At 41.6% G+C, this 226,814-nt stretch overlaps 4 protein-coding genes across 10 annotated transcripts; 3 read left to right on the forward strand and 1 right to left on the reverse strand.

Annotated features, from left to right (window-relative positions):
* The first annotated feature begins 3,305 nt into the window (after positions 1-3,305).
* Positions 3,306-99,642, forward strand: CAST (calpastatin). Of its 5 annotated transcripts, none has more exons than XM_039543404.1 (32): positions 3,306-3,719; positions 8,692-8,757; positions 13,053-13,124; positions 45,932-45,991; positions 49,479-49,544; positions 52,994-53,044; positions 54,392-54,448; positions 54,572-54,688; positions 57,986-58,099; positions 58,192-58,260; positions 58,722-58,820; positions 59,938-60,018; positions 60,112-60,165; positions 61,367-61,462; positions 61,564-61,659; positions 62,339-62,440; positions 64,365-64,448; positions 66,028-66,075; positions 68,244-68,348; positions 68,648-68,749; positions 70,040-70,141; positions 76,123-76,206; positions 76,973-77,020; positions 77,216-77,308; positions 78,216-78,317; positions 80,015-80,116; positions 88,786-88,878; positions 89,778-89,831; positions 90,569-90,658; positions 93,643-93,732; positions 94,969-95,040; positions 98,114-99,642. In XM_039543404.1, the coding sequence occupies exons 1-31, from the start codon at positions 3,645-3,647 to the stop codon at positions 95,017-95,019; spliced, it is 2,523 nt and encodes an 840-aa protein (XP_039399338.1). In that variant the 5' UTR covers positions 3,306-3,644; the 3' UTR covers positions 95,020-95,040; positions 98,114-99,642. The 5 variants fall into 5 exon arrangements, with proteins under 5 accessions (XP_039399338.1, XP_039399340.1, XP_039399339.1 ...); XM_039543405.1 differs by lacking the exon at positions 3,306-3,719 and adding an exon at positions 4,181-4,445; XM_039543406.1 differs by lacking the exon at positions 49,479-49,544 and having other exon boundaries at positions 3,307-3,719.
* A 7,381-nt stretch (positions 99,643-107,023) lies between these two features.
* ERAP1 (endoplasmic reticulum aminopeptidase 1) lies at positions 107,024-131,361 on the reverse strand. The gene is given in 20 exon segments (XM_039543622.1): positions 107,024-108,754; positions 110,237-110,318; positions 110,444-110,584; positions 111,506-111,667; positions 112,663-112,847; positions 114,769-114,925; positions 116,537-116,720; positions 117,236-117,315; positions 117,829-117,986; positions 118,543-118,626; positions 120,148-120,279; positions 120,929-121,060; positions 122,155-122,268; positions 123,004-123,158; positions 125,952-126,072; positions 126,596-126,730; positions 127,888-128,026; positions 128,686-129,042; positions 129,044-129,229; positions 131,219-131,361. Coding segments are annotated over 19 exon segments (2,811 nt in total). The 5' UTR covers positions 129,193-129,229; positions 131,219-131,361; the 3' UTR covers positions 107,024-108,610.
* Positions 131,160-171,547, forward strand: LOC120407709 (endoplasmic reticulum aminopeptidase 2-like). Of its 2 annotated transcripts, XM_039543624.1 has the most exons (20): positions 131,160-131,201; positions 133,310-133,559; positions 139,025-139,657; positions 141,774-141,912; positions 142,788-142,922; positions 144,793-144,913; positions 147,269-147,423; positions 149,386-149,499; positions 149,591-149,722; positions 153,244-153,375; positions 155,446-155,514; positions 157,179-157,357; positions 157,461-157,540; positions 159,638-159,821; positions 161,423-161,579; positions 161,873-162,057; positions 162,844-163,008; positions 163,848-163,988; positions 165,596-165,677; positions 168,436-171,547. In XM_039543624.1, the coding sequence occupies exons 3-20, from the start codon at positions 139,161-139,163 to the stop codon at positions 168,580-168,582; spliced, it is 2,814 nt and encodes a 937-aa protein (XP_039399558.1). In that variant the 5' UTR covers positions 131,160-131,201; positions 133,310-133,559; positions 139,025-139,160; the 3' UTR covers positions 168,583-171,547. The 2 variants fall into 2 exon arrangements, with proteins under 2 accessions (XP_039399558.1, XP_039399557.1); XM_039543623.1 differs by lacking the exons at positions 131,160-131,201; positions 133,310-133,559 and adding an exon at positions 135,606-136,420.
* Positions 171,548-172,105: 558 nt separating this feature from the next.
* On the forward strand, positions 172,106-206,677 carry LOC120408493 (endoplasmic reticulum aminopeptidase 2-like). 2 transcript variants are annotated; one of them, XM_039545515.1, is made up of 20 exons: positions 172,106-172,225; positions 172,553-172,717; positions 173,678-174,347; positions 176,913-177,051; positions 178,323-178,457; positions 178,847-178,967; positions 182,252-182,406; positions 183,407-183,520; positions 184,709-184,840; positions 187,637-187,768; positions 189,952-190,020; positions 191,113-191,288; positions 192,042-192,121; positions 198,132-198,315; positions 200,031-200,187; positions 201,009-201,193; positions 203,062-203,223; positions 204,197-204,337; positions 205,227-205,308; positions 206,246-206,677. In XM_039545515.1, the coding sequence occupies exons 3-20, from the start codon at positions 173,827-173,829 to the stop codon at positions 206,387-206,389; spliced, it is 2,829 nt and encodes a 942-aa protein (XP_039401449.1). In that variant the 5' UTR covers positions 172,106-172,225; positions 172,553-172,717; positions 173,678-173,826; the 3' UTR covers positions 206,390-206,677. The 2 variants fall into 2 exon arrangements, with proteins under 2 accessions (XP_039401449.1, XP_039401450.1); XM_039545516.1 differs by lacking the exon at positions 172,553-172,717.
* The last annotated feature ends 20,137 nt before the right edge of the window (positions 206,678-226,814 follow it).

Consider the following 226,814-nt stretch of genomic DNA (forward strand, 5'->3'; position numbering starts at 1 on the left):
AATAAGGAAGTGTTATTTACTCCTTCACATAACCAAAGAACCAGGGTTACCTAATGAAAATAATAGGCAGCAGGTTTAAAACAAACAAGAGGAAGTACTTCTTCGCAGAACACACAGCCAACCGGTGGAACTCATTGCCAGGGGATGTTGTGAAGGCCGAAATTATAACTGGGTTCAAAAAATAATTAGATGAGGTCATGGAGGACAGGTTCACTGATGGGTATTAGCCAAGATGGTCAGGGACACAACCCCATGCTCTGGGTGTCCCATAACCTCTGACTGCCAGAAACTGGAACTGGACAATAGGGGATGGATCACATGATAATTGCCTTGCTCTGTTCATTCCCTCTGAAGCACCTGGTATTGGCCACTGTCAGAAGACAGGCGACTGGGCTAGATGGACCATTGGTCTGACCCAGTATGGCTGTTCTTATTTAAGCATGTACTGTACTTAGGTGATTTGCTCGATCAGGGCAAAGCCAGCGCTAGGCATAAGCATACTAAGCAATTGCTTAGGGCCATCGAGCAGCTTTTTATTATTATTTATTATTGGGGGGAAGCCAAAAATATTCCTGCTTATTCCCCCCAACAGGCTAGCACTGCCTCTGGATCAGGACCAGAGAGATGAGCACCAGGCAGAATTGAGACCTAAATTATTGTGTTTTTCTCATATATTCTTGTCTAATCATGAATGCTACTGTTTGCTCCCTAATTTCTGTCACTGAGCTAAAATGACTGTCATCAGGAACAGAGCAATTAAAGGAGTGGTGCTCAAACAGGCTTCCTCCTTTTCCTGTAGAAGTGCCAGCAGGGAGTATCCTATGCACTGCAACCTCAGGAATGCAGTACAATCTGTTGGACCTGTTGGTGAGACCCAAAGGGTTATTTTTTTTAAATTAAAACACAAAAGATACTTGTTTAACTCCTATATTAAACCAGTCCTTCAACCTTCCATCCGCCTCTGCATCTCACCCATACACTCATCCCTCAATTGCATTTAGCCTGGTACAATTGTTTTAGACACACAAGGTTTGACTTGCCTCTTACTAGTTTCACACTGGGGTAAGTGAGATCAGAATCAGACCCTCGAACTGTTACTCACAGTACTTTTATCTCTGTATTCGTCTTTCTGAAAGTATGGTTAGAGTACAGTCAAAATTCTCTTGTAAATGTAAAAAGTTTTAAAGATAAATTTATGAAGTTTTACATTAAATCAATGTAATTATATAAGACAATCACAATAATTTCAGCATATAAAATATGTACTTATTTCTCTTAAGTATTCATCAATACACTTAAAATATATTCAATATTTTGAACTGAATTATAAAATAATTTCTACAAAGCTAACACTTAGAATAATCTTAGCTGTAAACTTACTATATTGAATATTACATATGTATTAATGAGAACTTAATACACAATCTCATGTTAATGTAAATATTTTTCTTCCTATTTGAAAACTGAATAGCAATATAACAGAACAAAGCTTATTTAAACAATTGGAATAGGGTTCTCCTACTTCCTTCCAAATTATTAATTACATCTGACTTGCTACAACCTTTGAGAAATAATGTAATATATGTCAGTTATTCTGACTGCTTCTTCAGAATAGAAAGGGTTGGGCTCCTGGTGGACTGGTCCCCCACACTCAGTTAGAGCCAAGATGTTTCTGATAAGAATGCCTAGCATTTCTGAGTTTCCCAAGATGGGCCACTTGCAGGTCCGACCCTTTCCCATTTTGGCTGTTTAAAGCTTAAAGTAGGACAGTGTTGCTGTTATTGCCAGACTCAGTGAAATGCCTTGGTTTGGCCAAATCCTCAAGCCCATGTAAAAGCTGTGGAAGGTTCTGAATGTGGTGAAATGGATGCTATTCTGATGTGGTAGGATGGGCACAGGGTGTAGGGAGTGCACTCAGGCCTGGTCTACAGTACAAAATTTAATCTCAGGGGGAGTAGAGAGGCTCTGGTACTGCTCCATGGCCTAGAGCTCCCCAAGCACACATCTATTTTATTCAAGCTGTGTACAAGTTGCTTACATATATGCTTGCCAATTAATCTTGTGTCTTTATTCTCCCTTTATTTTGGAAGGCAGTAATTAAAGTAATGGATTTTCAGTTCCAGGTACACCTCAGTATCTCTGCCAGATCCAGACAACTTAAATTCTTATTCTGGGGCTGTGTTCATACATTCAGAGTCACAAATAATAAGGTTCTGACTTTGGATCAGGGTCAGATGGTCATGCTGGATTTTTGATTGACCATAAATTGTTCCTCCAGTGTCTCAGAGAAGTTGTTGGTGTGTCATAGACTGCCAAGCCTTCTGCATAAGTGTTTGCAGGAGTTGGGCATTTAGAATTTACCTTTTTTAAACTAAATTTTGAAAATTCTTTCAGATCTAATAATCTAAGTTGTGGCAGCAAAGATTAAAAATTTATTTAATATATAAATTTGAAACCTAATAGTTACTCTTAATCAAAAAGGAAGGTTTTGTTGTTTTTGCAGGATATAGGGCAGACCTATTAAAACTGATACTCACCAGAAAACATTTAGTTAGTTAGAACCTTTTTGCATTCACTGGTGTGGAAATTTAAAGATTAAATGACTGATGATTTTGAGCTACAGGAACGTAAAATCTGGAACAAGTACTGGGCTAAATTCAACAAGGCATGGAGTTTTTGAACAACAATTTTAGGGCATGATCCCAAGAAGGAAGTTGTGAATGGTTCAAGCACCTCTTCAGAAGCAGGCCTCAAGTGGGATGCTTAGTGAAACTGATATGATGAAAAACTTCAGCTAGAAATCTCATGAGAAGTTTGCTTTTGATATTTCCACTTGCAGCTTAATCCAGGAAGAGCACAAGAGACATATACCTTTTTCCCCCAGTGTTTTTCTCTAAACCTCAAAAAAGTTCCAGTTTGGTTTGAGTTTTGCAGAAAGATACAAGTTTGCTCAGATTTTACGTTATTTTGCTACCTAAAACCGACAGGAGAAATACATGTTCGATGGCTAATTTTTTCAGGCAACTGGTTTTGTTACAAGGAGCCAAACAGCGATTACAGGAGACAGGGCTAAACCAAAACTATGGATCTGATCCAAACCCCACTGAGTCTTGCAAAGTTTTCTGGTCTGGCTTTGAATTTTATGGCTGCCCCCACTGTAGTTTCTAGCACAGGAAGAAGAATAAATCCCAGCTCAGCTGTGAAGCCTCAAAGAAACAAGAGGACCACGCCCAGGCCCCATTCTGCAAGTAAGCCTGCAAGGTATGTCCTGGCAAGCAGCAAAACCACCACCAAGCATCTTCAGGCAGCCGCCCCCTCCTGCTCAGCAAACACTGAGCCCAGCGGGGATGCGCCAGGGCAGAGGAGTGGTGCAGTTAGAGCAGCTGGTCCGTCCCCTCCTGCTCAGCAAACACTGAGCCTAGCGGCGATGAGCCGGGGCAGAGGAGTGGTGCAGTTAGAGCAGCTGGTCCAGCAGCCGAGGCTCCAGGAAGAGGAGGGACTTGCTGGGTTGCAGCCTAGAGTTGGCTCTGGCTGCGTCGGAAAAGCTGCTTCGCAGTTACATGTAACCTGCCCCCCTCTCCCTGCCCGTTACATCGCCCCGTAAACACTGCGAGAGAGGCGCCGAGCGAGGAGCCGCCGCGGCCATGTCTCAGCCACATAAAGGGAAGAAGCCGTCCTCCTCCAAGCCTGGGGGGGCTGCGGGCAAGGGGAGCAGAGCGGTAAGTGTCGGAATCAGGGCGCGGGGCAAGGGCGGCGCCCAAAGCTCCGCCGCGCCAGGGCTCCGGGTGCCAGCCGGGCTTCCTGCCTGCTGCGTGTCAGGGCAGGGAATGTGCCAGCGCCGCCCGCAAGAGGGAGCGCCCCTAGGCTGGCGCGGGCTAGCGGAGGGGGCTGTTGGGCTCAGCCCCGCTCCGGGCCATGGGACGGGCCAGCCCAGCGCAGCCCCGCTCCGGGCCGTGGAGTGCGGGGTGGGGGACGGGCCAGCGCAGCCCCGCTCCGGGCCGTGGGAGGAGCGGAGTGGAACAGCGCAGCCCCGCTCCGGGCCGTGGGGTGGGGGGACGGGACGGGCCAGCCCGGCGGAGCGGACCAGCCCGGCCCTTTCCCCGGGCATCATACAGGGCAGACTCGCTGCAATGAGGGGCGCGTTGTGAACTGCCCCGCAGTCCCTAAAGCCCAGGGGACTGGGAGGGGCCCAGCCGAGGCCGCGCCAACAGCCCTTCCCGCCCGCTCCTGCTCCTGCCCTGCGGGGCGGCCCGCCCAACCTGGAGCGCAAACCCCGCCCCGCTGCCAGAGCGCCGCCCGCCCCAGCGGCGGGGTCAGCCCCAGCTTGGCTCTAGCGTCCCGAGCCTGTGCGCTTTGTAACGCTCCGCTGTGCTCGGAGGGAAGGGATTATCTCAAAGGAGGAACACGTTCCGGCCATGGCTTTTGCAAGCTGGTGGTATGCGAAGGTAAATCTAGCCAGCTCTGCTGCTGACAGAGTGGATTTGAATCTCTCGGGTTGGGGGTGTGGCTCTTGCCAGCGAGTGTATCAATAATACGGGTGTACAGAGTGGGAGAGCATTAGTGCTGAAGGTTAGACACTGAGCCCAATGCATTCCTTGTGTAATTGCTGCATTCAGTAACATTACAGGGGGGTGAATTTGCCCCACCCTCAATTTGGGGAAACTCACCCTGCTCTGGTATGTGTGACGTACAGTCTCGCTCACTTTTGTAGCTTGGCTATGTTGTATTCCACGTTTTAAAACTTAGCTACAGTATGTGGGACTGCAGGAGAAGGAATGAGGAAGCAACTGTCAGCTATATCAAGAAAGAACTACGGAGTCACTGAATTCAATTAAGTTAGACACTGATGCACTGGTTATGTTGTTCAGGAGAATATCTAGTTACTTGATGCATTCATTGTTATTTACTAAAGTGCTCACTATGTTCATCTTAAATTAGTAAAGAATAATACTTTTGTGTAGAAGATGTGATTTGAAACTTTGAAATTTTAAGTTGGTTATTTTAATATGAAATATTGTTCAGTTATATTTTCTGTTTATAGTTCATTAAAATACATGCCTTGCAGTTTCAGAGGGACTTCCATAAACTCTTTAGTGAAGATATCACATTCAAAAATAGCTTTGTGGATGTTGTTGCTTATTTTCACAACCTTCTGAAAAAATACAGGCCCTTTTACATCTGATAATTCATTTATCCTTTAACCAAATCAGGGATGTGATCTGAAAGGGAATCTAATAAGTGATGGATTGATTATTTTTTTAAAGGCTAAGTTAATTTTGGACTCTTCCTTTCCCACTCTGAATAGAGTCCTAGTTGGTACAAGTTTTCATAAAATTGTTCTTGGCTGCAGGTATTCTTTTTAGCTAACTTGTTTGAACCTACCTAAGTAAACCATGGTTCTTTGATGGAACTTTGCAGTTTAGCTATACTTGAGCTACCAAAGATTACTTTCGGGGGAGGGATAGCTCAGTGGTTTGAGCATTGGTCTGCTAAACCCAGGGTTGTGAGTTCAGTCTTTGAGGGGGCCATTTAGGGATCTGGGGCAAAAATCTCTCAGGAAGAGTACTTGGTCCTGCTGTGAAGGCAGCAAATTAGACTTCATGACCTTTCAAGGTCCCTTCCAGCTCTATGGGATAGGTGTATTTGCTTTTAGCTAACCTTTCTTTATGTGCATGTTTTTAGCAAGTCTGGTCTTTCCACATAATGTGTTAGATATATAGGGAAGCATTCTGACTTTATAGGTTATAGTGAAATCATAAAATGATAAAGTACATAGGTTGTGATTATAGTATTTGCATTCCACCAGTTTATGCCACCAAAATATACTTTATATAAGGTGACTTTGTCTCACCAAAAATTCAATTCTCTGAATCAATTAAATAGCTAAATTTATATATGGATATGAGAAATCCATGACATTGCTAATCCTGATTTACATCAGATCTGCTCTTTAGAAAGTTTGCTGGAACATAAATAATTTAATTATACAACTTCAGTCACTGTTTTAAGTCAAAATTTGAATCCATTATCCAGTATTGATGAATGGTCTTTCTGTACATAATTAGAAATGTGAGTTCCATGGAATTGTACTGTCAGGCACCTGAGGGTTGGACATTACAGCTGTAAGTGTTGCACCAAGTTTGTGCCAGTAGTACTAGCTTGATGCTGCAGTGAAAGTCTTTCATTAAAGTATAAAGAATGACAGGTTTTGGAAACAATGTAATACAAACTGAGCATGTGTTTTGGGACAGAAAAACCACTCATACATCTACTCAATTAGAAACTAGTCATTATCCAGAACCCGCTGGAGATCCCAACCAAGATCAGAGTCTTAGGTTGGACTCTGTGTCAAATGGTTATATCGCTCCAGGGTGTGAAAAATCCACCCCCCTGAGCAATGTAGGTATGCCACTCTAACCTCCAGTGTAGACGCAGCTAAATCAACGGCAGAATGCTTCCATTGACCTAGGTAGCATTGTTTGGGGAGGATGTGTTTCTACAGTGATGGGAACAAAAATTCTGTTGGCATAGGCTATGTCTAAACTGTGAGGTTATGTTGGTATAGCACTGGCACCATAACTATGAAGATATAGTCCCCTCAATGTAGACATGGCCGTACTGTACAAACACATAGTAAGTGGTAACCCCTGTCCTGAAGACTTCACAACCTATATAGGCCAGACAGATAACACATGGGAGGGGAAACAGAATCAAAAGCAGTGAAGTGATTGACCTGCTGAGTTTTTTTTTAGGCAGTTTTCTTATGAATCAATTGCTCAAGTGAGATCGTAGACTCTTCTGTCATCCCTAACTTTGGGACTTACTTTCCCCAAAGTAAGGGAAAGAGTGGATCAACATAAGCCACCATTCAGCAAACCTTTGACAGTTGTTTACTCCTGGAGGAATTCTGTGCCACTGCATGTGCACAGAATTCATGTCCAGATTTCTTTGCTTCCCCGCAGAAAAATGACTTTCTCACAGGGAAGCAAAGGAAAGCAGCAAGAGCAGTCATGTGCCCCTCCCCAACAGATGGGTACATCATATTGGGTGCCTGGAGCTGCTGGTGGAGAGAGAAATCACTGCTGGGGGGAGGGGACTGGGGATGCCCTGGCTGGAGCTGGGTCAGACTCACCCTCATCTGCCCAACCCCTGTGCATCCAGATTCCCCCCATACTCATAATCCTTGGGCCAAACCTCATTTCCCACGTAGAACCCCACCCCCCCACAAAAAGGCTCACCCCTGGGATCAGGAGCCCTCCTGCACCCAGACACCCCAGTCGAGCCCCAACCCTCCTGTAACCGGGCCTCCCCAGCTCCATCCAGGTGGTGGCTCCTACCCCGTGCAGGGCTCAGCTGCTAGGCTGGGCTGGGGGTAGGGGAGGAGCGTACTTCCCCTGCAAGGAGTGGCCAGGTCCAGGTCAGACTCACCCTCAGAAACCTCCCCTGGCTCCCTCCGCCCCCTTGCTTCCTGCCTCTATCGCTCCTCCGCGGCGTGGGGAGTGGTCACTGTACATCCAGACCCTCCCATACCCAGACTCCCCTGCTGAGCTCCACCCCACACCTGGCCCTACGTCCGGACCCCCACTGAGTCCCTCCCCCCCCCGAATCTGGACACCTTCCCTCCACATCTAGAGCAGCTCCCGCCAATCCCTCCTGCCTCCCCCATCCGATCCCCTTGCATCTGAACCGCACTGCCAGGTCCCACCCTCCAGCATCTGGGTAACTACTCCCCGCCGAGCCCTAGTCCTCTGCAACCAGACCATCCTGGTACTCGGAACCCCCTGCTGAGCCACTCACCCCTGCAGCCAGACCACCCTTCGCTGATCCTCCTGCTCTGGAGCCCACACCTGGGCCTCGTCTCACCCCCTGCACCTGGACCACCTCCACTCTGCTGAGCCCCAACCAGCTGCACCTGGACCCCTATCTCACCAAGCCCCACTCCCCCAGCACCCAGACCCTTCCTGCATGGGTGGATCCCTCCCTTTGGGGAGGCTAGCCCCATGTTATGCCCGTGCCCTCTGAGACCCCTTGTGCCCCCCTCTCCCCTGCGGCCGGAGCCATAAGCCTCCCCCTCCGGAGAAGTCCAGAGCATGTGCCACACCCCGGCTGCAGGAGCCCTAGGCTGGCCAAAGCTCCGAGCCTGCCCTCTGCCCAGAGGAGCCCTGGGCTGGCTGAAGCCCCAAGCTTCCCTCCCCTGGCCCAGAGGAGCCCTGGGGCAGCCTCAGCCATGCTTTCCCTCCTCAGACATCTACAGAAGTCGGTGGGAGTTAGATCAGGATTTAAAGCAATACTGAATCAAAGACCAAAATAGAGTTAAGGAGCACTGAATGGCTGGAGGAGGAGCTATAAAACAGGTACAGGTATTTGAATGTCTTGTAGCACTTTTCACAAGAGCCCTAGTGTTAAGCTTACTGTTCTGTCAGATTCCACCAATGAAAATTAATTATTCTGTCTGCCTAAATTCTGCTTGTGATTTCATTTGAAGTTATGCTTAATGTCTCCTAAAAACTTTATCTGTCTATTGGTGATGAAGAATAATTGTCATGATTCACTCTGTGGAGATCTTGATTACAGTGAATGATGTGGTCCCAACATGTACTGTCTGTAAGGCATTTGAGATTCTCTTTATATAGAAGATGCAGTATAAGATTTAGTTATTAATCTTATTAATGACTTTTTTTGTTCTTACAGCATGGTGACAAGAAAAGTGGAGCATCTTCTAAACCTGGAGATAAAAAAGGATCAGAAGTCACAGAGGTAAATAAATGCAAAACACTGTATTATATTAAAATGAACTCCAGCATGTACGATTATATAGTAGAGAAGATCTACTCATTCTGTGATAATTTTTATGGTTGTTTGTTTTTAAACAGCAAAGTAATAGCTTGAAGACATCTGACTAGTGGTGTTCACTAATAGCTCTTATTTTCCAAAAAAATTATAAATCTATCTTGTGCTGTTCAGTTTTGTGTGAAAAGAGCTCTCCTCTGATTCCCCTGTCACTTCAAATCTGCATGTTGGCATGAATGGAGAATCAGGGTCCATGTATTTATTTTAGAAGGGCACCCTATCTCTGCAAATGCTACTTTATCTGGAATTGGTATTTGTAATTCAGCAGTCCAGACAGGTCTCTAAGATTGAGCTCAGGGCCAGCAGCCAAGAACTCCTGTTGCCTAATCCTGGCTGTGCCACTGTGTGGCACATTTTGTTCCATTTAACTTATAAAAAATCCATGGCAGCAGCATTAACTATCGCTAGGCACTTTGTGTCTGCTATTGCTAGTGTCAGGCAGCTGTGGAGAAGCTAAGGGCAGCACAGCAACCAAGCCAGGCTTGTGCGTGGAGGACACTACACGTGGTGGGGAGACTATCTGTGGATTTGAATGTGTGTTTTTAACAGTCTTCTGAATGCTGATAAATTGGGAAATGCTCATAGGGTGCTTTTTAAAAGACAGATTTTTAAACTTATATCTAACTAGCCTTCTGGGTCACACCAAATACTTCTAATAAAATTCATGTAATACCAAACATATTGTAATAAACATAGTATCTCTCTCTATTAATTCAAAAGATCTGAAAACTGAAATTTCAATCAGCCTAGTGATTGTATTGGTTAAATCTCAGTGGTGTCTTTTTGACACTTCCCAGATGAATGGTAATTTGCCTGTAACATGAGGTCTTCTCTCTTACTTAAGCTGGTTTTAGCCAGATGATTAAATATGATGCTGCCTGAAGGAACAATTGTTACTATAATACACCCTCTCTGATTCTGTCTACACACTCCTTTTTGTGCCCAAGTTTTTCCAGCCTACTTGAATAAAGGTAAAGGTTGTTATGCCCAAGTCTCCCAACTTGTAAGGTATGAATCATTGTTTATAGCCAGTTCTGTGTTGCCAAACCTAAACAGTTCGGTTTGATGTGATCTCAAATTACCTTTTTCTTTTTTTAACTTGTAAGAGTGCTTTGGTTTACAACTCAAAACAGTTTGACCATGAACATTTGTCTATGCAAGGAAATGATCAAAAGTGACATCTGGGTGCTCCAACACAAGAGTTACCCTAAAAGAGGAAAAATACTGAGATTAAAACAGTCTGATTTGTAAGAAGAGGGTGCTGTTTTAGTGTCAGTGCTCCTGCTACAGAAGGGAGGTGGTATATACATTCCATAATAACTTATTAAAGAAATAAATGCAGCATAATGAAATTAACTGTATAAAGGACATGCTAATTTTGAGTAAGTGCCATATTGTTAGAGAGATCCTTTGTCCAAGAGACTGAAGTGTACATGGGCATTGTCTCCATCAGAATCTCTAGCTAAGCTCTTGCATGAACTCATCTGCTTTAAGAATGTACAACAACTCATTGTCATCAAGCATATATGCCTGACCTTAAATTTATGACTGCCACTTTCCAGGCTATAGTATAGCTACTTTCGCATTTCCATTTGTAAATTCTTGCTTCAGCGGCAGCAAGGTGCTTATTTTACTTAGAGTAATGAACCTCAGGTCTGGGGAAAAGAGGATGTGCTTATCGCATCCAAGGCAAGACAGGTCAGAATCAGTTTACGGGGTTTTCTTTGGAGGCTAATTTAAACTATCTTACTCTGTTATCAAACGCCTACTTTGTATAAATTACCTAGGGCAAAGTGTTGTCTCCCTGATCCTCTGCATTAAGTGTACCAGACTAGCACGTTGTCAAATGCTAATTAGTGTCAGGATTAGTCCTCTTTCTGGTTCTTGATTTCTTTATAGCTGGTAAGTAACAGTCTCAAGAATAGAGAGATTAAGTTTATTACAGTGTTTGACACTTAAAGCTACTGTTAAATAAAAAAAAACATCAAGAGATATGAGAAACAACAGAAGGAACAGATACATCTAATACTTTTTATACAGGAAAAGCTACTGAAAAATAAATCATTGTAAAGCATATGTTAACCCTTGTTTACAACTGAAATAAATATATACAGTATAATTTGGATAGACTCTTCTCTACTGTGCCTACATGGGTGACTTAAGCAAGTGCTTCTTCCTTTCTTGCTTGGTTTCAGGAAGGAATTGTGCACCCTGGGAACCCAGTTGTCTCTTTTCTCTAGGCTTTACAGGGTAGTTTAGGTTTTTCCTATACAGTATCCTTCCACCTCCTCAGTGAGTTGAGCACATCTTTTCAGCTTGATGCCAAATTCCCTAGCTGAGCTCGTACTCTTAATTTAGAAAAAATGACCTCTTGGTGGTAATGATGAGAGTTGAGAGCCTGCAATTTGAAGTTTGGCATTCCTGCTTCTGGGTTCCTGCTGAAAAGATCTATTTCTAGATAGCTAAGACTCTGTAGAAGGCTATTATTAAACTTCTTATTCTGAGAAAACATTGTGCAGGTTTTGGACCTTAACCCTGGTGGGTATGTACCTTCGCCTGAGAAATCAGGGTGGAATTACAGTATGTGTTGCAACAGTGAACGACACAGCACCGAACTTTGAGGCACCTAGAAATAAATGAACAGCACCGGAATCCACAAAGCTAAGTTAGGCACCCTATACGATGAATGGGGACAGATAGGCGTTTCAGAATATGATCCATAAAAGCCAGGACACTCGAGGGGAGCAGCCTGAGGTAGCTGATAAGAGATACTGACCAGAAGGGAGTGGGTGGTAAGCCCCGCCTCTGTCTCAGAGATGGGTACCCACATCTGGCTGCAGGGAGGTCCCTAGAGATCCACAGACAGGAACCAGCTGCCTGGGATCAGACAATGTAGGCACCTAAACTGCTTTTTGAAGGAGTGAGTTGGCTGCCTGTCTCACTCTGTCCTGGAGGTGGTAGTGCCACTACTGTTGCCCACCTTATAGCTCTTAGCCCAATGGTTAGAGCATTCCCCTGAGATGTGGGAGACCCAAGGCTCAATTCCCCCCTTTCTGCTTGGTGCGGGGGTGTGGGGGGTGTGGGATTTGAACGAGAGTCTTCCATCTGTAAGGAGAGTACTCTAACCACTGAGCTGTGGGATATTGTGGTGTGAGACCCCTTCAGTCTCTCCAATTGAAGCTGTAAAATCTCAGGAGTCCACTTACCTGAGAGAGGTCTTCTGTTTCTAAGTAGGTTTTCTCTATCTGCTCCTTCTGAAAAGCCAACATTTCTTTGCATTCATTGCTCAAGGTTGATTTTTCTAGCCACTTCTGATTTAGCACAATTTCATACCAGTTGTATACCAATGTAACTCCATTGGTATCATTGGAGTTATACTGACATGAAACTGGAGTCATGCAGAAATTAATTACTTGCTGTGTTTTTGTTCCATCTGCACACACAATTGTTTAATTGGAAAGCCCTCAATTCTACCTGTCAGTATTTGTATGTGTGCGCATCTCTTAGCCTCATTTCTCCCTCTCTGCATGTTGCACCACATTGTTCACATGTCATCAAGAAGGGAAACTATTGCTGCATCTACAGTACTTTTCCACAGATGCCTTTGTAAGCTTTTCTCCAGTATAATTTCTGTGCAGTAATCTAAATGTGATGTGAAGAAACCAGGGCATGTTGCTGATGCAGGTTTAAATACAGTGCAAGCTTGAAATATATATAACACACATTTTAATAAATATATATAAAATGTGTGTGTGTTTTAATTTAAAAAATCAAGCTATCTGACTTCAGTTTATAGCGGTTACTTTTCTTGAAGTGTCATGAGATACAGATTACATTTGGCTTCACTGTTAACTAAAATGAGCACCTCAATTTTAGGAAATAGCATAGATTAATATAAGATTTATGGAACTATGCAAAATAATTCAGTCTGTAATAACTGCTCTGCTCACAAGAAAACCATCTCAAATGATCTCTGGTGATCTAAATTCCTGAATTATAACTCTGAAAACTGCTTCAGATGACTTGTAAAGCAGACACTGAATATAAATGAACTTGTTAGTATTTTGAATAAAATAGTCCAAGAAACAGACCCCTCAGAATCTTTTTTTAATGCAGTATTTTGCTCCTCTTTACCAATAATTTATTTCTGACATATTGTTTTTTTCCCCCTTTTCTTTTGTATTTTTGCTTTTATTTCACAGAAGAAGCCTGCAAGCACTAGTGCCAGTCAGCCTCCCAAAACACATACAAGTGGAGCTGCTTCCGCCAGTAAGGTAACTTGCATTTTGATAAACTTGCTATAGGGATTAACAATAATTGCATCAATGAGAGTTATAATAAACCTCAGTGTAGACTGGAGATTTAACTATATGCTTCTCTAAAAATACATTTTTGGTTTAGTTTTAAAAATTTTGGAATCTGTAGAATTAAGCTGTTTATCCTAATGTTTTCTGGGTTTTTTAAAGTGTATTCTTTGTGGATTAGGCCCAAATTCTCAAGGGCGTTTAGGTGTCTAACTCTCAATGATTTCAGTGTGAAATAGGTGCCTAAATACCTTTTGATGTTTTGAGAATCTGGATCTTAGCATAATGCAGCTATGTTGTCCAAAGCAGAATAGTCATATTTTCAGAAACAAATTCGGACATAACTGATGTTTGTTTTGTCGACTAAAATATAATGATTTGCTTGAATTGATAAATCTACTCTGGAAATTATATTCAGGTACAATTTTCTTAACTTCATTAACAAAAAAACCCTCAAACATTGAGGTCTTTGATCCAAAGCCCATTGATGCTATGAAGTGATAAATGTTGAAGTATCTCAGAAAAAACACTATATGAGTTAATTATACATTGTATTACGTGAAATAAAAGTTCAGCTTCCAGAGCAAGTGGATGTGGTAGCTAACTTATACTTGTTGTTTCACTACAACAACATTTCCGTTTTTTTGTTTCTGAGGGCCTCCTAGCATTGTGCAAGCACTGAATTAGATCTCACTGCACTACTGTTAGGTAGACAGAGGGTGTCTGGGGTGGAAAGCAACTGCTGTTAAACAGCACTCAATAACATTTAGTTTAGGACAAGAAGTGAAGAATACTCTGAGCTGGAATTGCAGGCGCGTTGAGGCAGAATGCCAGTGCCTACTAATAGTATGCCAGGACCTTAGTCCAGTATTGAGTCGAGAAATGCCACCAATACTGTTTTGTGCAGCACTTGTGTTCCTTGGAGGTCTCCCATCTATGGGTTAAATCCTGGCCCCACTGAAGTCAATGGCAACACTTACATTCACTTCAGTGGGGCCCAGGATTGCACACCAAGTATGTGGTCTGATCCTGCACCGATAATTGTAATGATCTGATCGCTAGGTGCCAAAATAGAGGCCGATGCTAACAAATGATTTACAAAATGGAATGTAGACTTTAAAGATGTGTAGTACTAAGAAAAGCAATAGTGATAAAAGTAAAGTAATAAATGGAAAATTGCCTTTAAACTCCCCTTTCATTTCTGTTCATGGCACTTTCGTAAACGGAATTAGGGACTACTGATTTCAGGAAGCTTGGCAGGTCCAGAATATTTTCTGTAGCCTAATAATTGGTTGGGAAGAGTCTGCACCCCAACATACAACTGAAAGCCATTAATTCCCAAAAATTCCCTGAATTGAGTTCATTATTTGTGTTTTGAATTGAAAACTAAAACATATGGGGTATGCATTTTTTATTTTTATGGATCACTAGTTTTATAGAATCTCTGAGATCTTTTCACTTCTGACTTCTGTTACGTCATCGAGACCTTCTCCCTGCTCAACAAGCGCTATTTCCTGTAGTTTTGTTTAGTTTCAACTGTCTCAAATGCTGGGCTTCTACCCCACTTTCCCAGAGGGATTTCTCTGCCTGATTGAGCTGACTGACAGGAAGTGTTTCTGCTATCAGATTATATTTTCACATTCTTAACTTCATTCTGCTGCAAAATAGTAATTAATAATAAAAGAATATAGCTAGGAATATTATCCTAAATTATTTTTCTTCCCGGGTGTTTTACATCCATTCAGTATTTGTAAACTCTTGCCTTGTCCCCCTCCTAATTGTGGCAAACTTAGAATATACATATTTAGCTCCTTCTGTTTTTCTCGTCAGTATATTCCCTCATGAATCCCTAATCATTTTTTTTTTTTGTTCTTCCTCTAACTTCCTTCCAGTTTTTCTACATCTTTCTGATGTGGGCTAAAACTGAATGCAGTATTCCATGTGTGGTTACACATATAAAATCATGCTTCTGCATATGGATCCTCAGATTGCATTGATCTCATGCTGTGTATCTTATTGCAAACTCATTTCTAAGGGCGTGTTGATACTGCTCTGCAGTTTGGATGAGGTGCGAATGTGAGTGAGCACCAAAGTGCTGTGCTGTAACTCCCCCATGTGGATGCAGTGAGCATGAGCTGAAAGGTCCCTCATTCACATTAATTTATTCTTTAAACAGCATACAATGTGACTCTACCTTGATACCTGTGTTACCAGACAAAACATTTCTCCCTCTCCTCACAAGCTGGCCATATTGCTTATCTGTGGCCAGGTCTACGCTACCCCTTACTTCGGTATAACTTCCGTCACTCAGGGGTGTGAATAAGCCACCTACCTGAGTGACATAAGTTACACCGACCTAAGCACCAGTGTGGACATCGCTATGTTGGCAGGAGAGCTTGTCTCACTGCGTATCTAATGCATCTCACGAAGGTGGATGTATTATGCCGACAGGAGAGCTCTCTCCTGTCAGCGTAGAGCATCTTCTTCAGACACATTACGCGGTGCAGCTACATCGATGTAGTGCTTCTAGTGTAGACTAGCCCTATGAACTTTATCAGCCAATGTTCAATTCATAGGATAGTGCTCAAATTGCTTGGAGATAAACTAATTCTACTATAAAATTAGTTTTCATGGGTTACTATATCACATGCTTTACTGATATCCAAATGTACCTACCACTTTTGGTACTTTCTCTAATTTTGTATTTTTATCCATAAAGCCAGTCTTTGGTCTTTATAAATCCTTGCTGCTAATTACTTTTGTTTCTCTTAAACTCTTAGTGATTTTTGGCAGGATGGGAGAGGGGTCACAGTATTTTTCAATTCTTTTTCTAAGGATAGAAATCAAGTGTACAGGATAATTGCCATGTGAATGTCTGACCAGTGCAATTTTGGCCTAGTCAGAGGTGTCACTGTTCATTGCCTCCTGCTGCCTCTAGAGTTGGCTTTAATCGTGTTTACAATTATTTTCATCATGATTTTTCCCTGATAATAAGCGTATACCTCTATAATTATTCTGCTCCGCAGAATCTCCTTTCTTCAGGATTGCCTTTAGCGAGTTGTCCAGTACGTCCTCTTGCTCCCACAACTTTCAATGTATTTTTCCTTATGCTTTGATAGCACTTGTCCGACTGGCTTTTAGCAGTGCAGCTGTTATAATGTCTATTCCTGCAGCTGTGCCATTTTTTAACTACTTCACTGCTCTTTCTGTTTCCTCTTCTGGTAGCTCAGTGCTGATATCCATTCTGCCTTGCAAGCTTCCCTGTTTATCTAGCACGTTTAAAATGCTTGCATCTGGATGAACTGCAGGGTTCAACGCTTTGTCAAAATGCTTCTTCCATACTCCCAGGACATCTTCGGCATTTGTTGTGTGTTCACGGATAACCTTTCTTACCGCTTGCATCTGATTGTGTTCCCATGCACCTTAACCTGACTGAATTGTATCTGTTCACATTTTTCCAATAGTCTCTTACCTGCTTTTCCTCAATAACTATTTTTTAAAATAACTTTCATTACTTCCTAATAGATCAGATTTCCCTTCTGTATTTATTGTTCCAGTTCATTAAGTCAGCAATCTTTGAGCCATTAACTTCAGTGCCTTCCTCTGTTAAAGCTAGATTACTTGGACATTATTAATGGGCCTACTTTCTTTCTCTCATATATTGTAGTACAAGTATAGATACCCTTCTCTCCCCCCTCTCCCCCCCCATCCGCTTTTTGACTCCTTTAGCTAACAGTAACTCATTCTATTTTCTTGCCTTTTCCTCTCCCTGGAGTCCATAAATAACTTTTGTCTTTTGTTTGGTGTCTTTTCAATTTACAATTTAGGTTTTATTAACTTAATCTAATATCTTCTACCACTTGTTTTTAATTCATCCATATGACACCTCTCTGTTCCTTCCATTCAGAAGAATTGTATCGTGTTGTGCCTTAGTTATGGAATCTCTTTGGATTCCCAGGGCTTACTTTACAATGGTGAACGTTAATAATTCCTTACCCAATAGATTTCTGAATACCCCCCAATGTGTTTTTCTAAAATTTTCTGCCCTAGTTTTGCTACATTTGTGAACTCCTTAGCAGAGTGAAATAAAGTAATTTATTGCTTTTATTCCAGTGTTCAGTCAATTCACTTTTGTTGATAAATAAGGCTAAGTTTTTGTCACAGATATTTTTAGTAAAAGTCACGGACAGGTCACAGGCAATAAATAAAAATTAATGGAAGCCTCTGACCTGTCCCTGACTTACACTAAAAATAGCTCTGACAAAAGGGGTAGGTGAGTTCCGCACCCTGCTGCTGGGGCTCCTGGGTCCAACACTCTGCAGCGCACAGGAGTTCTGAAGTCTCCCTGCCCAAGGGACTTGGCTGCTGTGGGGCCCCCTCATCCCAGAAGTCCCTTTTCCCCCCATCGTGGCTGGGCAGCTGCAGGGTCCGCCAGACTCCCTGCAGCTGTTTAGCCATGGCGGGCGGCGGGGTGACCCCCTGCAGCTGCCCAGCTGAGGCAGAAAATGTCACGGAGGTCAATGAAAGTCATGGATTCATTGTAATACAAAAGTGGCAGGAAAGAGTGTGGATCACAGACCCCTCTCCTTAATATTCATGAAGAGCAAACAAATAATAATAATTAAAATTTTACTATGTATATGTGCTTCTATGAAAACCTTAAAATACCCAAACTATATACAGGAAAAGATGATGGTCTTGTGCTGAAATTTCAACCTGTGAGTTCCTAGTTTAGACCTGGGGCTTACACCAGTAAACAATTACCTTTTGCTAAAAAGCAAGCAACATATGATTATCAATATTTTGATTAATAGTAAAGAAAATATCAAGTACAAATTCATTCTCACCTGCATACACAGTTAATCAATAAATGTAGGTGAGGATTTGAAACAATGGATGGGGATGATTTTTTACATTACCCTTCTGAATTTGTGTGTGTCTGTGTAGCTTATAGCTAAATTTCAAGAACTTTTACCTCAAGCCTTTAATATTTGAGTAATCTTAATAAAATACATTCTATTCAAATAATTTTTCCATATTTTAGAGCTTTTCCTCTTAATCTATATAATTGAGATTATTTTGTATTACAATAATTAGACTGTTAACCATAGTAAATCAGCTACAAGTGGTTGCTAGGATATGTAATAATATAACTTATAAGTGTGGGTTTTGCAAGGAAGAAAAGAACACCGTAGTCTTCCAAATATACATACCTTTTAAAAATTGGACAGGGTAAATCAAATAAACAATAGCAGGAGAGTGGGGCATATTTTATATTACTACAACACAACAAAGAGGTCAGATATATTCCTGTGCTATGTAAGCTATTCTGTGTTTTATAGGAGTGCCTTTAAACCCCCTTAAGCAAGCTTTGAAAAATGTATTAGCTGGTGGTAGGTAAGAAATACTCTTTGGTGAACGATGTAAGCCCTAAACCACCAGTTTCTGCATGAGTTGAACTTTTTTTTAACCAAAATTAAGTTTCTATCACTACATATAAACACAGAGACTCTTGTGGAAGACTCTTGTTTGTGAAGAAAACCTCATTGCTGCCAACTTCCTTGACTTTAGCATATTCCTTGATTTTAGCAAAGCTTTTGATACAGTCTCCCACAGTATTCTTGCCAGCAAGTTAAAGTATGGGCTAGATGAATGGACTATAAGGTGAATAGAAAGCTGGCTAGATTGTTGGGCTTAACAGGCAGTGATCAATGGCTCCTTGTCTAGTTGGCAGCCAGTATCAAGCGGAGTACCCCAAGTGTCGGTCCTGGGGCCGGTTTTGTTCAGTATCTTCATTAATGATCTGGAGGATGGTGTGGCCTTCACCCTCAGCAAGTTTGCAGAGGATACTAAACTGGGAGGAGCGATAGATACACTGGAGGGTAGAGATGGGATACAGAGGGAGCTAAACAAATTAGAGGATTGGGCCAAAAGAAACCTGATGAGGTTCAGCAAGGACAAGTGCAGAGTCCTGCACTTAGGACGGAAGAATCCAATGCACTGCTACAGACTAGGGACCGAGTGGCTAGGCAGCAGTTTTGCAGAAAAGGACCTAGGGGTTACAGTGGACGAGAAGCTGGATATGAGTCAGCAGTGTGCCCTTGCTGCCAAGAAGGCTAACGGCATTTTCGGCTATATAAGTAGGGGCATTGCCAGCAGATCGAGGGATGTGATCATTCCCTTCTATTTGACATTGGTGATGCCTCAGCTGGAGTACTATATCCAGATTTGGGCCCAACATGACAAGAAGGATGTGGAAAAATTGGAAAGAGTCCAGCGGAGGGCAACAAAAATGATTAGGGGGCTGGAGCACATGACTTATGAGGAGAGGCTGAGGGAACTGGGATTGTTTAGTCTGCAGAAGAGAAGAATGAGAGGGGATTTGTTAGCTGCTTTCAACTACCTGAAAGGGGGTTCCAAAGAGGATGAATCTAGACCAGGGGTCGGCAACCTTTCAGAACTGGTGTGTCAAGTCTTCATTTATTCACTCTAATTTAAGGTTTTGCGTGCCGGTAATACATTTTAACATTTTTAGAAGATCTTTCTATAAATATATAATATATAACTAAACTATTGTTGTATGTAAAGTAAATAAGATGTTAAAAATGTTTAAGAAGCTTCATTTTAAATTAAAATGCAGAGCCCCCCGGACCAGTGGCCAGGACCCAGGCAGTGTGAGTGCCATTGAAAACCAGCTCACGTGACGCCTTCGGCACACGTGCCATAGGTTGCCTATCCCTGATCTAGACTGTTCTCAGTGGTAGCAGATGACTGATCAAGGAGTAATTGTCTCAAGTTGCAGTGGGAGAGATTTAGGTTGGATATTAGGAAAAACTTTTTCACTCTGAGGGTGGTGAAGCACTGGAATGGGTTACCTGGGGAGGTGGTGGAATCTCCTTCCTTAGTGGTTTTTAAGGTTGACAAAGCGCTGAGATGATTTAGTGGGATTGGTCCTGCTTTGAGCATGGGGTTGGACTAGATGACCTCCTGAGGTCCCTTCCAACCCTGATATTCTATGAACTTCTGCAATTATTATTAGCATAATATTGTTTTATTGTTAGCATATGAGCATCATTTTTTTCATAAAGCCCCAGCTCCTGAATTCATGTGAATAGATGAGAATCTTCTACCCCTCATGGTTGAGGAGAAAAGGCTGAAAATAAAATCAAAGTGTTTGCCAAACACTAGGAAAAACTGAAGGCAAATAACCCTTCCTTCCCCTCCCCCCCATTATTAGTTTGTTTAAAAAAAAAAAAAGCCATGGGGGGCCTGACTAATGATTTTTGAACAGTTAGGGTTGGTAGTACTGTAACCTTCCTAATGAGTAAGCCCAATGGAATGCTGTTTTCTTGAGTCCAAGTGCAAGCTTTGATGTTGCTGCTGCTGCTAACTTTCTGAGCATCTGCCCATGAAATGGAGAAGATTCTGGACAGTGTTTTTTAGAATGTTGTTAGCAGTTGCTGTGGTCGGCTGAACCAAAATAATTTGGCAGGCTCCTTAGTTTTTGTGTAGCAGACTGGAAATTCTGTGCCAGGTTCAAATAAATTATTTAAAAAAAAAAAGAGGGAGAGTTTCCTGAAGATAATTAATACAATCAGCACAGTGTCCCTTGTTTTTTTTTTTAATATTAAATTCACTATTTCACTTGGCTATTACATTTTGAGGTTATAATTTTCAGTATGTTTTTGTACAGGCAAAAGCTGTCAGGAGGGAAGAAATAACTGGGTAGAAAATAACTTGAGCTCTTGGCCTCTGAATAATTGTGTGAAGTGGATTGGAATTACCCTGTAAATACATTACTTTGCTATTATTGCTAATTTTATCAGCAATAAAATAGTTAGCAATGCTAATGTTTAAATTTCAGAGTGGTGGCCGTGTTAGTCTGTATCAGCAAAAAGTATGAACAGTACTTGTGGCATCTTAGAGGCTAACAAATTTATTTGAGCATAAGCTTTCGTGGGCTAAAACCCACTTCATCGGATATTATCTTTAGATGTCAGACTTAATGTACCAAATGATGTGAATGGGGGCAATTAGCACCTCTCAGAACTGTTGATTCAATCTGTCTGTAGACTGAATATCACTGCCTCAGTTCTCATTTTGAAGGCTTTCTTTGCAACCATAAGGGCTAGAAACATTTAAAATAAATACAAATAAAGAGTGCTTATATGGTGCAGCACTGTTCTGTAGCAGGGGATAAATTCTTTAGCAAATAGTGGGGCTGTGGCATACAGGGACCTCTCAATTTCATGCTGCCTCCTGGAGCATTGTTTCCTAGATTCCAAAGCCAGAAGGGACCACTATGATCATCTAGTTTTACCTCCTGTATAACCCAGGGCACAGAACTTCTCCAAAATAATTCCCTGTTTGAATTAGACCATATATTTAAAAAAATAATTATTAATTCTTCAACCTTGATTTAAAGGTTGCCAGTGATGGAGAACCCACCATGATCCTTGGTAAAATGTTCCAGTGGTTAATGACCCTCAGTTAAAAATTTACAGCTTATTTCCATTCTGAACTTGTCTAGTTTCAGCTTTCAGCCACTGGATCTTGGTATACTTTTTTCTGATAGATAGAACAGCCCATTATCGAATGTCAGTTCCCCAGGTAGATACTTTGATCAAGTAACCCCTTTGCCTTCTCTTTGGTAATCTAAATAGATTGTGTGTCCTCAGTGTATCACTGTAAGGCATGTTTTCCAGTCCTTTACTCATTCTTGTGGCTCTTCTTTGAATCTTCTCCAATGTACCAACATCCCTTGTTGAACTGTGGACACCAGAACTGGACACAGCTTTCCAGCAGCAGAGTAGATCTGTTCAGGGGGCACAATGCTAACATATCAAAGCTGTGGGAATAATAGAATAGTGGAAGCCTCCTTCCTGCATGGAACATCTGTCCCTGTTGCATAAAAACGTAAGATGTGGCTGCAAAAACCAGAGATGGTCATCTTCCATTGTGGAAGAAGGGGCTATGGACTGCAGGGAGCAAAACAATAGGTTCTCAATGCATTTTTATGCAGTGTTTAAATAGAAATAATATAATTGTTTAAGACATGAACTCTGTACCTTACTGCAAAGAACAGCACTGTCTTTGGCTTATCTTTGGAAGTTTTGCCATCTGAATGTGCTGGACCTTTTCCAGCACCCTCTTATGTCCGAAAGCACACTGCCTCAGCTTCTCCACTTTTCAGGGCTCTCTCAATTAAATTACCAAAATAAACTTTTCTAATTTCAGCAATTCTCTTCCCTGGAGCTGGATTTATTAACATATAATATTCAAAATGAAAGTACTTAAATCCCCATCAAGTCAATGCTTCCAGGCCTTCCCTATCTGGAGCCTTTTTCCTGACAACTCAAGGTTTCCTGCTGGAGCTTCCTCGCTCCTAGCAGTCTCTGTGGGTTGACTCTCTCTAGGTTCCTGCTGCTCCTTGTAGGGGAATTAATTCCTCTGTGCCCAACTGGTTCTACTAATTAAACCCCATCCCACATCTCATGTGTGCCATGTATTCCTAATTGTATGGGACTGGCCAGCTCCAGGCCTCTGGCCTTTGAGGGTATGTCTACACTGCAAATAAAAAATCGCAGCTGGCCCATGCCAGTCAGCTTGGGCTTGTGGCGCTCAGGCTAAGGGGCAGTTTAACTGCATTGTGGATGTCCGGTCTCCAGCTGGAACGCAGACTCTAGGACAGGGGTGGGCAAACTACGGGCCACGGGCCGGATTTGGCCCCTCAGAGTTTTGGATCCGGCCCACGGGATTGCCCCCCGTGGTGCTGCGGGCCCCACGCTGCTCTCAGCAGCGGCCAGCCCAATGTCCCTGCAGCCCCCGGGTCCTTGCCTCCAGGCACCGCCCCCCACAGCTCCCATTGGCCGGGAACTGGGAACCATGGCCAATGGGAGCTTCGGGGGAGGTACCTGGAGGCGCGGCAAGGGCAGCGCATGCGGAGCCCTCCGTCCCCTCCTTTCCCCTCACCCAGGGGCCTCAGTGCTTCTGAAGCGGCATGGGGCCAGAGACAAGGCAGGCATGCAGAGCACCTACCCTGGCCCCGGTGCGTGTCACTGCCACCCCAGATCCTGAACCCCTCCTGCACCCCAACTCCCTGCCCTAAGCTCCCTGCCTGCACCATGCACCTCTGTGCACCCAACCCCCTGCCCTGAGACCCTCCCGTAGTCCGCACCCCTCCTGCACCCCTGCCTTGAGCCCCTTCCTGCACTCTGCACCCCTCATACACCCTGCACTCCTCCTCTGCCCCAGTCCCTTGCCCTCAGCCCCTTCCTGCACCCCACACCCTAACCCCCACCCCAGCCCTGCATACAATTTCCCCACCCAGATGTGGCTCTCGGCCCAAAAAGTTTGCCCATCCCTGATCTAGGACCCTGTGAAGTGGAAGGGTCCCAGAGGGTGGGCTTCAGCTGGATCCAGAACATCTGCACTAGCTTGAGCCCCATGAGCCCAAGTCTGCTGGCATGGGCCAGCTGTGAGTTTCTAATTGCAGTTTAGACATGCCTAAAGAAAGGGGAAGGCCATCCGGTTACCGCCCCCTTGTTCTCCCTCTCTGGTTGATCTCCACCTTGGGGGTGGAGTGGATGTGGGGGTTTCCATATTTATCAGACATGTGATGAGCCAGAAACTGATAGGAAAGGAGCATGGAAGCTCTTTACTTTCAAATAAATAAATAATAAAAAACACAACTTTCAAGAATTTGATTTTATAAACTTATATGAAATTAAAAAGTAAGTTGCTGTTGTTATCCTTGTATCCTGATATTTTTCTGTGATAATACTTTTTAAAACTACCAAATTTGGTGTACAGCAGATGAATTTCTTGTACTTACATTTATGGTCACAACCAATCAAAGCACAGGGATATTATACAGTGATAATGTGTGGTTATTAATCAAATAGTATTCAGATAACTGCTGTGTGGCTGAGGAACAGGAGTAGCTAGTAGATTTGGAATTTTGCATAACTGATGCATGGCTTGTTTCAGAATTGTTGTACAGTCATTATGTCTCTGATTTGCTGCTGACTGCTAGTCCATATGCCCAAAATACACATGGTCCTATCATCTTCTCACCCTTTCCTCTCCCTTACTGCCCCCAGTTCTCTCTCTTTTCCCACTTTTACTTCTACCTGATTAAGACAGCTCAGTCCAGTTCTGTCCTCCCCTCTCTCTGATTTAACTATCTCCTGTCAATAACAGTAGTTGCTATTTATTAATTAAGGTGAATTGGACTGTATTGGATTCCTCCAGTCAGCACTGTTGCTGTAGAAACCATAGTAGTAGATGGGACTAGGAACTGTGCAGAAATGCAGACATTGATTTAAGAAGGAAAAAGGAGTACTTAGTATTGGTATAAAATACAATGGGCTCAAAACATTCCTGATGCAATTTGACTGACTTCAATAGAGTTACATAGAAATCATGGATGAGTTTTACCTATTGTCATTCATTATGATAAACCAATGATATACAAACATTCATATTTCCACAGGCAGTATTTTCTTTTTTCACTTTGGATTTGTTGTTCTAGCGGTGGGAAATCTTTACAGAGAGAGCTGCCTGTTTACACACTAAAAAACCCCACACCCAACAACAAACTAATAGAGAGGTGGAGCAACTGAATCTGCTGGGTGGAGGCTCCTCCTATGCCGTGTTAGAACTGGCTGTGTCATCCTCAAGTGAAAAAGGGGGTTGGCCAGGATTTCATTACAACTGAAACCAAGGACAGGACTATATGCTGAAACAAAAACAGTTCTGTCATAAGGATCTTGTGCTACAATTAACTAGAAGTTAGAATATAAACCAACTGGACAAAGTGAGTACTGTTTTCTGACTTGCTTTTCTACTTATCTGTGCTTCAGGCTAATTACATGATATAGTTTCTCCTTTCTTCTCTCCTAGCAGTGCTCTGATCAAGCTGCTGACATTATGAGATGTTTCTTTTATCTGGGCTAGAGCATTCCCAAACAGGCTGAGTGTACAGTGACTCAGTTCTAAAACTGTCTACTGTGTCCACAGTGCTCTGAGCTAACAGGGGGACAGTCTTTCTGGATAGTACGGCTGTTTGTACTCTATATGTGTTTCTGAATATTTGTTTTGGGGACCGAGTTTCAAAATATACTGTTTATGAGACATATGCTAAATTCTAAAGGAGGCAGGGAAGGGCAGGGGATTTAATCAGCCTAGTTTCTTTAGATTCAGCTTCTATGTTCCTAGTAACTGTAGACATAGTTTGACTTCTTTATTTGGGGGAGGCAACTCCAATCAGGCCAATGGGCCGTGTGGGGGAGGGGGCAAATTCTGTGCCTGCCTGAGGCTTTCAGTTTGGGGAGCTGCACCTCCCTACCCTCTCCAAACTACGCCCATATTTTTTTGACACATGAATGCAAAGTTTAACGTAGGTCTTAAATGTACCAAATGTTGCATAGTCAGGGCATGGTCATCTGTACAAAAGAATGTTTTTGTTTGAAGGATGTTTAGATGTCGATATCCATAACAACACACAAGTGTGCAGAATAAGTCCATGCAGAAGAAACAGAAGCCCAGTCATTAAATTGTTTATTATTGTTTCTATAGTAATACGGATGAGATTTATTGTGTAGACTTAGTATAGGTTATACCTAATATTTCTTAGGAATTTTTCATTATATTCATTGTAAATAAAACCTTTGATTCATTATCATAAATTCCTTTGCTTAGTTTAAAACTCAAAATAAAAAGGATTAGTGGGGGAAAAGGCTCCTGCCCCATATGAGGTTTTTCAGTTGCTGTGTTATACCCACTTCTCCTTTATCTACTTTGAAAGAGTGAAAACAAATTTACCTAGAAAAGAGGTGCTTGAGGGTGAATTTAATCAGCTTTGTTCTATGGTGTTATTGCTTAAGAACTCTACTTTTTCATCACATTTTGTGCGTAGGGGAGGAAACGTCTTTGTTATAAAAATGTCTGGCTTCTCAGCCTTTCTGCTAGATAAAATGGGGATTTGCTTTCTAAACTGAAGTATTTCATGCCATCTATCCATAACATAAATATTTGATATTTTGAAGAGCTAACTGAATGTGCATTCAAGGTGAAGTTAATCTCTGTCCAGAGGACCAGCTGAAGGCCCATTGCACTGCTCTGCAATTTAAGTGCATGTGCTGGCCATCTTTATCAGGTTGAATTTTCCCATTAGGCCATATTGGCTTGTGCTGTAGCTGTGCATGTGAAAGGATAGCGTCAACTTGAAATCTAGCCAAAGTTGCAAAAAGTTGTAAAAATAGCTTCAGGTACCACACCTGCCCCTTCCTCCCCATGCCATTTATGGTCTTGCGATCACATTTTCCTCTTTGTGTAAATGGGTTTTCTCTTTCCTCTTGCTGTGTTACACAAACAACACAGGAAGCTGGGTAACATGCCCCACTCCTTCCTGGGCAACCCCCCCCCAATCCTATGGGGCGCTGCATGGGCTCACTAGTCCACCCACAAACAGTTAATTGCAGGTCTGGGGCTTAACTGACCTATGTGGGGAATAGTGAAATAACTTTACACAAAGGTGCTGTCTAATGCACAAATAAATTGAAAAATATAGAGAAATATTTTTCTCTTGCAGTATTAAGTGTTACTCATAAATATCCCAGCTAAAACTTTTTCAGGCAGAAGAGTGTTTTCTTTATTCCTAAAGTAGATGGTTTCTCTTCTCTTCAGTAATATGCAAACTGGGGTGTAACTAAAGTGGTATCAGTTGTCCTGTAGTCAGTTGATTCAAAACATCACCATTTAGGCACAAACACTTAGCTGTGAAGACATATTATTCTCCATGTTAGATGTGACCTAGGGTTAGAAATCCTTTATCTCTAGCCCCAGTGCAAATGGCCTTAAGGATGAACCATCTTGCCATGAGATCTCTTCATAACTAGATCTTCATTGTGGAGAAGTGCAGAACTCTAAAGGTCAGATTAAATGAACTCCAAATATTTGACCAATTTTTCTTTGAAAATTCTCTTCATAAACAAATTCGCTATTTTTGAAACAGTGACATCAGGGACAAAGTCCCAGAGTGGGGAGAGGGACACAGAAAGCAAGAGTGCTAAGTCCATGGCAGCATCTTAATGTATACCACCTCATCCAGGCAGGCTTTGTTGCTGGTAAGATAGAAAAAGGAATGGCGTTTGGGGGAATAAATTATCCACAGTGACCTTACTTCAGCTTTCTCAAAAAACATGGGATTTTGTTAGGTAAATTAATGTTGAATCTGACTCTGTCCATGATACCCTACTTGTGCTCAGACACTATTCCTGAGCTGGAGGAAAGTGGCCACAAGGGGGCCCCTGACAGCTGTGTTTTTGCAGGACATGTATTGCTAGGAGCAAAGAGTAAATGTGATGTAAATGTACAGATAATCCTGTGCCTCTGCAAGTCCCTGAAGATCTGAGTTTGAGGCAACTACCTACTGCATGTTTCTCCCTTCCTCCCTTGGTGGATGAATGCCTTAAAAATTCAGCAAGTGGAAACCCTTCAATTTCAAATCCCCAGTAGGAAGAAGGCTGTATCGGGCATGATAGGGCCCTAAGAATATACAGATCTTAAATGTCAGTGTTGTATTGAATTCCAAAGGTGGTGTAGACTGGTAGATAGTGTGCTCTGGAGGAATGAACATGGGTTTGGCAGTCAGGAGATCCTGAGCTCTGCTACTGACTTGCTGTGTGACTTTTTATTTGGGGATAATAACAGACTTCGCCAAGTGTTGTGAGGATTAATGTAATGCATGTTTATAAAGTGTGTTGAGCATGTGGAGTACTATATAAATTGGCTGTGTATCATTAGAACTAAGGTGATTATTTTTCAATTATTTTCTGTTGGAAACGCTTTGAACTGATATTCTCGACCCCATCATCTTATAAAAACATACATACAAACATATGAGCTATTCTGTGATTTTAAAATGTCTCTTGCTAACAGTAATTCATAGTCAGTTTTTAGGACGTGCTAGTCATTATTTCTTCTTCTTCTTTAGGTACTTTTGCAATATAAATATTAAAGACCACAACCAGGTTCGATCTCATTGTGTTAGGTGATGTACAAGCATAAAAAAAATACAGTTTCTCTGCCCCAAAGATCTTACAGTCTACAATACAAGATATAATAGATGGATGAGAGAAACAAGCAGCCTGGGATGGGTTGAGGCAAACAGGATAACAATATAATGTGCATAATTCTTAGTCGGTCAGTAGAAGTGATCGCATTTGACTTCTGTGTTTACATTAGACAAATAATGTACTTGTGTACATATGTACAGTATTAGTGTACATGTTAAAGACTTTATAGCATCATTTAAATAAAACATTAAATGTAAGACTTAATTTTGAAATAATGTTGAGTCTTTTTTTTAAACTGACAAAGTGAACAAAAAACAGAACTCTTGTCTACTGCTGGGTTTTGTACCCATTCCTCAGACGCTTCTAGTGCTGGTTACTGCTGAGACAAGTTACTGAATTAGATAAACAGTTGGTCTGATCAGGTATGTTAATTCCTCTGTTCTAGGGCATCATTTGTAAGGTTTTAAAGCATAACTCCAAAGAAGCACTACTAATAATGAATGATGTTAGGACTGTGCTAATGATACCATGTCTAATCACAGTTGTTGCTAATACAGTTACTGTAGAAGTGGCAAAAGTAGCTTCCTGTTCTCGCTTTATTTTATTGGCTATTTTTCTCTTTAAGTTCTGTGCAGATAACAATGGCTTCTGAACCCTTGTTGATTTTTCATCTTTGGTAACAGATGTCTTTGTCACTTAGCACATGTGCAGTTCCTGTTACCTCTTGCCCCACTCTGCAAAAAATCCAGTCTTTGAGTCAGAGTATCTCTGCTGATTCTTGTGAACACCAACTGACAGTTCTGAATTTTGCCAAATTTGCTAGTGTTATGTTGGACATTACTTCTCTTAGAACCTATAACTTAAGGTGTCTAGTTATGTGTGCAGTTTTATTCTGTTGGGCTTTCCTGGGGCTTCTACAGACTACCCAAATCTTTCTGTAATACAGTATATTTGTTTAATTTCTCCTTGAGAAATGTTACAGGCTTCTTGTACTGATCCTTAGCAGTGTTCCAGATTAACACCCGAATGTGGCACTTAAACTGATGCATGATGGCCACCCACACTTATTTCCTGAAAGTAAATTTTTTCCCATTTGCAATTCATTGATTCAGAAAGCACTTTGAAATATTTGATGTTGTTAACTGTCATTTCTGTAATATTTTTTGTAAATAAACTAAGTATTTATCTACTTCTTATCAGGGTGGATTTGATTTTAAATCAAATTGATTTAAATCACTAGTCAGGAAGACTCGATTTAATCATGGTTTTCGATATAAAAGTACATTCTTGTTGGTTGTTATAACCTTAATACATATTATTCACAACTCAGAGATAGATGTAGGTTTCATTTTTAGAAGGTACACACTATACATTTTTAAACAGTAATTTATTTTGAAAACTTTTCAGATTAGTTTTACAGCTATATCAGAAAATGAATGATTGTTTGGTTATTTCATTTACCAAAGATAATTGAAGCAGATATTTCTGAAGTCATTGGGAGGTGAACTATCTCCAGTTCAACAGGTTAATCATTAATATTTGGAGGATTTTCTTGCCATGCTCTATTAGAAGAACATCACCAGACAGATATTTTAAACTGTTTTATTTAACTAAAACAACAACGTTCAGTATTCTGGATTTTTTTTCTTCAACAGGAAACACATAATATTTTAACAAAACAAGCATATGTCCCTTGTTTCTCACATTTCTCTCCAGACTTCTCCTTGTCCAGATCTAGTCTGCCCCCAACAATCTTCTATTCATTGAACTTTCTGAAACTTTGCACTTTTAAAGAGAGGTAAGGGACTGACTCTATGTACGCAGATTTGCAGAAGGACAATAGAGTTGAGGTCTGTTATTTCTCACCTCTGTATATTATTTATTTTAAAACATTTTTGCTGTTAACAAGCATGTTACCTCTGGAGACACAAATCCACAGTTGGAGAACTAATCATCTCTGATAGTGCTCAGTCTAGAAGATACCGAGTCCCATTAGGTAGATAGAAAGATTAACCTAAATAATCTATACAGAAGCCTGTGGAACCCCATAAGATTGGGTCCCTAATCCATGAACTATTAGAACTCATTTACAAAATATTTCTCAAACATTACATGAATATATTCTCATACTTTAGAATTTATAATCCCTCTTACATTATAGCTCAAAGATATCTTATTGTGTATCTTAATTAAAACTATCTTTAGATTTGATTTTTGATGGAAAAAACCTATTTAAATAAAAATAATGGATTTTTTTTTATTATCTACCCTGCTTCTTATAGCACACAGTGACATTCCAGAGTAATCGCTGACTTTTTTGCCATTGCATGACTTAGAATTGCTTTACGTAGATAAACCAGGTATTTCCAGTACTTGCAGGTATAAGGTGTTAATTGAAGCTGGACTTCAGCTGAAAAAAATGGAAAATAGTGCTGTGTCTGTTTAGAGTTGCTTTGATATTGAGGGTTATTTGCAGGTATTCCATAACTACTGTTATTGTTACAGATTTCTACAGCTGTTTTTGCTGTGGCAGCTAGAGTAGCTATTACAAAGAATAAAACACAAAGCAAGACACAACAGAACTGTTACCCAGTAGCTTGGCAAAATGTCTTGCATTGTATCCTGAAAATGTTCAGACTCAGGCTCTTAAGGGGAGAGCATAAAAAGAGATGATCTGTGTCATAATTCCCTTGACTTAAATGGAGTTATAGAGGGATGAGTTTGATTCAACAATTTTAAAGTTTGCTTAGACTCTGAATACTTCCTGTGGATTGAGCTTAAGAAATAACACATTGATCAGCATGCTTTGTGGCCACATGCAATTTTTCAAGACTTTTTTTACATCACTGTTCATGAAAATGACAAGAAAAAAGGAAATCTAAGTAGTAATTTTAGTGAAATGCACAAAGAATTAAATTTGAAAATGAAATACGTTATAAACTTTCAACAGGACAAAAGAAACCTTTTGCAATTAACGCAAACGGAATTTGATACTGAAAAACTGTCTCTTGGAGAATTGGATCTGTGATGCAATTTTATTTTTAACTCTACTCCAAGCACTTAGTGGAAATGAAGTGGTTTATAGGCATGTATTCATAAACTGAGAGTAGAGAATGAAGTTCACATCAGACACACGCTGGCTTGCTTTCCCGATCACTTCTAGAGTACTTTCAGTAATCACAATGCAGTTTTAAGCAGGTGCTGTCCTCATACAGAAGAGGTGTAGGGCTGAGCAGTACTAAATCTTTATATACAACTGACGTTTTGGTTTAGGTCCGAGTTGAACAACACTTCAAACAAACAAACAAAAAAAACCCTTTCATTTGTTTTTAATTTAAACCAGTACTGGATAGGGTCACAACTTTCTAATTGCACAAAACTGAACACCTTTGCCTCACCCCTTCCCTGAGATCCCTCCCTGCCCCCCCACTCACTCCATCCCCCCCTCCCTCTGTCTCTCACTCTCCCCCACCCTCACTCACTTTCAATGGACTGGGGCAGGGGGTTAGAGTGTGGGAGGGGTTGAGGGCTCTGGCTGGGGGTGTGGGCTCCAGAGTGAGGCCAGAAATGAGGGGTTCAGAGTGCGGGTGGAGGGGTTGGGTGCAGGCTCAGGCTGGGGGTGTGGGCTCTGGGGTGGGGCCGGGGATGAGGGGCTTGCGGTGTGGGAGGGGCCTCAGGACTGAGGGAGGGGGTTGGGGTGTGGGCTCAGGGAGGGAGTTAGGGTGTGAGAGGGGGTTCGGGGTGCGGGCTCCAGCTGAGTGGTGTTTTCCTCAGGTGGCTCCCAGTCGGTGGTGCAGTGGGGCTAAGGCAGCTTCCCTGCCCGCCCTAACGCCGTGCAGCTCTCGGAAGTGACCGGCATGTCCGGCTCCTAGGTGCAAGGGTGGCCAGGTGGCTCTATGTGGTGCTCGTTGCCTGCATCCACAGGCACCACCTCTGCAGCTCTCATTGGCCGCGGTTTCTGGCCAATGGGAGCTGCAGAGCCAGCGCTTGCGGTGGGAGCAGCACACAGAGCTTCCCTGATAGCCCCTGCGCCTAGAGGCCATAGGACATGCTGGCCGCTTCTGGGAGCTGCGCAGAGCCAGGGCAGGCAGGGAGCCTTCCTTAGCCCTGCTGCACGGCCGACTGGACTTTTAGTGGGCTGGTCAGTGGTGCTGACCAGAGCCTCCAGCGTCCCTCTTCGACTGGGCTCCGGTCGAAAACCGGACGCCTGGCAACCCTAGCTGTGGAAATGTGGTTGCTCTAAGGAAGATCACACTAATAGAGATCAGTAAGGCTCTTCATATTTATGTACCTTGTACGTCCTGTGATTGTTTAGCAAAAAGATTAGAAAGTCATTTAAGTGCAATAAATTCAAATAAAGCAGCCTTAACATAGTTAAATCATTTCAAATCAAATAATGTTAAGTAAGGTATTCAAGTTACTCAAGAAATTCCTAATACACTCTATCAACAGATAACAACATATCTATTTTACACCCTTAAATATCTTTATCAATCTCTTGTTCACGTAGAACTGTTTACTTGCCTTGTTTACTTCCTTTATAATTTTTAATATCTTGGAATGTAGGTGGATGTCAGTTAGTATTTCACTGTCTCTTTTGTCATCCCCCTAAAGCTGCCTGACTTGAATGACTGTTGCTTTTATAGGTCCATGTCATATGAGTGAAAAATTGGGAGCTTCTTGTATAGCCAGTTTATTTTTAGCTTCCTGTGACTCTTCTACTGAAGTGTATTTCATGATCTGATATTCCGTAATATAGCTCTTACTTATTTTGCACTCTGTCTGCTCAGTTACTGCACAAAAATCATTCCTCTTTCTCTGTAATTCTAGATTCATCCTTGTATTTTGAAATCCATTTAGAAAGTATTATGCAAATGTATACTGTTTTTACTTTTGCTACTGGCATCCATTTGAGATTTCCGACAGAGCTGATATATTATACACACAGACACACAAACTTATTTAAAATACCTGATGAAATATACTTTGATTTCAGTTTTTCTTAGAATTGAGTATTTTTAGAAGTAGGTTTTTCCATCTCTTATTTCTAAGGTGTTTTTTAAATAAAATAATGTCTTTCAGGGAAAAAGCAATACGTCTCTCAGAAAAGCTTTTATAAAAGAAGGAATATATTGGTTATTATAACTTACTGCATAAATATACGACTCGTCCAAAGTACTTTACGTGCTAAAAAATAAGAACAACATACAAAAAGAAGAGTTAAAACTATTGGTAAAGATGTAATATCCTAAAAAAAGCTAATTCTTTACAGACATTATCTGTTTTAAGGTTCATATTTGTTCAAACTCAGTTCCTGATGCAAATGACTCTGCAATTCAGAGTTCCCATTGTGGAAAAGAGACCAAATAGTTTAATGTTCTCATTTCAGAGTAAAAGCTTTCATAACTCAGCTGTTCTTATAGATCTCACCTTACTAGATGTCTAAATTATTATTTGTTTATTTAGCAGTATTTACATGTGAAGTACTGTAACTCAGATCATTTTAAATTCTTGTTTAACCACTTTTCTAAAAGAATAATCCAGATTTGCATTGACAGGAGATAGTAACATTTATTAACAAGTACAACCTTAGACTCCAGTGCTGGAAAGATTACTGTGTGTGCTTAACTCTATGCACCGTAGTTCCATTAACTTCAGTGGGGTTACTCATAGTGTGTAAAGATGAGCACAAGTGTAAATCTTAGCAGAATGGGCCTTAAATTTTGTTCTCAGACTCAGAGCAAAATCTGTGCACCCACAAAATCAGACTTAATTTACTATGTTGGCCAAAAACTCATTGAATTACATGAGATCTAGACTCAATGGAAGTTCTTTGTCTCTGTGTGTGTGTATGTGTGTATATATATGTACACACACACACACACACACACACACACACATATATATATATATATATATATATATATATATATATATATATATATATATATATATATATATATATATAAATAAATAAATAAAAACTTCTGTTTTTATTCAGCAATAAAAAGGCTAGAATAAGAAAAAGAATATGCCAGATCTCACTTAGTGAAACATTACCGTATTGAAAGGATACCTATTGCAAAAAACATTCTTTGTTATGTGAAAATTGCAGGAAGGGGAAGTTTTTAATCTTGGCCTTGTCATGGCAGTGCCCCCAGATTCCTCTTCAAGCCCAGTCCTGCACAGATTCTTGATCATGCAGGACTAGTAATCATAGTGGTCTTTATCTGCTTGGCATGATTCACTACAGATAACTCTCAATATCTGAATTTTTGATGCTGAGACCAGAGTAAGAGCATGAACCTAATATGTGCACAACACTGTATTTGCATCTGTTTATAATATCATGCATATAATACATAAGAATGGCCGTACTGGGTAAGACCAAAAGTCCATCTAGCCCACTATCCTGTCTACCGACAGAGCCAATGCCAGGTGCCCCAGAGGGAATGATCAATGACCAACAGGCAATGATCAAGTCATCTCTCTCCTGCCATCCATCTCCACCATCTGACAAATCGAGACTAGGGACACCCTTCCTTACCCATCTTGGCTAATATCCATTAACGGACTTAACCTCCATGAATTTATCCAGTTCTCTTTTAAATGCTGTTCTAGTCCTAGCCTTCACAACCTCCTCAGGCAAGGAGTTCCACAAGTTGACTGTGCATTGTGTGAAGAACTTCCTTTTATTTTTTTTAAACCTGCTGCCCATTAATTTCATTTGGTGGCCCCTAGTTCTTGTATTATGGGAACAAGTAAATAACTTTCTCTACATCACTCATGATTTTATATACCTCTATCATATCCCCCCGTAGTCTCCTCTTTTCCAAGCGGAAAAGTCCTAGCCTCTTTAATTTCTCCCCATATGGGACCTGTTCCAAACCCCTAATCATTTTAGTTGCCCTTCTCTGAACCTTTTCTAATGCCAGTATATCTTTTTTTGAGATGAGGAGACCACATCTGTACGCAGTATTTGAGATGTGGGCGTACCATAGATTTATATAAGGGCAATAAGATACTCTCCATCTTATTTTCTATCACCTTTTTAATGATTCCTAACATCCTGTTCGCTTTTTTGACTGCCGCTGCACACTGCATGGACGTCTTCAGAGAACTATCCACGATGACTCCAAGATCTTTTTCCTGATTCGTTGTCGCTAAATTAGCCCCTATCATATTGTATGTATCACTCACTCACTCATGCCCGTCACCCCAATCGGGGTATGGGCCGCCAACCACAGATCTCCAGAGTCCTCTATCCTGGGCCATTCGCTCTAGCTGTAGTTGGGGTTATTTTTTCCAATGTGCATTACTTTACATTTATCCACATTCAATTTCATTTGCCATTTTGTTGCCCAATCACTTAGTTTTGTGAGATCTTTTTGAAGTTCTTCACAGTCTGCTTTGGTCTTAACTATCTTGAGCAGTATAGTATCATCTGCAAACTTGGCCACCTCACTTTTTACCCCTTTCTCCAGATCATTTATGAATAAGTTGAATAGGATTGGTCGTAGGACTGACCCTTGGGGGACACCACTTGTTACCCCTCTCCATTCTGAGAATTTACCATTTATTCCTACCTTTTGTTCCTTGTCTTTTAACCAGTTCTCAATCCATGAAAGGACCTTCCCTCTTATCCCATGACAACTTAAATTACATAAGAGCCTTTGGTGAGGGACCTTGTCATAGGCTTTCTGGAAATCTAAGTACACTGTGTCCACTGAATCCCCCTTGTCCACATGTTTGTTTGACCCCTTCAAAGAACTCTAATAGATTAGTAAGACATGATTTTCCTTTACAGAAACCATGTTGACTTTTGCCCAACAATTTATGATGTTCTAGGTGCCTGACAATTTTATTCTTTACTATTGTTTCAACTCATTTCCCCGGTACTGACGTTAGACTTATTGGTCTGTAATTGCCTGGATCACCTCTAGAGCCCTTTTTAAATATTGGCGTTACATTAGCTGTCTTCCAGTCATTGGGTACAGAAGCCGATTTAAAGGACAGGTTACAAACCATAGTTAATAGTTCCACAAAAAATTTCACATTTGAGTTCTTTCAGAACTCTTGGGTGAATGCCATCTAGTCCCGGTGACTTGTTACTGTTAAGTTTATTAATTAATTCCAAAATCACCTCTAGTGACACCTCAATCTGTGACAATTCCTCCAGTTTGTCACCTACAAATGCCGGCTCAGGTTTGGGAATCTCCCTAACATCCTCAGCCGTGAAGACTGAAGCAAAGAATCCATTTAGTTTCTCCGCAATGACTTTATTGTCTTTAAGTGCTCCTTTTGTATCTCAATCATCCAGGGGCCCCACTGGTTGTTTAGCAGCCTTCTTGCTTCTGATGTACTTAAAAAACATTTTAATACCTTTTGAATTTTTGGCTAGCCATTCTTCAAACTCCTCTTTGGCTTTTCTTATTACATTTTTACACTTAATTAGGCAGTGTTTATGTTCCTTTCTATTTACCTCACTAGGATTTGCCTTCCACTTTTTAAAAGATGCCTTTTTTATCTCTCACTGCTTCATTTACATGGTTGTTAAGCCACAGTGGCTCTTTTTTAGTTCATTTACTGTGTTTTTTAATTTGGGGCATACAGTTAAGGTGGGGCTCTATTATGGTGTCTTTGAAAAGCGTCCATGCAGCATGCAGGGATTTCACTTTAGTCACTGTACCTTTTAATTTCTGTTTAACTAACTCCCTCATTTTTGCATGGTTCCCCTTTCTGAAATTAAATGCCACAGCGTTGGGCTGTTGAGGTGTTCTTCCCACCACCGGGATGTTAAATGTTGTTATATTATGGTCACTATTTCCAAGTGGGTTATAGTTACGTCTTGGACCAGCTCCTGTGCTCCACTCAGGACTAAATCGAGAGGTGCCTCTCCCCTTGTGGGTTCCCGTACCAGCTGTTCCAAGAAGCAATCATTTAAAGTATCGAGAAATTTTGTCTCTGAATTTCATCCTGAGGTGACATGTTCCCAGTCAATATGGGGATAATTGAAATCCCCCCCACTATTATTGAGTTCTTAATTTTGATAGCCTCTCTAATTTCACTTAGCATTTCATTGTCACTATCACTGTCCTGGTCAGGTGGTTGATAATAGATCCCTAATGTTATATTCTCATTAGAGCATGAAATTACTATCCATAGAGATGCTATGGAACATGTGGATTCACTTAAGATTTTTACTTCATTTGATTCTACATTTTTTTTCACATATGGTGCCACTCCCCCCCCCCACCCCGCACAACCTGTTCTGTCCTTCCGATATATTTTGTACCCCGGAATGATTGTGTCCCATTGATTGTCCTTAATCCACCAGGTTTCTGTGATGCCTATTATATCAATATCCTCCTTTATCACAAGGCACTTTAGTTCACCCATCTTATTATTTAGACTTCTAGCATTTGTGTACAAGCACTTTAAAAACTTGTCACTGTTTGTCTGCCCTTTTCTGATGTGTCCGATTCTTTTTTATGTGAATGTTTCTCGTCTGATCTGGCCCCTAGATTATCTTCTTCCATCCTCTGCTCCTGACTATAACCTGGAGATTCTCTATCAATAGACTCTCGTCTAAGAGAAGTCTCTGTCCGATCCACATGCTCCTCTGCAGCAGTTGGCTTTCCCCTATCTCCTAGTTTAAAAACTGCTCTGCAATCTTTTTAATGTTAGGTGCCAGCAGTCTCGTTCCACTTTGGTTTAGATGGAGCCCATCTCTCCTGTATAGGCTCTCCCTATCCCAAAAGTTTCCCCAGTTCCTAATGAATCTAAACCTCCCCTCTCTACACCATTGTCTCATCCATGCATTGAGACTCTGAAGCTCTGCCTGCCTACCTGGCCCTGCACGTGGAACTGGGAGCATTTCTGAGACTGCCATATATCATGCATATAATACATGTAGTGTAGTACAGGTTAGTTAGCCAGATGGAGTTAGCTCTCCTAGTGCTCACAACTAAGAATGGAATTTGCTGATTAGACATTTTTGTCAGTTCAGTTTTAGTCTCATGTTGGGCTCCACCTAATGTTCTTGGTGCATACTACTCCTTGGGATTTTTCACCCTCTCGTTACAAGAGAATACCATAGTCTCAATGCAGCTTCAGTTCTGGGCTTAGTTAAATTACATATTGGAGTTGTTTACTTTAATAAACCACAGCCCACTGCAGATTGAACTATAACTACCATATTTAGTTCATTCTTCATGGTCTTGACTGTGAGCTCTGGTCTCAAAAAAACCCAAACAAGTTTCTGATTTTCTTATTGCCTATGGGGGGACCAGTTTATTTTAAAAATATTTTTCTTGTGAACTCTTTAAAGTTGTGGAAGGCTTATGGAATTCTGTGTAAATAATTATATGGGTACATGGATGATTTTCTAGCAAGGAGGTCCTCTGTTTATTAGTTGAGCTAATAATGAATGTTGAATTATGAACACAGGAAATATGTCTAGGATACATTATTATATGAAGGTTCAAAATCTAATGTCTATTAAGGAATTTTCCCAGTAAGGTCATGATTCAGCAAACTTTGCCTGTTCCACAAAGCAATTTAAGTACTTGCTTAACTTTAAACACATGCTTAAGTCCCATTGATTTTAATGGGACGTAAGCACATACTTAAGTGCTTTGCTAAATTGGGGCCAGAATTAGTTTCATGGTATGATTTTAGCAGAAGTCCACTAAAGGTTTCTGCAGAAAACCAGAAGTTAGTAATAGAGACTAACTTTTGCCTCCAGTGATTTTTACAGTTTTCTAGGATTATCTCCCCAGTAATCAGCCTGACAAATAAAAAGATTTGTGTTTAACATACAAGGTTGTAAAGTCAAACAGAAATAATAGGTGCTGGCCTTATGCTCTTGCAGGGTTGGTTGGTTGGTTGGGTTTTTTTTGTTTTTTGTTTTTTTTTGGTTGAATGGTTCTTTTAGTGATACATGCCTGAATGTAACTTTAATTCAAATGGAAGTGTTAGAAAAAAATATCATGTTGATGATTCCTACATAGTACCTCACTTTAAAAAACACAAAGGTAAGCAATCTTTAAGCCAGAAGTATATTCTAGGTACTTTTTTTTTTTTTATTTACATAATCTTCAGGTACTTAGTCTGAAATGTCTGGATCTTATATGCTATCACTTTCTGTTTTGAGTATTAAACCATGTACAGACTTCCCTGTAGTCCAGTAGTTTCATTGTGAAATAGATGGGCATGTATTTCAGAAAACCTAGTTTCATACAGTTTAAGGCCCGAAGGGACTATTAGATCATCTAGTATGACCTCTTGTATATCACCGGCTATTACATTTCACCCAGATACCCCTACCTTAAGCCAAATTATTTTAGTTAGACTAAAGTATTTCAGTCCTTTGGAGTCTAAACTGTGTGCCACAGGGATGGAAAATATGTTCACATGATTCCAGCCTATAAACCACTCCCAATGCTTCAGAGAGAGGTTTAAAAAAAAAAAAACACAACAAAACAAAAAAAAAACTCCCCCACAGGTTCCCTGTCAGTCTGACCTGGAGGAAAATTCCTTCCAGATCCCTAGTTTGGTGAGCAGGATCCTGGGCATGTAAGGGCTAGTCTACACTGGCAATGTTAAAGCGCTGCTGCGGCAGTGCTTTAACATGGCTTGTGTAGTTGCGGCAGAGCTCTCTCCCAACGGTCTAAAAAAACCACCTCCACAAGGGGCATAGCTCCCAGTGTTGGGAGCACGGCTCCCAGTGCTGGTGCACTGTCTACACTGGTGCTTTACAGCGCTGAAACTTGCTGCACTCAGGAGGGTGTTTTTTCATACCCCTGAGCGAGAAAGTTGCAACGCTGTAAAGTGCTGGTGTAGACAAGCCCCAAGCAAGGCGCACCAGCCATGTATCTAGACAGAGGATTCTCTGAACCAACTCAGAACGCTGGTCCACCCTGTCCAGTGGCCTGTCTTCAGCTGTGACCAATGTCTGGTGCTTCAGAGAAAGGTGAATAAGAAAACAGCCACTCACCCACACAGAATACATCCAGCCCACTGTTCACTGCAGGGGGGAAAATCCTTCCTGACTCCTGCGGGTGATTGGCTGAAGGCCTGAAGCATGAAATAAGATTAGAGTCACTGTTTTAATGCAGACCTTCAGGTTTTAGAAGTGTGTTGAGGGCAGTGCAGTCTATCCTGGTCTCCCCATGGCTCATGAAGGAAGGGAATGAACGGAAGATTCAGATTCACGGATTCCAAAGCCGGAAGGGACCACCACAACTACCCAGCCCAACTCCCAGCACACACAAGCCATAGAATTTCTCCCTGAAGATGGATTAAAGCATATATTTTTAGAAAGAGATCTAATCTCATTTTTAAAGACTCCAAGCAATGGTTAGTCCACCACCTCCCCACTTAAGCTGTCCCAATATTTAATTATCCTCACTGCTAGGAAATTGCATCTTATTCCAATGTTGAATTTATCTAAATTCAACTTTTAGCCACTGGATCTTGTTATACCTTTGGCAGCCAGGCTGGACACCATCCCATCCTTCCTCTCTCCCCAGCCATCCCTGCCAAAACACACATTCAGATATCTTTCTATCTGTAAGTACCTATACACAGTGGTCAAAACACCTCTCCAACTTCTCAACATTTTAACTGAATAAGTTGAGCTCCTAAAAACCTCACATCATAAAAGTTATTTTCCAGCCCCTAGGTTATTATTGTGGTTCTCTTTTTAACTCTCTCTTGTGTTTCCATATCATTCTTGAAGTGTGTATACCAGAGCTAGACACTGTATTCTGGTAGTGGTCTTACCAATGCTGTGTACATAGAGGCAAGATCACTTCTCTAGTGTTCTCTCAACTTGTATATATTCACTCGTTAACTCATTTGTTTTAAGAGAGGCATAATTTTCCTACTCTTGTTTTTAAAGTGTATTGGAATAACATGTTACCTGTTAATGCACACGAACTGCAGTCACAGAATGAGATTGGATGAATCCTGAATTGTTTCCGAGACTATAAGATCAACATTTGTTATATTTGTAATCCATATGGCTGCATCTGCTTTGTGGCTGATTAGGAATTAAGAGAGGTGAGATGAGAGAGTGCTCCAGGTTAACCGCACTTCATTCAGATTTCAACTCCTGCATATCTACATTACCAGTGTGCCACTTTTTTACAGCTTTTGAAAAAATGTGGGGCCAAATTTATGTCTTGGTTACATATGTGCAACTCCCCATCAACATAACTGAAGTCAGTGAGAATTGTGTGTGTATAAAAGAGCATAGTGTTAAGTAAGCGTTAACTTTTTTGGAGAATCCCCATAGGTTTATGAAGGGGATAATGCTGTGTGGGGCAGCTGTCTCTGGGTCCAATTCTTGGGCCCTTCTCATCCACTGAAAGGTTTCCACGAGTGCAGGGAAGGCGAGATGGAGGTGGCTGGGGTGATCGCCCAGGTTTTCATCTCCTTCATCCATTCAGGTGGAATGAAAAATTTAGCTCATAGCATTTTGTACCTTCAAAATATAATTCAAATATTAACTAACTGATCAACCAATTAACCTTTACAATAGCCTTGGAAGTGGGTATTGTTGTCCCCGTTTTACAGACAGTCAGACAAGAGATTAAATAACATGCCTGAGGCCATGCAGTGAGCCTATGACAGAGCCCCAGGTAGGAAGAAGCAGCAACAACTTTACCAGAAGTACTACCAGCCCAAATTTTGCCATCAGATACACAACCATAACTGAAATCCCTAAAATCAGTGGGATTGCCTGGATGTAAGTGAAGGCAGAATTACACTCTATAATAAGCACTTGGACCACACTTTTTTTTGCCTGCTTCTGAACACTTATCTTTTAGTTGTAATAATACTGAAATAACAATAGTCTTCTGAAGCAAATACAGTCTCAGTTTTGTGTTGACCATATATGTTAGACTATGTAATCTTTTTTAATGTGTCCTGTTTGATATAGGCCAACAAGAGCTCATTATTCTCAAACTATAACAGGGTGTGCCTCCAAACATGTTAAAGCCTCTCCAAGTTTTATTTAAGCCATGAATCAGTCAGCTATTGTGCTAGTTACTAGGTAACATTTTAATATTTATCTCCAAGCCTGACATACATTCCTGTGTTGCATCAGAGGACAAAACTTGATCTGTTCTGTACGTTTAGATTGTGTTAAATGGAGAATACAGGGTTTGTTTGTTTTTTTTATAGCAGCATGTTGTTGGCTAGTACACGTGGACATACACACCACCATCAAGAACAGTAAAATGAAACCATCCAAAATTGTCTCATGTTAAACAGCCAACGTTATGTAGGTGGTCTAGCAGATATCAAACAAGCATGACACTTCTACATATTTATTTATTAACACGCATTTTTTGCTCACAGATAAGGGGACTAGATTGTGCCAGGTCCTTGTGTGATACAAGGATTGGGAGGACAAAAAGTCTCCCTCCACTGCCTTGCAATACCCATTCAAGGGAAGTGCCTGAGGCAGTTGAAGCCCTTGATCTCTGGGGACCACAGGTGGGACAGGCCTTCAGTGCCTCCCAGGGTACATTATGGCCCAGAAGGAGCAGGAAGACCCTGATAGCACTGTCCTACCCCCTCCATGCTATCCTGTAGAGCAAGTCAACTGCAGCAGAGGGACAACCTGTGCTTCTGGCCACTGAGGTTGTGGTCTGGTTTCCACACTACCCACGCTCAGGCCTTTTCAGGGGGGAATAGCTAGTGGATCCACATAATGGTTGACCCATCAAGACCAAAGCCAATCTTCTCAGACTTTTCTCCTTGAAGAATTAACCCCTTCATCTGTCGTCATTAAATAAACAGACATTCACAACACTAAGTGAAACTGTTTTGTGAGGTGTTTTGACAAGAGATGAAGACAGTAGCTGTTGTTTGGCATAGTCACATTAAACAGACTGCCTTTGGTAAAAGCTCTTGATGAATACATTGTCCGTTATTAGCACAAATTACAATATTGTGTGCACATATAGTGCTTAAAAGAGAAGAAGATGTGAATGCTTATTTCATGCATTTCAACTACTCTGTCAGTGTATTGTAAGTGAGAAAAAGGTGACTCAGAAAAAGTGTGGTGATGTGTATGTAGCATTACGTGTTTGGGGGTGGTGTGCTCATCTGTGTTAATGTGCGTCTTTACTACATCACAGTGAGGGTGACTGTTATGAGAAGGGGTGGCACAGATACTTGTTAGTCATGTAGCAAGAACTCAGGTGACTTTATATGTGTAATCTGCTTCTGCCTAAGGGTATTGTGTTGTAGAACAAGATATAGAGACCTCATCCCCTGGAGTTTATTTGTTACCTGAGAAAAGGTTGTCAAAAGGAATATTTGTTTCAACTCTTCATGTAGACATCTTTATGGATTATAATGCATTTTGTTTTCAGAATGTGCCTTTACTTTTCCATTTTTGTATTGCATCCACTCTGGAGAGAAAAATGGACTTGTTTACATACAGTATGCAGAACACTTCTATAGTTAGGTCAATTGTATGTTGTATCCCAAGTACATTTGGAGAAAGTAAACCTGGGACAAATATGTCCAGGATATAAGAAAAGAAGTGGAGTACAAGCCTGCTTGTCAGAGTTAATTATGCAGCATAGCTCCATTATTGCCTTAATTAGAGTTACACTATTCATTTGTTTTATTTCAGCTGAAAATATATTTACCCACAAATTTTACACGTAATATCTAAGAATCCTATACTTATTCAGTTTGTTTACTTTGTGCATTGTGATGACACTTTGTGTTATAAACAATTTCACTGTTTATCTTGTACACTTTTTTTTCCTCTTCGGTGTGGATATTTTATACAGCAGACCAGGGAGATAAAAATGTGACTAAATCCACAGTGTGATAGGGCATGGCTGCCACATAGTGCACTCTGCTGGTTGAGTGTGGCACTACCAGCTGCCTTAAGTTTCCTTCTCCGTCTCCTCATCTCTTCATACACTGTGCTGGATATGTGACTTAGCCCTCCAGCTGACCCACAAACAAACATAACTCCTTTCAGGATAGCAAAAGTCAAAATAAAAATCCCAACAAAAAAGGAAGGTTCTTCAGCCTTTCAGGGACTTCTCTTCAGGCCACCCTTTGGGCTATATTTGATTAGTCTTTCTAGCTCTGGGATAGAGTACTTGGCCTCCCAGGCCGGTTCCCCTGGAGTACCATTCTCTGCCGCTGCTGGGGTTCTGTTCCATGTATCCTTCCCTGCTCTAGTATAGAGCACTGAGCTCCCAGGCCAGTTCACCTGGAGTACCTGGCCTCCTGCCTGTGGTTCCACTCCCAGACTGATATCTCTTAGACATTTTATATAAGGCCCAGGTGTCCATTAAACTATCACTTGACCCTCCTTAGTCCTGCCCCCTCAGGCTGGGAAGCAGGGAATTAATTACAACTTGGGTGTGGCTTAAAGAGGTCAATCACCCAGTGACACTTCCAAATTGTTTTTTTTTTTTTTAAGCAGTTTTTTGAATTGCGTATGTCCCTTTAAACTTCCTTTAATTTTGTCCTATCTTTTTCTGTGATGGAGAATTCCGGAAGATTTTGGAAGTGCTTAATGCGACGCATTCACCATGGACTAATCTTAAATTTTTCTCTTTTTTTAAAGTCTTCTAGGAGAAAAGAGATAAATGAGGAAAGTGACATTGCCACTGTGTTCATGTGAACTATATTGTGAAGTGCAAGGTCCTACATTTAGGGAAAAAAAAGTTTAGATAACATTCCCCAGGTTGGGGACTGTATTCTGGAAAGCAGTTCATGATAAAGTTTAGAGTCTTGGTGGATAACGGACTGAACATGAGCTCCTAGGACAATGCTGTGGCTAAGATAGCTAATGTAATTCTTGTTTGTATAAACAGAGGAATATTTAATAGGAATAGAGAGGTGGTATTACCTCCATATGTAACATTTTTGAGACAATTACTGGAATACTAATTCCATTTCTGGAAACTGAAGGTAGATAAATTCAAGCTAAAAATAAGACATAGTTTTTAAATAATGAGGTTGATTTGACCATTGGAACAACTTACGAAGGGATTGATGCCTTCTATATGACTTGAAGTCTTCGAATCAAGACTGAATGTCTTTCTGAAAAAAATATGCAAAATTTGCTGTAGCTCAACTACAAGATATGGGCTTGATTTAGGAACCAGTTCATGAAATTCGGTGGCATGTGTTACATCGGAGGTTAGGCTAGAAAATCATAGTGATCCCTTCTGGCCTTAAAAATCTATGAAGCTAAGAGTGTATATTAAATGTTATTTTTGGCAACCTAATAAATCCAAGAGGATAAATGTCTTTGAGCAAGCACAGTAAAATATGAAAGAATTCTTCATATATACATTTAAATATCCATAGATGTTTCAGCATTGGAGAGCAGGATTCTTATATATTCCAATATTCAGTTAAAAATCTGCTTTTAGCATACTTAAGAGAAGAGGCTGTTTCTACATTATACCTTGGGAACCCTACCTACTGACAGAGAAGCAGAGTAGGAGTATGTTTTCTAGTTTGGCAGTGAATCAGGATAAAAGTGATAGGCCTAATCTCCAATCCTCAACCTGAATTTTAGCCTGAATTTTCACAAGCCTATATACTTGCATGATACAAACAAATGTATTAATAATCATCTTAACATTTTATGTAAAGCTGAAATTGTTTTGAAGTAATGTTTTGATTTTTTTTTTCCAGACACAGCCCCCCTCTACTGTTGCAACGAAAGCATCGGATATGAAGCCCACTGAAACAAAGGTATGAAGTCCTAAGGAATGAATCTTCACGATTTATGAGTCAGAAGACCTGGATTTTACTTCACATAGTCACTGACTCATTATATGACCTTGACGAACTCACTTATCTGTACCTGAGTTTCCACATCTGCAAAATAGGGATAAAGACACTTGTCCTCTTATGCAAAACACTATGAGGACTGTGGATTAAATTAATTAATACTTCAGAACCTCTGAGTTATGCACATAGGCCCTGATCCTGCAAACCCTTAATTACAGGTTTAACTTTATTTATGTGAATAGTCCCATGTGAATAGTCCCAATGAAGAATTTGGGCCTTAGTTAGTCAATGTGAAATCACATGTTCTCATTAATGATACCCGCATTCCTCTCTACTATCTTCCTGTCTTTTACATTTGTTGTGCTTGTGTCTTCAATAAGGTTGCAAGCTCCTCAGGGCAAGAGGCTGTTTCATCTATGTCTTTGTAGAAAGGGGCCTTAATCCTGATTCGGGCTTTTTGGTCACTGTTGTAATATAAAAAATATAATAATGATGGTTTCCCTCCTCTCTGCCTAGCTGTACATTCTTGCTCAGGATCAAAATATTGAAACTGACAAAAATCCTGCCCTCCAGAATAGGGTTTTTGCACATTTCAATATCTTGTCTGCTTTCTGAACCAGATCAGGTAGGGAACAATGTAGTGTGGTACAAGATACGGATTTTTCTAATGTTATACATATGTGACGTTAATGCCAGACTGATAGGTCTAAGTTTGATCGTGTCACTTTGAGGTTGAAGTCCACTGTCAGCATGTTTATGTTTTGCCTGTGTCCAGTTTTGGGCCCCACAGTACAAGAAGGATGTGGGAAAAATTGGAAAGAGTCCAGTGGAGGGCAACAAAAATGATTAAGGGGCTGGAGCACATGACTTATGAGGAGAGGCTGAGGGAACTGGGATTGTTTAGTCTGCAGAAGAAAAGAATGAGGGGGGATTTGATAGCTGCTTTCAACTACGTGAAAGGGGATTCCAAAGAGGATGGATCTAGACTGTTCTCAGTGGTACCTGATGACAGAACAAGGAGTAATGGTCTCAAGTTGCAGTGGGGGAGGTTTAGATTGGATATTAGGAAAAACTTTTTCACTAGGAGGGTGGTGAAGCACTGGAATGCGTTACCTAGGGGAGGTGGTGGAATCTCCTTCCTTAATAGTTTTTAAGGTCAGGCTTGACAAAGCCCTGGCTGGGATGATTTAGTTGGGAATTGGTCCTGTTTGAGCAGGGGGTTGGACTAGATGACCTCCTGAGGTCCCGTCCAACCCTGATATTCTATGATTCTATGAGTCTGTGATTAACATTACAGGAGAACCCACTTCAACATTCTAATTTAGTCTGAAGGCTGATTGGCAAATGAGCTTCACTTGCTAAAACTTCTACAAAAAAAACAGCAAAGGTTAAAATTTTCAAAGCTGTAGCACCTTTAAAATTACCAACTACTTGAATGTCAGAATATTTCTTGGTAAAAAGCAACTTTCTCCTTCTTTTTCTTTGTACCACCTCTGCCAATTCAAATAGTGCTATGCTGTAATTCCTCAAGGATGTTTTTCACTCAGCTCTTTTAATAGTCGTAGCTACAATGGATACCAAAATATCTAGTTTATAAATCTTAATCTCCACACACAGTCCACAAGACCTAGCTACTATACTCCTAACAATAAACCAGACAATTATTAAACCTTTGTCTAATCCTGCATGATCATCACGACTCATAAATTCAGAGATTCGTTGTTTGTCAGTCACTAATTTAAGATGTTTCCTGATGATGATAGATTAATTATGAACCTGCATCAAAGAGCAAACTCACTCCTAACATGCTCTTTCCGTGTGGTATTCTCTACATGATGGCAACTGGCTGGCCATCTATTAATAGAAAAAGTAGTCACCTCTCTATTAATAGACTCAAAATAAGCATGCCTGCAGGGAAAAAACTACAGTAGCAGGGCGTAATTCCCTGCCCGGCAACATTTGGGGACTCTAGAGCATAGAGTCCTGCAGGAATTTACTGACCTGTCTTTACGAAGGGAGAAGTGGAGCTACCTTACCTTGCCCTTTAATAGCTCGTGTATAATTCACATTTCCTCCTTGAAGGGGAATTGGTGCACCCAGAGGGACTTCCTTTGAAGGAAACAGAGTTGCTAGGGAGTAGGGCACCTTGAATGTCATTTCCTCTTCTTGGGAGCTTCTTTCTTGTGCGGACCCCATTCCCAGTGACCCGCTTCTCATTCGGTCCCTGTGCCCTTGTCTCTGCTCCTCAGAGAACTGTTTCCCATTTCTATTCCGTTCTACCTCTTCCCTTGCCCCCAGCCAGTAAAGACCCATTCCTACTCCCTCTTTGCCTTCAAGACTGAATGTCGGTCCCCCTTCCCAAAAAAAGAATAATCAGCTTTGTCCTGTGCAAATGGAAGCCATTGCAGCTGTGGCAGGGATAAGGATTTGTGCTTCATGGGGTTACCATGACATGTGAACCTCAAAGCCTTGTGCGAAGGTGGCTGGTTGGTTCATTGAACTGGAGAGGGTGGAAAGAGCAGGGTGGGTATTGTGGAGGGATGAGGTGAACAAGGTGGATGGTGCATGTGCTGCCACGGGGATGGGCAGAGCTTAGGAAGGGGGACAGTTTTATTCCAGGGGTCCTACTTGGAATTCATATTTGGGGACCCAACATGAATCATTATACCTTTGATCAGTAGGAACCTAGCTGCCAATAAAATAAGCCTGAAGAGGGGACACCATCAAGGTGTATAAACTGTTAGATAAACACAAACAGGTAAGCAGAGCTGTCCGCCAGATCCTGAAAAGCCTTTTTGCATCTTCAGGTGTAGCTGTTTTGAAATGTAATTTCTGTGTTGAATGACAAACAAAGCTAGTCTCCAATTATGATTCCTCTCCCTCTTCCTCCCAGATTGTGTACATCTGACTGTTCCTTCACTTTGCCTGTCCACCTCTCTGATGAACTCTGAAAGCAGGATCCTGATATGTTTCTTTATTATTTGCTTACAAGGTCTAAACAGGCCAGAAGAGCTCAAGTTGCATTTGCAAACGAAAACACATCTGGCTATAGATTTTATTTTCTAAATCAAACTATTACACATCTGATGCCATTTTTTACTGTGAACAATTCTGTTTAATGTTAATTTAAAAGAATATATTAACCCTCCCCCCTAGAATTTAAAACATAAACAATCCAGTAAATGTACAATCAAATTCCGAGAAAGGACTACTTGCTCTATAAGAAAATTGTCACATATAGTTACTAACAACAATATTGGTAAAGTGAGCAGCACAGAGGTTTGAATTTAACTCTCAGTAACAGATATCTCTAGCAGTTTCAGTACAGTGGTTTTCATGTACAAACATAAATGGTAGTAAAATATTTTATCTCATTTTTCCTGTAAGTCTCTCTACGTTTCTTGGGAAATGCATTTTTAAAAAACCTGAATTTGTACTTTAATACCAGGCTACTTCAAGCCATAGCCAGACCAGTGGACAGCAGTCTCACAGCAGGAAGAGACACAAAGTTCAGGTGATGCACAATTGACTATGTCTCTGTCTGCAGTCACAGCAGCAGCATGTTTTCATCACTTAATTACTTCCACCACGAGTCTTTCATGTATCATGCTTATTAATATTGCAGTCTTCCTTATGGGCCCAACACACCTTGGCGATCAATCATCAAAAACAAATTCTAGTTCCTCACACCTTCATGTCGGTTGCATTTCCTTATTGCTGCAACCATCAGCTAAAGGCAGCTCACGGCAAAAATCTGTTTGATTGATAGTGTAATACTGTTAGAATAAAATTTCTAGCTTCATCTCTGCACAAACACACATAATCTTCTTGGACCAGAAGACCTGGAAGATTAGGATACTGGCTTTGATAACTGATTTACTTGACTGATGGTGTTAAGTGTGTGTGTGTGTGTGTGTGTATGTATGTGTGTGTGTGTGTGTGTGTGTGTGTGTGTATATATATATATATATATATATATATATATATATATATATATATATATATATATATAATGTACATGTATTTGTATGCATGCATACATACATATGGTAGGTATACAAGTGTACCCTCTCTATAATGCCCTTCATAATAGTGAACCTTTGGCTATAATGAACCTGGTCCCTGGATCCCGCTTCCGGCCCCCGGGCCATGACGGGGGCTGATAGCTCCTCCAGCCACGGCAGCTTCAGGGTTCAAGGTGTCAGCCTCGCCCCAGCGGCAGGGCTCTTGAACTCCAGGCTATAACAAGCAAATGGCTTAGATCCCCAAGGGGTTCATTATAGTGAGGTTATACTGTAGTGTCTAAATGCATGCATGCATGCAGACTGTGAATGTATCTGAGAAACAAAACTTCTTGATCAGTTTTAAAGTACATGGAAAGTCTAGAAAGTATCAGTATGTTTAAAATATATGGTCTATGAGGTGCAGTGATTTATTTTCAGTGTGGAGTACAGGAAATTTCACTCCTACCTCCAAAGTATTTCCTGTTTCTGTGGTTTGTATGATTATTTACTGCATACGTTACAATGTGGTGCTATATACTTTAATCTGCGGTTTCAAAATCTTTGTGTCGCTTGCACCCATGCATGCATGTGCACATGCACACACAACTTCAGAATTTCACATGTAAATTTATTGTGGATGTGTGCATGGGTTTAATAAAATTTCACAGTGGGGTCAACTAATCCATGTAAACGCCAAATACATCTAAATAGTACTTTATAATGCCTCTCAAGTGAAAGAAAAAAGCATGCAAAATAACAGTAGACCAATTGCATGCTTAAATAATAGTCAAGTGGTTATATCCATTGTTTTATTTTAAAGGTGATTCTGTTGTAGGTGACTATAAAAATGTGGGTCCTTATTAGTTTGTTTCTGACTCTCTAAATGTGCTTACCGTCCAAGTAAAAATGTGTTTTCTAACTGATGGCTTGAAGTTCAACTTTCCGTATGGTTACTGGAGCCCGGCTTTCACTCAATGATTATGCAGCTAAAACTTAGAAAAAATACTGTTGATGATACATGATCCACTGAAAACTCTAGCTGACTCTCCAATAGCTATGTTAACTTTGAAGGAGTACAGTAAAAAACCTAAAATTAATAATAATAATAATAATAATAAAGTCAGGCCATGTCTATACTGCAGCGATTTGCCACATAGCTGTATTGCTCAGGGGTGTGGTATGTGACGGTTATAGTTGTGCTGGCAGAAGCCCCAAGGGTAAATGCTGTTATACTGGCAAAGCTGCACTTTTACTGATATAGCTCAGACTAGTCTATGCAAGAAAATTAGATCGACCCAGCTTCATTTCTCAGGGGTGTGAAAAATACACACCACTCCGCAACGTAGTATGATAACCTAAGTCCCTGTGGAGATGATAGTAGATTAATGGAAGAATTTATCCGTTGACCTAGCTACTGCCTCTCGGGGAGCTGGATTTACTATAGCGATGGGAGAGCCTCTCCCGTCACTGTAGTAAGTTTCTACGTTTTAGTGATTTAAGTGTAGACATAGCCTTATTTTGCTTGGGGAGAAGAATAAGCTATGCCAGCAAAAGCATAGCTATGCTAGTATAGCTGTGTCCGCACTGGGAGTGCTTTGCCAGGATAGTATACCAATATAACCATGGTCTCAATAAAGTAAGCAGCTATGACTTAGAACAGGGGTGGGCAAATTTTTTGGCCTGAGGGCCACATCTGCATATAGAAATTGTATGGTGGGCCATGAATGTTCACGAAATTGGTGGTTGGGGTGTGGGGAGGGGGTGAGGGGTGCAGCTCTGGGGCGGGGCCAGGAATGAGGAGTTATGGGTGCGGGAGGGGGTTCTGGAATAGGGCAGGGAGTTGGGGTGTGGGAGGAAGGGCTCTGGGGTGTGGATGAGGGGTTTGGGGTGTGGGAGGAAGGGCTCTAGGGTGTGGATGAGGGGTTTGGGGTGTGGGAGGAAGGGCTCTGGGGTGTGGATGAGGGGTTTGGGGTGTGGGAGGAAGGGCTCTGGGGTGTGGATGAGGGGTTTGGAGGGCAGGAGGGGGATCAGGGCTGGAGCAGGAGGATGGGGTATGGGAGGAGGTCAGGGGTGCAGGCTCCAGGCGGTGCTTATCTCAAGCAGCTTCTGGAAACAGTGGCATGTCCCCCTCTCCACCTCCTATGCAGAGGCGCGGTCAGGTGGCTCTGCGCACTGCCCCGTCCACAGTCGCCTCCCCTGCAGCTCCCATTGACTGCGGTTCCCAGCTGCAGTTCCTGGCCAATGGGAGATGCAGAGCTGGCACTTGGGGCGGGGGCAGCATGCAGAGTCCCCTGGCTGCCCCTGTGCGTAGGAGCTGGGTGGGGGGGGACATGCGAGCCACAGCATATGCGGAGCGGGGCAAGTCCCCAACCCTGCTCCCTAGCAGGAGTTCAAGGGCCAGATTAAAAGGTCTGATGGGCTGGATGTGGCCCCTGGGCCGTAATTTGCCCAGCCCTGATTTAGAAGCTGCGATATTCAGTAACTTTTTTGGCAGTAACTGCACTATTTTATTTGTTGTGGGAATTCATAACCTTGTATATACAAGATATTGATTCTACTTTTTGTACTTTGAGTTGTGATGAATCATAGTAATATTATTCTGAATGTTGCTGAAACAACTTTTCAGTTTGGAAAACTGAATTGGTTACCTTTACTCAGTTCTCTTATTTCATGGCCCAAGTGAAATGAGTATATAAATTGTGTGTGTTTATCTGCTGTGTTTTGGCCCTGCTCCAGTAACTTACAATGCATGAACAGGGTCCTGTGCCCATGTGTTGTAAATTGGAGGGTGAAGGCATTATTTATAATGCAGATGCATTTGAGTGTTCGTGTATGTATAAAATATGCAATATGTTTTAAAACATAAGAACAAGTAAGCTTAAATATGTTTTAAAACATAAAAAGAACTAAGCTGCTTTTTTGATTTTTTGTTCTGAATATATTTTTTTATATTTTTTAGAGCACACAAACTGCAAAAACAGAACCTGGAAAAGTAGCACAGTCACTAAAGGTAAGCTACTACTTTTATTTAATCATTGTGCGTTGTTCTTCTTCAGAGAAGTTTGTAATGATAAGCTAAATTCTGCCACTACTGGACCAGATGCTCCCATCTTCTCATATGGGTGAAAGGAAACAAACCTGCCTGCAGATGAGGTAGGAACAGGAGCTCCGCTGTTAGGAGTTGACATAGCACATTTCTGGGGAGCAGCCACTCTGTTGAGCTTCCCCTCTACCAGCAGATTTCTAAGCAGAAACCAGCATTAAATCCACCCTGCTCCGTTTACCCTTTTAGGGCATGTGTGGGTGGGAAAGAACAGAGAAAGCTGACCTCACTGATTCTCAGGGAAGGGAGGTGCTCATAGAGCTTGATACAGAGTCTGCATTGCTGCATGGATGCCTCAGAATTCACAAGGATATAGTCTAGGGCTAGGCTTCTCCTGTGTACTTCTTTCTCTCCTGCAGAGTTTTCCTAGGGAGAGGAATAGGTAACCCTATCTGCCTAATAAATATCAGGTTTTTTTAAGTTATTTTTTTTTTCCCCCTCTTTCTCCTTCAATAGGCAGGGGAAGGAACCTGAAAACTAGAATTTAAAAAAAAACAACCCTAAAGTAAAAACAAGGCAGAATGATTCCAGTACATTGGGGTGGTTGTTATTTTTTATTTTTTGGCAAGGACATATGCAAAGTTTCAGCCCATTAATATTTTTGCCCAAGATGAAAATACACATTTACAAAGAAAGATAATCCATACTTATAGGTTCTTCCAAGATCTTTTCTCTCAAACTTTGAACAGTGAATGAATGAAGAAAAATTCATTTCCACAAACCTGGACTATGCTTTTTCTCATATGGCACCTGGGCGAGAGTGAACTCGCCAGCTGAACTAGCTGAATATAAACTGTGCCTTCCTTTGAGATTGCTTGAGAGGCTACAGGAAAAACTGTCACTATGAAGTAAACAAATGAGAATGTATAGCTAACAAAAAGGATATAAATAACTTGAGAGAAGTATTTTTACAACCCTTTGAAAGACCTCTTTATGTTTAAAGCCTGGCTACAACTACTCCCAGACGTGGCTTTCCACTTTCTAGTATATTAAATCCTATACAGATGAGCGTTCACATGATTGTGCCCTTAGGATGTGTATAATGTGGTTGGAGCAGGAATTGTATCTTCCTTTGTTTATGCAGCCCTGATATTCAGAAAATAATAATTTCCTGTCTCTTTAAATTGTCTATCAGAACAGATGAAAGTTACATGTATGTTAAGTAAACTAGACTAAAAATCCATTGAGTTGAATACCACTTAACAGTTAAATATTTTCTAATATATGCTAATATATCTGTATTATTTTTGACAGCCAGCTGATTCTCAAACTAAACATCAATCTGAAGAGAAGCAAAAGGAACCTGGCGGGGTGAGTTATTTACATGTTCTTCTCCTTTTGTTTGTTTCATTGGTTTGTTAGTTTTCTCAAAACAAAAACACAAGAATACTAAAATCTGTCCTATATATTAATGGCATATTTATGGTTGTACAGGCAAAAAGCCCATCCAAACCTTCTGTAGCGAAAAGTTCTAAAAAAACTAGTCCAGGAAAAGCGGCCACCGGTCAGACTGAAAAGTCAACGCAAGTATCTTCAATAGAAGAACCAAAGGTAAAGCAGAAGTGGCGAGCCCTTTATTACTTTGTTTGTTTATTTGTGTTGAGGGAGCACCTACTAGCCCTAGTCATGGACCACATTGTGCTAGACATCTGCAAACACTGAACAAAAAGACAGTTCTGGTCCCAAAGACAGACTGCCTTTCTGAAGGGATGTGTGACAAAGCTTTTTGTGCTGCATTAAACTACAGTCAAGCTACATTAAGCATGTATAAAACTTTACTGTTTGGGATTTAATGGGACCTTTGCATTTTGCTTATTTAACTGTAATAATACCTTGAATGTACTGATTCAAAAGCACTGAGAATAGTGTTGCAAGCATTGTCTACAGAATATACATGACTGAACATCTGATTGAAAACAGCCTCTTTTATTATGTATTCTGCAATAATGCCAAGCTTCATATCCTCTCTTAAGCCATTCTTAGCTTTGTAAGGTGTCGTGGATGTTTTTGAAGGTGAACCATGTACAATTGCTGGCAGTTGCAGGCCTGTCTAAGACAGAAGTACTGCACATTTGAGACTCTTGTCACATTCCCCTGCAAACTCCGCATTGCTCAGGCTCAGGCCACTCTTTGTATATGTCTGCATTGCAATGTAAACTCAGGGTTAATAGAACTCTAGTTAGCAGACCCTGGGTTTGTTAACCTAGGGCTTGAGCATGTACACTCAGTTATAACCCAGGTTAGGAACTGTTGAACCCTGGGTCACAAACCCAGGGTCTCCAGTGCATTATGTGGGCCCAAGTCCAATCACCCTTATCCCAGACTTCCTAGCATCCTCCCAAAATGTGGTTGCTCTAGCTCTTTGTTCATGATGCTGTGTGGGAAAACTTGACCTGTCACCAAACGTGACTGTTCAGAGGACAAAGCAAGTTCCTGTCTGATTGTGGAATACTTTTGGGAGACTCCGAGCACAAGTCCAGTAAGGCTGCATTTACACTGTAAAGCAGCAGGGCTTGAACCCTGCGTCCTGGCTTGACTCAGGCTCTGACCGTCCACCTCCATGGGGTATTGGGACCCTGGGTCTGAGCCCTGCGTTAGCATGATTTTTGTGTTGACAGAAGAGGGGTTAGGCTTGAGCCTGAGTCTTTACACTGCAATGTAAGCCAAGGGTTCGCATACCCTTTGTCAATTTGTTCCTCTCTTTGCATCCTTAATAGAACACGTGAGCAGATTGGGGAGCCTAGGGTCTATCAAGGGTGTGTGCCTCGCTCTGTTTAATACATGAGCGCTGCCCTACTTGATGTTTGGCTCCCTTCTCTGTTGAGTGTTTCAGGCAGATTTTTGAGTGCCAACGACTGGCCCAAATGTGGAAGAGGAGCAGGCTGGCAGGATGCAGATGTGCAGCACTCCCCACAGCCTGCAGGACTGATGGGAGCTTAAGGAGAGGGGAAAGAAGAACAGAAGGGGTAAATTCAGAGGGGTCAAGGGGAAAAAGAGGGCAGAAAGGAAAGTGGGAGAATAAACGTTCAGATTACTGTCATTGGGTAAATCTCTCTGATGTCTGTCTAGGATTTAGGGTATGTCTACACTGCAGTGGGAGGTGTAATTGCAGCACCAGCTGGCATACCCACCCTAGCTTTAATGTAGCTCCCATGGCTAAAAATAAGGGTAGAGACAGTGGCATGGACCCCAGCCTGAACTGTACAAACACGTCTGGAACTTGAGGTACATACTTGTGTTGCTGCATCTACACTGCTATATGGAATCAGCTAGCTAGATTAAAGCTAGTGTTGGCATTCCTACCTGAGCTGCAGTCGCACCTTTGATTGCAGTATAGAGGTATCCTGTGACTTGGTGACTCAAGCTAGATAACATGGAGTGTGATGCAAAATCATTCCCTGTACACCTGAACCATGAAGACTTCCTGGACTGTAAAGCCTCACATCTTTCACGTTTTGCTTGTAGGGGAATGAGTTAGAAAATTGTGGGTAAAAATCTCTCATGATTTGTGGCAAATTTTGACGTCTGAGATTTTACAAATTTATTTTACCTCCTGTATTTTTTTGTTTTACTGCCTTAATTTCCTAGCCTCTCATGCTGCCTTCATGGCTTCCCTTTCTCGACAGATCTTACTTTAGGGAGATGGATCTGCATCTGGAGTGGGCTGTGCCAGATTGTGCTGCTCCTTGTAGCTCCCAGGCAGTGGATTTGAGGGGAAGATTCCCTAAACTCCTCCCTCTCGCCACCTCCAAAGAATCAAAAATCAAGGCTGAGGAATATACCATGTTTTCTCAGTTACTAGGTGCTTCTTTACACCCAGGGTGTCTTCAACTTTGGAGTGTATCTGGGCAGGGGGTAGCGGGTGTTTGTAGAGAGTCATGGAATCTGTACAAACTTGCAGCTGCCAGACTTACTGCTTATTAAAAAATAGCATGACCAATTTTGGTTTATTCAATTTAATATGAGCGCCAAATATTTTAGTAGATAATAAACTGTTTGATTAGAGAGAGAAGGTGTTTGGGATAATGCCAACATCTATTGGTGAGAGAGACAAGCTTTCAAGCTTACGCAGAGCTCTTCTTCAGGTTCTGTGTAAACTCGAAAGTTTGTCTCTCTCACCAACAGAAGTTGGTCCAATGGAAGATACTACCTCAAATACCTTCTTTCTGTAGTATCCTGGGACCAACACGTCTACAACAACACTGCGTACAAACTGTTTTAGTGTATGTTAGACTTGAGACTGCATAATGTAAAGTACAATCTTTTTTTCTCCATCACCAGCTGCTGTTGTTGGACTTCAGTCATCTATTGAGTCTCAAGTTAGTTCAGTGAATTAGTGTTTTTTCAGAGGAAGCTGCAGTAAATGAGAATTTCAGAGACTCAAAACTCAGCTTCCCATCTTGGTGTTTTATACTAGTAGTGAACCCTGCATATGAAGAAATATAAACTAGCAGAGTAAAATTACCTATTTTAGTGCATTTTTGGTAGAGTTTTATAATCTTTTTATAAAATACTTACTAAACTTTGGTACCATTTGCTTTTTAATTAACTTTCTCCTTCTGCACCAGAAATCAGTGTGTCGTTTGTCATAAGCTATACTATCTCAATGTTATCAGAGGAACAAAAGAGAGAATCCCACTAAAACTGCACCTTTCCTTCAGCACAGAATGTTGCTTAGCAGCATTAATAATCTTTTTCCTGTTCTGTCCTTGAAATTTGCACAAACGTTGTATTGACAATTGGAGTAATGTAGGATATATACTAGGGTAGAACATTTCCATTATAGTTCTCTTTTTAAAATTGTTAACACAAAGTCATATACACAAAGTCTTCTATTTTTTTCCATAGCCTAAAACTGAAAATAAATCACTAGCTAGTGGTGCAGCTGGTGCAGCTGCAGCTACAGTTGGTGCAGTCACTGCTGCTGGTTTGGTTGCGACAGCTGATAAACCAAGTACTGAGGTAGGTAACTATAGTCTAACACAAATCAGCTGCTTTGTATAAACCTAACTCCTTTACACTGGCTTTCAGCACTATTTTCACCTTTCTTTCAGGCTAAAGAAAATAAATCAGCAGCTCCGTCTTCAGCTGTTGAAGCTGCACCTACTAAGCCACCTGAAAAAGTAGGTAACAATATACTGACATATAAGCCCTCTTGTGTAAAACACACCTTTCCCAATTTTTAATAGCCTTTCCCAAATCTAACATTGTTATCAATAATACTTCAGTATGTTTCATCTTTAAAAATAAATCTTTACAACATATTTAACTAATAAATCAGCTGACGACAAATAATCTTGTTACTGAAATTCAGAGGTAACTGGTAAACAATTATCTTTGAAAATGTTTAATGTCTGTTGAACTTGTATTGATTCAGAGCAAGTTTCTAGTTTGGGTTTCCAGGAGTTCTCTGCAAAGGATCCTGTTTCCTTCCCCCTGCTCTCCCCTTAGGTTTAAGAAGAGAGAGATTTTTTTTTGTCTTTTTCTGTTTCTTTGCAGACTTACATTAATGCTACACATTGTGATACATCTTTACATGCTGTGCAGTGCCTAAACTTGTATAACTGTCTGCTTATTTTTCTAGTCTGATGTAGATAAGGCCTTAGATGACCTGATAGATACGCTAGGAGGACCTGAACAACATGTTCCTCCCAGTCCAGTCTACGCTGGCCCAGAAATTACGGTATTGAATTTCTTACGTCACTTGTTATCATATGGGCTGAGTAATTATCCCTGTGATCCCATAACATTTGAAACAGATTCACAGTTTCTCTGTAAAACATAAGGAATGCCTCCCACACAATACTAGTGTTGTTTTTAGCTGTTAAGAAATGTTGCAACTATAGATCTACAGTAGAACACAATGGTGAAGTGTTAGCAACTTTTTTCCAATTTGCTATTTGAATTGGTCACCAAATATGGGCTTGTCTGACAGATTTACAAAAGAACATGTTTTTATCAAAGTTGCTGAAAGGGGAGAGAAAAAAGCTTGGATAAGTGAAGGGAATTCTCTGTACTTACTTTTTTATTTGTCACATAGTGGAGCATTAGGAATCTGAGACAATGATCATTTCTAAATGTGGATGTGCGGGGAGAAGAGCGGTTGCAATTGCAGTTGATGGGGAGGGTAATGGAGAAGTAAGGGAGTGGAGTAGACAGAGGTGTTTCCAAAAATATGTAAAATTCACATTTTATCTGTATCTACATTAAAAGATTGAGATTGACCATTTATTGTACTTGACTCTCTCTCTCTTTTCTCAGAAGTATCATTAGTGAGTATATCACAGGGTGGCTGGCCCCTTGACGAGGGAGCAGGACAGTACACCTGTGACTGGTCAGCTGACCTCAATGAGAGTTAAAAGAGGGTACCTGGGCAAGGGGGAGACACTTGATGAGTCAGAGCCAGAAAGCTGCAAGAATTAAGAGCAGCAGGCAGTCTCGCAAGGAGAGGAGGAAGTGGGAACCTGCTGGGGGAAAAAGCTCTGGGTGATGTGGTGCTCAGCGACCAGAGCATGGAAGATTCCTGAAGGAAGGACAAAGAGGCAAAGGGGACAGTGCACTGGGAGCTGTAGCCCGGGGTGGGCTGAGGAACTAGTTTTGTTAATTTTGCCTGTGTTGGAAGAATAAAACTGCCTGGAAAGAGACTCTGGGTGTGGCAGTGGGTTCTTTGTGAACTGGGGAGAAGGCCAGTTTATTACAGGGTAGAATGTCACTTTATATAGTTATCTTTGTAAATTAGTAACTTAAATTTTGGTTTCAACAAACATTAATACAACATTAACTTCTTGTTTTTGTTGCAGGATTCATGTTCTTCTGCATATATTGAAGAACTGGGTAAACGGGAGGGTTCTATACCTCCAGGGTACAAAAAATTATTGGAGGTAAGTAAAGTGAGCAAAATAAGACATGCAATAGAGTTCTGCTTGTATACTGGGATTATCTTCCATTCACCACAGAAATAACTCTTCTTTCAGGGTAAAGGAGATGACCAAGCTGTACCCCCAGAAAAAACAGAACCACCACCTCAGGTAAGATTTACATCTCAAAAGGTAAAAATAAGTCATCATCCGGTTCTTGGGAAAGTTCTAATTAACTTCTTCTGACATCAGAAAATGCCAAATTCCAAGAGGTGCTGACCACATGCAGTTCCTGTTGAAGTCAATAGAAAGCTTCTGGAGTTCTCACACAGAATTTTTAATTAACATAGATGGTCTTGGAAAACTGAAAGAAGTTGAAACAACTAAACCAAATACTTTTGAGAAATTGAACCTGATAATATTAGACTAGCTATTGACAGTTCTGGATGCAGAAATCCTTGAGTACTTTGTGTGGCAAAGAATGCTTAAATCTGTGTGCTTAGCATGGTCATAAGAACAGCCATACTGGGTCAGACCATCTAGCTCAGTATCCTGTCTTTCGACAGTGGGCAATGTCAGGTGGTTCAGAAGCAATGAACAGAACAGGTAATCATCAAGTGATCCATCCAAATTGCCCATTCCCAGCTTCTGGAAAACAGAAGGTAGGGACACCATCCCAGCTAATAGCCATTGATGGACCAATACTCCATGAATTTATCTAGTTCTTTTTTAAACCCTGTTATAGTCTTGGCCTTCGCAACATCTGCTGGCAAAAAGTTCCACAGGTGGACTGTCATTCCTTTAGACTAGAGCAGGGATCAGCAACCTTTGGCACGCGGCCCGTCAGGGAAATCTGCTGGCGGGCTGGGATGGTTTGTTTACCTGCACTGTCCACAGGTTCGGCCAATAGCAGCTCCCACTGGCCGTGGTTTGCTGTTTCGGGCCAATGGCGGCTGCAGAAAGTGGTGTGGTCTGAGGGATGTGCTGGCTGCTGCTTCCCACAGCCCCCATTGGCCTGGAACGGCGAACTGCGGCCAGTGGGAGCTGCGATCTGCCGAACCTGTGGACGCTGCAGGTAAACAAACCGTCCTGGCCTGCCAGCGGATTTCCCTGATGGGCCATGTGCCAAAGGTTGCCGATCCCTGGACTAGAGTTTGATTTCACTATAAGTTTATACCTAAAAGAAAACGAAAGGCTGCATTTTGATGTGACGTGTAGGTGTGTTTCTTTCTGAGACAAAAGTATAACAACGGCCCCTTAAATACATATTGCTACTTCAGTAAGCACACAGCGCACATGAATTATAAACTAGGTTTTGACAGCCCTTGACCTTTGTATGTTAACCATAATCTACTATGCAATTTCTGTTTAGAAACCAATGACAGATGATGATATTGCAGATGCTTTGTCATCTGATTTTACCTGCAGTACTTCTACTCCTGGAGAGGAGAAGACAACTCTTAAAGAGGTATTCATTTTGCTAACTGAGAATTTTTTAACTTTACCGTTTTTACACTTTTTGCAAATTTTCCCAGTAACCAAACATTTCGTTTTCTCCTTACATAACAGAAGCCAACAGCAGAAGGAGAAATTGTACAAGCACAGTCAACAAGTTCAGTCAGGAGTTCAGCTCCTCCTAAGGAGAAGAAACCAAAACTGGAAGAGGTATAGATGCTCTCTTTTTTGACTAATTTAATTATGATATATCTGTATTTAACATACTTCATGCCAAAATGTGGGCTTGATCCTGCAAGACATTGAACATCCTCGGCTTCAGTTGAAATTCTGTTGAACATATTAAGTACAACGGGAATTGCAGGTGCTGAGAGCCTCTCAGAAGGTGTTCTCTGCATGTTATAGGATTGGGCCTGCGAGGGTCAAATAATTCTGCTTATGGAATCATCTGCAGGGCTCCCATAGGCCCGGTAAACATAGTATGAGAGCTGGTTACAAAAATGAGCTTGGTTTTTTTAGTTGTGTGGGATGCTTTTAATATCAGGATAATTTCATGTCCTTGTATTCATAAAACTGACCTTTCCTTCTCATATCTGGAGAGACAATGTAATGTAGTGTTGGGTCTCTGCTTTCCTATCTTTGAAGAAGTTTTTAGTTTGATTAAAAGCTGCTGGTGTGATCAGAGTTTGCCATTTGCTGCCCTCTCATGTTAAAGAAATGTGGTGAAGCAGAGCAGAAATTAAAAATGCCATTTTATCTCTTTTTGAGCGTAGACTTACTAGCACGCTGCTTAGCTCCCTGCAGAGTATAGAGGAAGACACATGTAAAGTAAACCCTGTGCCTTTTTATGAATAATCACAATATGATTTGCACATTTTTTTTAATCTAGGCAGCAATAAGTGATGATGCACTAGATGCCCTTGCTGATACTCTCGGTGCACCAGAACCTGAACCCAAAGAAGACCTTTCTTCCCTTGTAGAAGTCTCAGAGGTATAATTAAATGTATATTGTAACAGCTCCCCAAACTCCATTTTTCTGGATGTTGTACAAATGCGTAAGAGGAGAATAATCCATACCCCAAAGAACTTACTTATGTAGACTGTCGGCCCTTCATCAGTTAAGACTGAGCCAATCACAACACGTCTTCCAGTCTTCTCTCGCTCTGGCCATCCTTCGGCATGCTTGTCCATGTCTCCTTGTTAGGAAATCATCCCCCCTCTTTGGAGGCTGACTGCCTGGCCGTTTCGATTCTCGCCGATACCACTCAGATATAGCTGCAGTCCATCTGTTGTCACTGAATCAGGCCACATCTCCCTCCCCACCGCATTTTGCTGAGCCTGCTTTCAACAATGTCTCACATTCCAGACTGCTGCCTAATTATTTCATTAGGAATGTGATCGCGGAGCGAAATGCCCAAAAATGTTCGTTCCATTGCCCTGTGTGTGATAGACAATTGATGTTCTTCAGTCTTCATCAGTGACCATGTTTCACTGCCATATAGCATCGCTGGAAGCACGGTTGAGTTAAAAAGATTTGCACGAGTTGTTTTGCTGATGTTTCCTTGGAGGATGTCCCTAATGTCGATGAATGCGCACCATCCAGCTTTTTTTCTGCACGACAGTTCGCCTTTCTGATCATGGTGCATGTTGACTTCCTGGCCCAAATAAACGTATTTGTTGACCTCTTGGATCTGCTCTCCTCCAAGAGTTATTTGGGTTCTTGGCAGAACATCTGATCTCATATATTTTGTTTTCGACTGGTTCATTTTTAATCCGACTTGACTGCTTTTCATGTTCAGTTCTTTAAGCATGCTCTCAAGCTAGACTGTATTATCAGCTATCAGCACTATATCACTATAAGATATAGATCACTATAAGAACTTACTTAAGTGACAAAAAACAGACAAAGGGAGTAGAAATGGGATACAGCCTACCAGAGAAGGGGACAGAGTAATGACTGGAGTGCTTCTTGTCAGTTACACTTAAATATATTTCTAACCATTCTTTTCTCTGACTATTTTTCCCTTTAACTCTAGTTGTTGGGTTTAGGGTGGGAGGGGAGAGTTACAATTAATAGCATTTTCTCTTGTAAATAGTTCTTGTCTGACTTTTTTCCTGTTGTTTTTGTATTTAGCCTGAATCTCTTCAATGTCTCTTAACTTTAGTGCTCATTTGGTATTTATTCCTTGCATGTTTTGAGTTTTATCTTTACATCTAATACCACTCGCCTATTAGCTTTACATTATTTTATCCCTTCTCCATATTCAGTAAGTGCATAAAGCAGGGGAGTGACAGAAAGGCAATGGCAAATTAGTTGCTGTTGAAGGTGTCTGGAGTGCTTGTGCTAGTTCTGAACTTGATAGAAGGCATGATGTGACGTCAGAAAAGCTGACTGGCAGGAGAGTCTAGAGTCATTGTGGGAGGGCCTCTAGAAGAGCTGAGTGTTTTGGAGCTCATGGAAGGACTCTGGAGTCATTAAAGGGTGCGCTGCTGGGACTCCATGTCCCCAGGTGGTTGCTCAGTGGAGAAGGGGATACGATCATACTCACCCTTTATCTCTTTCTGCTGCTGATGTGGCCAGGGTGGTGGAGGCTGCCAGGAGAATTGGGAGCTTTGTACTGTGCCCCCTAAAGGCCTGTTGAGGCAGTGGCCAGGGACATTTATGTCTCTGCTCTGTGTCTTTGGGTTGTGTTTGAAGTGTAACACTACACTAGTGTTAATTTCAAAACAATGGGTTTTTTTAACCTAAATTTGGCATGAATAGAACATAAAGGCTGTCAAAGCATAGAATGGCTTAATCTGACTGTGGTACCTTTTAGAAAATTTAGATTGGAATGATCCTCTTTATTGAAGAGGGACTGTTGGTGTTTTTTCCTGGAATTTCTGTTCATCTGTATATGTATCCTTTTCTTCAGGCAAAAGCTAAAGAGAAAAAAATAAACAAGGCTGGTGAACGTGATGATACAATCCCTCCAGAATACAGATTGAAACCGGCAATGGTAATTTTTCATCTCTACTTTCCTCATATAAATTATAGGTGTCTGACTAGCTTTGTGGTTGTGTCACAGGCAGGCAATGAAGTTGGGGAAAGTAAAAAGTGGTGGAACTCTATTAATGACTAACTCTGAATGCACCCTGCCTGGATGGCTCCTGTATCCCCCCCACAGCCCTTTCCCCTTCCTTGAGGGTTCACTTAGAACTCTCCGCTGTCCCTCAGAATAACGTGATGGATGTTGAGGAAAGGAACATGTAGACTTGCAAACAATATTGGCATATATTTGGAATAGTTTCTCATGGAAAGTGCCAGAAGCACCATTTATAACAGGACGTGTCACTTATATCTATAAATAAATATCTATTTATTCATCTAAATGTCTGTGGGGCTCATTCGTGTAGTCCTGGCAAACACAATAGAGAAGTATTATCCACATTTTACTGATGGGCGCACGCAGAGAAGGAGAGGTGTTCAAAATTGTCAATATTGATGCAGTTAACAATGTATACATTTCAACTCTCATCATTAGGTTTCAGTAGTAGCGCATTCCATTTTGAATGGAGCAGTTTTTACCTCTCAGAAACTTTCAGTGTATCTAATTGCAGACCTGGGAAGCGGACCTAAATAAGTTGACATTCAGAAGATTTTCTTCAGAGCCATAAAGACTACAAAGTTAGGACCTATCTTACTATTGAGTTATCTCTTGTTTTAAATTGATACTGAGTTAATCCAGCATAAAACTGAAGTAGTGCAGTGGTGACTGGCCTCAGGGCTAGATTCTCAGCAGTGTTCTGGCTCCTTTTTGCCACTCAGGTCTTGCAGCAGTATCTGACCAGCTGAGAATTCCCCTGATATGGGGGTTCTTTGAGATGATGCAGAGCCAGTATACCCAGGTTCCTATATCACCCCTTCCCTGGCCTAGGTGTCTGTGTTTGAATGGCGCGTAATATGTCAGTGGTGTGGCCAAAATGAGATGGGTTCCTACTTTCCCCACTTGGCATACAGTTCCTTGAAGACCATTGCCAGCTGTTGTTTGGTTAGGTTTGCTCTAACCTACAGTGGTCCTGTAGCCAGCATGTATGGGCCCTGAGACTCAGGAAGCCATTACAGGCTCCCAGATGTTCTCCTCTCTGCTGCACTGAGTAAAAAGTTGGTGCAGCAGAGAATCTGGGAATAAATGTTTTCTGTAAATGAAAGCTTAAATGCTGTAGCAGGAATGGCCTGCCAGAATAGTATTGAAATATATTCTGGATCACGTTGTGCCTCGTCACAGTTTCTGTGGCCTCCCTCTGTTGGCAGATCCCATGGATGGGGGTGAGGAGACCTGCTGCTCCTACCCTGTACCATAAAATGCTGTGGCCGTGGAATTCTGTATTGTTAGCGCATGTCATCAAATGTGATATGGCACAGATTTTGCTTAATGTGTATTTTCATTTGTTTTCTTTAATTCCTGGGTGTGTACTTGTTTAGATACCTTTCCCATTGCAAATAACTTAAACTTGCAATTGTTTGCTGGCATGGAAGCCATGTTTTGTAATAATAGAAAAAAAAACTAAGAACAATATTTATGTTTTTCCCTGCAGGATAAAGATGGAAAACCATTATTGCCAAAACCTGAAGAAAAGCCTAAGGTTAGAAAAGTAACAGTATTATACGATTGTCACTAGATATCCTGGTGGTTTCCTGTTGGTTGGTTTTGTTTTTCCTTTTTGTCCTCTATTCTCCTGTGTTCCTAGTATAACTACACAGTCTTGGTCCCTATTTATAGATTCACTTGTTTACACGCTGTATAAGTGTAACTGATTTTTACTTTCTGGCCATCTCTCTCTGATATTGAAGTTGAATATTATTGGTCTGTAGGTGGATCATGTGAATGTTTGTTTGAGTAATACTGAAATGCTTCGCAGTTCTGGGCAACTACATCTGTATTCCCCCTTTACTGTGGTCCGCCAACAGCACCCACTCTAGGCTCCACAGAGGTGCCTCGGGTGTCATGTCTCTCTTGGGTGGAGACATACATCTCTCTCCCGCCTGACCAGGCTGGGATATTTCCAGGCTGCAGAGTCCCCTGACTATACTATGATATCCCCAGTTTAAGCAGGCTTCTTTTGCCTTCTCTTCAAAGATGATACACAATGTAATAGCTGGAGGTATATGTTACCACACAGCTCTTTCTGAGTAAGCACATTTATTCTTAAGATAAAAGATATGCAGACAAAACATTTAAAAAAAAAAAAAGAAAGACCTTACATGCATGCTAATAAATGCTGATACCATATTCCTCCCATTATCAATACATGATCTGTACTTGAAATATTATAATACACCGCTACCCAGATATAAAGCGACCTGATATAACACAGGTTCACATACAAGGCGGTAAAGCTCTGACACGCTGCTCTGAGCAGCATGTTAAGGGTGCTGGGCCAGGCCAGGTCCAAGGGGTTCGATAAGGGGCAGAGGGTCCCCCCCAGGGTCTGGGGGGCAGGAGCTGTGGTAGGGCACTTTTGGGGGCCCCGCAGACCCAGAGTGGCCTGGGGGATTAGCGGGGGGCCGGGAGCTTCGCTTACTCTGGCCCCAGCTGTGTCGCTCGAGGCTTGGGGGAAGGGATTCCCCCCCTGCACTCACCCCAGCAGTGGTGGAAGCGGAGCAGCCCATCCCCAGCCCACTCCACTCCGCCAGCTGCAGCGCTCCGCTTCCTGCAGCCGGTGAGTAAGTGGGGCGTCCTTTCCTCAACCTCCCCGCACTCACCGGTGGCGGGAAGCGGAGCAGCCCAGCCCTAGCCAGGTCCACTCCGCCAGCTCCCAGCCGTGGCGCGCCGCTTCCCGCCGCAGGTGAGTGCAGGACCTTTCCCCAGCCACCCCCCAGTGACACGGACTCACTGGGGATAGGAAGTGGAGCGCTGCGGCTGGGAGGCGGCGGAGTGGAGCGGGCTGGGGCTGGTCTGCTCCACTTCCCGCCACTGCCGGTGAGTGCCTGTGGGAGGGTGGGGGGGTGGATAGGGGTTGGAGCAGTCAGGACAGGGAGCAGGGGGGTTGGGTGAGGTCCGGGGGGTGATTAGGGATGGAGGTCTCTGGAGGGGGTGGTCAGGGAACAAGGAACGGGGAGGGGGAGCAAAGCAAGTTTGATATAATGCGGTGAGATTTTTTTGTCTCCCGAGGACTGCGTTCTGTCGGGGTAGAGGTGTAGCATACTGTAATACTAAATGTTAGGCCTAATCTACACTCAATGTAGGTACGGCATCAGTGTGTGAAAAATTCACCCCCCTGAGCACCATAGCTATGCTGACCTAACTCCCAGTGTAGATGCAGCTAGGGTGATGGAAGAATGATTCCGTCAACCCTGCTACTATCACTCAAGGAGATACTGTTTCCATAGCAATGGAAAAATACCTTCCCTCACCATAAGCTGCACCTATGCTACCGGGTTATGCTGGCATAGCTACATTACTGTAGCTATGTCAGTATAGACTGCACAGAGTAGACATAGCCTAAGTAATTTATGCTATTGCTTTTAAAAGCTTAGAATCCTCTCATGAAATAAGTTATACTTTGCTTTTTGGTAACACTGTAAACTATTTTTAAAATGGAATGCTATTCCAGTAAAAAATCATTTTTAATTACAAAACTGAACAAATTCTAGAAAGGATTTTCTCAATAAATATTTATTAACTATGCATACGTAGTATATTTTAAAATTTAAAAGGTGCTGACCAAGCAAGTTAATTTAGAATTTTTGTAAAATAAAAACAATTGTATCAGTCACTCTGTACCACATTTGTGTCCATTTTGTATTGCAGCCTGTAAGTGAATCTGATCTTATTGATGAATTTTCAAAAGACTTTGTCTGTCCTGCGCCACCTGCAGCCCAATCTAAACCATCTAAACCCACCGACACATCTAAGGTAAGTAAGTCTTCTTTGATCTTAAGTAAAAAAAAAAAAAATCTTTTTAATATTCAGTGTTCAATTTCACTGTCACTGGACAATTTTAGGATAGAGGAACACTTAAAAAAAGTCCATGGTTCTCTGGTTTCTGTATCCCATAATATTCTCTTCCAAGAAATATCTCCTCACTTTTATTTTCTCCATGAGCTGTTCTCTGTTGCATTCTGTTGAAAGGTTTATATCTCCATGTTCTTTCTGATTTTCGTTGCTTTGTGCTTCAGTGCATTAATGAAGTTCACTGCATTTGTTTCTTTCAGAAACCTGCAGTTACTGCACCTGCAAAGGCTCCTGCGGAGGAAGTTGTCTCCTCTGCTGCAGTTTCTACTGTGCAATCATCAGCTCCATCAACTACTACTTCAGTGAGTAACCTGTAGAGAATCGGAATTGGTGCTAAAGTGAAAGCTCAAAGCTGTTCAGTGAAAAGTTAGAGAAGTATGACTTTTTGTGGGATACTATTGCAGACTTCACAGTCAAGTACTTCAGAATAATCTCGTCATGGCTTATCTGTATGATATAGATTGAATTTCTGAAGGGATACCTGGGATTTGAACTCTTCTGATGCCCCCTAGCATTTTTTTCTCGAAACAGACAATTGTTTCGCTATGCTTGAGAGTATGTGCTTCAAATGCTTTCCTAAAGTCTTTTTAAGATGATGCTGTTTATGAACTTTTTATTGCCAGTAAAGATAAACATCATAAAACATTTTATGAAAAAAAACAACTGCTGTCCTATGTATTTGGGAAGACTATATTACTGGCAGACCTCCCTACCTCTGTGGTCATGGAGTATATAAATCAAAACTTGTGGAAGTGTCTAGTTGTTAATCATGTCTACCTGGAGAACACTCTGCCAAAGTCCTAGAGGATCTGTGCTGCAGTGACACACTTTATGGGGAGAGGCAATTTATAATTAGAGCCATACCAAATCTCAGTTGATTTTGGTAAATTTCACATTCATAGAATTTTAAAAATGTTAAATTTCATGGTTTCAGATATTTAAATTTGAAATTTCACGGTATTGTAACTGTAGGGGTCCCAACCCAAATTGAGGATGGGGGTTGCAAGACTATTGTAGGGGGTTGCAGTATTGATATCCTTACTTCTGCGCTGCTGCTGGCAGCAGTGCTGCCTTCAGAGCTGGGCTCCAAGCCAGCAGCCTGGGAGGTTCCTGCAACTGGGGGTGGTTCCCAGAGGTGGGTCTGACCTGGCCCTGGGAGTGCCCATGCAGAGGAAGAGGAAGTTCCAGCTAGGTTGGGACTAGCAACTAGAGCCCAGCATATGGTAGCAGTCCCCAGCTGGGGTGCCTCAACCCATCCCCAGCTCTGGAACTCTCTGGCTGCTCAGCTCTGAAGGCAGCACAGAAGTAAGTGGCAATCCCGTGACCCTCCTATAATAGCCAGATAGCACAGGGAGACCAGATTTCATGGTCCATGATGCATTTTTCATGGCCAAGAATTTGGTAGGGCCCTATTTATAATTTTTGAATTTATTAGTATGGATAGTTGTATCTTCTTGTTTTGTATATATGTTGGTTGCAAAGTAAAATTGTGTTTATAATCTGTAGTTAGAAATTCTGAATACATTTCTTCAAAAACAGCTTAACGTCAATAAAACTGCAGTTGTGTCTAATAACATCTAATGCTTTTGTAGGCTGGACATGTGTCAGATGAGGCAGTGGAAGCCTTGTGTGGTAGTCTAGGAAAGAGAGAGCCTGACCCAGAAGAAAACAAATCTGCTGTGGATAAAGTGAAGGTATTAAAATAGCCAGGCCTTCAAAAAACACTTTGTAAAAGTAGTTCTCTTGAGTTATGTTGTAAACCATTTACAGTGGGCCATATTTTGCCATCTATTTTTAAGCAGAACTTCCTGTTTAAACCAATAGAGGGAATTCAGTTTAGAAACTTGTGAAGGGATCCTTAGACTGTGGGACTGCTGAGCTTTCCAAACCCATCAGCCTAGGCTGTCTGTCACACTGTGATGCTGATGTCTAGCTACAAGTCTCTGTTAGGCACTGCACTTACACAGCCATCCACAGGCAGAGACACGCCCAATTATGTTACATGAATGATCTCCCAGCCACTCATGAACCATCTATAGAGAGGCTTCAGCCAATTCCCCCCAGTTCCCCAGCCTTGCACCCCAGAAATACCCTGTCTTGCATTGCTCAAGGGTCCCTTGGACAGTGCAAACTCATTAATAAGTTCACCACATGTTCATAGGAAAGTGGACAAGCACCAGCTTTTGTAACCTGAGCTGAGATTCCTCAAGCACTTCAACTAAAACCACACTGTTTTAGGTAAAATATAAAATGGATTTATTAACTACAGAAAGATAGATATTAAGTGATTATAAGTAGCAGGCATAGAGATCAAAGTTGGTTACCTAAGAAATAAAACTAAATTTGCAGTCTTAATTCTAATTTAAACAGAGTAGCAAGATTTGAATCCGTCTCCACCCTAGATGGCACAGGCAGCTTACAGTTCCTCAATACACAGACTGGTCCCAGGCTGAAAGAGGGTCCAATCTCCCTAGTTCAAAGTCAGTGTCTTCCAGATGATCTTTCAGGTGTTGAGATGTGGGGGGGAAGAGGCTAAGCGATGATGTCTTTACCATAGACCTTAGTCCAGGGGTCGGCAATCTTTCAGAATTGGTGTGCTGAGTCTTCATTTATTCACTCTACTTTAAGGTTTTACGTGCCAGTAATGCATTTTAACATTTTTAGACGGTCTCTTTCTATAAGTCTATAATATATAACTAAACTATTGTACGTAAAGTAAATAAGGTTTTTAAAATGTTTAAGAAGCTTAATTTAAAATTAAATTAAAATGCAGAGCCCCCCAGACTGGTGGCCAGAACCCGGGCAGCATGAGTGCCACTGAAAATCAGCTCTCGTGCCACCTTTGGCACACGTGCCATAGGTTGCCTACCCCTGCCTTAGTCCATTCCGTGCTTTGCTGCACATTAGGCCATCCACATTTGCCATCCTTGCCTGTCAACTGCCCTTCTCTCCAAATCTTCTCATTTCATGTAGAGGTGCTTGTTGTTGTTCAGAACTGTTCGTTTCCATGTTATTCGCGGTCTTCCTCTCTTTCTTCTTGCATTTTCTGGTTTCCATTCATGGGCGGTATTTGCTAAGCATTCTTTTTCCATTCTCAGCACATGTCCCAGCCACTGATGTCTTCTTTTGTAGATTATTTGTGAGAGGGTGCCTTGTCCAGTCATTTTTCTGACTTCTTCATTCATCTTCCTATCTCTATATGTTATTCCCAACAGTCTTCTCAGACATTTGTGATGAAATTCATCCAGCTTTTGCGTCTCTTTTCTTGATAAGTTGCCATGTCCCACTGCTATATGTTGTGATGGCAATAACTATTGCTTTGTACACATTTGGTTTTGTCTGGAGGGAGATGCTTTTTAGTTGCCAGATGTTTTTGAGTCTTCCAAATGCAGCGTTTGGCCTCTTGATTCTTCTTCTTCTTATGTCCTCAGAACTAGTACCATCTTGGTTGATGGTACTTCCAAGATACGTAAAATTGTCTGCCTTCTCCAGTTTCTCTTCTTCAATTTTGATTTCTGTCCCTATATTCCCCATTAACATGACTTTACATTTCTTTGCATTGTGTATTAAACCCATCTTCTCCATTACAAAAATGCTTAAATCAAGTAAAAGAAGTAGTTTGTTGGCATCTTCATTGATAAAAGCGATGTCATCAGCAAAGTCTAGATCAAATAGCCTTGAATTGTTCCATTTTAGGCCATATGTATCACTATCACATTGTTTTAATCCATAGTTAATGACTAGCATGAACAAAAAGGGAGACAGGACGCACCCCTGCGTTACACCTGTCTTGATGCTGAATGGCTTGCTCAATCCATTTTCCATTTTAATGCAGCATTTTGAGTTGGCATAGAATGCCTTCATAATGTTAATTAATTTGGTTGGATTTCCATATTGTTCCACAATTTCCCCCATTTTTTTTCTCTGTTTACACTAATGAATACCTTTTGAAAGTCCACAAAATTGGCAAGACTGCCTTGGAATTCAGTTGTGTTCTCAATAATCCATCTCAGGGTGAAAATAGTGTCTGTGCATGATCTCACTTGTCTAAATCCAGATTGTTGTTCAAGTAGGATGGTATCCATCTTTCCTTTCTTTCTGTTCAGGAGGGCTGCTGCTAATACTTTACCTTTGACAGATAGAAGTGTTACTCCCCTCCAATTTGAACAATTGTTTAGATCACCTTTCTTTGGTAACTTGATTATGATACCGAGGGTCCGTTCTTCCAGCACTTTCTCTTCCGTCCATATTTTGTTGCACAGTGAACAGATGACTGATTCCGTGTCTTCACCTCCATTTTTAAGCATCTCAGGATGAATGTCATCCAAACCTAGGTGTTGTTTTTCAGCTTCTGAAATGCTTTTTTTACTACTTAGATTTTTACCTCAGATACATCTATATCTAGGTCTAGTGGTTTATCATTGTTAAATTCCAGTCTTGTAATTGGTTCTGGTTGGTTTAGCACTTCTTTGAAGTGTTCAACGCATTTATTTTCTTGTTCCGCCTGTGTTTTCAGACTTTCTCCTTGTTTCCCTTTCTCTGGGGGATTTCTGAATTTTGATCTGTATTATGCTAACTGTTTCAGGATCGTGTAGACTGTTCTTGTATCGGGGCGGGGGATAGCTCAGTGGTTTGAGCATTGGCCTGCTAAACCCAGGGTTGTGAGTTCAATCCTTGAGGGGGCCACTTAGGGATCTGGGGCAAAAATCAGTACTTGGTCTTGCTAGTAAAGGCAGGGGGCTGGACTCAATGACCTTTCAAGGTCCCTTCCAGTTCTAGGAGATAGGTATATCTCCAATTATTATTTATTATTTCCCCTGCTTTCTTCAGTTTCACTAGCCTTACTTTCTATCCAGTTTTGCTTATCTCTTTTGCATTGTTTCTTTACTGTTTTGTCAAGGTTCTTGTACAGTAACTCCCCACTTAACATCCTCTCGCTTAACGTTGTTTCGATGTTACGTCCCTGCTCAGTTACAGAACATGCTCCATTTAAAGTTGTGCAATGCTTCGCTGTAATGTCGTTTGACTGCCTGCGTTGTCCACACCTGGCAGCCCCCTATCAGCTCTCCTATGCCCCCCAACAGCGCCTCCCACCCGCCGGCAGATGCTGCGGATCAGCGCCTTTCCCCTCCTCCTCCTGCCCACAGCAATCAGCTGGCTTGTGGCATTCAGGAGGGAGGGGGGAGGAGCGAGGATTCGACGCGCAGGCTCCCCCTCCCTCCTCTGCCTCCCAAACGCTGCAAACCAGCTGATTGCCATGGGCAGGAGGCAGGGGAGGGAGGGGGAAGCCTGTGCACTGAGTCCTCGCTCCTCCCCCCTCCCTCCTGCCCCTCTGAACATTGCAAGCCAAGTAAAGGAGGAGAAGGGGGAGAAGAAGAGGCTTGGGGGAAGGGGTGGAGTGGGTGGGCCGAGGGTTGAGCTCCCCACCCCTGGTGCTTGCAGAGTAGGGGAAGCTGCTGCTGCTGCGCAACGTGTTTCTAGCCTACAGCACCTTCAGCCTCCTTGCCTGCCTCATTGTCTCTAGTGCCAGTGGGCTGTGCCTGTGTGGGGTAAGGTGGGGGCACCTCTCAACTAAAGTACTGTACTGTACGGCAAAAAGAAATTTCCCTAGAACCTAAACCCCGCCCTCCCCTCCCCCCCTTTTCATTCTTATGGGGAAATTGGATTTGCTTAACATCGTTTCACTTAAAGTTGCATTTTTCAGGAGCATAACTGCAACGTTAAGTGAGGAGTTACTGTAGGTTTGTTTCGTTTCTTCAGTCCCATGTTGTAGTACTAGAGCCTTTTGTTTTCTTCTTTTGGCTATATTTTTCTGTGTTTCTTCTGAGATCCACTGTTCTTTATTGCTTCCTCTCTTTCTACCAATTATCTTTTCAGCTGCTTCTAGCATAGCTGTTTTGAAAAGATCCCAGTATTTTTCCACTCCGTTTTCTTCAAGATCTTTAAGGGCCTTTTTACCTCTATCTGGTACTCTTCGTATCCCGCAATCTTGTAGTTTCTGTGTATTGTATAATCTGAGTCTGTGTTTTCTTTTTAAGTGCTTTAAACTTCAATTTGCTGTTTGTTTTCAGCAAATAGTGATCACTCCCTATATCTGCTCCTCTGAATACGCTTGTGTCTAACACTGATGTTCTGCACCTTTGACTAACACAGATATAGTTGATCTCATTTTGTGTACGGCCATTTGGTGAAAATCCGTGTCTTTGTGTGTATGTTTTTATGTTGGAAGAAAGAATTGCAGATGCTAAACTTGAATTTTGTGCCGAAAACAATAAGTCTTATGTCATTGTCTGTCATTCCAGTTGCATGTGAGCTGATGATTGTTTCCCAACCTCTTCTTTCATTTCTGATCTGGGAATTAAAATCTCCCATAACCAGGACAAGATTGTGGTTTGGTATTTCTTTCTTTATGATTAGGTCACTGCCTCTCTTTTATACTTTCTTCTCGCTGCTAGAAAGATCCTTGCTGTGACGTGGGTTAGTCCGTCCCCATGGCGTATTTGCCTTCTCTGAGGAGTCCCCGGGAGAGTGGATCCTTTTTATTGGCCATCAACACCTATCTGATTTGTTGCAACTGAAAGGCCTGCTATGGGCATTTTCCAACCTCAGAACATATTTCAGTAGCACATATAGCAGTCCTTCAGAACTTCACATACAAAGATAGTACATATAATTCAACATGATATTTATGTTCAACAGATCAAGACTTTTAAAATGATACCTCACAAGGCATACTTGTACAAAACATATCGTAGTCATATCAGAGTGGTGAATATGCAGGTTCCAGGGTGCTACTTGGAGGTAGTTTCACAAAATTATTAGTATAAATTAGTGCAGAGTGATTTAAAAGTGATTTTTTTGTAAATTCACTTTAGGCATGCATACATACCTTAAGAATGAAATATTTGGTAACACAGTATCCTTTCTACATTCACACAGCAACAAAAAAATCAATTAGTCCCTTAAAAGAAACCAAAATTAAGATTTTGTGCTGGTTTATTATTTAAGTAAATTTCCCCCTTGTTTCGAACATAAAGACAAAGGAAGGAATGAAATGTATAGCTACATTTGTTTGTAAAGGTGTTCTATGATTGAAACAACAGGGTTCAATATATTACTAGAAGGATCTTTCACTCTGTTGGACATCTTCACAATTTTTCTGTCAACCTTAAAAACCTGTAAAACCTTATGACCTCTGGGTCAGGTATTACTTAAAGCAGCCAAAGATAGCTGGTGGCGAATTACCCCGGCTCATGGGAACTCTCAGCCTTCTGCCTTCTGCCCCAGCTACCTCCCCTGCTTCCCTAGGCCTAATCCTGCCCCTTGCAGCCCTGAATAAGGGAGCTGTTAGTGTGTTTCATACAGAGAACAGAATCAAGGCCCATGGGTATTTTTCTTGTTGTTGGTTTATACTTACTGTCATATTTACTTTTATCAGTTTTATACCAAATATAATGCTATTAAAATGAATGGAATTACTCCTCATTTTATATTGAAATAAGTGAGTGGAGAATCAGACTTAAGACTCATCAGAAGAAAGCATGAGATTTTGCCTGATAATTAAACTGCATTTGCAAGGGAACATCTGCCTACAATGATGTTGTACTGGGAGAGTCTCAAAAACTTGCTCACACGCAGTATGTAAGAAATGTTCCACTTTTGTTTTCCCCCTTAGGAGAAAGCTAAACAAGAAGAACGAGAGAAACTGGGTGAAGATGAAGAAACTATCCCTCCTGAATACAGATTAATAGAAGCAAAGGTAATTCCTTTTAATATGTTTCTGTATTCTTTGCACCCCTTTCTTCGTTCTTGGATGTTGCTTCAGGCACTACAGTAATACATAATGAATGACTTCATTGTAATTTGTGGTTCATCAGCATATCAGAATACTGGAAACTTTTATTTAGACATCTAAATACGGGTAAAGGTGGTTTAGCTTTATGCACCCAAATGTGAATAATTCTGCCTGAGAGGGGTGAATTGGATTATTTACTATTTGTGCTTCAAAAGAATAATTATTAAGTTCCAATCAATTACCTCGCTGTAACCCAGTCAAACTGATGGGATTTTTGCAAATGTCACCAAGGACATAATCTGATGATGATAGGGTTGCACAGGCATAAATGAGGCCTGCAAAACCCTTTGTTGCTGATGTGTGAGGAAATTACCCTCCTTGACCCTAAATTCTGGAGTGATTATGCAGGGCTACAAGTTAGGCTTTCATTTGCAAACTGAGCATATTTGATATGGCAATGGAGAGACAGTAAGCATGGAAGCTCACAATGACATTTTTGGAGTCTCTTTCAGGGTAGAACTATATTTTAAATTCCTGAAACCCCATTTTTGTCAAAAGCCTGACCAATGGCTGTTTAAAAAAATAAATAAATAAATAAAAAGAGGAGTAGGGGGCGGGAGGAGGAGAGGCAGTGTAATAACATTTTGTATATTTTGAACCCCCTGTTACCAAAAGACTTGTGTTTCGTGATCATAGAGAACTACTTTGTTAACCAGTGTTTTCTCTGTAGGATAAAGATGGAAAACCACTCTTGCCAAAATCTAAAGAAGAAACCCAGGTCAGTGAGTAAATATTCAGAAAATCTTTCACTTTTCCATTTGTCATTCCTTAAACAGAGAAGGAAAAGATTTCCTATTTCTTTAAGTTTTTAGCTGTATTCTGACTCTCTACATTATGCAGGTATAATCAGAGCAATCAACAGATTTCAAACAGAAAGTATAAAAAAGCTGGTGTCATTTCTTTTTAATTGTAGTCCATGAGTGAAAGTGATCTCTTGGATGCTTTGTCAAAGGAATTTTCCAGTTCCCCAGCAACATTACCGTCTGCACCACTAGCTACACCTAACGTAAGATCTCTGAATTTACTTGATTTGTATTATTCTGTTTTATATTCAAGTTGTTTAAATAACTTGTATTTTCCATGATTTTTATAGTAAATGTAGAAGGAAAAAAACAGGCCCAGGCTTTCTTAAATTATGAGAAAAATTGGGGTGTGTTTTATTGTTGTGTCTAATTTAACAGATGATTGCATTGGTAACACAATCATTGAGACTTTTCAAAGCAATCTAGAGGATTTAGACATGTGAGGTGAAGTCCTAGACCGGGGGTCAGCAACCTTTCAGAAGTGGTGTGCCGAATCTTCATTTATTCACTTTAATTTAAGGTTTTGCATGCCAGTAATACATTTTAACGGTTTTAGAAGGTTTTAGAAGGTTTCTATAAGTCTATAATATATAACTAAACTATTGTATGTAAAGTAGATAAAGGTTTTTAAAATGTTTAAGAAGCTTCATTTAAAATTAAATTAAAATGCAGAGCTCCTGAACCGGTGACCAGGACCCAGGCAGTTTGAGTGGCACTGAAAATCATCTCACGTGCCACCTTTGGCTCGCGTGCCATAGGTTGCCTACCCCTGTCCTAGACCCATTGTAATCAGTATGATTGTTCCCATTGACTTCAGTGAAGTCAGGATTTCACCCACTAATTTTAATGGAGAGTTGGACAAGTTACTTCTGAGGTATGAAATGTAGAAAACATAAGTTTAAATGACTTCTTGAGAACGGTTATGCCCTCTAATGGGGATGGGGAAGGGAGTAAATTAGGCTGAAATAGATACAGTATGTTAGAAGAATCAAGTCCCAGATGAGCACTGTACAGGATGAAAATAAAACAGTTGTGCGTCCCAGAAACTTGGGATTTCCTATGTATATTTATAGTAGTATATACACTGGTAACAACATTTTTTTATTTTAGAAATCCACAGCTGTTAAATCTTCCCCAGCTGCCTCTGAAGAAATTGTCTCCTCCACCACAGCTTCTGCAGTGCACTCAGCAGCTCCTCCAGCTGCTACCCCAGTAAGCAGCATTCATTGTTGTTGATGGTGATGTTCATACTAAAACCTGTTAGAGGAAGGAAACAGGAGATCTTTTTAGAGTAGTTCTTAATGGTGGACCCTGTTGTAAAATTGAACCATTTTACTATTGAAACTGGCTATTAAGAAGATAGATTTTTCTCTGGAAAAGAATTCTAGGCTTCTGCATTTTGTGTACAGTTTTGCACTATGGCCCAAATTTTGGCTTATGTTGCATATATGCACATTCCAGAAACCCCCTGGCCAGCACCAGGAATGAATGCTGTAAGTTGTCCATCCCTTTTCTGGTTCCTTGAGAAACATGGAAGGCATAATTAGATGTGACCTAGAAGTCATGGGCTGTGATTGTGTATGTAAACATGTTAATGCAAGACTCAGCAATAGTCTTGAATAGCCCCCTTTCAGCTCTGAGTTGGAATAGATTTTATAACTGATCTGTGAGAGGGACTGGTCTTGGCCAGAATAGGAGCATACATTCACGTTATTTTTTTGCAGTGTATGTGCACAATTTTGAGGCTTGTTATGCTTTTTTTTCCCTCTTATGTCTGCCAGAATTTAACCCTATGTTTGGTCAGCTAAATAAAAATACAAGCTAGATCCCCATGGTGTACCCTCGCAGGACCATGAGGTTCTGTGATTTTTGTGAGGCCTCTGCAGGTGGGGTTGAGGCAAAAAATGCAAGTAAAAGTAGAATACTATACTTGTCATCATGACAAATCACTTCTACAGGAACAGCAGGAAAAGTAAGGGTTAATGGGGAAGAGTGCTGCTTCCCCTCCTGCTGTAAGCAGAGGAGGGCTCTCCTTGGCTAGGGTAAGCAGTGCTCTTACATATCCCCAACTCCTTCCTTGGCTGGTGCAGTGAAAGCTCCCACTTCTGTTTCAGTCTATTTTAACGGCTATATTGGAGAAACTCCTGTGGCTCACATTTTGTTAAGAAAATAAACTTAACTGAGAAGCTATAGTTTTCAGTAGGTAAAACCTACATGTATAAGCAAAGGACAGCACGTTCTGGAAGGAAGAAAACCTTTCAAATGTTAATGGAAACATTAAACAGCCAGAGAATTTTAACTTGTCCAACTGGCACTTGCTTAGCAGCTACCTATACACTGCAGTCAAAAACCTGCTGCACCGAGTCTCAGGCTCAGGCTGTGGGGCTAACGTTGTAGTGCAGTGTAGACATTCAGGTCGCAAGGAGAGGGGAGGGAGGGTCTCAGAGCTCAGGCTGGAGCCCAACCCCAAACGTTTACTCTGCATTTTTCAGCCCAAGCCCCATGAGTCCAAGTCAGCCGACCCAGGCCAGATACATTTGTGCTGCAGGTCTATTTATTGCTGTGTAGTCATACCATTGGCAGAATGAGGTAGCACATGCTTGCTATGATGATCCATTTTAAAACTGTTTCTAGTGTAGATGTTGTCCTAAATTAGAACTGGTTTGCTTGTAGCAGACGAATGCCAAATAAATCTCTACTCCACTTGCCTACTCTAAGTTATCTTTTCCCTTTACTCTGAACATCCAATAATTTTCCAACTGTTGTCACTACATTGCAATTAATTTTATTTATGGTATTTCAAAGGCAGAGTAGACTTTGTGTTGGATAAAGTTAGTGTTTATTATACCTTGTTTAAATGGAGATTTTTTGTGACATACGTTTTCTTCAATATATTTACATTTTGTTAGGGTGGGAAAGAGCAAGACAATGCCCTAGACCTCCTGGCTGGTTCACTGGGACAAAGAGAACCTGATCCTGATGAAAACAAACCAGTTGTGGATAAAGTAAAGGTAGTGAAATATTCTCAACTTGTACCACCAAAAATAAATGGAACATCTGCCTTGTCTATTCTTAATCTATTTATTTTACACAGAAGAAGAGAACATGGTACATCATTTTCAAGCTCAAGAATAATTTTAGTGAAGATAAAGCATGCGTGTATGCTATGTTTAATTTATGCATGTTTTATTCAAGAAGTTACGTGTTTAATTGACCAGTTCATTTCATATTGTAAATCTAAAAGGTTTAAACACCAGGGTAGTCATGTTCAGATTCTTTTTAAGTTTTGTGATGAATTCATAAGTGCTTGATGCCATCCCAGACAATTGAAAACAATTAGGAGCTGAAATATGTTGTAGAAGAAAATCAAAAGTATTTAATCCAGTACCTGTGCAATTATTTCTGTGATTACATTTCAGATTCTTCTCTAAACTTCATTTCTAAAGTGATTTTGATTGCCTGTTGTTAAATTGAGTTTTATCACATTACACATAGCAGAGTAAACTAATAGACTGTTAATGATATTCTTGAAATGAAAAAATCATGTTCTACTGGGGTTTCTTTTCAGATGTGTGTGCTCAAGCCTACCCCCACATACACTTGTCGAGACTTCACATTGTACCAACTCTTTAGGTATAGAGTGTTTTATCTTCAATGCTCTTCCTGCCATTTCTTTGGCTGGCTAAAGGTTATTAGTAGAAAATAATGCAAAACTCTGCTCCTAACTGCAGGGATTAAAGGCCCAATCCTAAACCACTGAAGTCAATGAGAGATTTGCCATTGACTTCACTGGGAAGGAGTAGGCCCATAGTACAGTTTTTTATTTTTTGTCTACAAAGTTTATAATCTTTAGCAGCCTAGGAAGTTGCCAAACTGGCTTTGTTCATATGTTTGCACACTCTACAGCAGAGGTTTTCAAACTGTGGGGCATGCCCCCTTAGGGGGGCGCAGAGGAACACTCAGTGGCTCGGGCTTCAGCTCAGCAGGGCTCGGGGAGGGACTGCCACTTCCACCCCCTAACTCACCTCTTTTTGGCTTGGTTGGGGTGGCGCAACTCAAAGTGGGGGCTCAGCTCAAAAACTGAAAACTGCTGCTCTGCAGCTATCAGCCCACACTGCCAGATTTTTCAGGATGTTGCAGTTCCTGATATTTCTGGCCAAATAGGTTGTATGACAACCAGTTCCTCTCTGGTATCTTCAGTTCTGTTCTCTACCTCCTTAGCCTTTAATTCCCAATGTTAACATTTTGAAGGAGCCCTGGTTTAAAGCCTTAAATTTTCCTCTTAGCAGCTCAAAACAATTAGTGTTTTTGACACATTAAATAACCCCAGATTGTACACTCACAGGAATGCCATTGACACCAGTAAGATTGGACAGGTTAAAAATAAGTGCAGAATTTGGTCCCTAATTTTTAAATAATTTTTAAAGAAAGTACTGTATGGAGTGATATTAAATATCCTGCAATAAGTTGCCCCGAAGGGTGTCCAACAAACTAAGAATTGATGTAATAGATTAATTATATTTTTAATGTTGGTAAGTAACAGCATGAGCCTGGGCTGGAGAGAGTTTGCGTGTGTTTAATCATCAAGCCTAAAACTTGGTATCTCTGCATCACAGTACAGTATGCGTATGTTAACTTCTATACCTTTTTTTAAACACAGAAAATGTTTATAACAAATTAGGATGCTTTGTTTTCTAGTAAAAAAGAGAATTCTCTAAATTCTTCTTCGAGTGCTTGCTCATGTCCATTCAACTTAGGTATGTGTGTTCACCACGTGCACCGGTGCCGGAAGCTTTTTCCCCTCAGCAGTATCCGTAGGGGATCAGCTCTGGCGCCCCCTGGAGTGGCACACACATGCTGCAGTATATAGGGCACTGCCAGTTCCCCCCTACCCTCAGTTCCTTCTTGCTGCCAGTGACAGTGCTGGAATTGTTGCAGCTTCAGTTAGTGCTGTTGCTGCTTGTTTAATACAAGAGATAACTGGTTTGTACATAGTGTATATAATTTTCTGTTAATGTTTATAAATCCCTTAGCTATAGTTAGAGACTTCATAGGTCCCGAACAGGACTTTGCTTCAGGACGGGGCATGCCCCGGTCCCCAGGCTTTAAGCTCTGTGGTTGCTGCAAGAGGCCTATGCCCATTAGTGATCCACACAGCAGTTGTCTGCTTTGCATGGGTGAAGGGCACTTCTCTTATTGAGAAATGAAAAATTTGCAAGTCCTTCAAGCCAAGGACTAAGAAGGAGTATGATATTCATTTAAGAGCACTCCTTATGGAGTCGGCCCTTACCCCAGTCCTAGAGCAACACTCTAACTCGGCGCTGAGTACTGTGACCTCGGTACACAGCACCCCACTGGGACCGTCCACTGGCCAGCACCGGTCCCCATCCGTGGCTCCAACCAAGAAGGCGGGGCAAGGCGGTCTCCAACCTCCCACAAGGGAAAGGATAAGACTGGGTATGCGAAGGTCCCTCTTCACCCATTTCCCTCTTCACCAAGTCAGGATCTCGGGCCCATGCTCCAGTGGAGCGATGTAGCCCAACCTGCTCCCCGCCAGCTACCCTGGATAGCAGAGGGTGCCTCCGTCAGCTCCGGAGGCCCTGCAGGCAGCGCAGGTGATCATATCCCTCCTGGTGCCACTTACACCGGCTCCTGCAGTTCCCCGGTCATGGAATAAACCTGTGTTCGGACTGCTTCAGTTCCCACCTCAGCGGCACCATTCCCCGTTGCAGGGGACATCCCACCAGCACTCGCCCTCCCATAGCCGCCATGCATCTGACGTGATAGGCAGATGCAGCGCAGCCCCATTTGGTCCCCAGACCTTGGGCATGGGCAGAGAGGCTCAAGGTACAGCTCGCCGGCCACCGGGCACAGACCTTTGGAGGCTTGCACCCCCCAGCAGGAGTACCAGTCCTGGCACCTGGTATCTCCAAGACCGTGGTACCACTCCAAGGACCCGTCGAGGGATCGATGTTACCATTCCTTGGATCGTTGCCAATACCCTAGGAGGGCATCACCCCGTGCGGGCACTTCCCGGCACCAGGCCCATTCTGACTCCTGGTCCCAGTCCTCATCCTGGTACCGCTCATCAAGCACGAGACGCAGATCGCTAGCTCCAAGCTGTCGTGGATCCGTTGAGCGCCACAGGTCCCTAAGACCCCGTTCCAGATCGGATTCCAGGTGGAGTGACCAGCACTGGTAGGGACAGAGCCACCATTTCACTCCGTCCCGGTCACCTAGGAGCAAACGCTCAGGATCCAGCTCTGGTTTGGAGCGAGGTTCCTTGACAGCGGGACAAGCTCCAGTACCGTCTATACTATCGGCACCGAAACTGGCCCATGGCTTCAGGCACAGTGGCTGGTGCCGTGGTATCCATGGATCCCGTGGGGTTTCACCCAGCCCTCCCAGGCTGCCTGGAGAGTCAGAGAGACCAGCTGCCTCTCTCTCTCACCCTCCTCCAGTGCGCAAAGCCTCGGGTGCGAGGACCCCACAGGTCAAAGAGGGAACAAGGGAACAAACTACTGGACCACCAATGGTTGTGGAGGACCCTCCAGCACCAGCATCTTCATCATCATCGCCAGATGAGTCATTAATGGGGCCCCCTCCCCCGGTTCCTCCGGAGGACACTAAAGCGCACCAGGAACTACTGAAGAGGGTCGCTGCCAACCTTGGTCTTTAGGCAAAGGAGCTAGAGGAGCCTTCGGACTCTTTTCAATGTCCTCTGCTCCACAGCACTGGCCAGGGTGGCACTTCCCCTTCATGATGGGGTCTCTAAGATCACTAATGCCCTGTGGCAAACTCCCTCCTCCCTGCCACCCATCTCCAAGGGGGCTGAGCGCAAGTACTTTGTGCCATCCAAAGGCCATGAGTACCTGTACACCCACCCTGCTCCCAACTCCCTAATGGTAAAAGCGATTAACCACAGGGAGCGACAAAGTCAACCTGGGGCTATCCCTAAGAACAATTACTCCAAGAGACTAGACTTGTTTGGGCGTAAGGTTTATTCGTTCTCTAGTTTCCAGTTGAGGGTGGCCAACCATCAGGCCCTCCAGGACGCTATGATTTTAACATGTGGCAAGCCATGGCCAAGTTCGAGGGCTCTCTTCCTGAGGCTTCTAAGAAGGCATTCCGGGCTATTATGGAGGAGGGCACCTCTGTGGCTAGGGCGATGCTCCAGATGGCGTCGGATGTGGTGGATACTGCCTCCCGAACCATAGCCTCAGCCATTACCATGCACCAGACATCCTGGTTGCTCCTCTTTGGCTTGTCCACAGAGGCTCAGCAGTCAATGCTAGACCTTCCCTTTGATGTGCAAGCCCTATTTGCGGAACAGACGGACAATAAGCTTTATGGCCTAAAGGACTCCTGCACGACCCTTAAAACACTGGGCCTGTATGTTCCTGGCTCTGCCCGCAAGCGGTTTAAGCTGCAGCAGGCTCAGGGTCAGGGGAGCCACCCTTGCCAGGAGCCTCCTTATAAGAAATCCAGAGACTACTAGCCAACAGCCTTCACAAGACTCTCAGTCGAGCTCGACCCACAGTAAGCAGACAGGCAAGCATTCATTTTTGAGGGATAGCCCGAGGGTGACCTACCGGACTGTTCCCAGGATCCTCCCTCCCCTATTTTTGCCAACCGCCTTTTTCCTTTCCTCCCTGCATGGGCATCTAGACCATCAGACCTATGGGTCCTCAATACGGTGGCGTGGGGTTATACCCTTCAGTTACTTTCTACCCCACCTCCCCGTCCCTCTTCAGGGTCTCCTCGCGCAGGAGGTAGAGGGGTTACTACAGCTAGGTGCGGTGGAGATTGTACCTCCAGAGCACAGGAACAAGGGGTTCTATTCCTGCTACTTTTTAATCCCAAAGGCCAAGGGTGGTCTGTGACCTATCCTGGATCTGAAAGACTTGAACCGCTTCCTAGCGAAGCTGAAGTTCTGCATGGTCTACCTGGCCTCCATCATCCCCTCCCTGGATCCAGGAGACTTGTATGCCACTATCTGAAAGATGTGTACTTTCACATCGCCATCTTCTAGGGACACAGACGTTTACTCCGGTTTATGATAGGTCCCAACCACTATCAGTTTGCGGTCCTCCCATTTGGCCTAGCGACAGCGCCTCAGGTGTTTACCAAGTGCATGTCAGTGGTGGTGGCCTACCTCAGACATCGGGGTATCCAGATCTACCCGTACCTCGATGACTGACTGGCTAGTCAAGGGCAGCTCCAGGTCCAAAGGCATGTCACAATACTGTTAGTCACCTGCCGTCACTTTGGCCTGTTGGTGAACGAGAAAAAAAATCCACGTTCGTTCCGGTACAGAGGATAGAGTTCATTGGAGCGGTGCTCGACTCGACCTGCACCAGGGTGTTCCTGCCGCTGGAGAGATTCAGGGCACTGACGGACCTCATTGCAGAAGTCTCCACATTTCCCCTGACCCATGGCCAGGGTTTCCCTGCACCTACTAGGTCACATGGCAACATGTACATATGTGGTGCACCACGCCAGGCTCCGGATGCGACCCCTGCAGCTATGGCTGGTGACGGTCTACTCTCAGTCCAGGGACCACTTGGAAAAGATCGTTCCCATCCCTGCGAAAAAACAGTACTTACCTCGCTGCAATGGTGGACCGACCCCGGGAAAGTTCTGGAAGAAGTTCCCTTCATCAGCACTCCTCACTCAGTCGAGTTGGTTTCAGACGCCTTGGACGTCGGCTGGGGGTGCGCACCTCGGCACCCTCCAGATCCAAAATATGTGGTCCCCAGAGGAGTTGACGCTAAAGATAAACGTCAAAGAACTCAGGGCGGTGCACAGAGCATGCGCAGTCTTCCTCCCTCACCTATCGGGCAGAGTGGTCAGAGTCCTGACGGACAACACAGCCTCAATGTTCTACATCAGCAGACAAGTGGGAGCGCGATCCTTTGCCAAGAGGCACTCTGTCTCTGGGACTTCTGCCTCGACCACGGAATCCATCTAGAAGCGTCACCCTCTGGGTGCCAAGAACACACTAGCAGATCAGCTAAGCAGGGACTTCTCCTCCCACCACGAGTGGGTGTTCCACGTGGAGGTAGCCAGCACGATCTTCCAGAGGTGGGGAACTCCCCCAGTGAATTTGTTCACGACCAGGCAGAACAGAAGGTGCCACAGGTTTTGCTCCAGATGGGGTCTGGGCAAGGGCTCCCTCTTAGACGCCTTCCTCCTGCCATGGGCAGGAAACCTGATGTATGCGTTCTCTCCAATTCTGCTAATCAGCAAGGTCCTAGCAAAAGTCAACATTGCCCCAGCGTGGCCTCGCCAGCACTGGTTCAGGACGCTATCAAGCTTTTCAGCGATCCTTCCCTGCCCCCTGCTGAATCAACCAGATCTGCTGTCACAAGATCACAGTCGACTAGCACCCCAGCCTTGCGTCCCTCCACCTCACGGTGTGGCTGAACACTGAGGAATGAGCCAGTTCGGAAGGGGTCCAGAAGGTCCTCCTTGAGAGTAGAAAGCCCTCAACCAGGTAGACCTTCCTGGCAAAGTGGATGAGGTTTTCCCGCTGGGTGGCCAAACAGGGCAGCTCCCCTATGCATTCTTCGGTGCAGTCGATCTTAGACTACCTGCTTCATTTTAAGGAGCCAGGGCCTAGCGCACCCCTCTATTAGGGTGCAGCTGATGGCCATTTCTGCTTTTCATCTGCCAATCCAGGGGCAGACTGTGTTCTCCAATGACAGGACGGTCAGGTTCCTTAGAGGTCTCAAGAGGCTTTTTCCTCAAGTCTGGTCCCCGGCCCCTCAGTGGGATCGCAACTTGGTTCTGTCTAGGCTTATGGGCCCGCCCTTTGAGCATTTGGCTTTGGGATCCCTTTCTTATCTATTGAGGAAGGTAGCTTTCCTGGTGGCAGTGATGTCGGCGAGGTGAGTCTCCGAACTGTGAGTTCTGACCTCAGAACTGCTGTACAAGGTCTTCTATAAGGACAAGATCCAACTCTGGCTCCACCCGGCTTTCCTTTCCAAGGTGGCGTCTAGTTTCCACATGAGCCAGGACATCTTCCTTACGGTCTTCTGCCCTAAGCCCCAGGAGACTAGTGAAGAAAGGTGCCTTCACACTTTCGACGTAAGAAGGGCTCTGGCTTTCTACTTAGATCAGACAAAACCTTTCCGTAAGTTGACTCAGCTTTTCACTTCTACAGCTGATGGGATGAAGGGCCTCCTAGTGTCCTCGCAGAGGATTTCTAACTGGATTACCTCTTGCATTCAGACCTGCTACGAGTTAGTGGGAGTCCCTCCACCGCTGATCGTCGGAGCCCACTTGACCAGTGCACAGGCATCTTTGGCGGCCTTCCTGGCACACTTCCCGATCCAGGACATCTGTCGAGCTGTGACGTGGTCCTCGGTGCACACGTTCACAGCCCACTACACAATCACACAGCAGGCCAGGGACAATGCTGGGTTTGGCAGAGCTGTGTGGCAATCTACACATCCGTGAACTCCTACCCACCTCTGAGGGGTACTACTTGGGAGTCACCTAAGTTGAATGGACGTGAGCAAGCACTCGAAGAAGAAAATACAGTTACCTTTTCCATAACTGCTGTTCTTCGAGATGTGTTGCCCATGTCCATTCCACAACCCACTCTCCTTCCCCACTGTCAGAGTTTCCGGCAAGAAGGAACTGAAGGTGTGGGGAACCGGCAGCGTCCCTTATATCGCAGCATGTGCGCACCATTCCAGGGGGCCCCTACGGATACTGCTGAGGGAAAAACTTCTGGCACCGGTGCATGCGGCGAGCACACACACACCTAAGTTGAATGGACACGAGCAACATATCTCAAAGAACACCAATTACGGAAAAAGGTAACTGTCTTTTTTTGACTGTAAATGGCTAGTTATTTTTTTAATATGTACTGAAGGATATACATATATCTATTCAAATACCACATAAAGTAGCCTAAACAAAAACATACAGATTTGATTGTAGAATGAATGCTTCCCTCTTTCATATTGTATTCAGGAAATTGTGATCTTAATCATCTTAATCTTAATCATAATCATATTTTATGTTTAAAACCATCTCTGGCTGCTTCCTTAGTAATAAGAGACACAGACCACTGACCTTTAATTGTGATATTTGGCTGGCAAGAACCTTGCATTTTTATACAATCTGAACATGGCTGAGGAGCTGCAACACAAAGCAGTGCCGTTATAAGAATGTTAACCTTGTGTTTGAGCTAGTGCAGTAGGTGAATGAGTTCTAATGTGGTGGCATAATGTGCTGAACACTTAGTAAGCAGTTGAGTTGTTATCTAGCTGAGAAGCAGAACTGAAAACATATTTGAAGAAAATAGTATCTGTTGTCATTTTTAACATATTACAATTGTATATCTGTTGAGAGGCAACATTATTTTCAAGCTTTATACCCACAATGCAAGGTTCATGGTTAAACAAATGTGTACACATTTCCACTGATCCTGAACTCTAGTGTATAAAAATGTTGTTCTCCTAGAACATTTATCTAAAAAGATACTTTATAAGATCTACCACTCAAAAAATTCTCTGTTTAATAAAGTCGTCCTAGCATATCTATTAGTTTGGGTCACGTGTTGTATGATACACAATTACAGAAGCAGTAAATTACAGATTACTCTTACTAGACCCCATCATTCTAATGGAGGAGATCAGTAATAGTGTTGTTTGTTTCATATTCTTAGGAAGGTGCTAAATCTGAACACAAAGACAAACTTGGGGACAGAGATGATACAATCCCTCCTGATTACAGGCATATTCTGGATTCAGATGAGCAGGTAAACAGAACCAAATACCTCAGTTGCTGCATTCTGAATTTAGATTCAGTCATCTTAACACTGCAACAAGTCAGTTTTCCCATCAGTAGAGTTGTGTGAGCAACCATTGGAGTTATATGAGTGACTCATCTCTATTGGAGTTACCTATATAAATCCCCACACTGAAGATGGGAGAATAAATCTCCAAACCATTATGTGTTTGATGCAAAGAAAATGGACTGTTCCTTTTTTACATTGATCAAAGTCAGAATGGTTAAGACACTTTAAACAGTCATCAGCGATCAATGTAGCCAGGAAGTACTGGGGTCCACGTGGCTGAAAATCAGGCCCAAGGTGTCTTAAGTTGAGCACCCAAAAACAAGGTGCACAATACTAGTGGCCACTCTTGAAAACTTAGGCCTTAAAATCACCGTGGCTATTATTCCCTTCTCATCTTAGTAAAGCATTTGTAAGATCTGTGGATGAAAAACATTACGTAAGTACTATTGGTTTTGTGGAACCTGGCAGAATAAAGTCTTGTGAAGCTGTCACTCATTTTACTGAATCACTGCCATGCCAAGGGAGTGAATGATCTTGCTCAACAAATGGGTGCCAGACAAAGTGTGTCCTAACCAATTCTCCTCTACTGGAAGGATACAAGGTGAGATGCAGAGTGTTCAGGGGGACGTTAAAGCAGGGAAAAAAGTGAGATCACAAGAATGTGATGAAGGAGGCCATGTAGGTATAATAAATGGATTGTAAAGTGGATAGGACAGTAAAGCATCATAAATAAAGTTACTGTGAATAATAAGTAGTAGTGTCAAGTGAAGAATGTAAGAGCCTATTTTACTTTCAGTTTGATTCATCAAACTAAGGGATATGTAATAAATGCAACCATGTCATCCTGTCTGTTTTTTAAGGGTAAACCAGTAAAGCCAATAGCAAAGGAGGATGTGAAACCCAAAGAACCAAAGGTAAAACTCATTACAGTTTTATTCTGCACTGATCCCTTCCTGACTGTGCTCTGAATCGAATGCTGTTCTAAGCAGTGTTATCTTTGATTCAATAGCACTGTATATTGCAAATTCTCAGAAATGCTGTTGAATAGATGTAGAAATATTGTCCTTATTTAAGTGAGAGTAAAGACTTTCAAATGGGCAACACTTATAATGTAGATATTACACATATAAAACTACATTCAAAGAATGTTAAAGTTGTAAAGTCAAGTACTGAAAAGTTCAGACATGCCAGAATTAAGGCTACATGTGCAGTCTGACAATCAAAATTAGGCTGAACTACCAGCTTCACCTGTTATAAGAACATGGGAACCAAGATTTTCAAAAATGAATTCTTAAAAGCATATTTAAGAACCTAAATAAGTAGCCTGAGTTTGAAAAAATGCTGAGTATTAATTGCTCTTACTGATTTCAAAATAGCAGCACTTCTTGAAAATCAGGAAACTGGGTTAGGTCCTTAAATATGAATTTGGGAATCAATTTTAAAAAATTTCAGCCATGTGATTTCAGGAAGCTGCAGCTACACTGGGAAAAGAACTATGCTGTCTGATCAGCTTTGTGGATTGGGTGTAAGTGCTAATGATTTATTTATTTATTTTTGTCAGTTGGTTTTTTGCTTTAGTTGATCATTTTAGAGTACAATCAGTGACTCCTTTTGCATTCTATACTTTGACTGATGATAGTTTCTTTTGCAGAAGCCTACAGATGATTCTGCAGCTATTGATGCTCTATCAGGGGACTTTGATAATTGTGCAAAAAATCCTCCCACACCACAACACTCAAAGGTAGGATATTTTCTCTCGAAGGATTTGCAAAATAGTATATTTGCATGACCCCCACAGACGTAGGTTTGCATTACATTTCTTTGCTTTGGCTCTATTTGTGTTTAGATTTTCACTCTCCCGTATAAGAGCATTTGAGAGGGTAACTTAAAGGGACACTGTTAAAGCTTCATTGTTGGCCTGACATACTTTTAGAAGAAGTGTGAGAATTAACTGGGTTCAAAAAAGAACTAGATAAATTCATGGACGATAGGTCCATCATTGGCTATTAGCCAAGATTGTTAGGGATGCAACCCTATGCTCTGGGTATCCCATAACCTCTGACTGCCAGAAGCTGGGACTGGATGACAGGGAATGAATCACTTGATAATTGCCCTGTGCTGTTCATTCCCTCTAAAGCATCTGGCACTGGCCATTGTCATGTGACAGGATACTAGGCTAGACCATGGAGATGGCCATTCTTATGTTCTTATCCAGGGGATCCCAATTTTTTCAGTTGTCTTCCTTGGATGAAGATCAGGAGGAAATAAGAGTGGATATATAAGTAGGGCTGGAGTTGTGAGTGGCCTTGATGGTGAAGACAAAAATCCTGTTGAAGTATCTTCAGAGCAATGAGAGAGGAAGGTGGATTTCAGTAGCAGTATTTGTATAGAGTAGGGTGGGACAAGAGGAAACGGGGAAGCAAAGAGGAGAAATCTTGACTTTATTACTGCAAGAATGACTAAAGTTTAGGGGAAGGTTGGAACAAAGAGGAAAGTGAAGGTGCTGTAGAAGTAGTGATAGAAGGGCAGACTTGACAGTGTCTGAAGAGAGCTTGGATGTGTGAGGGAGCAGAGAAGAGAGAGAATTCAAATACAGCATCAACATTGTCAGCCCATTTGTTGGGGAGGATAAGAGAGTTGACAGCAGGGATGAAGAAGTAAGAAGAGGATTTAGGATGAAAAATGAACAGTTCAATTTGTATCATATTGAGTTTGAGATTGTGGTATGACATTCACTTGGAACGGTGAGAGATGCAGGTGGAGATGTGAGACTGCAGAATGAGAAAGGCAGGTGGTAGGGAGGTACATTTGGGAGTCAGGCGCATAGAGATGGTGCCATAGTTAAATCTATAGGAATGGATGATGATGCTCTGGAGAATATAGAGGGAGACAAGGGAGCTGATATGTGATTAAATCTGGAATTGGAGAAAAGCACTGTGGAGGTCAAACTTCCTTCAGGCTTGCTGTCCCCATCAATCCACTTGGGCTGTGCCAGCAAAACAGCACTCTCATTGCCTTTTGTATCATTGGAGAAATGGATCCATCCAAAATGGCTCCTTTGACATGACCAGAACACGCTGGGATGATTGGGGGATATTAAGTGCTAAGATTCACGAACTGTGTTGTTAGATTTTCTAGAAGTGCTCACTGCTGGCTAAATTAGACTTCATTTAGTCAACCCCTATAACAATTTATTTGCTCCCGTTTGCTACCTCTCTCCCCCCTGGATAAATAACCCCCCTAGTTCCCTCACCCACAGCCAGAAGAATTTACATCACCTGAGGGGTGAAGAGCCTTTGTTCTCCACTGGCTTCCCACAGTCACAGCACGGTCTCCATGCGAGTTCTTCCCTACCTCACTCCTGGCCACCTGATGTGATCCACCTCCCCTGCTTGTTTCCAGCCTCAGGGTCAAATTGGGAACTGGCAGCAGTGGAGGGTGTCACTTTAGGAGCACAGTGTGGGAGAGATATGGGGACTCTTAGCTGGGAAGAGGCAAGTATGGTTGGGATTTTGACCACCTGAGAGTCCAGACTCTCAGCCTTGCCTCCCAGCAGTCAAAAATTAATTTTCCTGCCCAGCACAGCAACTTCTACTGGCCTCCTTGGAAATTGAGCCAGTTCATAAGTGACCCCTGTGAGTTAGCTGGTTTTCTCAAGCTTAAAACATAAAACACCCAATTACTGAGAGACAGATACCATTAATCTCCCATTTAAAACATTTACTGTGATTCTGTCACATGATTTCTTTTTTCTTCCATACTGCCAGTAAGAAATGCCCTGTTAAGCTGAGGGGTAGAAAGCAGGATACAGTTCCCAAAAAGGAAGGTGATTCTGTTTCCAGAGAGGCCCGCTGACTAAAGCAGAACAATAGGAAGCTGCCTGGTCACCTCCTGGTGTCGGGTTGGAGACAGTGACAAAGTTTAACTACATCTCTCTTTCCAGTGATGGACTTTTCTCAGGACTCCCCAGCACTGATAGGAGAATAAACAACAAAATTCCCTTTGTTACATGAGTTCAACCATTGCTAAGTACATTAAATAAAATATATTCCTGAATTATAAATACTAATTCATTAGTTCTCATTCACTGCTTGAGAATGCATCTTGTTCATCTCCTCCAAATAAACTTATTTTTTTTCTACTAGGACAAGAAGAGTGGTTGTTTGGGGCCATTCCTTGGACTTGTCCCAGATCTCTTAACAGTTGTTGGCACTGATTTTATGACTCTGTACCCTTACCCATTTAACCACCCTTTCTCACATTGTAACTGATTTAAGCATTAGCCTAATCCTAGAAAGGAACTCTTTGCCTTGAGTAATCAACAAAGCTAAATGAGAGTAACTTATTTCTTTATCTTTCCAAAACCCCTTCTTCCTCAGCATGCACACACATATACCATACATCTTCAGTAAGCCTTCTAAAGATATGATGTCTAAATAAATGGTACAAGTCCCATAAAATATAGTTTGTCTGTGGAGTGAGGGGCAGATTCTCAGGTGCAGTGCACCTGCTTTGTACTGAAGATGGAATCTGGCCACATAGCCAGTACAGTAGGCCAGCAGACGATCAGCTTCATCACCTCTGCCCTTTCTGCTGCCAAACAAGCGGGCTCCTCAGTGCTAGACAGGGATCTAGCCCAAATATTCTCGACTCCATTTGATTCTGGAAGATGGTAACTCTTCTTTCTCTTTGTTTGTTTGAAAGTGAATTTGTTTCTGATGACAGGTGTCAGGATTAGAGGACAAAAGTGGAAAGGAAGCTGCCACCACGAAGCCAGCCACAAAGGAGGGTGGAAAACCTGAAGATCCTAAAACGGTAGAACCAAGTCCTAATATGGATAGGGCTGGAATGTTGAACAATAGGAGTGTGGAGATGGGCAGCTTGGATCTGGAACCATTTTATTTGGACATGAGAATTTGGGGAAAGTGTTCTCAAATAATAGGTTCTGTTTGACCCACTTTTGTATGTATGCAAGGGAGTGGCACTTAACTATTTCAGGAGATGCTGTGGCTTAAAAAAGTGTCTGCTTCAAAAGAGGGTAAATCCCATGTAGCATACGAGGTAGATGTGGGCTCTGTGTATTTCTATGTTCCTCAAGACACACAAACTCCTCATTCTCACCTTCAGAGCTTCTTGTCCACAGCCCTCTTCTTGTCTATCACTGCCCTCCTCACCCCATTCTTTGACTACTTCTCTGACTTGTGATTCCACCCCTTCTTTCTTCTCCTCTCCTGCCTCCAGTAACCTTATTCTCCCATGTCACGTCCCTCGTCTTCTCCCCTTTTGTCATAAGTTTTATGTAATCATTAAATAAAAGAATCTGTGCCTGTATATAAATACGTATGCCGAAAGAATTTGGGGGAGAGGGAAGGTGTGTTAATTTTTTATGTAGTGCATGTCTGTAGATGGATATATACTTAATATGAGCAAAACAGCAGAAAGGACCCAAATGTTGCTTGGATTCTTAGCAACCCATAAAGGATCATAGAAACTGGAATTAGACATGGAAAAGACCTAGCCCATTTAATAATCTGATCCATCCATTTATTCCTTTGAGCCAGACTTATAACATCATGTATATCATATTTCTTCAGTGATTGTGATGAATGGCATTTTTCTTTACCAGGAAATTTGGTTTCCAAGTCTTTTGTTTAACAACAGTTGAGCTGACTTGCAAATTTTAATTTAAAAGCATTGCATCAGGGAGTTTTATAATGTTAAAAGTTGTCTGGCTGCCGATAGCTATAGGCTATAGCTGTGGCCCAGTAGATGTGAAGATAATAGGGCGGGAGATCAGCCACACATGCCAAAATAAAATATGGGATAGGGAAAAATAAGGAGAAATGGACACACATGAAGTTACAAATACATTTTGCTGAATGATGGCCTTTTTTCCCTCTCTGTTACTGCTGATGAACATGACTCACAGATGCAGATCATTTAGATGCTGTCATTATCAATTCTAATCTATAATTGTTATGTTATTTTGGTTTCTAATCTGAAACAATAAATTATAGCTCATCCATGCTTTGTTTTACTTTTCCTTTTTAGGCAAAGGAGCAGTCCTCCAGTTCAAAACCCAAGAACCAAAAAACAAGTTAAAGTTTAATATTACAGTATTGGGTAAGATTTCTCTTTAACCCATCCTCTTAGTTACCATAAAGACAGTCTACATTAATGAACCATAATTACATGAATGAGATGAGACCATTTCACAAGGCCGACTGGAACCAAGTTGTAGTTCACTTTTAGACCAAATACGCAGGACTTCACTGTAGAGAATCCTAGTCAGAAAGGCCCTGCCATCTCCTCTAGCACAGGCTCCTCTCACCTCCCACCAAACCAGAACAGAATTGCTTCCTGCAATTAATTTTCAAGAGCTTTTGGATAATTTAATTTTAAATATCTCAAGTGATGCCACTGCTTCCTTTGTGAGACCATTTCACAGACTAATAACCCTCAGTGTCAAAGTTATTCCTAATATTCTATATAAACAGTCTTTCTTCTTCGAGTGCTGGTCCCTCCGTGTATTCCACCATGGGCATGCATGCGCTCCATGCCGCCAGAGAAGTTTGAAAGCAGTGTCCGTTGGTCTACACATGCACACTTGCTCACCTCATGCCTCTGACTGAGGAGATAAAAGGTGGGGGGAGGGGCCAGACTGACCACCTCTCCAGTTCCTTCTCAGCACCACATGGGTCCAGGTTGGAACCTCCAGTGTCCAAAGCTTCAGCTTTCTCCTTTTTCTGCGAACATATCTACGTCTATTTATCGGTAAATAGTTTAAGTGTTTATAGTTTTATCTGATAACCATAAGACACTAAAGCTAGTTAGCCACCCTGTCGTGAGAAGCCCCACCCCCAGTTCTTCATGTGGGGTACTGGACTATGCCCAGGACACAGGGCTTCAAAATTTGTGCTTCCTGCTCGTGATCCTTCTCGGTCAGCGACAACCACCAACATTGCTTGCACTCCCTCGGGGAAGCCAACAACGCGCTGCCAAGGTCCACTGTCTGGTATTAGTTCCCCAGTTATACGCAGAAACGGCAGGAACTTCACTTTAGGAAGTACCTAATAAAAAGGCCATGAGGCTGCAATCGAACCCAGGCCAGGGAACCCTCTCACCCCACCCTGTAGATCTGCCTGACTCAGCAAGGGGTGTGCCTCGTGCCATAAGATCCAACTCAGGAGTGAGGGAGTCAACCCCCACTTATGCCTTGTTGAGGTCTTGTCGAGAGAGCAGGAAGCGTCCTCCTTCAAATCCACTTTGAAGAAATCAGATTCAACCCTGCCTAAACTGAACAAGTCTCTGAGCTCAGCCCAAGAGAACTTAGTATGTCCTAACTCATAAGGGTATGACAAGACCGACCAAAAGTCTAGGGCTCTGTCAGCACTGAATCGTGACTGGGCAGCAGTGGTGTCTCCTGTACCACTCAAGCACAAACCCTAGGCTCTGTTGGCACCAATGAAGAGCAGTCACCAAGAGCATCAGCTATCTGCGGTACTGACTTTGTCTGCCATGGCTATGGCACAGACTGTCTCTGCTGTGACTCCTCTAGTTCAGGCAGACAGAACCCCTCACGCTCTGGGAAGAGCTGAGACCTACGCTCCTCCTGAGGACATCTTCGCTTTCCCAGGTCCAGTGTCTCCTGCTCCATTGGGTCACTCCCTCTCATCCATCCACGTGTGCTTTTGACTCCTCCGCTGATGCATCCTCTGGAATGGCAGTCCTTCGTTCGGCTCTGCCATCTGTATCTTTGCACCCTTCTCCTACTTGAGTACAGCTTGTCAATCACCCACAGCGGAATACACAGAGGGACCGGCACTTGCAGAAGAAGAGAAAGATACTTACCTTATAGTAACTGGCGGTGCTTTGATATGTGTGTTGCTCATCTGTATTCCACTACCTGCCCTTCTTGCCATCTGCTTCAGATCATCTATTTGTTCACAGTGGAAAAGGAACTGGAGAGGCAATCTGTCTGCTCCCCTTTATCTCCATGGTCAAAGGCATAAGGTGAGCAAGGGTGTGTGTGTGCGGGCCAACAGACAATGCTTTCAAAATTCTCTGGCTGTGGAGTGCATACCTACCTACAATGGAATACAGATAGTGACCACATCTTGAAGAACTTCCAGTTACTATAAGATAAGTAACTTCCTCTTCTCTCTTTATTCCTAGATATACCCTCTTGTACAATGATACTTTATCTTGTTATTTACACCCTTAAAATATGCACAGGCAATTATATTAACTCTTAGGGCCTAACATATGACTAATTAATGACTATCAAATTCACGATTCATTTTGGTCAGTTTCATGGCCAGAGGGTTTTTTAATTAGTTGATTTCATGTTTTCAGATGTTTACATCTGAAATTTCATGGTGGTGTAACCGTGGGAACCTGACCCAAAAGGAGGTCATGTGGGAGGGGTTGCAAAGCTGTTGCAGGGGGTTGTGGGATTGCCACCCTCACTGATAGCTTCTTGCAGCTGGTGGAGGTGCCTGGAGATGGGTCTGATCTCCCCCTGAGAGCGGCCATGCAGGGAAAGAGGAAATCCTATCCCTCCCCAGACCAGCCAGAATTAGCAGCTGGAGCCTGGTAGGAGCCCCCCGGCTGGAGTGCCCTCAGCCCTGCCCCTGTCATTCCCTTCCAATAGCTAGATATAAGGGAGGTCTGCTTTCATGGTCCTTGGCATCTTTTTCAAGGCTGTGAATTTGCTAGGCCCTAGTTATAGGGTGTATATTTAGACCTTTTAATCTTTCCCCATAATACTGTCCTCAAAGTCTTTAATCATGTTTGTTGCTCTCTGAGTCCCTTCTAATGTGTTGATCTATGTGTCATTCGTGTCCCCAGAAGTAAACACAATTTTCTATATATATATGGAGAGAGAGAGAGAGACACAAGGTGAAATCCAGTGTGAGAGAGTTTTATCTTCAGTGGAGCCAGGATTTCATCCATAGACAGAATTTATAACTTCTCTGTATGTGCAGCCCAATGGCACCTTTTGTTTCTTTTTGCATTAGTACACTACAAATGACGATGCCTAAATCACTTTTGATATTACTTCTTCCTGGGATTCTTTCTCTGTGTTGTGTATTATTCTCCTCAGATAAAGTAGCTTATGTTTTTCAAGTTGAATTTCCTTTTACATGATAGATGTTTCACTGAATTTCTTCTCTGGAACCTTTTTTTCTTCCAGGTGATCGGCACATAGTGTAAAAAGTCTTCATTCTGCTGGTGGACAGTTATTCCCAAAGAACAAAAGCTAATGCAAGAGCATGAGGTTATTCTGGGTGGTTTTTGTACAGTGTTATTTGCTGGAGGTTTTTCATATCATTTTTCCAGGAGTGAATTGGGGTGGGTTTTTTTCCTAACCATTCATGTTATTGTATTGATACATTTTGAAACTTTTTTTTGTAATTTCTTCAGTTCTGAGAGGGAAAGGATGCTTTATATTTGTAAGAAGTCTATTTCATAAGAACTTAATAGCAATTCCAAAAACAGCCTGCAAACTTTTGCACATAATCTTCACATAGTGCCTGTAAATGTCAAGTAGAGTTCTCTAGGTATGAGCTAGCATTTTTAACATTGCAAAGAATGCATTAAGCATTCTAGGAATGTAATGAGTTTTGGTTAACCTTGGCCTTTCTAGGCTGGCTGTATAAGGTATTTCTTTGGGTGAATTATTGGTGAGAAATCATAGGTCAATCACAGATATTTACAGGATAGCAAATTAATAGATGTATCATCTCATCGTGGACTCCTAATAATAAAATGTCAAAAGTCTGGACAGTGCCTTTGTTACAGTGTAAAAAAGAGTCTCCCCTCTCTCAAATTATGTCACCACAACTGTACTCTTACCCTCTTTGTGCCAGGAGTTTCCTGACTACAGATGCTAATGCAAGTCACCTGCATTCCTGGCCGTATACTGCAAGAGAGGGAAAGGGGGCCCCTGAAACTTGGCAAGAGTCAAATGAATGGGAGCTCCAAGTCAACAGAAAAGGTGGCACTTTTGCAATAATACCAACTCTCTGCCTCTCCACCCTCTATTGAGACTCCCAAAATGGGTGCAGGAGCAGAGCAGAAGTTAATGCTATAAGGAATGGCATTAACTTCCATGAACTATAGTCACACGGTCCCCAGGGAAACAGCTGGCAAAGAGCAACCATTCCCTGGCAACAGGGGCAGGGATAGCTCAGTGGTTTGAGCATTGGCCTACTAAACCCAGGGTTGTGAGTTCAGTCCTTGAGGGGGCCAGTTAGGGATCTGGGGCAAAAATTGGTCCTGCTAGTAAAGGCAGGGGGCTGGACTCAATGACCTTTCAAGGTCCCTTCCAGTTCTAGGAGATTGGTATATCTCCAATTATTATTAACCATGTTGCAATGCTGAAGATGAGGATAATCTGTGAGCTACTTTCCCCAATTTCTGTGGGTTTCTCTCTTCTTTGTGCCTCGCAGGAGAGGGAAGCATAGTGCTATAAGTGCAAGATTCTGGTGTCCTTACTCACAATGAGTAACACTATAAATAGTCTCATTGACTTCAAGGAACTACTCAGTGTGAGGTAATGGTAGATGAAATGTTTGCCAGAGTCTCAAAATCTGGTCCTATCTATCTCGTGTTCCAGACAACCATTTTCCAGAGAGCTAATATGGAGGATAATCAGAATTATGACAACCTGACAGTCTGTATTGAGAGCCTGTGTCACACTAATAAAGTTTTTAGAATGCATTACTATGTATGTCCTATTGTTTTTATCGTCCTATTTCTAATTGTGTATTATTGGATGACTCACTAAAGACAACAGAAGTGTGTCCACTAGAAATCATTAAAAAGTAGGCTTTGGGGTATTAAAAGTGAATGCAGTGCTTTGTGCAAAATCAGTAAAATGTCTGTCATCAGATCTTCATGAAAACCAAATATATTAACACCATAAACATAAAATCAATTCAGAGATCTAGCTACAATTTTTTTTCTCATTTTGCTTTTAAATAACTCCAGAAGAGAGTCAGGGCCAGCTTTTAAGTTGCAGAACTCCATTTTTGTGGGCACAACTCAGGTCATGTAAATGTTTTAAATTACCTAAACTATGAGCACAAATATTTTCACACACAAAACTGCACCCACGAAAATGAGGACCCAGTTGAGATTGTGCTGAAAATCTGCTAACTTTTCTCATTGCTTAACATAAACACCCTGATGTTCTTAGGAGACTGAAGATTCATTCTCTTTTTAGGTTCTTGTATACTACCCATCATCATGGTATCTGGGTATAAAATATTTCTTTGAGAGGGAGTTTACAAAGATTGCACGTATGCATCATTAATAGTTTTGTTTTGAGCTTTGTCTCCTGACGTTAAGTAGCTGATTGATTTTTACCTTATTAATTAATTAAATTAATCAGAGAGATACCAGGCTACTTCTATCAGGTAAATAGCATAGCATAGCATCAGGGTGAATAAAAATTAGTGATTAAAGAAATTTTTTTTATTAAATCAGATTTTTTGATAAAATGCTTTTTCCTCAAAAAGCATTATCTAAAGATAGTTTTAATTAAGATACATTATAGCTCAAAGATATCTCATCATGGAATAGGGATTATAAATTCTAGTTCTATAGTATGAGACAATATATTCATGTAATGGTTAAGAAAAGTTTTGTAAATGAGTTCCAATAGTTCATGGATTAGGGACCCAATCTTATGGGGTTCCAGGGGCTTCTGTATAGATTATTTAGGTTAATCTTTCTATCTACCCAATGGGACTTAGTGCTCAGTCTAGAAGATACCATCAGAGATGCTTAGTTTTGCAGTTCTCAAACTGTGGATTTGTGTCTCCAGAGATAACATGCTTGTTTAACAGCAAAAATGTTTTTAAATATATATTTAAAAACAATATCTAGAGGTGAGAAATAACAGACCTCAACCCTATTATCCCTCTGAAAATTTGTGTACAGAGTCAATCCATTACCTGTCTCTAAAAGTGCAAAGTTTCAAAAAGTTCCGTAAATAGAAGATTGCTGGGGGCAGAATAGATCTGGATGAGGAGAAGTCTGGAGATAAATGTGAGAAGGGAGGGACAGGCAGTAGAAACAAAAGTGAAACTGAGCAACATATTCCAGAAGTCTTGAGGTCTTTCTGAGTGTAGCCTTCATTGATTTGAGATCTACCATACCATTCTCTCACTAGAAGGGAAAACCTATAATGGCAGCAGGCCGTAAAAGAGACCCAGTTTGGAAATATTTTAATGAAGTTTCTTTACCTGTGGGTAAGACAGGCATGCATGCAAAATGCAAACAGTGCAACAAAGAAATGCAAGGCCTGGTTTCCCGAATGAAACAACATCATGAGAAGTGTTCCTTCTCAGGAGGAAGCTGCATTGAAGATGAAAGGAACATGTCTGAACATGCAGGATCTTCAGGTTGGTAAACGTTTTTATTTCATACTTTAAGGATTGCCTGTCTTCCTTCTGGACTATTCTTGAATTCTCATATTTGAGCAAAAAAATACACGGTAACGTCTCACTTAGTCATCCCTGTTAACGATGTTTCATTGTTACATTGCTGAAAATAGACCATTTTGCCAAAAATAAAACCTTTTGCTGACTTGTTTTGAACAGCTGGTTTGGCACAGGAACTAGAAATGCTGCAGAAAAGACCTGTGGTCAGGGATGTATGTACCTTTCACTGTCCATGTGAAAATGTATTCCAATTTGCCTCATAAGCCATGGAGAATCACAATTTACATATGTACAGATTTTGTTTGACACATACTCAATTTTCTTTCCAATTAGCACTGCATATGTCCTCAGCTCGCTCTTTCCTTCAGAGGCTTCTGCCAAATAAGTATGCTACACGCACAGGACAGCTCCAGCTCCAGATGGGACAGAGACAAAACAGATTCTCCTGTTCCTGGTACTTTCTCTGATTTAAAAAAAAAACCCTTTGGCTTCAGGGAAGGCCCTTTAGGCTGGGAGCCAAGGGACTGAGTTTTCGTTTCATTTCTTCCACCAATTAGTATTAATCATTAAATACGTTTCAAAACCTTTATTATTGAACAAAACCTATCCTTACCTTAGAAGGCAGGAAAGTCTCTTTCTGTACCAAGAGTTGGGCCTACAGCTGGATGTGAATAAATCCATGTTGGTAGCCATACAAAGGATACCGTTTATAGGGCCATACTTGAACTCTCTGACAGCCAGAGTGTACCTCCTTTTGGACAGATTTACAACTTTGTCAGGTCTAGTAGGGACTATTCAGAGAAGCCCTCAGACCTCTATAAGGAACTGTCTTCAACTTTTGGGCCCTATGGCAGCTTGCATCTCTGTGGCCAGTCATGCAAGGCTACACTTCTGCTGCTTCCAGGGTTGGATCAGAACTACCTAGTCTCCAAGCAGGGACAGGCAGGTGATGGTCCACTTGCATGTAAAGAACTCCCTAAACTGGTGGAGGAAGTAGGGTGACCAGACAACAGCAGGTGTTAGAGTAGAAAAGCATCAACCCACACTACTTCTCTGCAGCAATGGAAGAAATTTGTCCACTGCTGCGGTCATCGCTACCTCAGACCTGAATTGGTTCTCCTTTCCCTCATCCTAGATGGATGGATGATCTCTGGGTTATGTCAGTTTGGGCAAGGTGTACCTCCCCACCATTTCAGCCTTTCATCCCCCAATTGAGGTTTTCGCCATTTTTGCTCACACAGTATCGTCCAGATTTATTAAGGATCTGGGTAATCTCTTCCTCCACGTCAGACACCCCACCCAGCCTTGGGACCTCAACCTGGTTCTCAACTACCTCACAAAAACTCCATTGGAACTGTAGACAAGTGGACTCACCCCTGCAGCGCCTCCTGCTGGTCTCTCAGGGAATTAGCTCATTCGAGCGCCAGAGCACCCTCTGCAGGCCGGTGATCTGCCTGTCCTCTGGCCCCCTTGTCCCTCCCTGGACCCAGTGCCCTTTTACATGGGGTGCTGCCCCCTGGCAGTAACCCCCTCGGTCTTAAGGTCTCCCCTCCCCAGGGAAACCCCCACCCTCTATCCCCACCTCACCTCAGTATATGGCTACTGCCAGTCATTGTCTAGCCTCCACGCCCTGGGGCAGACTGCAGTATCAGCCACTCATCACTGGCAAGGATGGGTTTGGACCTGCTGCCTTGGCCTACCCCTGGGCTGTCCCCTGCAACCTCCAGTACCTATTAGCCCAATGCTAGGCCACAGCCTAGGGCTTTCCAGGCTAGAGCGCCTCTGCCTTTCCCCAGCCCTGCTTCACTCAGGTACCCTGTGTCCAGCTCCCTGCAGCCAGGCCCATCTCACTCTACAGCTAGAGAGAGACTATTTGCTCCTGGCTTCCCTGGCCGCCTTATAAGGCCCTGTTGCTCAGTTTGGGGCGTGGCCCAGCTGCAGCCACTTCCCCCAATCAGCCAGGGTTTTACTTTGCCCTCTGCAGGGCTTTTCCAACCCCTTCCAGGCTGGAGTGGGTGGTCACCCCGCTACAGAACCAATGATGACCTGCTTCCTACTTAAATTATCTATGGGTATGGCTACACTGGCGATTTGCAGCGCTGGAAAGCCTCCACCAGCCAGCGCTGTTAAGTGGCCACACACCACTGCAGCACTCTTCAGCGCTGCAGCCTGGCTGCAGCGCGCTGTGCTGCACACCACTCAGCATGGGAATAGGATTCCAGCTGGTGCTGCAGCTGCAGTGTCATCAAGTGTGCACACACGTGATTGGCCTCCAGGGTATAAGGTGTATCCCAGAATGCTTTTATAAATTACTCTCTCGTTTTGTTATGCAGCTCTCTCTTTTTTTGTGAATGAGAATGAGATCGAGATCAACAGAGCTCCTTTCCTGTTTGCTGTGATCATCTGCTGTAAACAATCAAAATGAAATGAGGGGGCAGGCAGGGAAAAAAAAAAACAGAACCTATCCTCTCTCCTCCGTTGAACTAAAAATAAAAAAAAACAACAATCACAGCAAACACAGGAGCTAACTGTACCTGGCTGTGAGAGATCAAAGGCAGGCAGAGCAGGGAGGAAGAAAGGAGCAGAAGGGACGATCGGAGCAAAAAAAAAAAAACAAAAAAACACAGTGTGTCCTGTTGCTGTCTGTATGTGTACAAACAATCAAACAATGAGGCAGGCAGGGAGGGGGGAGGAGCGGGAGCAGCAGGGGAGCTGCAGGCTTTTAAGAAAAAAGAGTTAAGACTAAGTTCTGATTTTTTGTTCTTTTTTTTCAAACACACAGTTAAACACAAAAAAATCTCTCTCTCTCCCCCTCCCCCCTCTCCCCCCCTCCCCCACCACCCTCCACCCCCACCCCTCATTTTGCCGTGACTAGCTGCCTGCTGGGATATGCTGCCAATGTGCATCACACAGCAGCTGCTGCTACATGCTGCATGCTGCACACACACGCTGTGGGCTGTGTGTGGCACCACACACACCACACACCAGCACTGCTCCTACACAGCTGGATGACTGCAACTGCCCAGCTGCTGCGTAAGTAAGTGTAGCACCTATGAAGATGGCCTTGTTCATTGCCGCCACATCTGACCTTAGGGTCATGGAAATAGGAGCCTTAATGGCAGATCCTGCCCCCTTTATGATGATCTTCAACTGTAAGTTTTCTTTACATCCACATCCTAGGTTCCTACCAAAGATTACATTGACTAAGATGAAAATCCAATCTACCAGTATTTTTTCCAAAACCTCATAGTTCAACAGGAAGTTAGAGGAGCCTTGGGCTTCTACCATGATAGGACCAAGCAATTAGGAGATCGCCTAGACTCTTCATCTCCTTTGCAGATACATCTAAGGGGCTCCTATCTCTGCTCAAAGGCTTTCAAAATGGGTATCAGGTTTTATAATCTATCTCTTATGAGTCTGCAGGCACTCAGCCCTCCCGCAGGGCATATTCAACCAGATCCCAGGCAACAACTACAGCATTTCTGAAGAATGTTGCAGCATCTGAGATATGGAGAGCAGCTACTTGGATTTCTGTCCATTTGTTTTCAAAGAATTATGCCCTGCTCTGTGCCATCAGATCCAATGTGGCTCTTGGCTCTGCAGTACTGTCTTTAGTGCTGGACCCCGTCTCCTTAGAGGAATATTGCTCTGAAGCAGGGGATACTAAGGGATACTACTCCTTAGGATACTGCTGATGTAGAGCATCCCTAGGGACACTACTCAAAGATGGAAATGTCACCCGTGCAGGAAGTGTGGATCTTTGAGGTGCACCCACCTCTCCCTTGATGCTCCATTATCTTAGTGGGGAGGAGTAACAGTGTACAGATTCTAAATGCATTGGAGTTCCAAAACAGCAGAAGTCCATCACTTCTGCAACAATGCCCCCCACTTCCGCTGGCAGACAGAAGTGGGTACAGAAGCAGAGTAAACTTAAGTGCTATATTTCCATGAATTAGATCTGCTTGGTTTCCTGGGAAACAGGTGACCTAGAGCAGCTGCTCCCTGGTACTAACACTCCAGAGTTAAACACAAGGTTGTTCTTGGGTGCTGTTGTCGGTGCTGCATCCTCCAGCTTCCATGGGCTTGTTTATTAATTGCTTCTCACAGGATGGGAGCAGAGGGCTCCAAGTAGCTAGTTTTTCAGATGACCCATTATCAAGATGTAATATGAAGGCCAATCAGAATTTTTGCTGACAACATGTAAAATGTATACTACGCTGTAGTGGGTGGCAGTACCACACCAAATAAACTCTTTAGTATGTCTTACTATGTTCCTATTATTGGGTCTGAATCTTTCTGTTTCTAGTCATACGTTACCTGTAGCATCATCAGAAGATAAAGTGTATTTTATAACAAAAATTAACAAGTAAACTTCAAAAAATGAATTCAATAAATGCAGTCATCAGGTAACCAAAAAAACCAAATCTATTAATACTCTGAGTATAAAACCAATCCAAAGATCTAGCTGTTTTGTTGTTTTTTTTTTCCTGTTTTTCTTTAAGCTGACTACAAAACATGGCCATACTGGAACAAATTAAGTCACTGAGCACTATTTTTGGAACTACAGTTTAAATCACTTAAAAATTAAGGACTAGATCCTGCAAATGGATCCACTTGGACTCATCCCAGGGCCCACCCTCAGCCCTACTTAAGTCAAGGGGTTTCAGGCAAGTGCAGAGGTGCACCTGTTGAAATCAACTTGCAGGATCCAGCCCAGAAGGACCTAGACTGTGAGGACAAATAACTGCCGATGCAAAACTGCACTGACAAAAATGGGGATTCAGTTAAGGCTTTGAAAATTTGGTGCTTAACTTTTTTTCAAACGATTAACAATCATTCTGACATTTAGAAGACTGAAGATTCATTCAATTTTTCTAAATACTAAGAACCTGAATACTTAGTAAAATACTGTTTTGAGATGGATTTTCACAACTGCTTTTGTTTGTTTCCCAGAAAGTGACCAGGTGCATGGATCCTAAAGCGCTATTTAATTAGCTCGTAAAGTAAAATTCAGAATCTGTTACATAAATCATGCTAGTTCTAGGGAATAAATAGCACACAGCAGCTAATCTACACAGACTTTTAGCCATGTGTACCATTTCTCATAGTGTTGGAGGATCTTGACTGCACTGTACACTCTAATGTTCAAAGATAAAATTGATTAAATTTATGTTGGTCACATGCAACAGTCAGAACTAACACTTCTTAAATGAGCGACGGTTAACATGCCCTAAAGTGTTAGAGTGTTTGCACCTTTGTTAATTTCCTTTTTTGGGTCAATTACTCTGAGAATAACAAAAACAATCTTTTTCTATTTATTTTTAGTTCAGAATTTCAAACTACATCTCCATGACATGGAGAGAGAGAGAGCGAACATCCATTTAAAACGTTTACAAATGCAAAATTGCAAGAGATGCAAAATTTAGTTGACATATGCAGATTTGTGTTTTAAACAGCTTGTCAAGCATGTTTCCTGGTATGGTTATAAAATCAATTTTATAAATATTTACTGCAATAATTCTGTGGGTGTCTGTTCTTCCCTGGTGCACATTCAGAATTCCCTTTAGTAAGAATTTAGTAACAGTGATCAATGGTGAGGGTATTTCCTAACAGTTACTGAAGGACATCATAATCAACAAGAAAGCAGCCTTTCCTTCAGTGTTCCACTAACTCTTTTACTTCCATTTGAAGAGCACAAAGCTATTTACAAACATTAATGAAATAAGCATTACCAATTTAGTGACGTAGGTAAGTAGAAGTATCCCAGTTTTACAGATAGGATACTAAAGCCCTGACCCAGGGATTGCCAGCAACCTAGAAATCACACTTCTGTCTGAAGTTTCTGATATTTCCCATTCTACCTTATTACAACTGACAGAGCTGAGGAAAAACCAATCTGTTTTCACTTTAAGATTATGCATTTGACAATATTTTGTGTACAGTCAGTTTCTCCATTTCCCATTTTACTGTAAGAAAGAGACACAACAGAAAAGAACTTGGTAAAGATCATACAAACTTCTTCTGAAAGAGTCAAACATGCAACCTAGATGTCATGCTTTATGCACCTGACCATCTTTCTTCTTTGTCTTAGGTTTGTAATAGGAGAACAGGCCCAACTATAATAAAAATGAGTAATATTTAGTAATCACTTTTTAAATAGGTTAATCCTCTGAAAAGGATATTTATTTTTTAAAAGTGCACTTTCATTAGCTGGAAGAGCTAATTAACAGCACATACTGAAATCACCCAGCCCCTATCAAAAAGTTACTAGTTATACTGATCTAAAATATTTAATATCTCTCATCCTGTTGAACTTTCAGATTCAGATCACATATTATTACTCTAATGTAATTCTATATTAAAAAGGAGTATAAGATTTAATATAAAGGTAAGCGAGTAATTGACTTTCCACAGTCAAATAAGACATCATAAAAAATGCTCTCATGAAGCAATAGCCATATAATTATAAAAAGAGGAGGTATGGGAAAAATAAGTTAGTTATTCAACTGCACTTCTTATCACTTCTACTTTTGAAGTATATTAATCCTAATTATAATTGCAATATATATTCTAATACTGAACACCTTGATATAGGAAAGGATTAAATTCCTCATGGTGTTTTACATAAATTATTTTGAAGGACTGACTGCAGATTCACAAAATACAGGTAAAAAGTAGGTGCTAAGAAATCATCTCACCTTCATAATTTCAATACATCTCCATGTTAAACTAGCATACCTATAAATATTCCAGTGCCTGGCTACCCTGAGCAGAAATTGCTAGTCGTACCTAGTGTTTGGCAAGGGGAAACAAACTTCTATGCCATCTCGTATGTGGAGTGTTCCATTTATAGTTCAGTTGTGTACTCATCCATTTTCTGTCATTTGACAAATTAGTTTGTCCTCAAAATAGAATAGTAAATCCATTTTTTAGAATTCAAGTATTCCAATTTTAGAATTCAAAATCCCCAGTTTACACAGGCCATGGTGAGCAATTTTTATTGCTCAACAATTGTGGATGATGGTTTATTATTGGATTGAAGGTGTGCATATACAGTTCTATCTTGCTCCTATTGAAATTGACAGTCAATCTCATACAAAGGAACAGAATGGGGCCCATATCATCAACTCTTTAAGTAAATCTCCTCACCCCAAAACAACAAAAAAGCTTTAGATTTTTTTGAAATTTTCACTGTTTTGTAATTTAAATTCAAATATTCAAAACCAGATGCAATAAATCCTTCACATGTTATTTTGTAACCATATTTTGATTTTTTCAAAGTTTATGTCCATCCATCGTATATTTTCTTCAATGGTTTCTACAGCTTGTTGGACACAGCGGAGCTGTGAACTTTTTTCATCCAGAGAATTGAAGAATTCTTTCACCTATCAGAAAAAAATAGAATAAACAGTTGATGCATGATTAAGAAGCAGTGAAGTCTAGTAACTAGTGCACAAGTTTAATGGCAAAAAACACCAGGTTTCCAGTTTTGTGACCTATGGTAAGTCTCTTAACAACTGTGACTGTCTACATGACAGCAGTTTTCTAAAAAACTTCACACCATTGGTAAAACCAGAGCTCTGCCACACTGAGGCACCTAGTGTTGACAAGGCAGCTAAAACAACAGCAACCATTTTTAAATACCATCTCCATTAAACCAGCTCAGAGCAGTGTAAGCAACAGTGGATCATTTTTAGAAACTTTTTTTAACCCCAACCTACAGCAAAGTCAACAGGAGGCTGGGAGCTCAGCATGGAAACCCCCGTGGTAGCTCTCAGCCCTGGTGTACATCACACCCCCATTGCAGTGAAGGAGCCCTGTTGTCAGACCTTCCTCAGCCAATGACTACTTCTCAGCTAGTGTGTTTGAGGGAGAGTCCCAACCATCAAGGGGAAAGATAGTCTGTGGTACAAGTTAGTGTTAATGACCGACAAATGCTACCAGAGGTCACTATAAAACTTTCCCTATTATTGAGATGTGAGAAGTCATGCTTTGCAGAGTTACTGGGGGAAAAGTCATATTGTCATTTATTGAATATAGTCATGTTTGTTTGAAAACATGACCTCTGCTTGATCCTACAGTAAAATCATATTGAAGGCCATGTGTCATCTGCTGCAAGCAAGACCTAAATTCTGCAGCAAGTTCCTTGGATTCTGTAGCAGCTTAGTGGGGAAGCTCCATTTAGATTTAAAGCGGAGGCTTTCAATGAAGATTACAACTAACAATATAATCAATACAGTAACAGTGCCCACATTTTGCACTGGGCCTCAGGTTTTCATCTGAAACGTGGCAATAGAACTTTCTAAGCTCACAGGAATGTTGTGAAGATACTGTACATATTAATGCTTGTGAGGTACTGAGATACTACGATGAGCACCATAGCAGAGTATATAAATAAAATTGGCCAGGCTAAACTTGATAGAAGTGGTATGGAAATGACAAGCCTTCCTATTGCCACTTTTCAGATGAAAATCTGAGACCCAGAGGCATTAAGGAGACATAAGAACTCCGTGTCAGAGCAGGCAACAGACACCTGACGCTCACCCAGTGTTATAACCACAGGGCCCTTCTTTCCCTTGCTCTTGGCACATACTGCTATGCTCAGGGTCCTCAAACCCACAACTTGTATAGCATTTGTTCAGCTTCAGGGGAGCTACAGTACTACTTCAATGTTTACTAACTTCCAGTATTTACATGATCCTTAGGCTTAATCCCAGGTTATTCCTATCATCTTCATAAAACCATTTCTGCACATAAAACAGACTCTGACGTTTCCAAAGGAGTCTAAGGAAGTTAATCATCCAGCTCCCTTAGGCAACTCTGAAAACCTCAGCCAGAATGCAAGATCTGACAGTAAGACACTTCACCTCTGCAAGCTGTTCCCTCGTAGAATATTGATTTGTCACTCCAATTACCATGTGGGCTAGAGAAGCTGAGCCAAGTTCAAACCTAGCAAAAAAGCCAAAAACCAATTACCAAAGATTTATGAAATGGATGATTTAATTTAAAACAGAGAAATAGATGTCAAATATAGATAGCATAAGGGTCTGAGGAAAACAATCTGTGCAACTTACTTTTGTACAAGTTTATTCCAGTTTTCCTTCAAAAATTTCCATGCTAGATGATAGCCAGATGGGTTTTTAGCAACAAACACGATGATATGTGGAAGATCCTGGGTTTTTACTACATCACCAAGCAAACTTTGATCCATTATCCTAAAAAACCCCAATGAGGATGGAAATGGAAAAGGTAACTAGACTGTTAGGCAGAGATGACGGATGGGTTACATTGTTAAAACTGCACTTCTCAACACCTTGGCTAATCACTATAACTGTCTTACTTTCAATTTTACTTTTTTAAGATAAAATTTGCTTTAGCAAAAGACTTCTGAGCCACTTGCATCACCCTAGTCCCATGAAGTTCATGAAAGTTATTAAGATCATCTCCATTTCAGGAAATCTAGAATAAAACCAACATAATGCTTTGAACTTTAACAGCACCTTTCATCTCAGGATCTCAACATTAATGTGAACCTTAGTTGTCCTGAGAGAGAGAAAAGTATCATCCCCTGTTTGCAGATAGGGAAACTGAGGCATTCATAAAAAAAACTGAGTGCCTCTTGGTAGCATCAATGCACAATTAAATGACTTGCTCAGTTTCACAATGCAAATCAGTGACAGAAATGGTATCAGTAACATTTCTAAATGTTCCTTTCCTCCCATGATTCTAAAAGGAGAGAGAGCATGGAGCTGTGGCTGGAGCTTTCTCAAAACACTGAGGGACATGTTTTTAAGAGACAAGACCCCTTGCATGCATTTTATATATATATATATATATATATAGGCACACTGCAATTACAGTAACTTTACATGCAAAAGGTAATCAAGTGTCTAAATAGTCACTTGTTTCTGCCTTTCTCCAATTGATAGCTGAAAATGTAAACGTGCGTATGCACCAGCCTCTGGTGTCAACTTTTAAATTGCAACTTCCCCTTCTTTTATAAGGCATTTTATAATACTGTACATTAAAGATGCTAGAAAAGTGCTCATTGCTGTAGTTCATATTTCAACCAAGTTTGGTTCCTCCCTCTCCACTCCTATATAAACACTTCCTTCATAAAACAGTAAATTACTCACCACTGAAGTTTGTCCTTATTTCTGCTAATACTGAGAGCAACTTCAATCTGATTTCTCTCTGTGTTGAACCAAGGCAGCCTGTATTTACTAAAAAGGAAGTCCCAACCTTCGATTGTCTGGGCTCCAACAGCATATACTGCAGTTTTAACATCATTGGGCAAACTGCAATAAATTGGACACCAAGTTACACTCTGCTTCATATTTCCATTATGATGGATACTTCCATTCTGATTCACCACCCCATTACCCCAGTTTTACACCAGGAATCATTCTGGTGTAACAAAAGGGTGAATTAGGCCTTTAATTTTGATCTGTCTGTCCCTATTAGGGATTCCTAAGTGTTGCCATAGGAGGAGTTTGCCTTCAGTCTAAAAGTATCCTGGTATTTACTGTTAGTGACACTCAGTAGGCAGCACACGCTACTTTGAACTTAGAAGACACGGGTTCAAGCCTCATTCCAGAGCAGATCCTGTTTTGCCAAGGAAGAGTTTTATTAAGAGATATTAGTCATTCAGAGATGTTTAAATAGTAGTCTTGTTACCTATGTAAGAGTTACAGATCCTATGTCACTTTCTTAAAGAGGTGTCCTGGTCAACAAGCCCTCTCCCAAAGATGACTGGCAAAAGTTTTTTTAAAAAATTGGGCTTGTTTCATTATTTGGGTGTTTTTCACATTGGAAATATCAGGAATGCTGGTTTTGCTAGATGACCTGCTGGTGGTATCTCAGGATGTTTACTGTGAACTCAGACTCGTTAAATTAAGAGGTGGAGAAACTGAATCTTTAACAAAGATGGCCTGTATCCACAATGTTAGTGAGTAGCAGGTGATCTGAAAGTATATAGTGGTAAAATAAAACCCTTCAGACCTTCTTTCTCCATCATAAAAAAGCAAAACAAAGGGGCACAACTCTAATTTCCATTTTCCCTTTCACCTTTAGTAAATCAAGTTCCAAAGTACAAGGTGGTGTATGAGCTATCAATGATTACACAGTAGCTGTCAAGTCCAGAGGGAATTGGGAAACTGTGAGATGAAAAAGTCCCTGAAAGGGCTGGAGTATGGGCAGCTGCTTTATTACCAGATCAGTTCACCAATACTAAATCAAAAGGGAAAACATTAATTCATCCTTCACGTCTACTGAATTTACTATGAAAACAGACCGTAAAGTTCCATTGGATTCCTTCCATTTCATAAAATATTCTTCTGCTTTGTCCACACACGGTTGGTATTTGCGTGCACACGCAAACAGGAGTAGGGAACTGCGAAGCATTCTCTCGGACACTGAGCCCTCATCATTCCAGGACTGTTTGTCAATTAGGTCTTTAAACAGATTGACTATGTACCCCTAAACAATTTAATAATAAGATATTTAACACACTTAAGCATAAATACTGCCTCTTCAAATGCATTACTTCTGCTGTTGTTGGCACTGGTAATTTAAATCAACATCTAAACCACTTATCTTTGGTTAAATCTTCCAATAAATCTTCAAACCCATGTCACTTTTTAAATATTTTCATTTAACAAATTTTACCAACATTTAGCAAAAATTAACTTATTAGCTGCTCACGTCTTTTTCTGAAAATCAGGTTTTTGTGCCATACCAACCATCAGTTATTTTAATGCATCAGTTTTAAATATAATGGGATGACCAGTAGTTTCAGTGTTCAACTACTTCACCAACTATTACCATGATCCTACAAACAGACCGATGTGGACAGACCCCTGTGCAGCCATCATTTAATTGTCCCCTCTCTGTACATGCAGGCTGACAGCCCCCCAATACAAAAGCAGCCCAAATATAGTGGGCATCTCCATGGATGTAAAGATTCACCCATGAGAATCTGATTACAGGATTGGGGCCTACACTCCATGGGACCTAGTGCATTCAACTCCATGCTCTGTGTAAAATTAGTGGGCCAAATCCATCCCCGGTGTAATTCCAGTGCAGCCAGTGCTATTCCAGGGGTGAATTTGGTTCAGTAAAGTTCACTCAGCAAATTCTGGAACAAGCGAATTAGAAAGAAATCACATCTTTCCTAAATAATATAAATCATCATTGCTAGAGCATCACCTTCTAATGTATAATTATAATACCAAAGAATAGTTCAAGCTATTGCATCTCAACATTCTTCAAAGAATTGCTCTGTACGCTCCACCTATCTCATTTTCTCCAGAACTATAGTTAGAGAAAAGAATAAGATTTTTAACACCCACGTTTTTTTGTAAACACACATTTCTTGCTTATTTTACAATCTTCTAATTTCACAGCCCTTGCCTTCCTGGCTGAGTTGAGAGCAGTGTCTGGAAGTACTAATCTGACAATAAACAGAGCAGAGTAGCCTGACAGACAGAACAGTCTTGTAGTTAAGGATAGGACTCTACAGATCTAGACTTTGCCTGTGCCTCAGTTCCCCATCTGTAAAATGGGGATAACACTTTCCTACTGGGGTGCTGTGAGGATAGAGGCATTAAAGTTTGTGAAGGGCTCAGATACTGCTGTGTTGGGGCTATAATAGTCTTTAGATACATAGCAGAGGCAGCAGTCTTGGTAGGATACCTGTGGTCACGAGGAGGACCACTGCACTTGGACTGATTGTGTATTTGCCTGCCAGCTACATACCACATACAGAGAAAAGCGAATTGAACAGTGGCTGCTCCAAAAGAGAGAAAACTGCCAGGATCTTGCTACATCTCTGGCAGCTGCCGGTTTTTCTGAACTGCCAGGATACTGGAACAACAGAAAAACGCAGCCACCAGGGAAAGGAACTCACTCCTGGCAGCAGTCCCACCCCAGAGATTCTCAGGCTGGCAGTCAAAGGCTCATCTTCTCTTTCCCACCTTTTTGTCTGTTTATCTGCAGTTGACATTTCATCTTGTCAAGTGCCTGCTCCCTCTGTTCTCCCTTATTGCCCCTGGAAAAATAAGCCTTTTCTCCTCTTGTGAGAGGGAGAAAGCAGTAAGGATTGATGGGGCTCCCAGCATAACCTCTGGTAGAACACTGCTGCCGGGTCATAGTTCTACACATCACCATGATGGCAACTTCCCCACCCACTCCCTGCCTTCAGCCAGGAAATGAATACAGAACCAGAGGCTATAAAGGAAAAAATATGACTGAAAAATAAAGAGTTTAAATTTGGGTTTAAAATAAAATAAAAACACTCCACTCTACTGGCTTGCTACCAATAACTGTATTTTTAAAGGTGTGCTTACAGGGTATAGCCACTATTTTGGTGGTAGCCAGTTTTAGGTGCTTTCCGTCTTACCTTTAACTGATTTTCTACATCATCCATGTCCCTTTTCTCCATGAGCTTGTACATAGGAATCAGCTCATTCATACCTTGGAATACAGGCATAATTTGGGATTCATGTTTCAAATACAAAGATAAATCAAGAGCTTTAGAAATTGATAGTTTTCCAATACTGAGAGAGAAAAAGAGAGGGAGAGAGAGAACATTATAAATAAAATTAAATGAGCTAATTTCTACTCAATTCCTTTAGAATCCTGAAGTTATCATCACAGAAATGGAAAAGTCTAGAAACAAACTCCTGAAAGACAAATGTGGATGACAAACTACACAAGACATGAAACCTTCTGGTATCTGATACAGCAGGCGGTGAAGATTAACATGAATTAATGGGTTATAATGGAAGGGACTAAAATCAGTCCCCGATCTAGCTGGAAACCTGGGAGAGTTGGCAGGTGTTTGTGGTTTTTGTTCGTTTGTCTGTTTTGCAGTGGTGATGGTGGTAGTATGATTGCAGTCCCCTGGACGACAGTACTGCATGAACTAGATGCGAGGAGCATTTTCCACCACACACCCACTTTCCTTCCAATACATCAGCAGCAATGAGAAAAGGGGATATGGCTTATCCAATTCCACCTTCTCCCTCCCCATATTCAAGCATGGGGTGTGGGGGCGGGGGAGGCTGTTTAGCTGTGCTACAGAACAGGATGTGAGCCTGGAAGTGCTACTGATCTTTAGTGTTGCAGGAGTGCATTCCCAGTGAAAACTCCCCTTTCATAAGCTTCCGTAAGAGACAAATTTAGTAGGCCCCAACTCTGGGTATTGCCTACATGTATCCGAAACAAGGGAAGGACTATAAAAGCATCCTCATGCGCTCAAAAGTGGGACTATGGTGAGCTCATAGGTATGGGCTGGAGACATATTCTCTGCCTGGAAAGGCTTGCAACCTCTTTAGAAAATGGTGTAACTGTGAAAAGGGTTAAAAGAAGATACATGTTCATGTATCTATGTACTGTTGTATATTAATGCATGGTTAGCATCAGTAGAAAGCCCCTTGCATGGGTACAATTCTGTACAATTCTGCTGCTGCCTGGAATAGCTCTTTCAGGTCACTAAGTGTGTGGGGTGTTTGTGTTCTCAGACTTTCTACAGTTTGTTGAGGTTACTGTCAAGTGTGAATTGAGGTAAAGTAGCATGTCATTAAAGGCAGCTTAGTTATCACATTTTGGAGAAAAATATTTGGAGCTTGCAAAAGAGGGTAAAGACTCAGCCTACAAAAGCTCTTGAAATCCTTGCACGGCCATGCCAAACACTTGACCTGCAACAGGAAATGGTTCAGTATCTAAGGTAGTGGTTGCACACAGGCCCCTCCAGAGTGCAAAGTGAGCTTAAGTGATGGGGTTGTGAAAAGTGAACCACTGCCCATAAGGGACTGATTTAAGACACCAAATCTTAGGTTTAATTGAAAATCTTATTCTAATCCTAATTTTCAAAAGGCAGCAGATCAGTGCTGCTGGAATCCACTGATTTACACAGTATCACAGACAGTTTTTTTATTATAATGGTTATGTTCTCAGGGTCAGTGTACGTTCTCAGTTACATGACTCCCCTGAAGTCAATGGAGACATTCCAGATTTGCATTGCTGTAAACAAGATCAGAATCTGACCCCATCTCTGTTTAAAGGATTTAATAACAAATTATACAAGAGTAAATGTTTTCTCCTTTAGTGATACACAATATTAATTGTCTCATTTGCCTTTTTAAGACTCACACAGTGTGCCTTACCTCACAAGCTGGAATACATTGTTAATGAGACTCGCTCTATCATTGCTGCTAATTGCTGTATGGTTTTCTTTTAAAAGGCTAATCAGAGCATCCCATCCATCATCTTCATAGTGCACAATGTAATAACCATTCATTCCCAGATTGAATTTTATCCATTCTACCTCTTCTGGGAGGATGAGGACATCTGCAAACAAAATAAATTATAACTCCATTCTCTCTTTATTGATTCAAACACTATTTGATAAGACGACCATGTAATGGATGAAGAGCTCAGCACTTGCCATTTCATACATTACATTTGGACAAAAAATAATCCTCATACATAGCTAATGCTGGTCTTGGTCTCTTTTTCAGTAAAAGGAAGAGATGCTATAGTTTCTGAATATGTTAAGAGATACAGCTCAGTAAGATTGTTATAGGAGTCTGTCAACATTTTCACTACAAAACTCAATTTTTCCAGCAGGTTATATCTAATTCAGCTGTTTTATATCTCATCTGCCAAAAGCTGGCATTCTCTTGTCCTCATGAACCATTCTTTTTAAAAAGCAATATTAAATTAGATCTGTGATAACAAAAATAAAAGGCAGACTGCCAGTTTCATTCCCCGCCCCCTCAAATAGCTGTAGAGCTTAAATGGCTAAACTTTGCAAGCACTGTAATTAATCCTTCAAATAGACTGATCATTTTAAAGGAAGTTACCTGTTTTAGTTGTCAGCAAAAATCTTTGTACTGTGTCAGATTTACTAGTAATGTACGTTAATGGAACATGCCACAAGTACCTATTGCAAAGTAAAAATGGTTATTTTAGTGACAGAATATTTAATTGCAATAGCTACTCTAGAGAAGGTTGGACCTATGTTTGAGTAGTGAGCTACACTGCTATGTTGGGGACAAAGATTTGGACGTGACTGACTCTGGAACACTTCTTGGGAGTATGTGGAGGTGAGATTCATGGTGTAGGGAGACTTAGGCAGACTTCATTACTCTCATGGCTGAGACAAAATGTGGCCATCCTCTTGCTACAGTACCCTACCTCAATCTCAACTTACAAGAAGATTACCCTAGAAAGCCCAGATATAAGACACTTTTATTTCTATGGACTTATTATAATGGACCTCAGTTATAGCTTATTAACACTATACCAGTTTTCAAATAAGCAATGCCAAATTGTAATTTTTGTTCCTTTAAGAACAGCAATAGCAGTTACTACTATGCAGAATAGATTGTCACTAGTGGATTTTCCAGTGTGCCTAGACTATGACGGAGAGCATAATTTACTCATTTTCTATTACCCTGTTGATGGAGAAGAATCTGATCCCTTCATATAGTGCTCTTGATGCAGATGGACAGTCTTTCCTTTTACTGTGACAGTTACTAGTGGAAAACCCTTTTGTAATGTCCAAGTGTTCATCATTGTCGTCACATCAAGAATCTCTCTCCTGGTCCAGTGCTGATTTATATGAAGAAAAACAAAATACATAAGAACAGAGTGAGGATGAAATATACTGGAAAGGAAGCAGAGACGAGTGAGTGGCAACCCCATAAGAGCTACCAACTGTTGATGATCGAAAAAACAAGTTTACAGGACTTACACAGTGAAGTTTGGATTGGGGCCTGGGATATCATTGTGACTCTTTCACCTTATGGTGGACAGAATAACCTTTTAATGCTTATATGGCTGTTACTGCTATTAATCATAAGTGCACAATCAGTACTGGGCTCTTTAGGGGATAGACTTTTGTTCCATCTCAGGTTTTTGTTCAAGCAAGCATGTATTTAACAGGTAAAACCGAAGGAAAATTTTTAGCAGTAATATAAAGTCCAGGCTTCCAGCAGTATCCAATAAACTTATATTCGCACAAGTAGGGTTCTGAGCACAATAGGCTCACACTCTCAGGAAGGGAGTATACTAATTTTAAACATGATGAAAACTGAAGAATTAAATGTTAGTATATAGTAACACAGCATATTTATAACTAGCAATAAGTAGGAAAATAGAAGCTTACTGCACTTGAAGATGTTTGTTGGTTTCTGGTGCAAAAGCCATCACCTTGTAGTTGGCTTTCCTCGGTGTCACCCGCAGGACAAGTCTGAAAAAATTAAATATTATTTCCCTTTAATTTTACAATTATGAATAATTAATGCAGCTTAACGTGATTAATCTGTTCAGTAATATATTAGGTTGGATGGTGGTTATTCACAGGGAGATACTTGGGTACAACCCCCTGTGACGTTGCACTCCATATCTTTTATAAAAAGAACAGGAGTACTTGTGGCACCTTAGAAACTAACAAATTTATTTGAGCATAAACTTTCGTGGGCTACAACCCACTTCTTCGGATGCATAGCTTATGCTCAAATAAATTTGTTAGTCTTTAAGATGCCACAAGTACTCCTGTTCTTTTTGGGGATACAGACTAACACGGCTGTTACTCTGAAACCTGTCATATCTTTTATGGAAATATGCTTATGAGTGTAAATATAATGTAACTGGAATACAGTTTATGCAAAAGGTCTCTTGTAAGGTATCACTGCAAAGCGTATAATCTACTGAGTGTGTTCATCCTATTTGTATGAATGTATCATTCTTGTATCTGAAGCTAGAAATATGAAGTTTTACTCTGAAGTCCTATTGTAACTATGCAAAGTGTGGGCCATTAATGGTGGCTTGGAATCTTGATGGTTCCCATTAACTAGGACAATTGGTTGTAAATGGCTCTGTTTACTTGTAAGCCTTCCTGTATAGTGGGTGCCAGCCAGTGAGTAATGAAGTCTCACAGGACATGTGATCATGTCACCTGGTACTGGAATCCATCTTAAACCTGGTGCTTTGCCATGTAGAAGGAGGGGTTGGGATCCAAAGACGCAAAAGATTCCCGCCTTGTGCCAAAGCTATAAAAGGGGGTGAAACAGAACAAAGGTGGCTGCCAGTCATGAGAAATCCCTGAGTTACCACCTAAGCTGGAACTAACAAGATCTGTACCAGGGGAAAGGATTGGGCCCAGCCTAAGAAGGAGTCTAGTCTGTGAAATAAGCTTATTGGAACATCTCTGAGGGTGTGATTTACCGGTATTCAGTTTCTTAAATGTATTAGGCTTAGACTTGCATGTTTTGTTTTATTTTGCTTGGTAACTTACTTTGTTCTGTCTGTTATTACTTGAAACCACTTAAATCCTACTTTTTATACTGAATAAAATCACTTTTGTTTATTATTAAACCCAGAGTAAGTGATTAATACCTGGAGGAGCAAACAGCTGTGCATATCTCTCTAACAGTGTTATAGAGGGCGGACAATTTATGAGTTTACCCTGTATAAGCTTTATACAAAACAAAACGGATTTATTTGGGGTTTGGATCCCATTGGGAGCTGGGTGTCTGGGTGCTGGAGATAGGAAATCTGTTGAGCAGTTTTGGTTAAAGTCTGCAGCTTTGAGGGCGTGGTTCAGACCTTGGGTCTGTGTTGCAGCAAAGTAGCATGTCTGGTTCAACAAGATAGGGTTCTGGAATGGCAGGGAAAACGGGCTCCGAGGTAGTTTCAGCACGTCAAGTGACAGTCCCAAGGGCGTCTCTGTGACCAAACCCGTCACCCCCACCCCCCAAGAAATACTTGCATGTGCCAGACTGTTCCATAAATCTTCATTTTTTGTATTCTGATAGCTGTACTTCCGCAGATATTGTACAAGACCAGCTTTAAACACATCTGCATTCAAGTAATCCCTTAACATATTTAGAATACAAGCTCCCTGCAAAGGAAGTGATAAATATTTTACAAAACTAATCTTTAGATCAGGGGCAGGCAAACTTTTTGGCATGAGGGCCGCATCGGGTTTTGTAAATTGTATGGAGGGCCAGTTAAGGGAGGGGGTCATGGCCCTGCCCCCACCTCCTATCTGCACTCCCACCCCCAGGACCCCTGCCCCATCCACACACACCCGCTCCCTGTCCCCTGACCACCCCCGGACTCCTGCCAACCCATCCAACCCCTCCTCTCATTCCTGACAGCCCCCCAGGACCCCTGCCCCATCCAACCTTCCCTTCTCCCTGTCCCCTGACTGCCCCCAGAATCCCTGCCCCTGATTGCCCCGTCAGCCCATCCAACCCCTGCTCCTTCCTGACTGCCCCCCCGGGACCCTTGCCCCCATTCTAAGCATGCTTCATGAACAATATTCACTGAAACAAAAGTGTAAGGAAAAATAGTTACATATATCTCTACCCCGATATAACGCTGTCCTCTTGAGCCAAAAAATCTTATAAGTGAAACTGCGTTATATCAAACTTGCTTTGATCCCCCGGAGTGCGCAGCCCTGCCCCCCTGGAGCACTGCTTTACCACATTATATTCAAATTTGTGTTATATCATGTTGCGTTATATCGGGGTAGAGGTGTCATTTACCTTTTCATAGGAAACATCATCGAACATTTCTTGAATTTGAGCTGGATCTTCCACAGGAGTAGACACAGGATGTGAGGAATTTAATGCATCCACCTCCATGGCATCAAAACACTTGCCTAAAAAATAATCTTCCTAATAGGAGAAAAAATGTTTTTTTTATTCAAGGACTATTGAATACAGATGTAACAGCAAACCAAATTGAAGATGAAAATATTTGCACTTGAAATATGTTTTAGATTTCTTCCATGTGATTTTCAGACCGTATAAAGAAAACAAAAGCATCTTCTTTTTAGAATATTTAGAAAAAATATTCTAAATATTTTAAATATTCTTTTTATTCCAGCACTTGCAGTAAATGCATTATTTTAAAACAAAATACATCTCATTTAGAGATTGCAATCACCCATTATAAAGCTATTGCAATGTGCAAAATGCTGCACAGACTTATTAACATAAATTGATGTCAGTGAAACTACTTATATGAGTAAAACTGAACAAATGGGGCTTATCCTAAAGCCCAGGAAAGTCAATGGAAAGACTCCCACTGATTTTACTGGGTTTTGGATCAGGCCCAAACGTCTTTGTAGAAACGCACCCAAAGTAGCGATCTCTGGTGAAATGAGAATGTGAAATCATCTACATTCAGACATTCCAAAAGGGTGATGAGTCTTTCTAAGATACAACACACCGGCTTGGTCCACACTATAGACTTATGCCAATACAACTACGTTGCTCAAGGGAAAATCCACACCCCTGAGCGATGCAGTTATAACAACCGAACCTCCAGGGTAGACAACATGATGTCGACGAGACGACTTCTCCCATTGACATAGCTAACGCCTCTCAGGGAAGTGGATTAACTTCGCCAACAGGAGAAGCTCTCCCGACGGCATAAGTAGTGTCTTCACTAAGTGCTACAGTGGTGCAGCTGTGCTGCTGCAATGCTGTATGTGTCGCCCAGCTTCACTGCAATCAGAATAATCTGTAATCAGCTTTGATCATCTGTATTTAGACAATGTTATAATTTCTTTGTAATCCTTAAAAGATGATTAACCTAATTACTCTAAATTAATTATTAAAAAATATATAAAAACAACAACATTAGCTCACGGCAAATCTGTGTGCTGCCCAATAAGCTTACCATTGCAAATCATCAATAAATTACTCTCAGCCATTTTAAAATATGGTTTAAAATAAATAAAAAAGGGAAAGTAATTAACACTTACAACTTTCAGATCTGGATGAGTAATACTGACTGACACATACTCCATAAACTTTGCAAATCCTTCATTTAGCCAAAGATCATTCCACCATTCCATGGTAACTAGGTTTCCAAACCACTGAAAAAAAATATTGCTCATAATTTGTCAGCCTTGTCTTAAGTTGACTAGTTATTTCACTTACTAATTTATGCAGACCCAGGAGAGAAAGGTTTGGGAGTTCATGGGTCAGTGTGAAAGATCCCTAGCATGAGTTTACCACCCACTCCACCCATCAATTCTGTAATGTGTTCCTGTGGCGTGGATCCTCATGCCCACCTATGGGCTCAAGAAGCGTCCAAATCAGTCATCCCAGTAGGCACTTTGTTTTCACTCTTCTTATTGCTGTGTAAATTTTAAATAATTTTCTTATTCTTTATTCATTTTGTCATTCTCTAACAGAGGACAAAGACGAGTTAAACACAATATAATGGTCTATGATAAATGGACTTTAACATGATTTAGGGCTTCCTTATCAAACGTGGCTCTAATATAAAACAGTATTAAAATGTATCCAAGAAATTACACTTTTACACCCACAAGTTTCTTATGAGTAACACAATTAAAATACTCTGGAGAAAATAAAAATGACGCAATCATGTTAGCCCAGTAAATAATATAAAATCAAGTTACAGATGATTCAGAACCTTTTAGTCTCAAAAGCCAATCTATTTCAAAAGTTTCTAATAAGTTTAACAACTTGTTTTCAATGTATAAATTTTTCTCAAATATCTAGGATGACTTGATATTGTACCACATTGCCAATAAAACCAAACCAACAAACATTTAGATCCCATCGTATTCCCCAACCATTACCTGATGAGCCAGCTCATGGGCTATTATCATAGTAATCCAAAGTTTAGCCGACGCCGAGGACTTTTCAGGGTCATATAGCAGAGACGATTCCCTGTATGTGGTCAGTCCCCAGTTTTCCATAGCTCCAGACTGAAAATCAGGAATAGCAGCAAGATCTAAAAATAAATAATAATATCTCACTTATCTGTGTGATCTCTCTCTCACCCTCACCCATTTAACAAAGTATCAAACACATTTTTATTAAAATAAAGAGAAATAGTTTTCATTAGTTTCAGTAGTTCAAGTGCAGATTTTATACATTTTGAAGTGATATGAAGTATAACTTGACAGACTATTCTGGGTAGCACAACACAAGATGCACGTCATAAAATCCGTGGCAAGTAATGACAGCACAGGGCAGAAACTGGTTAACTTTATTCTGGACCTTCTATTGTGCAAGACAGAGAAGGAGCTACTCTACGTAGGAAACTAGGTATTTTGCAACAGTTTTTTGTTAACAGTTTCCTTTACCTGATACTGGGTGGGAAAAACTCCCATCAACTTAAATGAAAAAGATAGGCCAATGCTGAGGGTTTTTTTGAAAATCTTACTGAGCGTATGGAATCATTACTGCTTACATTTTAGGGAATAGGTATTTCATCCATTTTTCTACAATTTTAATTTCTTTTTTAAACATAAGACCATTTTTTCAACAAAGCAAGGCACTCCAGGATGTGTGTTGTGTGGCCATGTAGGTATTTCTGAGGTGGTTGGAGTGCTTGGCCTTGGCTCTCATATCTAACAATGAGCCTGAAGTGTGACACTATGAGAGCATGGCTGCCACCCACTCATGTTTCACTGGTTAGTCGAAATTCAGCCAGGTGTGGAGAGACTATGCTACGTCCCCCATATAACGTTAGCTCCACTGTAAAGATGTGTAGAGGTGCCTTAAGCAGAGCAGTGGCAAAGTGGGAAAAGGACTCTGCAATCCTTACTTGTCACAGAGGGGATCTCAGCAGCAACATCCATATAGGCCAGTTTGGAGAGTGATAGTAGGGACAAGTCTGGAGGAGGGCCATAGGATCTAAGGTCACATGGATCCAGTGGCTCTATTCCTCGAGCAAGTATCACAGACAAGGTAGTAGCATCTCACTGACTGGAGTAATGGTTGCAGGGATAGGGGCTGCTGTTACCTGTTAGCTCTGTGTTCTTGGGGAACCAGGACACAGTATCTAACCTGTCTGACTCACGAAGGACCTCCCTCCCCCAGCCTCTGCTTGAACCAGAAGACTTACAAAAAGCAATGAAAAGTCAGTGGGAGACACACATAAACCCCCCCGGACAAGGGTGACAGAATTAAGGCAACTCCCAGAGCCTCATTTGCATTGAAGATGGGACAGGGAGGCATCTCCATTAGCATACAGAATGGAGAACAGAGATTCCAAGGCAAGAACTGCACTGAACTCTGGGACCAGAAAAGCAGGGAAGCACTGCATGATGGGGGATCTCTGCTCCAGATGTTAATCCACCCCAGCACACACCAGCTCAGCAGTTATCAGACCAATTCTAGTAATAAATCTTTTATTGGCATCCAAAATACCGACGCTGCCTAACTGCATTGTGAGCTCCCTCGAAGAAACACTGCTCATAGCCAGGAATGATCAGTTCCTATCGTCTAGCCTGAACGAAATAACTTTGGTATATTCCCTTGAGCCATCCGTTTACCCATAAACAAATCTAGTGTTCTCCCTTGAACCATTGTTGTTTCCCTACAAAAACCCCCTACCCATGCTCAAGTAAGTGTCTGATGCCTGGATCCAAAATCTGCATCAGTTCCCTTGGGACTTCATCTTCTCCTAACTGATTGTGCTGGGGGCTCTGCCTGTCTCCAGCACTCTGGACCTTCAACTATCACCACCACCTGGGAACCCCGACTGGTTCAAGCTTCATGGAGTGGTGAGAACCCAACTCTCTCTCTCTGTTTTTTTTTTCTACTCTAGGTATAGTTTCTAACCCAGACTTACATGATCAGGTATAGTTTTCTAAACCTGACGTTTGTAATCTAAGCTAGATTTAATATTGTAACTGTTTTGTTTGTTTGGCTCTCCTTGCACGGTTATTACCTGGCAATAAGTAACTTTTATGGTTAAGCTGGTTGCTTCCCTCCCTCCCGCTCTCTCTCTTCTGTGTTTTTGGCTTCCCCATTTGCTCTGCAGCAATGCTCCTCTTACCTAAGCTAAAGATCCCTGCAGTGCCCAAAAATCCTGTGGGGTTTTCTCATCAAGTGGGTTACTACCCGAATAATTGTAACATGAAAGTGGCGATAGGGACGTGCTGAACCTGTGGCATATGAGGCTGGCAGCTTGGAGTTCAGGGACATATAAGGGGAGTGCTGATTGACGTGTGTGTGTGTGTGTGTGTGTGTGTGTGTGTGTGTGTGTGTGTGTGTGTGTGTGTTACAGAACACCACCACCACCAAGAAGAGTAACCCTAATAAATGAGCATACCCCAAAGTAACGGGCAAATCTGGTAACACTGCATTATGACCTGCATTATGGCCCAGATTAGAGACTGGTTCAACCCTTATAAAGTCAGAGATTACTAAAAAACCCAAGTGGCGGAAATGTTTTCAAGTAGTATTTTTCACACATTAATTTTCTCTACCTGAAATATCAACCAACAGTGCTGGCAAGGAGGCAGCATACAATATGTTACATTATAAATCTGTTAATATTTTCACAGGCTATGTGATATCATGGAAACACAAAGGGCCAAGTGTTCCCTCCCCTACTCAAAATGAATGCCCAAGTCTATGCAAGACAGTTCTGGAAAAGTCAGGAGGCACTGAGGAACATGGTCACCGCCTGTTGCAAACTTGACCCTATCTTACAAACTATATTACATGATTTGTGTTCTATTAAACTCAACTTAATAAGGAACTTAAATAGAATGAATGATAAAACACTTGCCTTGTTTGGGTAAGGGATATGGAATGCTGAAGTAATTCTCATAGAAGTCTAAAAGTTTCACTGCTGCATCCAAGGCATAATCAGCTTGGTTGATCTTATCTGGTACAGTATATACAGATATCTAAAATACACAAGCATGGAAGGTTTGTGAATACAAATATAAGTAGTTTTAGAATAGAAACTGATTTGTTCTCTGCCTTGTTTATTTCAATTATCGTCAAAAAATATGAGCACAATTAGCTGCTTGATGCTGCTTCCTTGCCTCAGAGGTACCCTATAATTTGTAAGAAAAGCATCAAAGCCAGGAATGTGTTTTTTAATACTGAATTTAGATTCAGTCCCTTTTATTTATTCACCAAAAGGTACAATTGCAGTGCAGGTTCCCCCACTTTACCCAACCAAACTCAACCCTTTTTTGAAGGGACCAGAGATGAGAGCACACAAACAGATTTTAAAAGTAAAACTACTAAAAATCATAATTCAAATAGTCCATCTAATTAAAAACACATTACTTTCTTCTCGCTCAATCCCATAGCAGCTACAGACATGTAAATATAGTTAACCAAGACCTTTAGAATTAAACCATTTGCAATTTTTATTGTTCCTATCACACAGCAAGATTGTAGAAAATGAGACAAATTTACCTTAATTCCACTGGTGGTCATCTTGCTGACTGATTTAAAATCCGAAACAATAAAGGCCACTAGATAAGTGCTCATCTTTACACTAACATCAAAATGGTCTTCAACTAGCCAATTAGCAACACTCACAGATTTCACCTAAAATTAGAGCACAACTTTTGTCATACAGTAATTCTATGAGCTGGAACACCAGAAGGTTTATAAAGTTTTTTTTAAAATTTCATCACTATTATTTAAAGAGTCACCGAATAAAATAAAACAAAACTAAACTAAAGGAAAACCCACCCTTTTGTATGAACTTTTTCTTATCTAGCCTGTTATACTTAAAACTGAACGAAATTAGAGAAATAATTTCTTAATTCTTTTTCCATTTGCTTTGTACATTTGATAGTACCTTGCTGTCTGCTGTACAGTCAATTGGTTTGTCCTGTGGCTGCATAAAAGAGCCAAACAGGGAAGAGGAAAACAGTTTAAAAAGACACAGTGAACTCAAAATCTTTTTAAAGTTGACATTCAAAATTTCTAATTTCTGAAAGAGAACCCTCTATATAATATGTTCTTTTAATTTTTTTTTAATTGGCTTTTTTTTTTACTGTTCCCCTATTTGTATTTATAAGGGTCTCTTCAGCAAATAAGAAATTGACAATACAGAGGAAACAGTGAAACCTACTAGACACAAAGTGCTATCCAATGCACAGGCCAACAAACCAAAAAGAATTTTTTCTTCCTAACGGTTTTCAGTTGTAGATGCTACTTGTAGTTATAACACACATAAAATTTTCAAATAAATGTGATTTTTCAAGTTGACTCTGTCTCTCTCTCTCTCAAAAAAAAGCAAAAGCAACCTTTAGTAGATGCTCAGGGGTACATTTCAGTACGAAGATGTAGTTGCATAACTCCCTGCATAGTTAATACATGTCACACTGCATCATGCTATTTATCCCTTCCTCCAAACTCCCTTGAAGGTTAATTTTTAAAGTCTAGATGGTCCAAGTTTCATGTACAAAATATAGAATTATGGGCTAGATTCTACAGGTCCTGAATGCTCCCAACTTCCATTGCCTCCCATGGGAGCGAGGATGCTCATCATCTCACAGAACTATCCCCTAAATATGAACTTTAAAACAGCCAACAATTCAATGTTAGAACTACTAGAAATAACAGTACACATTTGAGCATCGAAGTAAAACAGTTTAATATCAAAGTGAATTGCTCTTGCTTGGATATTCTGCTCTGCTTTAACTTTTTCTTAAACTAAACAAGTCTAAAATGTAACATTAGAAATATCCACGTACTATTGGCATGTTAGATAGTGCGAGGTGCTTTGGTTCTCTCCTAATCTTAATGGAAAATCTGGCTTTGAAGGATGGTTCATCAAAACATGGGAAAGCCATGCGAGCAGCTGTTGGCTCAAACTGTGTTGATGCAAGTACCCTGTAATTAAACAATGGGAAATAATAAAAATCTACATCTGAAACATGCCCATACATTGCAGTATCAATACAGAACAACCATCTCTCTGGTGCAAGACAAAAAGGTAAATTTGATGTTCACTTTGTAACTAGGTACTTATATGGCCCCCATTTCGGCAGTATCTGAACTATTCACAATACCCCTTTATCAGGCCAAGAAGTACTACCCCCATTTTATAGATGGGAAACTGAGGTAGGAGACTAAGTAACCTGCCCAAGATCACACAGGAAAATGTGGCAAAGCTGAGAATAGAACCTGGCCTCTTGAGTCCCATAGCACTCTAACCAGAGGACCATTCTTCCTTGCATCAAAATTTCCAGTAGTATCAATAGGAGTTCTTGTGCATTAAGGACCACTGAATTTGGTCCATGATGACAAAATTCAATTCCTTTCCGAAAGGACTGAAAGTCCCAACAAGTTAAATACTGGAATATGATTCGGTACAAATTCAATTCTCTATAACAAAGCATAAGTCTCAGTGAAGAAAGCAGAGGCTCTAAAAGAGAAATTAGAAACTAAATGAGAATAAAATCTAAAAGCAGCAATTTAGCACAGTTATACCTAAAAAGTCAAGTATAGTTCACTCTTCAGAAACAAATGTTAATTGAAAAGATGATTACCTCACTTCTCCTTCCTGGGTTCTATAGGTGCTTTTATAAAAGCCATGGAAACTCTCTGACAGATTTGCAGAATATTCAATGCTAACAGTGTAGTTTTGTCCAACATGCAGTGGAAAAGCTGCCAGGAGGGCAATCTGCTCAAATGGTGGGTATTCCAAAACCATCACTTCTTCTTCGGTGTGACTATTTCCCATTCTCTTTTGGATGGTAGCCCTGGTAATTTGCAGGTGTTTGCTGTGCAGGATGACTGAACTAGTTTGTTGGTTTACTGTAATCTCTATTTTGGCAAATCCAGTAAAAGTTAGAGTTGTAAGATTAGGATGGAGGAGAAGATCATAATGCACTGGGATGACATGTGCCAGACACTGCATCAGCTGTCTCCCTGTTCTTGCTATTGTGGTCATTATTCACAGAAACGGCAACATTTAAAATACCTATCGTCATCATCATCATCAACATGAGAGAGGATTTATCTGCAAATGGCAGAGTAGAGAATAAGGCTGCCATTCTTGCCTTGCTTATGTTGATTTCCACGTACGATAATCTAAAAAAGAAATATTTGAAAAACACAGTTAGTATTAAAGATTTTTCTTTGTGGTAAATGTCATGGACATCACCAATGAGTACTGCCTATGATCTAAAAAAATACAGTAAGACCCTCATGCTGCAATCAAATCCACATGGGCAGACCCTTGACCTGTGTGGAGCCCAAATGACTTCTGGCACAGAATCACAGACGCTTTGGGTTGGAAGAGACATGGGTCCAATAGCAGGATCAGGCCTAAATTATCTTCACATTCTGTAACCATCTGTGTCTATTTCCATTAGCAAAGAGATTTATACACTTTTTCTTGCCATGATCCTTCCATTCCTCTTAATTTAAAATGTCGCTGAAGGCAAACCTTTCAGGCTGTCAGTAAGCTTTGATATTTTTAAAGCCACAGTATACTCACTGGTTATAAATAAATAGGAACAAGTTTTAATTGCAATGTTATTTACTGGGAGAGAATATAAACACATAAAACCACAAAACATTATACAAAAAACAAAAGTAACAGAAGAAAATGCAATTCTTATCCCTGACATACAGCCCCTGAAAGCAGCAAATCAAAGGGAATGAAGATACTTTCAAGGTTTTTGATAGAAAAGAGATCAGTAGTTTGATAATTTAGCAGGCTCATGCCAAGCAGTTTCTTCTGGAAACAGCTGATCTCTCTCCTGCAGAGAAGGCAAAACATCTTGAAAACAACAAGGCTATTCAAGAAGTCCATAATGGTGTTGCACAAGAATGCCAATGTCAAGTAGAGGAGGATAAAGTGAACTTCCATTTTATTCTGTCAGTTGTATATGAAAAATATTAATGTCCTGCCTGACTATCTGTGAGAAGGCCATTCCTGGCATGAGTCTGACATCTGCACAGTTTATTTTCAGGGCATGGTGCAAAAACAATGTTTTGTGGGTTTTAAGATCTGTAGCGGTGCAGAGTTGTGAAGCAGGTGATGTTGGGGGGCTCAGGTGAGTGTGCTGGGGCACTGTTTGGCCGTGGGGGTGTAATAGGGGGCTCAGGTGAGTGTGCTGGGGCACTGTTTGGCAGTGGGGGTGTAATGGGGGCTCAGGTGAGTGTGCTGGGGCACTGTTTGGCCGTGGGGGTGTAATGTTGGGGGGCTCCGGTGAGTGTGCTGAGGCACTGTTTGGCCATGGGGGTGTAATGTTGGGGGGCTCCGGTGAGTGTGCTGAGGCACTGTTTGGCCGTGGGGGTGTAATGTTGGGGGGCACCGGTGAGTGTGTTAGTGTGCTGAGGCACTGTTTGGCCGTGGGGTGTAATGTTGGGGGCTCCGGTGAGTGTGCTGAGGCACTGTTTGGCCGTGGGGGTGTAATGTTGGGGGGCTCCGGTGAGTGTGATGTGGCACTGTTTCGCCGTGGGAGTGTAATGTTGGGGGGCTCCGGTGAGTGTGCTGAGGCACTGTTTGGCCGTGGGGGTGTAATGTTGGGGGGCTCAGGTGAGTGTGCTGGGGCACTGTTTGGCCGTGGGGGTGTAATGTTGGGGGGCTCCGGTGAGTGTGCTGGGGCACTGTTTGGCAGTGGGGGTGTAATGGGGGGCTCCGGTGAGTGTGCTGAGGCACTGTTTGGCCGTGGGGGTGCTCGGGGCAGTGGTAGGGCGCTCGGAGGGCTGCGGGGGATTGCGCGGGGCTCGGGGCGCTCTCTGGGAGCGGACGCTGCAGCGCGGGCTGGGCCGCAGGAGAGGCGGTGTCAGGGCGGCGGGCCGTGCAGCCCCCTCAGCGACACGCTGCCCTGGCTGCTGCCCGCCTTTGGCGGTAAAATGCGGCTCGGCCCCCTCCCGCGCCCCGCCGCCCCCGCAGTGCTGGGACCGGGACCCCTCCCCCCCGCACTCTGGGCCCGGGTCTCGTGCTCCCCCGCCCCGGAGGGCGAGGCGGCTCTGCTGGCGCCGCGCTGCCCTTGGAGCGCGGGCCCTGAACCACCCGGTTCGCGACCTGCTCCGCGGAGGCCGGGGCTGGGTGAGCGGCGCCGGTACCTGCTGCCGGGCCTAGCGGGATGGAGGAACCGCCGGCGCTGCCTGCTTTAGCTGCGCCTCGGAGAGTGAAAGTGAAAGCGGAGGTGCCTCTGGGGCCCTTCCAGCTCTTCCGCCCCCCAGGCTCTGTTCTGGGGCTTCCCCACATCCCCCGCCCTCCTGGACTGGCCCCAGCAGGAAGGCGGTTTGGGCGACCCTACAATAACATAGTCCCCTGCCACCAAAAGGCAGCCACAGGGAGAATCCCGATCCTGCGGGATGCTGAGCCCTGAGTGCCTGGAGCACCCACAGGTGCCCATGTGGCTCGGGGGTGCCAACAAAAGAGCGAGTCCGATGTTGGCTCCCAGCGTCTGTGGACGACTGAGAGCAGAGGCGGCTCGAGACATTTCGCCGCCCCAAGCACGGCAGCATGCTGCGGGGGGCGCTCTGCCAGTCACCGGTCCCGCGGCTCCGGTCGACCTCCTGCAGGCGCGCCTGCGGAGGGTCCACCGGAGCCGCGGGACCAGCAGACCCTTCGCAGCCATGTCACTGAAGGCACCCTGCCTGCCGCCCGACCGGCAGAGCGCCCCCCGCGACATGCTGCCCCAAGCACCCGCGCTTGGTGTGCTGGGGCCTGGAGCTGCCCCTGAGTGAGAGTCAACCACTGGCCAGCACCGATCAGACCACGTAGGCTGTGGCTGTGGCATTGGCCGCACTGGGAGTACCAGCTTTGTCTAATACACATTAGCTGATTGTGGTTGACCCCTAGGGTGGGAACCTATTGTCTAGGTTAGTTGCAACGTTCTCTTTAAAACTGTGTTCACCATTATATTTTAATGCATGGCCTATTTTCCTAGAGTAGCCCTGAGTTCTTTGGGGGCAATGGCCACTCTATTCAGTAACACTAAGAAATAATTTTGGTCTTGTAATACTAAAAGAAAGAGTGTTTGGAGGCTGTACAACTAAGATATAATTATAACAGCCTGCATCATTTACACCTGTGGTTCCACTTTATTTCCACTACTTTTTTTTTTCAGTGACTTAAGGATTCCAAAAGTGCAACCCATAGAGAGCTGAGATATAGTGTATGATCTTCTGCAGCCATTCTGTTCATTGTGGGATAGACTGTTCCTCACCCCTATACCTGGCTGTCTAGATTCCATCTCTCAGAGCAGAGGCAAGATCATAGGGGCCTAATTCTCTCTCTCCTCTCTATGAGCAAATGGCCAGGGGGGACAGAGCTGGTCAAGCATGAGGGAGTGAAGTAACTTCCTTTCCCTTCAAGACCTGCACACCTCAGCAAGTTAGACACTGAGGAATTGTAACTGAAAAATGACTAGGAACAAAAAATTTGTTCTTTGACTACTTTGTAGTTTACAGTCATGGTAGTTAATGCATGTTGAAACTTGATAAGCAATTATAATGTAAATAAGTCCCCTGATTCAAATATTTTTCCTGGTGCTCCTCCTGGGACACTGCAGGTAGGCACTTGTCTCTTACACAGCTCTGAGCAGAGAGGCCCAATCTAGCCCTCTGCCTCAGACAGACCAATGGTAATGATTCTAACAATGCCAAGCCCCAAAGTCTGCTCTCTCTCTACATCTTGTGGAGCCTTCATCCTTGTCTATATGAGAAAGTCATACCAGTGTAACCAAATTAGTTTAGAAACAGGTTTATTTAAATAGATGCAACCCATGTATGTGGATACTTTGAGTTTTCAGTCTTAACTTTAGAATGCCTTATATCAAATTAGCATAAAAAAGGCACAGAACCAATTTAAGCTAAATCTAAGGCATTCCAAAACTGAAATAAGTATCCACACAAGGGATTTGCATTGATTTAACTAAATTTGCTTTTAAACCAATTTAGTTAAATCAATACAACTTCCTTGGGTAGACAGCCTTTAGTTTTCTGTTTTCCTCTGTGATGAAGTCAAACAGTAAACAGTATTATGCTGACTTAGTTAATTACCACTTATTAGATGCTTTAAGAAAAATCCAAATTGGCTTTATTGTTTATGATTAAAGTTTCTGTGGCAAACTAGCCAAACTTTTATTAGTAATGTTAGTATATCATGTATTAAAACTACAACTGCAATCTAATTGTATCTCTTAGCAGGGGAGTAAGTGGCAAGTAAACCCCAAAATTATGGTGGTATGAACTTAATCATGTTGATTACTCTCAAGACTACAGCTACAACTCAGAAACAACCCCTCATTTGTCTGGAGTGTTCAGAATTGTAACAGGGTGGCTTGCCCATGGGTTGGAGAGCCTGGGCCTAAACCAGCCGTGATTACAGGATGAGCCACATCTTGGTTGAATCAGATGATCCTGGGTAAAAGACAACAGGAAGCTACAGTCCCTGGTGGGTTTCTTGAAGAGAAGGAACTGAGTGAAGCTATGTGGAAAGAGGGTCTTTGGCAGTGATCCTGAGGAAGGGATAAGTCTTCAGGAAGGCAGGGTTATGCCTTGCTTAATCCTGAGTGGATGATTGTTTTTGTGTTTGAGAACATTGTTAATTTAATAAAAATGCAGATGCTTCTCAGAAGGACTGTAACTAAAAGAGGGAGTGTGGAGTTTGTTTGTTGGGGTGGGGGAATAGGAAGGGCACAGAAGAGGACCATGAGGGGGCATTTAGGTAGCAGCTGGCCCTGTTATGAGAGTATTCTATGACAAGGTTAGCAGGGAATTGTATGAATTTACCTGTCTGGATAACTGTGCTTCCCTCTCACTATGTAGTGCCATCCCAGGGAAAACCTAGGAGAACACTGATTGAGCCTTTCTGTGCCAATCCCAGAATCTGAATATAGGAGGCATATATAAACTAGCTGGGGATTGGGAGTTCATAAAATGAAACATCTCAAAATTACAGTAAATACAGTGCATGAATTGTAGTGTGGTGCATGGCATTGCTTTCTTGGTCTTCAAACCACTTAAAAGTGTTTCTAATGCAATGGAGGCATCAGACTGTGAAGGGATGTTGACTTGTTCTTCATCAATATAACTCTTGTTATCTGTTTTTTTGTTTTGTTTTGTTTTCACCTGTTGGAAAAAATGGTTCATATAACTAGTCCTTTATATGATTGGTATTCATAAAATGAATGGTCTACTGTAACTCCAAATGTGGAGGGCTCCACAGGTGCCACTCACCATTTGGAAGATAAATAGGTTTTATCAGTTCAAAAACTGCAAAAGCAGAAGCTTAAAGTCTACTGTAACTATTTAAAATGTACAGCAAGAGGGTCAGAAGTTCTCTGGGAGCATTCAAGCACGCTAATCTAAACCACCCTGTGCAAGTTACAAGTAGTAGCTAGAAAGCAAGTAGGCCAATAGCCATGTTGTCCTTTTTTTTTTTTTTTTTGGTCTGGTACATCCCTTACATGGATCCAAAACTCTTAGAAATGGCAGTAAGTTGTGCCACATTTCATCAGACTTTGATCAGTGCTATAGCTGGGTACTAGGGCTCTCAAATCGCTTTAATCTCAGAGAACAGTGATGACTGGAGTCAATGTAGCTTTAAAAGATATACAGCTGTACACTCTCATATGCCCCCCACATCTCTGTCCCTCTTTAATGTGGGTCTTCTCTAACAGGTGTTTGTAGCCTTTGAGGCCTTTATGGAGAATCAGAAGAAACAGGTGTGTATCATGGTTCCAAGTTGCTGATGCATAAAAACCTCTTTTGAGCAGCTATGGCAACAAAACTAGTTGCTTACAAGTTGCATGCAGCATTTATACAGATGCTCAGTAACATAGTGATGAGCTAGTTATAAAATCTAGATACCTATAGATACACAAACTCTTCCCAAAAAATTCTGGTAATAGCTTGTTTTCTCTTCAGTAGCTGCCTTCAGATGCATTCTTTTTCAGAACTTTTGTCAGTCACTGCCTCATTTTACACAGCTGAAAACATACTATTGATTTATACTATCCAGTGCCCATACCAATATGGGAATCATGGCTGCCTCAATTTTTTTGTTAATCCTGAAGTACTGATATTGTGGGGAGGAGGAGTTGAAATAGTTTGGGTTATTGAATTTTCTATTAAAATGCTTCTCTCCAAGAGTCAGTTATGTGGGCCATACTATCAAGTAGAATTAGCTGCAATATGTAATCATGAACGGTTTGACTTCATTACTGAAACTTGATGGTCAAGCCTAGTGTTTGCTGTGATCATTGGGCATAATAGCATTTTATGTAGTTCCTCTGATACTTACACAGTATGATTAGTATCAGAGTCCTGGGCTTGAGACCTTTTTCTAGGAATGATGTCTGTGATAGGATTCCTAGTGAATTTCTTTCCTTCATGTTAACAAAAGAGGTTAACACAATTCTAAAATATAGGGATCATATGTAGAATTGTTCTACTGAGTGTCAATTATTGTGTGGATTAGTGACATGGAGGAGAAAGAGAGTTTGGAAAGGTGGGGTGGAAAGTGGGTAGTATTCAGTTTAGTTTTTTTGGTGATTCTGGTGTTTGTCAATTATGGAGAAGTGTTTTTCATACCAAAGTGATTTTATATTTCTAACAAGTGCACTGTTTTTCAGAACAGCTTTATGAAAAATACTGCACTGAACAATAACATCAATATTTCTCTTCTGCACAATTAATGACCAAATGTTATAGTCTCAGACAGTGCTGTTTATTTGACAACAGTTATGACAATAGAACAAAAATCCTATACAGAAATAGGGAAGCCAGCCCATGATTATGACAGTCTTTTTGGAGAAAAATCCAGTGGAGCAGCTCATCAGATCTTTGACTTCAATGGACTTGTGATAATTTACACCAGTTTAAAATCTGTACTGTCGATTTTTATTTTAAGGTTTTTTAGTCTGGGGTTTTCAAATGCACCTGGGAAGTGCCTATGTTTATTCCTTTTCTATTTTTAAAGCTTCCTAAAATGTCAGCCCCCAGTACACATCTTTACTTGTAATGCCTTAAAAGCAGTTTTACTACAATTTCAGTTTTAGGGATAGCTGCAGAAGAAAAAGGATATACATGTATTTGTTTCACAAATAACATTAAGTATAGGACAGCAGATTGCAATATTTTATCAGAATGCAAAGCTGTTTCTGAAAAGTTAAAAAATCGTTCAACTGGCAGCCACAAGAGGTGGCTATTTTCCTACTTTTGTCTCAACAAGAGTGGGTGATGACAAACTGAAAAGAAACTGAAAATAAAAGGACAATTCTGCCTTCTGTACGGTTAAAGAAAGACGAGACGGTAACGTACTATAGCACTTGTTTGCTTGTTTTATTTATGTTCTGTATTTTATTTTTACTGGATTTTCAAAAAATACATACCTAACAGTGCATGTATGTTTTTTATATATATATATATAAACACAAAATAACTGAATAAGAGAACCCTTTATGTTATCCTAGGCCTCTCTTACTGGGTTAAGAAAGATTAAAACAATCAGACACTGAAGGTGAAATTCACTCTGTGCAGAGGGCCAGCAGAAGTCCTGTGAAACACTTAAATCATATTTCAAAGACTAGGCCCTGATTCAGCAAGGCACAAAACCTTACGATTAACTTTAAACATGAGCATTCTCTAGAATGTGTGAGGCCAGAGCTAGAGCCATAAGTGAGATTTTAGTGGTAAACCTTCTTAGTAAACCTTCTGCTGTCCCTCTGCACGGGGGATGAGGAGGGGAAGGTGGGAAATCCAGACTAAGAGTTTAGAGCCAGCAAACAGTGTTTGGCACATATAGCAAATACTTAAGGGGAGGCAATAGACCATCACATTTACCATAGTTTTTTATTCACTGTTAAAGACAATTTAGAGATTTCCCATTCACCATTAAATCTCAGGAATTACTGTAGCTTTGTTTTTTCCTGATGCTAACTTGAAACTATTTGCAAAATGTCTTTCATAAATGAATGAATTTAAAATGTGAGTTGGAACTGTGAAAAATAATAATACATATGTAAAACTGGAGATATCTTTATTCACTCAGCTTCACATTAAAATAACTTTTGCAAGCAAAAGTACAAAATATAATTTCAATAGTTTTACTTTTATCATTTGGGACAACAAATTAAAAACAGCCAGGTACTGAGGCTTAAAAATGGGGCCCTGATGATTTGTAACCAACAGACAATGTTTAACTGAATTGGTTGCAGATTTTTAGTATGGGTCATTGGTGCACAGTTTGATTGGTATTCTGTCCTCTGGGCATTTTAAGTACAATTTGTGCTTCTAAGACTGATTTTGCAGTTTTGAGCCGTCAATTTTATCTAACCTATATATCTTGTATTTATATATTTTGTCACGGATATTTTTAGTAAAAGACAGGGACAGGTCATGAGCAATAAAAAAAAAAAAATTAAGAGGCCTGTGACCTATCCCTGACTTTTACTAAAATTATCCTTGACAAAATGGGGCACTCAGCTGTGGGGTCCCCACACTACCTGCAGAGGTTGGGCAGCTATGGGGGCCACTTTCAGCTCTGGGGGCCCCCACTTCCTGTGGGGATTCAGAGCTTCAGGGTCCCCCAGCTCAGAGCTCCAAGGTACCCACAGTGCTGGGGTACCCCACCCTCCGTGGGAGCTCCAGGGAGTCCCCACCACCCACATTGGCCAGGAGCCAGGAGTGGGGGGGGCCCTGCTGCCCGCAGCATCCAGGAGCTGCAGCCTTGCCGCCTGCAGTGGCTGGCAGCTCCATGGGGCTACCGGCTCCTATGTCCATGGGGAACTGGGGGGTCCCCCTGCTGCAGTGGGCGGTGGGGAGATCCTGCAGATCCCGGCTGACAGGGCTGAATTCACAGAGGTCGCAAGAAGTCACGGATTCTGTGACTTCCACGACCTCCATGAAAAAATTGTAGCCTTAATTATAAAGTATCTTAAATCAAATCACAGGTTTCTTTGATCAAGTGTCTTTGACTCTTCTCTTTAGTTGAGCTTCATACCAGAGCTGTTAGCCAGACTTGTGTCTGAGTTGCACAGCTCTTAAAATTTCTTTAGTGGTTGACTGACATTCAGGCAGAAAAATGTCTGGACCCAAGCTATGGCATCACAGCATCATTTGTAGGGGCCCTGATCTCTGACATTTGGCTCTCTGTTGCTGCTGAAATGCACAGCCTGGTCTGTGGCACTGGGTCCTCTGGTACTGCATTTGGGTTGTTTTGAAGGGCCCTACTTGGTTTCTCTGGGCTGCTTGCTGCATCTTCATTTTCATGACTGCTGAGGGGATGCTAAATCTTTTCTTCATCCAAGCTCACAACTGGAGGAACCCAACATTTCTTATTTTAATCTTGCATTGTTTAAACACAATGGTAGTGCTAAATACAGAAGCAAAAACAAAGCAGGAAGATCCAAACAGACTTTTAAATAATTATTGGGGGGGGGGGGTTCCTCTTCCGTTGCACAAAAAAAATCATTCACAATAAAGGCTTGTTTTTAAAAAATGAAGGTATATTGCTAGCATGATTGCAATCAGGTTTTCAAGCTTGCAAATAGCCTGCTGTACATTTCAATCTACAACCAGCCCAAATACTTTGCACTCTCACATAGCTGTGATAAATATACATACAGTTGCACACACTTCTGAGTTTCAGTTTTTGAAAATCAATTCTTAATGATGCCTTCACCTGAACGTGGAACAAAATACTTAAAAACATGGGTCTGGATCCTGCAATCAGATCCATGCAGGCAGACCTCTATACCAGCATGGATTAGATTGCATGATTGGGTCCGTGATGGGTAAAATCCCTACTAATTGGCAGCGCAATGTTAACACTTTTTTTTAAATGTCAGGTTCTGCCCCAAATAACTTGATGGTACATATATAGAGTGCTCATATTGGTCCTTTTCTGCCTTTCAGGATAAGCAATCAAGAAATTCTCCGCTAGACAGAAGATATGCATTTTTGTTTGTTTGTTTGTTTTTGATTGTTAGAATAAAATGCTGAAGTAGCTAAAATACAAAATCCAATAAACAATTACAACATTTCAGTGGCAATGCTATTGCTATTACACATTTTGAACTTTGTTGGAATTAATTATGCCCTCAGTGGAGAAAGAAGCATTGAAAACACATCTTTTCCTATAGCAACAAATGGACAGCCATTTCCATGGAATAAATTAAGGCTCCCTGGTTGGATCCTCCCAGTCCATTATGACCTTGTAATTCACCCGAATCTGACTTCATTAATATTCATGGGATCTGTGAAGATTGAAGTCACTGTGGTACATGAAACTAGCACCATAGTCTTACATAGCAAATATCTGGAAATCACCAGTGCAGCTATTGAGGAGGAAAATGGAAAGACCCAAGCAGATTTAAAACAAATGAAAGTTTTGGAATACCCGCCCCATGAGCAAATTGCCTTTCTATATGCTGAACCATTGCTGGAGGATAAGAAGTATTTCCTTTCTATAAACTATATTGCCAATCTTTCAGACGGTTTCTATGGCTTTTATAAAAGTACTTACAAAACTAAGGATGGTCAAACAAGGTAAGTAAAGGCTACAAAAGACTTTATACCATATTGTTATATTGATCTTTTCAATATAAAGCTCTTGTACTTTAAACTGGAGAAAATAATGCTATAATAGTTTAATAACATGCTGACTTTTTATCTCTAAGGGTTTTAATTTGTTTGCCGTACATTAATACTGCTATTGTTGTATTCTACTCTCTTCCATGTAATAACGTCTCCCATACTATAATTGTTGGTTTGTATTGTTGCTGTAGTTTTTCTTTTCTGACTTTCATAAAGTCAGAAAAGAAAAACTAAAGAAAAACTACAGCAACAATACAAACCAACCAATAATTATTCTAAAGCTCTATTTAAATAGAAACTATAAGAACTGATTACTATATCAACCTCAATTAATACACTTTTAGGATAAAATACTACTCCATTCTGTACAGTGAATACGTTGTCTAGAATGTAGATTTCAATTTCATAATCTGATCTTGATTCTAGTGTGAGACTTGCAGTGGCATCAATGGAAATTTCAGTCAGCTGTCAAGAATCACTGAGAGGCAATTAATTAAAGTCAATGGGGCTTAAGCTCTTAGATCACTTAGGTGCTTTTGAAAATTTTATCCTCTGTAGATAAGGGTGCAAACATCTTCATAAACTTTTCAGGGGCGAGACAGTCTTCCACTATGCGCTTGTATAAGCATCTCGGAGTTACCAATGTCTGTGAGAGTTTATAAGTAATTCCTAATTAATTGTTCCAAAAGAGTGAGCAGAATAAGAGAATTTTCACTTTTCTTATACTTCTTCTGTAATTATATGTTTTATGCTGTAGTTTGTCACCATTTTGGTCCCAGGATATGAGAGAGACTAGGTGGGTGAGGTAATATCTTTTATTGGATCAATACATTTATTGGATCAATTTCTGCTAGGGCCCTACCAAATTCACAGTCCATTTTGGTCAAATCTCACGGTCATAGGATTTAAAAAATCATAAATTTCATGATTTCAGCTATTTAAATCTGAAATTTCACGGTGTTGTAATTGTCGGAGTCCTGACCCAAAAAGAAGCTGTGGGTGTGTGTGGCACAAGGTTATGGGGGGGGGTGGTACAGCTACCCTTACTTCTGCACCACTGTTGGCAGCAGCGCTGCCTTCAGAGCTGGGCAGCTGGAGACCAGCGGCTTATGGCTAGGAGCCCATCTCTGAAGGCAGAGCCACCACCAGCAGCAGCGCAGAAGTAAGGCTGGCATGGTATGGTATTGCCACCTTTACTTCTGCACTGCTGCTGGGAGGACACTGCCTTCAGAGTTGGGTGTCTGGCTAACAGCTGCTGCCCAGATCTGAAGGCAGCGCAGAAGTAAGGGTGGCAATACCACAACCCTGCTAAAATAACCTTGCAACACCCTTGCAACTCCCTTTTGGGTCAGGACCCCCAATTTGAGAAACACTGGTCTCCCCTATTAAATCTGTATAGTATAGGGTAAAAGCGCGCGCACACACACAAAAAACAGATTTCACAGAGAGACCAGATTTCACAGTCTGTGATTTTTTTCTTGGCCATGAATTTGGTAGGGCCCTACTTACTGAACCAACTTCCGTCAGTGAGATAAAGACATTACCTCACCCACCTAGTCTCTTTAATCAGATTACATGTTCTGAAGAATCAAAAATCGCTTCAGTGGCAGCATGGATACATAGTTAAGATCTGTCTCTGTTATGACTTAACCATTTTGTAATTTTGCCAGGGGACAATTGTATTGTGACCTGGAATCTGGATTTTGTCATGGTCAGAGAACCTAGTTCCAATACAGTTTTCCCCTGACTCAGTTACAACAAATGACAGGATTCTCAAAGGTATATGAGTGCCTAACTCCCATTGAAATCAATGGGAAAATATTTGAAACCAATGGGAGTTAGATGCCTAAATACTATTGAGGATCTGGACCATTGTGCCTCAAGGACAGCACCCACTAAGTGCCTAGAAAAGTCTCTATGGCTACCTTACTGTTTAGATTTCCTTTATCCAAGCAATTTTCCTTATAGCCTGTATCAGTGAATGTCGAATGAGTTTTGGTTTAATAATTTACCTTGGTAAAGAAAAACACTTTCCTTGCAAATTCTGCTGCTTGCTTTGTCCTTTCAGATTGTTGGCTTCTACTCATTTTGAACCTACTTCAGCCCGGATGGCATTCCCATGTTTTGACGAACCATCCTTTAAGGCAAATTATACAATAAAGATTCGGAGGGATGGGCAACATAGTGCACTATCTAATATGCCAAAGGTGAATTTTTTCAGTCATATCTCAACTGCTTTGCACCCATGTATGTGTTTTCTTCCTTTCTTTATTGGGTGGTTGCTATTCATGTGTTTATATGAGACCAAATAAGGTAGGCCTGTGGTTTCCTTATATTGTGCAAAGAGTTGTTTTGTCCCTTGTTTTTACATTGTCCATAATAGGAGAATAAGGGGGTACATAGAAATAATTCTTCATGCAGCATCAGCCTGAGGAATTCACGGCTGTAGAATGTCAGAGGCAGATACCATGGAAGGGTAATTTTGTGACCTCTTTAGCAGCATCTATAATTATACATGCTAAAATAGCAGTAATCAAATCTCATGGCCTGTGTTATTCAAGATGTCAGAATAGATGGCCTTAAAATCTGAATGTATGAATCACACTTCAGGGCATAAACCGATTACTAACAGGGGACAGGAAGGAATTTAGCAAAGCAGGAAGGAATATTGCAAAAAACATTTATCTACCTTTCTCTGAAATATCAGGTATGGACTATTGTCACAGGCAGAATACTTTGACTTGATCAACCAATAGTCTGATCATCTGGTATAGCAAATCCTATATTACACTATGTACACTATATTATTATTCTGTCCTATATTAAAAATAAAAAATATCTAAGCTGATAATCGGTCCTTTAGTCACCAGTTCTAATTATTCTATCCTTCAGCTGCAGGAAGGTTAGGCAGATAATCTACCCCATCTCCCAGTGCTTGCCTAAGTTCCCTCTTAACTTTCACATTAGATAATGTTGAACAGTTTTACAAAGAACAATGGCAGTTTTATTGAAAAATGAAATGCAGCTACATACTAGAAGTAGAACTGAGTATATGTGGTCTGTCCCAATTCATGTTTTCTAGGTAAAGACTCTAAAGCTAGACAACAACCTGTTTGAAGATCACTTTGCAGAGAGCGTAAAAATGAGCACCTACTTGGTAGCATTTATAGTTAGCGATTTCCAGTCAGTCAGTGGTACAACTTCATCTGGAATTAAGGTAGGTTTTAAAGATGATTATATATTCAATTGAGAAACAATCCATTTCCCTTCTTTCCATGGCCAGCATAGATCACCCAGACTTAACAATTGGACTTGCTTTCAGAACCTGTCAGTAGTGCTCTTTACTTGGCTAAAAGGGTCAGCAATGTACAATGCAAATCAAGTAACTTTTACCTTCCAACAGTTTGAGCATGCTGCTTACACAATGGTCCTAGCCTTTGTTGAACTTTTAGGAATCAAATCTAGGGTTTGCCCAACTAAAATAATCAACAGACCACATCAAGCACTTGCCAGCTATACTGAAGATATAGAAAGTGGATAAGAAGGTATGGAGTGTTGGTTGTTTATTGGTGTGTTCTCAGTGCAGCATATTTTGCTCATGGGATCTGGACAGGTAGACATTCTTCTTCTTGCCATAGCAAGATGGCATAGGTGCAGATCCACAAAGGTAGTTAGGCACTTAAATCCCAGTTTTAGGCACAACTGCAATCCATAAAACCAGTGTTCACTGTCTCCTAACCTTGTAGGTGCCTAAACTTACTCAGTTGCCTATATTTTCACTGTAAAAATTCCCTAGATGCAGGAGTTTCTGGGCATGTACACTGCTATCTTGCTCTAAGCATCTGTATGTCTGTCTCCCGCCTAAGCCTTTGTGCGATGCATGAACCATTAAGATAAGCAGAGGAGCACCCACCTCATCTGTGGGGCCCAATCTAGTAGGCATGCTACCAGATCAGGTCCCATTCAAAATCTGGTACAAGGAGGAGATGGTGCTACCACCGCCCACATTATAACTTTTAGGATAGTGGTTAGAGCATTCACCTGGGATGTGGGAGACCTGGGTTCATTTCCACTCCACTCCCTAAGTGAGAGAGAGGATTTGAACAGGGGTCTCCCACATCTCTCAGGAGACTACTTCACCCACTGTGTTATGGGCTATTCTAATGTCAGGCTCCCTCAATCTCTCACTTTGGATAAATACTTAGTTACTGAAGCAGGGGGACAGGACCTCAGGTCTCCCACCCAGGGGGGCTCCAGGCGCCAGCGCTCCAAGCGCGTGCCTGGGGCGGCAAGCCACGGGGGGCTCTCTGCTGGTTGCCGGGAGGGTAGTAGGCAGGTTGCCTTCGGTGGCATGCCTGCGGAGGGTCCGCTGGTCCCGTGCCTTCGGAGGCCCTCCCGCAGGCGCGCTGCCAAAACCGCGGGACCGGGGACCTCCCGCAGGCAAGCCGCCGAAGGCAGCCTGCCTGCTGTGCTTGGGGCGGCAAAATACCTAGAGCCGCCCCTGCTCCCACCTCCCAGGTGGGTTCCCTAATCATCAGGCTACAGAGTAATTATCTCTCTCACCTAATGACTCTTTAACAACAAGGAGTCCAGTAGCACCTTAAAGACTAATAGATTTATTTGGGCTTAAGCTTTTGTGAGTAAAAAAACCTCACTTCTTCAGATGCATGGAGTGAAAGTTACAGATACAGGCCTCCTTGCAACCTGAACTTGGGTGCCTCGCTCTGTGAGAAGGGTGGGCTTAGAATACACCCCTTTCCTAGGCTCCCTGCCTAGTATATTGGCTTTTGTAAATAGCATTCTTTGGCACCTATTTCTCCCCAGTTATTATACAGGGAACCTAAGCACCTAACTCAGGCTTTGTGTATTGCATTGTTGTTCCAGTGATTTTTCTAGGTGGCTAAAATCACATTGAAATATTGACAGTCACAATGCCTAAGTCCTTTTGTGGATCCAGCCCATAGTTCTTATTCTGCATTTTGCATTCTTAAACTAAATTCAAAGGAAGTGAAAAGCAACCAGACAACTGCTTCATTGAACTTTAAGCCATATTTCATGTAGTTGTATATATTGTATTTACTCAACAGGTGTCAGTATATGTCACTCCAGAGAAACTGAATCAAGCTCGTTATGCACTGGAAGCTGCCATAAAGATATTGGAATTCTATGAGCAATATTTTGGTATCTATTACCCTCTCCCAAAACAAGGTAATTTGCCTAATGTTCAATAAAACAGGAGGTTGTAAGATGGTAAGTAAATTTGAGCCCATTATTATTTATTTATTGTTACTTTTTATTTATAAAGTGTGGCGTAGCAGGGTACAATCCAGACCAGGGGTAGGCAACCTATGGCATGGGTGCCGAAGGCGGCACACAAGCTGATTTTCAGTGGCACTCATACTGCCTGGGTCCTGACCACCAGTCCGGGGGGCTCTGCATTTTAATTTAATTTTAAATGAAGCTTCTTAAACATTCTGAAACCTTATTTACTTTACATTCAACAATAGTTTAGTTATATATTATAGACTTACAGAAAGAGACCTTCTAAAAAGGTTAAAATGTATTACTGGCACGCAAAACCTTAAATTAGAGTGAATAAATGAAGACTTGGCACACCACTTCTGAAAGGTTGCCAACCCATGATCCAGACTAATGAGTAGCTGTGTCACTCCTGCTCTGTAACCTAGGGTGTCCTTTACAATGCCTTGCTGCTCACAAACAGACTCCAGCATGTAAGTCACTCCCAGTATGTCTATGTGTGTGCTACAGCCAGCCAGCCACACCTTGGCTATTACCAACCTTAGTTTACCTCATGGTGAACCCAATACACGCCCAGTCTTGGTTTCCCCACCAGGGACATATATCCCATACTTCCCAGCCCTCTCCTGGACAGTGCAAATATACTGAGTCCATTATTCCTTTAAGGAAATAATACATGCACAACTTGTTGTCCCAAATGGAGCTACTCAGACACGTCAGCTTGAACACCCTGGATCAGATAAAACAATAAAGCAAATGTATTAGCTACAAAGAGAGAGATTTTAAGTGTATACAAGTAATGAGACATAAAAGTCAGACATGGTTACGAGAAAAATAAAGATAGAATGCTTATTAATGCCTAACTTAACAAATTATATTCAAAGCAAAATTTTCTCATGACATACTTTCAGCAGCCTTGCTGACCAACTTCTATAGGTCACGACCCCTCCCCCAGAGTCCAACACCAGCTTCCTTTGTCTCTTCAAGTACAGTGAATGCAGTAGGCAGTGAGAGAGAGAGGTGCCTTTGAGTATTTGTTCCTCCTTTTTATAGTTTTAGTTCCTCACTTAAAAACATTTCCAGCTGAGAACCAGGAGCCAAAAAGTATATGTGGGAAAATATTCCCTGCTCTTTTTTCACCTGTATGAACTTTGTCTTCCCTTCCTATTTGATGATTTTAACTTGCATTTAAGCAGTATACAAGCAGAGCACGCATACCTTTGTTTAGAACAAACCTGTTTGCCAACTTAAGTTTGGGCAGGGCTGTCAGGTTTGGAACATGTTAATATCATCATATAGGAGAATCTCATAACTTCACAAACAATGTCGCCACACATATTTTATCAGGACCATACTGACCACCAAATTATGAGTTTCCAAATGGTACCTTACAAGGCATGTGTACAGAGATTATTACAATAGTGAGTACGGTGTGGATACATGAGTGTGTTATGTCACATATAGCATATATAAGTGCTTTGCTTAAAAAGTATGAAAATGAGATCCCTGCCGTGAAGATCTTGCAATCAAAATAAACATACAGAAAAATGAAGGAAGGCATACAGCAAAAGTAAAATATTCGCGCAGTGACGTATAACCTGCATCCTGTTAGTTCCAAAATTTCCTAGCTTTTGTATGTATATTTATTTATTTATTTATTTTATTTATTTATATATCTGAACCAGAGATATATAAATGTGGGAAGTGATTGCAAATGGTATTCTTAGGGCTAAACAATTATGAGGATCCTTGGGGGGATGGTTGAGGATGCTTTGCCTAATTATTAATCTAGATATTTGGTTTGGTAAATTAGGGAATCTGTTTTTTAAAAAAGTGATAAATAGAAGTAGTTACTTTACAGTGGCCAAATCCTCTTTCTCATGCTCTTGGAAAGATTAACAATTACAGAATAGTCTCTTTGAGCAAGTCTTGCTTCTCTTGGCAGCATTTATTCTTGGATAACATTACAGAAATTATACAATACCAGGAAGATACTTCACTTTTGATTATTTTTTGGTGGCAGGAGGCACTGTAAAGAGGTACTTCCTCTGTATGTGAAAGTTAGTTCCTGTAGCTATTGAAAGCTATAGACCATCAAAGCATTTCTGGTAGCTGGAAGAGATTTAAGTATGTGGTTATTATGTTACCTATTCACATATAGCCTGATCAGCTCCCATTGACGTCAACGGGACCTGAATCAAACCAATAGTGGAGACATTTTCATTTAGTATTTCCTCTACTAGACTTGAGCACTGATTCAAATGTCCCACATATCAATGTATATTAAGTTCAACTGTTTTTCAGATCTTGTTGCTGTCCCTGACTTTCAGTCAGGAGCCATGGAGAACTGGGGCCTGACCACATACAGAGAGACTTCTCTGCTTTATGATCCTGAGACTTCTTCAGCTTCTGACAAACTTTGGGTTACCATGGTGATAGGACATGAACTTGCTCATCAGGTAGTCTAGTTTGGATAGTCTGTTGTGCATGTCCATCAGGACATGGAAGGATATGTATTATAAATATTAATCAAAACAGCATTTTTATTTTTAAGTATTTCTGCTCTGAAAATTGGCTTTGTAAAAACGGCATTATGGATTCCATGAACATTGTCTCTAGTGTGTCAGTCTTAAAAGTGCTCATTTTAGATGGCAAAACATCTTTTTCTAATTACCAGCTCTGCAAACTCACCCTAAGATCTGAGTGTTAAACTGGTTTCTTTCTTTTTGTTCATCATCACCATTAATAAAGGTACCTCAGGCCAGATTATGCCCTTATTTAAACAGTGAAATTCTGCTGCTTTCAGAAGGTTTGCTAAGTGTAAATAATTGGCCTTAGTTAAAAATTCTATCTACTTAAAATGGCCCCCATCACTAAAGCATCTAGGCATTTTACAAACATTAATAAACTATTCACACACAACCCTTATAAGATAGGGGAAGTTTTATCACTTCTTTTTTCTCTTAGTAAGTGGGGAACAGAGGTACACAGAAGTTGAGTGCTTCTGGAAGTCAGGCACTTAACTTCAAACAGAGTGTGGGTGCTATTGTGAAATTTGGATGCTTGGTGCTTAAAGTTGCTTGGCCAAGATCACATAAACAGTCAGTCTCAGAGCTGGGAATTGAAACTAGATCTCTTGAATCATCAGGTTGTTATATAAACACACAGACATTTTCCCTCTCTGAAATGATAATGTACATCAGTGAAGAGAATCCAGTTCTTAGCTATATTGGCTCTGCAATACTGCTGGGTGTCAAAAGTTGTAAACCCTTATATTTGCCACTTTAGTAAACAACTATGATTCTGAACACAAGGAGCATGTATATTGAGTAAGAAGTTCCCATTTTTTAATACTTTGCAGAGTAGAACTGCATTTTAAGGAATTAATACCATGATTTATCAAGAGGCTTCAGATTAACTGATGACAGTATGGTAAAGCATTGACATTAAAAACTGATTTTCTATTAATTCATAAATTAGTCTGGTTTTGATTTATTAAGGACTAGTGTAGATTTCCAATTGTTAATTTCTATAGCAGATATAGAAATTAACTATTTGTTTGAGCTAGCATATTGAAAATATCTATATATCTCATAAGCTACTTTACTAAATATCTTAATTACTGTATTTCTAAACTCTGGGTCAAATTTTACTCTCCTGAGTCCTGAGAATGGTCCCACTGGCTTTAAACAAACTACTTATGCTAGTAAGGCAAGCAGGGTTTGGCCTTAACGAACACTTTTTTTTTTTATAAAACCAGTGAAACATTCTAAAGATGAATGCTGGCGACATTCGTTTATGTTCAAAAAAAGATTCAAGTAATCATCCTGTAATGGCTTTCCTAATAGTATACCATATTCAATATACTTCCCTTATTATTTATTTAAATAAAAATAAATTGATGATTAAGAATGTGGTGTGATAAATGAACAACACACAGTAATGATGAGCACTGCACTCATCCATTTTATTGCCATATGTTAGAGAATGACCTTTGCTGCTAACTGATGGCATAGCTTTCTGAATTCTGAGTGATTTCCTGAGTGGTAGGATCATTGTTTTAGGTAATAAGAAATGGCCCAATTCCAGATCCTGTCCCAGAGGAAGACTAGGGTTGGGATACTGGACATGATGGCACAGCACTTGCCAGAATTTGGCCTTGTCGATAGATTTATTGTTAATGTACTTATCAACTTTTTGTGACTGAGAAGAGATGTTTCACTATTAATTGGAAATCAGACATACCTCCATCTTTTTCACTGTCTGAAGTAATATTATTGATTTAGTTGGAAAAAGTTCTTTATCCTTCCTCTCCCTCTGGGAGCCATTAATGAACACTTTATTTCTTGATGAACCATTTGTCTTAATTCCTTTATATCTTCTTTATCTGTTTCTGAAACTATATTTTAATCTATTTTTAGTGGTTCGGTAATCTTGTTACTATGGAATGGTGGAATGATATCTGGCTGAATGAAGGGTTTGCTCGATACATGGAATTTATATCTGTTGATGCCACATACCCAGAGTTGCAAGTGGTATGTAGGGTAAATTGTAGCCTGTTTCATTTATAATTCAAGATGGTTTTCCTGAAGTGAATACACAATTACCATCTTTTTACTCTTCCAGAATGATTATTTGTTAGGTACCTGCTTTGCAGCAATGGGAAGAGACTCTATGAACTCATCCCGCCCCATATCTTCAAAAGCAGAAAACCCAACACAGATCAAGGAAATGTTTGATACTGTGTCGTATGAAAAGGTAAATCTGCTTCATATTCATATGTAATGGCAATTGTTTTGAGTTGTATGACTTGTTTATAACATTACAGGCAGCATAGACAAGAAACTTGGCATTGAAATAATATTAACAACTTGCCTTTATAAAAGAACAAAACGTGTGGGGGAGAGGCAGGATTTAGGATTAAACTAAATCGTGTAGGGCCCCCCCAGAATGATGCTAAGCACCCTCACCTTCCACTGACACCAGAAGAATGGCAGCACCTTGCAAGATCACACCCTTATTAATTTTTTGACTTAAGCACTTTAATAGTCTGCTATTATTCCATTGTAACAAATATCAAAATGTCTGTTCACTTTGGTGAGTAAAGGCCTGAGCCATAAAGACTCAATCTTGCCTTTAGCTCCCATTGACTCCACTAGTAACTGGGGTATGCAGCGCTTTCTAATTCAAAGAGAGTTGCAAATTGCAAGATTGTGCCCTAAAGTTTATAGAGAGAGAGAATTCAGCATGTCTCTCCATTTCTCTTAGTGAATATGGAATTTCCATCTGTAGTTTCTCATCTGTTCTATAAATTCTTAATTAAATCATCTTATAACAGTCAAAATAACTAAAGTACTTTGTTTATTTAATCTCATTGTCTATGTTTAAATTACAGCTTGGAGAGAAAAGGTGCTGATACTAAGGGGAAAAAATGAGTGGTGACATTTTGGTTCCAAATGCTCTAAAATCTATCATTTTCTCACACCAGAGTGTTATAGTTGGTCTGCATTTAGTTGTCATAATACAGTTATATGCTTGGCCAAATTATTCTAAACAGTTATAATTTATGTGAAAGAAACTGAAATAATTAGCTAATAAAATAGTAACCTTACATGGGACAGCTGTTTGGACAATTTACAAGATTATATAGTTAATGTCTTCCCGTCAAGGGGTGGTCCCCTTGTGAGTCCTTTCAGGCCTTGACCACACACAGCAGGCCACCACCTGTAGTGCTATTTACATATATTTACACTCCCCCAGCCAGCTCCCCAACTTGCTTCTGAGGAAGGAAACAGAGCTAGCAGTCAGTCAGTCAGTCCTGCTCACTTCTGTCTTCCTTTGGACTCTCAGCTCTCCCCTCTGGGCTTCCTTCCTCTCAATTTATATGTTCCCCACAGCTGGAGCTGCTTCCCCCTCAAATTAGCCCTATAGTTCTACTCAGTTAATTGATCTTGTGGTTAGTTCCCAATTAACCTATACTGACAAGGATTTCAGTGACAGGGTGCTGAGTCAGCTCCTGGCTCAGTGTACCCTGTTACACTTCCCCACAGCATCTTAATGAAGGACATTTCCTACTGGCTGGCTGTAAAAATCACCATAAAATATTTTAAACTTTGGGGGCCAGAAGGGAATACATTTGGGTAAAGTGAAGGCAAAATAGGAAGCTTGAAGAATTCAGCTTGAATTCTGTAACGTCCTGTTACATTGTTAGATTTCTTTTACATTAAAGAACAAAATCTCTCTGTCACGCTGTCTGAAGTAGCTCACAGCTATGAGTGTGAGGTTCAGGTCAGACTGTCAGAAAATAGGGCAGACACCTCAAACTGGCAGCATAGTCTGTAATTAGATTTCACCAAGCCAGTAACAAATGTGCACTCCTGGATTACTGTATTAAACTCACTATGGAGTCACAAACAGTCCCTTTAGGCTCTCCAGTGCATCTTGCCACCCAGACAAACTAGACTTTGTGATGAAAGGTTATTAAAAATAAAAATCACCTCACATTAGGTTACTCCCAAACCCAAAGGATCAGTCATCTACCCCAGGTCAATGGATACTCTTGATTTTTACCCCAAAAACAACACTGGCAGCTATTTTCTCTAGTAAACTAACTAAAGGTTTATTAGCTAAGAAAAAGAAATTAGCATTATTGAGAAGTTAAAGTAGGTAAAATACATTAACAGGTGAGTCAAAGTTTGTAAATCCAAAATAACAGAGTTGTAGTAATCTGCCAGGTTTCCAAAAGTTTCTCAGGGTTACCCAGAGTAATTCTGGAGGTCTCTGCCCACTTGTTCAGTATTCCACCCTGTTAGAATCCAAAACAGTTCAGAGCTACAGAATCAATCCCTGGATCCATTCTTATAGTATCTTTCCATGGAAGGCAGTCTGGCAGACGTATTCATTCACTGCATGGGCTCTTCCTTTGTTGATTAAATGCAAACAGAGTCTGTGAATTTCCACTGTCTAACACAACAACCCATGCTTTGAAGTTACCAATCTTTTACATTTACAAGGCTCCAATTTTGTGTGATGGGTAGACATAATATAAATACAATGTGATAGCCCGAAACAATCCTTCATTAGTTTCCATCAAGTAAATTCTCATCTTAATATTAACACACACTTTTGATCTAGGGTTAATTAAGTACAGGAATATATATAATCCAATAGCATTCAACAGGTTCCAGATAAGTGAAGACAATATTCACATTTCCTTTTAACCAAATTAACATTTGAGTGAATTGGTGCACTTAGCATTTCTTTGATATTCAGACACAAGTGAATTGGCCTATGGCTCTGACTTGCTGGCTTGTAGCGTTATGCTCTTTCAGAATTTTGTTAAGTATAATTTTGAATTGGCAAGTGTATTTATTTTTATGCTCACTGACATCTCTGCTTAGATTGTTGCTCAGCCTTTCATCAGGTTTGTCTTTTTCCTTTTTTTCTCACTCTAGTTAAACTCCTTTTGACTGATCACCAAAAGCATTTTATTTCAGGCAGGATGCATAATTTCATCTGAGGTCACAACTCGTGCCACTTTATTGGTCAGGGAGACTAAGTCCAGTCACATATTACTTTGGGAGTCGCATTCTGTGCTGATTTACACTCCATCCAATCCCAGTGAAGTCCATGAAGTTGAATGGGGCATAAATCAGCACTAAATTTAACCCTGAGGGGAAATTATTTTCTGCAGGGAGCTATATGGGAGCTGAGGAAGGACAAAATCCACCTTTCAAGCCCATGGGTGAGGCAAGGGCAGATCTGTAGCTACTTATTTTGGCATCTGGGTTAGAATAATGGTCATAGTCCCTTATGCACCTGCTGCATGTGGGTTTGTGGTCACTAGATCCACCTAAATACAGATCCACTGATCAAGTTTGCACTTCTTTCCTCACCTGTCTCAAAACCTCCCCTAAAGGTTTGGAGGATCTAGTGCCAAGTCCATTTCTTCCATACACAGGTGATGCAGCATCCTCCTTGCATACCTTCTCTTTAGATGTCCTTCCACATATCAGAACCACAGTGCTTCTGTGGTGTTTGGGGCTTTCTACAGCTCCTATTCTCATTGCACCCTCTGTGCTTTAGTTACAGTCGGCAGCCATCATCTTGAAATAACTTGTGGCCTTTCATCTTGGTGCGCATTTATGTGACTTTTCACCTTTTATGTTCTCAAAATTCTCCATGTGTTAACAATTTTGCATTGTTGTATAACATAGTTATAGCTATTTCAAGGCAGCTGGAATTTATATGCTGATTCAACAGTGTCAAATCATCTGCAGGGGGCTTGCATTCTGCACATGCTGCGGAACTTTCTGACTGAAGAGGTGTTCCAGAATGGAATAATTCATTACTTAAAGAAACACAGTTATAGTAATGCAAAGAATAATGATCTCTGGACCAGCTTGGCTAATGTAAGTTCCCTTCTTTTATTTTAGCTAACATAAAGCACACTCCTATACATATGCATCTGGGGTGAAACTTACTCTCATGCAGACAGCTAGCACAAAGTCTATGTGCAGTTTAAATACCATTTAAGCCTTATTTTGAGGACACAAATGATGTGTAGCTCTTGTGCTGTCTTTGTGCATTGGAGTGAATTTCACACCCCAGTGACTTTCTTGCACTCTGTCTCAATGTGAAGCTGTTCAGAAAGTCAGTCATTATAACTGGGCTTTTTAAATCATTAAGACACTTAGAGAAAATGTTTACAAAATACAAATAGATTTAAAATTTGAGAGGCACGTTGGCAGAAACGCAGAGAGAAGAGAGCTGCAGAATGGAAGGGCATATTGAGTGTGACTAATTCCTGTCAAAGTCAGTGCCTTGAGGGATTAGGCTATAAGTGTGGAGTTGGGAGAACAAATAGACACATTTCACTGTATATGTACCGATATGAACTATAACATTAGGAGCAAAAAATTCATTAAATAGATTCAGCTGAGTTGAGGTGATACCCTAAAGACTAGTAGAGCAATAATAAACTCAATACATCATTTGATACAGTAGTAACTACTATTGTGCAAGGAATGATTTCAAATGTGGAGGAATTAGCAATGGGTACAAACGATTACTGCAGGGCAGTTCATCAGCTGAGTTTATGATGTGACTTTGTTGGAATGATCATAAGACAAAGCATTGCATTAGTCCAGTCTTTAGGTCTCAAAGGTAATAACAACCTTAGCATAATAATCCATTTGATAGAATAAAGGTAATATCTTGTACACTTTTTCCAATGACAAAAAGATAATGGGCCTGTTCTTCAACTGCTGTAAATGAACATAGCTTCATCAAATCCAGTGGGGCTATGCCCATATTCACTAGATAAGGATCTAGTCCAGTGGCCAGATCAATCCCTGGTATAATTCCGTTGACTTTAATGAAGTTTTTTATTCCTAATGCTTCTGTTTGTGTGGTTACATGTACAATGTCGTGTATCTATTTGTTCTCTCAACTTCACAGTGAAAGCCCAGCTTTCTCACTGTCTACTCATTAATGGGAAGTGCATCGAACAAAGTATTTGTCTGGGGTCAAACCCATAGATAAGGTTACCCAACAATGAAGCATCATCTATTGGATATACAAAGTTCAAGGAGAAAAAAATTACCCAATATTCCATTCTGCAACCTAACTAACAACATTCATACAAACCAGGAAAAGTCAGCATCTCAGATATAATAGAGTTGAGTATTATTAGCCAAGCAGTGAGTCACTTAATGGAAAGTAGAAAACAAGTGAGGGCATGTGCAGTACAAACAGAAGAACACTGAGTCCCAGGAGAGCTCTGAGGGGCTGTACAACACACCCAGGTCATATTAAAAAAAAGAAAAAAGAAGCAGGAAACTGGTTATGGTCTACTATAAAATATGTGAAGTCTGTAAATATTACATCCAAAAACCAAGTCAGTATCTTCTAAACATTTTTTTAAAAGACATGATTAAGGGCAATGTCAAGTTTATTCACATCAAGAAGCTTTAGCCATAAAAATCTATTGGAGTCAGCCTGCTTCTTAACATCAGGACTAGGCAGCTGGAAATGGGCAGTCTGAACACTGAGTTATAGTGTCTAAAGTTCTAGGCAAGAGATCAAAGAAATCAAAATTGCACAGGTGGGACTGTTGCTGGTGGTTGGGTGAATACTTGAGTGGGACCAAGTTTAAAGGGTGATTTACTGATCTAAACAGCAGTTGTACAAAGGGCAAATTCTGGCTGTGACAGATTGTACCAGACAATGACTGGAGAGACATATTTCATGTTTTTCAGGGGCAATTTCACCAGAAGGTTTTGATAATTTGACTCAAAGTATTACTAAAGGCTTTAGAATGTTTCTTCAGGGATAAATGACTTTTAAGTGTTGGTAACTGGCTGAGATTTTTCTCTTTCTGGATAACAATTGCTAACATTGAAATAAGAAATCAGGACTATAGTAAATGGTATTTTCAGTATGACTTGCTAATCCTGTTTTGAAAATGTGTATTTTTACAGACATGTTCAGAAGAGGACTTTACTTCTGGTAAATTTTGTTACAGCAAAAGTCAGGTGGCTAAGAATGCAGTGAGTATATATTGCTATCTGCTTTCTCTTTATTAGACTAGTGCAGAAAGAACTAATCAGTTGCATCCTTGTAATTTAACCCTTAATGTAGATCTCTATTGAGCAGATACTTCCACGTCCGCTTCACTGACACTGTGGTTGAGCTGAAGTAGGATGGAGTAAGATTGTATATCTGCTTTTCACCTGTGTCCCTTATAAAAATGGGATATGTGTTTCATGAGGCAATCTCTGTGAGGAAAATAATTGATTAAATAAACAACTTCAGATACTTAAATTTGTCAGGGAAAAAAGGGAAAACAGCAGTGGCAAAGAAATAAAGACAAGGATGAGACTGCAGAAGGGAAACAAGGCTTTTAATCAATTTAAAAGGACCCACTGAGCTCCACTGTCAAAATTTGTCACATCAAATGACTTTAGCCAGGGCTTTGGAATGTGAGTGTAATAGAACATCATTACACAGCCTGACATGGGTGTGATCACTTGTAAAAGCAGGCTAGAAAATATCAACCACTTAAAAAGAAACTATCAGATCAGAGTGCATGTGTGTGTGTGCGCGCACATGTGAAAAAAGTGCCCTTGTGTTACTGATAGAATTTCAGATGATTACAAATGCAATAAAAAAAATTCTAATATACTTTTCACCATTTTTATTTAGAGTATTTTTTAAAGATTTATCTTGACTTAGTCAGTTACCTTTGGGTATGAGTACAGGGGAGTTGCTGTTTGTACCTTTCACTCCAGTTTTTCTTGTGAGTGGGTGAAGCACATCTTTGCTCAAATCAAGAGTAGACGTTGCATTCTTGGTGTGTCCCCAACATCATCCCTGATGGAGCAAATCTGCCTTTGAGCAGGGGATGTCGTTGGGCTGCCACATAATTGCAGTGCACCTGCTACAGAAGTCAGGGTGTCCCTCTTCAGGATTCACGTGAAACTTAGTGACACCTGCAGCGGGCTCTGGGCCACCAGCCCTGAAGGGAGGACGATGTGGCTCTCAGTTTTTAACATGCATTAGGTCAGATTCACTGATACACCGTGGCTACTCTGCTCCTTTGGCCAATGAATCCAGGTTTACAGCTGTTTTGCCTCACCTTTGCGGTACAATGCAACTGAAGTGTACTGATGAACCTGGTCCAACAGCTGTTCCACTGTTAGGCAAAAAGCTTGGGTATAATTAGAAGAACAGAGTGTTCAACCTGACCTAGCACTGTTCTGTTGTGTCTACAGAACCAGTTGTCATCTTGGCAGCATTGGAGACCCAGTCTATCCCAGGCTGATCTCTAGTACAATTGCTTCTTGGGTAGAGACATTTGTTCTTCCTTTTCAATGGGCCATCAAAGAGCTTCGTGATAAGGATGCAATGAGTGAACCCCTTGTTTACACTGGTTTTAGATTAAAGGTAAAGGAGTCACTCCTGATGTACACCTGTGTAACAGAGAGGAGAATCAGTCTCACTGTATTTATCTTGAAATTAAATACATATTTTCCTGAAGACTGCTAAAATATTTGTCTTTTTTTCCTTATATTTTGTGGATGTGCCTGTAATTTTAAAACAAATGACTAAGATCTTTTTTGACTTATCAAATTATTTGATATTATCAAATACTACTCTGGAAAGTGACAGATAATGTTGGGGTAAATAACTTTCTGGTTTGCACTTTTTTCAGCATAGCTATTATGTTGATGAACACTTTGATATCGCGGAGATAATGAACACATGGACACTCCAGAAAGGAATTCCATTGATTACTGTCGAACAAAATCAGAAGAGAATTAAAATAAAACAAGAACGCTTCTTGAAAGGCATTTTCCCACATGATCCTCAATGGGCCTCAATGCAGATTGGGTAAGTGCAGGCACATGCTGATGATGCTTGTAGAATTTGATTTACATATTTGAACCCCTATTGACATTTTGGTGTCATTTTACTGTTCTCTTCTCCTTTTTAGCTTCCTCTGGCATGTTCCCTTGACATACATCACAAGCCACTCCAAAAGTATTGGAAGACATTTACTGAAGAACCACTCAGGTATAGATTGACTTGTCAATGTCCTGTTTTGTGTTGTAGACATACCTTCTTAATACTGCTCCTGCTTTATACTGTAGTCCCTTAATTCTCATTTTAAAAAAATCCCTGATCCCAGCATAGTTACAAATACAGGACCTTCCTGGAGAGTGGATCCCTGTTAATAGCAGTTGCTTGCATTTTCATATTGCTAGAAAATCTTTAATATGAAGATTAAAAAGGTGATTGTGTGTGCTTTTCTGTAAAGCCTCTTTTAGACATTTTAAAACTTATTTTTCCCTTTGGAAAAGGTCTTGTCATAATTATTTACTCTGTATCTATGAAACTGCCAAGTTCTCCATTCTTTAATGAAGCAGAACTTCCATTGAAGGCAGTGGGGCACAGAGCACAGAAAACCCACAGTGTAAGAATTAATATAGGGAAGTGGAGAGCACTGTGATGGTTGCCTACATTTTTATTAATTTAAAATTGTGGTAGATCAGTTGGGAAAACTGCAGGGTTCCTCTGTGGCCACCATTTTAGAACAGGCATCATTTTAGATTTTTTTTCTTTAAAGCAACAATGAAGATCTTAAAATTTCCAAACCTTCTAGTCTACTAAACAAAACAGATGTGCTTACAGTTACTTTAAAACATAAAAAGTGTCCAAGGATACAAAATTACCACCACAAAAGTACAGTTTGTGAGAATTTCTAGGTCCCGTTATATGAGGTCTTGATGATCTGGTAAATCTTTTCTGTAGTGCCATCTCTCCAATGGAAATTCCCCTTTAAGGACAGTGCCTGACTGAAAGTTGAAATCCTTGATAAAGTGGTCAGGATTGGGTGCCAGAGCAGCTGCAGAGCGTAAGGGTTTCCATGAGTGTGAACTTGACTTCCAGCCAATCCACCTTCGGGGTAGATTCTGTGACCTGTTCCACAAACCTCACCACCTCATGTAAGGATATGGGTAAATATGCATGAGGGGATTTCTTAGAGACTTACTTCCGATGAGCCACATCCCACAGGCTTTTGTGCAAGAGCTGGAGATCTGGACAAGCCACTTTGTATGATGGTTTGATTGCACCTTTACCAAAGGCACATCAATTAGTACATTTTAAGTAGATGAGGGTTAGGTACTATGGATATATGCTCAGTTTAAATGTTGTAAATACTTCACTTTGAAGAAGTGCTGCAAGTTGGCACTGTCCTGAGGTGTGGCTCCTTTCCTGCCTTCTCCCTGCAGAAACTGCCTTCACCGTGTCCTTTTATTTTAAGTTCCCTCCGCCCTTTTCACAAGAATCCCTATACAACATTCTGTTTTAAAATGCTGACCTAGCTTTTGGCCCTCCCACCAGGTCTCCTGACTGTGAATCTCTGTGTGGCTAGGCTCGGCTAATCCTGTTTCTCCCTCTCACCCTTGCACTTCCTTCCTGTGCCTCTTCTTATCAACCCTGGGCTCCTGGGGTAATTGGCTCCATCAGCCAAACTGATTGACTAATTACCCCATCAGCTTTCAGTAGGGGAACTAATTAAGATCAGAGTGCAGGCTCACCTGCTTGCACCCTACACTCTGTCACAGGCACTTAGAATAATCAAAGTCATTGAAGAACCAGCCAAATGTAATATTTCCCACCAGTCCCACTTACTAATCAACATGGAGCTACATTTTTATTTTCTGCTTTATTTCTTCATATGAGTTACTATCAACGAAGCACTCCGGACCTGAAAACTTGTTAACTAGTGCAACCTCTCTAGCAGTACAGGAATCTGAATTCATGGTGAAATGCAAGGATCTACATCTGTCTCCAAGAATAGAGACTTAATTGGCTAAAATTTGCTATTAAAAATTATAGAAAACATTTATGAAACAAGAAACATAACCTATGACCGTACACTAAAAATGTCTGGCTTTAAGATTTGATTGGCTCAACTATGTTTATGATCTGGACAGTTACTTATTAATTCTGACTAATAAAAGGGCTTGAGGATTAATACCATCAATCTTTCCATGGATTTCAGATCACCTTTCTGAAGTTTAGATATCCTGGAAGTATTTTTGGTCACATCAGAGAATGTCACTAAGAATATTTAACTGTTTCAGTAACTTTTTCTGCTCTCAGATACCATAGAACTGGAGGAAGACGTCAACTGGGTAAAATTCAATGTAGACATGAATGGCTATTACATTGTGCACTACGAAGGGAATGGATGGGACACAATCATTAAACTGTTGAATCAGAACCACACCCTTTTCAGCTACAAGGACCGAGCCAGCCTGATCCACAATGCATTTCAGCTAGTCAGGTAATAATTGTTCTTTTTAAAAAAAAATTCTTATGGCACAATTTGCAGCTGTCAGGACTTTGCCTATGACCTCAAGGGCCAGATATTTTAAGAATCTCCCTCCCTGCAAGTTGAATATTCTGGGATGGATTTGTCTTTTCTGAGTTAAATTCCTTCATCACCCACCCTCTGATTGTTATTAATGTAGCTGAGCCCTTGCCTTTGATTGCACAAAATAGTTAGATATTTAACAAGGCACACATCTACAGGTTGGAGATGTCTCCACACAGAGCAGCTCTGTTGTCTTCTTTTTCAAGTGAGATCTGTGCAAATTTTTTTCTGTCTCCCACCTCCTTCTAAAAGACTTTCCCTTTGGCTGTCATGCATGGTGACCTTAATTTAACTGATATAAAATGGGGAAAGGAGGCCTGAAAGGAACATTGGGAATGGGGATACTGTTAACAAATGTACAAGGAGGTTCTGTCTCTTCCCTGAAGTGATCTACATCCCAGTAGGTGCCCTGAAGGAGTAGTCCCACGCTCTTCTGCCCACAGGGATTGCAACAAAGAATGGCGGGATGTGCAAGGCGAGGGAGGCTTCTGGCACATTCATTCTTTATGCCCTTGCATAAGCAGTAGTCATACCACGCTGGAAGAAGGGCAAGGGGCATGGATGTGGTTAAATGAGGCCGCAGCTTTATTCACTTAAAATGTCTGGGAGTACTTGGCAATACATTATAGGGTGCAGGTCATCATTCTTTCTTTAATCACTCCTACGTAATTTCCAACCTGATCCCAACTATCTTGCTGCTGGGACCCCGCCACGTTCCCCTCGTATGAGGATTAAGTGGATAAGAAAAGGAGGGTGGTTGGCTCCTTACCATATCAGACATAGGAGCTGAAAATTCCCCTTCCTTGGCTTCCTTAAGGGGTGTTTTCTTTTAAATCCTTTTCCAATACACTTTATCCAATGACTGTATCCTTCCATAATGAGTACCTGCACTGGACGTCTGCCACAAGTTTTACATACTATGCTGCAACATCATAACCCAACCCCCTGTCCCAGACCCACCGCAAGGAAAGAAAACCCCACCCACTCCTTTCCCACCCTGACCATTCCGGCAGTGAGGGAAAAATTCCTTCCCAGCCCTCAAGGAAATAACGCAACTAGCATAATTCCCACAGTGGGTCATGAGGAAACCCTGTACTTTTCAGATCCCATGGGTGGGAGGGTGAGTGCTGCCAGCCCAACCCATGTGAAAGACAGCTTCCGCTGTTGCACGGTGTAGATACTCCCCACCCTTTCAGTCAGCTGGAAGGGCAGTGCCCTCCACTCCTAGGTCCAAACAGTATTTGCTCTCTCTCTCCCCCCTGGCCTGGCTCCATCCAGGTAAACAGCCCGTAGACAAGGATCCAGCACATACACTTGCAATGAGCACAATGTAGCCCTTAGATCCTAAGGTTCTTGTGGCAGGAATACACCTGTGTGTGCTTTGTAAAGCACTCTGTTCATCTGTGTTGCTCTTTAGGCAACAAATACTATTAATAACATTGCCACTCCTTTCCTTCCCTTAATATATCATTAGAAAGACATTAACTTATTCCAAACAACCTCTTTCTCAGTGCAGGAAAGCTGTCACTGGATAGAGCTCTTGATCTGACGCAATATCTCCAACATGAATCCAGTAACATAGTACTTCTGCAAGGCCTGGGTTACCTGGCAGGGATCTATCGCATGATGGAGAGAAGAAATATTTCCGATGTCACAGAAAGCCTCAAGGTTCACTGTTAAAAATCTAACCATGTAGTTTTATGCATTTATTTGTTCATTAACTTTAATCTATATTTGTTTTGATGACGCTTCTTGGTGACACTGAAGAGTTGAAAGATGGATTCCACCTTCTTCGTAACTAGAACAGCTGTTTCCTATTAATATAATGATGTATATTTTGATACACGTATGGAAACACTGCTCTTAATGCAGAGTTTACTGCTTTTATTAGAACTTTGGAATATGCTCAGGATGGCAGATTTCATTGCTTGTAAATGAACTGTGCCATGTTCTCTCTGCAGAGGTACATCCTGCAATATTTTAAGCTGGTGATTGACAGGCAGACCTGGAGTGATGAGGGCTCCATCTCTGATAGAATGCTACGTTCTGCTCTCCTCGAGCTTGTGTGTGACCTGCAATATCCTCCCTGTGTCCAGAAGGCAAATGAGCTTTTCAGCAAGTGGATGGAATCGGGTGGAAATTTAACGTAAATAATTTGTATTCTTCCTAATATTCTTTTTTGGTTAGGGTTTTTTTTACCGTACTTTTAGGTTCTTCGCCAACATAAGATTTGGAGAAAAAGCAATTTATTGTAAATTAAATAGGAAACTGTTGTTTCCTGAAATGAAAGTAACAGAAAATCTTATGTTCTAGAGTAAAGGTGTTATATACACCATATTGTCATGTAACCCATGCTTACTCGTGCCTGTCTACTGGCTGGACCATACACAGGTCTAGGATTCTGTACTGCCTTTGAGCTAATAGACCAAAGTTTCTTAGCTCAGGCAGTAGCTCACAGTTTTAGATCCAGAGGTTCTGGGCTCAGTTCCCCATTGTTGACATCTCATCCAGGGCATTATATTACAGTAGCATAAAATCCCTTTCTGGCTAAGTACTCTTGAGCTGTTTGATATTTTCTTCCCACTTCATCATTATTATTAGTAGTAGTATTTTTTTATCTGTTTCTAGTACCACTCACATTGTGCAAATTGCTGTACAAACATAAAGGAAAGTATAGTCCCTGTTTTGAAAAAATTTGACCCTCTCTGACCCTGATCCTGCATTGGGATCTACAAGTGAAGACCCCTGCATCCATGCAAAATTCCATTGATTTCAAGTGTACTCCATAGAGGAGAAAGGTCTGTGTCAGTATAGTCCATTGTAAGATCAGGGCCTGCTTTTTCAGCCATTTAACTGACTTTCATTCAGTCGTTAAAAACCCTACATCACAAATCTGAATAAAACTCTATTTCTTATATTCTTGATTATTTAGTAACATTCCTTCTGATGTCCTGGAGACTGTGTATTCTGTTGGATCTAAAACCACTGATGGCTGGAATTTTCTTTTGGAGAGATATAAAGTGTCCATGTCTGGTGCTGAACAGGGAAAGATCTGTTCAGCTTTGGCAAGCTGCAAAGATGATGCAAAACTAACAAGGTAGGCATTGTAACATGGGGTGACTGTTTACTCACATTCTCTTCTTTCAATGTATCGTTAAATTGGTGCTCATGAAGCTCAAAATGAGCTAGACAAAGCCTACTCATCTGAAAGTTGTAGCTGCTTGACACACGTTTTTACTTATTTTTAATGTATACACCTTGATTTCTGAGCATGACAGAGAGGAAAGGTGGGTGAGGTAATATTTTTTTATTGAATCAATTTCTGTCAGTGAAAGGGACAAACTTTTATTTTGTTTCCACCAACAGTAACTGGTCTGCTAAAAGATATTACCTTGCCCACCTTATCTCTCTAATATCCTGGGACCAAAATGGCTACAACACCACTGCAAACAATAGAGGACTCATGATATGCTAAATCTCTTAGGAAGATAATAGCAGCCATTTGTCCTTAAATTAATCCCTTATGAAAAGTCACAAACTGGATATATGTCGTTTTTACCTCCCTATATACCTGATCTCCATCATGATAATATGACAGTTAAGAGAATGAACAGGAGGAATCAGTCTTCATCTGGCCTATTATTCTGAGCCACTGGTCCAAGGGAATAAGTGTTCAAAGCTGGTGTCAGGTTGTAGGGAGCCAGTAGCTATGAGCCTTTGAAGCATTTCATAATGCTTGAGATAAAACTGAAAAAGAGAAGTTACACAAAACAATTTCCTGTAAGTGCAAGTAACCAAGAAATACTTCATTTTTTTTTATCCTGGCTGAGATCACATTAGAGGCCTGATCTTTCAAAACTTGCTAGCATGTATCCATATATAAATATATAACCTAGCCTTTTCTTGGTTTCCTGGGGATGTTTTTTGATGCTTTAGGTTGCTGGAGCTTGCAATGGAGGGACATATTATCAAGACTCAAGACCTGTCATCAGTTATTTATAGTGTCAGCACAAATCCAGCTGGACAACATCTTGCATGGAAGTTTGTAAAGAAAAATTGGAGCAAACTGCTAGAAAAGTTAGTATTTGTAACTGACAGAAACTGATTTGTTTTTATTGGAAACAGCAGGTTTAGGCCATAGGACTGAGAGTCAAGAGTGATAGATTCTAGTCTCAGCTCTGCTGCTGACTCAGTGTGTTACATTGGGCAAGGAACGTCACTGCCCCGTGACTCAGTTTCCCCTCTGAAAAAGGAGGATAATACTTAACCACCTTTGCACAGAGCTTGAGATCTCTGAATGGAAAGTGCTATCTCTGTTATATTGAGTTTTAACTTTTTTGAATTTTTTTCTTGATTTTGAAAAATTCTATAATAAAGATGAGCAAGCATCTGTAATTCCTCTTCTTAATTGAGTTTTCAATCTCAGAATCACTTACACTGGGTAGAGAAGAACTATAGTAAACTCAGGGAAGCATGAGATGAAGAGTTGTGCTCTAATCCTGCATTGTAGAGAGACTATTCCAGAAAGTAGGAGGGAACAATTAAAAAAAGCTATTGAGGCAGTGAGTGCACACTGCAGCCACAGAGCAGGCATTTAGGGCAGTCCTGCCTGCCTCTTCTCACCACTGGCTGGAGAGCCCTGAATAAACAAGAACCTCTTCAGAGGTGGTGTAGTTAGAATATGCAAGTGAGTGCAATGGGTTCAGCCTTGAGCTGGGAGAAATGTTTTAGATAAAAGTTTTTTTGGTGAAAAAGGAAGATTTGGCAACACTAAAACTTTGAATTCTTGTTGGTTTTGCAGAATTGTTTTGACATGGAAAAATACCAAACAAACAAAGTTTTAGAAAAAAATGAAACTTTTTGTTTTGACATCTGTGAAACAAAATGTTTGGATATTTTGGTTTGAAACAACTTTTTGTTCGGAAATGTCCTTTAATTTTTTTTTAAATGTCACCAAAAGTCTCACAATTGAAACAAAGTATTTTGTTTTGAGTCCAATTTTGTTTTGAGTCCAATTCAACTCAAATAATTCTTTTCAACTTTTTGATTCACCAGAAGTTCAAAAAAACTTTTGGTTTGACCCAAAATAAATTTTAAAAAATGTATCTGAATGGTCAGCAAACCAAAATCTCAGTTATTCACACCTCTCTAACACTCCATGCGTAGCTGTGTAGTGGTTGCTGTATTCCAATGTGCACGTGGGGTTGGGTCTAGGTTGAGCATGGGGAGGGGGTTCTGGATGTGTGACTGTGAGAGTCCACTTGCCATCTCTCTCCACTAATGAATGGGAGGTGGGGACACAGCAGCTTTTTGACTAGCCCTGATGCTAAGGAGGTAGCTGCAGAGCAGTACTGCTACCACTCCAAGGCCTGGAGAGAAGACTGTGGAAAGCTCCTAACAGCAGAAACACAGAAACATATAATGGGGATTTACAGGAAAGACCGGAAATAATAGGCACATCCTCCCACAGGGGCTAAGCACTCAGCACTTCCAGCTCTTGATAGACACAAGAGACCAAGAATAGAAATTGAACCTGTCTCTTGTGTGGCAATGAAGAGTAATATTTACAGGCCACTAGCCTGAACTGATATTCATATGTATTGCTATAGATCACGTTTATTTCTGCTAACATTTTACATGGAGATACATTTATAAGGTCTGTAATTTTCTCTTCTTTTCCTCAGATTTCCTCTGGGGTCCTTCTCAATCAGAACGATTATAATTGGATCAACAGCACAGTTTTCTTCAAAACAAGAGCTGGAAGAGGTTAGTCTGAGGCCAAAAGTAAAACAGGTGTCATCTGCATTCTCGTTGCTACTTAAATCATTGTCCTTCTTGCTGCATTTTGAGTTTGGGGATTCTTACGACGTGTCAGCATGCTCTACTTAGTGTAAAGCCTCATGAGACTACATCTTTGACAGAGGCCGGGGACTTTTGGTCCCAAGCACAATAAGGGGCCAGCTCCAGCTTCCCTGTGGATGCTGGGAGAAGAGCTATAAGAAGGGCTCATGGGAAGAGAAGACTGTGTGCCCAAGTATTGAGTGAACCCCAGGTTGAGTAAACTTATTAGGCTTGTTTTGCTTATTGAAATCATTTTTTAAATTATGGCATTTACACCTGCTGATCAAAACTGCTTTATTTCTGCTCAGCCACCCCACCAGTCTGCCCATGAAATATACTGTAATGTGTAAATGTTAGTGTTCAACTATATAAAATTGTATTACAATCCAAGGCCTGCCCCATACCATGTCCTCTAAAACGATCTCTGAGTGTTAGGTTCTGTTTTGTGAGTTAGTGGGAGTTGCGGGCGCTCGGCACTTCGCAAGATTAGGCCCTAAAGGAATAATCTCGAACACCACTGCAAATAGTTTTAGAATTTGTCTAGAACTATACATCCCACTTTCATTTTGTTATACAAATATAATAAAAACCAGCAGGATCTTATTAAGAGGGATAAGGCAAAGATGCCACATTTATTGTGAATACCATAACAAAACAAAATACAGCAAAAGACAAAAGCAAACAACGTTGTTTTACTACTTATTTTTATCACTACTTATTCCTTATCCTTATCCTTATATATATATATACACACTCATTTACACAATCATTCATTCAGGTTCTGTATAGATGTTATAGTTACCAGCCTAGACGTTGCTCATGCCAAGTTACTGGCTAGGTATCTTGGCCATGAGGATGGAGCCGAGTCTGTGTCAGATGCATCTGATGCTCCTGGAGGCTGGCAGCAGAACCATAGACTCAAAGTCCTCAGTCTTTAGAGTCCAGTTTTATAGGAATTTATTCCTATGTCAGTTCATGAGAGTTGCTTCATTTTGCTGTTGCTAAATCAATCAGCAGGTGGCTGGCTCCATGTTGTCAGATGCTTGTTTTTCCTTCCTTTGAGGGGGTGGGGGTCATCTGGTTGATCCCACTTGACACCTTCTTCAGCCAACACTGAATTCTTCAGGCTGGTAACTCCCTAACCATTCATTTACATACATTTTCTATCTTAATCACATTTAGTTCACTGTCTCTTTACCTTTTGGGGTGTTACCAATTTATGTGAGACTCCCTGTCTTTTAACAAGCAAAGATGAAGTCAGATGAAAACTTACAGAGGGTGGGGGTCTCTGTCTATACACTAAAACAGCTACTGTTTTGGCTTACTTAGAGTTTAATTAATGTTTAGCAAGTTTTATACCAAGTATCTCTTTGAGCAGGCTTCACACAGACACAGCTGGTGGCTTGCAGGTTAGAGGCTAAATGTTGGGAATCACAAATTTACTTCTAACATAAACCTTAAGTTATAAAGTATCAATTAACAATAAATCATTTCTCATATAAACCATGTTTAATATAAACCTTCTTTAATATCCCTACAATTTTGGCCTGATCCTGCACCTTTGAAATCAATGGGAACAGTGTTGGGTCCTGAATGTGGATTTCTATCATGTGAAATGTTCAAGCAGTGTAATGTGGCTCTTTATGTTCTGTACTGAGGCTTGGCTTTTGGCGTGATCTCCAGCACTGCACTCGGCACTTTCCCCACTCCCCATCCCTCCAAAATATAGACTTTGGCAAACACTGCAGAGAGGAACCAGCCAGAGACTCTAGCCAGTAGGGCCAGCTACAGAAGTAGCCAGAGCAGGAACCTTGGGACATTCTACACCTTTTATTACATTTCCTGTGCTCCTGTACTGATTGGCTGTTTGTTCCAATCGTCTCCCTCCTTCTTCACCTCAGCTTCACTCCATACCTGCCCTTCTTATCCTCTTGTCTCCTGCCCTGTCCTCACTTCCCTTCCCTTTTCTTTCCATTTAGCTTATACCCTCCTTTGTAAATCCACCACCCCAAAAAATCATGTCACTAACATGAAGTTTGCTGCCATCACATTGTTCGCTCTGCTTGTGTGTTCTAACCCTCACTCTGCCCTGTGCCTATCTCGTCTATTTAGATTTTAAGCTTTTTGGGGCATGGGCTATCTGCTACTCTGTCTGTGCAGTGCCTAGCACAATAGGGACCCATTCTCCATTGGTCCTTAACAATGCTTATTATGGTAGTGCTTGTTAATAACAAATTCAGTGTGTCTCAGAGAAAACACAATGTAAATTGAGGTTATGGTCCAGGGTAGTAACACTATACACTGAATCATGTTAGAGCTCTTTTTTAGGCTGTACACTCCTGGGACTGGGATTTATCACTTAGGCACGCTACTTACAGAAAACTATGTAACCCACTGGTTAGTGTATGTTACAGGTCCTCCCATGTGCCAGATCCACAGAAGATATGTATTTGTTACAGCCCTAGCTAGGAAGCGTTGATTCTTTAGTCCAAGGTCTTGCAGCTCAGGCTTGTAGCTCTGGAGGTCGCCCCTTCAGTCCCTAGTTTGTTGGCCAAGGTGAGGGCTGTCACACTTACAGATGTCACAATGGTAATAGTGAGCTTTTTCATAAGTAAAAACTGTCACTAATGTCATTATTTTCTTCAGATGTGATCGTAACCTTTTTAATTGATATCTTTTATAGGTGAAGTTGTTTTTTGAATCTGTAAAGGAGGAAGTGTCACAGCTGAGAGCACCCCAGATTGCCGTGGAGAATATTGAGAAGAATATAAAATGGCTGGAGAGAAATTTAGTAACATTAACAAAATGGATATTAGAAAATCTTAAGTAAAGCTGCTTGAGATCAGATGAAAGAGTATGGTATTACTCCGTGCTTTAAAATAACACATTTAAAATCAAACTAGATTTTTTTTCTTATGAACAGGTGCATAATTGCTACAGTACTTTGCTGAATATCAGTCTTCTTGAATTATGCAGTTCATTTAATGAAACCTTCCTGACATCTGATCATTTATTTTTATGAAATTTGGACTGCCATGTTTACATTGGTTTTGCATTTGTCTTTATGGATATTTAAGTGTTTAAGCCAATTGAAGGACTGTAACTATAGACTTGGAAGAGTGTGTGTGTGTGTATGTGCATGTGTGTGCGTTTTTGATTTCACAGGAACCTTGTAAAATTAACTTTGAAGTTCCAGGATGGGATACATATGTAACTTAGGCCTTCTACTAAATTTCTTAACAGCTGCATAGAACCCAGCCCTGCCACTGTGTGCCTTACTTATTGGTCTTGTCAGTGATTTCCTCTGTTCCCTAAAAAAAAGCAGCTTTCCCCAGGTTTTGCCTTTGGCAGCTTAAGAAACATAAAACAACTTCTATCAAAGACAAAATGCTGTGTAAGGGTTATGATAGATGAAAACAACTTAATTTCATTTAAAAAAGAAATATGCTTATTGTGAGGCTATCTTTTTAGATCCCTCTAGCATAGAAATTGTATGTCTCTTATGCAAATCCAAAATCAAGGATTTTTTTTTAAAGAGATCAAAATATTTCACAGGTGTGGGATAAATGTTTAGCTAAGAAACTGGAACAAAATACTACTGTATGTTTAGATAATATTGGAGACTGTGACACGAAATAAATTGTAACAAAAAATCCAACACATTAAGCTTGACATCTCAGGGAAGCAAATCTAGGACCCTTTTTGAAGGCTCTTGGTTGGCCCTCTTTCCTTCAAGCAGGGGCATTGTGAAAGTAGAATGAATTAGATTGTAAAAGTAGAATGGATTAAAGAAATGCTGTATGTTCCTTTAAGCAGGAATGAGGAATGCTGAAATAAAGTTGTCAGGAAGAGAAACATTAAGGTGTGGAACAATGGGTCCACTTAAGCTAATGGTGGGACCTTAGAAGGAGATCCCTAAGAGTTAATAAGGAAATAAGATAAGTTTACCTGAGGCTAGACACACATATCAGTTCTGTTCCCTTTGTTATTTTGTTAAGTTCATACCCTTTTTATCTGTATAAATAAAGTAGCTTAAGCCTTGCATGGCACTCACACATTATCTGGGTGTACTAGCAGAGTGCTTTGCTAATAAAACAGAGTGGTCTGACAAATTGCGAGTCCTAAATCTGACTTTGACAGGCAGCTCTAGCTTTTCTGCCGCCCCAAGCACGGCAGTCAGGCAGCCTTCAGCAGCTTGCCTGTGGGAGGTCCCCGGTCCCGCGGTTTCAGCAGCTTGCCTGTGGGAGGTCCGCCAGTCCTGCACCTTCGGTGTACCCGCTGCTGAATTGCCACCGAATCCGTGGGACCGGCAGACCTCCCACAGGCACGCCGTCAAAGGCTGCCTGTCTGCCGCTCTTGCAGGGACTGGCAGGGCGCCCCCCACGACTTGCCGCCCCAGGCATGTGCTTGGAGCGCTGGTGCCTGGAGCCATCGCTGCTTCAAGGCCCAAGATTTAATGAGTGACTCCAAACCATGTCATACTGCTGTGCCATGCACAGTGGGTAACAGAGAGGGTGGCCCAGATCCTCAAAGGTATTTGGGTGCCTATTTCTCATTGAAATCCATGGGAGTTAGGCTCCTTTTTACTTTGGAGGATCTGGGCTTATGTCCTGAACTGGGATGTGTGTTCATGGAGGAAATTAGGAGAAGTAGTAGATTGTGAGGATGGGGAATCTGCAGTTGTCTATGATAAAGAGGATCATGTCTTGATTCTCCATGGGGCTTAAGTTAACACTCCAGAACACTCTGTCAGCACGTATCTTATACTTCACACTGTGTGGCACTGGAGCATGAGGAGTACACAGCGCTATAGCAGCACAACTTTCAACCTGCCCTGGGCGAGCTGGGGAACTCCCATGAGCTGGGGACTCCTGGGACTCTCATATAGCAGCATTTTCTGAATGGGTCCTGATCTCAGGTCTACTATTTTACTGTTCTTTATCTTATGTTAAAACTAATGGGACTTGTGAGCAGGCCCTGAGAAAATATCTCTCGGTTTAATCCTGCCTTATTTCAGTGGAAGTTGTGAGCATTCAGCACTATGTAGGATTGGGCCTTCAGGAGTTTTAATTTGGAGTTGGGCTTTTTTTTCCTCAAACACACATTGTGGGATGAGTTAAGGACAAAGGATTAGCCTTAACTTTGAATTTCTAGGGCTTGACACTTAAGCAAAATTCCCATTGACGACAGCTGCCGTGCTGATCATTTCTGTTCTAAATATGGGACTGCCACACTGATCAGTGCATTGAAAACTGCGTCTCTTATATATCAATAAATTATAACTGATCTCCTGTACCTGAGAGAGAAGCTTTGGAAGCATTTCTGTGGCAGTGACTGGTTCCATAGCTGCCACTACTAGCCACTATTGCTGTCTGGCAGTAGGAGTGCCTGGAAAACTCTTTCAAATACCCACTATTCACATCATTTGCATTCCCTAGATTGCACCCTTATATCCTGGCCATGTATTACCTCACATTACACTCAGCTCAGCCATAAGAGTTGGCTCACAGTGCTGAGTTGTGTGCATTTGTCTCTGAGCTATGCAGAAGGCTTTTGGAATAGCGACTGAGTAAACACCCTTTGTTGATCAATAGCACTTTTGCTTTTCTTTTTTGTTTGTTTTTGTAGAACTCAGCAACCTTTAGGACTGTGCCTTTAGACTGAAAATCCGTGAGGCAAGGGAGGTGTCTTTCTTTTTGTAAAGAGCCAACTGCATTGTTGTTCAATAAATAAATAAATTTCAGTCTGATGTATTTATTTTTTTTGGCTTTGCAGCTGCTGGACTTTGAAATACTGGGGAGTTAATTTTGATTGCAGAATAGTTGCTTTATTTTCACGTCAGTCATTATTGACTTGAATTCTTGAAATAAAAGCTCTGCCAGACAATAACACTTCTTAGACAAAAAAGAAAAAAACATACTTGTTTGTTTGTGACATGTGAAAACCAGCTTCCCAGATCAAATGGTTCCGATTATCTGGATTAGTTTTCCACAGAGACTGGAAAACTCCTTGGAAATAAATGGGAACGGTAAATCAGTTATGATGGAAGGTTGTTTTCGATTGTTTTATCATAAGCCTATGATCGGTGGCTGCTATCAGTATAGGCTTTATTATAGATTCACTCTGGTATTATAACTTTCTGTCCCACTCAAAGAGTTGGGGCACCATTGGTTATTGTGAAGGATTCTGTGCTATTAAACCACACAAGATAGTAGGATGGGCGCACACAGCTTGCTTTGACTTAGTGTGATAAATGATTATCATGAGCTGTATTTGGTGAACAAACTCCGGAAACCCCCTGTTGGCTGCCTCCGAGTGAAAACAAAAGTGAAAATAAAAGCAGCACAGTTCAAGGCTGCAGAAGCAAATGGGAGATCGTGATATACAGACGTCTCCATGTGTTTGCTTTAAAAAAAACTAAAGCTGTTTTTTGCAGAAAAGATGTGATCAGACAGGAACATGCCATGGATCATGTAAGAGAGCAGCACTGAAAGGGGGTGGGGGCTGTGCGTGGGGAGGAGGATTCATTCTGTACTTGCGGAAGAAGTTCTGTTAGTAGAAATTACTTGTCATGGCTTTCCTGCTCCTAATTATTTTCAATACAGTCATCAGCCATCTTTTAAACAACGTGGTGTATGTACCACAGAGAAATATCCCGCTTTCAATGCTTTAATATTTCTTTTTGGCCTGCTTTTACTTAAACTAATATAAATTAATCATTTAAAAAAATTAATGTGCAGTTTTTATTACACTCTTCTTTTAGGAGGTTTATTTGCACAGCTCTCTATTCTCTTTTGCAGCTTTCTAAACTTTTACGAGGGCGCTCCACTGTCCAGATACTTGCCTGCTAAACCACATGAATTAAGTGAGCAGAGAACCTTGCTTGAGCCCTCTGCCCATGAGCAAATTGGGCCCCATTCACACCTCTGCAATAACCTTGATACAGTGGACAAGGAAACGATTTGGTAAGAAGAGTGAGGTAGTCTCATAGACAGGCACCAATGACCATTTTAGCAGCTGCATAGCTGTCCAGAATGCAGCTGCTAAAATTACACCACTAAATAAAGACTTGCTGTGAGAAATGACACATTGCTGTGAGTACCTTATTCCACAAGTCCTGTCTCCAGGTTAAGAGGAAATAAATGTGGGAGTTGAAGTCTTCCTCTTGTCCCCTGCAAATATCATAATCTCAGACAAATGCAAAATTTTTCTTCCAGGTCTGCTGACCTTCAGTGCCTGCTGTGAGGTATAGATTTTTAGGAAAGCTGACAATGAAGCAAGTATCAAGGGTGCTTAAGGAAAGTGGGGAATAATTATTTTTTCTTGCTACATCTTTTTTTAATATAAACATTAACCCTACAGTATATTTATTTCTATATGTTGATCTAGGCTGCAGTTCAGCAAGGTACTTAAGCACATGTTTAATTTCAAGCACATGAATAGTCTCTGTGGGGATAGGGCTTTATTGTATTTTAAAACAAATGTCTGAGGCACGTAGGGTACATCTACAGTGTGATAAAAGGCCTGGGTCACAGCTGTGGCTGGCCTGGGTCAGCTGGCTTGGGCCCGCAGGGTTTGGGCTGCGGGGCTATACAATTACAGGGTAGACTTTCAGGTTTGGGCTGGAAGCCAAGCTCTATGCTCCAGCCTAAGCCCAAACATTTACACTGCAATTTTATAGCCCTGCAGATGAGCCCCTTGAGCTTGAGTCAGCTGACCCTGATGAGTGGCGGGTTTTTTATTGCAATGTAGATACACCCATAGAGTTTCAAGTACCTCTTGTCATTTTAAACATTTAAATACATGTAAACTGAGCCTTCATTGTCTCTGTTTTATGCCGGAAGCTTGATTATTACAACTAAAGATTTAACAAGTGAGGCTCTGACTTTTCTTACAGTTAAGACACCTGTTTTATTTTTCTCTAGATGAGACTTCATTAATGGAAAACTACATTACTGCCAGTGCATGATGCATCCTAAGCAAACAATATTTTCAAGTCCTGGAAGTTTTAGCCAGAAGAAGCTACAGTTTTTTCTTTTGTTCTAGAGAGGATCTTTCGATACATGCATTTGCAATGGCTAGTCTCTGTAGATTATGTTCATTGGTATTAGTGCTGCAGCTATTACACATTTATTCTCTGGGAATTTATGGATTTAAACATCAAACAGGTAAAGACAATGTAACTTCCCCTACCAATGGCAAGCTATTTCCTTGGAATAAGATGAGGCTTCCTGATATGGTAGTCCCAATCCAATATGACCTCTGTGTTCACCCTAATCTTACTACTGTACATTTTACTGGACTGGAGCAGATAGAGATCTTTGTGAGAGAGAATACTAATTTTATCATCTTGCACAGCAAAGGCCTTGAAATCACCAGTGCAGTTCTTCTGCCCAAAGATGACTTGGGGTCCAGTAAACCTAAACAGCTTCAAGTTTTAGAACATCCCGCACATGAGCAAATTGCCCTGCAGGCCCCTGAAGTATTAACAGCTGGCCAGCGGTTTCTGGTTGTCATAGAGTTTCATGCAAGACTGGCGGATGGCTTTGATGGATTTTACAAAAGTACTTACAAAACTCGTGTTGGGGAAACAAGGTAAGGAGTCTCTTTGAAGTTTTCTGGAGAGACATGGGGGTGAGGTAATATCTTTTATTGGACCAACATCTGTTGGTGAGAGAGAGACTTTCAAGCCACACAGAGCTCTTCTTCAGGTCTCTAATATCTTGGGACTGACACAGCTACAACTACACTGAATAAAGTTTTATAGGTACTTATGCCCAGGGGTGGCTCTAGAAATTCCGCCGCCCCAAGCAGGGCGGCGCGCTGCGCCGCTCGCGCTGCCCTTCCCCGGTCCCGCGGCCGGGGCAGAAGTGCCTGCGGACCGTCGCATGGTCCCGCGGCTCCAGTGGAGCATCTGCAGGCATGCCTGTGGGAGCTCCGTCCAAGCTGCAGGACCAGCGCACCCGCCACAGTCATGCCTGCGGGAGCTCAAGCAGAGCTGCGGGAAGAGGGGACCCTCCGCAGTCATGCCTGCGGCAGGTCTGCTCGTCCCGGGGCTCCGGTGGATCTCCCGCAGGCATGACTGCGGAAGGTCCGCCGGAGCCAAATGCCGTCCTGCCAGGACAATGCCGTCCCACGCGCCTGCTTGGCGCTCTGGGGTCTGGAGCCGGCCCTGCTTATGCCCTGACCTCAAGGTTTTATTTTTGCCTTATATCACTGTTAATGGTAATGTGACTTATATGAAAGCAAAGTGATTAGCCCCAACTTTCTGTGTATGGAACTTTCAATGAAAATGCTAACTAAAAAGCAGAAGGTGTGCAGCTCAGTGGGATCTGTGCAAAATCAGTCTGGGGGAATTAGCTCCCTGAACAAAGAGCAGTATGGGGTTCTTTTCTTCTTTTGGGATTGGGGCATGGTGTGCCTTGTTCTGTTCAGCAGGAACCCTGCTGGCCCAATTAGGAGTGCTACTGCTGTGCTCTGAAGGGAGTCTGGTTCTGATCTCTTGGGTCAGAGGAAGGACGATAGCTGTTATATGGTGCCTCAAAGGACTATACGCTGGGGAGCAATAGGTGGTCATCTGTGAGTGATGGGGAAAGCCCTCCCTGTGCAAAAATTCAATGGAAGTGCGATGGATAAAAACGATAGCTGAGAAGTCTTGTAGTAACTTGTATAGCTTTTGATTCCAAGTTGAGGGCCCCACTTATATTTGATGGCTTAGATCAGCATTTCCCAAATGGGGGGTTGCGATACGTGTGTTCTGCGCGGTGAGAGGCTGTGCAAAGCAGTGAGAGGCACTGCGACTCCTGGAGGCACTCATTCTGCACCCCACTCTGTGCACCAAGGTGGCAGTGGCCAGCAGAGTGGGGTTTGCAGCTGCTGCTGTTCCAAGCCCCGGGGCAGGAGGAAGGGGGCTGACCTGTACCCGAAGGTACCAGCACCATTCAGGGGCATTGTTTTTAGCAGCCTTTTTGCTTACAGGCAGCATTGCAAGATATACAATCTAGGCTGGCTAAACCAGACTCTTACTAGATGAAGGCAAAAGTGGGGAAGGAAAAGGACTTGTGGGGAGAAGTCTTCTATCCCAGGTGGTGGTCAAAATTTAGCCACAACAGTAGAGGTGGCTATCATGGTTATCATGACATTTTATGAACTTTCACTCACTTCTCACAATTGTGGTAAATTTGTAGACCCCATTATTACAACAGGTCTCCTTGGTTCAGAAACCCTGCCTGTGGGGCTCCCTTGTTGAGACCCCTTATTGAGCAAAACAGGTAAGCACACGCTCAGGTCCATCCTTTTTCAACAAAACACAATTCATGTGCTTTTTAAACAAGTGCTTTGATTTAGTTTGTATGGGTGCCAGAATTATTATCTTTATCTGTGAGTCACAAAGCACATTCATTCAGTGTCAAAGGTCTCCTCAGTTGAAGGTGTTAATTTATAAAAGCAAGTCACAAATCTGATGATGAGCATTCCCGACTGAATGTCATCATGTAACTGTTGTCAGCACAGGGGCCGACTTTCATTTTTCCAGGTGAGTGCTCCACTCTTCCTCTGCCCCAAGGCTCCTCCCTCACTCTACCTTGCCCTGCCCATGCTCTGCCCCCTCCCCCCAGCACCTCCTGCCCATCGCCAAACAGCTGATCGGTGGGTGGCTGGTGGGTACTGAGCACCCCCTATTTTTTTCTGTGGGTGCTTCAGCCCGGGGCAACCAAAGAATCAGCACTTATGATTGTCAGAGTGACCAAACCTGATCAAGAAGTTTAGTTCTAAATTATTTAAAGTTACATCTACCAGCTGGTCAATTCTGTAAAATAGTCATGGTGCCTGCAATATACATTTCCCCCCACCACATGAGCATCTATTATTTTTCCTTCTGGGTAACAAGTGGATTTCAAGTGATAATGTGCAGTTGGGTACTGACACTGGAACAAAGTGGGCAGAGATCCCAAAACATTCAAGAAAATCTATAATTTTTACTGGTATTTGAGCCATATTTGAACCAATAAAAAAGCATAAAAGCACTGTTTAGAAACTCTTTTCTTATAACACTTGCTATATCAAGGTCTAAACCTGTTGCAGGCTAGATACAAAATTAGTGTCATTCTTGATTTCATGTTTAACTTGGATGAATTTGTTTCTGTATGTCATGTCTCACAGGATAATAGCTACTACAGATTTTGAGCCTACCTCAGCAAGAATGGCTTTTCCATGCTTCGATGAACCATCTTTCAAAGCCAACTTTGCCATCACGATAAGGAGAGAAAGAAAACACATTGCATTATCCAACATGCCAAAGGTATGATTTTGTTAAAGGATTGATGATGTAGTCAGATAACAGCTCTTAATGTTCAGTTTCTAATTCTTATTTTTGATTGACTGAAGTTCTGTTCAGGAAATGTTTTTTCCTGCTGAAAATTTAGATAAAAATGAAAAAAAAGTTTTTGTTGCTATTTTCAGGAGAAAATATCAAATGTTTATTCAAAAAACAAAACTCCCTGATTGAAACTGTTAATAGTTTTCAGTTTTCCAATTTTCTGATGAGAAATATCAAAACTTTTTGAGGAAAGCAGACCCTTTCCATTAAAATATTTTAGTCAAAAATTCAATTTTTCATAGGAAAAAAGATTTTGAAAGAAAATTTTAGGCCAATGTAAAACAGAATACATTGTAGACCAAAGACAACCTGGTGCTGCAAAGCCTTATGGCTTTGGTCAACTACATGCATGTGCATAGTTCTGTTGAAGTCAATGGGACTATTCATATGTGTATAGCTAAGCACTTACATAAGTGTAGCAGCAGTGTACCCAGTTTGGCATTGGGCTTGTCCACTGCCTTAGTTTACCTTCTTCCTTAGTCAATCAGATGCCCACAACTGGAGCCTTTTTATCAACTCATCTTTTTGGGTATCTGGTTTCTTAATATAAAATAACAGCTGAGCTTTACATTGTTCAGCCCTCGTTCCCAGGGTCAATAGTTCCTTCCAGCCCTTTACCAGGGCATCACCATCCTTATAGCTCATTCTCCTTGTATTCTTCCCTCCTAGGCTTCACAGTCCCTTACAGCGCTTTCCTCCTCAGGTTTTCCCGCAGTGGGCTCTCCCGCCTTGCAGGTGTCTCAGCTTTCTAAGCTAAGCCAAGCCATATGTTTCCTTAATATCCAGCCGTGGGTCTCCTGGCTGTCACATGACCTTGCAGGACTACAGTTCCCCAGATCACTCAGGAGGTGTGCCAACAGGCTTGCTTTTAAAAGGGCCAAGCCTTGGAACAGAGTTGACTGGCTCTGGGCCATCACTACCCTTTAAGAGGAAAGACTATCCTGTTCAGGATCGGGCCCACAATTTTAAGCTCCTCAGCGCAGGGACTTTATCATCATATTTGTATGGGCAGGGTCTAGCACACTGTTGCTGCTGCCAGCATGCAAATAATGAATAATTTTTCCTGGTATAACTTTATTGAACCCTGGGGTTGATTTTGGTCTGCCATCTCTTAAATAGGTTACTCACAGTATCAATCTATTGGTTTGTGGGACGTTTAAATGGAAGAACATTGCTTTTTTTCCAATTTGCAGATTAAAACAATTGAACTCGAAGGAGGCCTGTTGGAAGATCATTTTGATGTGACTGTGAAAATGAGCACTTACCTTGTAGCCTACATAGTTTGTGATTTTACATCTGTGCAGGCCACAACATCATCAGGAATCAAGGTGAGTTCAGGTTTCAACATGGCCAATAATTAAGGTTATTTGAGGGCTTGACATTTTTGTATTAGAGCAGTGAGGTTTGCAGGCAATGAGGAGAGAGACGTCAAATGTGAAATCATATACCCAGGAAGAGGAAATAGACCACACAGATACAAATCAGTCCATGTAACCAAACAGCTACACTTATTGCATTAAAGCAAGTTAATTTCCACCTTTTCTGCCTAATAGCATTTATAATAAAACTTGTGTGTGGTACCAAGTCCTGGAGTTGCTGCAGAGAAAGTATGTGATTGAGGATGGGAGGGGAATTGATCCAAACATAATCGTTATCTTAACAATTGATCTATAAAATGAAGAAGTTTAGGAATCACTGTTATAATCAATTTTCACAGGTATCCATCTACGCGTCACCTGACAAATGGAGCCAGACACATTATGCCTTAGAAACAGCAGTGAAACTACTGGAATTTTATGAGAAGTACTTTGATATTAGCTTTCCCTTACCAAAACTGGGTAAGTCAAACATCAGTATTGGTACAGTTCATATATAACTCTTTCAGTCACAGAATCTGTTTAATTTCTCCTTTCTCACACAAAACTAAGTGAGAAATTCGAAATTTTATTCTAGCTAAGAAAAGCCAACATGTTATATGAAAGCTTACGTTTTGCAATAGAGTGGTTATAGGCTTCTGCATAGTTTGGCTGAAACCAAAATGTTTTCTCCTCAAGGGCAAAATTCTGTCCTCTGATCTGTACCTTGGATAAACCCGAAAGTCTTTAATTAACTATGTGAGAACAATCAAATACGAGACTCATGCAGGATATTGGAGTGGGAAGTTATCCTCTTGAAATAATGGAGCAACTGAAAAGGCTTGGAGCACCTGAGATTCCACTACAGCATAATCTCGTTTATCTGAATGTCCTGGAAGGCAAATGAATAGATTTAGATAATCGAGGGAATTTTCAGTGTAATTAATAAACTATAGTGCATTGGCTCCTGTTTCAGTTACCTAGGAGTTTCCAGTAATTGAAGTTTGGCTAATCGAATTTGTACTGTATTTAAAAAATCCTCCTGTTGTGTCCTCAGTTATGGCAACTCCTTAAATCAAGGTACTGAGCCTTGCTAAGTACACAAGTATGTGCCCAATCCTGCAAATGCTTACTCTTGAGAATAGAACAGTGGTGCCCAAACTTTTCCTCACGCCCTCTCCCTTACCCATAATGGAATGTGCCTGTGCCCCTCCAGGGCGGGAGCAGAGTCGTGGCCAGGCTGGGGCCAGCAGCCAAGAGTGGGAGCCAGGGGCCTACAGCCAAGCTGCAGCCAGGAGCAGGGGCCAGGGCAGCAGCTGCAGACGGAGGCTGGGGGCGGGGTCAGAGCGGTGCTGGGTGGCGCTCACTCCCCCAACCCCCTACCCCGTGGGGACTGGGCCGGGCCCCGCTGCGCCTCCCTGGATGTTCCTCTGTGCCCCCTTAGGGAGGTGCGCCCCACAATTTGGGGACCACTGGAAAAGAGGTTTCTAGAATTATACTGAGCTCCCTGTAAATCCTGAGAGAGATTCTCTGGGGTCATTCTCTTCTTTGATTGATCCACAGCCCTGGTCAGGAGTCCTTTGTGACCGCAAAACCTACTGTTGATAGTTAAGTTTTTCTCAGCATTTCAGATCTGTTGTGCTCCTTCATAATTACTTTACTTTTTTTTTTTAAAGACTATTGGACCTCAGTCAAACTAGCCTTTGAATCAAAATTAGATTTTCCAAGGGGAAAGCTATACTGAAATCAAGTAAATAATGAACTCTCACAGAACTAAATTTCTGTCAACACGGATATTGAAAAATTACAGAAGAACAAGACTCATGAGGGTTCTCATCCTCTCCTCATCTGCGGGAGATATGGAGATAGAAAACAAATCTGCAGAGCAACGAGAGCAAAGAGGCAGGGAGAGAGGCAGACCAAAGAGATTCAGCAGCAGCAACAGCAGAAGTGCTCAGAACAAGGGCATCCTTTATTTAGCTTTTTACTTGGAGTAGTGTTAGCTGAAAAGCTTCATTGTAATGGACCTTTTTAATGCTCAGATCAAATATGGAGCTAGCTTGCAAATGAGATAATAAATATTAAAAGCTCATGGTTCATGGTACCGGCTTGGCAAGAAGCAGATCATTCACCCTTGGCAAATAATCTTCCTTCTGCAGATAATACTCTTCCATTAAATTTTTGGTTTTCCTTTCCTTCCTGGAAATCTCATAACTTTTAGAAGAGGGATTTTTTTTTTGAGCAAGTCACTCCCTCTCATACAAGATGTGCAGTATTTCATGTAAGACAAGCCAATCTAAATAGAAAAATTAACTCGTAACATTACATTTTACAAAATTGTTTACTATGGGAGCTATAGGACATAATACGTTTGCCAACTTGATTGCTTAGCTAGAAAGGACCATCTGAATGTGCAAATGTAACCAGGATTCATAGGGCTGATGGTAAGACATTTGCATTTCATACAGGTAACACACTCAGAATCTAAGGCTATGTCTACACTACTGTGGGATTGGCGCTGCTGCGATCGATGCACCGGGGTCGATTTAGTGGGTCTAGTGAAGACCTGCTATGTCAAAGAGTGACTTTGGTACTCCACTGGAATGAGAGGAGTAAGGTAAATTGATAGGAGAGTATCTCCCATAGAGACCGCAGTAAATCAGCCTAAGCTATGTTGACTCCAGCTATGTGAATAACATAGCTGGAGTAACATAACTTAGGTTGGCTTACCACATAGCTTAGGCTGACTTACTGCGGTCTCTATGGGAGATACCAGCCTTGGAGGACACATAGTCTGTAGTAGCTTGTTATCTGATCAGCAGTAAATTTCAGGCCTTTCATGTGTTGGTAAGTATTTCTGTAGGAGTGTGCAATGGTGGCAGCTTACAACAGGGGAAGGAAAATTACAAGGGACGAAAATGGAAGATCTCTGAGTTTCTGCAACTGCCCAGCGCAGCCCAGCAGTTCAGGACCAAGTGCAATAATCAAATGTAGATACTTTGCAGGCTGTATGTTGTCAGCTTGCCCCTGCACTGGTTGTGTATATGAATATTTGATTTATTTCTGGATTTTTCTATGGTGCTTATCACCACAATAAATGAGCACTTCACGAATATGGATGAATTTATTCTCATAACATACCTATGGGATAGAGAAGTATAGTTAATATCCCCATTTTACATGTGAGGAACTGAGGCACAAAGAAATTAAGTGATTTGCTCAAAGTCACTCATGGCAGAGCTGGAAGAAGAACCCTCAGTTTTTCTAAATCCCACTCCAAGGGCTTTATTCACAAGACCGTCTTTCCTCCCTGTAAGGTTACACAGGAAGCAGAGCTGGAGACAGTTCTCTGAGGTGGTAGGCCTGTATCTTACTACTAGAGCATGTTGTCTCTCTGATATCCTTCTAAAATAAGGAAGAAAAGCTAAGCAAAATAAGTTCTCTCTCTGTCATACACTAGTCTAGGCTTTGTTAGCAAACACTTCTTGCCTGTAACGCTTATTTACCCAGGGTACAGTTCCTTGTCCAATAAAAAGGAACTCTTGTTACTCCACTGCTAGCTGTGCTCACAAAAGAGGAACCTGAAGTTGATTTGCTCCTGGCTTCCCACTTTTTTTCTCCCTTTCTCCTATGGAGGTCTGACTGGAGTCAATGGGAGTGATTGCACTGAGTTTGGGAAGGAACACATGGACCATTGAGCCAGTCAACAACAAAGGGCTAGAAAAGTTAATACTCAGTAATAACACAGGTTTTATGTTAAATCTTAGATCTTGTTGCTATCCCTGATTTCCAGTCAGGAGCCATGGAAAACTGGGGTCTCATCACATATAGAGAGACTTCACTGCTCTATGATCCCAAGACCTCCTCAGCATTCGACAAACTGTGGGTCACAAAGGTGATAGGTCATGAATTAGCACATCAGGTAACTTTTATCTGTATTTAACGTAGACGTCTTTCTTTGCAAGCCTGAAAAAAAAAGTCACTTATATAGAGATGGCAGTTAACAGCTAAGGCTGAAGTACAGACAATCTAAAGAGCTTTAGCAGAGTTAATGTTATGCATGGAGCCAAGAGAAGAAATGGCTTAGAAGGGAGAAGGATTGTGAATAATAATAATAATAATAGTAATCGGTGGTATTTATTTAGGCACCTTTCTGCTGTAGCATTTAGAGTGCTAGATGGAACTATTTAGGACAAATTGTGCTCTCCGTTACACCAGTGTCAAGCAGAAGTAACTCCACTGACTTCAGAGGAGTCATTCCAGATTGACATTTGTAAATGCAAGCAGAATTTGGTCCATTGACTTTAGAAAAAAGAATCCCATCAATTCTTGCTACCTTGTCAACTTACAAATATCTAAATTCAAAAACACTCCCTGGCCTATTCTGTTGTGGCAGCTGCATGTATTAGCAAATATTGACGTTCCTTATTGTGAAGGCTTCCAAAAATAGTAAAAAAAGAGAATAACTATGAATGTAATTGTGAGCCAAATAGCATTGAAAATGAAGCCTTCAATTAATTCACAGAACAGATGCAGCAAGCAAGCACACTCTCTAACAAAATGCTGCAATGCTAATTCAAGGGTCCACTCCCAGGAGTAAGAAGATATTTCATCCCCCATCTCAATTCGGTCTTTTGCTTCCTTTGATTTAAAGTGTGACAGAATACAGAATAGCTTTTTTTTTAAATTGCACATAGATTCACAAATAAATCCAGCTTTCTTAGATTTCCATTACATTTCATTAAATTCTGGTTTTGTCATTTTTGTCCTCCCTTTGTTCAATTTTCTTTGACATATAAATCAAATTTGACCTTAATAAAGCATACAGACATGCCTGAACTTGAGATAAAAGCTCCCTTGTTAAATATAGTAATTGCCAAGTTTCCTTTTCCTTTTGTTTTAATTGAGATTTTGTCTTTTAGTGGTTTGGTAATCTTGTTACTATGGAATGGTGGAATGACATTTGGCTAAATGAAGGTTTTGCCAGATTCATGGAATTGGTTTCTGTTAGTGCTACATACTCCGAGCTGCAGATTGTAAGTAATACAGTTATCTTGCTAAATCCTTTTTCTCTGTTGGGTGCTAATGAAAAATCATTTACAGGTCACTATCAGGAAAATACAACAAAATTTATTGTCTGAAAAGGGGTTAGCAAAGAGAGCATCTGAAGCTTAGAATAGCAGTATATCTTCAGAATTGATTCCTGGTCTGTAAGCACATTTTTGCAGTAAAATTTAGTCTCATTTTCCTTTTAAGTCCTATTTCCTGCATCTCTCTTTCCTAAATCTAAGCAATTTTGTTGTTATACAAAGAATTCCAGTAAAAGATAAGAGGCTGTCTGGTACGTTGCATTCTGGCACTTGCACCAATATAGTTATGGTTGAGAAGGCATTTTTTTATAGAGCCTTATTTTCTGGCACTTTTTTTGAAAAAATTATACTTTAGGCAGAAACTTCTCATATCTGTTCTCCACTCAAAAGTGAATTTATCTTGAAATTCTGAATTTAATTTGCCTGGCTATTTTTGGATTCTTTCTACATGATTTCCAGTCACCAGCCTTTATTCAACTGTGGATTATGCTGGCACACACTGCTCATTTGCTGTTCCAGCTAGAATAGCATTTAGCTGAATATTCCAAATGTATGCATATATGTATATATGTAGCATAAAGAATCTATTATAAACTATATGCATGAAGTGGTTTAGCATATAACAACCTTTTGCTCCCTTTAGAAATGAGTATAGGCCCAATCTTAAAAATTCTGATGTGAATTATGAACACTCAAAAACTGGATTCAGCCCTTCATGAAGATTTACCTTTAACTACAGAAGAGCCAATGTTCCACTATAATAGGGGCCAGTTTTGGATCTGAACTTGCATTATGATGATCTCTATCTTCACTGAATTGGGGAGTTTGGGTCTGGGAATTTGTGTCAGGTCTATTTTTATTAGGAATTAAAATTTTGGAGATTGTTTGCAAGAGGGTCCCCCCCCCTTTTTTTTTTGCAAAGTTTGCAAATTTTTAGATCTTTCAGATGTGATACAAATATATCAGTATAGTTGGAATCTTTTCTATACAGGAGTTGCACTTGATCATTATGCATGGGAAGAGGTTTTTGCATGAGCATTTCTATCTTTGTACTGTGTATTATTTCTGTCCATGTAGTGTATATTTGAATCCATATCATGTCTTGAAGGTGGTAACTGTCTGTACATCCCACAGGAGGATTACTTTTTGAATGTATGTTTTGGTGCAATTGCAAGGGATTCATTAAATTCATCTCATCCAATCTCCAACCCAGCAGAAACTCCTACTCAAATAAAGGAAATGTTTGATACTGTGTCCTATGACAAGGTACTGTATATCAATTCATAAATGCAAAAAGATCTTTTGCAGTCACAACACTTGAAATTCTGAGCAACCTGAAAGCCAGTTCTTTGGAGGGAAAACTTTGTGAATCTTGCAGTATGATGACAGATTTGACATTAGCTCTCTGCATTTGTCTAACCTCCCATGAATGGATTAATTATTATGGTTCCACTTTGCTAACCCCTTGGCTCCAGCCACTCAGGCTTCTCCACTGCTAGATTATAATTACAGTGAAATCCTGGCCCATGTATGGTCTGAAGAGTTCCACAAGAGCTGTGTGTGTGTTAAAATTCTTCCCTTTATGCCATTCCATGACCCCACTGCATCTTATGTGATGTGTTAGCCTTCCAATCCAGCGGCGTTTCTTCCCCCGTCCATAGAAGTGTTGGCCAGTGCATCAGTGTAGTCGCATCCTGCTCCAACCCAACACACAGCTCTGCATTGCCATGGACAGAACCTCACTTCATGTTGCATATAGGGTATGGACAGGCTGTTGCATAGGCTTCTTGATCCTGTCCCCAACCCACATATAGCAAAACCACACCAGTTCCTCAGCCTACTGAAATACTCCCCTGTGGGCAGTATTTGCCTCACCAAAGAGTTAAGTGTAACATGCAAATTATCCTTCCAGTTGTATTAGTGAAGGCACATTCTGATTTTAGTTTAAGAAAAATCATGAATACAGAAGGCAAACATGAACCAGAATGGGGTGATTTTTGGCACTAGATTACTTTCTTATACCAATCATTGTAAGTATGAATTCATATTGTGCTGTTTCCTGTCCTCCTTAGATCCTCTGAGTTGATTCATCAGCACTGAAATATCTGGTGTATTTTATTTGATATATAATATTTTACTAGTTTGACCTTCCAGTATTTATATGTTAATTGGCTGACAGTGCCATCCCATTTCAACAGCTTAAACTAGAGTGCACCCAATAAGAGTAGTAAAATGGCCAATCCAATCATATAATCTATGGTCTATAATCATGCTAGCACATATGGTTGATCCTTATAAAGTATCCTTGAAGGAAAACAGGCTGCCAGTGCAGCTATTAGGATGCGCCTCATTCATTTTATTTATTTATTTATTTTTTCTACAACAGCAGCCAAAGCTGAAGCCTACATTGGCTTCTAAGTTGCACCAGTTTAACTAAAACCAGTTATTGAACAAAATAGAGTTTATATCAATGCAAAAAATGGTGTGGATTTTGGTTTGAGTGGCTTCCTTCCGTTTCACTTAAACTGATTTTCAGTAGATTTAAGATCATTGGAAGTAAGTGGCTCCTTTACTAAAATAGGAGTGTCCACAGAGGAGTTAGCACTTTTAAAACTATATTGGTTTAAATTCACATTAAGTTGTACTGGTATAACTGTCCTATGTAGATAAGGCCCAAGTCCTTTTTGAGATGTATAAAAACACAGATGAAGTAAAGAAGGCTTTACAGTCAATGGTAGTGGTCCTTCTCTTAGCTAACTTCAAGCTGCCTTTGCTTTGAAAAGCAGAAGAACTGGCAGCTCCAGTGCCGAGCTTCTGTTGGGGATTCCAAGAGAATAAGGCCAATACCCAATATAATTTTGGGTATTTATCAACTGTTTGGGATTAAAGTTCAATACACCCAGAGACCAAAGCAGGGGACACCAAATTTCTATCAGCTTTAAATACATATGGCAGTAGTTATAAACATTCAACATTACTTGATTTGTGGTGTACTTCTATGATCTTTATATTAACAATATTAAATTACAGCATCATTGATTGTAATTACCCAAAACAACAGAAGAAATTAATTTATGCACTTACTTCATGTGAAACAGAATTGGCATTTACTCTAGATACTAAATTCTTTCACTGTCAGTTCAGTATCTGATCCCCACTGGAAGCTGATAAAGTACTAATGTGAATTTGTGTGGAACTCTTGACTTAAGTTTATTAATCATCCTCTTTAATAGCTGTTTAAATTAGTTACTTGCCCCAACGTGCATGCATGCACACTCTTTAGTACTAACATTAATTAATTACATTTTATAAAGAGTTCTGAGGTCTTTCAAATGAAAAGCATAATGAAGTGCCAAATTTTATTAGTTATATAATTGTAGAACAACCTTAACTATAAGATTAACCAGAGTCAATATGGCTGTGTACAGATGCAGGAGGATGAATTTTAGTGCCCATTATTGTAATGTAACTGTTCTTTTGTCTAAAATCTGGAGTCAATGACTATGTCTGCAAATAACAAGAATCCATTTGCTCATACTGAAATTTTGTCCTTAATGACCTCTAGCTGTTTGCAGTTTTTTGTCTGTAGAATCCACTGTCGGATACAAAATTACAGAACTTGGTTATTATCCATAGGGAAAATTCCACTTTCTTTGGGATGCCTGGGATATCCTTTCACATTATATGACAGCACTGAAATCAGACACTGGCAAAAGTTATAATATAATAATATTACAAATAAATTTCAAAACCTTTTATGCTATGCTAAAGAATACCAGTGACCTGACCTCCAGAGTCCAACAGGTCTCCATGGTAGCTGTGACAGTTCAGAATGGTTCAGGGAGCCAGCCAGTGTGTCTTTGGGCATCATGTCTTGAATACCCATTTTCACCTGGCTAATGAAAACATTCAGTAAATATTGCTGAAGCAATTGTTTTATTCATACTGCATTAGCAATACACTTTAAGCTCTCAGTTTAACCATCACTGGCTAAATAACACGTGAGCATAAGAATGTAATGTAAAACCATTTGTTTGAATACTTGCTACTTTTCTGTTTTAGGGAGCTTGTATTTTGAAGATGCTCCAAGATTTCCTATCTGAGGTGGTGTTCCAGAAAGGAATAATTCACTACTTGAAGAAGTACAGCTATAGGAATGCAAAGAATAATGACTTGTGGAACAGCCTGGCCAATGCAAGTCCTGTCCTTTTGTTGAAATATGTTGTATTATATCCATGTATACAGTAGTTGCAAATAGGGAATTTAGATTTTATATGCAATTAATAGAGGAATGTATTAGTGATTATACTGCATACTATTTTTTTTCAGTTGCCTTCACCAAAACTAGATTAAAATAATCAGGATGATCCTATCTGAGCTGAAACCGCCCCCCAGCACATTCCAAATAAATGGCCCAGTACATGGCCAATAAATGGCCCATGCAGGTTCAGGAGTTCCTCCACATGGAGCTCATTGCAAGAATGGGGTCTATGCCGACAACTCTCTTGGTATCTTTCACCACCCTAGCCCCAATCCAGCAAAGCTCATGCTTAGCTTTAAGCCCACAAGAAGTCTCACTGATTTTACCATGCTTAAAGTTAGGCATATAGTTATAGATCATGTGGAACTGGGGTCAAAATTTCCTTGACTAGTGGGTGCTGGACATGAGTAGTATGAAACTGTAATACAGCAACATGCATGGAAATGGAAAAGTGATAGTCTCCGTTATCACAGGCTCACAGGAATTGCTCATGCTGGGCAACATACAAAGCATTGAATTATGGAACAAATTTTCACCAATCTGATTTAAATACATCTGCAAAATTTGCTCACAAACCCTACAACTGCATGTACCAATCAGAATGGCAGAGAAAGGGTTAAGGAGAGACTTTGGGTCCGGCTAGCTCCACCCCGCTATACCTGCAGCCAATGCCACACCTGGAGAAGGAATAAAAGGAGAGAGCCTGGTGCAGTCCGGGGCTGACTGGCCAGAAAGGCAGCTTCACTTGTGACTGCTCTGGCTAACAGGCCTGTCTCTGTAATGTCACTGGGAAGGAACAGCAAGACCCTGAGGAGCGAGCATGCTCAGAGCAGAGACTGTTTGGGAACCAAGCCTGAAGGAAAGGGCAGAATGCCTCTCCCACAACTGGAACACTGGGGGATGGCCCAGTAGTCAGTTATGTTTGCTTTTGTGTTGTAGAACATTTTGAGGTGGGGCTGCCTCTGTGGACTCTGGAGATAGAGACTTCTTCCTCCTGGTGCCAGGAGATGCACAGCTGCATTAGGGCACCCAGAACATCCACAAGGGGTCACTATTGCAGTCACACCATTACACCTACTTAAACAATTTTCATGCATATAGAGGGTTTGTATGAAAATTAGTGCGCCTGCAAAACTTAGTCTTTTTTTTGAGATCTGTTGAAAATGTGTCCCTATCACATAAGTACATTCTTCTGCCATCTGGGGCCTGATTCACTGCATTACTCCAGTTTTTCAGTCGTGTGTAACTCAACAATCTATTTAGTTGTATATGGTAGTATTAAAGGGGTTTATGCTGGTTTAAAACTGCAAAAATACAGTGGTGAATCAAACATCTTCATATTTAATTTCTTCCCTTTTTTCTAAGAGCTGTGTTCATAAGTATTGTTACCTTACTTTCTATTTCTCTCTTGTGCTCTCTTATTTACAGTTTTACTTTATCGCTGAACAGAATAATTTGAAAAAAAGATTGATAAATAATAATAATTTGAAAAAATTAAACTACCTATTAATACAATACTGATTTGTTTAGCTGCCATAATTCAATGGGAAGGAGCATACTATGAACCAAAATCTGCACAGTATACATTTATGCTCGTAAACACCAGTTCATAGCATTAAACAGCTGCAAACAGTCTTTCAGACAGGACAAAATGTAACAGACAAATGGACCTTTCACCATGATAGGCCTAATTCTCTCCACAGTTTTAGCCCAAGGTGTGTCATTAATCCATTAATTAGCCACTGAACATCATCACACTGAATTTGTTCACTGGCAATCCTCCAAATTAAGCAGACATGCCATTTATTTGGGTGCTGACTAGAGGGATTCTACTGTATATTTAACATTGGAAAAATGTAATGTATAGCTATGTTGTCTGTCACTGTTAAATTTATCTATGCACAAACATATCTACTGGATATGCTCAAATGAGAGTTTAAGAAGCATTGGTGATGGTCTGTCATTAGTAGCCCTTTGTTTAGTGAGTGGCACTAAGATTTACTAAGTTACTTGATTGGTCTATTTTTGCTGTATTATTGGTTTTTTTTTTTAAAAACAAACATTTCTAAAAATATGTTGAATGTGTCAAGATTCACCTTTCTTTTATGTTTTACAGACTTGCTCTGAAAGTGACTTCTCTTCTGGCAACTTTTGCTATACAGCTTCCAGGCCCCTTAGCAGCACAGTAAGTAAATTATTAGAAGATAAAACACTAGACTGACAAGGTGATGGTATGACAAGATGTCCTGCTGCTGACTCTAGGGCTTAGAAAACAAATCTTGCATCTCAGTTCTTCAGACTGGCAACTGCTGAGCTTGCCCTTGACTTGATGCAGTCTCTGGAGAAAGTAGTTCTAGAGATGCTGCATTTAGTAAATGAACTTCCTGGACTTAAACTACAGAGCAGTGAAGCTTGTCACTTGCTTTCCTCACTAGAGATAAGTTTGCAGTGAGGAAGAGTAAATTAAAAAACCAAAAACAAGCCAAAATTTAGGAGAAAAGAATGGCTTTGAACTAAAGAAATCCCACCTTAAGTCACGTGCTGGACAATATATTATTGGTCAATAAATTGAATCACAGACTTTTTCTGAATAACGTTATTTCATGATGCATTTTTATTGTGGAATACCACAGAAATACATAGGTGTATCAGCACAGATTGGCCACAAAGCATCCAAGACTTAGTGGCCTTGCTCAGCACCTTTGAAAATTAGACCATTCGCAACTTACTGCTAGGTATATTGTGACTTGCCCACAGTCACACAGAAAGTGTATGGCACAGCCAGGAGCAGGACACAGTTCTACTGTCTCCTGATTCTGTGCCTTAGGCATGAGATTATTCTTTGAGACACATACAGGAGATTTATCAAAAACAAACCAAAAGAATGTCTTTTGGGGGCAGAGAAGATGGACTGGGAAACCTATGCTTCTTAAGGATCTCTTTACAATTTTTAAGTGTATGTAAATACTCAGACTGGCATTCTTACTGTAACAGCTTCCCAGTGTAAAAGCTTTACCGTAGTTGCCATTATTTGTTAAATGAATGTCTTGTACATAATCATCGCTCTCGCAGGGAGGAACCATTGTGATTTCTTGAATGGTATTTAAACTTGCTGCTCTTTCAGTCCTGGCTAGCTCCCAGAACCAAAAGTCAAACCAGAGTCTATCAGATTGCCAGCGTTGGCTATCTGGCCTGCAAACCCAAATGTGTACAGATTTATTTTGGGGGGATACTTTTAAGTGTGTCACTGAATATAGTTTGTCTGTGGTCATTTCAGTTCAGTCATATGTGGAAACTTACGGAGATCGAAGAGATGATGAACACTTGGACACTTCAGAAAGGGATCCCACTGGTTCTTGTTAAATGCGAAGGGAACACCTTAAGATTGCGACAGGTGCGCTTCCTTAAGGGTGTTTTTGAAGAAGACCCTGAATGGGCTAACTTGCAGTCAAGGTATCCACACTTACCTTACTTTGGTAATAATATTTATGTGGTGTTTGATCTGATGCTGCAATTTCCAGTGTAAGAAAAGGTGCCTGATATTCTGGCAGCTTGATGTTACATTATTACCATCTAATATACTTAGGTCAGCCAAGGCTGGAGGTAAGTTTATGAATAGATGACATGAAGTATATGAATGAGGCATAGTACAAGTGTTCCTGCTGACTTGGCAAGGATGGACAGTGGATGTCCTCATTGCTGGCTACTGGCATGGAGCAAATCAGCAGCTGGCTGTAAGCTTAGGACTACATAAGAGGCAAAATGTAACAGGAATTTATATAATGGGAAACTCTGTTGAGGACTTAACCACAGGAACAGGATGAAGCTGAAAACTGAAATGTGTTCTTGGCTGGTACCGTAGTGGAGTTAGGATGAGGCTACCCTTTTATAAGAGAGGATCATGCACTTAATATCCAATGGGAGCGAGAACTGATATGCTAGTATTTAAAAATATGCAGATTTCCCTTATATGCATGTAGAATGCCATTTCAAACCTGGATAGAGAAGTGATCCTTCACTGAGAGGGGTATCTCTGTTAGTGTTGGTGTGGACTTCTGCATGGTTATACCAAGCGTAACATTTCTAGCACTCAGTCTCATTCTCTATTGCTTGCCAGTTTATGATTAGTCAGACACAGGTAAGCAAATCAGTCGTCTTCTGTGAAAGCAAATGTTCCTTTATTGTATTTTTTTCTTTATCTCCCAGGTATTTTTGGCATATCCCACTCACATATGTCACCAGCAGCTCCAACACTGTTCACAGACACATACTAAAAACTAAAACAGGTAATGAAGTCTGATCATTGGTTTTGTAATCAATAAATTGATTGCCTTAACTGTACAACAGGTTCATCTTTACTAATCAATTAAAAGAAATGTATTTCCTAAACAAAATTAATTTTAAGGATACGTGTTGGGTGTTGGCCCTCTGGGGAGCCCTGTTTGTTCCCTTATTTATATTACTTCCCCTTCCTGCTTTGCCATGCCCTTGCTGCTAGCTGAGGAACACAAACTGCAGCTCCTGATAGTGAATCTCTGGTCCTCTCCTAGGCCTGGTCTACACTAGGACTTTAATTCGAATTTATCAGCGTTAATTCGAACTAACCGCTCAACCGTCCACACCAGGAAGCCATTTAATTCGAACTAGAGGGCTCTTTAGTTCGAATTTGGTACTCCACCCCGGCAGGTGGAGTAACGCTAAATTCGCACTTGCTAGCTCGAATTAGGCTTGGTGTGGATGCTAATCGAACTTAGCAGCTCCGGGAGCTATCCCACAGTGCACCACTCTGTTGACGCTCTGGACAGCAGTCCGAGCTTGGATTCTCTGGCCAGCCACACAGGAAATGACCCGCGAAAATTTGAATTCATTTTCCTGTCTGGGCGGTTTGAATCTGACGTTCTGGTTGCACATCGGGGCGAGCTCCGCAGCACCTGCAACGATGCAGAGCTCTCCAGCAGAGGAGTCCGGGCAATCCCAGACTAGAAAGAGGTCCCCAGCATGGACTGACCGGGAAGTCCAGGATCTGATCGCTGTGTGGGGCGAGGAGTCTGTGCTCGGAGCTGCGCTCCAACAAGCGGAACGCCAAGACCTTCGAGAAGGTCTCTAAAGCCATGAAAGACAAAGGATACAGCCGGGATGCGATGCAGTGCGCGTGAAAGTGAAGGACCTAAGACAAGGGTATCAAAAAGACAGAGCGGCAAACGCACGCACCGGACCCCAGCCCCAGACATGCCGCTTCTACGAGGCACTGCATGCCATTCTAGGTGGGTCTGCCACCACTGCCCCACCAGTGACGGTGGACTCCGAGGACGGAATAGTGTACCGGGACAGTTCCCCCTCCCTGTTCGCCGATGGGGAAGATGAGGAAGGGTCTTTAGAGGACGGCGCAGGCGACATCGAACCCACTCCCGCTTTCCCTGACAGCCAGGATCTCTTCATCACCCTCACAGAGATCCCCTACCAACCGTCCCGCCCGTTAACCAGGACTCGGAATCAGGGAAGGATCAGGCGGTAAGTGCTACAAACAGGGAAACATTTATTTTTTTAAGAAACAGGGATTTATATAAAAAATAGAAATACTATATAAACATTTTTAAATATGAAACTAAACAAACAGCAGGTCTACACAAACAGCAATGGAGCAATAGTCCTCTGGGGATATTTCAAAAAGCTCTCAGAGAGCAGCTGGAAAAGCCTCAGCAAGAGGTTTCTTGGGAGAGGTGCTTTATTGGGTGCTCCGTTGAAGCACACTCTTCCGCGCCATGCCATCCTCAGGTAGAGGGGACCATCGCCTCTACGAGCATGGCAGCGTAGGGTCCTGGTCTGTGCAGGGCTTCTATTAACATCCGCTCTCTGTGTGCGCCTGACACGCCTCAGGGTGATGTCGTTGTGGAAGTGCTGCATCTAATTAGTGGAATTAGTGTACTGTTACTATTGTGCATGGTAGACTTTTACTTTGCATAAGAATGACCTCGCTTAACAGAGTTTTACTTTGCATAAGAATGACCCTCGCTAACAGAGTTTTACTTTGCATAAGAATGACCCTCGCTTAACAGCCACTTGTGGCAGGCCTCAGAGGAAAAGCATACAGGGTCTTTCCGTTCACTGGCGGGGGATGCCGCATAACGCTCATCTTTTCTGCTTTGCACATTGCCTCCAGCAGGAGAGCACAGCTAAGCACTAACTGATAAGCACTCTGTACTGTAAGGCTTACCAGGACTTTGTGCAAGAGGGATGCAGCTATCTTTCCTCGCTTGTGCGCTCTCCAGTGCAATGGCGCCGCCAATGAGAGCGTATTCCGAAATCTCGGACTAGTTCTGAGATCTCCTGAGACTTGGTTCCTCTTTGGTCTTGTTCACTGAAACTGACTAGACTGTGTTTACTGTTGGCAAACATGTATGTGTTCAAGGAAATCACCTACTTTTTCACATCACACAGCTTGGCTCCTTCCCGGACTGCCCGCCATCCCCTGCAGAGGCTGGCTCGGATTAGACGCCGAAAGAAAAGACAAGGGACGACATGTTCCAGGAACTGATGGCCAGCTCCAGAGCGGAGGCGGCAGAGCAGAGACAGTCGAGGAGAGCCTGTGTCAGCAGCATCGCACACACCTGGAACGGGAGGATAGGTGGCGGCAGGAAGACCAGCAGGCGACTCAAACGCTGCTTGGTCTAATGAGGGAGCAAACGGACACGCTACGGCGCCTTGTAGATGTTCTGCAAGACCGCAGTCAGGAGGAGAGAGCCCCCCTGCAGTGCATCTGCAACCGCCTCCAACGCCAAGAAGTCCTGTCCCCTCACCCAAAGTGACAAGACGGAGGCGGTAGGGGCCGTGAGAACTGTCCCTGCACCGCAGCACACCGATAATGTTAGAGACAACTGTCGCGCTGTAAATTTGTACAAGCTCTTTCTTTACAGCATCAACCAGTCCCAACTCCAAGTTCAAACCCCCCACTGTGTATTACATTATTAAAAGCGGTTTGGTGTTACTGACTGTTTCCGTCACGTTTCTGGTGTCAGAAGACTTTCTGTTGTTCTGTGGGGGGGGGGGTTATTGTAATGTCACTGCATAGCCCACAGTGCCATGCTACAGACTTGGCTGCAGGGTCAACTGCAGGGCACACACAGACTGCAGTCACTAGGCACCAGGGACAGTCTGTGTGGTGTATGCTGCCCCGGTCTTTCCTTGAGGTGTATGCTTGTGCAGGGTCCTGGTGCCTGACATCCCGAATGTAAAGGCAGGCTTCCCTTCACATGCATTTGGACCGTAGTCACGATCCTCCCGGTGCCCCGAGCCCCAAAAATAGACCTCATCCAGGGGCATATACTCACCCTTCCCCACACCCTCACCCTTCCAACGCCCAAACCCACAGCCGTCATGGTAACCCCTATCCAAGGACGGCACCCTCGCCCTTCCTGCAAACCCACCCATCAGTGCATACCTTAACCAGCACAGAATGCTTCCATGTTTCAACGAATAAACAGAAATGCAAAGTCAACGAAAGATTTATTATTAATTACTAAAACATGTCCTTAGTTTTAAAACGTCCTTGGGAAGTGGGGAAAACTTGGTTTATGATCAGGCTCTCTTAAAATCAAGTGGACAGTCACAGGTTACCCTGCTCTGCGAGGAAACTCGCTTTCAAAGCCTACCTGATGCATATCGCTTCCCGCTGGGATATTCTCTCAGCACGGGTGTCTGGCTGATCGTAAACAGCAGCCAGGCGATTTGCCTCAACCTCCCAAGCGGCCAAAAGGTCTCGCCTTGCTCTCACAGAGATTGTGGAGCACACAGCAAGCAGCAATAACTACGGGATATTCTTTTCGCTGATGTCCGAGCGAGTCAGTAAGGTCCGCCATCTCCCGTGAGACGTCCGAAAGCACACTCCACCACCATTCTGCACTTGCTCAGCCGGTAGTTGAAGAGTTCCTTTTCAGTGTCCAAGGCGCCTGTATAGGGCTTCATGAGCCAGGGCATTAGCGGGTAGGCCGGGTCCCCGAGGATCACTGTAGGCATCTGCACATCCCCAACCGTTATTTTGTGGTCCGGGAAGAAAGTGCCTGCCTGGAGGCGTCTAAACAGACCAGAGGTCCTGACCACGCGCCATGAACCTTGCCCGCCCACCCGACGTTGATGTTGGTAAACGTCCCCTATGGTCCACCAAAGCTTGCAGCACCATTGAAAAGTAGCCCTTTCGGTTAATGTACTCGCTGGCCTGGTGGGCTGGTGCCAGGATAGGGATGTGAGTCCCATCTATAGCCCCACCGCAGTTTGGGAATCCCATCGCGCGAAGCCATCTATGATGGCCTGGACATTTCCGACAGTCACTACCTTTGAGAGCAGTTGCTCAACGATTGCGTGGGCTACTTGAATGACAGCAATCCCCACGGTAGATTTGCCCACGCCAAAGTGGTTCGCTACTGACCGGTAGCTGTCTGGCGTGGCAAGTTTCCAGAGGGCTATGGCCACTCGCTTCTGCACAGTCAGGGCTGCTCGCATCCTTGTGTCCTGGCGCTTCAGGGCAGGGGACAGCAAGTCACACAGTTCAAGGAAAGTGCCCTTACGCATCCTGAAGTTTCGCAGCCACTCTGTGTCATCCCAGACCTGCAGCACTATGCGGTCCCACCAGTCTGTGCTTGTTTCCCGGGCCCAGAATCGCTGTTCCACACCATGAACTTGACCCATTGCCACCATGATCTCCACTGCCCGGCGTACCCTGCTTTGTGAGAGGTCTGCGCCACTCTCCTCACCGTGCTGCCGGAGCCTCCTCGCCCGGTTTCTCAGCATCTGACTGTGGAAGAGGTGGACGATAATGTGCGAGGAGTTGACAATGGCCATAAGTGCAGCGATGATCGCAGCGGGCTCCATGCTCGCAGTGCTGTGGCGTCCACGCTGTAACCGACCAGAGAAGGGCGCGAACAGATTTCCCGCCGGCGCTTTCAAGGAAGACAGGGAGGGCGGGATTGACGGTTCAATGACGACACATTTTTCCCCCCAGCATGCATTGGGGGGAAATCCCACAATTCAAATGGGCAGCGGGGAGTGCGGGAACTGTGGGATAGGTTCCCACAGTGCACCGCTCCAAAGTCGGCTGGCCCTGTGAATGTGGACTAAGAAGTTCGAATTTGTGTATTTAGTATGGATACACAAATTCGACTTATTAAGGTCGAATCCACAAATTCGACTTAAGTAGATTCGAAATAGTCCTGTAGTGTAGACAAGCCCCTAGAAACTGTAGTGAGCAGACTTGTATGTTATTCTAAAGATTAATATATATGGTTGAAGGGGGAGAAGGAAGATGCTGGAGTTTCTGCTAACATTGTCATACAGATGATTTTAAGAACTGAATTTAATTCCAAGAGTTTCTTCTAAATAACACACACAATATTAACTTATATTATCACGGCGAAAATTGGGAAATGATTCCAAGTAGGGACAAATAAAAGAAGATTGAGAGAGCATTTAGTGCTTGGGAAAGGTCCTGTACTGGCAGCGGAAACTCTTCCACACTGCCTCTGGCCAGCTACTGTGAAAGGTACCCTGACTTGGAGGGATTATGTTACCTTAGTTTGTTCCAAAGTCTATTCAGTCGCTGGTCTCTTTGCTGAGAAATGGACAGAGAACACCAGCCAATTTCACATAACCCATCAGATAGCTACAAAACGGCAACAACTGTTGATCTAGCAGGATTTGATCCAGCAATGTAGAAGAGAGGAAAAAGGACCTGTCTCCCATTACCAATCCCATAAATCCCACTGGGTTCTCAACCTGTTGAAATATTCTCAATCTAAACTATTTGTCTACATGGCGTGCTAGTCCGCACTGAAGGGCTATACATTCTAATGTGCACTAGAGAGGTGCACTAAAAGTTCCCTAATGTTTGAAAATGGACTACACTAGTCTGTTAGTCTATAAGGTGCCACAGGATTCTTTGCTGCTTCTACAGAACCAGACTAACATGGCTACCCCTCTGATACACCAATGTGCACTAGGGAACTGTTAGTGCAAGCCAGCAGGTCCACTCAGGCCAGCTGATGCACGACAAGCCAGTGTATACAAGAGTTTACACCCCTCCAGTGTGGACTAATGCACTGTGTAGACAGGCCCCCAAAATAAAACTCTCTGGTATAAGGACTTAAGGTTAGCAAATAACTTTCTAATTCCATTTTCAGGTGTCTTCTCAGTAAATCTCATAGTTACCCAGGTGAAGCCACTGGCAGGTGTAATATTTGCCTATGCTTTCATTTTAATTTTTCATATGCAGTAAAAAAAAATTTCCATTTGAATCTCTCCCATTAGACACACTAGAACTGGAGGGAGAGGTCGCCTGGGTGAAATTCAATGTGGACATGAATGGCTATTACATTGTGCACTATGAAGAGAATGGGTGGAACAACATAATTAAACTGTTGGATCAGAACCACACCCTTTTCAGCCACAAGGACCGAGTGAACTTGATCCACAATGCATTTCAACTGGTCAGGTAACAAACCTTTCCTATTTTAATCTGATGAAAAAAATACCAATTAGAGAAGTGATCCTTTTTGTTCTGCCATTTAAATGGGCAAAGCGGAGTTTGCAGAACTTCATGCACATGACATCTTTTCCAAAGTGCATGAAGACAGTGCAGAATTATACTTGGAGCAGAGTCACAAGAGCTCACATAATAATTCCTTTGTCAGGCTTAATTATTTGGAAAGTTCTTTCGAAGGCCGTACCAACTAACTCAGTCTGCTGTGGTGAATTGTGGAAGAAAGCCTGACATACTTGGTCACAGAGTTTTTTTAGCCATTAATTCTGATATTTTGGCAGAAGCCATGAACATTAGTGAATCTAACAGTCAGTGAGTACTCCACATACTACAGCTACAGTCTTCAGAAGTCATGCTCAAACACTACTATAGTGTCTACTCCAAAATGCTGCTTTGGCTGAGTTCTTTGTAACTGTTCACTCTCTTGTTCTTTGGGCACCTCCTGGCACGTAGTTTAAAGATGATCAGAGAAGACTGTTTGCCCTCTAGAATGCTAGGTAGAGTAATGGGGCCACAGCATGTGGAGCGAGTGCAAGGCTTTGACAGGGGAAAGTGGCGACCCATGATGATGGATGGGTTGTTGTTCTTGACTCTATGGAGCAGGGGTCCCCAACGTGGTGCCCGCGGGCGCCATGGCGCCTGCTGGGGCGTCTAAGTGCGCTCACGTACCGCTGCCTGTGGACGAGCATCTGCCGAAATGCTGCCAACAAGCTGCGTCATCCAGAGGCATCACTGCCGAAATGCAGCTGACTTTTGGCGGTATTTCGGCGGCAACACCCCTGGATGACACTGCTTGTCAGCGGCATTTCAGCAGCAACACCTATTGACGTTGCCACTTGTCAGCGGAATTTTGGTGAATGCTCGTCCGCCGCCACGATCCTCCATGGCTCATCATCTGGCGCGCGCGAGAGATGAAAAAGGTTGGGGACCACTGCCATGGAGGATCCCCGGGATAACTTTGGATGTTGTGTGGAGAATTTTAAGGAATTGTGGATAACATATAAAAGGGTATCTGCTTGACACATGTAGATCTGATCTCCTGTTGTGGCTTATCTGAACCAAATAACTGAAGATGACATTTCACACTCTCTCTTGAGTAGCCCACATGGATTCTACATCAAAAGACAGGATGTATGACACATAGCAAATGACAGAGAACTGAAAACTAGGTCAGGCAGTCCTACCTGCTATCCATGAGACCAATTTAATCAAAATGTCTATTTCTGTATTGTCTTTTACTCAAAGCACTTCAATCAGTCATCCATTAATCTTCCGAACACCCTGTGGGAGGGGCAAGTTTTATTGTTATGTTTGTAGAGCTCCAAAAATAAGAGAAAAATGACTCTGGTCCCAAAAGTCTTACAGTAATTATCCTCATGATGAATATACAAAACTCACACTCAAACTTGGATTAAGTGATTTGCCTAAGGTAACATAGTTAGTGCTTCATCCAATGTCCATTGAAGTCAAAGACTTCCACTGACTTAAGTTGGCAGTGGATCGGGTCCTTAGTCAGCAGCAGGATTGGGATTATGGCCCAGCACAATCCTTAGTTTACAATCCTTAGTTCTTTTGACAGGGCAAAGTGAGGCAGAGACAAAGTGCTGAGAAGTACTAAACTATAAAACATGCATGTTTTGAGCTTGTGAATATTTTTTTTTCTTCAGTGCAGGAAGGTTATCGCTGGACACAGCCCTTGATCTGACACGATATCTCCGACATGAATCCAGTAATGTAGTACTTCTGCAAGGCCTGGGCTACCTGGAAATGTTCTACCACATGATGGAGAGAAGAAATATTTCTGATGTCACAGAAAACCTAAAGGTCCATTTTTAATTTGAAAAAAAATATTTGTAATTAAATTTTATTTGTAAGGAATTGGGGGACACGGAACGAATGCTCAGTTAGTATTCAGAAAAGTGTCCTCTTGAGAGAAAAAGAGAAGGAAAAAATCCTCAAATTCCTGAAGGATTCTATTTATAAAGTAGCCCAGCTCTAAACATCACATTCCACTCTCTTGTCGTTCTGCACATTATCAACTCATGCACTAACAGCCCATGGCTGTGGTTTTTGCTGCTCCACTGCGAGCTGGCCTTACTCATGTTGTTGGAGTTACCCCATGAGTCTGCTGCTGCAGAGTGAGTAGCGTGGCGTCAGGGCTTGCATTCCAGTGGCATTGGGGCCACCTGGCTAATAAGCACAGGAAAGCTCTCGTTGCTTTCCTCTCCCTTCTTTAGCCCCCGCCTATGTTAAGTCAATATAGACTGTAAGATCCTTGGGGCCAATACATAAATAATCTCTGTCCTTTGTGTGGGAGGGAGACTCTGCATAAAGACCCGTTTAAAAACCTGATTGTTGCCACTTATGTTGTGTTAAGCAGAACTGCACTTATCAGATGTTTTTTAATGTGATCACAGCTAGCTCAGCTGCGGATGCCCTGTGGACATGCTTTGTTACAAAGAAGTCGGCACAAAACAGTGTTTGGGAGTAGATACCATAGCAGATTTGAGTATGTCTTCTGAATACTGGAGCTGTAATGAGTGGAGTACAGCTGGGTAACTGTTGAAAAGCAGATTTATATACAGTTACACAGCACTACATAGATTGTGGCACTTGGGCCTAACTATGATCTGTTCTCTCTGCAGAAGTACATCCTGCAGCATTTTAAGCTGGTGATTGACAGGCAAGCATGGAGCGATGAGGGCTCAGTTTCTGACAGAATGCTTCGTTCTGATCTCCTTGGGCTTGCGTGTGAGCTACAATATCCTCCCTGTATCCAGAAGGCAAACGAGCTTTTCAGCAAGTGGATGGGATCTGGTGGGACGTTAAAGTAAATGGCTTTCCTGCTTTCTAACGTTCCTTTCCACTTAGGCATCCTGTACTGGGGTTCAGTTTGCTTTTCTAGCAAAGGTTTTATAGGAAAGTTGGAATAGGAAACTTTTTGTAATCTAGAATAGGAAAAAATGTACTGAATAATCTTTTCCTCTTGTACCGGGGTCTCAAACATGCAGCACACGGGCTGCATGCGGCCCGTGGAGTTATTTCCTGCAGCCCGCCATAGGCGCCTAGTCCACCGGCAGCCAAGTTCCCCTCCCCCCCTGCCTTCCCCACGATCGCGCTGTATCCCCGCTCCTCTGCCTACCTCCCAGCACTTCCCACCACCAAATAGCTGTTTGGCGGTGCTTAGGACTTTCTAGGAGGAAGTGGGGAGGAGTGGGGACACGGCGTGCTCAGGGGAGGAGATGGAGAAGAGACGGGGCCGAGGCGGGGATTTGGGGAAGGGGTTGGAATAGGGGCAGGGAGGGGGCAGAGTTGGGGCAGGGACTTTGGGGAAGGGCTTGAAATGGGGGCGGGGAAGGGGTGGAAGAGGCAGGCCTCATGGAAGGGAGGAGTGGAGGCAAGGCTGGGAGCAGGTCGGGGGCTTTTGTATGAAAAGGTTTCAGTGATATGGCCCTCGGGCCAATGTACTAGTCCTCATGTGGCCCTCGTGGTGATTTGAGTTTGAGATCCCTGCTCTAGTATGAGTGTGTGAGACTTACAATATAGTATCAACAAATAAGTTAGTTAGTTTTCATTACTTTTCAGCTGCTTGCTCCTTTCTACTGACTTAGCTCACTGTGTTTTCTCTCCTGCTTTTTCAGTGCACTCTGGGCCTCTGGATTATTTGTTTGTCCTGACTTGAAAGAGCCACATATCCATATAGCTAAAAGAAAATCAAAGTTTAGGGCTTGGCTGTGACTCTTCAGGTCAGTCCTGCTCTGGTGGAAGGGCAGAGGTGCACCACATTGGTAACTCTAGGAGGCACTGTGTCGGAGGCACAGTGCTTGCTGGAGCTCCAGAGAAGGGGTCCACTGCAGCACCCTTTATAAGAGTGCACTGTACAAAGTTTAGCCTTCCTAATTCCTTTGGACATAGCAGAGGGCCATGACCCCAACCCCTTCTTACCCACTTTGGAGAACAAAGTTCTGGCAGTGGCACTATTCTCATGTGTTCAGAAGTTTGAATGAGTGCAAGGTCTACCATTGTTCCCAACTCCTGCCTGGATGTGCAGGTGAGAGGCTCATCATGCATTCTTCCTGTCCCCTCTTGCACCTGGGGCTGAGTACAATCTTTTTCTTACCATGCTTGACTTTACTGCACTAGGTGGGACAAAAAAATTCCACAGACATTGTACCACGGTAAATATAACTACTAAATCTAACTAGCCAGGTACTATACACCCCCCAACACCACAGTAGGTGAGCACCATACACTATCAGAAGTTGTAAATGTGGGTTTTTCAATTCATAAGGATGTCCACTGTCACTTGCTTCATTGCTGGATATTAAAAATGGATAAGCCATAGGGGACATATTTGACTGGAGTAACCTAAAGAGGTGATACAAAATAGACACATCTACCACCAAAAGTCTTGTGTTCCTATCTTAATCCAGTTAAAGGTATCATTTAGTGCTTGTCTTTCTTTCCTATCCTACTCAGCTAACACAGAAATAACACACTTTTTACAGTTGTGGTTTATTCTGCTGGTGGATATGCTAGAAATACCATAAATACATGCCTTACAAAATTGTCATGAAATTTACCAGCCCAGGCAGAAAATTACTTCCACACCCCTGGTCTCCACAACCATGACTGGTGATCATGGAAAAAAGTCATTTGACCCTCCTTCTCTTTCCCTTTCTTTGTTTGATGCCACAGCCTTCCAGCGGATGTTCTGAAGACAGTCTACTCAGTTGGAGCACAGACAATAGCAGGGTGGAATTATCTACTGAAGCAGTATAGCCTCTCGATGTCAGGTGCAGAAAAGAACAAAATCCTCTATGCTTTGACAACCAGCAGGGACTGTGAAAAACTGACAAAGTAAGAATTGTCTTTGCTTAATTATTAAATACAAAACAATACCAAGGTCCTTCACCAACGTGCTATGGAATCGTGAGAATCTCAGCAGCAGTGGGAAATGCATTGAAAATGTGGAACTGTATTTTTTTTTTATGTACTTCATCACTTTCCTAAATAATTATTGATGAGATGCTACCCTAAGGGATCTTGGCCTGATGTTGATGATACATGAAAGGCCATTAGAAAGAAGTTCTTGAGATACTATGTATACAGTACATGCAACAAAGAAATTCAAATCCTTTTGAAGTGTATTTCTGTTCTGAAAAGTGACCATGTAAGAATTGTTCTCAGTTAAGAGATGTGTTTCCTGTTTGTATTCAGTCAGGTCTGAGTACATAGTGACTAAAACAAGTGTTTGTTAGCATTCCAGAGCCAATACTGCTCCAGCAGAGTGAGCTGGATTCTATTCTGGCTTGCATATCATCAACAAAATTACAGAATGCAGAATGTTTAGTGTGGATGAATAGCCAAAAAGACTCCACCAGGATTTTCAGATACCACTCTGGGTTTGCAGGGTTAGCAATTCAAATATATCATTTTACTTTGTTAATTGAGAAGATTTGAGCTGGACGTTATTGAGCAACCAACAGTCCTCTTACAAAATAGAAGAACCTCATTTTACGTGATGATTATGGGCCATACCATGTTAGGTTTTATGCAGAAGCCCCTATTGAAATCAATTACCTACAAGTCAATGATACAGTTATTCCTATAATGTGAAAAAGTTGTAGTAGCATCACTTAGTTAACTTGAAAATTGATATTTAAAACACTGAACTGTCATCCTGCACATTATTTTCCATACTCCTATTTTATATTTAGTCTCTATGTTTGAATATCAAAAGGAAATGTGCATTAAGTAGTGGTCTAGCAGTACCTCCTAGAAGCTGAGTAGAAACAAGCTGAAGCTGACTGATCTGTTTTAATTTGTACAGGTTAATTGAGCTGGGCATGGAAGGTGAGGTTATCAAAACTCAGGATCTAGCAGCTCTTCTTCATGCTGTTGCCAGAAATCCAGAGGGACAGGGGCTTGCTTGGAATTTTGTCAGAAAAAACTGGAACAAACTTCTTAAAAAGTTGGTATTTGGTTATCTACTTTAGCCACCATTGGTGGCAAATCCTGACAAGTAAGAGTGTAAAGAGGGATAATTTATTCCACTAGAGAAGACACTTACCTTATTTTTTTATATATCGTACATTTATGGAAGGGGGCCCCAAAAGCACTAGCTTCTACCACTTGATCTAAAGAAGAAACCCTGAAGGTCCCGGGGACAATTTAATGAGCACAGGAGTGGTTGTCTTTCTTCATTAGAGAGGAAGCAGGTGCCCTGTGTTTCAAGATGGGGTACAAGATCCATGCTTGCACCGTGCTGCTAGAAACTGACTAGAAACAAGCTGAAACTGACTAGTCTATTTTTATCGTCCCTCTGGGAGAAATGGAGAGAAGTTCAAACAACATAAATACTGAAAAGCAAATTAGACAGTAGAAAATGCTTTGTTTGATTGTCTACAGTGGCTATAAATCCATATCGCGAAGGATATATGTTTATAAAATATTTTTTAATTTTGATAGTGTAACTTCATAAGAACAAAGATGCTGCCATACTAGGTCAGATCAGGTCCATCTTGCCTAGTGTCCTGTCTGACAGTGGCCCGTACCAGACCTTCATGAAGAACATACAGAACAGGGCAGTTATGGAGTCACCCATCCCTGTCTTCCACTCCTGACTTCTGTTAGTCAGAGGTTTAAGGTTGCCCTGAGCATGGGGTTACGTCCTTGATAATTTTGGTTAATAGCCATCGATGGACTTATCCTCCATGAACATATCCGGTTCTTTAACTAAAAAATATTCACATACTAGAAAGAGACTAGTTAAGAAATTCTGTACTGATACAAGGTGCAGTTCAGATATTGGTACAGTATATTGTTTATATTACTGTATAGTTTTTCTTTCTTGTTTACAGATTTGAATTAGCCTCTTTTTCTATAAGAACTATTATTGTTGGCACTACATCTCGCTTTTCCTCCAAAGACAAGTTAGAAGAGGTTTGTGACTTTCTATTAATACTTATTGGTAATTTATAGTCTCATATTTCTTAAGCTACCAAATAAAAATGCTTAACTGCCCAGAACAGCCCTCATGAGAAAATGCTCTTTCACTGTTACAATGATGAAAAGGAAAGTTATCTTAAAGTTGAAAATCCATTTAATAGCTTGACAAAAATGCTAGCAGTCATTCCAAAGTAACTTATCGATGAGACTTGCGTATATTATGTGTGTTACATTTTAGTGTCCAGAAAAAGTGTTCGATCTCTTGTTGTATTATACACATTTCTGTGTATACTGGAAGAGATTTATTCTTTGGCTATTTATGTAATTGCCAGTATTGTAGTCTATATATTTTGGTTCCATGTGGGGAAAAAAACATGTTCAGTTCATTGCATAACCGCATATATGATTAAGGAGCCAATGCTTGAGGTTGCTGCATAGGCATGAGGGAGGCATTGCATGCTCCTTGCTACAAAGACTATCTTAAAAAACAGCAGCAACAACAATAAATGGATGACGGTTGGGTGTGGGGGGAGGAGGGAGGAAGGATATAACATCCAATCCATGGCCTCAATTCTACAGGAAGGACCATTTGAGTTCCTGTGCCAAAGCAAAGCCCTGCCGAAGTCATGGGGCTCTGTGTGGTTGAAGGAAGGGTATCAAGTGGTGAATGATCAACATATTTCAGTTCATTTTAATAGACATATATATTTGTTTTATTTTTAATAGTAACAATTAATTTTTATTCTTTGGAGGGTACTTGGCTGAAGGTGGGAGAGGATTTGTGGGAGAGCATAGTGCATGTCACCTGAGTTTTGAGGGAGCCACCATCAGGATGATTAATTCCAGCAGGTGTTCAAATGCAGCCAGAAATTAACCCAACATTTCTCCAAAAAATAACCCCCAAGGCATTAATGATTATCCTGTCTTCTAGGTGAAACACTTCTTTAGGTCTCTGGAGGACCAAGGATCACAGCTAAAAATCACTGAAGTTGTGCTGGAAACCATAACAAAAAATATTAGATGGCTGAAGAGGAATCTCAACAGTCTAAGGAACTGGCTGCTAAATAATCTTTAAAACACACTGCAAAGCAGAGAGGATTTCAGTTTGATTAACTGTTCCCTTTCACTCCCCACTGTGGTGATGCATATTTGGGGAGTTTGCCATCCATCGCACAATATAGATATGTTGACAACCTCAAATATGTACGGAACATTTTGTTACTGATCCAGAACTGGCTAAAGAAAGAGGATCTGTTGTGAAGTCTATGAACTGTTTCAATAATTTGTCACAATGTAATGCTGTAAATACCCGTCTGATGATAGGTACATGGGTACAAAGATAGAATACAGAATTTTTCCATTCCTTTTTGTCTTACTGTTTGTTGGAATTATTATTTTGGTTTTTTATGGTTTCTGGCCACAGGACACATGAATAACCCACTTACTAATAGTTTCTCTCTTGTTAGGTTTAGGGTGAATTATTTAATCAAAAAGGGTGAGGAATTTAGAACAAACAAGACACTTTCTTCAGACAGAGAGGCAGCATAGTCTAGTGGCTAATATGCTTGACCAGGAATTCAGAGACTGGAGTTCTATTAGTGAGTCTGCTACCTGCTGCAAGTCTTTGGACTAGTTGCATCACGTGTGTGCCCTCACCCTGCCCCAATCTCATGTCTTTCTTGTCTATTTAGATTGTAAGCTCTTCCAGCCAGGACTGTCTTCCCTATATGTCTGTGCAGTGCCTAGCACAATGGGGCCCTCATCTCAGTTGGAGCCTGTAGGTGCCACTGCTATAATTAATATTAATAGATTATCTCCTGGGGAAAACAGTGTAGTTCTTCTACACGTGTTATCAGTTCAGCTCATCCCTAAGGGTATGTCTACACTACAAGACTATTTCGAATCAACTTAAGTCGAATTTGTGGAATCGACCTTATGAAGTCGAATTTGTGTATCCACACTAAAAACACTAATTCGACTGTGTGAGTCCACAGTAATGGGGCCAGCATCGAATTTGGAAGCGGTGCACTGTGGGAAACTATCCCACAGTTCCCGCACTCCCCGCTGCCCATTGGAATTCTGGGATTTCCCCCCAATGCCTGCTGGGGGAAAAATGTGTTGAGGGTGGTTTTGGGTAACTGTCATCATTGAACCGTCAATCACGCCCTCCCTCCCCGAAAACGCCTGCGGGCAATCTGTTCGTGCACTTTTCTGCTCAGTGACAGCACGGGCACCACAGCACTGCGAGCACGGAGCCCGCGGCAGTTATGGCCGTTGTCAACTCCTCGCACTTTATCGTCCACCTCTTCCACAGTCAGCTGCTGAGAAATCGGGCTACTTTTCAATGGTGCTGCGAGCACTGGTGGACCATGGGGGACGTTTTACCAACATCAACATCGGGTGGCCAGGCAAAGTTCATGACGTGCGTGTTTTCAGGAACTCTGCTCTGTTTAGACGCCTGCAGGAAGGTAGTTTCTTCCCGGACCACAAAATAACTCTTGGGGATGTGCAGATGCCTATAGTGATCCTCGGGGACCCAGCCTACCCGCTAATGCCCTGCCTCGTGAAGCCCTATGCAGGTGTCTTGCACAGCGACAAGGAACTCTTCAAGTACCAGCGAGCAGCGTGACCTGTGACTGTTCAGTTTCTTTACAGAGAAGCTGAACCTGCCCCTGTTTCTTTACCAAGTTACTATTGACCAGCATCTGCAGTTACATACCCCGTCCACCCCGCTTCCCCCACTTCCAACACACATTTAAAAATAAAATACATGTTCCACTGTAACTTTACAAAGGTTTCTTTATTGATGACTTTGCATTAAAGGGATTCCCTGGATTGCCCTAGCATACGCCATAGCGTGGCAACCATGGAGCCTGTTTTGCCTTTTGTCACTGTCACCGTATGTGTACTAGATGCCGCGGACAGAGGCGATTCAGCAGTGCTACACAGCAGCATTCATTTGCTTTTGCATGACAGCAGAGATGGTTATCAGCCATATTGCACCATCAACCACGCCAATGTAAATTGGCAAGGTGATGATGGGTAGCTGTCCTATTGCACTACACCTTCTGCTGCTGTCATAGGTGCCCCTGGCCGAGATCAGCCGGGGGCGCAAAAGACAAAACTGGGAATGACTCCCCGAGTCAATCCCTCCTTTATGGTATCTAAAAATAGAAACAGTCCCGCCTAGAATATGGGGCAACTGTACTAGGGTTTTAGTGTATCAGAGAACTACAGAGCACAGCCGCTCTGTGTCAGATCCCACAGGAATGACGAGCTGCGTGCCATTCACAGGGGGTGCCCCTGCAACAACCCTACCTGTTGCTTCCCTCCTCCTCCAGCCTTCCTGGGCTACCGTTGTAGTGTCCCCCCATTTGTATGCTGAAGTAATAAGGAATGCAGGAATAAGAAACAGTGACTTGTTAGGGAAATGAAATGAGGGTAAGACAGCCTCCAGCTGCTATGATAGTCCAGGCAGTACAGAATCTTTTCTTTACACATGAAGGGCGGGGGCTGATGGAGCTCAGCCCCCTGTTGCTATGATGAAGACGGTTAGCAGGCCGTCTACTTATGGGCTGATGATGAGGACAGGTAGCAGTCCTATTGCACTACACCATCTACTGCAAGGCTGATGATGAGGATGGGTACCAGTCGTTTTGCACCATCAGTCACCCATGAGGCGGGGGAGGGGGGGCGAGGATGCTACCGTAGCGTGCCGCAGCATCGCGTCTACCAGCAGCATTAAGTACACATAGGGTGACATTTACAAGAGTCAAGAGACGATTTCTTTCCCTTTTCCTTCTGGGGGTGGGGGGTGGCTGTACATTGACGAGCTATGCCCTGAACCACCGCGGACCCTGTGTTTGACCCTAGAAGCATTTGGAGCTCAGCCAAGAATGCAAATGATTTTCGGACACAGCGGGAACTGTGGGATAGCTTGCGTCCTCAGTCCCCCCCCTCCCTCCTTCCCTCCATGAGCGTTCATTTGATACTTTGGCTTCCCGTTACGCTTGTCACGCAGCAGCGTGCTGACTCTCTGCTACGCCGTCTGTCCGGAGATTTTTTAAAATACTTTGGACCAGGCGTAACATTATGGTAATTTTCCTAATTAGATGCAGGAGTCGCCGAGCGAGATTGCCCTGAGGAGGGTCACTGAAGGAGATAGAGAGCGCATGCTGCGTGAAAGCCAGCACAAACCAGGGGCCTATGCAGCCGTGCTCGGGGAGGCAATGCTCCCTGAGTACCTTATGAAAGCCTGGCGCGGAAAAGTGTGCTACCACGGAGCACCCAATAAGGCAGCTCTCCCCAGGAACCCCCTGCGGAGGCTTTTCGATTACCTGCAGGAGAGCTTCGTGGAGATCTCCGAGGAGGATTTCTGTTTTATCCCCATATATATATAGAGACCTCCTTTTCACATACTTCAGATTCCTGTTATATTAAGAATAAAAGTTTACATGTTTAAAGCACTTACCGACTGCTCCTTCCCCTGATTCAGGGTCCGGGTTAATGGCCGGGGAGGGTTGGTAGGGGATCTCCGTGACGGTGATGAAGAGATCCTGGCTGTCAGGGAAACTAGCGTTGTAAGCGCTGTCGCCTGCCTCGTCCTCCACAAACCCTTCCTCATCTTCCCCACCCGCGAACATTGCTGAGGAACTGGCCATCAACACTGTCCCATTGTCAGAGTCCATGGTCACTGGTGGGGCAGTGGTGGCAGGCTCCGTAGTGTCCATTTGCCGCTTTGATTTTTTGGTAGCCTTGTCTGGGGTCCTTGATTTTCCCGCGGCGCTGCATTACATCCCGCCTGTATCCTCTGTCTCTCATGGCTTTGGATACCTTCTCGTAGGTCTTTGCATTCCGTTTTTTGGAGCGCAGCTCAAAAAGCACAGACTCCTCGCCCCACACACCGATCAGATCCAAGACTTCCCGGTCAGTCTATGCTGGGTCCCTCTTTCTATTCAGAGTTTACATGAACTCCTCTGCTGGAGAGCTCTGCATTGCTGCCGGTGCTGCTGAGCTCGCCCCGATGTCCAACCACGAAATGAGATTCAAACTGTCCAGACAGGAAAAGGAATTCAAATTTTCCCGGGGCTTTTCCTGTGTGGCTGGTCAGAACATCGAAGCTCAGACTGCTGTCCAGAGGGTCAACAGAGTGGTGCACTGTGGGATAGCTCCCGGAACTACTAAGTTCGATTTGCATCCACACCTAGCCTAATTCGACATAGCCATGTCGAATTTAGTGCTACTCCCCTCGTCGGGGAGGAGTACAGAATTCGAACTAAAGAGCCCTCTATGTTGAATTAAATGGCTTCCTGGTGTGGACGGGTGCACGGTTAATTCGAATTAACGCTGCTAAATTCGAATTAAAGTCCTAGTGTAGACCAGGCCTAAGATGAGAGGGCAATTTTCTCCTTAGCTTCTTTGCTTGTATTCTCTTTTTCTGCACAACCTAAATAGCCAAGATGAACTATGCTAAAGGTGTGTTTTTTTTCTCCGTCCATTTTTCTTATAGCCTGTTATCAAACAATATAAAAGCACCAAAAGCAAACCTTGGAGTTCAAGAATAAGTAGTGTGGTACTTCAGACAAGTAGTGTAGTATTATAGAGAGCTTCTGACTAATACATTGCTTTAAAAGTATTTTACTAACAAAAGGTCCTTTTCCTAAGAGGCTGGGGTTTATGGTGAAGTGTTCTTGTGGCAATTTATTTATAAGATTGCAACAAATGAATGCATTGTTTAAAAGATTTTAATTGTGAATGAACTCAATTTTACTGTTGTAAAAGCATAATCTGTTGCCTCTGTTGTTAGATACCTTTCTGTCATACACAAAGAAATACCTTGGCCATACAGCCAGCTTTTCAGAAGTGGCCACTGATATTATGTACCTCCATTTGTGTGCCCAACTTGAGACATTATGTACCTGGTTTTCACAAGGTGCCTAAGGCTCCAGAGCTCACAATGAAGTCAGCTTTGGGGGCAGGGAATGCCTGTATGTATATATAATACCCAGCATAATGGGGGTCTGATCCTGATTGGGGTCTCGGGGGCTGTTTTACAGTTAATAAGTATTGTTAATCTGCCACAGCAGCATTTGAGCCTTGGGCTGTTACTTCTTTTCCTAAAACAGCTTGTGTTTGCCACATTCTATATACACTATTGGTAATATTTGTTCTTCCATTTGGGAATCTGAAAGAGTTACAAATTCTAATGAATTAAACTTCACAACACCCCTGGGATGTAGGGCAGCAAAGCATGGAATATCATCAACTCGCTTCTCCCAAACCGTGAAATGCACTCTTTGCTTGTGGGAAGCTGTCCCCAGTCAGTCTCATTTTGGTCATTGTCAGTTTGTCTAGTGAAATAGTATATTATAGTAATAGTTACTGACAGTGGCCCATCACCACTAAATTAATGTTTGTCCATTGCTTTATTCATTTCACACCGCACAGCCTTTCCGTGTTATATCATCATACAGGTCCAATTTGTAGAATAACATAAGTTGGAGAAGATACGAGGATCTCAGGTTCAAAACAAGATGGAGTTCACTGACAGCATTACATTTGCCTACTCTTAGTCTTGTTGCATGATAGCCTTTGTGTCTGAGACTGGGCTGGATATATAGGCTTGATGTGGGAATGACATGCGTTTTATGTCATGTTTCATTAGTCATCTAATTTACATTGTTACTGGCCTTTCTAGACATAGTAAATGGAGCCTACACATATTCTGTAGTTTAAATTTACTATCCTAAAAAGATTAATTGGCTCTCAGAAGTTGCTAGGCACATCTTTTACACACAGAATGACCAATCAGCCAATGAGAGTTTGTTCTGATGATACTGTATTTCTGCCCTGTGTTTTGCTATTGACTGTTGTCACCCTGTTTCCTGCAAAGGAGAGTGATGAGGGAGGAGACCTGGAATAAAGCCAAATTCCAATGCTTTCAGCTTGCCTGTGGTTTTTTCCTAATTTGCCTTAGATTCTCAAATTCTATTACTCCTGACACACCATTGTTGGCTAAGAGAAAAAAAATCTTTCCTCCTGGCATACTTAACAAAATCTGGAAACTGTTGATGCTCATATGCGCAACAACTGGAAGGAGAACAGATGAGTAGAGCTGTGTGAAATAATCTCATTGATTCTCAAACCCACTTACACTTAGCCTCATGTGTACATTTTGAGGTGCTTACAAACCTTAGCCTGTGCTCACAAAAGTTCACGAATATGATGTTCAACAGATGGGAAACCTAGCCCATCCCATTCCCTTGAGCGCCCCCTCATCTTTCTCCTAAACTGATGCTTTTCCGCCTAGGAATCATACAATGGGCTTTATGGAACCTCTTTCCTAGCATGGGGATGCTAAAGATTATGAAGCTTCTCTCAGTAATTTGCAGCAGAACTAGCTGGTGGGAGTGGCTGCTCCTACTCTAGCCGAGTGGGCTGCTACATATTAATGCCACCCACAATCATGTGCTATCATTTAGTAGTCATTTGAGTCTATTATTAAATTGTGAGCCTGTTGGAGCATATACTTTGTCTTTGTTTGCCTGTGAAGCATTATCTTCACCAAGAGCTTGATATAAAATAATGATAAATATCATCATAAATCCATGTTTGCTGATATCAATAAATAGTGAATGTAAAGTAGAGATCCTGTTTATTAACTTTTTATATGAAAGATTACACACAAACTTTAATATGTTTTTCCATTTAGAGGTGCATTTTTTCCAGTGGTAATGACACAGGAAAAGGATCTGATGAACTAAACAATTCACGCATTGGCCCTTTCTATCATGAACAATAAAGCTGTCAAAGTATTATCAGCGAAAAATAATGACCAAAAATAAAATTAGTGCTTCCATTTTTTAAAAAAAAGTTATCAGCCACCATATCACTTGTCTTAATCCTCATGCTACTGTGTGGAATAAAACAATTCGAGAGAGAAAGCATCAGCTTTACTTTCCCCAGGTCCTAATGATACTCTGAGTTGCACTATGGTATTTCAACCACTGCATGAGACAACCATCTGATCGCTTGCTGGGTAATATGATGAAGGATGGTGAGGTCCCAGGAGGAACCTAATGTGGTGTGTCACCAGGGGTCTCAAGCATGCAGGCAGGGCCAAGCTGCTACCAAACACAGGACTCTCAGCATATAATGCTGGTCTGTATGCATGCTCTGTAAAAGATCTCTTTCCTGCAACTTTGCATATGTGCTGCATCACTTCTTACTAATGTCACATGCTGCACTAGTTAAGACTAAACCATTCTTTTTTGTTCTTTATAGGCACCCAAAGCTATTTATTCAGTTTCGGTATTTGTCTCCCCATTACTGTAGTGTCTGAGCACCTCACAACACCCCTGCCGGCTAAGGAAGTACTATTATTGTCCTGAGACATAAAGTGGCTAGGTGACTTGCCCAAGGTTATGCAGGAAGCCTGTGACAGAGCAGGGACTTGAACCTGAGTCTTCCATGGCCTAAGCTAGTACAAAATCATTGGGCCATTTTTCCTGGGTAAACCAGCTTCAACAATTTTAAGAACAATAAATAATGTTTCTATGGCATCTCCTAGCCTCCCAAAGTACATCCTAATTAAAATGAATTCACTATCCCAAACCAGGATAAAATAGCACTCTTAAAGTACCTGCACATATTTCATAAAAAATGATAGTACTGGTGAAATACAATGCAGTACCAATATAAAAGAGTGGAGGGGATGTAGATTGCCACGGACTCGCAGGGGCGAAAGAAAATGCAGGCCTGTTATTTACCAGGCTGCACGTGGCAACAGACTATATTGGTAAGGGATGCAAGGAGAGTATGGGTCACGATGCAAACTGCAGACACACACACACACACTAAAATTAATCAATTTAAAGTTTTATTGGGGATAATTACAAGGGGTAAGGGAGGAGCGTATGATTAGCTAATAGAGTTAATGAAACTTAAAACACACAATGACTAAAATATCTACTAACAATATTTATAAACAAAGATGCAGCATTTAGTAATAACTGATCCTTACAAATACAAACCAACGCATAACGACCGGCAAACGTAGAAGCTCTGTTTGAAACACGTGAGCTGAGAGAGAGGCTTCGAGGTGATCAGGCTCGGTTACGGGTGTACACAGGATACACAGGATTCGTTTTTCTTTCTCCTCTCCCTGCCTGCACATGGCAAGCAGGCCTAAAGTACCAACTATGACATCATAGAAGTGTCATAGGGGACGGGGCCCAAAACCTGTTTGTGTTCGTTTCTGATTGGCACAAGCAAAGTTTACACCAAGTAGGGGAGCAGGTGCCTTAAAGTCTGGCTTCACCCCCAAAAGGTGAGGAAATGCATATTGTTTTAGAATGTGTTCAACACTGAATGACAAAAGAAAAGGCCAGGGCAATACCGGTATGGGCAAGTTTTACAGGATGCAGACAGGAACTCATCTCAACATGCCCCCGTGCCCTGGCTGAAATAGTTAGGCCTAAAACCTAAACTTCCGAGTCCGACTCCTCATCCCCACCTACGAGGGGATGCGCTTCGGGGGTGGAAGCGATGTAGGCCGAGGCAACAAACTTGTGAATGCAGGCTTTAATGATGGCACATCCGAGACAGAGAAGAGCAAGCCCAACCAGAAGGGACACAAACAGGGATTGGAAATAGGATTTGTAGGGCGCAAGGCCAAGCCAATTGAGCCATGACCAAAACTGGAAGGACTCTCGTGACTCTCTGACAGTAGAGCTCAACGTTTGCAGGTCTTTAACAATTGAGGACAAATTAGGAGAAATAGAAGGCAAAGAAACGCAACATTTATCAGCAAAGTCGGGATATACTTCAGCAAATTTAGTACAAAATGAGGAAGATTGTAACAAATATTGAATCATTAATCTATTTTGAATACTATACTGAACAAGGGAATTTAACTGCTGATTAATTAAGAAGAGGCCCTTGCCCGAAGTATTAGCAAGCATTTCAATAGCAAGGGATTGAAACAGCACTTGATCACGTAACATCATATAACCAACAGGGTTAAAACTAACAATAGAGGAGGTGAGGGAGGAAGCTGCTGTTTGCAAACGAGTCCAAAAAGTGGGTACTACGATGGTGTCAGTAGCTAGATGGCAAGGTATAAATACCTCTGCCCTGTAGATACAGGGTGCCAATGGTGCATATACCCCGGGGATTGGGAGGAAGCACAGCAAATGCAACATTACCGCAAATCAAAAAATGACCGGGTCTAAGGAAGAAACTGTGGTATGGCTCCACCCATTATTGGTTACAGAATAAAAGCTGGATGCACGATTGATACATGCAGCCTCAGCATGATGCATATGCTGGGAATGAAACAGATATGTATGTAAAAAAAAACAGGAGTACTTGTGGCACCTTAAAGACTAACAAATTTATTTAAGCATGAGCTTTCGTGAGCATCTGAAGAAGTGAGCTGTAGCTCACGAAAGCTCATGCTTAAATAAATTTGTTAGTCTTTAAGGTGCCACAAGTACTCCTGTTTTTTTTGCGGATACAGACTAACACGGCTGCTACTCTGAGATACGTATGTGTTATGGAGGTATAGAAGGTTCCAAAAAAATATTATAATTAAGATGATAAGAACAATTAATGGGAGGGGGGTAGGTAAAATTAAGAGTGGGTTAAGTTAGGGAGGTATTAGCATAAGAGAAACTCCACATAGAACAATTAGAATAAGTACCAACCCAAGTAGGGGCTGGGGTTAAACTATTACCAACAAAAACCCAACAATGAGATGCTGGAACTCTAATACTCTCAATTAAAGGAAAGCTATGATCACTTCGACCTGAAGCATTAAGAACTGGAAACACATAAGAATTAAATTGTGAAGAAAAATTATTTCAAACACCAGAAGCAGCCCACTGCACATAGGGGGAAGAACAATTTACACTAGATATATTAAATGAAGAAAAATTATAAACTATTGGTACAAATTGAAAGGGTAATAGATATTTAGGTGAGAACTGAGTGGAGCAAACAAGACAATCTTCTGGACTCAGCGCTGACAGGGACTGGTTTCCGCTGACCTCCTGCACCCAGTAGGAGGCGAACCAAGTTTGTAGTCCACCCTCTCCTAAGGGCTCCATGGGCAAAGATGTGAGGGAGAGCAGTATAACAAATACAAACCAACTATAAAATTAAACCAAAATAAATTTTAAATACAGATACATGCAAACACTTTGAGGGTATTTGAGGGTATACTTTTATGATGCTTTGTTATGTTTGGGAGCCAAGGGTGGAAACCTGTTGAAATTGTTTGGTTAGCTTTACGCATAAATTGTTATTTTAAAACATTTTGGTTATGACATTCTTATAACTATAATTAAAAGTGCAAACTATAAAAAGCGCAAACAAGAAATTGACATTTGTTAATATTATCTTTACCTTAATGTTGAGGTTTCCCCTTACATTTTTTTTGAATAACAAATTTAAAAAAAAAAACTTAAAAAACAAAACTGTGATTGATAAAAGAGAATTCCTTTGTTTGCAATTGCATTATTTGTTGAGGCAGAAATATATGTACATATATTTGTAACTGAAACCTTTTTGAACTTTGCACAAAAAATTGGTGTTAATATACTATGATTACACCCCAATGATGATTTTAAAATAGTGTGGTACCACATCTTATATATATATATTTTTAAAAGGGTATAAAATTGACTTTTGTTGCAACAAAATAAAAATAATTTGTAAAAAAATAGTCACATGACACACACAACATAGACACAACACACACACATGACATACAGGACAAACTTACAATTAAAAACAAATGGTGCCAAAATTCTATTCATATACAAAATAACACAACCAAAAATAAAAAGTAAAAGGTTTAAACATTTGAATAAACAAATTATTACCTTATTTAAAACTTGTAGCATAAATTTGATAAAAATATATTAGTATTTGCCAAATGTATTGTATTAATTCGGTAACAAGGAATTTTGCATTACTTTATATTTAACATTATTTTAAAACTCTGCTATATGGAAATAAGAAAAGCCCATGTTTCAAATATTAGTTAGTGGTTAGGATAAGAAGCAGAGAGTGCACTTCTGTTGCTTGGCAACCATATCTTCAAGAAAGTTAGGAATAATTCCAGCTGTTGCATTCCTGAAGGGTTAAAATAATTAATTTACTGGATTTAAAGTTTTTACCTTGTTTTCTTTTTGTTTCTTGTTTTGTTCTGTTTTCAATTGCTTTATTTTTTGGAGGTTTCTGTAAAAACTATAGCTTTTAACTTTTAAAACAAAAAGAGAGAGCTGAAGTGAGGAGAGGCGGAGGGGTGTGTGTGTGAAGAGCAACCTAGGAAGGTAGCGAGACCTGAGCCAATAAAGATTAACTCCATCAAGGTTAGTTATCGCAATAGGCAAAGCTTCTGCTACAGTTTTAGATTCAGTAAATTCTGGGGCTGTTGGCAGAGCTGGATACAGAGGAGTTTTAGGAGCTTCATATGGGGGTGGCAAAATTTTCTGAGAGGGACTTGAGGGGGTAGTGATGGGCTCTACCTTTTCTGTCTTCTCCTCATTATCATCTTTAGAAGAGCCTGGGGCTGCCTGTTTAGCTGCAAACATTGTGCCCCCCGTGGAGGACAGAGCACAGATCAAGGGCCTTGCATATCATGCTAAACAGGATGGTGGAAACATCCGCAGAGTATCTGCCAGGGTTAATGGCCTTTTAGAGTTTTGCCCGAGCCAAGGGAACAGATCCATTCTATTTTTGGATTAGTCGAATTCTGGCTAGTAAAAAGGTGAAACTGCAAATGTTGGAACTGTTCAGTTTCATCATCTGCGCGGTCTGCAGCGTGCCACAGGCATGGCCCAACTTCCTTGCATCCTGTTCGTGATGCCATGTAGATTGCCACGGACTCGCAGGGGCGAAAGAAAATGCAGGCCTGTTATTTACCAGGCTGCACGTGGCAACAGACTATATTGGTAAGGGATGCAAGGAGAGTATGGGTCACGATGCAAACTGCAGACACACACACACACTAAAATTAATCAATTTAAAGTTTTATTGGGGATAATTACAAGAGGTAAGGGAGGAGCGTATGATTAGCTAATAGAGTTAATGAAACTTAAAACACACAATGACTAAAATATCTACTAACAATATTTATAAACAAAGATGCAGCATTTAGTAATAACTGATCCTTACAAATACAAACCAACGCATAACGACCGGCAAACGTAGAAGCTCTGTTTGAAACACGTGAGCTGAGAGAGAGGCTTCGAGGTGATCAGGCTCGGTTACGAGTGTACACAGGATACACAGGATTCATTTTTCTTTCTCCTTTCCCTGCCTGCACATGGCAAGCAGGCCTAAAGTACCAACTATGACATCACAGAAGTGTCATAGGGGACGGGGCCCAAAACCTGTTTGTGTTCGTTTCTGATTGGCACAAGCAAAGTTTACACCAAGTAGGGGAGCAGGTGCCTTAAAGTCTGGCTTCACCCCCAAAAGGTGAGGAAATGCATATTGTTTTAGAATGCGTTCAACACTGAATGACAAAAGAAGAGGCCAGGGCAATACCGGTATGGGCAAGTTTTACAGGATGCAGACAGGAACTCATCTCAACAGGGACACTCTGCTTGATTGGTTTAAAATTCTTCCTATTTATATTTCCCCAATAAACTGTAGCTGTGTTAGAACATCTAGGACATGCTTAAGCTAAGAAGCAATGGTAATGTAAGTCAGGTGATTTCAGCTTCCTTCAAGAAATTGACCCAAAGATCCTGTGCTGTTGGGTCCTTCCTACAAGATGGTTCTGAGCAGCAAACATTCCTGATGCTCCTGATGCATCTTGGCACCTCTCACAGTGGTAGGTCCTAAGATTGAGGGACACAGTATAACAAGAACCTTTCATAAATGCTGGGAGTGGTGAAATAGGTCTCAAGCAGACAAAGAGAAGGAAAGAACAGATGTTTGAGAAAACAGAAGTCTGGAATGTCAACACAGAGTATCCAGAGTTGGTCAGTTTTATTAGTCTGTTTTTCTTTTCTTCTCTTGTTCAAAGATTACAAAGCCACAAAGGATCACTCTGTTTATCTAGTCCGACCTCCTGCACAGCACAAGCCAAGGAACGTCCCCAAAATAATTCCTGGAGCATATTTCTTAGAAAAAATCCAATCTTGATTTAAAAATTGGCAGTGATGGAGAATCCACCATGACCTTCAGTCAATTTTTCCCATGATTAATTACTCTCATCAAAAATTCACACCTTATTTCCAGGCTGAATTTGTCTAGCTTTAGCTTCCAGCCATTGGATCCTGTTATACCTTTTTCTGCTAGTTTGAAGAGCCCAGTATTAAATATTTGTTCCCCATGTAGCTATCCATAGACCCTTTAACCTTCTCTTTGTTAAACTTTGTTAAGCTATTTGAGTTCATCACTATAAGGAATGTTTCCTAATCCTTTAATCATTCTTGTGGCTCTTCTCTGAACCTTCTCCAATTTATCAACATCCTTCTTGAGCTGTGGGCACCAGAACTGGACACAGTATTCCCATGGTTGTCACACCTGTGCCAAATATAGAGATAAAATAACCTCTCTTCTCCTACTTGAGGTTCCCCTGCTTGTGCCCAGCTTACCAAGCAATCCACATCACTCTGGATCAGGACCTGTCATCTTCATTATGTACTGCTCCTTCAATTTTTGTCATCAGCCAACTATCATTGTTTGTTTTATGTTTTCTTCAAGCTCAGTGATAAATAAATGTTAAATAGTATAGAGTCACAAATTGATCCCTGTGGGACCCTATTGGAAACACACCACTTGATATCAAGTCCCCGTTTACAATTACATCAGCCTAGTTTTTATTTCCTTATTGTGATACACTTGCCAAAGAAAAAAAGTGTACAATGCTTTTAAGAATCATTTTAGAATGTTAATCACCAATGTAATAAGCATTGTATTTAAGCCCTTGATTTTACATCACTAGGCCACATCCTCCAAATTGGCATAGTTCTTTTGACTTCCTCAGCAACTGTAAACTGGTGTAGCACCACTGATCTGCCCCCTTACTTGTCATGCTGAGTTTCATTTTCCTTTAGACTGTGTACAAAATGTGGAGAAATCAAAACTTTACGCTCTACCCTGAGATTTAAACCACAGAGAGGGTGCACATGCCAGCACACCTTCGGCATGAATGTCCTTAGCCTCTATAATAGTGATCGCTGCCAGAGAACCAAAGAATGGAAACAACTGTACTGCCAATTATCTGCAAGTGTGTGCTACCGTTATTACAACTAAATATGATCTGTTCAGTACAGACAGAGTACTCAGCACTATACAAACCAGTACAGTTACCTTCTGGTAGAGCCCCTCACTTCACAGTGGCTTGATTGGTTACAGTAATAGTGTGAACGAGGACACATTCACCACAATTAGATTGGCAAAAAACACATTTATACAAGGTTCTTGCTAGCAAAATGATAACACATTGTTCCCCTAATTAACGTAGGCACTACGTGATGAACAATTTTGTTCCATTTTTTTAAACCAAAGCCAGGCTCTAATGCTTTATTACAGGGAGCATCCCAAAATCTACTATTCCAGCAAACTCTGTTAGAACCCTAATAGCAAGAACCATGCATAGCTGTGGGGTTTGCAAACGTGGTTGTGGAGCTAGTGTACAGAAAGGCTTTGTTAGATCCATGACCTAGGCTGTAATGATTCCCTAACACAATTCCATAAATGAGATGTCCTCTCCATGCTACAGAACAAAAAACTGTGCTAGCCCACACCCCGAACTATGCCAGATGACCATGCACTGGCACAATTAGACTTGCAGTGTAAATGGGCCTTTTGTTGCAGCAGCTGTGTCCAACCTCACTGCTAACAAAGAGTAGTGGCAAAAGGAGCACAAATGCTGGAGTGGTGTTTAAAATAGTGGTGACAGTTAAATGGTAAAACTCTTTTTTTCACCTTGGTGATTTAAAAATCTAGCAGAGTAATTTTACTGTTTAGCTAGAGATAACTGCACTTTTCCTAAATGGCCTGACCTGGACATTGTACAATTCCTTATTTGCTTTCTTATAGGATTAGTTTCTGAAGGAACGCTGCCAATGCATGGCAGATGGATCACTCAGAGAGATTAATAGGAAGCCAGAAAATTCACAGCAGTGAAAAGACAAGACTGTTACTGTTAAATAGCACTTCTATACGTAAAATGGGGCTGAAAAAGACTCGAGAGAGACACTTTAAATTTATGCTTCCAGATGCATTCCAGAGGTAGTGTTTCCACAGGGAAGTGGGGGTCTTTTCTCCTTCCATGGTTCAGTTTGGCTTCATTGCTGCTCTGGGATGACACAGGTCAGTTTAGCACATTTTAACGGACACTGCTATGATGTGTGGATTGGTTGTATCATGATCCTGTGCTGCTGAATATATGATGTGCCTTGAAACTACATCTTCACAGCAGCAAGAGCACCGTAGTCTGCTATACTATTACAAAGAACAGGTGTGGGCATTCCCAAGAGATACTGTAATGTCTCTATTAAAATGTACATAGCACAGTAATACAATACATCTTTCTTTAAAAAATGCACTGGTTTTTAATAATGTTATGTACTTGTTCTTTTCTGCTCATCTGTCCAACAAACAGCAAAGATTTCTGGCTGAGACTTGTTTCAAAGTCTCATGCAGCTTGAACAAAATTTGAGCTTTCAATACTGAGGATTTCAGAGGCATGTAAGTACTATTACACCTCTGCCCCGATATAACACTGTCCTCGGGAGCCAAAAAATCTTACCATGCTATAGGTGAAACCGCATTACATCCAACTTGCTTTGATCCGCTGGAGTGCGCAGCCCCCCGGAGTGCTGCTTTACCACATTATATCCAAATTTGAGTTATATCGGTCACGTTATATCGGAGTAGAGGTGTATCATTGTACTCTACAGAAACCCTATACATTTTACTTATGGTATATTAAACATCCATTCTGTGGTAGTGAATAGAGGGCAACCAGGTTGGGGCCCCATTGCGCAAGGTGCTGTACAAACTTGCTCAAGATAAGGCATCTTCTTATCAGGTTTTAGGTATAATGCTAAAATACTTTTTTTATACAAGACCTAAATTACTAACATTACTAGATTCTGATATACTAGCACAAACAGGAATACTCAGCTGATGGAATGAGCTCTAGTACTAACATGGTCACTGACTCACTGGGAGATGCTGACCAAGTCACCACACCTCTTTTTCTCAGTTTCCCCATTTCTAAAAAAGGGACAATAATACTAATTTGCCTACCTCACAGGGAACTGTGAAGATCAGTTAGTCTCTAAAGAGCTTTAAAAATGAAAATCTCTATGGACAGGCTAAGTATTATGATGGCTATCAACCAGGGAAATGCTTGCCTTCTTCAAAAAATGTGCTCATCCAACACTATGCTTGGGATTTTCAAAAGTGGACATTGATGCTGCAACTGCTCCTGTGAAATCAGTGACAGTTGACATCAGTGGGGGCAGAGTCAGGCCAACATTCAGTGCTTTTGCAAATCCCACTGTAGAATTACTCTTGCTAGAGTTTCCATTTGATAGAAGCTGCTACTTCAATAAACCAGTCCTCGGCTCCTGTGAGGTGAGGTGGTTTTTTTTAATTCTTCTGGGCTCGAAAATAATTTCTCTCAAGATTCCCAAGTTTTACTGTGAGGGAAAAAGGAGGAAATCACCTCCAGACGGCTGAAAATGATTGGGAAAGAAAGGCTAAAAACTCTTTGGAAAGCTCCAGAGTTAATGCTGCTGTTCCCCAATCTAAGGAGCAGCCTCATTCAGAATGTTTTCTTACTGCAGTTCTCTGCCCCCTAAAATGTTGGCAAGTCATTTATGTGTGCACTTACGCAGAGGTTGATAATGTAGGACAAGTCATTGCCAATACATGGATTTTAATGCTTGTTGGAACACAAATGAGATGTAAATGACTCTTAATAGTTTAGAGATGAGTTACAAAAATCATGCTGAAAATATCCCAAGAGGGAGAGAAAATCTCTGGATTTAATTTCAAGACCTAGATGCTTTCATTATAGCTTATTTCTTTTTAGACATCAACAAAAATAGCAAGTAGCAGCATATACTGCCAAGTAGTCAACATTACAATAAAGTGTTTAATGTCCTAATTCTGTTGTGACTCATCCTCCTTAAAATACACCACAGCCACTTTCTTGACATATCATAGGTCATAAAAATTGAATGCCAGTTAATCCTTTTTATTTGCCACCCAATTTTAAATGCCCTTTAAAATCACAAGCATAAGAACATAAGAACATCAGAATGGCCGTACTGGGTCAGACCAAAGGTCCATCTAGCCCAGTATCTGTCTACTGACAGTGGCCAATGCCAGGTGCCCCAGAGGGAGTGAACCTAACAGGCAATGATCAAGCGATCTCTCTCCTGCCATCCATCTCCATCCTCTGACGAACAGAGGCTAGGGACACCATTCTTACCCATCCTGGCTAATAGCCATTTATGGACTTAGCCACCATGAATTTATCCAGTCCCCTTTTAAACATTATTATAGTCCTAGCCTTCACAACCTCCTCAGGTAAGGAGTTCCACAAGTTGACTGTGCGCTGTGTGAAGAACTTCCTTTTCTTTGTTTTAAACCTGCTACCTATTAATTTCATTTGGTGACCCCTAGTTCTTGTATTATGGGAATAAGTAAATAACTTTTCCTTATCCACTTTCTCAACATCACTCATGATTTTATATACCTCTATCATATCCCCCCTTAGTCTTCTCTTTTCCAAGCTGAAGAGTCCTAGCCTCTTTAATCTTTCCTCGTATGGGACCCTCTCCAAACCCCTAATCATTTTAGTTGCCCTTTTCTGAACCTTTTCTAGTGCTAGAATATCTTTTTTGAGGTGAGGAGACCACATCTGTACACAGTATTCGAGATGTGGGCGTACCATGGATTTATATAAGGGCAATAATATATTCTCAGTCTTATTCTCTATCCCCTTTTTAATGATTCCTAACATCCTGTTTGCTTTTTTGACCGCCTCTGCACACTGCGTGGACATCTTCAGAGAACTATCCACTATGACTCCAAGATCTTTTTCCTGACTCGTTGTAGCTAAATTAGCCCCCATCATGTTGTATGTATAGTTGGGGTTATTTTTTCTAATGTGCATTACTTTACATTTATCCACATTCAATTTCATTTGCCATTTTGTTGCCCAATCACTTAGTTTTGTGAGCTCTTTTTGAAGTTCTTCACAATCTGCTTTGGTCTTAACTATCTTGAGCAGTTTAGTATCATCTGCAAACTTTGCCACCTCACTGTTTACCCCTTTCTCCAGATGATTTATGAATAAATTGAATAGGATTGGTCCTAGGATTGACCCTTGGGGAACACCACTAGTTACCCCTCTCCATTCTGAGAATTTACCATTAATTCCTACCCTTTGTTCCCTGTCCTTTAACCAGTTCTCAATCCATGAAAGGACCTTCCCTTTTATCCCATGACAGCTTAATTTACGTAAGAGCCTTTGGTGAGGGACCTTGTCAAAGGCTTTCTGGAAATCTAAGTACACTATGTCCACCGGATCCCCCTTCTCCACATGTTTGTTGACCCCTTCAAAGAACTCTAATAGATTAGTAAGACACAATTTCCCTTTACAGAAACCATGTTGACTATTGCTCAACAATCTCCTTTTTTTCCTAAAGATTGTCACAATTTCTACTGTTTTACTTTTCAAACTGCTGTTAGGTCTCACGGTTGAGATCAGGGGTAAATTTTTCAAAAGTGCCTAAATGGTCTAGGAACCCGAGTCCTATTTCAAAATGTATTAGGATATGTCTACACTGCAATTAAACAGCCACAGCTGACCTGAGTCAGCTGACTTGGGCTTGTGGGGCTTAGCTTAAGCTAAAACTGTAAAAGTGTGGTGCAGACATTCAGGCTTGTGCTGGATCTGACACTTTGGGACCCTCTCCCCATGCAGGGCCCCAGAGCTTGGACTCCAGCACAAATAGGTGTTTGATTGCAGTATTCATATATCTTTATACACTAAGTCATAATGACACCTAGGCTTCTAAATCACTTAGGTGCTTTTGAAAATTTTACTCCATATTTTTAATTGAGTTTTTACAGGATTTTAAGTAAAATACACAGTTATATGATTAATCAAAAAACAAAGGGATGCAGATCCCAAGAAAGGAAAGAACTGAAAGTGGAATAAAAAGAGAAAATAGGAAGTGAAGCAGAGAAAGGATGATTCCTGGGGTGTTCAGTATGGGAGAGCAGGTTGTAGGGAAGTGTGACAGAGGTAAAATTATAATGTATAACAATGGCTTAATTATATAAAGCAGCTGTTACTGTTGTGTAAGGATGTGACTGCAGAGGTAAAAAAAGGTCATTCTCCATGCTGGATGATGGGGCTCTGGGATGCAGGGCAGAACAGGCAGCAGCTCTAGTTTCTATGCTGTTAAAGTTATGTAGTATATGAATAAAACAATTTAACTGTTAAATACAAGCTCTTCTTGGGTTAATGAGAGAAACACATCACTGATCATTCATGTCACAGAATAAACAGAACGGTTTGAGTCATGCCCAGGATCAAGGAGGTGCAGGTGGGTAATGGAATGCTGCTTGAGTCTGTCCAATTTGGCCGCCAACATAATTTAGAAGAGCCCCAGGTCTGGAGCTGAGCTCCCTGGTACACCTTAGGAAATCTGTGAAGAAAGTCCCTTCCCTGAAAAACTTTGGAGCTCTGAAGGCTGCTGAGCTAAAATGCTCTTAAACTGCATCATAGGGTAGCTTCCTTCAATGTGCTGTACAAAGGACCTAATCCAGCTGCAACAGAAGTTAGCGGGAATCTTCCCATTGGGCCACTTCACATCTTACAGAAAAAAAAAAAGCAGCAGCATCTGAGTCATGCTTTCTTGAAAATGTTTGAAAGCTGGTATTTGAAGTTGAACCTTATGAAGCTCTGTCAGAAGGGAGCCCCTGCTACACAACCCCCAGCTCCATGTGCAGGTGGCGGAGTCCCCCTCGGTGCACCAGAAGTTGGTCCTGGCAGAAGTCACTAGTGTCGGAGACCTCCTGGACTACAACTGGGCAGACTGGCTGGATCCCCTGATGCTCGCTCAGAACATGGGGCTCTCCAGGCCTTGTACTCCCCAGTGTGTACTTCAGGAGGTGAGAGCCGCTTTGTCGCCCGCTGCTTGGGCCTACCTTGACTGGGTCCTGCGAGGCCCCATCCACCTTCCACCCCAGGACCTCTGGACCTTTTCATCAGGCCTCTGCCCTGTGGACCCAACCGCCCCCCCCGCCCCTTCACTGTGAGCCGGCTGCACAACTTGCAGCTGGCTCGTTTCCAGACCACACCAAGGAAACATCTATACACGCTTGGGCTCCACACCCTTCACTTCCTCACCCTCGCGTCCTGCCCCGAAACAAAGTGGCGGGACCTCCTGCCACCTTTCGAGGGTGAGGCACCCTGGTGGGCCAGTCTATGCTCTACCCTGGTC

Source organism: Mauremys reevesii, linkage group 6 (genome assembly GCF_016161935.1).
Source record: "Mauremys reevesii isolate NIE-2019 linkage group 6, ASM1616193v1, whole genome shotgun sequence".
In the NCBI taxonomy this organism is placed as follows: Eukaryota; Metazoa; Chordata; order Testudines; family Geoemydidae; genus Mauremys; species Mauremys reevesii.

Coding starts and splice junctions, on each gene's coding strand:
- LOC120408493 (XM_039545515.1), top strand. CDS start 173,827: ATGGCTAGTCTCTGTAGATTATGTTCATTGGTATTAGTGCTGCAGCTA. Junction 174,348..176,912: donor ACTCGTGTTGGGGAAACAAG/GTAAGGAGTCTC, acceptor CATGTCTCACAG/GATAATAGCTACTACAGATT. Junction 192,122..198,131: donor CATACTAAAAACTAAAACAG/GTAATGAAGTCT, acceptor CTCTCCCATTAG/ACACACTAGAACTGGAGGGA.
- LOC120407709 (XM_039543624.1), top strand. CDS start 139,161: ATGCTATTGCTATTACACATTTTGAACTTTGTTGGAATTAATTATGCC. Junction 149,500..149,590: donor CATACCCAGAGTTGCAAGTG/GTATGTAGGGTA, acceptor TTACTCTTCCAG/AATGATTATTTGTTAGGTAC. Junction 153,376..155,445: donor TCTGGACCAGCTTGGCTAAT/GTAAGTTCCCTT, acceptor GTATTTTTACAG/ACATGTTCAGAAGAGGACTT.
- CAST (XM_039543404.1), top strand. CDS start 3,645: ATGTCTCAGCCACATAAAGGGAAGAAGCCGTCCTCCTCCAAGCCTGGG. Junction 45,992..49,478: donor TGAAGCCCACTGAAACAAAG/GTATGAAGTCCT, acceptor CTTTAATACCAG/GCTACTTCAAGCCATAGCCA. Junction 60,019..60,111: donor GGTACAAAAAATTATTGGAG/GTAAGTAAAGTG, acceptor CTCTTCTTTCAG/GGTAAAGGAGATGACCAAGC.